The sequence below is a fragment of the Thermobia domestica genome, chromosome 17 (assembly GCF_964235325.1).
Source record: "Thermobia domestica chromosome 17, izTheDome1.hap1.1, whole genome shotgun sequence".
NCBI classification, from domain to species: Eukaryota; Metazoa; Arthropoda; class Insecta; order Zygentoma; family Lepismatidae; genus Thermobia; species Thermobia domestica.
In genome coordinates this window covers 13909463-14192675 of record NC_137470.1, presented here as the reverse complement: position 1 = coordinate 14192675, position 283213 = coordinate 13909463, and the positions used below count along the sequence as shown (strand labels likewise).

Sequence of the window (283213 nt, the reverse complement as noted above, 5' to 3'; positions counted from 1 at the left end):
ACAAACCTTGTGTTCTTCTTCGTTTCCTGTAACTCTCATAAACCCCATGTTAATGTTTGACGCTCCATAAGTCCTGAACGCGGCAACGTCTGACCGTCGCACTGTGTAGTTATCCTATTTAGGACTAGTGCTTTCCGAAAATGTATAGTTTAGCGTCAGACCGGCAGCAACGATGTGAAGTGTTACTTGTGAGCATTATTGCTACCGCTGGAGGTGTTGATTGGTACAATCTGTCTCGATTTTAACTAATTGTTATTCAATTCTTCGTGACACACCAGTGTGTCGTAACACATCGATTGAGAACCACTGATTTAGGTTTTAGTACTTTACAACTACTTATCGACACATCGGGTGTAGAATGAAACCGATTTAACACTCATAGACATAATAATGTCTAGTATTATTAGACACCCCAAACATTACACCTCTCCCAACAAAAATTTCTGGATGCCAGCTTGTGCCATTTGATAGATCTTATGAGAGGATCTTTACCGAGAGGAACAAGATGCCATGCTTCGGGATAAATTCCCATGCGCAGTTTTAGAGAAAAATTTTTAAAAAGCATTTTTTTTGGCCAGAGAGGATGTAGCTGATTACAAATACCAATTGATATAATTTTGTATTGTGGTGGGACAGCGTTTTTACAAGTAGTAATCTGTAAATATTATGTATCATATTATTAGGTAAAAACAGACTATAATCTGGTAGCTAACAGTGTATTTTGCTACAATTACTTTACAGAACATACCAGAAACGTATCTAGATATACTTTGATGTGTTATTATGTATACCAAACCTATAAAGGTTATAAGTAGAATTAAAGGGCCTAATGGATATGCAACTCATTATAAAATACTGCTCTTTCGGCTGACTACCTCCTAGGATATAACCCGCACCAATCTCTCTACATAACAAGTAAGTTTCGTTTCACAGTGTGAAATGTAGAAATTAAAGGGCATAATAGATATGCAACCCCTTATATAATACTATTCATTGGGCTTAAAACCTCCTAGGATACAACACGCACCAACCTCTATATAAGAAGTGAGTATCGTTTCACAGTGTGAAATGTCGAAATTAAAGGGCATAACAGATATGCATCCCCTTATATGATACTGCTCTTTGGGCTTAAAACCTCCTAGGATATAACACGCACCAACCTCTATATAAGAAGTGAGTATCGTTTCACAGTGTGAAATGTTAAAATTAAAGGACATAATAGGTATGCAACCCCTTATGCAATACTGCTCTTTCGGCTGACTACCTCCTTGGATATAACCCGCACCAATCTCTCTCTGTATAACAAGTAAGTTTCGTTTCACAGTGTGAAACGTAGAAATTAAAAGGCATAACAGATATGCATCCCCTTATATGATACTGCTCTTTGGGCTTAAAATCTCCTAGGATATAACACGCATCAACCTCTATATAAGAAGTGAGTATCGTTTCACAGTATGAAATGTTGAAATTAAAGGACATAATAGGTATGCAACCTCTTATGCAATACTGCTTTTTGGGATTACTACCTCCTAGGATATAACCCACACCAGTCTCTCTACATAACAAGTAAGTTTCGTTTCACAGTGTGAAATGTGGAAATTAAAGGGCATAATATGTATGCAACCCCTTATACAATACTGCTCTTTCGGCTGACTACCTCCTAGGATATAACCCGCACCAATCTCTCTCTGTATAACAAGTAAGTTTCGTTTCACAGTGTGAAACGTAGAAATTAAAGGGCATAACAGATATGCACCTTATTATATAATACTGCTATTTGGGCTTAAAACTTCCTAGGATATAACACGCATCAACCTCTATATAAGAAGTGAGTATCGTTTCACAGTATGAAATGTTGAAATTAAAGGACATAATAGGTATGCAACCCCTTATGCAATACTGCTTTTTGGGATTACTACCTCCTAGGATATAACCCACACCAGTCTCTCTACATAACAAGTAAGTTTCGTTTCACAGTGTGAAATGTCGAAATTAAAAGGCGTAATAGATATGCAACCCCTTATATAATACTGTTCTTTGGTCTTAAAACCTCCTAGGATATAACACGCATCAACCTCTATATAAGAAGTGAGTATCGTTTCACAGTGTGAAATGTGGAAATTAAAGGGCATAATAGGTATGCAACCCCTTATACAATACTGCTCTTTCGGCTGACTACCTTATTATATAACCCGCACCAATCTCTCTCTGTATAACAAGTAAGTTTCGTTTCACAGTGTGAAACGTAGAAATTAAAGGGTATAACAGATATGCATCCCCTTATATGATACTGCTCTTTGGGCTTAAAACCTCCTAGGATATAACACGCACCAACCTCTATATAAGAAGTGAGTATCGTTTCACAGTGTGAAATGTTAAAATTAAAGGACATAATAGGTATGCATCCCCTTATGCAATACTACTCTTTCAGCTGACTACCTCCTAGGATATAACCCGCACCAATCTCTCTACATAACAAGTAAGTTTCGTTTCACAGTGTGAAATGTAGAAATTAAAGGGCATAATAGATATGCAACCCCTTATATAATACTATTCATTGGGCTTAAAACCTCCTAGGATATAACACGCACTAACCTCTATATAAGAAGCGAGTATCGTTTCACAGTGCGAAATGTCGAAATTAAAGGGCATAATAGATATGCAACCCCTTATATAATACTGTTCTTTGGTCTTAAAACCTCCTAGGATATAACACGCACCAATCTCTATATAAGAAGTGAGTATCGTTTCACAGTGTGAAATATTAAAATTAAAGGACATAATAGGTATGCAACCCCTTATACAATACTGCTCTTTCGGCTGACTACCTCCTAGGATATAACCCGCACTAATCTCTCTCTGTATAACAAATAAGTTTCGTTTCACAGTGTGAAACGTAGAAATTAAAGGGCATAACAGATATGCATCCCCTTATATGATACTGCTCTTTGGGCTTAAAACCTCCTAAGATATTACACGCATCAACCTCTATATAAGAAGTGAGTATCGTTTCACAGTGTGAAATGTTAAAATTAAAGGACATAATAGGTATGCAACCCCTTATGCAATACTGCTCTTTCGGCTGACTACCTCCTAGGATATAACCCGCACCAATCTCTCTCTGTATACCAAGTAAGTTTCGTTTCACAGTGTGAAACGTAGAAATTAAAGGGCATAACAGATATGCAACCCCTTATATAATACTATTCATTGGGCTTAAAACCTCCTAGGATATAACACGCACCAACCTCTATATAAGAAGTGAGTATCGTTTCACAGTGCGAAATGTTAAAATTAAAGGACATAATAGGTATGCAACCCCTTATGCAATACTGCTCTTTCGGCTGACTACCTCCTAGGATATAACCCGCACCAATCTCTCTACATAACAAGTAAGTTTCGTTTCACAGTGTGAATTGTAGAAATTAAAGGGCATAATAGATATGCAACCCCTTATATAATACTATTCATTGGGCTTAAAACCTCCTAGGATATAACACGCACCAACCTCTATATAAGAAGTGAGTATCGTTTCACAGTGTGAAATGTTAAAATTAAAGGACATAATAGGTATGCAACCCCTTATGCAATACTGCTCTTTCGGCTGACTACCTCCTAGGATATAACCCGCACCAATCTCTCTTTGTATAACAAGTAAGTTTCGTTTCACAGTGTGAAACGTAGAAAGTAAAGGGCATAACAGATATGCATCCCCTACCTCCTAGGATATAACACGCATCAACCTCTATATAAGAAGCGAGTATCGTTTCACAGTATGAAATGTTGAAATTAAAGGACATAATAGGTATGCAACCCCTTATGCAATACTGCTTTTTGGGATTACTACCTCCTAGTATATAACCCACATCAGTCTCTCTACATAACAAGTAAGTTTCGTTTCACAGTGTGAAATGTGGAAATTAAAGGGCATAATAGATAACACGCACCGACCCCTATATAAAAAGTGAGTATCGTTTCACAGTGTGAAATGTAGAAATTAAAGGACATAATAGGTATGCAACCCCTTATACAATACTGCTCTTTGGGATTACTACCTCCTAGGATATAACCCACAGCAGTCTCTCTGTATAACAAGTGAGTTTCGTTTCACAGTGAGAAACCACAGCAGACTTGCAAACTATGGGAATTCAATACTCAAATTTGAAGTAGTACATCTATAACTACTGGCTGCAGTAGAAAAATAACATCAAAGATAGTTTCTGTTGGAAGTACCAGCAACAGCATTGGCGCTAGTTTTGTTGTGATTCAGCACTGTCTTCATTTTTCTTTTACACCTGGGAACATTTTTCCATACATTGTTTACTTATTTGGTTGTAACTATAAGCAATGTCTGACAGAGCACAAATGTATCCCTTTCAAGCGGTCATAATTTTGGGAGCCTTATGACTACTCTTATACAATGTCAAGCCTGTATCTCCAACAACTAAGAAAATAAGTTTCCCTATTTCCTCTTGCATCCACGGTATTGAAAACGGGTTCCACTCTTTTACGCTGGAATTCCCAAAATTACGAAAAGTGAATTTCAAGTATTCATATTCTATGTATCTAAAACTTAATATACTGCGAATGTTGTACCTTTACGCCTCGGTTCAGAGAGACTTCGCTCGTCACGTGTCCATTGTATTGATGTTGCTTCTGATTCATTTTATTTTAAATCATGAAAATTGTAGAAAATGATGTCTGGTGACCATCACTAATTTTGGTCTGCATAACATATACAGTGTGTTACAAACATGTGTCAATAGCTTGGGAACAGATTCCTAACATCAAAATAAGAAAAAGTTCATATAGATTTGTGCTTAAAAATAGACAGTTTCGGAGCGATGGGGTGCCGGAAACGTGAAACAAGTGAATTTTAAAAGTTCATAGCTCCACTACTATACGACTTATCGTAGTCTGGTCAAGACATCACTGAGGAAGTGGTATGTGATCTATCCAAATATCCATGTTTAAGAATGCTCCAGTACTTGCACATCAATTTTTAGAGAGGTAAGTGGAGAGTGATCAAGTACTCCCAAATAGCCTCTCTAAAAGTGATTGTGCAAGTACCGGGGGTTTTGAAAGATTGATATTTGAATAGTTCACATACTAGTTGTCTAGTAATATCTTGAGCCGACTACGATCGGTCCTATAGTAGTGAAACTATGGACATTTAAAGTTAATTTTTTCCCGTTTTTGGCGCCCTATAACTACAAAACTATGCACTTTCGACCACGGATCCATATGAACTATTTTCTTATTTTGATGTCCCAAAATATTATGACAATTTTTTATAACACCTTGAGTAAGTCCTCTCATTCATATATTCTTATTCCAAATTATTTTGGAAAAATAGTCAGTGAAAGGGGTGGTACAATGAGGGGGAAAGTTAGCCCCTGGCGGGTATGCAATCACGCATAGCTTTTCTTTGTTAATATTATTAACAACAATAGCAGACATAGAACAGTGGAACAAGTTCTGGTGGAAAGGCACTATAATCGTACATATTCTAAAGAATTTTGGTTATCTATAGCAAAAAAAAATTGTCTATCTAAGGTTTCTAAATAAAAGCAAACACATGTTACGTAGAAGTGAATAAAGTGAAAGGACGCTTTAAACGTATGAAACGTTTTGTGTATGTATAATTGCCAATGTTGCATTTGAAATCTAATATAAATAAAATAAAAAGTTTGTTTGAGTCTCTCTGCCTGTCTGTGCACGGCCTGGGGACCAGACGGGTGGACCAAGAGTTTGCAAATTTTGTTCACGAGTACCTTGGTCCAGGACCCAGATCAAGACGAAGCTTTTTTTTTTTTAATTCAAACCAGGATGGTCTCGGGAGCACGTTTACCGGTACATGTAAAAGTAGTAGAAAATGACCGATATTAGTGTCAAATTCATAGTTTTCGCGGTAGCTGAGACCAATGGTGAAACTCCGCTCGAATTAACTTCCAAATTCACCCCATTCGGTTGCGTGTCGGGGGTCACCGGGGGAATACCGAGACATACAAAAATAATCAAAAATGACCGATATTAGTGTCAAATTCATAGTGTTCGCAGTCGCTGAGATCAATTGTGACACTTGTATTAGCAATGACTTGCAAATTCACTTACCTTTGTTTGCAGGCCGGGGGTCACCTGCGGGAAGGGTGGGTTACCGGGACATGTAAAAGTAATCCAAAATGACCGATATTAGTGTCAAATAAATAGTTTTCGCGGTCACTGAGATGATTGGTGATACTCCAACAGGCGTTGACTTCCAAATACATCCCCCATCGGCTGTGGACCAGAGGCGTTTTTTTTTTTTAACTCGAACCATAGGATCTCAGGAGGCTTTCACCCGGATATGAAAAGTATTGACCGGGTACGAAAAGTAAAAGAAAAATGACCGATATTTTTTCCTTTCGTTGTTCAGTTTGTTTGCAGATATTTTATCTGATCCATGCGAGGAATGGGTATTTTAGCTGGTGTGCAATAACAGTAGCAACTAAGTATGAGCATAGTCAGCCGTACACAAACCGGCCGCACGTAAATAATTTCTTCATAGCGAATAGAGAAGTATTTTACCGTTTTTAAAGCCACGTTTTTTCTAATTAAAAAAACTTTCACTTAGGAGATTGTTGCTCGTGCTTCAGTTACCTGAGACTCAAGCTTTGTACTGGTAATACGCCATTGCTTCTAGAATGAATCATACTACATGCATGTGCCACAAACCAGCTGCGCAAATCTGTCTTCAACATTGGGGAAGACGGGTAAGACCGTTCCCATAATCTCTCTGTCTCTCTTTTTTTATGTTCAAAATATTTATAAAGTTGCAAAACAATGCTGTGAAGGATCGATGGAGCAGAGTTGTCTTCAACATTGGGAGGCGGGCAGATTTGAGGCTAATTTTGGGGGTACATCAATTTCATCTCACTTTCCTTTGGGGTAATCGGACACAAATCATCACATTTCTCCCCAAAAAAAAACATATTTCAAATCGGATTATTGGAGGGACAGTCCCCCCAGTTCCAAGACTAGAAGGGACATGTCCCCTCTCATCCCCCAGGATTTGTTCCAGTGCCACAAAGCATAAATTCAGGAGACATTTGAGGAAAATTTGCGGATTTTCCTGAAAAATATAAATATTTTTAAATTAGGTTTCCCTATCGGAGTCCCAAGTTTAAGTATCTTGCATAAAAGTACCTAAAAAAATACTATGTGTCCCATGTTGTACTTTTTCGTGTTTATTGCAGTACGAGTAACACATATGAAAAAGTTTTGCAAACCAATCACAACAATATTTGCTGCTAATGCGGTAGAACGTGTCATTTTAAGTTACACTGGGAACAGGAAAGGCCTTCCACTTTTTGAGTAAATTTTACACTTTCACTCAAGCAGCTACTGCTTCCTTGCTATTTATCGTAGGATCATGGTTCACACTTCTTCTTCTTTTTTTTAGAATAGAAAACCCATTTCCAATGGTACCACTCGCTTGTCCCTTATTATACACCAGAAACGGGAAAATCGGGAAAAAATTCTCGAAAAAGTTTTCAAAATTTTTGTGCACCTGTAGCCCGAGTTTGGGTTCATGTAGGGATCTGAAAATCTCTTGAAAAATACGTAGTTACGTACACATTGCATGTGCAAAATTTCAAACTCATACCTTGAAAACAAAGAGCACATTTTTTTAATCTGAAGGTGGACATTTATATATATTCTAAATTTTACTGTCATTACTATTTGGCCTAGTGTCGTGGTTCAAACGCCATTTTCTTCATTAAAACGCGTCCTTTCCAATGGTACCACTCACATACCCGTATCATACAACTGAACCGGGAAATTTGGGAAAGACCTGATTTTTTTTAATGAAAAAAACTCATTTCCTCGGAATAGTTACGCTGCTTGGACCCGGACCTAGATTCACGTAGGGTTATCAAAAAAAATAACAATAAGGAAATTCTCAAAGGTGCATACAATCCATATGCAAAATATCAATCTGATATATTGAAAACTAAGGGCGTGAAAATTTTTGAAATTTTCCTAAAGAAAAAAAAAAAACAAAGTCACACTCCTTCGCCCCGACTTGACGCCGCCAAGTTGACCATCCTATTCCAAAACGCATCTGGAGTGTTCTTTGGTCTATGTTTGACTTGACCAATAAAAAGATCCGGCTTAAATGCCTATTATAGGACCTAAATAGGTGGTCAAAGACAACACTACGCTTGGGAAACAAAAGTTACGACAAATCCTAAAAGGGTTATAAAGTTTAACAACTTCGCTTGAATGTTTGCATTTGAAAACGTGTGAAAACAGTGGAATAGGAAAGCATTTGTAATTGGCTTTAGTATATGTAAATAAATATCAGTTAATTAATCAGACCTCATCTTGTACAATACGAATCAAAAAACCTGCAACATGAAAGTTTAAGTTCATTGTGAAACTACGCCTAACAACATAGGCAACCAACCTAACGTCTTTGTGGCACTCATCACGCCAGGATAACCTTCGGCTTCGTCCCCCTGCACACTTCGTTTGAAACAAGAAATGCATAGACCACGTGACTACAAACCACAAATTTCTCACAAGATGGAGTAATAGATTGAGGCTCTTCTCATTTCTCTTCTCATTTTACATCCTCAGTTTTAAAGAGAGAGAAAGAGAAAAAGGTCAACGTGATAAAAACTAAATAAAGAGGAATATGCGAAATATAAAGGAAAAGAACACATACGCATATATTGACAAATGACACATGCACTTCAAAGAAGACCACCACAAATTTTGTTATGAACCATATATAATAACTGTGAGAATCAGCAAACCACAAATACATAATTACACACAGTAAGTGTTATATAACACATATTTATTTAAACAAATAAAAATGCCCGCAGAAAGCTGAAAATTTCTTTAAAATCTCAACCATAACTGAAAGAAGAGATTACTTCTCTATTGTTTTTCTTCGTAGCATCCATCTACATGGAGAAATGAGAAAGAGAGAACATCTTAAGAGATTCGCACTATACAACATCGGAAACTGCTAAATGGAAAAAATTACAGTCTTTGGATGGGATTCGAACGCAGAACCGTAGCATTAGAAATCCCACGCTCTACCGATGTAGCTAATCTGACACTAATACCCTGTTCCTCCATAATTACCTATGAAAGATGGAATGGAGTCTGAAGAAAACAGCGTCTAACATGTCCATGACAGACCGCCTATAACCTATGTCTAATTGGTACTTTAAAAAAACTAGCTATACACGTGCATAGAAAAGTAAAATCAAATGAGTAGTTAGTACACATCACTTTGTCTGTCTCACTCTATCTCTGACTACAGAAATCGAGGAAGAAGAAAAAATATAGAGGTGAGAACACAGGAAGAACAAGTAAAAATAAAAGTTGCAGAAAACTGAATATCAAGGACAGAGAGAGAGAGAGACATAGAGACGGAGAAAAATAGAAGGAACGAACCAAATGATTTAATATACATCCGAAAAGAAGGTTCACAACTGTGCTATACATTTAATGTATTGAATACTCTGTTTCTTCTAAATTGCTTGCTAGATGACAAATATTAATTTGTAAAAACGTAACAAATGCCCGCGTTGTCTTGTTTTCTTACTGTTTCAGTAATAGTAAAAAATGTGGTTTATGCAACATAATAAATTACTAATTTTCCCACAACAACCATGTAGTTGTTGTTGATGATTTTGAGTTTAACGTCCATTCTGCAGCGAGACTATATGAGACGTGGACCTGGAAAGTACGAGTACATATTCATATATTTGGTTGCAATTAAGTAGCCCTGAAAAGGGCTGGGAAGGGTGTATAGGGTATTATATTTAATATCGGGTATATTCGCCATTGACTTCCCTTACGGCTTCTAATCGCCGACCCATTGAATTAACAAGGCTAGCGATGAAACGTGGAGTGCAACAAAGTCCCCAAGCTTCTTCAACTTGCTCCCGTAAAGTTTCAGCTGTTCACGGTGGATTGTCCGACCAACGTTCACGAAGTATTCTTTCAACAGCAGCCCACATGTTTTCAATGGGATTCAAATCAGCTCCTCAAGGTACCCATTCGACTAGCTCGAGATCAGGTTGCCTCTGGATCCATGATTGAACCACAGCTGAATCATGCACGGAACTATGGTCCTGTTGTAGCTGGAGTATGTCGTCACCAACATGTGCTTTTATTTCAGGGAGCATAAAGTCGAGAAGATCAACATATTTTTTACCATTAAGTCGGCCTGTAATTCGATTAATACCACCTCCACCTGCAGCCTTGCATATCCACCCCCAACAGTGAATCGTCACATAACCCATTCGCGCTGACCGGGACATATATTGTGGATCAAACCGTCTTACAGATGGGCGATACACACTTGTCGGCCCAAAGTTTCCAGTGGAAAATATTTTCTCATCTGTAAAGACTACAGTGTCCCAGTGACGAGCAATATTTAGCTCTGCAAACGCCAGTCTATCGAGTTTGTGATCTTCTGTCAATCTCTCCTTAACAGCAGCCTGGAAGGACCTTAAGCCTGCGGCCTGAAGTCGCTGTCAGACTGTAGTTACATCACCTGGAAAGGCGGTAGACTGCTGCAGTTGTCGGGCACACATGAAAGGCTGTCGACAGCATTCATCAACTAATCGTTGGTCTTGTGTCAGTGAAGACACTCGTGGCCGGTCACTTCCAGATTTTCGAGTTAGACTTCCAGTTTCCTCATATTTTTTCCACCACCTGAACGCTGTTGCACGATACACGCGTAATCGAGTGCCTTCTTCAGGAACACTCAATCCTGCATGTTCAATAAGAGCGATAACACTCTCACGTACAGAATGATAATATTGCGCCATTCTTACAGACCAAAGAAAAAGTGCTAGAACGTCTTTAATTATAGGATAATGCACAATATTGCTATACATGACGTCGTATTATGAAAGGCATGCGCAGAAGAAGTAGATGTGCCTGTAATCAACTGATGGTACACGCAAAAATATTCACTCACTGTTAGTAACAAAATATTTTCCAATTTTTTTAAATCCAACACATTAGAATATAGTATAAGTTACTATCTTTCAAGAACATAACTTCCATCCAGTGGTGAGCATAAACACAAACTCGTAACTATGCAACAGTTTACCTCCATCAAAACTCCCGAAGCACCTTAAAGATTTAATCTGATTTATTTGTGCAATTTAGATACATATAAGATTATAACTCGTCCGGGAAATTTGTTCAAACTCGTCTAAAACAGTTCTATTCTATTATTCGCGACTCGTATACATTATATGACAAACAACAAAACAGAAACAAGTAAAGTGCAAATACTCTAGACAATATTTATCAAAACGTACTAGAGAATTAAGATATACCCACCTCGTGTTCATACCCACCTGAGATTTGTGTCTATTCTCTGTTTGTTTGTTGTTTTTTTTTTCTTGTGCTTTCACAACGAACGTTTTTTCTATAATTCCTATAAGCTATGACTTGCAAACCCTAAACAAAATACACATGTTTATTGTAATAGTTTAATCCGGATTTTTATGTTATTCTCTTCTTTTAGCTAGTTAAATTTCGTATACTTTAATAATTTCGATTAATGCATATTTCCAATAAGTTAAGAATCGAAGTGAGAACGCTGAAATCTAGAGCTAAAACTGAACCTATACGACATTGAATTCAAATAAGTAAAACGATGTGATCGACTGTTTAATATTAAGTTTTCTAATCACTTTACGACTATATACCGAAACATGGATGTATTGATTTTACAATAAATTCTCTTCAAGTAATAGTTTGCACCAGGCCCGTATCCAGGGGGGTCTAGGGGGCCGCCCCCCCTAAATTTTTGCTGGCCCCCTAAAGGTTTTACAGTAGGCTTGCAAAAGAACTATAATATGGTGATGAACTATCATATGATTGAATCGGGCCCCCCTAATTTCGCCGGGCCCCACCTACGTTTTTGGGCTGGCTACGGGCCTGGTTTGCACGACTATTGTTTTATGTATTTTGCTGATCAGTTTTTTTCTTTTGCTTAGAAATTTCTTACCAACACTACATGGTTGCTTTGATTCCCGGCAGCAGCTCATATGCTTCGGATTTCAAGTTAATAAGTAGGTCCACGTCTCATATAGTCTCGCTGCAGAACGGACGTTAAACTCAAAATCATCAACAACAACTACATGGTTGTTGTGGGAAAATTAGTAATTTATTATGTTGCATAAACCACATTTTCTACTATTACTGAAACAGTAAGAAAACAAGACAACGCGGGCATTTGTTACGTTTTTACGAATTAATATTTGTCATCTAGCAAGCAATTTAGAAGAAACAGAGTATTCAATACATTAAATGTATAGCACAGTTGTGAACCTTCTTTTCGGATGTATATTAAATCATTTGGTCCGTTCCTTCTATTTTTCTCCGTCTCTATGTCTCTCTCTCTCTCTCTTCTTGATATTCAGTTTTCTGCAACTTTTATTTTTACTTGTTCTTCCTGTGTTCTCACCTCTATATTTTTTCTTCTTCCTCGATTTCTGTAGTCAGAGATAGAGTGAGACAGACAAAGTGATGTGTACTAACTACTCATTTGATTTTACTTTTCTATGCACGTGTATAGCTAGTTTTTTTAAAGTACCAATTAGACATAGGTTATAGGCGGTCTGTCATGGACATGTTAGACGCTGTTTTCTTCAGACTCCATTCCATCTTTCATAGGTAATTATGGAGGAACAGGGTATTAGTGTCAGATTAGCTACATCGGTAGAGCGTGGGATTTCTAATGCTACGGTTCTGCGTTCGAATCCCATCCAAAGACTGTAATTTTTTCCATTTAGCAGTTTCCGATGTTGTATAGTGCGAATCTCTTAAGATGTTCTCTCTTTCTCATTTCTCCATGTAGATGGATGCTACGAAGAAAAACAATAGAGAAGTAATCTCTTCTTTCAGTTATGGTTGAGATTTTAAAGAAATTTTCAGCTTTCTGCGAGCATTTTTATTTGTTTAAATAAATATGTGTTATATAACACTTACTGTGTGTAATTATGTATTTGTGGTTTGCTGATTCTCACAGTTATTATATATGGTTCATAACAAAATTTGTGGTGGTCTTCTTTGAAGTGCATGTGTCATTTGTCAATATATGCGTATGTGTTCTTTTCCTTTATATTTCGCATATTCCTCTTTATTTAGTTTTTATCACGTTGACCTTTTTCTCTTTCTCTCTCTTTAAAACTGAGGATGTAAAATGAGAAGAGAAATGAGAAGAGCCTCAATCTATTACTCCATCTTGTGAGAAATTTGTGGTTTGTAGTCACGTGGTCTATGCATTTCTTGCTCCAAACGAAGTGTGCAGGGGGACGAAGCCGAAGGTTATCCTGGCGTGATGAGTGCCACAAAGACGTTAGGTTGGTTGCCTATGTTGTTAGGCGTAGTTTCACAATGAACTTAAACTTTCATGTTGCAGGTTTTTTGATTCGTATTGTACCATATAGTGATTCTAGAATTTTAAAATATTACAAAGTTTAAGGGGTTTTACTCCAATCTTTGCATTTGAAAACCAGCCTCATTAGTATTGAAATGACAAGAAACTATTAAGAAAAATCAGCCTTCAAAATTGTTCAATGATCTAATGGAACGAACGCTTACGGTGATTTGCAAATCGTCAGCTGCACGAAGAAACTTCTTATTGTGTAATTTATCCACCATATTGACCACAATGGCGTCAAAGTTAAATGCAGAGTACACTGCAGCGTCTACCACAGCAAAGATAAGGATCCCAGCATGCGTGATCAGAACAAGGGCTATAAGGAATGGCATCTGAAAAGAAACAACAATGCGATTTGAACATCTTTTCGTTAGTGTACTCAGAAAACATATCTATAGTTATTGGCTCATTCATCTACCGCAATTAATAACTACTCCTCTATCACCATCAGGAGCAGCACTTTGACATCACTTGCCGCAATTCCAGAAGTTCCTTTGTCCTATGATCCTCTTTTACCTTCCACCATATTTACTAACAGGTCATTCAGGAAACAATTTTCTTAAGAGTCTTCATCCCGGCGAAATTAAAATACCGCTAATTTTACAGTGATTATGTGATATCTTCAAATAGATAAAAGATAATCGAAATGTGGAACAAGAGCGCCCTAGACAATATTATTTTACATGAGATACCGTTATCACGACTCACTTATCTGCTTTCGATTTCGAGCCATTTTAAAAATCGGCATTTATTTTCGCGTTTCTAAACAGCTGAAAACGGAAAACCACTAGGTGACTTGTGATAACGGTACCTCACGCAAAATAATATTGTCTAGGGCGCTCATGTTCTATATTTCAATTATCTTTTATCTATTTGAAAATATCACATAATTACTCTAAAATTAGCGGTATTTTAATTTCGCCGGGATGAAGACTCTTAAAGTAATGTTAAACAATAAATGCAGAGGAAACCAAATACATGGAAATTCGCCAGGATCGTAATACTGCAAATTATAGATGCGTCAAAATATGAAATTATACTTTCTTCAAAGTGGATACTTTTAAATATCGAGGATGAATGTAAAAGACCAAAATCATATCCAGGAAAAATTAAATTTCGACTGAGAGCAGAGAATACGTGTTATTATTCAGTTCAAAATTTCTTGTCGCGAATTCTGTGGAGGAATTTGAAGCTTAAAATATATAAAACCATAATCATGCCTGTTGTGCTTTAAGGTAGCGAAACATGGTCGCTTAATCTGAGGGAAGAACGCAAACTGAAATTATTTGAGAACAAAATCCTGAGATGAGTATTCTCGCATATTGTTGCATTCTTTGTCAGAAAAAAACATTTGACAAATTTGGTACCTTCACATTTGACGGTTCTAAACTTACGTCTCCAACTCTTCAGGAGGAATTCACACCATTTTGGAGAACTTTCAAAATTGAAAAGGTCTTAGTAAACTCCGATGCACTAATAATAACTATACTAAAATTATTTTCATTTTCTTATACCGTTTCGAAAGTCCATAAACCACTCGATCACTTGTTTTGTGTATTATAGATTTGGTGCAATTGAAATGTCCGTTTACGCCTGATGGGAAACCATACTCTGTATCTGAACCAATGGATTGGTCGAGGTAACCTGTATGACGTCACAAACTTTGTACATGTTGAGAAAACAGGCTGGGGCGTAAAGTCAATCAGCAGCCACTGTGTTGCTGAAGAGAGTCATGTGAAGGTATATTACAAGGAACGCACGATTTTGAGTGGTGGCGTAGTGGTAGAGGCTTTCCTCTGGTGCGTGGGGGATCTGGCTCGATCCCCGGACAAATAAGTTGGTGGTGGAGAACATTGTCTTCGTGGATTTTCACGGGACACTCCCGCATTCTCATTCCACCAATTATTCCATCATCTTTCACTTCCCTTAATCATTGGTCTCCCTTAGCCTAACAGGCATAATCGTGGTACGTTAAACTGTAATATTTCATTGCTACATTATTTCTAACTATGTTAGATTTTGTGCAGCATTTAAAAGAACTAAGAACAAAAACTGATTAACTGTCATAACAAGAAGAAGCAATCATTTTCTAGAATTTATTAGAATTGGAAAGAAAAGAAGTGATTAATGGACTGCAGAGATACATTTATTATCACCGGAACAGAAACTGTTTGAATCCAGAGAGCTCTGAAGAATGAACGAACAGAATCGTGACTGTCATAAATTGTATAAAGGTAACCAAGAAAGTTCTGTTGCTTTCTGTGGAGGCCCGTGTTCCATTAGCCCTCACACCATGAGTTGAATGCATATGGAGATAAGGCGAAGGTCAGTTGTTGGTATGGGTATATCCAACATACTACCTGGTTGTGGCAGTTCAGTTACACCGTTAACGTGCGTAAGGACAGATAAATACTACAATTTGGGTCGATGGATCTCACATGATTTGACTTCGAGTGGCACGGTAGTTAAGTATTAGAGGGTTCACCCATGATGCACGGGAGTTCGATCCCAGCTCGCGCCAATTGAACTTTGTGGTAGACCAACACCGTGTGCAGGGGTTTCCTCGGCGTTCTCCCGTCTCCTCCCACTTTCTTCATTCCACCATTTCATTTATTTCTCATCATCACCGTCTCCTTTAGCCCAGACGGCAAAATCGTGGGACAGACTCAAACTAAAACTCAAAGATTTCATTTTATTTTTCATGATTTGACTTGGGAACAGAAGGCAACGCGAGCAGACACCTGTGTATTTGCTGTGTCGTCTGAGGAAAGAGCCATTTCTGGACAGGGTGTTGACTTGTGATGAGAAGTGGCTCCTATACGAAACTCCACGGTGCCGTCACCATTGGTTAAGATTCCATGAACCGGTTCCAAACCAGCACTGGACAAGAAGAAGTTTCTCCTGTGTGTTTGGTGGACTGCTCGCGGCATCGTGCATCGGGGACTGCTACCAGCTGGTCAGAGCATCAATGCAGCTGTATACTGTCAGAAATTGAGCCCTGTTCAAGAAAAACTCAAAACTGTGGAGCCAGCACTTATTAATCGCAAAGTAATCTTCCTGTTACAGGACAACGTTAAGCCGCTAGGATGATCTGGGACACCATTCTATGCCTTGGATGGGAAACACTATTGTAACCAACATATTCCCCGGACATCGCACCGCCCAATTATCACCTGTTCCGTTCCTTGGACAATCACCTTAGAGGACGTCAATTCAAATCCCTAGTAGAGATGCAAAATGCGCTTGATACCTTCTTCGCTTCAAGGCCCACTAAGTTCTACCGCGATGGAATTCCTGGCCTTCCAGAACGTTGGCAGATGTTCGTCGGTGCTGATGGGAACTATTTTTGATCTTCCAGGTACGTCTTAAGTGACATATAGGTGTTCCAATTTGGTGCGTGAAAAGCGACAGAACTTTCTTGGTTACCTTTATAATAGAGTCTAAAGCAGTAAACTAAGAAATGAATCGTGACTGGTTTGACATACTTACGACTCTATAGAACGCCCAGTTGAGTTCCGTCTTTAAAAAATACATTCCAACTGTTAAACAACAATCAAGCAAGCCAACTATTATAATAGCATCACATTTGCCTTTACTCCAATGTAAAAATTCATGAACTCCATCTCCGTAGGAAAATAAACTCTGAAACCCAATGGCGACCATCGTAAATCCTCCGATCTGGAATACAAAATTAAGTTGAGTTAATGTTACCAACAGCAAAATAATGCATCATAGAAAAGAGAGTGACGAAATTATTAGCAGAGAAAATATTCATAATAGTGTAACCTTGTATATTGGACATTTGGCCCCATCATCTGATGTAATGAGTTGTCTTATTGCGGTTTAGCCATGTGGCTGAAACACACACAGTACCGGATCTAGAAGGTAACAGTTGGGGGGGGGGGATAGCCAGAAGCCAGACTATTATAGGTATGAGTTTACTTTCAAAAATATATAAATATTAGCTTCAATTATTTTTGTCACTCAAAAACTGGGAGGCCTACGCCCCCCCGGCACCAGGCTAGAACCGCCACTGACAAACAATCATTGAAAGTTTTAGGAACAATTAACACATTAACCCAAGAAAATTAGAAAGAAAAAAGGCAAAACATCGAAAAAAAGATTCCGAACAAACTGAGTTTTTGTGGAGACCTTTAAACTGATGTTCCCAGCATCTCCTGAAAATTAATCTCGATTTCATTTGTGATTTTTTCCTTTTTAGGGGGGGGGGTAAAGGGTGAATGAAAATCTTTTGCAATTATCTCACAAGAATATAAATTTTCCGAAGAAAATAGTCGGAGAAAAAATGTAGTTTATAAAAGTCTACTCAATGACATCTTTAAACTTTTTTCTTCTTTTAAGGAAGCAATTGTTTCAAAGATAAAGACTGAATTATTTCTGAACAGAAATAGGTTTATAATCTTTAGGCTGATTTGAGAGTGGAAAATATATCGAAAAATAATAATCGGACGGGAAAAAAGTTCAATATTTCAGAGGAGATATTCACCTGCAACAAACTTAGACGGCTCCCTTTCCCCCTACCGTTGGGAGTGGGATCATGTAACTTGAAAATCCATATGGGGACACGGCCGGCCCCAGCAATTTGCCGCCCCCTTTCTCCAGAAAGAACAAATCTTGAAAGCCACGATTTTAAGTATGATACCCCATCATGAACAACGAATGAGAAAGAAAGTGCACTCGCACTCAGAAAGGTCTAAACACTACAAATACAACCCCGTTGTGTCTATTTTTTCTTTAAATAATAATAATCTAGTATGTTAGTGAAAGATAAAGCACACACACCAGCAGAGGAAAGATGTTAATCCTTTTCAAAGAACTTAATATCGAGCTTCAATCTCAATATATAAGTTTGCAATTCCAGTGCAACTAGCTCTTTTATGTTTATTTCTTGATTTTGCTTCTACATCTGTTATTTTTTTTTTAAAAAAAAAACTTGTTTCCACCTTCAATGATAAGGAACTTGTTTGTAACAAAGACAAAACTAGTTTTCATATCAAAACTGTGACAAATAGCGAAATGGAACAGGTGTTCGCTACCGTTCGAGAATTGAGCTCTTGTATTTGACAACAATCAAGCAATTTATGCTGCAATTTGTTTGACCATTTGCTTTAGCACTCTCCATGTGATCTTAAAGTAATGCTATCTAAACATGATTTCTGAACGTAGTATTCAAATAGGTCAGCTTATTAAATTTAACTACCATCATCATGAAGTCTGTTCCAGCAGGAAATATTTATTTTAAATTATATAGTTTTGACAAGATTTCGCCGCCCTCAAAACTTGGCGCCAGTGCAAATATGGTAGAGCCCCCCCCCCCTACGTAGAGCTGTATGGGGACCCCCATTTTTTCTCGCAGATCCGGATTCTACAAGGAAAAATAAATTTGTTTTAATCGGAACATTTTTCTTGGTTTGTGATAGATTGTGTTGTAATTAGTTAAAATTAAAGGTTCCTCACTGGAAGTCTCCTAGCCCAGGAAAGTTAGGAATAAAGGACGAAATTTCGGAAAAAATCTAACCAAAAGGGATTTTTGTAGAGACATATATTTTGCAGTCCTCAGCTTATTCTGAAAAGTATCCTTAATTTCCCCTTTTGTTTTCTGTATTTTGGGAAGAAGGGGTTAATTGTAGTTTTTTTTTACCATATCTCAAAAATTATCATTTTTTCGAGGAAAATAGTTATGACAAACATTGTAGTTCATAAAATACAACGCTAAAGACATCCTTACACTTTTTCTAGCAGAATCAATCGGTTTTGTGTTAAAAAAAAAGTGCAGTAAAGCTGCAATACTTTTTTTTTCTGACACGTATTGTTTCCCCACCATCGCGGGGGTAGAAGCATGGGTATCGGTAGTGTCACTAATCACCTCAGCATATCTCGAAAATTGTAGATTATACACTAATATTGGTTGTTATTGATTATTTTTAAGTTACATCCTACCCATTATCCTTAGTACAAAGGGCATCTTACCAACACAATATTTTTTTTTCAGATTGTAACTCATATGTAAGACCAGATGCTTTTAAAAATCAGTTTACAGTGTTTCATCTTCATAACATAAGAAGCCCGTGAGATACTTTATTTTTGGCATAACTTTTAAACCGATTTGGTACATGCCATCTTAGTACAGATTCTTATTTCAAACAATTTATTTAAAGCAAACTTAGCGAAGCAGTCCACAGGGCTCTAAGGCCGGGACTTCCTTTATAAATCTCCCGTAAGGGCGATAACTGGAACAGGAACTTTTAAACCAGCTCTTTCCCTATTGAAACGTTACCTACAGCAGATTTCAGATGAGAAGCGGCATGGCCTTGGCTTTGAGCGGTGTTGACAATTCGCGACAAGCAGTTCTGCACGCTGACTTCTCGCGCTACTGCGAATCTTGACAATAGCAGAGGCGCTTATTAGAAATATTGTATTAGCACATTAACTGCTCACTTTACGAAGTAGAGAAAAGAATTACGAACACATACGTGAAAACTACATTTTTTTATGACAACTGGTTGTCATGATACACGCTTAGAAAGGTTTCCATATAAAACAATATTAGTAAAACGAGCGTTGAGTCCCGTCTAATTTCCAGTGGATTTTTCTTCGATTTGGAAATGGAACTCAACTTTTATTAAAGGATAATCAGGGGTGTAACCAACAGGTTGTTCTAGGGGAACATTACTATCAGGGGGAGGAAAGCTTTTCACACATTAAAAACAGAACAAATGACCTCTTTCAGAATATGAAAGCATTTTAACTCACCATGTATACTATACACATATTATGTTTTCTCGATGCTACCTTAACAAAAGACGGATCTTGACAGTACTGAAGTTAAAAAGCGGATTGTAAGAGATAAATCAATAAGCTATTCATAAGAAAACAAATGCTGTTTCTAGCAGTCTGTTTATCCGACTTTGTGTTTATGTACTAAAGGGAAAAAAAAAACTCGAAAAAATATCAACTCAGATATTATTATGCAATAATATAGTAGTGAGAGATCCTGGGGGGACTGAGGGAGCCAGGGCCCCTCATTTTATTTGTAAATGTGCAATATTAGGCATAATTTGAATGCAATTTGTCTTAAAATCATCATATATGCTTTCTGCATCTGAATGCACTCCCCCCCCCCCCCAATTTACAGAGAAATCAGCGTCCTTGTAATTAGGTACAGAAACTGTATTGACGATGTTTTCTTTTTTAAAAAATCGTATTTTATTATAAACGTTCCTAATTTGCATTAACTATTAAATAAGTTTACTAAACATATACTAGATGAACCTCATTTCGGGGCTGGAAATAGTTTGGAAAGTCAAGGCCCTCTTTTCCCCCGTTTCTACACCCTTGAGAATAGTAAGCGATCGAATTAAATAACAAGCCTCTGCAATTTGATTCATATATATATAATATTCGATTCCCGGCGGGAGCTCATGTGGAAGAACAGAAGGTATGGAACATTCGTAATATTGTTTTGAAATTGCCTTCATGCAAGATTCTTCCTTATTCGACAGAAGAAACGCAGTATGATTTTTTTTCTTCGTTTCAATACCTTACGTATTTGTGGCCAATTACGTACTCCTTCTTTACTCCTCTAGCAGGGATGCAAAAGCACCAGGCGTCTGAGTGGTGTCATAAATTATTGTAACCCAAAACAAACTCGACCATATCGTGTTGCTTACGAATCAGATGGATTGTTGTTGTGAGACCTACATCAAGTATAAGAGTATGTTATTATAGGAACAGACATGGAAGCAAAGGAGCTGATTGTGTGTGTAGGAACGCAACTTCTCTTCTTCTAGCATAAACAGAATTCATCAGTGTCTAGGTTGCTTTCTTTCAAGGTAGTTCATTTGTTCTCCAAAATTATAGTTGACAATGTCTTTAAGGAAACCGAGTACAAGTGCGGAATTTTCTTTTAAAAAAAAATGCTACGAAGTGAAGCTCGAAGAATTATTTTTTGTGTTTACAATTTTTGGAACTCATAATAAAAAATTTACAAGAGTCAGATTCAGACAATGGCGAAATATTAATTGACATAGACGATAGTGAAAGTAGTGTTGAAGACGAACGTTTAGCAGTTCCACTGGAATAAGTTGATAGGTAGGTTATTCAGTTGCTATATATACTTCTAGGGTACACAGCCAAAATCTTTGAGTTTGCTGGAATAGTATATTTACATTGTGAATAATATTGCCAATGTATGTGTAATAATCTCAACTAGAGGAAGAGCGAGAAGGGAAAGGGGAGTCCGAAATCCGGCAACACCGCGCGGAATATCGCACAGCATTGGCTACTGCCCGTGATGCTTTACATCTGAAAAACACAATAAATGGTATATTAAAAATTTTAAGTTAAAGCAATTAAGCATAAAGCATTAAGCTAGTTATAAATAGAGATCGGATGCGTATATGCATCTCTGTTAAACTTGGTAGGGCTTTATAACGACAATAATACAGCTCGAATTTCAAGATTTATAGTGCATGTAAATGCACATTTCGAAGGTTAATTCATATATTAGTGCTTAACCCTGCAACTACCTTACATTTTTACACACATGTTCTACCATTCGGGTCCAATGGACCCTAATTAAGAATCGATGATATGGAGTAATTTTGTGAGATTTTCACATTGTTTTATTGTATGAAAAAACAAATACAGCGCAACAAAATAACTTTCATGAAGAGAATGAAAATATTGAAAAGTATAATCACGGGTCCAATGGACCCGCTTGGTAGTTCTCGGGTTAAGAGCATTAAGAACATTCTATAAGTTTTTATTTCAGATGTATGCTTATAGCATGCAATAAATACAGTTTGAGTTTGTATTTTCAATACATTTAAATGTCTATGGCAACAAAATGAGTTTTTGCATGGAAGGATGAAAAAATTCTTAGCTTATGGAGTATCGATCAATAGAGCGAAGACACTTACGATTGCCAAGATGTTAAGAGAAATCTGATAATGGCAAAGACTCATTGAAAAAAATGAAATCTTTGAGTTTTACGTCCCACGGTTATGCCGATTAGGCTAAAGGAGACGGTGATGAGAGATGAGTGAAATGGTGGGATGAAGAAAGTGGGAGGAAACGGGAGAACCCCGAGAAAACCCACGAGCACGGTGTTTGTCCACCACAAAGTTCACATGGCGGGGGCTGGGATCGAACCCGGGACCCCAAGCACCAGAGGTGAACGCTCTACCACTGAGCCACCGCGCCCCCCAAGACTCATTGAATATCGTGTCAACATCAATTCAGAAACAAGAGACGTGAAGGATGATGCTCAGTGAATGCTTACCTTTAGCTGAGCTCTAGTCAGTTCCTGGTAAATTCGGGTGTTTTGTGGAAAAGAAATTGACAGACGGTATTACCAGGAACTCTGACTAGAGCACAATTGAAGTCATGAGAAAATGCCTTCAAGGGTTAAATTTCAACTGCCCAAATATATAAATACTAAACTTGCTCCTCTCTAAATATTGTCCAGTAACATCAACTGATGAAATGAAATGAAATCTTTGAGTTTTACGTCCCACGATTATGCCGGTTAGGCTAAAGGAGACGGTGATGATGAGTAATGAATGAAATGGTGGAATGGAGAAAGTGGGAGGAAACGGAAGAACCCCGAGAAAACCCACGTACACGGTGTTTGTCCACCACAAAGTTCACTTGGCGGGGGTGGGGATCGAACCCGTGACACCAAGCACCAGTGGTGAACGCTCGATCACTGAGCCACCGCGGCCCCTTAACATCTATTACTGTTAGCAGATCATTTTCTTGTTACAAATGTCACAAACTAATGCTAAAATGTTTAGAGAAACATTTGTGATACACTGTAAAGCAAATTACGGAAAGGAGTAAACTCTTAAAAAGGAAAACTTTTTTGTACAATAGAAACATGTAGAAAAACACACTAAAATTCAAATGCCAAGGAAAACTAGAGATCATGTTCTCCTATCACTGTGTTTATTTTAATGTAACTTGTGTGTTTTGAAAAGTTAGGAGTATATAAACTGTAACTGTCATAAAAATGAATTATGAAGAGAAGTCCCTGAAAGATAAAGTACATTTTCGATGTTATATTCACCAAGACAAACGCTATCTTTTATTGCACTGTTAGTGCATATTAAGTGCATATTTTAACACATTTAACAGCATAGTTGCATGCACATTTCATGAATTTTCAATTCATAAAAATCCGATGTCTAGTTATAAAACACCATTTACTTAAGGATTTATCAGGCTTAATAGCTATAAGCTAAAAGTTATGCAGAATTTAACCAGAGTCTGTAATTTGTTGTTATAGAATTTTAAGGGAGGAAGAATTTTAAAATAGGTATTAACTAGCTAAACTAACTAACTCTATGGCCTATGGAACCCGGAGGTTGAATGCCGCGTTCACAAAAGCTCTCCACTGACTTCTATCCTTAGCCAATTGGATCCAGTTTTTACTTTGTATTCCTTAAAATAGGTACTCCAGACTAAAATGTTAAGGTGTAGAGATGTGAATTATATTTTACTCCTAATGTCTGTTCAGTATATAAAACGATAATCATGCCTGTTGTGCTGTATGGATGCGAAACATGGTCGCTTACTCTGAGGGTAGAACACAGACTGACATGAATTTGAGAACAAGATCCTGAGGCGAATGTTCGGACCCAAGAGGAACAAGAATGGGGAAAGGCGAAAACTTCATAACGAGGAACTGCATAATTTATACCGTTTACCAAACATTGTTAGGTTCAAGTTAAGGAGGCTCAGATGGGAAGGTCATGTAGCAAGAATGGAAGAAAGTAGGAACGCTTTTAAAGTTTTAACTGGAAGTACAATTGGAAAACGACCGTTAGGAAGACCTAGGAGCAGATGGGAGCACAATATTAAGATGGACCTCGCAGAAATAGGAATACAAAGTAGAAACTGGATCCAGTTAGCTAAGGATAGAAGTCAGTGGAGATATTTTGTGAACGCAGCATTGAACCCCCGGGTTCCATAGGCCATAGGGTTAGTTAGTCCCGTTTTCTCCCAATTTCTTTATTCCATCATCATTTCAATATCACCGTCCCCTATAACCTCAGTATATAATCGTGCGACGTTCAACTAAAAAAAAAAAAGTACATTCCTAATGAAAAGTTACAACGCAGTAAGTAGAAATAATCTTATCTTGTGCATTTGTGGTAAGAGCAAATGGCCAAAGTCCGCTCGAATCCTTGTACGCAATCCGAAATGATAACAATCCAATAAAGTTAAAACGGTATTATGATTGTTCCTCTTTTGAATACCTTCTTCTTCGTTTCCGATGTTTATTATTAGCACTAATTGTGTCCAGGGTAAGATAAGTACATCCGTTCCTGTGTTAATAGGCTGTGTGCACATGTTTACTCTTTATTTTTTTTATGACATTCGGTTGAAGAAATTATTACGACCGGTGCTGTTGTCAATGGAATTTCTTTTGTATCAAAGGATGTTTGTTTGCAATAAAAAGCTTCCAGACGTAATCAATCCTTGAAGTTATCAACGTCACGTGTTTTCTATTAATACTGCAAGATCACTTGACGCATAATCATAAACCTACAAATAATTGGACTAAGACTCTCAGTTTTTCACTCAACCTCTTTCATACCATTCATCCTTCTTCCCCTTTCTCTTATAGTGTCTGCCGAACAGAGTTGCCAACCCGAGAGAACAAGATTAACGATTTTTGTCTTTAAAATTATCATATATTCATTATGCACGTGCTAATTGTAGAAACAAGTATCATACCAGGGGCGGATCCAGGACCGACTTCTGGGGAGACGGTGGGTTGTCATAGTGCTTTAGGGCTCCAAACTCTGGGATGGATTTTATTTATATATATAAAACAATAAAGTTTCCTCTTCTGGGGAAGGGGGGGGGGGCGATCGCCCCTGTATCATACTACTAATAATAGCACTAATATATAATGAACTTATCTAGTAATCTTCAGTTTCGAATTCCAATTTCGAATTCCAAATCGAACTCACCATTTAAAAAAAAAAATCCTTATTAACAGCAACAATATTTCCACCCCCTCGTAAACGTAATTGAATTTAAAGAATAATGTAGGTAGAGTTGCCAATTACCAATTCTCAAATCGTTGTTGATAAATTCTAGCGGGAATGGCTGTTAAAAATCTCAATGTGTGTGTGTTTTATAATTATGTAATACACATCTACAATTTATTTGCATATTCCAAAGCTGCAAAACGCAAATGCATTATCGTATATAGCAGTAGTTCTCAAACTTTCTGATAACGCGATTCCCTGTTCATTCGGAAAGCGATCTGCGGACCCCCTTGCAATGTTATCTTTAATTTCAAATGGTATTTTAAAAAAATACACTAATTAGAATTACCACTGGCAAGAAAAAGATCAAGAAAAACAATGCAATAAGTAATTTATTCTAAAGATACATGATTGTTTCACAGAGAACGAAATTTCAATTGAAAATATAGTAATTTCAAGACTGATTTTTTTTATTTATTTTTTATTTATTTGTTTATTTTTAAGGAAATGTACTTGATAAACAATGATCTCAAATGTGCGGTCACTAATGTGAGGAATGAAATTATTTGTATTTTTCCATAATTACATTGAATCTGGAATAATTTTTGGCACCGTCAATCTTAGATCCGATTTCGCTTTAAGGTTTTAATACTATTACAAAGAGCAGAAAAGGTGTGCTCACACAAGTAAATGGTAGGGAAAGGCATCAAAAGTTGCTCAGAGTTTCCTTTTTAGATAACTCTTCATACTCACAGGCAACCAAAAACTACAAAAGTTCATTTTCTGTGAAAACGTTTTTCCATGAAGTATCGCAGGATAGTTCCAATAGCTGTTCTTGTTCTGTGTTAGAGAGATTCATATCTGATATATCATGGATTTCTACATTAGTGAAAGGATTTTCGATCAAACCAATGCCAAGTTGTGAGACAGGGAAATATTCTCGAAAACTTGCAGCTAATGCTTTCAAGTGTTCTACAAGTGTTTTGCGCATTTCAGCACAGAGTTTCTCGAATGAATAATCAACGAAATTCTTCAGCACTAGAAATGTTGAATAGTTAATTGTTTTGTACTCGTACTGCCCATAACTGCAGTTTCTTAATCTTAAAAATACTTCTTGCAAAACAGCTGAGTTCCATTTTATTACGACACATTTCAATTTTTAGGCCTCGCGGACCCTCTGGCTAGGTCCCACGGACCCCAAGAGGTTCACCGACCCCACTTTGAGAACCACTGGATAGCACTAAGTCTTAAATTATCGTATACCTCGATAAACAATCGTATGGTTGGCAAGTCTAGTACCAAATGTCTTATGATAATCAGTCTCCTTTGTTTAGAACTGTTTTCTGTATTTTCTTCGTCAATGTAAACAAAATGCAAAATAAAATAATCATTAATTGGGATCTTCTTTTATTCAGATGCGGGGAAACGGTGGCTCAGTGGTAGAGCTCTTACCTCTGGTGCGTTGAGTCCCTAGTTCGATCCCCGTCCAAGTAAGTTTATGTTAGATAACATCATATTCGTGGGTTTTCTCGGGTTACTCCCGTTTCCTCCCACTTTATCATTCCACCAATTCTTCCATTATCATGCATTTGCCTTAATCATGGTCCTCTTTAGTCTAAAAGGTATAATTAGGATTAGGAATTAGATTTGTGGGCTTTCGGCATTTATAGCTGGGCTAGCCCGTCACGTATGAGGAATGACGTCAGTGGGCGATCACATTATGCGAAGACAGGTAAGGAAGAATGCATTACGGAAGGAAGAAAGCGGCCTGAGATCTGTATTTAGGTACCATCCCGGCATTCACCTAGTGTGAATGAGAAAAAAAAACAGAAAAACATCACCCAGGATGGGTGGACTGGAAAAGCTTTTACAGGTTTTCCACCGGGTGACCCCGCCAGGAATCGAACCGGTTCGAATCAAAGACGAGAAAAGAGGCATAATCATGGGACGTTAATCTAATTCTTTTTATTGGGATGTCTTTGAGTGAGCTTGTTTGCTCGTTTGATCAAACTGAAAGAAACCAATTGGTTTAAGACTTTTGAAATGATTTTTTTTTTTTTAAAGTTTTACTTGCCACGATTAGGCTATACTCTTTGGGTTAAGAAAGACAGAGCGTTAATATAAGTGAAAAATTATGAAAGAATCGATGGAACAACAATGTAGGAGGATACGACCGAACACCAAGAAAATCGACGAACATTGTATCGACACAAACTAACTAGGCCTGGGATCGAATCAGGGACCTCAACCATCAGCGATGTCTTATCATGCAAAGCCGGTCCTTTCTACTAGTACAGCAATATCTGTTAAAGACAGCGAGCGGAAATTTCTGTCACTCGATTCAATCGGTGTTTGTGTCTCTGTTCCACGAATACCTATCTAAACTGTGCAATTCCCAAAATTTATCGTTCAGTTATGGTATGATGTTAGACTGAATAAACTGCGCAGTAAAATTGAAAGTGTATGAGTTCCTTTAGGTGTTTGGAGGAGACTGGCTTCCAATCCCATCATCAACCAACTAACCACAAAACTTTGCATGATAACTCTCATTAACATTATTCAATCTTGAAACGAAACGAAATGAAATTAAATATTTTAGTTTAACGTCCCACGATCATTCCTTTAGGCTAAGTGACACGGGTGATTAAGACAAGAGAATGATCTTGGAGGTGGAATGAGAATGTGGGAAAATCCATGGACACGATGTTGTACACTACAAAATTACTCGGATGGGGATCAAACCAAAGACCCCACGCACCAAAGACAAGTGATGTACCACTGAGCCACCGTATATTATTCAATTTTGACGAAATATGATGTATATTTTGTTCAAGACATTCAAATTAATGCTGAAAGCAGTCAAAAAGAAAGGGATCTACATTCACCCCAATTTGTAAGTTTCTTCATTTATACAAAATAAAGTAATTCATTTTGAAGCGAGTATTTTGCCTAAAATTTGCAAATTATTTCTACTTTTTAGCACTGAAGCTGATAAGAATTAGCCTGGGTGAATCAATCCGGATTTTAATTATTTAGTCTGATTTTTACGAAACATAACCAGGAGTGGGTCTAGAAGGTAAAAACTGGGGGGAAGCCAGAACCCGAGCCATATAGGTATATCATGAGTTTACACAAATCATTTCCATTTGAAATCCATTTACGCTCTTCGTTAACAGGAACTAGCAATATTTAATGTTTCAAAAATGTTCTAATAAAGAATAAAAGGCAACGTTTACTATAAACTTTAATATATAGCATGATTTTGTTTAGTACTTTAGAATGGTTTTGTTTCGTACTTGAGACCTACTCTGTTATTCAGGATTCAAAATAGTCAGAAGAAGGTTAAATTCGCCCTAATTTGAAAAAAAAATAACTGGTTTCTCGTTTCAATCCTATAACACTTTCATAAAACTTACGCAAAGTTATTTGACTTTAATGCAATGCAGGTCCGTATTTATATATTGTGCGCCCATGTGCTCTAAATAGTTCCCACCTCCAACACAAACTGATGTCTCAAACAAGGAAATAAGCCATGATTTTGCAAACATACTAGCTCTTGTTAAGTAGCAGTTTAGGTATTACAAGTTACAACGTAATTTTAAATGACCTAATTCTCTCAATGATGATTATGGTGTGTTCTGCCCGAAGGTAGTTGTTTGACCCGAAAGTCCCTGGGGAAGGTGAACCCATGGAGTTTGCCATTGCCTTCCATGGGATGATGATGACGTACTAAGGACGGGACCTACAACTTAACTTGGGATCCGAACCATTTGTGTCCAAACCGGAAATCGAATCCGGGACTCCTTGATTACAAGGCAACGAGCTTAACCGCTCATGCATTGGGGACACATTCCCTCAATACGGCATGTAATTTATTCATGTAGGGTTTGATTTACTGTCCGAAGAAAATGCATTCTATTAATTCTTTATCAACCGTTATATCATTTTTATAGTTCATAATTTCATTTGAATTATGGTTGAAGTTCTTAAATATTTACTCTTATCATTGTAATAGTAAAATATGGAATTTAAAAAAATCTGAAATTTTCCCGCCCTTAAATTCTGCCGCCCTGTGTTCAAGCACAGAATAGCACTTCATTAATACGGGACTCATGCAATGAATTAGTTTTTAGTATTCCCAATAATCTTCACTCCTTAGGGTTGACATTTACCAAATACTTTACATAAGAGTGAAAGAAAAAGTTATTCGACAATACAGTAGTTAAACATTCTCCGAAAAAAAGGCGAGCGTTTCGTTTGAAACCTAAGATTTATCTATATACTAGCATCGATTACCCGATATGCTGCATTAAACTGAAAATTTAAATGCACAACTCCGTATTTCATGTATTTGGTATCCGTGAAATATGCTGTTTCCGTTTTTAATGACATCGATTTAAACGGCATCGAGAAGATCATTGTTCATCTCATCGACTTTGAAAACTATGGGTTCGACACTAATGTAAATCATTTTCGATCATTTATATATATAAATTCAGTTGCGGGGCTGAATTTGGTTTTAAACGTTATTGGAAGTGTCACTGTTCATCATAGCGACTCCAAAAACTTTGGATTGGACACTAATGTCAGCCATTTTCAATTATTTTTATATATCTTCGCGTCCTTCATGTTGAGGGGCACGGCATCGGAAGTGTCATAGTTCATCTCAGCGACCCTGAAAACCATGGATTCAACATTGATATTGGTCATTTTCGATAATTTCTACATGTCTCCTACTCCCTTAAATTGCGGTGCTGAATTTAGATTTAATCAACATCAGAAGTATCACTGTGTATCACAGCGACCCCGAAAATTATAGATTCGACTCTAATATAGGTCTTTTTCAACCACTTATAAATATTGCTCCCCCTCCTTTCTCCCCTAAGTTGCAACCTCAAAGTGATATGAAAAAACTATCTCAGGTCTGAACCTCATCTATGATGAAAATTTCATCGAGATCGGTCGGGTAGTTGAAGATTATACTTTCATTTACACACACACACACACACACACACATATATATATATATATATATATATACCTATCCCTCCCTCCATTTTTATTATATATATATATATATATATATATATATATATATATATATATATATATATATATATATATATATATATGTATCCCCCCTTTCCCTCCCCTAACTTGCATCGTCAAAGTAAAATAATAAAACTCATCACAGACCGGAAACTCATATATGCTGAAAATTTGATAGACATCAGCAAGGAGGTTCAAGACTTAAACTATATCTCCCTCTCCCCTTCCTTTCCCCTAAGTTCTATCGTTAAAGTGATATGATCAAAACCATCCCAGGACCAAACCCCATCTATGTTGAAACTTTGATCGAGATTTTTTTGGATGGTTCAAGAGTGGATCAGAAGGCTTGATTCATTTATTTATAGCACAAATTCAACAAGCGCATGTCAGTTATTCTGTTTTCACATTACACACTTATTAACGATATGTCCACATCAATGGATGCTTCTCACTTGTGGTGAAGTGAAAAATCTGTTTTCCTCGTGCTAAAGTAAAAAATTAAGTAATAGAAGTGAATGCTCTGACTTTATGATTTATCTTGTAATTTAGAATAGCATGGACATGGGAAGTAAGTAAGAATGTATTTGTAATAAAGCATTGTTTATTATGTTCTTCTATTTTAATAGTTCCTTGTCGTGGGAAATTGTTTGGGTTGACAGCAGCAAGTACACACTGGATCACATCGGTGTGGTACACAGTGAACTGATCCTCATTGTGTTTATAGAAGCTCAAGTATTTGGCATACTCATTTAGAAACACATCATAATATTGGGATCTTACGGAACTTTTACTATCATGTTACAGGGGCGGATCCACGACCGACTTTTGGGGGGCGGTGGGTTATCATACTGCTACTTAGAGCTACTTTTAAGAGCTTGAAACTCTGCGATAAGTTTTATTTGCGATCGTCCCCCTGGATCCGCCACTGTCATGTTACATGTTACAGATGAATGGTTTGACCACGAGGAAATACACGAAAGGCAACATGAAAGACATTTCGATGAGAGAAGCAGTGTAATTAGTGGTAGGGCAGTGATATTCTATTAGACGTGTTGGTAAATTGAAGAACATTGATCACAGAACTTTGAACAGGCATGTCAAAAAATAAGAAAGTACCAGGTCACAATGCTAAATTATTCTGTACGACAAATTTTCTCTTCAGACTTGGAGCATTTATTTCCGAAATATATAAAAATGTGCAACAAAATGTGTTAGTCTACCGTGGCCGTGAGGCATTTAGCGTATGAAATTGCCAAGAACAACAATATATCGATACCTGCTTCGTGGGAAAAAAAGCAAAATTTCAGGTCTAGAGTGAATCATTATAAAGATCTTAGTATTAGAAATCCCGAAGATGTGTTGGGAAGCGTCAATCTTGTACTCTCAAGATTGTTGTCATTCAACAAACACAATGTTTAGGCATTCTTTAGTAATTTACGTAACTTATCTACGAAATATCCCAAATTCTGTAGCCTTTCATGTATTTCCAACATAGACATGAACTAGAACAGTTCAGACATCCAAGAAGGTAATAGCAGAGAAAGAAGCCAAGCCATTAAATCTATGCACGAGTGGCGAAAGTGGGGTCCTCGTTATGACGTGTGTGACTGTGACCATCGGGTATATTTTTGCCACCAGCTATGGTTTATCCTAGGAAATACATGATCAATGAGGCATCGCCTAACCCACTTAGTTTGAGAACTCCATCAGGATGGATGAATGAAAAATTGTTACCACATTCTAACAATAAAATACAACCGGTTGGATGTGCTTGTTTTCGTACCATTGAAAGCAAATTAAAACGCAGCTGTGGATACTTGATTGTTATAAAACCCAAGAGTACCTATGCCAATATATGAAGCAGCTCAATCTTGGGAGTAATATTTGCACGAGCAGTAATTTCAACCAACATCAAAGCAGGTTTTAGAAAGACAGGAATGTTTCCTTACGATCAAAATGTATTTAGAGACAATGGTTCTTTTCTACGCTGTATGTACGCAAAAACAGATAGAAGACCAAATCAATGTATCTTCCTCAACCAACAATCTTTTAATTCGAAGTAGAGAATGTAGATGCAGATTCGAGAGAAAATGCTTTCCAGAAAGAACTTAAAAAGTGTTTTGTGTCACCTCATGAAACATCGTAGAAAGAAAGGCAGAAGCCATTTCTTCACAGGCACTCCGGAAAGAGCCAAACGTTTTGAAGACAAAGCCAGTAAATAAAGGGAGTCGAAATTCAGCAGCAATATGAAAGCAAAAGGATAAGAGAATGACCTTCCATCCCGAAGAAAGTGAAAGTAAGTGGTAGTTCGACGGAGAATGACGATTTTCAGCCAATTGTATTATAAGATTCTTCAGATGATGATGATACTTTAGAAAACGAAATATTTTAGTTTGTCACATTATTATGCTTCTCAGGCTAAGGAAGACGGTCGATGTTACTTTAGAGACAGAAACTACTACTTATGATGATTTGAAACAGAGTCAAAGAGAAGTTCAACCTGGTGATTACGTTCTTGTAAGATTTCTCTCACAGATACATTACCTTGCTCAAATCACGACTAGGAAAAACAATGAAAATGATTTTAGATTTTGTTTCTAAGAAGCGAGAAGATACATGAAAGTTTCATCCAACCAAATAATCCAGATATTTCACCCATACACAGTATTTGAATAGTAAGAGTGCTTCCAAAACCTATTGACTAATAATTTACATAATCAGACAAATTAAATCCAGTAGAGAAAGTTAAATTCTCCATTCTTATAACAAATTGCTTATACTATTGTGCATAATTACTAAAACTTCTAAATTTACTAATCCGGAACCAATGATTCCCTGTACAAGATATCAATTTAATTGTCTAAAACGTTTGTTTTATAACAGTCGTTTGTATTATTTATTTTGGTAATCAATTCCTGAAATTAATAGTATGCTATTAAGATCTTGTAATACTTCAATTCTAACTCTTATTTAGAATTTTAAAATTTATTTTGTATTATGAGTAATAGTACAGTTCTGACAATAATGCTTACAATTTTATGTAGATTTGGAGATTTTCAAATGATGGGCCCCTTTATCATACGTTTCTATTCATTACTTTCAATACATTGCTCCTTTGGTCCACTGTGTACGCATATATGATCCACTGTGTACGATAGTGATATCCAGAGAATCAGTTTACAGGCATTAGCGTTGACTCTAACTGTAAGATACAGAGCAGCGCTACAAATTAATAAGTTACTTACGAATGTAGTGGAGACATGTGCCTATGTTCTACACTAAACAAATTCCAGTAATACTTACATTAAACGGATTTATGCTGAAAGTTTTTAAAATTGATCCACTACGTACTACCTTCCCCTATATATATAGCCCCTCCCTTTCTCCGCCCCTAGCTTCTACTGTCAAAGAGAAAATATGAAACACCTTTCCAGCCCTGAATCTCATTATAGTTGAAAAATTGATCGACATCGGTCAGGTGGTAAAAGAGTTATTAGGTTTTATTTATTTTTATATGTCTCCCCCTCTCTAAAGTTCCACCGTCAAGATAAATAGCTAAAAACACTCCCAGGTCAGAAGTGCATCTACTTAAATATTTGATCGAGATGGATCGGGCTGTTCAAGAAATTAAGTCACAAACATAATCACTTTCAATTTTATAATTTATATATTAAAATGCTGGATTTATATGTTTGTCTCAAAAAAAAAAAATACATTTTGGTCACCAGTCCTTTCGACAATGAAATCTCGAAAACCACTAATGCTAAAAACGTACCGTTTTCGCTGGTTTATTCCAAATGTTGTGTATATTGTCTAGTTCTAGCTGAATATTAAAAAAAAACATGACCGTAATTTCTTTATTACATATTTTAGAGGTATACTGGAAGTGTTGAAATTTTCAAAAAGTACAGTAAATCATTATATCATACGAGTTATACATTCCAACACCACATTGTTGTATACTGGGGTTGCATGTCTCTCAGGCGTTTGTTTCATGGCCAAATGATAATGAAAGAGGAACGATAACCATTTCTCCAATCTAAGATGAATCTTTATATTTGGAGACCATAATATAATGAACACCATATATAACTTACATTATAATTGTGTATGAAATGTATTTCCTTATTACATACTGCATGCAAGAAGAAAGAAAATACTGGTCATACGTGAATTAGAAACTCCAATCGGAAGTAGGCTCAATCTTGCAAACGTTGCGAGATATTGAAAAAATAATCGAATAACACTACCCCATATGATACCTCTTGCCGATTTTTATCAAGAAGTCTTTTACTTGTGCCTGTAAAGGGACATGTACAGATATTGTGAGAAATGACAAGAAGATTCATGCTCATATGTGAGTCATGAGCTGTGTAGAGAGCGCAAGTTCAGCTAGTCTATATATTAAAATGCTAGGTTTATATGTTTGTCACCAAAGAAAAGTTTATATGTTTGCCTCCAATCCTTTCGACAATGAAATGTCGGAAACCACAAGTACTAGAAATGTACCGTTTTCACTGGTCGATTTCAAATTTTTTGTACACGGTTTTGTTCTAATTGAATATTTAGAAGACATGTCCGTTATTTCTTTATTACATTTTTAGGAGTACACTAGAAGTGTTGAAATTTTAAAAAAGTAAAGCATGTCCTGCGAGTTATACATTCCAGCACCACATAGTTGTGTACAGGGGTTGTGATATATCTCAGGCGTTTGCTTCATGGACAAATGATGATGAAAAACGAAGGATAACCATTTCTCCAGTCTAAGATGAATCTTTATTGTTTGGAGTGTTTTGCCCAACCAACACCATATATTACTGACATGATTAATTGAGTATGTACCATATTTGCTTATTACATACTGCACGTAGGAAGAAAGAAAGCACCGATTATACACGAATTAGAAACTCCAATCGGAATTAGGATCAAGTCTTGGAAACAGTGCGAGATATTGAAGAAATACTCGACAAAGTCTCCCCTTTATGGTACCAATTACCATTTTTTATCAAGATGTATTTCACTTGTGTCTATAAAGGGACACGAACAAATGTTGTGAGGAATAACAAGGAGATGCATGCTCATATGTGAATGTTGCTCTGTGTAGAGAGCGCAGGTTCAGCTAGTCTATCTATCAAAATGCTACAATAGCAACAAAAACGCTTTTTTCTGCTAACCGAATTCTAGCTCCTTTGCGAGGGTTACGCCCTGTATCCGGGTTGAGAGGTGAAATGATTGGGTCAGAAATGATATTGGAGCTGGTCTAAGGGATATGTAGGAAAACTGGAACATCATTTATATAGATATCACTTTATTATATTTCATCTTTATTTCATTATATTATGGTATCCACTTGGACATTATGATATTGTGATCATAATTATTAGGATAGGGAGAGATGATGATGAGGTGCATTGACAAGACAAACACAAACGAGTTGTTAAAACACGAATGTTTTGTATGTTCTTTTCCAGGGCTACTCTGGACCGTGATGAACACGAGTTAAGCCCTATTATTATAATGAGTTTACAGTGCAACATATGTGGGCGAAACGTGATAGGGAAGATTATCGGAAGAGTATTCAAAAGCGACAAAATGAGCGGGGTGGTCAGTTGGAAAAGTTTTCAGATAAAGGGAGAAGGGCGGAGATAGAGTTCAAGTGACGAAGTTATATCCCAGATCGTAGTTGCGGTCAATGTCCATTGTGTCCAGAAGGAGAGGGTGTCTTTGCTGAAATCGGGTGGTAATGAATTTGAGCCGTAACTTTTCTATGTGATGAAGTATGGTAAGAAAAGTTATGCGGTCATACAACTTCTGCGTTGGATTCGGTAAGCTAATCGAAAAGCATGACGTTCGAGTACTTTTAATTTGTCATAGAAATAAAGCAAAGCAGCAACCCACTCAGGGTGGCCATACTTCAAGATGGGGCGCAAAAATACCTTATAGGTATTCAGGGCTGTAGTAGGCTGTAATCCCCATGTGGTGCCAATGATTAAGTAGATTTAGACTAAGACGTTTAAGTAGATTTAGACGATTGTAGGCCTTGCGAATGATTTCTTTCAAATATGGCCGCCAAATTAGATGATGATCGATAGTGAGACCTAGGTAAGTGACCTGTTTGGTGGGTTGAATTCGTGTGCCGTCGACACTGAGGTTTAGAAGATTCGGAATTTTCTGTACTCGAAAGCGCTTGCGAGGTGGAATAAAGACTATTGCCTGCGTCTTGGTGAATGGATGATGTGGAGTTGCCACTTACTGCACCTGCGAAGGAAGGAGTCAATCGCTATGCTGAGAGAAGAATTAATCTGTTGAATGGTCCGGGCTGTGCAGAGAAAAGTAGTGTCATCGGCATATTGAAAAGTGTACACATTTAGAGGAAGCGCCTGCATGTCAGCTACAAACAAAAGCTATAGAGGGAATGAAAGAGCGGAGCCTTGAGGTACACCACAGTGAATAAAAATCGGATGAGATACAGAGCCATATCGGTGAGTGATGGTTACGTAAGAGAGATGGTTAGAAAGAAAATGAAAGATGAAGCGAAGGTAAGTTAGTGGAAGCTGGAAGCGGTGAAGTTCAAAGATGAGAGCTAAGTGCCATACTTTATCAAAAGCTTTTTCGAGATCGAAAAGAATGAGACAAGACGGACGTGCAGTATTATAATGATTCGTAATGAGATTTAAGATTCTGAGCAACTGGTCATTGATGCTAAAATTAGATCGAAAACCGGCCTAATGCACAGGTAACAGATTATGGATAGTGAAATGAAGATGAAGTCTGATGACAATGATGCGTTCCAGGATTTTACTAAATATGGAGATTAGTTGGATCGGTCGGTAAGATGCAACAGAATCTGGAGGTTTGTTAGGCTTTAGAAACATGAGGGTAGGGAAGGTTTCCCAGTCTGTGGGAAAGTAACTGGTACGGAGAATGAAGAAAGAAAGAAGTCGAAGAAGGCAGTAAGGTGCTTCTTTGATGTTGTGGTACGTTATCTGATCCAGACCAGGAGCTGTATTCTTTTTGCGATTCACAACAGATGACAGCAGTAGAGATAGGAGCGTAAGAAGATTGTTGCTGGGGATGATGTGTGTTTGACTTGGTTGTAGATATGGTGCTGATAAGTTTAAGATGTCAGTAGGATGCCTTCGGGGAAAGTCTGGTGAAAAGGATGTGAAGGTAATTTGCAGGTGGTCGGCAAAAGCGTTGGCTTTCTCTTCGTCTGTATGTAGCGGACAGTCATTAATTAGCAATGGATAAGGCGTCATGGTAAGCTTGCCCGTCAGCGTTCGATAAGGTTTGTCATTATCTCCCGTGTGCTATCTCAGGTTAATATATTCTTTCATTTCAAATCGCATTGCTTATGTTACAGTTGGTAAAGCTCTCTCTTGGCCGATTTTTCCTGTAACTAGTGTACCACAAGGATCAGATCTCAGCCCTTTATTATATATCCTTTATGCGTCCGATATCCCTTCTGTACCACGCAACGTCTTTATTTTTCAATATGCTGACGATACAGCTGTTCTTGCACTCGGAAAACCTGTGCATCAGCTTAACATTGCTTTACAAGCAACACTCGATAATTTCGTCAAGCGGTGTAAGAAAGGGCACTTAATGATCAACTCCGAGAAAAAACAAGCTCTAGTATTTCTACCGCCTAAATGTCGTTCCAAAGTCCATAGAAACCCAACTCTCTTGCGCCTAAGTGTTGATGGGTACCCTGTAGCCCTTCCACCAGTGCTACCTATCTAGGTGTGGTTTTCGATTCAAAGCTCAGCTGGAAGGCTCACTTGAAAAAACTAACGGACAAGGCCAATCTTAGATTAAATCTTTTGCGACGCCTCACAGGAACAACTTGGGGACTAAAAGCCGATATTTTGCTTCATACTTACAAAGCATTCCTCCGTCCGATCCTTACTTTTGGGCATACCGTTTGGTGCAATGCTTCTGTTTCTTTCTATGAAAAGCTTAGCATTCTGGAACGACATGCTATTCGACTTGCGTATTGAATTAAACTTCCATATCCGACGTGGCTCACGTATGAATACATAGACTTTCCAAAGATCACCGAGCATCTCGCACAACTTCGCCTTAGGTACATAACCTCCCAACAGGCCATCCGCTTTTCTTGGATATACTTCACACTGACGCACTTACCGACGCAGCATACCGATACAAGCACTCCCCATTAAATATCTTCGTATCTATATATGTGAAACATGAACAACTTCTTGCGGCTGAAAGGGAAATATATGAAGTATATGTCATTAATCATCATCTTCCTCATCTCTTTCCATCTTAGCACAGATATCCTCATCACTAACAAGGGCTTCCCAATGTGTTCATTAGTCCCGAGCCGCCCCGGAACAGAAGATTTAACCCTGCATCTATCTCACTAATCAAACTCTGTTTGTGACGTGTAAGCACTTCACCTCATTTTCATAATCACCATTATTCTTTTTTCTATTATATTTCTTATGTACTGTAATTCCCATTAGTATCCTAGCACCTCAAACATATGTCTGCACTTTTCCGTTATTTTTTTTTTCAGAAATAATCTATGGACTTATTTTGTATTTACTAATCTTTGTGTTCATGATTACTGCACTTTGCCCATATATCATAACCTTGAAATCAATAGAGATACTTTGAACTCCATGCCAGAGAGGGTGTAACCCTCTAATGGCTGGAAGTAGGAACTTATTTTATAATGATAAAACTAAATTTGATGAATAAAGATGTCAATATGTTACCAATGAATTTCCGTCTCTACAGGATTCCTCCAAACCTCGTCTCTATTCATTCTTACTTACTAATTTCGATACCAAATTTGAGAACACCAAGTTGCCTTTCCAAGAGCTCATCAAATACCTACCACGCGCTTCAGTCGCTCAAATTGTTCGAACACGAAACGGGATAATCTTCAAGTCTTACGATTCATCATTCTTAACCACTGTACGTAACAAATGCAGCTTCAAAATTTTTGGCAAGCATGCTCAAATGAAGCGACTTGACTCCAAGGCGTTTAAACGGGCGCTATCACCAAGAAAACCACCGGCTTTCTCAGTTGTTATTAGGGAGGTTGATCCTTCCCTAACTGACGACGAGATTCAGGAAAAACTAACTCTCAAGGGTCACTCCATACTTAAGTGTATTCGAATTAAAAGCGATCATGGAGCCACGTACATGGTACGAGTTTTAACTAATTCCGAAACTACCATTGATGACCTTTTAATTTGTGGCACCTTCATTTATAAAAAGAAGCATAGACTCGTGCCATCCAAATCACCACCACCTTTACCATTGAGATGTGAGCGCTGTCAGACGTACAATTCTCATCCGACTTCGAAATGTACACAACCTAGCAAATGTGGATACTGTAGTGGTGCCCACGATACCAAGGTTGGCACTAAGTTAGCTAAGCTCCCTCAATGTTCTACATGTCCGAAGCAGCATCCGACTTATAGTTATCACTGCAAAGCACGGCCTACAGTTGAGCCTCTAAGTCCGGAGCTAACTGTTCCGTTAAGATCTGTTTTACCACCAACTCAGCAAGCTCTACCACAACCAACTGCCGACGAAGCTATTACTATCCAACAACTACTATCATTTTTCACTACCGCTATGCAAAAAAGCCATCCTTTTCTTCGCCAACACATTCTCGGCGTGGTCAACCACTCTGCTCACCTGATCTTTAAATGTTCCTTTCAAGCTATCTACTCTGGCCCACACGTATACTTTCATGTTACCGCACTCGAAGAACATGCATCACCCGAAACTTCCAACCCTTCTGCTGCGTCGTAATTATTGGTATTTCGCTATTATTTGTTAATATCCGATCATTCGCCTCCCAATATACCCTTTTTGAGCAGCTTCTCTGAGAAGAAACCATTCAAGCCTTCCTCATTAACGAAACCCATCTTACTACATCCATGTCGTTCGAAGTACCTCGATATACATTTCTTCCTTGTGACTCTACGGTAGCAGCACGCCGAGCAAATGAGGGTGTGGCCGTTGGCTTCTATCCTGCAATCAGTCATCACCAGTATAACCTGTCTTGCCTAATCTGCCGGAGTATCTCATTATTCCTCTACTTTCACTCTCTTTACCTTACAAAAGCCATCATCTATTTACGCCCTTGACACCCAATTCCCTAGTCATTCTTTCAATATATATCCAATACCTTTCGATACTACATCATCATGGCCGACATCAACATTCACAGCCGTCCGGATAATCAAAAACAACGTTTCTTTGACTTTATCACAACTCATACCACAGGCCATATTTTTCATATCTCCAAGCCGACTAGACCTATCACTGAAACCACACCAGACGTAATGATTTCCTCTATCAACCTTTCACAACGATGCACACTTGAGGTACTAGATTGCGTTGGTAGTGATCATCTTCCCATCAAGCTTAACATTGATCAACCACAGGCTCCTGCTCCTCGAGTATTACCAGCACCTCGTCGTATTCCACGCTTCGACCAAGCAAACTGGGACAATTATCGTTCAATCATCACCACCGACTTACCCCATATTGAGCCGCCTACTACAGAAGAAGATCTATATAATCGTATTTCCGACATCACCATCTCTATCCATCACGCTTCTGACCTCCACATACCAACCACTGCAATATCCAGGTATCAACCTCGCTTACCACCAAGCTACTTACCTCTTATACACCGCTCCGTGAATTCCTCCGTGAATTCTTCCGTGAGTTTCAACGCTCTGGGAACTTAGAAGCTCTTCGACATCATCGCAAGCTCCAGCGCACAGTCCGAAACTATGTCAAGGCATGTAAACTGCTTAACTGGGTAAAGACTTGCAACACCTTAGCAGAAACTTCCCATCCAACTAAGTACTGGAAGCACCTTAATATGCTGACAGGCAAGCTTACCCGGACGCCTTATCCATTGCTAATTAATGACTGTCCACTACATACAGACGAAGAGAAAGCAAACGCTTTTGCCGACCACCTGCAAACTACCTTCACACCCTTTTTACCAGACACTCCCCGGAGGCACCCTACTGACATCTTAAACTTATTAGCACCATATCTACAACCAAGTCGAACACACATCATCCCAGCAACAATCCTCTTACGCTCCTATCTCTACTGCTGTCATCTCATCTGTTGTGAATCGCAAAAAGAATACAGCTCCTGGTCTGGATCAGATAACGTACCACAACATCAAAGAAGCACCTTACTGCCTTCTTCTCCTTCTTTCTTATATATATATACATTCATTCTCCATACCTGCTACTTTCCCACAGACTGAGAAACCTCCTCTACCCTCATGTTTCTAAAGCCTAACAAACCTCCTGATTCTGTTGCATCTTACCGACCGATCCAACTAATCTCCGTATTTAGTAAAATCTTGGAACGCATCATTGACATCAGACTTAATCTTCATTTCACTATCCATAATCTGTTACCTGTGCATTAGGCTGGTTTTCGGCTGGCTGCCTTTGCCATTTTTCTATGACAAATTAAAAGTACTCGAACACCATGCATTCCGATTAGCTTACCGAATCAAGCTTCCGAGTACAATGCAGGAATTGTATGACCGCATAACTTTTCCTACCATACTTCATCACATAGAAAAGTTACGGCTCAAATTCATTACCACCCGATTTCAGCAAAGACATCCTCTACTCCTGGACACAATGGACATCGACCGCAACTAAGATCTGGGATATAATTTCGTCACTTGAACTTTATCTCCGCCCTTCTCCCTTTATCTGAAAACTCTTCCATCTGACCACCCCGCTCATTTTGTCGCTTTCGAATATTCTTCCGACAATCTTCCCTATCACGTTTCGCCCACATATGTTGCACTGTAAACTCATTATACTAATAGGGCTTCACTCGTGTTCATCACGGTCCAGAGTAGCCCTGGAAAAGAACATACAAAACATTCGTGTTTTTAAAAACTTGTTTGTGTTTGTCTTGTCAAGTGCACCTCATCATCATCTCTCCCTATCCTAATAATTATGATCACAATATCATAATATCCAAGTGGATACCATAATATAATGAAATAAAGATGAAATATAATAAAGTGATATCTATATAAATGATGTTCCAGTTTTCCTACATATCCCTTAGACCAGCTCCAATATCATTTCTTACCCAATCATTTCACCTCTCAACCCGGATACAGGGCGTAACCCTCGCAAGGGAGCTAGAATTCGGTTAGCAAAAAAAAAGCGTTTTTATTGCTATTGGAGCATTTTAATAGATAGACTAGCTGAACCTGCGCTCTCTACACAGAGCAACATTCACGTATGAGTATGCATCTCCTTGTCATTATTCACAACATTTGTTCGTGTCCCGTTATAGACACAAGTGAAATACATCTTGATAAAAATTGGTAATTGGTACCATAAAGGGGAGATTTTGTCGAGTATTTCTTCAATATCTCGCACTGTTTCCAAGACTTGATCCTAATTCCGATTGGAGTTTCTAATTCGTGTATAATCGGTGCTTTCTTTCTTCCTACGTGCAGTATGTAATAAGCAAATATGGTACATACTCAATTAATCATGTCAGTAATATATGGTGTTGGTTGGGCAAAACACTCCAAACAATAAAGATTCATCTTAGACTGGAGAAATGGTTATCCTTCGTTTTTCATCATCATTTGTCCATGAAGCAAACGCCTGAGATATATCACAACCCCTGTACACAACTATGTAGTGCTGGAAAGTATAACTCGCAGGATATGCTTTACTTTTTTAAAATTTCAACACTTCTAATGTACTCCTAAAAATGTAATAAAGAAATAACGGACATGTCTTCTAAATATTCAATTAGAACAAAACCATGTACAAAAAATTTGAAATCGACCAGTGAAAACGGTACATTTCTAGTACTTGTGGTTTCCGACATTTCATTGTCGAAAGGATTGGAGGCAAACATATAAACTTTTCTTTGGTGACAAACATATAAACCTAGCATTTTAATATATAGACTAGCTGAACTTGCGCTCTCTACACAGCTCATGACTCACATATGAGCATGAATCTTCTTGTCATTTCTCACAATATCTGTACATGTCCCTTTACAGGCACAAGTAAAAGACTTCTTGATAAAAATCGGCAAGAGGTATCATATGGGGTAGTGTTATTCGATTATTTTTTCAATATCTCGCAACGTTTGCAAGATTGAGTCTACTTCCGATTGGAGTTTCTAATTCACGTATGACCAGTATTTTCTTTCTTCTTGCATGCAGTATGTAATAAGGAAATACATTTCATACACAATTATAATGTAAGTTATATATGGTGTTCATTATATTATGGTCTCCAAATATAAAGATTCATCTTAGATTGGAGAAATGGTTATCGTTCCTCTTTCATTATCATTTGGCCATGAAACAAACGCCTGAGAGACATGCAACCCCAGTATACAACAATGTGGTGTTGGAATGTATAACTCGTATGATATAATGATTTACTGTACTTTTTGAAAATTTCAACACTTCCAGTATACCTCTAAAATATGTAATAAACAAATTACGGTCATGTTTTTTTTTAATATTCAACTAGAACTAGACAATATACACAACATTTGGAATAAACCAGCGAAAACGGTACGTTTTTAGCATTAGTGGTTTTCGAGATTTCATTGTCGAAAGGACTGGAGACAAAAATGTATTTTTTTTTTTTTTTTGAGACAAACATATAAATCCAGCATTTTAATATATAAATTATAAAATTGAAAGTGATTATGTTTGTGACTTAATTTCTTGAACAGCCCGATCCATCTCGATCAAATATTTAAGTAGATGCACTTCTGACCTGGGAGTGTTTTTAGCTATTTATCTTGACGGTGGAACTTTAGAGAGGGGGAGACATATAAAAATAAATAAAACCTAATAACTCTTTTACCACCTGACCGATGTCGATCAAATTTTCAACTATAATGAGATTCAGGGCTGGAAAGGTGTTTCATATTTTCTCTTTGACAGTAGAAGCTAGGGGCGGAGAAAGGGAGGGGCTATATATATATATAGGGGAAGGTAGTACGTAGTGGATCAATTTTAAAAACTTTCAGCATAAATCCGTTTAATGTAAGTATTACTGGAATTTGTTTAGTGTAGAACATAGGCACATGTCTCCACTACATTCGTAAGTAACTTATTAATTTGTAGCGCTGCTCTGTATCTTACAGTTAGAGTCAACACTAATGCTTGTAAACTGATTCTCTGGATATCACTATCGTACACAGTGGATCATATATGCGTACACAGTGGACCAAAGGAGCAATGTATTGAAAGTAATGAATAGAAACGTATGATAAAGGGGCCCATCATTTGAAAATCTCCAAATCTACATAAAATTGTAAGCATTATTGTCAGAACTGTACTATTACTCATAATACAAAATAAATTTTAAAATTCTAAATAAGAGTTAGAATTGAAGTATTACAAGATCTTAATAGCATACTATTAATTTCAGGAATTGATTACCAAAATAAATAATACAAACGGCTGTTATAAAACAAACGTTTTAGACAATTAAATTGATATCTTGTACAGGGAATCATTGGTTCCGGATTAGTAAATTTAGAAGTTTTAGTAATTATGCACAATAGTATAAGCAATTTGTTATAAGAATGGAGAATTTAACTTTCTCTACTGGATTTAATTTGTCTGATTATGTAAATTATTAGTCAATAGGTTTTGGAAGCACTCTTACTATTCAAATACTGTGTATGGGTGAAATATCTGGATTATTTGGTTGGATGAAACTTTCAGGTATCTTCTCGCTTCTTAGAAACAAAATCTAAAATCATTTTCATTGTTTTTCCTAGTCGTGATTTGAGCAAGGTAATGTATCTGTGAGAGAAATCTTACAAGAACGTAATCACCAGGTTGAACTTCTCTTTGACTCTGTTTCAAATCATTATAAGTAGTAGTTTCTGTCTCTAAAGTAACGTCGACCGTCTTCCTTAGCCTGAGAAGCATAATAATGTGACAAACTAAAATATTTCGTTTTCTAAAGTATCATCATCATCTGAAGAATCTTATAATACAATTGGCTGAAAATCGTCATTCTCCCTCGAACTACCACTTACTTTCACTTTCTTCGGGACGGAAGGTCTTTCTCTTATCCTTTTGCTTTCATATTGCTGCAGAATTTCGACTCCCTTTATTTACTGGCTTTGTCTTCAAAACGTTTGGCTCTTTCCGGAGTGCCTGTGAAGAAATGGCTTCTGCCTTTCTTTCTACGATGTTTCATGAGGTGACACAAAACACTTTTTAAGTTCTTTCTGGAAAGCATTTTCTCTCGAATCTGCATCTACATTCTCTACTTCGAATTAAAAGATTGTTGGTTGAGGAAGATACATTGATTTGGTCTTCTATCTGTTTTTGCGTACATACAGCGTAGAAAAGAACCATTGTCTCTAAATACATTTTGATCGTAAGGAAATATTCCTGTCTTTCTAAAACCTGCTTTGATGTTGGTTGAAATTACTGCTCGTGCAAATATTACTCCCAAGATTGAGCTGCTTCATATATTGGCATAGGTACTCTTGGGTTTTGTAACAATCAAGTATCCACAGCTGCGTTTTAATGTGCTTTCAATGGTACGAAAACAAGCACATCCAACCGGTTGTATTTTATTGTTAGAATGTGGTAACAATTTTTCATTCATCCATCCTGATGGAGTTCTCAAACTAAGTGGGTTAGGCGATGCCTCATTGATCATATATTTCCTAGGATAAACCATAGCTGGTGGCAAAAATATACCCGATGGTCACAGTCACACACGTCATAACGAGGACCCCACTTTCGCCACTCGTGCATAGATTTAATGGCTTGGCTTCTTTCTCTGCTATTACCTTCTTGGATGTCTGAACTGTTCTAGTTCATGTCTATGTTGGAAATACATGAAAGGCTACAGAATTTGGGATATTTCGTAGATAAGTTACGTAAATTACTAAAGAATGCCTAAACATTGTGTTTGTTGAATGACAACAATCTTGAGAGTACAAGATTGACGCTTCCCAACACATCTTCGGGATTTCTAATACTAAGATCTTTATAATGATTCACTCTAGACCTGAAATTTTGCTTTTTTTCCCACGAAGCAGGTATCGATATATTGTTGTTCTTGGCAATTTCATACGCTAAATGCCTCACGGCCACGGTAGACTAACACATTTTGTTGCACATTTTTATATATTTCGGAAATAAATGCTCCAAGTCTGAAGAGAAAATTTGTCGTACAGAATAATTTAGCATTGTGACCTGGTACTTTCTTATTTTTTGACATGCCTGTTCAAAGTTCTGTAATCAATGTTCTTCAATTTACCAACACGTCTAATAGAATATCACTGCCCTACCACTAATTGCACAACTTCTCCCATCGAAAAGTATTTCATGTTGCCTTTCGTGTATTTCCTCGTGGTCAAACCATTCATCTGTAACATGTAACATGACAGTGGCGGGCCCAGGGGGACGATCGCAAATAAAACCCATCGCAGTTTCAAGCTCTTAAAAGTAGCTCTAAGTAGCAGTATAACAACCCACCGCCCCCCAAACGTCGGTCGTGGATCCGCCCCTGTAACATGATAGTAAAAGTTCCGTAAGATCCCAATATTATGATGTGTTTCTAAATGAGTATGCCAAATACTTGAACTTCTATAAACACAATGAGGATCAGTTCACTGTGTACCACACCGATGTGATCCAGTGTGTACTTGCTGCTGTCAACCCAAACAATTTCCCACGACAAGGAACTATTAAAATAGAAGAACATAATAAACAATGCTTTATTACAAATACATTCTTACTTACTTCCCATGTCCATGCTATTCTAAATTACAAGATAAATCAAAAGTCAGAGCATTCATTTATATTACTTAATTTTTTACTTTAGCACGAGGAAAACAGATTTTTCACTTCACCACAAGTGAGAAGCATCCATTGATGTGGACATATCGTTAATAAGTGTGTAATGTGAAAACAGAATATCTAGCATGCGCTTGTTGAATTTGTGCTATAAATAAATGAATCAAGCCTTCTGATCCACTCTTGAACCATCCAAAAAAATCTCGATCAAAGTTTCAACATAGATGGGGTTTGGTCCTGGGATGGTTTTGATCATATCACTTTAACGATAGAACTTAGGGGAAAGGAAGGGGAGAGGGAGATATAGTTTAAGTCTTGAACCTCCTTACTGATGTCTATCAAATTTTCAGCATATATGAGTTTCGGGTCTGTGATGAGTTTTATTATTTTACTTTGACGATGCAAGTTAGCGGAGGGAAAGAAGGGATACATATATATATAATAAAAATCGAGGGAGGGATAGGTATATATATATATATATATATATATATATATATATATATATATATATATATATATATATGTGTGTGTGTGTGTGTGTGTGTGTGTAAATGAAAGTATAATCTTCAACTACCCGACCGATCTCGATGAAATTTTCATCATAGATGAGGCTCAGACCTGAGATAGTTTTTTCATATCACTTTGAGGTTCCAACTTACGGAGGAAGGAGGGGGAGCAATATTTATAAGTGGTTGAAAAAGACCTATATTAGAGTCGAATCTACAATTTTCGGGGTCGCTGTGATACACAGTGATACTTCTGATGTTGATTAAATATAAATTCAGCATCGCAATTTAAGGGAGTAGGAGAAATGTAGAAATTGTCGAAAATGACCAATATCAATGTTGAATCCATGGTTTTCAGGGTCACTGAGATGAACTGTGACACTTCCGATGCCGTGCCCCTCAACATGAAGGACGCGAAGATATATAAAAATAATTGAAAATGGCTGACATTAGTGTCCAATCCAGATTTTTTGGAGTCGCTATGATGAACAGTGACACTTCCAATAACGTTTAAAACCAAATTCAGCCCCGCAACTGAATTTATATATATAAATGATCGAAAATGATTTACATTAGTGTCGAACCCATAGTTTTCAAAGTCGATGAGATGAACAATGATCTTTTCGATGCCGTTTAAATCGATGTCATTAAAAACGGAAACAGCATATTTCACGGATACCAAATACATGAAATACGGAGTTGTGCATTTAAATTTTCAGTTTAACCCAGCAAAGCGGGTAATCGATGCTAGTATATAGATAAATCTTAGGTTTCAAACGAAACGCTCGCCTTTTTTTCGGAGAATGTTTAACTACTGTGTTGTCGAATAACTTTTTCTTTCACTCTTATGTAAAGTATTTGGTAAATGTCAACCCTAAGGAGTGAAGATTATTGGGAATACTAAAAACTAATTCATTGCATGAGCCCCGTATTAATGAAGTGCTATTCTGTGCTTGAACACAGAGCGGCAGAATTTAAGGGCGGGAAAATTTCAGATTTTTTTAAATTCCATATTTTACTATTACAATGATAAGAGTAAATATTTAAGAACTTCAACCATAATTCAAATGAAATTATGAACTGTAAAAATGATATAGAACGGTTGATAAAGAATTAATAGAATGCATTTTCTTCGAACAGTAAATCAAAGCCTACATGAATAAATTACATGCCGTATTGAGGGAATGTGTCCCCAATGGATGAGTGGTTAAGCTCGTTGCCTTGTAATCAAGGGGTCCCGGATTCGATTCCCGCTGGGGATACAAATGGTTCGGATCCCATATTAAGCTGTAGGTCTCGTACTTAGTACGTCATCATCATTCCATGGAAGGCAATGGAAAACTCCATGGGTTCACCTTCCCCAGGGACCTTCTGGCAGAACACATCATAATCATCATTGAGAGAATTAGGTCATTTAAAATTACGTTGTAACTTGTAATACCTAAACTGCTACTCAACAAGAGCTAGTATGTTTGCAAAATCATGGCTTATTTCCTTGTTTGAGACATCAGTTTGTGTGGGAGGTGGGAACTATTTAGAGCACATGGGCGCACAATATATAAATATGGACCTGCATTGCATTAAAGTCAAATAACTTTGCGTAAGTTTTATGAAATCGTTATAGGATTGAAACGAGAAATCAGTTATTTTTTTTTTCAAATTAGGGCGAATTTAATCTTCTTCTTCTGACTATTTTGAATCCTGAATAACAGAGTAGGTCTCAAGTACGAAACAAAACCATTCTAAAGTACTAAACAAAACCATGCTATATATTAAAGTTTATAGTAAACGTTGCCTTTTATTCTTTATTAGAACATTTTTGAAACATTAAATATTGCTAGTTCCTGTTAACGAAGAGCGTAAATGGATTTCAAATGGAAATGATTTGTGTAAACTCATGATATACCTATATGGCTCGGGTTCTGGCTTCCCCCCAGTTTTTACCTTCTAGACCCACTCCTGGTTATGTTTCGTAAAAATCAGACTAAATAATTAAAATCCGGATTGATTCACCCAGGCTAATTCTTATCAGCTTCAGTGCTAAAAAGTAGAAATAATTTGCAAATTTTAGGCAAAATACTCGCTTCAAAATGAATTACTTTATTTTGTATAAATGAAGAAACTTACAAATTGGGGTGAATGTAGATCCCTTTCTTTTTGACTGCTTTCAGCATTAATTTGAATGTCTTGAACAAAATATACATCATATTTCGTCAAAATTGAATAATATACGGTGGCTCAGTGGTACATCACTTGTCTTTGGTGCGTGGGGTCCTTGGTTTGATCCCCAACCGAGTAAGTTTGTAGTGGATAACATCGTGTCCTTGAATTTTCCCTCATTCTCATTCCACCAGTTCTTCCAAGATCATTCTCTTGCCTTAATCACCCGCCTCACTTAGCCTAAAGGAATGATCGTGGGACGTTAAACTGAAATCTTTCATTTCATTTCGTTTCGTTTCAAGATTGAATAATGTTAATGAAAGTTATCGTGCAAAGTTTTGTGGTTAGTTGGTTGATGATGGGATTGGAAGCCAGTCTCCTCCAAACACCTTAAGGGGCTCATACACTTTCAATTTTACTGCACAGTTTATTCAGTCTAACGTCATACCATAACTGAACGATTAATTTGTGGAATTGCGCAGTTTACATAGGTATTCGTAAAACAGAGACACAAACACTGATTGAATCGAGTGACAGAAATTTCCTCTCAATGTCTTTAACAGATATTGCCATACTAGTAGAAACACTCACGATTTTGATTAACCAATTTTGATCAAACTTGGTAGACTAATAGGACACCTTACAAAACTAATGTAATTAGCAGAAATTTATAGAAAAAGCTGTAGTTTCTGAGATAAAGTCGATTCATTAAAGATGACATTTCTCGTGATATCTCGAGAACGGCTCTACCGAGATCAAGTAAACTTTGCAAGCCATAGTAGATGCATGATAGCTTTAAAATGAAATTAAAACGAATTGTCTGCTCCTGCGCAGAACTACGCAGAATGCGCAAATAATTGTGCGCATGCGCATATATCGAAAACGGGAAGACTGCGATATGTTTTCCCTTGCTTAGTTTGAACTACATGACATGTATAACATAATGCAGGAAAAAACTAGACTCAAAGGTGAGCGTTTTCAAGCAATTGAGATGAGAGAGATTGAGATGAGATGAGATGGAGCATTCTGCTCCCGACACCCGCCTCTAGTTACGCACTCTGTCTGGCTTCTCAGTCACACATTTCAATTACACCTGTGTAGAAGTCATATATATATAGTTAACGTTAATAGTCGCCATATTCGGGTCGTAGTGATATCAAGTACTGTAAGTCATCAATGTTGCACAACAGTCACACAGTATTAACACATTCCGGACGGACTGCGAGCATAGCTCGCAGTGAATGTTTTGTCCCTGTATATGGGCTGCGAGCTATGCTCGCACTGTACTATTCTTTTTTGTAGCAATGAAACGATGGGCGACGCTCGCACCTCGTTTCGTGTATTTGTTAATCGTGAGTCCGTGGTTCAGATTCCAAGCGCTAGGTGGCGTGTGTGTTCAGTTTTTGTCACAACTGAGCTGTAATTACAACTTTGTAGGAATACGCGGTTTTTTGCCTTTACTTGTGAAAATGGCGAAGAAGTTGTTGAATTTTTCACACAAAGGCTAATTACACATGATTTTCGAGTTTCCATGTGGACATAACAAGTATCATTGTTGAAACTCTCACATTGTGTATTTTGTGTCTCTTTTCTAACTATAGCTTACATATTACATGCGTATAGGATATTTTTGTAGTTTTTGTTACATTGTAAAAATTTTTCTCGTTTTGCGTAATTGATATCAGTATATATGCAGTAAAAAGTTAGAAAATATATACCAAGTGTTGAGTGTTACACACTTATGTAAAGGAAAGTTTTGTAGTTTATAAAATGGTATAATAAGTAACATTGTGTTGAAAACTGTATTTTCTACGAATTTTTAAAATATGCCAAAAAAAAAAAACGTCGTCTACAAGGAAAAATCAGGTATTAAAAGGCCCGTCCGGAATGGGTTAAGAGAGCGTAAGGATAAACTATCAGGCCTATTGTCGCGGTCTATTGGAACACGTCAGTGTGATGCAGGCATCTATTCTTCAAAGAAACTTTTAAAATCATAGGCCATAGGGTTGCCTATATATAATTAGTGTGGCCATGAGAAGAGATCTTTGAGGTTCTCTCATCTCGTCGCGTGAAACAATTTCGTCACAAAAAGTATAGCGTGGTTCCAATTAGGGATGAGCAAAACCGGTGTTTTCTCCAAAAGCCGCTCCGGTTTCCACCAAAAACGATTGGGTTTTTCACTGAAACCAGTTTCATTTCCACCAAAACCGGTTCGTTTTTGCACCGAAACCGCGTTCGTTTTCTCCATTACTGGTTCGTTTCTTTCACCGAAACCGATTTCAGTTTTCTCCAGAAACCGGTTCGGTTTCTCACCAAAGCTGATTTCTGTGAAAACTTTTGGAAAACATAAAAGTATTTCCGTGGAAACGGAATCGATTTCCGGATAACAACGGACACTATTCTGGTCAGAAATAGAACCAATTTTGAAAACAAAAACAGAACTGGGTTTGAAGAAAACCGAAACCGGATCCGGTGAAAAACCGAACCTGATTTGTAGAAAACGGGTAACCGGTTTCGGTAAAAACCGAACCGATTTGGGTTAAAATCGGTTTCGGTGAAAAATCGGGTTTTTTAGAAACTTTTCAAAACCTGGTTTCGGTTTTCCTAAAAACCGAAAACCGGAAAACCTGTTTTTGTGCCTACCACTAGTTTCAATAGATCGTGACTATAGACCTCATGGTTTATCCTTACACTCTCTTAATAATGTGTTACTGTTGTGCAACATTGATGACTTACAGTACTTGATATCACTACGAAACGAATATGGCGACTATTAACGTTAACTCGTATATGACCTCTACACAGGTGTAATGGAAATGTATGACTGAGAAACCATACAGAGTGCGTAACTAGAGACGGGCGTCCGGGGCAGACCACGCCATCTTCTCACCTCAATTGCTTAAAAACGCCCACCTTTGAGTCTAGTTTCTCCCTGCATTATGTTATACATATCATGTACTTCAAACTAAGCAAGGGAAAAATATATCGCAGTCTTCACGTTTTCGAGATATGCGCATGCGCACAATTATTTGAGCATTCTGCGCAGGTTCAGACAATTCGTTTTAATTTCGTTTTAAAGCTATCATGTATTTAGTATGGCTTGCAAAGCTTGCTTGATCTCGTGTCATCTTTAACGAATCGACTGTATCTCAGAAACTACAGCTTTTTCTACAAATTCCTGCTAATTACATTAGTTTTGCAAGGTGTCCTATTAGTCTACAAAGTTTCATTAAAATCGATTGTTGTGGCCCAGACACCTTATGGATGTGTCACAGGACTTTTCCTATTTAGGAAGATGCCAAAATGAATTTATTGTTGGAAAATGAATTATAAACAGTGACGGATTAAGAAAAGTAGTTTGAGAAGGGCTTCACTCACAAAGGCTTCGTTCTTTTAGAAATCACTAGACTTTCTTGGGGGGGAAGCGTGAGGCTTATACGCAGAAGAATGCCTAACATTAGATTTTAAAAAAGAAAAAGAAATCATGTAATTTGGGTGGGCTTCAGCCTGAAAATCCCAAACCCTGTAATTACGATTGGGATAATATTCTTGGACGTAAGGAATAACCAAGACAAATCAGTTCACGGGGATTTTTTTCTGTTTCTGAGTTTGCATTTTTGTGGGATATATGCTAAACTATTAGAATGTGGTTCCTGTGCTGGTACCAGAAAATACATATATAAGTTTTCTTTTACAAATATTAGTAATTCATACTAAGTATCGATACCTGTACCCTTATTCTAATATCAATATTTGTAGACTGTATGCAGTTTTGTGTAGAAAGTAAAATGTATAAATACTGAAGGGAAAACATTGCACATTATGTTCGTATGTTGAACATACTTTGCACCAAAATTTATATTTCAAGAACTATGGTCATACTGAATGTTTACTAATGCAGTTGCATGAATGTTTTTCTTATGTATCTAGCTATTATATGTTTAAAATACAGTGTTCTAAATCATTAAGTTTGTAAGTAACATGCGATTTTCTTTAAAATTCCTTAAATCTTGTGCAAAGTAAACCCGTCTTACTGTATTTAACGTGACTCTGACACTAGAGAGACAAAACTGGGCTTATAAACTCCTTACTAAAAGAAAAAGGTCACATACCACAAAGTTTTAAAAATTCCTCATTTAAAAGGTTTAGGGGACAATTTAAATATATAAGTCTCATTTTGAATTATTAAATGACCGAAGTAAGAAAATGTTTGAACGTTTAAAAGTTTTTTTTTTTTCAGTTTAACGTTCCAAGATTATGGCCTTTAGTTTAAGTGAGACGATGACTAAAGCAAATGAATGATGGAAGAATTGGTGGAATGAGAAAGTGGAAGGAAACGGGAGTACCCCGAGAATACGATGTTGTCCACCACAAACTTACTTTGGCGAGGATCGAAGCAGAGACCCCATGCACTAGAGGTAAGAGTTCTACCAGTGTTTTTTTTTAATCTGCCACGACGGGGTATTGTTTACCAGTGGCACCTCATGTGGTTTCAAGGTATTCCAAACACGATAGGGACAGAAACATGGAAATATCGAGGACAGTTAAAATTCCGACTTTGCTCTTCAGAGGGATTCGAACCCCCAATGGACTTCACCTCACAATCGTCAGCCTAACGCCTCAGACCGCTCGGCTACACCCACTGGCTACCACTGAGCCACTACGTCTCCATTTTTTGTTTTACACGAAATTATCACTGGAACGGACATGAATTTTGATCAATTCGCTTCGATTGACAAAGTATCCTAAGAGGGATGGGAGTTTATTTTACTTCTTTATTTTTATTTTTATTTATTTACTAGCAGCGTTCACCCCGCTTCGCTGCGGTCACCCTGGAACGCAATAAACTTTGTTGTCTCGCATTTGTCGAGATGCTCGCATGTATGAAGCCTTTCTTGTTCTTCGCCCTAATCTACTGGTCTTACGTGCTGGCATATTGTAAAAGTGTCTGTAAAAATAAGCAAATCAATTAAAAAATTTTAAACAGAAGATTCAAGCTATTTTCCGCTGTATATCGCCTGTCATTTATGTTAACCCGCCGAGTGACACGGTCATGCGGGTTGCATATAAATACGTTTATTTTTACCTATGATGAACTAATAACAAAGGATTTGTACGTTATGGACACTTGAATGGTCAATTATCTCAAGACACTGGTAATTAAAAATTAAAGTGATATGATAAAAACCATCTAGGGTCCAAATCCTAATAACCCCCCAAAAATGAAAGAAATTGGTTCAGCCGTATTAGCGTGATGAGCGGACAAAGGATTTTGTACGTTCTCTTTTATATATATAGATAGATTTATTTATTTTGCGAAGATTAACGGCTGCACCGTACAAAATGCATTTTTGAACATTGCTAGCACTTCGGTCAAGCAGAGAAAGGTGTTCAAATATTTCTCATATGAGCAAGGAACATTTCAACTAGTGTCAAATAAAGCTAAAACGAAATAGACAATTATGTCAAAAATTCTGACTAGTTTCTTGATAGACATTTTTTTTTTTTTTGAGTTATCTGACATGCTGTTGTATGCTGAAAGAGATGGCAATGAGGAAAACAAAATGAGCGAAGAAAGTAGAAAGCAGGAGGGTCCACTGGGTCCAGATGCCCCCGAAACTTCCTAATTCAATACACATTGTACAGCTTCTCAATAAAACTAGACTTGTTTAACATGGAAATAATTGATGTAGCATTAAAATTTGATCTTACACTTCATCTGTACACTGTAAAAAATGAGGTATTGAAATAACACAAAATGACTACCACTTTAGCGCGTTACTTGTGTGTTAATTCTGCGCCAAGCACATCGCCTTCCAAGCATATCAGAAATAACTCGTTACTACCTGAGAGAATTTGCATTAGTATTTATAGTTTAATATGAGCAAATTTTTGCGAAATATATTTGACACTTATGCTAAGTAACGAATAATATTCTATGTTTTCTGTGATCGGTCACAATAATATTCTTAAATCTGCGATTCGTCTGACAACAGTTACATAGGCAACAGTTCTGCCATCTTCTGTTCATACTTGCTGAAACACAAGAATAACAGATAAAGAAAACAGATGGAAGCATTGTTATCGGTGTAACTGTTGTCAGGTGATTTACAAGTTTACAACAATATTATTGTGACCGATTACAGAAAACATAGAATGTTATTAGTTACTTGTCATAAATGCGAAATATACTTCGCAAAGCTTTGCTAATACCAAACAATAAAACACAATGCAAATACTCGCAGCCAATAACGAGGTATTTCTGATATGCTCTGAATGCGGTGTGCTTGGTGTCCCTAGTACAAACCGTTAAAACCAAAAATGGCTACATCTTAAAATCTAATGATCCAAATTTTGGAATTACAATCCGTAATACAATCCGTAAATCTTATGAAATTTTTGGTAAGAACGCGAAACTCACTAAACTCACGGACAAGCGACCGAAACAACAGCCACCTTCTAGAAAACCTCCGTTTCTGTCGGTAGTCATAAGGGGTGTCTCTCCTGATCTAACTGACGACGAAATTCAAGAGGAATTAGCACAAGAAGGCATTTCAGTGGACAAATGTATTCGCATTCGCAATAATACTTGTCCTACATATATGGTAAGAGTTCTATCGCAGCGGCAAGATACTATCGACTATCTTCTCAGATTTGGAGCACCTATCTATAAGAAAATTCATCGCGTCGAACCATCTAAAACTCAGGGTCCGCTACCAATCCGGTGCGAAAAGTGTCAGCTGTACAACGACCACACTACGGGCAATTGTCGTAATCAACCTAAATGTGGTTACTGCTCCGGTCTTCATGAAACCAAAACTTGCCCCAACTTAAAAGGACCACCTAAATGCAATACATGTGGCAGTGGGCTTTACCCCACATATAGCTATCGGTGTAAGGCTAAACCAGCACCTACGCCTGAGCATCCAGAACTTACTGTTCCATTGAAAACAGCAGACAAAACTACACCACCTACACAATCAGTATTACCTTCGCTCACAGTTGAAGATCTCATACGCTATGTTAGTCTAGTATTGCAAAACATATTTCCGTTTCAGCGAGCTCATGTCATACAACATATCATTTCTGCAGCCAAATCACTTTTTAACATTAATCTTCATTCCACTTATTCTAATAATTATGTTCATTTTCATATTGGATCGCTGGAAACCACGGTTTAAAACCATATACACCGTCTTCTTCATAATGGGGATCAGTTTTTTATTTGTCAATTTTCGATCCTTTAAGCAACATAAACTATTACTTGAAACTCTGTTATTAGAGGAGCATATTAGTGCTTTTGCTCTAAATGAAACCTCCTTGAAGCTGAATGTATGTGCTCGTATTCCTGGATATCAAATACAACGCTGCGACTTTCAAGATCAAGCTGCTCGTGCCCAAGGGGGAGTTGCAATCGGATATTTTCCAAAATATCCAGTTCGGACATATACTCCGCAAGCTTTAGGGCATCTCCCGGAATACCTGTTAGTAACTTTATACTTTCCATCGATCATAATCAATTTCAGTACGATATACGTTCGACCACGACAACCTATACCATTAGAATATTTCCGTTACATAGCCACTAACCATCGGAATATTCTCATCATGGCGGATATTAATATTCATAGTCGTACTGATCGCGAAAAAACAGAGTTTCACGAGTACATACTAATAATCTTCAGCTTTATCTTCATGTTCTTCCTGCACATACCAGACCTATCAGCCAGACTACACCAGATGTCGTCATCATCTCTATCAATCTTCTTAATGATTGTCAACTTGCAGTTCTAGATTCCATCGGAAGTGATCACCATCCAGTTAAATTAACATTAACTCGAGGAAAACCCCCACGTCCTATACTTACACCTCGTCGGGTTCCGAGGTATGATAAGGCGAACTAGGCTCATTTTCGGGAAGACCTGGAACATTCACTTTCTAGCATTACGCCCCCAAATACTGAAACCGAACTTACTACCTGTCTTACAGTTATTACTACGACAATTCAAACCAGTGCCCATCAGAATATCCCGATACAACAAGTGCATTCCTACAAACCGGCTTTACCACCGACATATCTTACGCTCATTCAGAAAGCCCGACAACATCTTCGAGAATATTATCGAACCGGGAATGAAGCATGTCTTCATCGACATCGCCAATGGCAAAGAGCTGTTCATAACTATCTTGTCGCTTATAAACGCCGTAATTGGATCAAGACCTGTAACACTTTATCCGAGGAAGCACATCCTTCTCGCTACTGGAAGCGATTTCATCAACTTACTGGCAAGACCACCACGATAACCTACCCGTTAGTTGCAGATGACATTCCTCTGTTTTCTGACGAAGAAAAAGCAAACGCCTTTGCTACACAACTACAGACCGTTTTTACGCCAACAGCTGCCTCTAAACGCTCTGAACGGAAAGATCTGTCTTGTATTCCTGCACTACAACCTTCCACAGAACAAGTGATTGACCCGGAACACCCATTCACTGCACCTATTACTACCAAAGAAATCCAATTGGCTCTAAAACGGAAAAGGAACACAGCACCTGGGATTGACAACATCTCTTATAGACACATCAAAGAAGCGCCATACTCATTTCTCCTGATACTGACAACAATATATAATTTCATACTTCAAACTGGATTCTATCCTTCTGAGTGGAAAGTCTCTAAAATTTGTATGTTTTTAAAACCAAATAAGCCTGCCCATTCTGTTTGCTCTTACAGACCAATCCAACTTACATCAGTATTTAGCAAGATTCTGGAAAAAAATCTTGTCTCTCGACTTCATAAGTATCTTGAAACTACTATTCTACTGCCTATCCACCAAGCAGGTTTTCGGCCTCGTTTCTCCATAAATGACCAGCTTCTTCGTCTCAGCACCATAATTGCAAATCAGTTTAACAAAGGGTTTCCATCATGCCTCATTCTTATGGATTTGGAAAAGGCTTTCGATAAGGTATGGCACTATGGTCTTATTACAAAACTACAGTCATTCAAACTTCCCACATGCTATCTCAGGCTTATTTACTCGTTCATTACAAATCGCATTGCATATGTCACAGTTGGTAAAGCACTCTCCTGGCCAGTATTTCCGCTTACTGGAGTTCCACAGGAGTCGGCTCTAAGTCCATTATTGTATATTCTTTATGCTTCTGACATTCCAACAATACCACGTAATGTATTTACTTTCCAATATGCAGACGACACAGCTTTTCTTGCACTTGGTAACACTATCCATCAAATCAGCGCTGTACTACAGGCAACTCTGGATAATTTCATCACTTGGTGCAAAAAATGGCTTTTAACCATTAACAACGACAAAACGCAAGCACTGGTTTTCATACCACCTCATAGACGTTCCAGAGTCTACCGTAACCCGAAACTGCTACGTATAACAGTTGATGGATACCAAGTACGCACTACCAGCACTGCTACGTACTTGTGCGTTGTTTTTGATTCCAAACTAACTTGGAGTGCACACCTGCAAAAACTCAAAACTAAGGCGACTACTCGTTTAAATCTTCTACGTCGTCTCACGGGCACTACGTGGGGCCTCAAACCCGATGTTCTACTCCATACTTACAAGATGTTTCTCCGTCCTATTCTCACCTTTGGACATACTGCCTGGTGCAATGCCTCTGTTTCCTTCTACGAAAAACTTTGTATATTGGAGCGTCACGCTATTCGTCTAGCCCACCGACTTAAGCTTCCGTATCCTACGTGGCTCACGTATGAATACTTCAACTTTCCGAAGATCACAGAGCATATTGCACAACTTCGTAATCGGTACATTACATCTCGCATAGAAACGGGTCATCCACTTTTCTTGGATATTCTTCGAACGGATGCTCTCATTGATGCCGCATATCGTTACAAGCATACCCCTTTGAATATACTCATTTCATTATATGTCCGCCATGCAAACCTCACAGTAGCAGAACGCGACATCTATGCCATTTATATAATTCATGCTCATATTCCTCATGTTTTTCCATCTTAGCACAGACATCCTCACAACTAACTAGGGCTTCCCCTTGTGATCATTAGTCCCGAGTCGCCCCGGGACAGAAGATTTAACCTACATCTGTCTTACTAACATCTTTGTGTTTGTGATGTGATGGCACTTCATCTCATATTACATCATCATTATCTTTTGTTTTGCTCACCGCCACAATTATCGCACAGTTTTGTCTTATTGCATATTTGCACTTATTTTTCAATTTATATTTCACTCTTTATCTTATAATACAGTAATTATCCTTTTCTTATCTTATATTTAAAATTCATTATATCTCACTTTTCGCACCTCCATTTCACAGCCTGTTCTTGTGTACTTTATAATAAAGATATGTTTAATTAACATAAATTATGTAAAATAAAATGATGATATAACCTCCTTTCTCAACTGATGACATTACACAAACTTCTCTTAGCCCAACAAATTATTTTACAAATTGTATTTTTGTTTAGAGAACCGCATGCCAAAGAGAGGGCGTAACCCTCAGAGAGGCTGGAGAAGTAATAAAGTTTTTGTAAACCATCATCCTTATAAGAAGCCATTTCTCTCTTCTCCTTTCACAAAAAAAAATGCTTGGTGTCATACTTTCCCAGAGCTTTGCTCTGAAGCGCCACTGAGAGAATAGTGACGAGTTTTGTAAATATACTTCCTTTTCCTGATCCTGAGCTTTTTCCCTGTCTCTTTTGCGCGAACCGTCTGTCAGGCTGATCAAGTCAAGGGCAGCCGATTCTACAGATCGAGGCAGGGGACCTGCTCCCCCTGGACAACTATCCGAACGGGTTGTCCCACCCACACATCAACACATATCATCATCATCTATCTTCTCGAGTATAGTTCAGATATTGTGACAATAGATCGTTATTTACGATGGCAGACCCAGGCTCAGTCAGTGGAGCACCTTTTAGGATGTCGACAAAGGGGCTTACCACCAGTTTTCGTAAGCCCATCTGCTCTCTCCACGAAGGTGAAGAAGCGAAAGGATTATGCTGAGACACAAAGACGAGCTTCTGAACGCTCGACCGCCTCCACTACGTCAGCTGGTTCTAGATTTCGATCTCGATCTCCACGAAGCCAACCCAGTTACTCTGATAGGGTCATAAACTCGCCTCCTGCTAAGAAACACCATATTGATATTACAGAATCATCTGACATGAAAGCCGACGTTTCACCGACAGCACGCCGATCATCAACATCTGTTCATCCTGTTTCTTCTTCACCTCACTGCTTTTTGCTTCTAACCTTTGACGCTAAATTCACCAATGAAAACTTCATCATCCTTCAACTTCGAAAATACCTGCCAAGCATTCCTCTCACTGAAGTTGTAAAAACTCTCAATGGATTTATCTTCAAATCACCTGATGCCAACTTCCTATCTACAGTCCGTTATAAAGCCTCGTTTGAGATCTTCGGGAAAAACGCTACACTTGTCTCCTTGAACGCTACTCGTCGTAAGATACAGCCTCCTCCAAAACGTTCTCCGATGTTATCTGTGGTCATCAGGGAAGTCGATGCATCATATTTTGATGATGAAATACACGAGGAACTGCCCAACGATGGGCACACCATTGGTAAAATCATTCGCATTCGCAATAATACTGGGCCTACTTACATAGTACGAGTCCTAACCACATCTCAAGAGACGATCGACCATTTTCTTACCCATGGTGCCTTCATCTACAAGCGCAAACATCGCGTTGAACGCTCTCGATCGTCTGCGCCATTGCCATTGCGATGCGAAAAATGTCAAACGTACAACAATCATGCAACAGCGCATTACACAAACCCCACTGTTTGTGGGTATTGCTCTGGCCCCCATTTAAGTCGTCTTTGCCCCAATATGAACCTTCCACCTCAATGTTCTGCGTGCGCGGAGCGCCACCCTACATATTGTTATAAATGTAAACGCAAACCATCACCAGACCAAACACTCCCAGAGTTAGTAGTTCCATTACACACTCAGTCTACCTCCACCAACACAGAAACTTCCGTTAATAATCCAATCACCGTTGGTAACCTGTTAGAATTTCTCACATTAACACTGCAGAATATTCATCCTTTCCATCGTCCACACATCCTTCAGCAACTCACTCTTGCCGCTAAAGACACTTTTCATGTAGCTCTGTATGCAACTTACTTAAACAAATACGTTCACTTCCATACTACACCACTCGAAACATCTGTTTAATATCTTGGTCGACATGGATATCAGCTTTCTGTTTCTAAATATTCGTTCAATCGCCAAGAATAAAACTCTTTTCCAAGCACTCCTACAAGAAGAGCACATCACTGCTTTTCTTCTAAATGAAATTTTTCTGACTAAGTCCATGCAGTGCAGATTTCCCAACTACACGTTGCTTCGCCATGATAACATGACACCGGCGTTAAGAGCGAACTGTGGAGTTGCTATGGGCTTTTGCCATAATCTACCACTCAGACAACATATCTGCCCTGCACTAGCCTTACCAGAACACATCGTAGCTACTTTGTATTTTAAATCCATCGCTCTTACTTTCGCTACCATCTACGTCAGACTTGGCACTCCAATTCCATTAGATTTTTTTTTCTCACATCTCCAATAACTTTAAACATTTTCTCATCCTCGGAGACGTAAATTTTCATAGTCGCTCTGCTCATGAACGCACCCAATTTCAAGATCATATAGCATCTCACACTTCAGGAATTCTTCTCAACCTTTCTTCGCCCACTCGTCCAGTTTCAAATACCACACCCGATATTGCAATTACCTCCAATACAATAGTTACACTTGTACTGTGGCAGTCTTAGACTTACTAGGTAGTGATCACGCTCCCATTAAAATCACATATCATACTGGTCTCATCCCTTCACAAGCAGCACCATCGCCTCATCTCACACCACGCTATGATAATGCAGATTGGGCCAATTATCGCATTTACATCTCTTCTACCATCGACCATAATTATCGTTCACCTACCACTCCTGACGAGCTTTCGACGCAAGTCGCCACTATAACCAATACTATTCAGCAAGCTTCAGCTCTATACATTCCACAAACTGAATCAGTACCTTATCGACCTAAACTACCACCTCACTACCTCGCCATGATCCGTCGTTCTCGTCAGTGTTATCGCGAATACCTGAACACTCGAAACGCTGATACCTTACGTCTTTACCATCAACTCCAGAGAACTGTTCGCAACTATATTACAGCTTATAAGCAATGCCAATGGATCAAAACATGTAATCATCATGCTGAAACATCGCAGCCTACGCTATACTGGAAACGCTTTAATGCACTTAATGGAAAAATCACTAAGACTCCTTACCCCCTTCTACTAGATAATACAGCCATTCATTCCGACCAGGATAAAGCGAACGCTTTCGCCAATCATCTTCAAGCTATCTTTACACCATCTCCACCTGATCATATGTTCCACCCTCATCCTGCTGAGGCAGTAAATACTCAATCTAAATCTCTTCAACCTGCTGTAACTCATAGACTTCCTGAACATGTTCTCACTGCTCCGATTACAGTCGAAGAAATTACTCCTGTTGTCCGGCGAAAACGCAACACCGCTCCAGGATTCGATCGTATCGCCTATCGCCATATTAAAGAAAGCCCCATCACACTACTCATGCTTCTATCACTGATATACACCTTCATACTTCGCATTGGCTTTTTTCCGATAGATTGGAAGCTATCAAAAACCCTTACGTTTCCAAAGCTGAATAAACCACCATCCGAAATTTCATCTTACAGACCGACTCAGTTAACCTCCACTTTCAGCAAGATTTTCGAACACATTCTCTTCAAACGCTTATATCCATACCTAACAGATCGAAATATTATTCCCTCTCATCAGGCTGGTTTTCGACCTTCCTATTCAATAAATGACCAATTACTCCGCCTTTCTACACTTATTACCAATCATTATAACTCCGTTCAACCGTCATGTCTGGTTCTCTTTGATCTTGAAAAAGTCTTTGATAAAGTTTGGCATTTGGTCCTCGTCTACAAACTACTTAAACTCAAGCTTCCTATCACAATCATCCGCCTCATCTATCATTTTCTCTTCTGCCGTTTGTCTTATGTTGCTATCAATGATGCACTCTTTCATCCTATTTTCCTACTGTGCGGTGTGCCACAAGGATCTGCCTTATCACCTTTATTGTATGTTCTCTTTGTCGCAGACTTTCCCGAATTACCTCCCAATGTTCACCTGTTACAATATGTCGACTACACAGCTTTTCTGGCACTCTGCCGAACTATCTAACAAATCAATGTCTGTCTTCAGAAAGTTATTAATCGCTTCATAGCCTGGTGTCGCAAATGGAATTTGACAATAAATGTTGCCAAAACCCAAACTATAGTTTTTATTCCGCCACGCAAACGCACCAAAGTTCATCGAAATCCTTCTTTACTTTCTCTTACAGTTAACCAGGTTCCCTTCCGGCCTTCAAAAAACAGTAACCTATCTTGGGATAGTTTTTGACCACCGTCTGACTTGGACCCCACATCTCAAATCAGTGACAACCAAAGTACGAAACAGACTTAGTTTATTCAAACGTCTCACCGTCACTACCTAGGCCCTATCTCCAAGTATAGACCTTAATACTTACAAAGTTTTTCTCCGACCAGTCATCACATACGGTTTTCCCGCTTGGATCTCCGCTCCACTATCCTATTATAAGCAACTTAATGTTTTCGAACGGCATGCCTTCCGTCTTGCCTTTCGTATATTTCTACCTAGTCCTACTCGTGACCTGTATTCACTCATCATATTTCCTATTCTCAGATTTCACCTGCAGACACTCCGTCAAAGATTTATCACCACACGTTACACTAAGCATCATCCTCTTCTTTTTGCCACCATGCACCATCTCTCACTGCATCCCACCCGACCCCGATATTATTACATACCGTTACATTTACTTTATACCCTTTATTGCTACTCGCTTCCCCCTGATCACCTGGATCTCACACTTCTGGAAGATTATCGTCTGCATGCTCATCTACCTCATGTTTTTCCTTTACATATTGCACAGTAAATCCCTTGTAACTAACAGGGCTCCTCCTGTCTTCATTAGCCTAGCGTCGCCACTAGGCAGAAGATAACTGCATTCGTCTTCCTATCATCTCCCTCGTGATGTCCCTTGCTTGCACCTCATCTCATCTTTCACGCTCATCCTTTTATAACGATTTAACATAATATCTTTGAAGCTTACGTACGTCCTTTTTTCTGCCACTATGTCCATTTGTCACCCATGATCTATACCTGCATCTCCATACAGATATCTTTATATATTTCCATTTTCTATTATTATGTATATGTATATTTGTTCCTATCATTCATTTTTTGTTTTATCATTTTGTACTATGTAATTTACATGCGTTTGTTAAGTTATATCTATGTGTAGTTTTCCTCCTCACACCCTAATGATTCTGGTCGCAAACATCATAATGGCCTACACAATGATATAATAAAGTTAATAAAGTAAATAAATAAATAAATTACCTTCACTTAGACTAGCCACCCTTAACCAAAACCTACTTTTCCGTCAAATCTTCTCCTGAAGGAGTGTGTAGCCCTCTCAGAGGTAGCTAGCGTAGTGCTAGCATTAAAAAAAATGCTTGGTGTTGAATTGACACACAAGTAACACGCTAAAGTGGTAGTCATTTTGTGTTATTTCAACACCTCATTTTTTGCTGTGTACTCTTTCTTTTATAAAAGCAATCTACTTCTCTTTTTTTTCTGAAAATGTAAGTGGAAGTATTTTACAATTAGTTATCCTCTTTTCGGTTGCAGAATACTACACAGACGTAGTGGCTTGTAGTATTGGACTGCTCCAAAGCTTGGACCCCTCAAAACAAAAATTTCTGGCTGAGCGCCTGTACAAAGGGTAGTACAATGCTTTGACCCGTCTCAGCCCTGACTGGTTACGCGAGAATTACCTTAGAACACCCTGTTGATCACCCCACATCTCTCAGACGGACAGAGGACGTTCGTTTATACTATGCAGTTCGTTTAAACTATTCAACAAATCTTTTAACTTGCATGTTTCGTAAGCTCTGTACTAACACCGATTAAAACTGTATGAAATAAAAAATCGTTTTAGTTCTCTCTCTCAGAATTTCTTGCCAACGTCATTAAAATCTTGCTTGTATTGTTGTGAATGGAGAGTCTTCATCAGAGGTGGATGTCCAAGGTTATTTGAAATGAAATTAAAACTTTGAGTTTTACGTCCCACGTTATGCCGGTTAGGCTAAAGGAGATGGTGATGATGAGAAATGAATGAAATGGTGGAACGAAGAAAGTGTGAGGAAGCGGGAGAACCCCGAGGAAACCCCCACACACAGTGTTTGTCCACCACAAAGTTCACTTGATGAAAGCAGGGTTTGAACCCGGGACCCCACGCACCAGAGGTGAACGCTCTACCAATTTTGAAGAAACTTCCTGACTATTTTTTCTGTTTTAACCACTTCCCAGGACTACTAGACTCGACAAGGACACGAATACACAAACATCGAGGATAGTTAAAATTCCACCCTTGCTACTACAGGCGGACTCGAACCTCCAATGGGCTTCACCTCACGATCATCAGCCTAACACCTCAGATCGCTCGGCTACACCCACCCACATCACTGAGCCACCGCGGCCCCAGTTCCAAGGTTCTTTGAATATGGCTGTTCCGTAACCCATGTTCCTCCAAAGCATTGGAGGGGAGAATGGTGACTCAGTGGTAGAGCGCTTACCTCTGGTGCGTGGAGTCACTTATTCGATCTCCGGCCAAAGGAGTTTGTGGTAGACAACACCGTGTCCGTGGGTTTTGGTCGGGGTACACCCGTTTTTCCCACTTCCGCATTCCGCCAATTTTTCATTATCATTCACTTACCTCAACTATCTTCTCCTTTAGCTTAAAAAGCATAACATAGGATGTTAAACTTAAATATTTAATTTCAGAGCATTGGACACCAATTGGTGTTGTTTGTGAAGTTAAAATAAAATACTTCTACTGATGAAATGATAAAAGTGAGTGCGCTCGTGTAAATTTCTGATTGTGCCTTGTACTAACTTGAGGACCATGAATCTAATGGAAAAATTTCAAAACACATCTGTACCCCCCTGTACAAAACATATCTGTATATCCGAAAAATTGACCTCAAATTTGTATTTATTTATGTCCTAACTTTTAGGCCATTTTCCTGTGACCCTGTTCTCGGATATGTTTAGAATAGTTTCATTCGATTCAGGGTCCTTAAATAAATATTTTAAAAAATTGCAATTAAAACTTTTCATAAGCGCAGGCACTTTTACCATTGGTATGATCTGTAGTTACGAGGGTGAATCAGCAACTAAAGTTACAAGGCAGATATTTCTGGACTTTCGTCTGTTATAGAGGAATGAGGGGTGGGTGATAATTTTAATACACAGAGTTGGCAACTGTGCAGAGTTTCAGTCACCCGCACCTACGGCACTAGTTGTAGGTAAACCCAAATGGCAACTCGTTTAGAAAACTGGTGTCGCGAAGAAGTCCGTTCAGGTAATCGATTCCTCTGGCGAAACGTGTAACCGCGGATGAAATCCACCGGCAGCTGGTAGAGGTTTACGTAGAGACTGTAATGTCTCGTCAGCATGTCGCAGAATTGGGTCTAAAGTTTGCGGCTGGTAGAAGAAACGTCACCACGCTGTTGAAGCTGTTTCGCTGGGATATCGTTGACCATCGTTCCTACAGCCCTGACCTTGCTCCAAGCGACTTTCATCTGTTCCTGCATTTGAAGGAGCGCCTAGGAAGCCGTCGCTTAAGTTCATACGAGGAAGTGAAACACTTCATGACAACATGGCTGAACACGCAAGGACAGGTTTTTTACTAGGAGGGAATCTTCAAACTCATCCCACGATATTACAAGTGCCTCAACACATATGGAGAAGACCATGTCCAAAAATAACATAATGTGTGTATTATCTGTTGGCTGTATTAGTTTTATGAAATAACATATATCAACGTTTCACTGCAGGCTTTATAATCTTACTTTCTGATATCTCCTCGTATTAAAAATTATTTCAGAGAAAATTCCATGCAGATAAGGACGATACACACCAGCTGCTCCTTTACTTATTGTTTGTTTAATCTCTTTTCAGGGCAGGGGCTATATGAGACGCTAACCGACAGTTTAAAGTAGAATCCAAAGCACTGTACTGCGTTAAGACGCACTCTTACTCAGTGGCGGATCTAGAAGGTAAAAACTGGGGTGGGGCCAGTCAGAACCCAGACTATGATAGGTATATCATGAGTTTATGCAAATCATTTTATATCACCTCGTATATCTCCCAACTTAACTTACGAACAGTTGAATAATGCCGCACGGTGGCTCAGTGGTAGAGCGTTCACCTCTGGTGTATGGGGTCTTTAGTTCGATCCCAGCTTGCATCAAGTGGGCTTTGTGGGGGCCAAACACCAGAGATGGCTTGGGTCAATGAAAACTTGACCACGATTCACCCACCACCCACCGTGACTCACTACCACCATTGCCCAGCACCCACCGCGACCCACTCTGACACACCACCCACCATAACCTACTCTGACCCACCACCCACCATGTCCCACTTCGACCTACCACCCACCATAACCCACTCTTACCCACCGTGACCCACTCTGACCTACAAAAACCACATCGTCATCAAGTTTGACACATGATCCACTGTCTCATCTCTACTGACTAAAGAGTTTACACTTGTAATAAAACCAAGTTGTGAAATTGTCACTAATCGGAGTTTGAATTTCTACGGTCAATTGCTTAAGCACCGCTCTGATACAATAACGGTGGATCTGACCTTTATGATATAAAATGGTAAAGTGTTTGCCATGGGCCAAATTACGATTAATTTTATTATCAAGGTATAATTATTTCCTTGATGAATTATCAATACTTTTCAGTAGAAAAAAGAATGGAATTTAAAAGTCCCAAATCAAGGTAAGTAGACCAATGTAAAGGAAGAAAAAATGTGTAAAATTTTTCATATAATTAAGCGTAGAGTCCAAACTTAAAATTTTCATGTAATTAAGCTTACAGTACAAATTTTATGCCTATTTTTTTCACAACTTTATGGGTTGATTGCCCTGTACTCTAAACGCTCCATATAATAAACATAAGCTTCAGCAATTATTATAATAGAAAGCAATGGATATTTGGAAAGCAATGTTTCTCAACTAATATCGATCGTTTTCGATTATTTTTACAAACCAAACCACTATCAATATAGAAAATGCCATCTCCCCTCCCCTAAGGGAGAGTTTTTAAAAATGCTAGTACACGTTCTGTTCATTTTCAATAAAGAGTTAATATACTGAATTTCAGCTCCGTAAGTTTAACGGCTTGCGAGATACTGAAGAATGGGCACGAGTCGAGCTATAACTCGACTCGACTCGAATTCGACTTGAGTATTGAATCGAGTCAAAGGTAATTTTCTAGAGTCGAGTTCCGAGTCGAGTCACTGTTTTGAGGTCGAGTTCCGAGTCGAGTCGAATTTGATAAACGGCCGCTTGTTCAGTTCGTTTTAACTCGTTTTTAAATCATGGCCTAATTAGACTGCAAAACGAAAGCCATGAGAAATGTAAGCAGTAATAAGGAATACCTTTAGTGTTGCTCACGACAGGGGTCTATCTCGTCACGTACTTTTAGTGCATCTTGTGGGGGAACGTTTAGTGTGCCCGTCTCGTCTCGATAACGAGACAACAATATATATATATATTTTTTTTTATAACGAAACAGCCTCAAATGTCATTAGCACCAATTTAAGTATGTAGTTCTTACCATCAAGACTGAGACCTGCACAGTCGAATTTTTGAGCAGAAGCCCAACCCAGGAGGTGATGTTAACCGGCTCGGCTCCATTCAACTGAACAAGCTGCTCGAGCCGGCTCGATTGAGATGAGCCATCGGCTCGGTCAGGACAAGCCATCGACTCGGTTAGGACAAGCCATCGACTCGGCTCAATTGAGCCGATGGCTCGAGCTCGCTAGGTTCGAATGAGCCACCGACTCGGCTCATGTGAGCCATGGGCTAGAGCCAGCTCCGCTGAAACGAGTCTATCGGCTCGATTCGACTCAGCTCAACTGAGTTGATGGCTCGAATTGGCTCGGTTCGGTGAGCAATCAGCTCGGCTGGGTTCGGCTCGGATGAGCCATCGGTTTGAGCCAGCTCGATTATTTGAGCAGTTGGCTCGGGTCACTTCTCGGTTCGGCTCGATAGTGAATGAGCTGTATGCCGAGCCACTCGAGCCATTGACAACCATAAACCCGGGCCGAGCAGTATTGAACATCTTTGGCCAGCGCCATATAACTTCTAACAACTTTTAGCTCGAGCCCGAATACTTCCTCTTCCGGAACTCAAACTCAGAACCTCGTGACTGATGTTCTTGGCTCGTGAAGACTTTTTTAAGACCGAGATCTACAGTCAACTAGTTTTCAGTATTCAGATACAAACCGCCTACCTTTCATGGTTATTTACGGTGTTATAATAATAATAATAATAATAATAATAATAATAATAATAATAATAATAATAATAATAATAATAATAATAATAATAATAATTTGTAGTAGTAGTAGTATCATTGATAATGTTTGGTAGATCTATCATTTGACTCTATCATGTCTATGCATGATACTTAAAAAGGGTACTTGGAACTACACACAGGGTTCAGCTCGAATTGGCTCGACTCGACTCGAAACTCGGCCAGAATTCAAGTCGAGATGAAAAATGTCTGGTTCGAGTCGAGTCAAGTTTCAAAGAAAACTCGCTCGTGCCCTAGAGATACTCAATTTTTTTTCATCGGATCTCCACTACTCCTTTAGGGTATGTATTATAATGAAAGCAATATGATAACATCCCAGTTTGGATTAAGACCTAACTATATACCAAAAGTCATTTCATTTGACTTTTCAATTTGGCCGTGATGATCAAGCACACATAGCTACATTCATTTTTTTATATAATCAATATATATAATAAAAGTGTTGTTTGTCCGTGCGTGCCACAAGGGCTCCAAAACCAAGACCCGGAGAACCATGGGAGTTATATGGTATTGTAGTCCTGTATCTCCCATCCATGAAGAAGGTTTCGGTTTGGACCAGCAGGGGTCCTAGAGGGAGAAAACGACCTAGCAACGGTGTTACTGTGCTAAAAAAAAAAGGGGGGGTTAAATTTTAACGACAATGCGTGCATTTCTTTATTTTCTATTTCAATGTTGCTTTTCTTTCTACACAAAGATTCTATTCATTATTGATCGAATATTCCAGAATGTTCTAGACTTATCAACAATCTTGGAAAATGTTACAGACTGTTATAGAAGTTTCCCAAGGGTTTGAGAATGTTCTAGGATTTTCAGGATGCTCTAGAACCTTCTAGAATGATCCGAATGTTCTAGAATGTTCCAGAATGTTCGAAATTGTTGTAGAATGTGCCAGCATGTTACATTATTTTTCTATAAGTTCGAAAATGTTCTAGAATGTGCGCCACTAGGAAGATACACATTAAGAATACGGGGTCATTTTTATTAAAGTTTACAGGTATCATTATCATTATGCTTAGGTTCTTCTCAACCTATCTAATGCTTTGAAAGAAAAATGGTGGCTTTATGTCTAGATAATGGGAACCAGACAACAGAACCTACCTTACCCTAACCTAACTGAATCCGAACTACTACTACTACTAGCACTCCTTACTACTACTACCAACCACTACTACTACTGTTTGTATTACTACTACTACTAGTACTACTATCAACTACTACTATCAACTACTATTAACTAAACTGGGAGGTACACTCATGTCCAAAATTATTGTCGCATGTCTATAAATATGTTATTGAAGGAATATAATTTGATAATGAATTCACCCGGTATTTCTTATAATGTTAGTATGTGTATAATTAGCAAAGACATGTATGTGGAAAATTTCATGTCAAAAGAGCAGTAAATAAGAATAATAAAACGAAAATAAAACTTTCTTTGTCTATTTAGCAACATTCTTTTACTCATTCTAATTTTCGTATTTATAATTCTTTTCCTATGAAATTTACCACAAATACACATTTCCCGATTATACACATGGTATCGGTATTAGAAGTATCCTGCAAAATCATTATCAAATTATATTCTTACAAGAAGGCAGTTATAGATATGGGACAATCATTTTGGACATGAGTGTACATTGACAGAAAGTTAAATACATGTCAGTTTCGTCTTCAAATTACTTAATGCTCTTTGGCACCAGTGTGCTCGAATAGCACCAAAGAAAGTAAACAGGCAACGATGGACCGGAGTCTGAGCAGTAATATTAGCATTCATCATCATTAATACTATAAATAAGGCACAAGGACAAACGTTAACATATTGTGATATTAAGTTTAAAAAATCATGCTTTTCTCACGTTCAGTTATATGTAGCTTGATCTAGAGTGGGAAACCCAAAGAATTTATATATCTATTCACCAAACAATAAGATAACAAATGTAGTTTATAAGCAAGTATTGTAATAAAACAACTTAGTTAAGTATGAAATAAAATGAAAATAACATTAAATACAAACCACACTTTCCTTTTACTACAATCTTCTTCATTCGAATTTAATACCATTACTGATGCTTTTCTTTTTAAATGAATTTCAGTTCACCAAATTTTCCATTCTTGCATAACCGTGCACTTCATACAAAAAAGTACGAAACTTATTAAATAGTCACAAATCAATTTATAGCGAGTCGCCTATCTTCTATAAACATATTTCCCCATAAACATATTCTACAGTAATACAAAAATGTATTTTTTTCCAGTAGTTAGCTCCTCTAAAAACTCACAGGCTGTGTGTCTCGAAAGCCAAGTAGTAGTAGAAGTCCTATGGCTATTATTACAATTACAAATATCAATATCGAAAAGTGCCTGAAATTCTTTTTTCACTTAGATATATTCATCTCACAAGGAAGGGTCACGCAGTGGCTCCGCTGAGATCCGAACGAGACAATTATGTTTGCATTTGATATGTTATAACTAGACGAATCTCAAAGTTATAGGTGCCACCGGGCGGAATGTCTTGAGTTATAACATATTTTCTAATATAAAAGCTACAAAGCTGGCAGAGTAGTTTGAACCGAATCATTTGTTCGGAAACGGTTGGGTAAATGGAAAACTCGGACAATACGTATCACATCATTTTCAAGGACATACTTTTTCGGATAAAAAAAAGTTTGCCCCAGGGTCCTCGCAGGGTCTCAGACGGGGTCAAACTCAAAATTTTCAAATGGAAAGGGGGTTAAGTAGCTCATCATTTGCAAGATCTTGTTAAATGAAAGTAGATGGAGTAAGTCTCGACTCTACGACAACCCTGTACAAAATGGTGGAGAGTCAAAATGTAAACAAAAACTTAATTGAAAAGTCCATGGTCACCCCTATAAATCGGAAACGGTGAGACAAATGTGAAAATAGGAAAGGGAGTGTGGCATTATTTTCAAAGTACAACAATTTAAGTTAAATCGTCTTGTCCTAGGGTCCCCAGTGGATCACAGGTGGGGTCCAACTAAAAAGTTTCAAATGGCAAGAGGGGTTAAGTAGGTCATCGTTTGCAAGATGGACGCTTAAAACCTGTCATTCATAACAGTACAAATCTAAATCTCTATTTTTCTCTATTATGTATTTAGAAACAATAGGAAGATTAAAGAACAATTGAATTTCGATTCATTTCAACTATTATTTCATTCGGTAACAACACATATATTTTTTGTTCTTAATGCACGTCCGTCGCGGTTCTCTCGACATCATTTACTTGAATAAAACGAATATGCAACGAACACACTTCTGACTTCCTACTCATACTGCTAAACAAAAATTGAATACCTTCGAGTATTTTTCTAATTTTGTCATGTGTAGTTCATGCATAAAGGACTTGCTGCATCAGTAGGTTGGGGACTATATTGTAACGTATTCGTGATGGTTACATTTGTGTGTCATTCGTTGGTTTGATCACAATACTTCAAGCAATGCCAAATATACCCCCCCCCAAAAAAAAAGAAAAGAAAAGAAAAACATTTGCAAGATTAGCGAAAAGTACCGAACATGTGTAAGTCATTTCAGTACATCGAGCTGCATCAAACTTTGTTCGTTTGGTCACAGTCTTCCAAGAAATAACATATTTATATACAAACTCATTTTTCACGCTGACAACCATATTGGATTACAGATTATACTCTTTGATATTTTGTGGATATCTACTATTAACCATAAACGTAAATACCACATTTCGCTCCTCTAACACCAGTGGTGTGAGATGGACATGTGTTCGATACATAGTGCGTCATTTTGAACTCAAGATGTCGCGTTTTTGAACATTTCGCATATTTTCGTCAACTACTGATCAACATTCATGCGGTTTTCCTAGCTTCAGCAGTTTGGTATGCTTCTCCTTTCGATATAAGTTTTAAGCGTCAATCTAGGATTCAAGGTGGCCATAGATTTCCAATTAAGGTTTTGTTTACATTTTGACTCGCCGCCACTTTGCACAGGATTGTCGTAGAAAGTCGAGATTTGCTCAATCTTCTTTCACTTAACAAGAGCTTTCAAACGATGTGCTACCTCTCTTGCCATTTGAAACTTTTTAGTTGGACCCCACCTGGGACCATGTGGGGACCCTGGGACAAGACGTTTTAAATTAAATCGTTGTACTTTGAAAATAATGCTACACTTCCTTTCCTGTTTTCACATTAGTCTCACCGTTTCCGATTTATAGGGGTGATCATGGACTTCTCAATTACATTTTTGTTTACACTTTGACCTGTCGCCATTTTGCACAGGGTTTTTGTAGAGAGTCGAGACTTGCTGCATTTTCTTTCATTTTACAACAGCTTTCAAATGATGTGCTACCTCTCTTGCCATTTGAAAATTTTGAGTTGGACCCAAAACTGCAACTCAAATTATACCTAATGTTTCAAAAAAATTTCAATAAAGAATACAAGAATTTTAGGCATGATCCAAAAAAATGGATCAAAAGTTTGCGATCTTGGCCAATAATTAGTTTTTGGATCAGGGGCCACAAAATTTTTTATCGGTCCCTAAATCGAGTTTTTTTTTTTTTTTCGGAATAAGCACATCATAATGAGTTAAGTGATAGTTCGGGTTTGGCTACACTATGTGTAGTTCTTCAGATATACGGCCAGAAGAAAATTTTTGATCGAAATATATTGGAGTTTTTTTTTTTTTTTTATCAGGGGCCACAAAATTTTTGAACTGCCCCTCAATCGAGTTTTCGTATTTTTTGCAGAATAAGCACATCATACTGAGTTAAGTAATAGTACGAGTTTTGCTATACTAATATGTAATTCTTCAGATATAAGGAATTGTTTTAATTGAAATATATTGGATCTCTTGATCCAGAAATGCAACGCTTACTATAAAATTTTAAAAACATATAAGTAATAGCTTTAATTATTTTTGCCACTCAATAAATTGTAAGGCCTTGATACCCTCGGTCCCGGACTAAATGTGCCACTGCTCTTACCGGGAGTCAAACCCGGGAATCCATGCACAAAAGCCGCACTTCATAGCCACTAGACCAGACAAAAGGGTTGGTTGTTTACTTGAATCAAAGCGGAAAGAATGGACAAGGAACTTTTATACACACTTAATTTAGAGAACCGGCGGATGTGCCTTTTTGCCCTTGAACGTGCGGCGGTTTACTAACATCCGGAAAACATCTAAACCAAACACCATGCCGAAAAGAGCTTTATACTAGGGTTACCGCTACCGGTGGTAGGCGTCTCCAGGACCAAAAATAAAAAAAATAAAAAATGAGCGTCATTCCAAACAGTCCCCCGCAAATTTAGCTTACGAATTACCACCTCCGTCATAGTATCTCCTTCATTTGTAGTTTGAAGTGCTACATTGGTAGGTGTAAATCTTTTAGGTTCTTGAAATACGAATCCCAACGTTGAACTTCGATAATCAAGTTTAATTATATTCCTTCACGTTCATCAATGGGTCAGTATTATAATAATATAGATAAATTTACAGTAAAACTTTGCAAATAGTTTATTGAAAACATTCAGGAGATTGGAGAACGTTCTGCCATTTTGTTAAGTTATTTCGTCTTCAAAGGAAGTTGAAGTTGGTAATCAGGGTTAGGCTCGTAACAAAGAATTGGGACGAACATTTCGTTCCTATTGTAATGATTTCTTCCTTCTGTTGAGATTTATTGAAGTAGTTTTTATAATGGTAAGTGTATCTTGTTTTGTCTACTTTGTCCACATTAACAGGTACTGTAGTAAGCGAGGGGTTTCTTTTTTTCCCTTTGAACGTTTACTTTAACGCAGGGATGCAAACAAGCAACAAAATTTTACTAGCCGAAGAAAAAAGCTACTAGCTCACATCTCACAATAGAAATCATTTACTTACCTTCGGTATGCTATTAAATACTCACCCGCACCGATGAACCACTCGCCCCGGGCGAGTGGGCGAGTGCTTACTTCATTCCTGCTCTAACGCCATTTTACTATTTTTTCCGCTGTCTTCTTGCTTTTTTGTTACTCAAAGTTGGATTTTCAATCAAATCTATTCTGTTCTTATAAGTAGAGAATAATTTCCGACTATGTGACATTTATTAGTTCACTTATTTATAGTTTGTAGTCTAGTGTTTAATGCCTTCGGTATCGGTGATTCCTAATTGAATCTCTGTTGAGGTTCAAAGCTTTCTGTGGTAATCCAGCATCATGACGCAATTAGGGATCTACATTAATTAAGAAAATGGAAATGAAATATTTCAGTTTAATGTTCCACGATTATGCCCTTCAAGCTAAGGAAAACGATGATTAAGGCAAGTGAATGGTGATGGAGGAATTGGTAGAGTGAGAAAGAGGGAGGAAACGGAAGTACCCCGAAAAAACCCACAGACCCTACCTTAATTGAGAAATAGCTAGCTCTAGAAAGAGATAACGTTGATGACACGTGGTTGTTTTCAAGCAAACCTCGGCTATGGCACCATGGAGTTCAATTACAGTGGAGTCTTGTTAATTCGAACTATTGGATAATTCGAACAGAAGTCCATTCCCCTTGAAAACTGTATTGAAAACAATAGTAAAAAAAATCGTGGAAAAATCGAACTTTTGAACCTATGTTTTGGATAATTCGAAGTAAATACCGTTGAAAATTTTTAATGTTGGATAGATGTAAACAGAGAAATACAGTTTTAACGCGTTTTCAGTTATCCAGATGCAGCCATAGGGAAGAGTAATACAAAAGATAAATAGAAAATCTATATAATGATAAAGATGAAGGTGAGTTGGGGAAGAAGTAAAGATAGAGAACGTGTGCCAATCTCATCTTGTTTCAGAATTGGTTGAAAATTTAAGATGAATTTATTGATAAAGTCAACCAAATGTTATTAATATCGTATTCCACGCAATACATGAAATTCAAGATTTATTGACCGTACAAAAACTATCTAATTTAAGGAAATGAGGTTTACGACTTCTTAAAAGTGAGAACAGAATATTCAAATTGTTACTGGTGTTTAATTGTTTGGGCTATTCAATGTATGTTGTAGTGTTGTATGTAAATATATTTTCCATTTTACACGTAGTTTGAATTATGTGGAGTCAATGTCGTTTGTTAGTTTGCGGTATTCGATCACGCAAATATTAAGCTGCTTTAAAGGTAAAGTCTACACCATATGAATATGTTTTTGATGCACAGTACTTTGGTTTGTCTGTTGTTATATATGTGAAAATGAATGTTGTTCGATAATTCGAAGTTTTTTCGTGTCCCCTTGGACTTCGAATTAAAAAGAGTCCACTATATATATCAAGTGTTCTGAAAATGACACCTACAGAGAAGAGAGTGCTATTCTACAGGTCAAAATAAAGCAAAAATGCTAGAAAACGGTATACCCTCCGGAGTCTCGTTCAGCTGCTATGGAGAATCGAAAATTTCACTATGTGGCAACGTCGTAGTTTCAACAATGAAATAAAATTAAATATTTGAGTTTTACGTCCTACGTTTATGCCGGCTAGGCTAAAGGAGACAACGATGATGAGAAATAAATGAAATGGTGATATGAATCAAGTAGGAGAGAGAGCTCCTTCGTGGGTAAGTGGTTAGCGTACGCAACTTTGGCGTGGCAGACTCGGCTTCGATTCCCCGCAAGAGCTCACGTGGTTCGGATTCCAAATAATCAGTAGGTTCCGTCTCATATAGACTCGCTGCTGAAGGGGACGTTAAACTTAAAATCAAATCAACTCAATCAAGATCAACTCTTACAGTATAGGGTCACGGTGGCTCAGTGGAGAGCGTTCACGTCTGGTGCGAATGGTCTCTGGGTCGATCCCAGCTCACACCAAGTGGGCTTTCTGGTGGACAAACACCGTGTTTGTAGGTTTTCTCGGGGTTCTCCCGTTTCCTCCCATGCTATTCATTCTGTCATTTCATTTATTTTTCATCATCGCCATTTCCTCTAGCCTAGCCGGCATAATGGTGGGACATAAAACAGAAACAATTCATTTCATTTCTTCCTACAGTAAAGACCATTGTTAATCAATATGTGGTTCGCGAATCCCGGGGGCAACCAAATATTGTTGGGGGGGTCCGCGGGACAATTTATTTTCATCAAACTTCATTTTATCATGTTGGGAGTCATATATTTCGTTATTTATCCTTTAAAAGAAGAAAAAGAAGATTGACTCGAAATATGAAGTTCCTTCTGAAGAAGAACAATTCATTAACATGTCTTGTGTGTGATTCACGTTAAAATGCTGATTTCTTCCTTGCCACAACTGTAGTTTTGGTTCCAATTCAAGTCTATTTATGCTTAGATTTCAGAAAGGGCTGTAGTACATCTGATGCTATTTCCCAATACAGATCTGTGCGAGAGGGGGTTACGATGGCTCAGAGGTAGAGACCTTACCCCTGATGCGTGGGGTTCCTGTTCGATCCTCGACCAAGTAAGTTTGTGGTGGACAACATGGTGGTTGTGGGTTTTCTCGTAGCATTCCTATTTCCTTCCACATTTTCATTCCACCAATTTTTCGATCATTATTCACTTGCCTTAATCATCCGTCTCTCTCAGCCTTTATGGCATAATCGTGGGACGTTAAACTCAAAGATTTAATTTCATTTTCATTTTCAAGATCTGGGAGAGACATTTTCGCAATCTATACATATGGGAAAATAAATACAGAGACAACGTGGAGCCAGAACTATGTCTGAAATTATCTAATTTTTATGTAGACATTCGAAAGTTGGCGTCTGTAAAACATTACCCACCATAATAAATGATTTTTGAATTCAAAGCATTATTCCTAAGTAGTATGGTCAGTTTTTATATAGGCTACATGATTTGATTTGATTTTGAGTTTAATGTCCCTTTCACCAACAAGGCTATATGAGATATGGACCTAGTGGACTCCGAACCACATGAGCTCCAGCTGGGAATCGAACCCCGGCCTCGCATCACAAATATTTTAAGTGGTGAAAGTCATATTAGACTAGTTCTATTATTATTATTATTATTATTATTATTATTATTATTATTATTATTATTATTATTATTATTATTATTATTATTATTATTATTATTATTATTATTATTAATTTCTCTTCTCAACCATAGGTTGATGGGCAATGTGGAAATTTTAAAAGTTTTCCCTTCCTTGGAAGAGTTGTTTTATACTTTAATAAGGTCACTTCTTCGTAACTGCATCCAGATATTCTATTCTTGGTCTTCCTTTTCCTGGTTTTCCTTCTGCCTTTCCCTCTATCAACACGGTGATGCAATCATGGTGCGGAATAAGATAGCAAAGCACACTATTTTTTTTCCCTATTATCTTCATGATCTGTCGTCCTTCATTAGCTTCCTTTAGTACGTCTTTATACCTTTTCCTTTCGGTCCATGATATTCGCAGCATTCTGCGCCACCACCACATTTCAAACTCTTCCAGCTTGAGTATTTCAACTTTTCTCAATGTCCACGTCTCTGATCCGTAAAGCGCCACGCTCCATACCAGAATCTTACTTTTTTTCCGAACGTCCAACGACACATTTCTTGATGTTAGCTATTCATAATATTCTTGGGACTTATGCAGAGTTCTTCTGACGCTTGATTAGTGCCGTACTAAAGAGTTCGACTAACATATGTTTCCTGCACTAGTCAAGCTTTTAATATCACGCTAATCATACGTCAAAACGACTGTGTATAAGGCCCCTTATCTATTTACCAGATGCTTAGTTCAAGTGAGTGGTTATCTTAGCGACCAGCACACAAAATTTTGCAGTTGGGAGAGTATCTTAAGAAAGTTCGAGAGAATTAAGTTTTTTTTTTGTTTTTGTTTAGATTCCGTATGCAAAACCAAGGTTATGGAGGACCGATATTAAGATGGCCGTTCCCCACCGCAAGAGAGCTGGACTACAGGGCCACCCCTACCTTTCATTGCTAAGCAATTGGATAGTTGCTTAACAAATACTGGTCGAAAAAAAGACAAAAACGGCAAAACGATTAGGATTAGGAATTAGATTTCTGCTCTTTCGGCATCTATGGCCATATTAGCGCATCACTAGGATTAGGATTAAGAATTAGATTTCTGCTCTTTCGGCATCTATGGCCATATTAGCGCATCACTAGGATTAGGATTAGGAATTAGATTTCTGAGCTTTCGGCATCTATGGCCATGTTAGCCCATCACACATATGAGGGATGACGTCACTCGGAGATCACACAAGGCTTTCGAGTTATTTCTAGTTGGCCTTGGAGATCACACTATCCGGGGAAAGGGAAGGAAGGAAGCGGTCTGGGACCTGTATGTTAGGTATCATCCCGGCATTTGCTTGGTATAAGTGAAGAAAACCTCACTCAGAATGGGTGACCTGAAAAAGCTGTTACACTTTTATCAACCGAGTGTCCCCAGCGGGAATCGAACCCGGGACCGGTCACACCAAAGGAGAGAGCATTAGCAACTACGTTACGCGGGGCCACAAAACGGCAAAAGTACTGTGCGTTGACTATATATAATCCCTGTTTTCAACGACAGTTTTGTTTACGTTTATAATAATAATAATAATAATAATAATAATAATAATAATAATAATAATAATAATAATAATAATAATAATAATAATAATAATAATAATAATATTGTCTCTTTACATAGAAGAAGTCGTCCTGAATGAGTGAATGAGTGGGTGAGAAAGTAACTAATCAACTCTCAGCCAAATACAATTAAAGCTAGAAACTTGAAATATTAACAGTGCGTAGAATTTGTAAAGGAAAACCGAAATGAAATCTTTCAGTTTAACGTCCCAATATGATGTCCTTTAGGCTAAGGGAGATGCATGGGTAAGGTAAATGAATGATGATGGAATAATTAATGAAATGATAATGTGGGAGGAAACGGGAGTACCCCAAGAAAACCCACGGACCACAAACTTACTTAGGCGGGGATCGAACCAGCGACCCCATGCACCAGAAGTAAGCGCTCTACCACCGGCCAAGAAAGTGTGTGGTGGACAACATGGTGCCCGTGGATTTTTTCGGGGTACTCCCGTTTCCTCCCACTTTCTCATTCCACCAGTTCTTCCATCGTCATTCACTTGCTTTAATCATCGTCTCACTTAGCCTAAAGAACATAATGGTAGAGCGTTGAACTGAAAGAAACAGAAAAGAAATGTAGGGACAGAAAGAGTAATGTAAGGTAATTCGTGACCTCCTCTAACTAGAAGATGGAGAATTACTTTCGATAAGTTATGGAATAACGGTGATGAAATATGGTTGGCTAGCCACACATTACCCACCATTCATACAAGAAAGTGTATTACTAGTTGAGTTGAGTTTGAGTTTAACGTCCCGTTCAGTGGCTATATGCGACACAGACCTACTGATTATCGTGGAATCCGAACCACATGAACTCCCGCCGGGAATCGAACCCGGGTCTCCCATGCCAAGGGCGAGTGTATTACTAGTGTTGCCATGTGCTGTAGAACTGTGGAAAATGTATCTAAGATGACAACGTTTTGGTCTTCAAAAATTTCGTCACCTACCAGCATAAATAATTCTTAAACTTTCAAAGACATTCAGGGCATTTTCGTAAGAATTTTTTTTAGGATAGTTACTCTGTAAGACGTTCTTAAAGTTGAAGGTGGAATGTCCCCGCTGCCCTTAACTCATATCAACCCTACGTATTAGTCACATTCACAAACTTCCAAGGGAGGTCACAACACGCTTAATATAAATGAAATAAACATTAGATAGATATATTTAAACTAATTTTCAAACTGGAGTGAATTTTCCCTTTTTCTATTGACTGCCTTCAACAGCATTTGAAATGCCCGAATTTAACTTTAACAACAATAGAGATAAAATATTAAGCCCTAAATAAAACACACGCTGTGTTCCAAAAAATCGTTATTCTTTTTACAAAATTTGTAGTAGAACGTAATTTTGAAATTTGGAGTGAGTAAAGGGGGGTAATGCTCAAGCAATTTCAATCTCAAGCAGTGAAGTAATTAAGAACCTCAATGGACAAACACCAACTCGATTTTTTTAGTAGTGTTTCATGAAAATCTTGATAGTTTCTTATCAAATAATATGCTTTACACTTTTTTCTCAAGATGGTTAAAGTAAGCCACTTGCTTCACTAATATCCACTTCAAACAAGCGAAAATTAAATTAAATCTTTCAGTATTAGGATTACAAATTAGATTTCTTAGTCTTTCGGCATCTATGGCCATGTTAGCCCATCACTAGGATTAGGAATTAGATTTCTGGGTTTCCGGCATCTATGGCCATGTTAGCCCATCACTAGGAGTAGGATTAGGAATTAGATTTCTGGGTTTTGGGCATATATGGCCATGTTAGCCCATCACTAGGAGTAGGATTAGGAATTGGATTTCTGGGCTTTCGGCATCTATGGCCATGTTAGCCCATCACTAGGATTATGAATTAGACTTCTGGGTTTTCGGCATCTATGGCCATGTTAGCCCATTACTAGGATTACAATTAAAAATTAGATTTCTGGGTTTTCGGCATCTATGGCCATGTTAGCCCATCACTAGGATTAGGATTAGAAATTAGATTTCTGGGCTTTCGGCATCTATTGCCATGTTAGCCCATCACTAGGATTAGGGATTAGATTTCTGGGTTTTCGGCATCTATGGCCATGTTAGCCCGTCACTAGGAGTAAGATTAGGAATTAGATTTCTGGGTTTTGGGCATATATGGCCATGTTAGCCCATCACTAGGAGTAGGATTAGGAATTGGATTTCTGGGCTTTCGGCATCTATGGCCATTTTAGCCTGTCATGTATGAGGGAGACGTCCCTCACACTATTCGAGGAAAAGGAAGGAACAAAGGACTGGAAAAGAAAGAAAGCGACCTTGCGGACTGTTCGTTAGGTATCATCCCGGCGTTTGTCTGGTGTGAATGAGGAAAACCTCACTGAGGACGGCTGGCCTCAAAAAGCTTTATACATTTTCTCGACCGAATGTCCCAACCGGAATCGAACCTGGGTCCGCTCCCACCAGAAACGAGAGTGTCAGCGACTACGCTATGCAAGGCCACCATGAAATCTTTCAGTTTAACGTCCTACGATTATGCCCTTTAGGCTAAGGGAGAGATGGTTAAGGCAAGTGAATGATGAGAGAAGAATCGGTAGAATGAAAATGTGGAAGGCAATAGGAATACTCCGAGAAAACTCACGACCACCAGGTTGTCCACCACAATGTACTTCGCCAGGGATCGAACCAGAGCCACCTCAAACAAAGGGAATTTAATTCTAAGTCTCTAAGACAACACACAACATGTTTTACTTTAAGAATCTGAGATTTCTAACGTAATTTATTGTGAAATATACCTCCTTAAAAATCAGAGATAAATTCACCACCTATTCTTGATTGGTTTTAATCCCAAGCAGTTGATTGAGAAGCCTTAAAAAAAAGTATTGGTCACATTGTTTCAAAATAAAATAATTTATGTAGAAGGAACGGTAAATCACGCGTAGAAAGATTTCGTCTGGTGCGTAAGTTCCTTGATTCGATTCCTAGCCATGTGAGTTTGTGACAGACATCATCGTCCCGTCTGCTTCTACATTTTCAATCCACTATGTCTTTCGTAATCATTCATCTTCATTAATCTAGCTTAATGTCGCACTCTTATCCTCTTTAAGCTAGAGGAAATTGTTAATTAATGATTTGGAAATCATATCAAGGAATGTGAAGCTCAAAATATGTAAAATGACAACCATGCCTGTTGTCCTGTATGATTGCGAAACATGGTCGCTTACTCTGAGGGGAAAAGGTAGACTGAAAGTATTTGAGAAAAAGATCCTAAGACGAATATTCGGACCCAAGAGGAACGAGAATGGGGAATGGCGGAAACTCCATAAAGAGGAATTGCGTAATTTATACCGTTTCCTAAACATTGTTTGGGTTATCAAGTCTAGGAGGCTCAGGTGGGTAGGTCATGTAGCCACAATGGGAGAAAGTAGGAACGCTTTCAAAGTCTTGGAAGACCAATCGGAAAACGACCATTAGGAAGACCTAGGCACAGATGGGGGACAATGGATCTCGCAGAAATAGGAATATATAGTAGAAACTGGATCCAGTTGGCTAAGGATAGAAGTCAATGGAGAGCTCTTGTGAACACGGCATTGAACCTCCAGGTTCCATAGGCCATAGAGTTGAGTTGAGTTGATGTTGATTTCAACGTCCTTTTCAGCAGCGAGGCTATATGAGACGGGACCTACTGATTAACGTGGAACCACATGAGCTCCGCCGAGAATTGAACCCGGGTCTACCACGCCAAAAGCGCGCAGGTTAACCGCTTACCCACCGATGAGCTCACTATAGAGTTAGTTAGAATAATTACTGGAATGAGATTATTGTAGAAAACAGGAGAACCCGGAGAAACGCACAGAAACAATGTTATCCACTACAAATTCCCATGACCACGGATCAAATCAAGAACCCATCAGAAGGGAGCAATGTATCACTCAGCTACCGTTTCCCATCATCGCATTAAAGTTAGATACGTTAAGACAAGAATGACACTAAAGTATATTTACAAATCTAAAATTAAGAAAACTTAATAAATATTAAAAATCTTCAAAAAACAGCAAAAACAAAAAATAATCATGAGAAACCTCTAAGCAAAAAATATTAAAAAGCGCTAAAACACTAAAAATGATAATTAAAGAAAGCGCTAAAAATTTGTGAAATCTATTTCAAGCTAAATAAATTTATGCCTCATGTAAGATTAGTAAAAGCTGTCAACTTCACCACCTCTCTAAGTTGGCCACCTGATCATCTTGACCTGGTTCGTCTTGATCCTGCATTCTCTCATAAGACTTTCGTTACTTATTATTCTGTAAGTTGGCCACCTATCTTGGAGGTTGGCCGAATTGAAACAATATTTAGCCTATGATGATAATGATAAATTTACCTGCGTATCTTGGCCACGCAATATATCGTTTTGCTATTTTTCTTAACTCTTTCGTATTCCCATACGAGAGGCAGATGTTCTCTATTTGTGACTAGAGACAAAGAAGCAAAGATTCCCACGATTTGTTCTTGGAGGTCAATGGCCAGAACACTATCCTGATAAAGGGGTGATGAAGGAAGATGTAAATAAAAAAGCACGTACAGGAATTCCGGAAATAGTTGTACAAATTTGTTTACCCTGTCTGTTTTGGAAAAACAACTAGTAATATATGTTTCTTTCATCACCGAATAGTACTTCTGAGAAATTCTCAAGGTTAAAGCTAACCATCTCAATTGTCAACAGTTGGCAACTGAAGGCTTGTAGAAAGGCAGCGGAAGTACTCAGATATGAATTCAATTACGATCTTCTCAAAACATCTTTTGGTCCGACGGAAACTCTCGTAGCTAAATAACAAGCCAAAACGAATAAAAGAGATACTGCACGTCTAGAACGAACCACCATGAATAAAATTATTAATAACTGATTCGCTATTTTTCGAAAGGCACAGTATTAAACATAATCTACTACTGTATATGGTTATGATTACTCTATATATATTATTTAAAAGTAGCTGGAGTGCCATTGCTTAATTAAATTTTACAATCAAGTAATACTAGAAATCCTATTCTGATAATACATCAATCACACTTATTTTCTGTGAGTTGGCTACCTGTCTAAATTAGCCACTTTTCAATGAAACCGATGGTGGCCAATATAGACAGGTTGCACTGTATCTTCAACGATAATTTGATTAGATTTTAGTTTATTTAGATTCGTACAGACTTTATTTTTTTAATAAGCAATAGTAATAATAAGTACTTATGTTATTAGATAAGTTAATTAGATTCTAGATTTTAGCGCTTCTTAAGTCGGTTAATATTTTTTTTAAAATATTTAATTTTTCCACTTTTTGGTTATCCCACTAGTTTTGATGGATACCTAAACTAAAGGTAAAATATTAACTTCGTATAAAATAGGCCACCTATAAACATGCGTGAAGGTTTTTTTTTTTTTTTTTTTTTTCAGTCGACCTAACCGATACGGAATTACATGTTAACATATACACTATTACCATGTTAGCAGTGTCAGTGGTTGAGGAGTTTCATAGACAAGCTTCGAAGATTATCATCAGATCCTAATAAAAATTTGAATACGACTACGGTAAAAGCTTTCAAACAGCTACTCTTTCAAACACGCAAAGAATCATCAAAATCTATGCATCTCAGTAGGGCTATATCATGTAGCAGATGTCACTAAGGAGAGTTTTGTTGCTTTTTTTTAAAAAAAAGCTATGTTTGAAAATATAAAACGCTCTTTTTAGGCTTATGTGAGAATTCACTCTTATCCTACGACATTAGAGTCCTCGCTCATTTGTCTACAATCATTTAAATAAGTAAACGAACAGATCTGATGTTTATGCGAATCCTGGAAGAGCTTGTTGTTCAACACCTTCGTTCTTGTCACACGATTTACGCTTCACGCTGATAATTTTACATATCACGCACTTATTTAACATAAAAATAGTCCAAGTTTCATGAGAAGCTGAGTGGCTTTATATACTCGCTTTCTGTGTGTGCAGTTCAAGGTTCGATTCTCGGTTTGAGTGTATGTGATTCAGGCCCTTTGTTAACCACTGGATATTGTTTCATGAAGTCTTGGTCATAATATGTCTCCTTAAGCGACTTAAGTAATTCGTGAAAGTAATTATAGACCCAAGAGTTCTTCTCCGCTAGACTTTAAATGTATCCATAATTAAATCCAAAATAAAAATGCATATGATACATTCAGACGGTGTGATAAGCTAGCTTCGATCTTTAGAGATATTCTACAAAGATCTCTCGTGTCAAAATAACACGTTCGTTCTTTATAATGGATGTCAAAGTTGGACTCTCGATGACAATACATGTTTTTCGGATCTGACATAAAACTGTAGTTATTCATACCTCGGAAATAAACATTGAGCTTCAAACCTAGAATATCCAGAGAATTTAATTACTGCGTAATATTTCAACACCAAACATGTTCAAAAGAAGTAAAAAAAAACTTCCAAAACTTTCTTCGTGGTACGTAGTTTTAGAAATAACAACACTAGGATTAATTCTATCATTTGTAAGAAAGTTATGAACGATTATTAACAGTTATTAATCAACTTTCTAACAAATAAAATGAGTTTCGGTCAGGAATTTCCACTCGTTTATATTACGAATTTCGTTTATATTACTTTCCGTAAAGATGCAAGTTCTAGTAAAACTTAAAGATAAAACGAACTAAATCAATTCAAATTATGTATCTCTGTTTTTTTTAAAATGTACACGTTTTCATCCATATATATTATAAGAGTTATTAAACGAAAACATGAAAAAAAATCTTTATCCGTGGCTAAGTAATAACAATCTCAAAAAAAAAAAAAAAAAAAAAAAAAAAAAGAGTTGACTCCCAAATTACACAATGGCACTTAAAACTATACTCTATAGCACACAACACACGAATTATTCCAATCAACAAATTACAAAATAGTATACAGTTTTTGTATAAATAACAGTAAATATTGAAAAATAAAAAAAATAGTTTTGCATCTTAGCAAAGAAAAATCTTATTTGCTTTATTAACTTTAATTACTTTATATGTAAAGTGCATGATTATTTATTATCAAATAAATTTACATTATTTACTTACCGTCAACATGGCAGCACAAAAGTGAAAAGCTACAATTAACTTAAGGTTCTTCATGTCGAGGGTTAGTGCTGCTGCTTCTTCCTACTCCATACACACACTGTGACCGGTACCCTGACTTGGGTCTGCCTCTCAGGGTATTCTTTCCATCGTAGCCAGGCAATTACGATTATTAATCTGTGATTACCTTCTTAATATCACTGTTTCACACTGTTGCACTAGACTTTTTTTTAAGGACAGAATTTGTAATTATTTTCTGCAATTATTAGTTTCACGTCAACACAATAACTATTAAGTCAGTTACAAATCTAAACAAATTTTTAGAAGAAAAATAGCCATACAAATAACTAAAGAATTGTTTTTGTACTTTAGTAACAACAAATTCTGCAACTCAGTGTTGGTAAACCCTTACAATTTTGTCGCTTTTTATTTAATTCTCGCATCACAGGATTTGTTATATATATATTCAATTTCTTAAGTCACAACTGTGCGTTCTAATTTATGAGTTACTCTGGATTAGGATGTTTCGTACTTAGATAATCAGGTGATTCTAATAAAAAGTGTCTTTGGAGAAGTTTTGAGACTGAAAAACTTGCTACTATGTTCTGTAGTTTCACTATTTAGTACCTATAACACTCGCTAGGAGTAACATAAGCAGCACTGAACCAACCCCAAATTGAATGATAATTTGCTGAATTCTGTAAGGGTGATATGCTCTGTAGTATGGGTATAGCACTTGGTTCCAAGTATTCCAGTAAAAGCTACACCTAAATTCTTCTGTATATATGTCATTGCCATATCGTTTAGTGTCTTTTGCGACACAAGTAAATCCATTTAGATCGAGAGAAGTTTTTTTTTTCAGTACAGATTGTCTGTGTACTTTTTTTTTTTAAAAAAAAAAAGAACAAACGATATTTCTATGTATGCTACACTATAAGTAAGAAAATAGCATATTTTCGCAGCGGATCTTAACAAGTTTCAAAATAAGTTTTAAATACTAAGAGTGAAATGTGAATACACACAACCAGAGGATCTAAAAGAAACCAATTTATACATATCCGTATCACATACGATTTAGTAATTAGAAACTCGATACAAAAAGACTAATTTTAATTAATATTTGCTTCTATACCATACTTTTGTATCTATTAAACGTCCTCACAACATTTCGATCATTAGTATGCGGTCCAAGTAAAAAAATTATTGTTCATATTTGGTTATAATCATATTTTCTTTGCAGATGTAGTTTTTTTTTTTTTTTTTTTTTAGTGATGGCTCACATCGAGGGCAATAAGGAACTAGCAAATTACGAAGTAGGACATGTAGATTTAAGAAGCAGAAATCAGAAACTGCTTTGATGATCCATTTGGCGTGCACCAAAGGTGGCGTGCACCAAACGAGCTTCTACCATTTGACTCAATCGGCATTTGTCACAATAACTTTCGTAAAATTTATTCAATTTTAATGAAACTTGGCATCTTGCTTCCTCCAATTTTAGAAAATAAGTATGTTATTTGGTGTTAAAATTTCTTGAAAGTAAAAAGCAAATGGGGGTAAAGTCAATCCCATGTTTCAAGTTTCCAAGGTCAGTCAAAAATCATCACATAATCCTCTGTAACATTTTTTTGTTTGATGTTATAAGTCAATCAAATTTCGTAAGAATGAACTTTATACTTTAGCAAAATTAATTGACTGTCACATACTTTCCCTAATCGTTACAATTGCGTTACAATGGGCTACAAAATTGACGTCAACATCTGTCAAGGGTCACTGATTAAATTGCTGTTCAAATCTGGTGGTAACTTACACGGGGACTTCACGAGATGCCAATAAGCTACCCAAAACAACAATTAGTTCTTTATATATCTCATATTTTTTCTAACTATAAGATCCAAAAGGCTAAGTTTTTATTGGTGTGTCTTCGAGAAAATTGACGTTAAACTTTGTAACAAGTGAAGACTAAGTGAACGATTATGGAAACAAAATATAAGTTAGCTATCAATGTATAGTTAACCACAAGAGTTGATTTGTTTTTCAGTAAACTACTTTCGACAAAATTGCCCTTAACCTTTGCCATCTGCAACATCAACACAAAACGTATTATTTATACAGGGTGGGCTAAAAGTCGTTTGATAGCCCTAACACAGGAAAAGATGTGTTAAGTTCCCACGTTGTCCATAAATGTCGCTTGGGGGCCCTAACAACCCGAGGAACACAATTGTCTACTACAGCCATCATGTTGGAGCCCGTCATCTTAAACATCACTTGATATGTTTAAAATAAAATGATCGGCATGTGACACATACTTCATATGCAGTTTTCGCAGAAGTGTAATACCGCTGACCCTTTTGTCCTATCGCTAACTGTTCACTATATATGGCTTGTGTTTCTTCTGTTTATTCCCTTACAATATATTCATGAAACAACCACATTCTGCAGCATTGGTGTATACAACATGCCTCTTTCATTTCTCATGATGGTTAGCAATGCCTCCGTACTAACGGCAGCACTTGCATCCTACGTTCACTGCACAAATGCTGTAAACTTTGAATCTTGACTGAGTACACCATGGCTTTAAGGTAGCTGGCCCCACAGGTAGAAGTGAAGTCCAGAAAGCGTTGTGAACGCTTCACCGGCGTCCGACGTCCGATTCACCTTATGGTTGATAAATGTAGTTCCGAAAACTTCGTTCACAGTGGACAGTGTCTCCATCCTATTAGAAGAACGTTGAGCATAAGCCATCCTTCGAGAAAACTAGTGACAAGATCTCCTCATCCAGATCTCTTCCCGTCATTGAATGATTCTTAAATGCATATTTTTGGATACAGCAGGTTATAAGACTAAGACTGAAACGCACTACAACAGTTAATGGGTAGCAATTTTGGTGTTACTTAGCTACAAAACCCGTTCTCAACATTCTCGGAAGCCTTTATCTCTTCAAAAATGTACTATATGGTCTCATTTATTTTGAAAAAATGTAATTCTAATGTTATTGGTTAAAAATGTTCATGCTTGGATAAATTCCTAATTGCGCTTACAAATAAAAATAAGTATCTCAACTTTGAGGTCATTTTCCCCTGATCTCATGAACAAAATATGTTTGAAAATAATTCCATTGGTTTGAGTGTCCTCAGGTTAGTATGAAAACCGCAATTAGAAATTCAATCAAGTGTGGAAACTTTTTACCAGTTGCATGGGCGTTAGTCCTTTATTTGAAAATTATATACAGCATCTTTTACTATAACATTTGATCATAATACCTCAAAAAGCCTTGGAGAAACTAATGCTTGTATGTAAGAAAGTTTCTCGCCCATAATTTTATAAAAACATTACTCATCATAACTACCTCACTTCAAAACTATCCGCACCGTGGCTATTACCCCTGAGCAATGTAAATTTTTGGAAAAGTTGTTTCCAAGAAAGGTGTAAATGGATGTGTGTTTAGCTAGGTAAATTCAATAAGAATAAATTATTTAGGTACACTGGTGACCGTAACCAGCCTAAAAAGACAAAAGAAAGAAAGAAATTGTTTTACGAAACGAAAAAATGAAATATGAATTCTTCCAGTTTTACATCCCACAATTATGTTGACTAGACTACAGAAGACGGTGATGAGGAGAAATGAATGAAATTGTGGTATGAATAAAGTTGGAGGAAACGGGATAACCCCAAGAAATCTCACGCACACGATGTTTGTCCATCACAAAGTCCATTGGGCGCGAGCTGGGATAGAACCAGGGACTCCACGCACAAGAGGTGAACGCTCTACCCACTAAGCCACCGCGACCCCCGTTTCACGAAATAAGTTAACATGAGATATTTCTATTCAATTGATTAGAATGATCAATTCTTCGTTCTTAATTGTAAGCTTTCTTTCTTGCCTTCCGACGTGAAGGATTTGAATTCGATTCCCGGTGGCGTGCATTAATTCAGATCTGTCGTTAAAGTGTAAATCAACGTCTCATAATTTCTTTTCCCGTTGGTCTAATGTCTAACGTGCTAGCCTGGATACTAGTTTTCAGTCTCTGTGGTCTAACATTCAAAGTTTTACGGTGGCTCGGATTCTACCTTAAACTGTAAGTCTATGTCTCTTATAGCCTCGGCGCTTAAGAGGGACACTAAACTTTAACAAGTAAAAAAGCACGTCTCATGTAACGTGCCTCATGTACCTCCTGAAATACGCCGTAACAAAGCAACCTGCCATACATAACTGTTATGTGGGTTGCATAAGTGACGTCAATTTCAAAACTGAGAAGTAGGGCATGGATTTTGAAAATCGTATATGCATATATACGAGTTTAGAGGTTGCTGCATATTCTAAGGGTGTTCGTGTATTTCTGCACATATTTGAAACTAGCTGAATATACCCATTCTTCGCATGGAGATTGTACTTGAAAGTCAAAGACTGAGAGTATCGCCATTCATTTCAGCGACCGCGAAAACTATGGATTTGACATTAATATAGGTCATTTTTGGCTATTTTTACATGTCTCGGCACCCCCTCCCCCCGCTGACCTTCGGCCCGAATACAATGGTACCTGATTTTTTGCAAGTCATCGCTAATGCAAGTGTCACCATTGATCTCAGCGACCGCGAAAGCTATGCATTTGATACTAATGTCGGTCATTTTCTACCAAAGGCCCCCCTGAGACTCCTCTGGTTCGAAAGTTTAAAAAAAAAACGCTTCGTCTTAATGTGCGACCTGGACCAATGTACCCGTGACCAAAATTTGGTAACTCTCGGTCCACTTGTCTGGTCCCCAGGCTGCACCCATACAGACAAACACACAAACAAACTCTTTATTTTATTTATATTAGATTACGAATAATTTACGAATCATTTAGTACGCCACGAATCGGTATTTTCTAGTTTATAGGATATCCATCAAGAAGATATTTTACCTACTCTATGAATAATAGGAATACTTGTCTCTAAAATCAAGATATTATTTTTATTGATTTACTCGTACATTTTTAACAATTGATGAATCAATTAATCGTCTGGAAACTCAGGCTAAATTCCTCTGAGTCAATAAAAAAACTTTTCAAAAATATATTAGGTGCTTAAATTAATTCTCTCTGTTGATGAACATAAGGCAGTAGTTGTCTTACTGCAGCACAGCGGACTGTGATTGGATATCTATTTGGAAGTGCTATCCTTGGGTTATCAGAGCACTATTTGACCTTCGAGTGAAGTGAAAGGAACATTTGTTTTCAGTATCTTGAACATGGTGGGCTTTGTGCCTGAAAAACAACATTTGCGGGAAGCGCTACTCTTCTGCTTCCAGCTTAAGAAATCTGCTGCAGAAATTTATCGTTTGCTAATGTAGGCGTAATGAGAGCATGCTCTATCGAAAACAACGTGTAGAGAATGGTTTCGACGATTCAAAGACAATGATTTTGACTTGAGCGACAAAGTACGTTCTGGTCAACCGAAAAAGTTCAGACTTAGTGGCACTACTGGAAGAAGATTCATCTCAGATTCTTAAACAGTTGCCTCAAACTCTAAATGTTGATGAATGAACTGTTAGTAGGCATTTAAAATCCATCGTAATGATCCTGAAAGTGGGGAACTAGGTGCCACATGAATTGACGGAAAGACATATTGCAAAACGTTTAACCATTTATGAAGTGCTACTTCAAAGACATAAACGGAAGTCATTTTGCATCGCATTGTAACCTACGATGAAAAATGGATTCGTTACGACAATCCCAAGCGCAGAAAATCATGGGTGAGGCCCGGAGAACCATCAACATCAACGCCAAAACCGGACATTCATGGAATGAAAAACATACTGTGCTTTTGGTGGGATCAAGTTTGTGTGGTTTATTATGAGGTGCTTAAACCGGGTCAAACGATGGATTCTGATCGCTATCGCAATTAGTGCATCTGAATCAAGCACTTCAAGAAAAACGACCGAAGTATGACCAGAGACACGACAAAGTGATTCTGCTCCATTACAATGCCAGACCACATGTTGCAAATGTAGTAAAAGAAACTTTAGAGGAATTACGATGGGATGTTTTACCCCACCCGCTATATTCACCAGACGCCCCACTTTCCGGCTACCATTTGTTTCGATCCATGTAGCATGACCTTTCTGATCAACACTTCAGAACTCTTTAAGATATCCAAAATTGGCTCGATGGATGGATTGTCTCACAGGAACCCGCAATTTTCTGTCGCGGAATATTGTTCGATTACTTGTTTCAAGTGATCCAAATCCTGCGGGTGCGCGGAAAACACCTCATGTTTGACAATACGCCACATGGGGAAGTCGCATGGTGTAAGATCACATGAACGGGATTACCAATCTACCGTACCACGATCATCAATACATTCATCGAAATGTTGATCCAAGGAATCCTTACAATACCACCAAAGTGAGACGGTACTTCATCGAGTTGCCACGTGAATTGAATATTTTCGTAACAACATTATTTTCAAGTTTTGGATTGATAACTTCCTGCACTCGTATCGGTCTGCACTGATCGTTCAATTTTGGTTGAGAAAATCATAATTGATCCCTTCCATTATAGACTACTAAACCAGTAACAGCATCGTCTGTGAGTACAGATGTTGTTTAAGAAATCGTTCTGGATGTTGATAACGATTCAATTGTTGTCTTTGCTCTTTACAATTCTTATAACAAATCCGTTTCTCATCAAATGTGACAGCCGATGCAGGAAAGCTTTTCGGTTATTCCTTACAGTCAGAGAGCTTCATAGATGGCGCTACTTGATCAATGTCAACTCATGTGGACAGACTGCGCGGGACAGTCTAACGACAGCGATATGAGGCATGCAGAGCTCGACTTGAATTGCACGAATATCTTTCCAAGGGTATGCTTCCATATAGTGTTGCTGAGGACTTCATCCGAACGGAGTTTATTTTGCAATACTGTGTCATCGGAACAAAATGTAACAAATGAACGGCAAATGATGTATTTATTCCTCATTCCTGGGCTAGATGATTTGTTAAACTTTTTTGCATCTTGTGCAGAATAACCCAGTTTAAACTCGTGATGAAAAATCACTGGTAATTTCATATTTTCTACGGTGCACCTTCATACGACCCTGTTCAACAATACACAAAATGCTGACTGTTTTAGTATTTCAGCCTGTTTGCTTTTCGTGTACAGAGTTTGTGATGTTAGGCGCGTGACATTAGAATATTTTGTGTTGTGTTCCTGAGGTTAATGTCTCTTCAGGTGTCAAAGCAAACATTTCGTTGGCACCAACCAAATTTCACTTTCGTTGAGTTGTGTTTCTGTGCTTTATGTCTTTATGAAACAGCAAAGTTAAGAACGACAGGACATACTATTAACATGGTTCTGAGCAGTGAAAATCCAGTGCAGTTGACTCTGCGAGGACCATAATCTAAGGTCAACCACACAGTATAGAATGTTTCCACCCCAGTATACCACCGCGGAGCAAGTTGTTTTACAGGACCACGTTTTAATAGAGGATAAGCAAGATTTTAGTTGAAACAGGGGAATAACGGTGAAGACGGGGACTTTTCTTTGGACCACGGTTAATTGAAAATAGCATTCATTGGTCTCTGTTATCGTTGTTGGTCTGATACCTATCGATAAAAGACTTACGGTTTCTCACATTCATCCTGAAATTAGATTGAAAATCTAAAAGCTCTTTTTATTACTAAGTACTACGAATTATCTTTGAGCTATCCATTGCGTGATGTGTGGTCAAAGAAACGATTTTCGTCATTATTTCTGTTCTTGAGGATCGCGGTGGCTCAGCGATACAGCGTTCAGCTCTGGTGCATGGGATCCCTGATTCGATCCCAGTATGCACCAACTAAGCTTTGTGATGGGCAAACTCGTCTACGTATATTTTCTAGGTAGTTCTCCCGTTTCCTCCTACTTTCTACACTCCACTATTTTCATTCATTTCTCATTATCACCGTTTCCTTAAGCCTACACGACATAATCGTGGGACGTAAGACTAAAATATTTTATTTCATTTTCGTTTCTGTCTTTTCTAGTTTGCAATTCGCTTTCTCCTTAATCCAAACAGCTCCTCAGTTCCTCAGATGGAGAGAACTCAAAACCTTATCATTCTACTTTCCCCTTACCAGTTTGGCTGTTGTAAAGATTAGAGATGACCTTAACCGGTTTCTGGTGGAACCGGTTTTCGGCTCTGAACGGATCCGGTTCCGAAACCGGGTCTTCGGATCCAGTTCTAGAACCGGTTCCTAAGATCCGGTTTTGCAACCGGGTTTTCAGATCCAGGTCTGGAACCTGTTCCTAATATGTGCTTTTGGAACCGGGTTTTCGGATCCAGGTCTGGAACCGATTCCGGAACGGGTTTTGAAAACCGGATCTCCAAGACCCGGAACGTTGTGACCATCCCTACTAAAGATAGGCCAATGCGGAACAAAACCATTGGGTTTAGGAAATTGCACTTTTCTACAAATGCTCTCGTTAGACTCGAAACTATTGCTAAGACAGGGTTTTCACAATTCGAATGTATTCAAGGATACGGTAAGCTTAGAAAAAAACTCGCTATTATTGTGTTGAAACTTTAATTTATAGGGTCATATTAATGCCATGGATTTTGGCTGGCCCTCGTAATTGGGCGGTCATATTTCAAAATTTTATAACTGAAGAGCAAGTAGCACTCTACAGCATGCTAGTTGCAAGCTCAGCTGGTTTCCTTAATCGTGCCAATCTACTTAGTTTTGTTGTGTTTCGGCTTTGGTAAAGTGTATAGGGGAGGAAATGTTATTAAAATGTCTCTGCTCTTTCCCGCCAATTTGGTTCTTGCTTTCTCACAACCAATAATACAAGAGTACGGTTGATGTTCCGTTAGCGTCAGCTGTGAGACGCTCACATCACGTCTCGTCGCCCACATATCAGCGGCGTGTACTTGTTTACCGGTATGAGCTACTACTGACCTTGTAAATTATTATTGTTGTTGTCGTCGTTATTATTATTATTATTATTATTATTATTATTATTATTATTATTATTATTATTAATAATAATAATAATAATAATAATAATAATAATAATAATAATAATAATAATAATAATAATTTATTATTATTGGGGAATCATTCCGTACCAGTCTATGAAAAATTCTGTGTACAGCAACGCAACACAAAAATGCAAAACATCATTACAATTGCTATGCCGTTGCGTTGATGCAAACCGTTACGGATTTTTTTTAACTGATTTCAAGAAAAGTTCATTGATGCGTTAATTTAATTGATTCTTCAATATGCACGCCACTATTCTGTTTCGAATTTCATGTAGTCAATAGAACCATTAAGTTTAAATAAGTCCTCGGCGCATTTTTGAAAGAAATTATGTTTCTTCAAATTTTATGTATGTTTTATATTGAACAGTTTCTTTGGGAATGTCTGTCTCAAGAATGAAACCAAATAAATGAAATGTAGCTGAGTAGAAGAAATAGATGTAATTTTTTTATGAATAAGTGCGGCGGTTTTGAAGTAAATGGAATATAAGAAGGCGTATACTGTGCACATCTTACTATGGGAAAAGATCAAGACTCTGATTGGTCGAGAGATAATGACGTAACTAATGATGAATAAACATCAAAAGTTGTGTCAGCCATATTGTTTTTGGAATTTATTTGCCATTTGTTAAGATTACAAGATATGTTTCTTTGAAATATCTTATATTGTATAATCGGTCTCCCATTGTGTAAGTATTTTGAAACTTCTGTTACACATCAAACAATTTTAGTAGTGCTACAAATCAAAAACAAAATTATTTTTCATGTCGCTTTTTTGTGCCTGAATGTAGCACTTTCGTTTCAAGATTTAGATCTTGTTTATTCATTCCAAAGAATACATAATTTTTATAAATGAAGCAGTAAACTATAAAATATAGGCGCTTTTATGTTGCAAAGCATAATGGTCAGTCGAATTTTAAAATCTTGGAAAATCTTAAATATAAATTGAAAAAATGTTTTAATTTGCCATGATTTGAAACACATTATAAACAACATTTCTTTTCTCAGAAATGTGCACTTGAAAGAAAAAACTTCTAAATTGCATGTGATTGGCATTAAAATTTATTTAATACATTGGGTGTTTCTAGTGACTTTTAGCTCAAGATTAGCCAATGAGGTAAGCGAACTACATCCTGTACAGGTGATGGTGTCGATGTACAAAGGGTACGTCCATAGACGATGGCTCCAGTTAGTGTGCCTAGTTATTAAGGAGAAAAAAACAATATTATTTAAATGTTTGTATCTCTATAGAATGGTGCAGATAAATAATTCATACGTATTCGCTTTACGGCCTACATCATGTACTCTTCACTTGATATTTATTCGTTTCATAGCCAGTAATATCAACAAGTGGTACACCGCATCTTCGACTGTTCACCCTATATTTTTTTTTCGCACAGGTGACGAAGGTTGATTAACTAACGTTCCTCATGATTTGAGTCTATCCTTGACTGCTGTCGGTTTCCTCCTTGATTATTAATGTCAAATGTTGTTTATTCCTTTGTACAGTATTTCTGAAAGTGTCTCCTTATCTCTCTTAGTGGAACCTTGCCTTATTCTCCGTAAACTAAATTGAGTCTTTTGAACGGGAATCTTCTTTGGTTAATTCAAATGTTTATTTTAAACCGAAATGTTAAAGTTTCCTGCTTGCGGCTGCGAGAGTTTAAAATTTAAAACTGGTGTATTTTGGTAAGATTGAACATAAAACAAATACGATATGAAAACAGCGTATGATAACAACTGTAAATATTTTTTTGATTGAAGAATAATTTAAGTCTGTTAATTTTATAATGTTTTAAAAAAATATTCCATCAGTTGTTTGGACAGACGGTAATTCTGTCACATCAGTTTGCTAAACAAGACGCCATGATTATTACTTTTGTAAACACGTTTGGATACACCTGCTGAGACTGATTCCGCAAAAGTAAATTCATAACGTAGGATTACAAGTGCAATATCTAATTTTTATAATTGCATACGATAGTCATACCTTCCATATAAATAATAATCTTTAGTCAATAATTTCCGGATGACATAACATATTGAAATACGGTTTCCCATATCTTGCAAACAATTAAACTCTCTACGTGTCAAAGAAAACTGTACTTAAAATTGTTCACTTATTTCTCAGTTATTCTGTCAATAAATGTTACACATTTTTCTGAGGACTGTACTTGCAGACAGTTTCCATTTTCTCAACACATGGATTATACTAAACTAGTGAAACATGTATGGCATTAAAAACATGGTTATTTGTTTTGATGATTTGCAATTGAGAACAAAGTAATGGCAATATTTATAAAACCGAGTTGATTCTGAGTAATATAAGATACATGACTATATATATACGGGGCCGGATTTACGGGGGTGCAAAGGTGCACGTACACCCCCCCTTCGTTGTAAATATACACTACCTAAAGTGAGAAGCTAGCAGTGAGTTTTGCAAAATCAATAGTTTAAGTCAATTTTCTGAAGGTCGAAGGAAAATAATTCATCGAGAGCAGACACTTAGCATTTCCAAAGGAATTCCTCATTCACATCACAGATGCCTAAAGGCATTTAAAAAACTCAAATTTAATTCAAATATATTGATAGTTATTGGTGCACCTCCCCTCAGAGAATCCTGGATCCGGCTATAAAAAACATAGTTATAAAATTATTGTCTCTAATCGACTAGTTGCAAAATCCTTGCACTGCTTTTCTCTCATGCAAAACATGTCTAAAAAAAGTTTTCTTGCAACATAGAATTATAAATGCTCTGATTATATAGGCCTGCCATATTTTATCCATGAAAATACGGGACACTTTCAACCGTCCTCCCTCAAACTTTCCAATATAATCCAATGATTATGAACAACAGTATGACAGGCGAAAGTTTCCTAAACTGCAGCTATTTTTCTCTCGTCATTCAATGCAATTAATTCTACGGAGTGAAGATATTTACAACCCAACTACAAAACAATCGCCTTATCTTAAGTTGGCATCTTATAAAACTGCTTTAAGGGAGAACAATATGCAAATAATCTCGTTTTATTTAAACCAGTAATACAATATACCTTCAATATTCTTTGAGTGTTTAGCAATATTTATTTACAAGGCTGTATTTGCCAAAATTATGTTTATAAGTTTAATCTGACGAAAACAGCTGATTTTTCTCCTTGCATCGTGTATAGTTGTCAGCGCTGGATTTACATATTTTGAAACCCTAGACCAAAGCACAATTCTGTGCCCCTAGCCTCTCTAAAAGATTATTTAAAATTCTTTTTAACTTATCTAATGTCTTGCTGGAGAAAAAACCACTCATCTTCCCTGTGCTTGTAGATGTAGAACCACTGAAAGCCATCTTAGGTTTGCTTGTTTTTTGGTGTTAGAAAGTGTCCGAGTTTCCACTAGGTGCAGTGGAAAAAGTAGCATTGCAAATTTTGCAGTTAACTTCATAGTTCAACTTCGTTGCTTTAAGAAACGGGCACTTCACCTTCAAATTAGAAGAATACATGCTCCTCAGTTTAAACATTCTTGATTATAGAAAATTGGAACACTTAACTTGTAACGTATTATCAATGATAGCTCAGTTCGTGCTCTACAGGCTACCAAAGATTGGAGATCTACTTGACTGCTAACGTAAAACTGCGATTCTATGCTGCGAACCTCTTGGCTTGCGCCTATCAATTTGGAGAGGGTGGTGTGATAACTTGCTCCAAGCTGTTACATGTTACAGTTTATTGCTCATTCACTAATCAGGGATTTCCAGTAAATGTCATAATTTTTGATATTTCACTTTTCGAATAATCTGATATTGAAAGCAGAAATGGAACGGGATTAAAATAACGGGACATTTGCTTATCCCGACTACATTTACGGGGACGCGGGACACATTTTAACAAAATCGGGACTGTCCCGGTTTTTACGGGACGTATGGCAGGCTTATCTGCTAAGTGGTACTTCTAATATTTGTTCCTTTCCTCAGAATATAAAAAAGTGTTTTGTGTGAACGAGTTTCGTCGTAAGGACTCGGAAGGGTATTTCAGATAAGAGGGTGCCTCGATCAATTCTGCAACTTGTTGAAACTTGCATGCACGTGTAAATAGGGTACAGTTTATTTTTAAAAAAAAATAGCAGAACCATTTATTCCCTATACATTTTCCATTTATGCTTTATATGTTATTAAATTCCTTGCTTGAAAAACGGACAATGTGCGACACTCGTAACCTACAAAATGTGCAATTACGTCGTATCAGCACTCATTTATCTTAATTCTTTAATGCTTTCTTACGAGCTATTAATATAGTAATAATAGTCGTTTCAAAATTAGGTATTTGTCACTTTAACTTATCAGGTAACAGAAAAATCTTCCTACCAAAACTGTGAATATTTATTTCCACTAGGGAGCTCCGTTGTGGCTAAGCAGTTAATATAAAAGCCTTTGACGTGGAAGACCCTGCTTCGACTCCCGGCGGGAGCTCATGTGGTTCGGATCCTACGTTAAGCTATAGGTCAACGTCGCGTAACATTGTTGCTGAAAGGGACGCTGAGCTTAAAATCAACGGAAATCAAATCTTTCCATTAGATAAAAGTTATCACTCCATTAGATAAAACGTATCACTCCATTAGATAAAAGCATTACTCCATTAGATAAAAGTTATCACTCCATTAGATAAAAGTTATCACTCCATTAGATAAAAGTTATCACTCCATTAGATAAAAGTTATCACTCCATTAGATAAAAGTTATCACTCCATTAGATAAAAGTTATCACTCCATTAGATAAAATGTATCACTCCATTAGATAAAAGTTATCACTCCATTAGATAAAATGTATCACTCCATTAGATAAAAGTTATCACTCCATTAGATAAAAGTTATCACTCCATTAGATAAAAGTTATCACTCCATTAGATAAAATCTATCACTCCATTAGATAAAAGTTATCACTCCATTAGATAAAATGTATCATTCCATTAGATAAAAGTTATCACTCCATTAGATAAAAGTTATCACTCCATTAGATAAAAGTTATCACTCCATTAGATAAAAGTTATTTATAACGTATAATTCAAAATTTAGACTTCTGTGGTCGTTGAAGTTTGTAAACGTTAAGGTTGAGACCTAAGTCACGAAATAAAAGAAAGAAGGTAGAAAATTTTCGAAAACAAACTACTAAGGTGACTAAGTCTTTGCAGGGGCGCACCCACGAGGATGATCTACCGGATGTGGACCCCTAAAAAAGTCCTAACTCAACATACATTTGTACACTTTCTTAATAAAACTACAATACTGGTTTAATAGGGAAATGATTGATGTAGCATGACAATTTGATCTTATATTTCGTCTGTAATCATTTTCTTATAAAAAACAATCTATTTTGTATTTTTTTCTGAAAATATATGTGGAAGCAATTTACAATTACTTATCGTGTTTTCGGGTGCAGAATAATACTGGTTCAATACTACATAGACATAATGGTTTGTAGCACTGGACTCCCCTCCAAACAAAGATTTCTGAGTGCGTGCCTACGCCCATGTAGTGACAAATAGACGAAGAAAGAGGTGAGTAACAATTCGGAGATCTACGATAGATTACCGACAATCATGCAGATAATAACATTGAGATAAACAGAAGACGTCGCTTGAATGTTGAATACCGCCGCGCCGGGTGACTAGAGCTATGGTTGGGAAAGAGGCCTTCTGGTAGATCAAGAAATTGAGTTGATTTTGAGTTTAATGTCCCTTTCAGCAGCGAGACTATATGAGACGGGACCTACTGATCAACGGGAAATCCGAACCACATGTGCTCCCGCCGGGAATCGAACCCTAGATCAAGAAGGTGAGAGGATAGCATAAAGCAAGATATAACTCACTTGGGCAACTATAGCCCTGAATGCATTAACATGACACGATGGAGGATTCAGGGCACAGGTTTTGTTCCTACGACGATCAATCTTGAGAATTTTTGAACCATAGATAGAATCAGTATTATCCACCACGCATTATACCTGCAAGAAAAGATATTCCTTGTGAAATTCGTGTGTAAATTGATGTGATGGGTGATGAGATTTTGAGTTTAGCGTCCTTTTCAGAAGCGACGTTATATGAGACGTTGAATTACAGCTTAACATGGGATCCAAACAACATTTGGTCCACCGGGAATCGAACTCAGATCTTCCGCACCAAAGGTGCATATGGTAATCATATAGCCACTAGGGAGCTCTCAAATACTGAAGAGAAAAATTGAACAGAGGGTATGTGCAGTTAGCAGCAAAAATATCTCCCCTTTTGTGCTATTATTCCATTAAGTCAATTTCAGTATTTTTGCTGCTATCACAACGCCTAGACAGATGCAACCCAATTTACACCTAGTGTATCACCCAGCAAACGACTGTTGGTAGCCTGTAGAACACTGAAACAGGCTTTCCCTGTGGATCTAGTGCATGAAGAAATTTCTCTATTTTGAGATTAACTTCTATTATTTGGGGCATGTTGTCCATTGAGTGCTATTTATCACTGATATAATTCATTGTGTGTATAATATATAATTTCACCACATTGTGTGAGAAGAAAGAAATAGATTGAAATTGAAATTAAAGCACGATAAATACTCTTATCTGCGAACCTCCAGTTGCCTACTCCAACCACTTACCTGATGTTGCACAAAAACTGTTAGCTAGCTGGAAACCTTTCATACGGACTAGTCCACATTCTAAGGCTTGTATGAAGAGACGATTATTAGTTCAGATATTCATCATTCTCTTCTTCAACTCAGAAGCAGGTCAAATAGACCTTTGTCAATGAGCAAAATGTCTCGAAACCTTCCCCAATTTGAGGTTGAGGTTTTAATACTTGTTTCTCAACCTAGGCAGCAGAAAAAAAATGGCAGACGTTATTTCGTACTTATTTCAATTGTATCAAGACTAAATACTAGTGAGAGTGAGGATGGCAATGATTGTAATAAAATATCGGTACCTCCAAATTTCCGAACTGGAGAGGCATGAAGTTTGGTATATGGACTTACCATTTAATTAACTAAAGACGCGTTTTAGCGTTTTTTTTTTTTTTTTTTTATTTTCGCTACAAGAGACTTACAAGTGCAATTAGGAAAGCACTTCTCTTTATCTCTTGCCCTTTTGGACTATTGTGATCAATGTTGAACTCGAAAACCGTATATCTCCGCCTCTTCTACCACTATTGTCGTTCGAGAGTGAATATGTAACACTAAAACTAAACATGATAAACAAAAAGTAAAAATGTAAAACTGAAAATTTCCAATGCAAATGTGAAATTTAAAAATATAGAAAACTAAAAGTAAGAACGTAAACTGAAAACTAAAAATGCAACTACAATACATTCCTTGGGGCCGCGGTGGCTGAATGGTCATTCAAATTTCATGCATCTTCACCTCTGGTGCTTGGGGTTCCGGGTTCGATCCCAGCCCTCGCCAAGTGAACTTTGTGGTGGACAAACACCGTGTGCGTGTGTTTTCTCGGGGTTCTCCCGTTTCCTCTCACTTTCTTCATTCCGCCATTTTTCATTCATCACTCATCATCACTGTCTCCTTTAGCCTAACCGGAATAACCGTGGGACGTAAAACTCAAAGATTTTTATAATGCATTCCCTTAACAAGAGTTGGTGTTTTTGAAGTGTTTTAAAAGCGAGAATAAAAATGCAACTATCGGCATCTTCCTTTTAATAATATTAAATGTTTTCTAACCCTTAAACTAAAAATAGAATCATGGGACTCTCCAATTTGATATTTCTTGTTTTTTTAGATACCAAATATATTTATCTAGCTCCAAACGTTTTTGATATCTTACATCAAATCTTTAGTCATCATGTTTATGCATTTAATAAATTTCCAACTTGCTCGTGTTCAAAATATAACTAGTAATTTAAAATTCCTCGTATTTCATCTTTGAGGATCTTTCAGGTTCCTATTCGTTTTAATGGTTTTAATCTAGTTTTAAAGTCCTTTATTCGAATTGTGTATTCAAATGAATGTATGAATGACTGCAAATCCCTTTTTGAATGGATGTCCTTCACAATTTAGCAAACGGATGGATCTAAAAATATCTAGCAAATTTTGAGGTAAAGACCTTTCTACTTTATGGGGTAATTTAATTGCTATTTTTTAAGAAAATTATAAAAGTAATTATTCTAATGGCATTGAGGATTCCACAGATTCTGCGCTGCAGATGATAATAAACTTGAACAATCGAAATGAAAAGTTGTGTTTCAAAGATGCCCGTGTGTAATTACGCACTGCACCAAATATTTTCAAGACTAAGTTTCACAACATGGTACGAACATCTCCCAAAGCAAGTATGAGAATACTATATTTTACAGATTCCTCTCTGTCTGCCCTGGATTTCTTTCTTACTGCTGATATTTTAGCATAAATTGTACTGTGTTCTACTTTTATAAGCAGTGGCGTATCTAGCAGAGGACCAGGGGCTTAGGCCCCTAATTTTTTGAGTGACAAAAATAATTTAAGCTATTATTTACATATTTCTGAAAGTTTATAATATACAAGATATACCTAAATAAACTCATGGTATACATATTGTAGTCTCGGTTCTGGCTGCCCCCACTTTTTACCTTCTACATCCGTCACTATTTATAAGGTAAATAAGCTGCAATCAAGGTGCGCAAGAAGTATAAAAATAGATAGAAAATAAATTAGGGCTTTATTTTGGTCGTCAAATTATGTATTGTAATGATACTAAATGAGTCAAAAATTAATAGTTCGAGGTGTCTAACATATTCTAATATATTAAGATGTCTGTTCCTAGTTTCACGGCCGAGACATTTCAGTCCTAAGGCTAGCGGTGACCCCCAAATCCACCACGCTCACAAACACCACCCCTAAGGCTCGTTAACATCATTTACTTTGACACTTCGTGGAGGAATATAAGTTTTCCTTGTCTAGGTTTCGAACCACCAATCTTACTGCATTATTCTGTATATGTGCTCATTAGCAAAGTTGATATTCCTAAGGTTGATGGTGGTCCCAAACCCACCACGTCCACCACCACTATCCCTAAGGTTCCTTAACATCATTTTCCTTGACACCTCGCGCCAAGTTCCAGTGTCCCTTTCAGATGCAGTGGAAAAGGAACTTGGCTCATCCATCCTCATCTCAACACTTTTTGAGGCTGACGAACTTGCTGCACTTTTTTGCACCTCTGGTGGTTTTGTTCATATTTCATTTATTTTTGCAGTTCACCATGTCAATATCGTATATTGGAATTCTCAATTGTGGCATATTGCTGGATTTAAATTTAAAATTGTACATTTTTAAAGGAGTCATAATGTGTCACATACAACATTAGTTCCCAAGGGCTCTCCCACCGGGAATTGAACCTAAGACCTGTACAAGAAAGGCGCACATGCTAGCCACTAGAACAGCGGGGAGGATTTATTCTATCAAATATCTGTCAGAGCGTTATGTCCAAACGAGATTCCAATTCATTTACCCGAACTACAAAATCACGATCGCTAACATCTCATTTTTCATTGCCTAAATACGAAGAGTATCAACAGGGCCCAAAACCCTTGATGCTGAATCCTCGCTGCTACATCACTAGACATAGCCGGTGTTTCAATATACCTAGTTGTTCTCTACCTTTTCACATTGCGAAATTACGGAGTTCATTACATGACGCGCATGTTGCGCAGTTTCATACTGCCTCGGGTTTTCCTTCCAATGATATACACCTTTCAAATAGCTTGTAAACTTAATAATATTTGCCACCAACATATCCTAGCTGTATATAAAGCTACATGAACTGGCATAAATTAAAGGGGTGCTTCCGGTTGACGTGGAAAGTTGAAATGATGAAGGGGGAAGAATTTTCCCATGTTATTTAAATGGGTCTTTTTTTTACATATAATCTAATGTTTTAGGAACTTGGAATTGGAATAAAAAATTGAAATTCGGTATCCTTGTACGTTTTCATTAGTATTACCTAAGTAAATCAGTAAAAATAAACAATTCCAACTTTAGAACGGTTTTCTGGGGAACTGAAAAATCTTTCCCATGGTACATATTTATATGGGACACCTTTTACACCCCAAAATTATACGGCACTTCCTGTAGGGCCACAATAATTAAATTTGACGTGATTGTAGTTTTTTGGAGCTAACCGACAGAAAAATTGCCAAAAGTGAATATTTTTAATTTTTAGGTAGTGTAAAAGGGAGATGAAGAAATTCCCCATGCTATTTAAATAGGCCTTTTTTTGGAGAAATAATCTCATATTTTAGGTACTTGAAATTGGAATACAAACGTGAAATTCGGTATGCTTCAACGTTTTCGTTAGTATTACCTAAGTAATTCAGTAAAAATGAAAATATCCAAATTTAGAGTGGTTTTATGGGGAACAGAAAAACCTTTTCAATGTTATTTATATTGGACGTCTTCTAAACCCCAAAATGTTTAGGCACTTCCGGCAGGGTTAGAATGATGAAATTTGGCACGATTGTATCCTCTCGGGACTAACCAACAGAAAAATTGCTAAAATTGAATATTTTTAATTGTTAAGGAGTCTAAAGGAAGATGAAAAAATCACCATGTTATTTAAATAGGCGTTTTCCTGGAATACAAAATCTTATCTTTTAGATAGTTGAAATAGGAAAAGAAACTTGAAATTCTGGAATTGTAAGCTTAAGAGGTGTGAGGAAGTAGGACGAGCAAAAGCGAGGTGTGGGGGCGAACCTCCGAAGGGCAAATTCAGGAAATATGAAGAGCAAAAGGCACGAAATTCACTGTTGATGAAAAGGCTGATACGTAAGAGATTCTTACACTGTTCACAGATAGAGACACGAAGTATGAAGAACATTTTTACATAACGACTGTGGTAACTATAATATAACTCTGGTACCAATATATTTACGAAATCGGTTGCATTTTGTTGCTAGTCTCACATAAATTCGAACAATTGGATTTCTCATTTCTTCGAAAACTTCATTAATTTTAAACATTCTCGCCTCTACATTATCTTACTTATCAAATTAATTTCAATATCTATTTAATACCAATGACTGCAATAAAGGAAAAATATTCACCGAAAAAAGACAAAATATTGGCTTTCCTTTTCTGGGTTTCCAACCACGAAATTTACGGCAGTACGTACGTGTCTTAGCCCACGGTTTCAAAAGTTAACTGATTCACAGAACGTGCCTCATTAACTTGCTTAACTACTTATTACCAGCTTTCACTTATTTTACTCGCACACTGAGAAAAACTGTATGTGGCGTACGTAAAAGCATTTGTTACATGTGTAAATCCTGTAGTTGTTGGACTTAACATACACTAAACGTATAACTGAAAAAGTATATTTGAACGTACTTTCCGTATAAGTGTTCCCAAAAACGTACTTTCCACACGAACAAAACGACTGTATGTAGGCGGTCAGGATCTCACATACAGATGGCCGTATGTAACTTATAGCTGACGTACGTAATGTTAGATGTTAGATGGTAGAAGACTGTTAGATGTCAGACATCCTGCAACGACATTGTGTAACATCTAAGCAGGAAAGAGGGCAGTGCGTATGTAACATATGGATAACGTATGTTAAGTATAGCCAAGACACCAGCGAGGAGGGCACCAACTCGACCACTCAGACGATTGACAACATTATCACTATGCACATGATGTGTTCAATAACGGAATCGTTCCCGATTTCTGATTGTAAGGACAGTTTTTTTTTTTTTTTTTTTTTTTTTTGCTAATGAAAAAATTTCCGTAGCAAATTCCTCAAATTTCATTTTTAAGCCGTTATAGGGTACCTTTACGGAGAGTTTCGCATCTTTATCTCATTAAGAAGTATCTAATGGCTATGGACAGTTTTTCGCCCATAAAAAGTCCCCATAGTACATTCCTTAAATTTGGAACCTTTATTTACACAGGTCATTACATAAGGTAGGTATCATTATACAGAGTCTCAATTCTCTATCTCATTTGGTAGCACCTAATCAATGACGAGTGAGTAAATGAAACGATCTCTGTTTAACTAAGGACAATTTTTCGCCCATAGAAAATTCCATAGCACATTCCTTAAATTTCGGATATTTTTCGTATTCAAGCCATTATAAGCTTGACCTTCGTGTAGACATTCACATCTTCATCTCATTGGGTAGTACCTAATGGCTGCGGACAATTTTTCGTCTATAAAAAAATTTCCCATAGCACATTCGTCATATTTCGTACTTTTTCCATACTCAGGTCATTATAAGGTACCAATATACAGACTTTTACGTCAATATTTCAGAAACAAGTACTTAATCAATGTGACAAGTGAATGAATGAACCGATATCTGCTCGGCTAAAAATAGTTTTTCACCCATCAAAAAATTCCCATTGCACATTCCTCACATTTAAGACTTTTTTCACACTCAAGTCATTATAAGGTACCTTTATGCACAGCTTCACGTCATTATCATTGGAAAATAACAAATCAATGTGATGAGTGACGGAATGAACCGTGCTTTGCTAAGGGCATATTTTCGCCCATGAAAAATTTCCAATAGCACATTCCTCACATTTCGGAACTTTTTCACACTTAAGCCATTATAAGGTACAGTACCTTTATGCAGAGTTTCACGTCTCTATCTCATTGGAAAGTACCTAATCAGTTTGATGAGTGAGAAGACGAACATATTTATGTTTGGCTAAGGACAGTTTCTCGCCCATAAAAAGTCCCATAGCACATTAATCACATTTCGGATTTTTCTGTACTCTAGTTATTATAGGGTGCTTCTATGCAAAGTTTCACGTCTATACCCCATTGGGAATTATCTAATAAATTTGATGATTGAGAGAATAAAACGATTTCTACTTGGCTAAGAACAGATTTTCGCCAATAAAAAATATCTTATAACACATGCCACACATTTCGGAATTTTTCTATGCTCATGTCATTATAGGGTAACTCTATGCAAAGTTTCACGTTTCTATCTCATTGGGAAGTATATAATCAATTTGATGAGGGAGAGAATGACCTGATTTGTGTTTGACTAAGGACAGTTTTTCGCCCATAAATAACTCCCATAGCACATTCCTCACATTTCGGACTTTTTCCATATTCAAGTCATTATAATGTACCCTTGTGCAGAGTTTCATGTCTCTATCCCATTGGGAAGTACCTAATTAACTTGATAAGTGAATGAGTGAAACGATTTCTTGCTTGGCTAAGGAAGGTTTTTTGCCCATAAAAAATTTCCCATAGGACATTCCACAGATTTCAGACTTTTTCCATACTCAAGTAGTTATAGCAAAGTTATAGTTATACCTTTATGCAAAGTTTCACGTCTCTATCCCATTGGAAAGTACCTAATCATTTTGATGAGTGAGTGAATGAATCGATTTCTTGCTTGGCTAAGGACAGTTGTTTTGCCTATAAAAACTTTCCCGTAGAACATTCCTCAAATTTCGGACTTTTTCATACTCAAGTCATTATAAGGTACATTTGTGCAGAGTTTCACGTCTCTGTCTCATTGGGAAGTACCTAATCAATTTGATGAGTGAGTGAGTGATACGATTTTTTCCCTGGCTAACGACAGTTTTTTGCCTATAAAAAATTTCCCATAGCATATTTCTCTGATTTCGGGCCTTTTCCATACTCACGTTGGTATAGGGTACCTTTATGCAAAGTTTCATGTTTCTATCTAATTGGGAAGTACCTAATCAATTTGATGAGTGAGTGAGTGAAACTTTTTTTTTCCTTGCTAACGACAGTTTTTTGCCTATAAAAAATTTCCCATAGCACACTCCTCAGATTTCGGACTTTTTCCATTCTCAGGTCATTATAGGGTACCTTTATGCAAAATTTCAAGTTTCTATCTCGTTGGGAAGTACCTAATCAATTTGATGAGTGAGTCAGTGAGCCTGAAAGTAGCATATTTTGGGGGTTCAGTACTCAAATATGGTTGAAGGTAGGAATGTGAGATTTGGCATGTGAGTACATCTGTGGGATATCTCCTTATATTCTAAATTTCATCTTTCTACACTTAATAGAATCGTTTTTAGAAAGCCTCAAATTCGGCGATTTTACCCAAAACTCTTGTTCGTGTATAATATGCTTACGGCAGTGCAGGCCAGTTTTCATTTTTGCTTCGCGGAACTTGGCAGCCATGTACTGCCGTCCATGTTGATAAAAAGCACTAAGTACAATAATGTGTAACAAAAAAAAGCGTTCAAAGACACAGTAGTGTCACTTATTCCTGTTCTCTATCTTCTAAGATGGAACTTTGGAAAGGTTTTTGTATTAAGGCTCCATGGGCCAGTGTAGGCGAGCAGAGCAGGTTAATTAGTTAGAAATATTCAACCCAATACAGCTGGATAGGGTGTTTTTGACCCAATGCAGCAAGAAAGATAGGAATACTACATAGCCCAGTGCAGCTTACCAGAGCAAGTTAATTACCTAGGAATACTCCACATCCCTAAGCAGCCACCAGAGTAGGTTATGCACCACGGCTCAGCGCACGCGAACAGCACCAAAGTAGGTTTTAATTAGGTACGAAAACTAGATGGCCCAAACCACTAACCAGAGTGGGACAGGTTACAGTGGTCAATCCAAAAACAGAATAACACTGAAGGTTTCCCTATTCTTCAATTTAAGGCAAATCTTCGGGTCCCTTGTTTAATCTTCGACATTGGCGCTGATCAACAAGGCATTTTCTGTCTTCGGAATCATGTGACAGTTGATGGAGTTCAATCTGCTTTGTTTACTAGTGTACATGGTTGGGACATTACAATACACACATTTTGTAACTTTCAAAAGTGTAAAGGTTTTAACTAAATATTAAATTATCTTTGGCTTTAGCAAAGGATCCTACGCTCTTCATACTTCCAGTATGGGTGATACGATATTTCTTCAATAAAATGTTTAGTTCATCACGTTCTTCCAGGTAAACAACGCGTTCTTGATAAGCAATATTTAAATAATCACGTGTTAGCGCGTCAACAATGAGATTTAGTGTAAATTTTGAAACTTTACTTTGCACACTTAAAGTCACTGACTATAGTTAATAAATTAGCTCAATAACCAACAAAGTGGTGAACACGTGGCAGTACTAATTAATATATGGCAACTTTTTACCCACAGAAAGGAATAAGCAGGATCGCTCAAATTTACAGTGCTATATATGAAGTTAATCAATAAAGCTCTCTCTGTTTTTCATCCAACGCCTTCGAACATCCTGTCAGCTAATATGTCCCTAGAAGATCAAAAATAGTCTCCATCAGCATCGACGACCTTCTTCCAACGTTCTGGAAGGCCATGGATTCCATCGCGATAGAACTTAGTGGACCATGAAGCGAAGAAGGTAACAAGTGCATTTTGCACCTCTCCTAGGGATTTCAACTGGGGTCATCTAAAGTGATTGTCCAAGGAATGAAACAGGTGATAATCGGGCGGGGCAATACCCGGGGAATATGGCGGAAGCAATAGGGTTTCCCTTCTAAGGCGTAGAATGGTGTCTCGAGTCATCCTAGCCACGTAAGGATTAGCGTTCTCCTGTAACAGGACGAATTCTTCCAGATTCAGAAGTGGTGGCTCCAGAGTTTTGAGTTCTTCTTGAACACCGCCCAACTTCTGACACAGCTGGATTGATGCTCTTACCAGCTGGTAGCAGTTCCCGATGCACGATTCCGCGAGCAGTTCACCAAATACGCAGGAGGACCTTCTTCTGGTGTAATGCTGGTTTCGGCTGTTTTGGAACCGGTTCATGGGATTCTATCCAATGATGACGACCCCGTCCAGCTTCGTACAAGACCCACTTCTCATCATATGTTAATACCCTGTCCAGAAATGCTTCCTTCCTCAGACGAGACAGCAAAGAAACACAAGTGTCCGCTCGTGTTGCATTCTGGCCCGGAGTCAAGTCATGTAGGATCCATCCATCGACAGAACTTGTAGTGCTTCCCAAATTGACGGAGGTGCTGCCGAATGGTTTCTCCACTCACAGTGATTTGTAGTCCCAGTTCCTCACATGTCTGTCCACTGTTCGCCTGAATTGCTGCCTGAAGATCTTCATTTTGTACATGTGTTGTTCTTCCGGCACGTGGTGCGTCTTCGAGTGTTTCGTCACCGTCCTTAAACTTGTTAAACCACCGATGCACTATACGCGTAGACATGACACTCCTCACCAAAGGCCTGGCACATCTTCCGCCCCACTGCAACGGCGTTTGATCCCAGTTTGAATTCGTACAGCATACACGCTCTGTTGAGGTTCCATGTTCACTCTCTTCTTGCGCAAGTTCATGGTGTAACTGAACTGATATGCCCACACCAACAACTGACCTTCGCCTTATCTCCATTCGCATTCAACTAACAATGTGATGTCCAATTGCACACAGACCTCCACATAAAGCGACAGATCTTTCTTGGTTACCTTTATATTTGCGTCTTAGAGAACATTTATCAAATTTTGATCTTCGACAATTCCCAAATTTATGGGGTGAGCCAATGTAGCCCTACCAAAAATTTAGAGTACATTAATATACCCATTTCTTATAAAAGAAAATGGGTCCCTATACTCAATTATATATCCATATAACTTGATAAACCCTCATGCAATGGATAAATTAGGTCAGAAACAATATTGTGTTTTTTTACAAATCTCAAACTTAAGGATGGACCTATGTACCGCTCCCAAAATTAAAGACGGGTGTGTCTATGAAAGAGAATAAACACCTGTAATCAACTATGTGACAATAGCCTGTATAACATGATAACTTATCAAAGGGGATAAAGTATGTTAAAACCTTCAAATTTTTCAAACCTTCAAACCTTGAAATAGTTTCTAAGTTAAAATAGGCATGCATTATAATTTTTAAGTTGCTACAATTTTATTTTATGTGTTTGTTGACGGCTATTCACATAACTCAATAGCATGAGTATTATTGAGTTGTGTTAGATACAACAATACAATTAGAATGAGTTTGTAATATATTGCCCGATTCTTCCTGACCGCACCCTCCCAATTGTTTTGGTGCTTAACGCATGTTTTCTTTATTCGAGAAATGATTTACACTTTGTTCTAGGTGCCGAACTTCAGACGTGCGGGAATTAAACCCGCTACTTAATATTGTCTTAAGAAAGCCTTTTATTTCGAATTGACACACATGAGGATTGAACCCAGCACGAGTCACAACGACGGTGATCGAACCCTGTTGTTTTCGTCTATGGCTTTAAATCTCCCAGGAACCCAAAATATTTTCATAAGAATGTCGTCTCCTTAGAGGAACTGATGTAAGTTGAAGGCGACTATTGCGTATCCTCCCCTCAAGCGTCCACACCATACTGGTTGTATCTGGATACCCGATTTTCACTTCCTACACTTTACTTGTTAGTGTACTGGAAACGGGCCTGGAACACACTACACAAAACGAGGTCCAGATTGAAAAAAATCAGGAGAAAAGAGAACATTTGGATTTTTTTCTCGTAACCGAGGGTGCCCTGTTATCTTCTTAGATTTATAGGCTGTTCACAAGGAACAAAACCGTGTTGTTGTTCTATGCAATTTCAGGAATCGAGACTCTTCTTGTTCTGAAACGTTGTATATTTCACAAATCCCGTGTCAGTGTCTTTCCTACTCGCTAACAAAATCTGTTACGTTCTTTACCATCTGTTACAACAATGCGTAGTGAAAAACTACAATTTATAAAGTGTTCTAAGTAATCAACAACTGAATGATTCCAATCTACATGGCATAGTGTTGTGTATACTATATCGTGTTCCGAGACAACGCGACTTCTTTCTTGTGAATTATCAAATCATGCCTTGCTTCAACCTGGAAATGACTTCGAAATGTCTTCTATAACCGTAGCCTACCATTTGAGTTGCTCAGTTGATGTCAGGTTGGAGCAACAAAACAAGTATTGTCAGATGGCGGGAAATTTCCCGCAAAACGCAGCATGGGCGGAAATGCGGGAAATTCTAGTTGGAAATGGGAAATTCTGTCAAACCTTCTTCCTGTTCATGTCTTCTGTTTCTCACTTCTTGTCTTCATCTCTGGGATACATGGAATAATACATGGGTTAGAACCAGGGTTTCCGCCAGGATTTCAAAATCAGGGGGTGTTCAAAAATTTAAGGGGGAGTGTGGGGGCTTGACTTTTAGAAAACTTATACTATTATTTTTACCTTTCGCGTATTATCCTAAAATTCTGCAATAACACAAAAAATGACACCTTTCCACTGCAATCCTACACTGAGAGAAAAAAATGTAAGTGGCATACTTAAAAACGTAGGTTACATTCGTAATTCCTGTAGTTTCTGGACTTAACGTACAACCGTATATAACATCCTTCAGCAAACGTATAGCTGAAAAAGTATGTATTATACGTACTGTCTGCATAAGTGCAATGACGTCATTCGTGTGACGTCATCTGCAGTAACAAGTATATACGGAGATGATATCTAGCTTTGTGACGTCAGGATCGTATGTAGCATGTGGGTTAATAATGACGACACACACTGACTATCAGGACGGAGCATAATTTCAAGAAGTATGCAATATACGTTCTGTACGTATGTTTCTTGCGTTCAACCCCGAGACAGCATCTATATCGTACTTGTGCCCCGTACGTACGACTAGATACAATATACGTATTGTACGTATATATTACACAGATTTTCCTTATGTCGCACACAGCTTGTCCAGATACAGCATACAGAATATCCGTATGCACCATACAGAGTGCACATATGTAACTTACAGACTGTCTGCATGCAGCATATAGATTATACGTATGTCGCGTACAGGTTGGCCATGTGTAATGTATGGATTGGATGTATATAGCTAATAGGTTGTCCATATGAAATATACGGATTTTACCTGTATCGCATACGTATTGCCTTCTTGTTAAATATGGATTGGACATATGCAGGATCGAGATTGTACGTATAGTGCACCATTATTAAAGTGCTGCAACATACTGCAAAGTGCGTGATACATTCTTACTGTAATGTTGTCAAATATTGTTTTACTCTGTATGAAAACAAAAATAGCTTAAAATATGGTTGATCTCCTTTGTGCCAATAATAATAAAATTAACAATACTACACTTTTCAAATCTTAGTTTGGAGCAGTGAAACTGTCCAAAGGAATGTATTTACCTGCAGGGTGTCCTATAAGTTTGGGCTTCCTGCTAATTCGTTGGAAAGCTACTGCAAAACCAAGTGTTGAAAAGTGACACAAGCGTTAATTTTAAAATTATGGGCACAAAGGAGGTTAAACATATGTTAAACTATTTTCGTTTTCATACAGAGTAAATCAATATGTGATATATTACTGTAAGAATTTATCATATGGTTTGCAGTTAGTTAGTTGCAGCACTTCAATAATAATGCAAAATGCACAGCCGTATACAATCCTATATTCAAACTCAAACAAGATTTACGTACAATCATTTATTAAGCTGTTATCATCCATTGCTTGTACGATATAAAGATTATTTTACCTCATTCTTTTCCTTAATAGTATCTTCTACTAAAGTGCAGTTGTTACCACAAGAGGCCTGAATAGAATTTTCCAGAAATAACTTCTCTGTACATTTTAATTAACAGGTATGTTTTTTTTTTTTTAATGTCGTAATAATTAAAAGTATGGTGTCAGCCGAAAACGTATTCGCTCACAAGATGATTCCTACTCAGTACTCGCCATTAAATATGCAACACCAAGAAGGAGACATGGTAGCTGCGCCAAAGTTCCAAGGCCGATACCTAATAGTAAGTGCAGAACACTCTTAAACGTCCGCTGTATTCGCTGTGTGACAACTTGGTGACAGCGGAGGCGTTGTGCAGCCACCGACTAAACATATTTATCCTTCCCTGCTCTAGACATTCTGCAAATTTGGACTTTCCTGGATGCATCCTTCTTAGTTTTAAGCAACGAGCAGTTTAACAGTCTCATACATTGCTTAAAGAAAGAGCAATGATTATCAGAATTACTCGGAAGATATATATACAATAATTTAAAACTGTTATCTCAAACTTTGCAATTCAGAGCACGAAAAGAACTATAGCTAAAGGAACACTGATTTTAGGCAGATAGTAACTAGTAAACTCAATCACACTCAGTACCATTAGTTGCTTGGTGTTATCCGTAAGTCAGAGATCATGGTATCTCATTTCGTGTGGATTTTTGCATTTGTTTAATGCTAAAAATGTATTTTATCGCTAATTGAACCCAGTATCATATATATACCGACAGGACGTACCTTAGTCACAAGGTGACATGAGTGAAACACTAAACTATTCGATTCACACCTGCGACCTTGTCAACACTAGAGAAAGTTACAAAGTGATTAAGTAAATACGGAACATAGTTCATACAAAGTATAGCGATGTATGAAGTATCCGTTTCACACGACTTGGATAAAGGATACATCTGAAAATGAAAAATGAAATGAAATCTTTAAGTTTTACGTCCCACGGTTATGCCGGTTAGGCTAAAGGAGACGGTGATGATGAGAGATGAGTGAAATGGTGGAATGAAGAAAGTGGGAGGAAACGGGAGAACCCCGAGAAAACCCACGAGCACGGTGTTTGTCCACAACAAAGTTCACTTGGCAGGGGCTGGGATCGAACCCGGGACCCCAAGCACCAGAGGTGAACGCTCTACCACTGAGCCACCGCGCCCCCCAAGGATACATCTGAAATAGCAACAAAGAAATATATAATGATTTCTCTGGATAATTTGGATTAGTCCAGAATTCGAACACATAGCCTATACGTTGGTAAGTCCAACATTTTTTTTAACTTTTTTTCTTTGGATTCCCAATAAAGTTGACTACTGAAAAGCTGAGTTATAGATTCTGTATTAAAACAACACCTTCGCTAGACATGTTCAGTATACACATTGTCTTACATATAGAACAATACATTAGTTATTAATTCATGTCTGAAATAATAGTACTTCGTATAGAATTTTACTTCATCCATTCGTAATAGCACAAAGATAAAAAATATTGCGAGGGATAATGTTCTTATTACAGAGAAAAAGAGTTGAAATGACTTAACATTAACAAACATCTTCTTTAAACAGAGATATTTGGTCTAGGAATTAATTCGTGCGGTTGGTACGCACACATTGAAGCTGTAGTACAAACACAAAATACATAAATAGCTTAAGAAAAATATTGTCCATCGCTAGGCACCACTTTCGCCCATCTGTCAGGCAATGTACGGATTCCGTGGCGAAAGAAGTCCTCATCCTTGGAAGCGATCCAGTCAGAGACCCATGTTTCGATATCTTCTGAAGAAGTAAACCGCTGTCCAATCAAATCGTTGTTCATGCAATCGAACAAGTAGTAGTCCGAAGGAGCAACGTCTGGTGAATACGGCGGGTGGGGTAAAACTTCCCATCCGACATTTTCTAAATAGGTTTTGACCGGTTTTGCGACATGTGGGCGAGCGTTATCATGTTGAACAATAAGTTTATCATGTCTGTTCTCCCATTCTGGTCGTGTTCTGGCCAGAGCTTGCTTCAAACGCATTAATTGTCGTCGATAACGTTCTCCATTCATAGTTTCACCCGGTTGCAGCAGCTCATAGTACACCACACCTTTCATATCCCACCATATGCACAGCATAACCTTTGCACAGTGAATATCTCGTTTTGGTTGTGATGGACCTGGTTCACCTGGTTTCACCCAGGCCTCTTTTCGTTTAGGGTTCTCGTAATGGATCCACTTCTCATCACCCGTAATAATTCGATGCAGAAACCCCTTTCTGCTCTGTCGTTGAAGCAGCAATTCGCAAATGGTTTTTCGTCTTTCAACGTCTCTGTCTTTCAATTCATGTGGAACCCAATGTGACATCTTTTGAATCATTCCCATGGCTTTCAAGCGTTTGGAGACTGTTGTTTGATCAACGCCTAATGCTGCTGCAAGTTGTTCCTGCGTTTGACACGAATCCTGCTCGGGCAATGCTGTCAATTCTTCGTCTTGAAATTTTTTTGGCTGTCCAGCTCGCTCTTGGTCTGCCAAGCCGAAATCACCACTTCTAAACCGTGCAAACCACTTCTGACACGTTCGCTCAGCTAGAGCATGGTCACCATACACTTCCACCAAAATACGATGACTTTCAGTCGCACTTTTCTGCATGTTAAAGTAATGCAGCAGGACACCCCGCAAAAACACTTTATCAGGCACAAATTGCGCTATGTTCACTTAACTACAAACTGGTGTTGTTGACGCTTTAATCCACTGCCCTATACTACGAACGATACGCGATGACAGGGGTTTGCAACACATGTGTGGATACACGGAACTGTGGGACGCTCCGTTCGTTGCGCCGTCTCTTGTCCACCCGCACGAATTAATTCCTAGACCAAATAATATTTTATTCTAATTTATGGAAGAAAGAAATAATTTGTAATAGTACAGTATCTTTATTAGGGTTATACAGTATATTCGTACAAAAGAATGTAAGTACAATTGGGTCTGTCTTCAGAAAGGACGTACTTTTAGCCACAACCTACACTGCTTCTTTTGACTGTCTTTCAAGCAGAATCCTGGTTTGATGCACGAAATACCTGCAAGAAAAATCACAAAATATTTAAAATGTTACATTCAGTGTGCTTAATTTGGTTGTACTTAACAATACAAAGTATCTTAACATTTTTGAGATTAAATGGACAAAATCTGTTTGGTCAGGTATGGACTTTTGGGTTGCACGTAGAAAAACTATGAAGTGTTTATTGATGCTGAACAACAACTCAAAATGTATTACTATTCAAAAGTAAGTGGGTACCCCAATGGTGTTCGGGGTACCATGGAGCACCTAATGTCTGTATTTTTTAGATATATGGAAATGTATGTCTCTAAAATGTAAAGAACTGACATCTGTTTACCGAAAACCTCAACTCGGTAAGCCTTATGGATATCGAGATATGGGAAAATAAAGAATGACACCATAGAAGTGTGGGGTTTGCGTACTAGATGGTGCAGTTTCGGAAACGTAATTACGAGGGCTTACAACAACCTCAAAAGTACTTTCAATTAAATACACTACACACACGCCCTGATGGGGGTTTTCGGGTACCATGATATTCGCAGAACTCTCATTTCTAAACATTTTAAAATATGTCTTAATAACGTTTTAAAGAACGTTAGAGGTGTGTGTTTACCGAAACCGCAATTCGGTACGCCTAACAGTTACCGAAATATGGTGAAATAAAAAGCGACACCGTAGGTACGTGGAGCTTGCATATTAGACAGTACAATTTAGAAAATTAATTAAAATATGACTATCAAGATATTGTCAAATAAAGGGAGGATCCATACAGTTATGGGGTTTTCGTGTTAGGTGGTAAAATTTCCGAAACCGGTTATGGAAAGTTAATAAGCATCAGTAGCAATTTCATCTTAAAGTAATTAGGTGTTTCCATGGAGTTTAAGAACATCATGGGATCTACCAAGATTAAATTTTAAAAGCTTTGGAAAATATATTTTGACATTTGTAAAAAGTATTAGAAATATGTATTTACCTAAAAGTTCCAGCTAGTACATTTACAGCTAGAGATACACCACACCATACAATAAAAGCGTATTAGATCTTGAAATTTCAGAAAACAATTATTGATCCTAACAAAAGTTAAATAAGATGGTACTTCTATGGGTTAAGTGAGTACCTCAGACTCGTCAGTACAATTTCGATCGAAAGGTTAATTCAGCTCTAAATTTTCTTTGGACAATTCCAAGCGTTTATCGGGCTCTGAAATAAAGTGAACATTTTTTGTCAATATCTAATTTAGCAAGCGAGATATAAGGAATTGTGTATTTTATGACGTCGTAAAAATAGAGACCCACATGGATTTGTACTTTTGAGTGTTTGCTGTAAGAAGAAGAAATTTCAGAAAACAACCGTATATACCTTAATAGGCAATTAAATGGGCGGGGCCACGGTGGCTTAGTGGTAGAGTGCTTACCTCTGGTGTATTTGGTTTTTGGTTCGATCCGCAGCCAAGTCAGTTTGTAGTGGACATCGTATTCCTGGGTTTTCTCGGGGTACTCTCTTTCCTCCCACCTTTGCATTCCATCAATTCTGTCAACAACATTCACTTGCTTTAATCAAAATATCCCTGAGACTAAAACGCATAATCGTGGGTCGCTACACTGAAATATTTCCTTTTATTTAATTAAATGGGGAGTTAAGTATGATCGTATCTCTATGGGTTAAGTGAATACTCCAATAGTTTCTGCAAAAAAAGATTAGTTAAACACCCTACCACTAAGCTACTGTATCCCCGCCCATTGAATTGTCTATTAAGGTATATACAGTAGTTTTCTAAATTTTTTTCTTATAGGAAAGACCCAAAGGTACAAATATATAAAGATCTCTCTTTTTACGTCATAAAATATATAATTCCTTATATCTTGGTTACTATCTTAGATATTGACAGCGAATTTTCATTCTTTTGCACAGCTCGATGAACCCTTGGAATTGCCTGAAAAAAACCTAGGGCTGAACTAATCTTTCGATCGAAATTGTACTGAGGTACTCATATAACCCATAGAAGTACCATCTTATTTAATTTTGTTGCGACCAATAATTGTTTCCGAAATTTCAAGATTTCATACGCTTTTATTTCACAGTGTTTCTCCAGATGTTAGATGTACTAGCTGGAAGTTTTGGGTAAACACATATTTCAAATACTGTTTACAAATGTCAGATTATATTTTCAATAGCTTTTAAAATTTAATTTTGGTAGACTCCATGATGTTCTAACACCCCATGAAGATATCTAATTACTTTAAGATGAAATTGCTACTGGTATTTATTAACTTTCCATGACTGATTTCGGAAATTTTAGCATCTAACACGAAAACCCCTTAACTGTGTTGGTCCTCCCTTTATTTGACAGCATCTTGATAGCCGTAAGTCATATTTTAATTCATTTTCCGAATTGTAGCGTCAAGTATGCAAGCCCCACATATTTATAATATCGCTCTTTATTTTCCCATATCTCGGTATCCATAAGGCTTACCGATTTGCAGTTTTCAGTAAAAAAAAATCAGTTCTTTACATTTTGGAGACATGTATTTCCATTAATCTAAAATGCAGAAATTAGGTACCGCATTGGAACCCCATTGGAGTACTCACTTACTTTTGCATAGCAGGGTAAAAACGCCAGTGGTTCTCACTTTAAGGTTGAAAACATACTATTTTGTCTTTTCTCTGAGCATTGTGAATCTGTCGGAGCTATACCGTAGTTGGAAAGACTCACTGATCCTTTCTATAATGACCATGTAGTCAGAATTCAAAAAGGAGTAGCCGTTGGAGGAAAAACAATATTTTAAAATCCTTGCACCAGTAGTCCTCACCTTAAAATATCACACAGCCCTAGGCTCCACCTGTTGTCACCTTTAAAATTAATGTGAAAATTGCTGACTAATCTTCTGTAAGTACCGTAAGACGGGATTATTTTGCACTTCAGGATTAACTTTGCACAAAATACGGCAAAAGTTTCACAGTCCTCTGTCGGTAAAATTATGGACTAAAGAGAAAGTTTCAACTGCCACCGTATGATAGAACATCTAACTGGATTTTGACTATAATGTTGGCGGTAAACATCAGTTCTAATTAAGTGAAGGGTTTGTTGTTATAGAGGTATGGAAAGCAGTAACTGTAAAGGCCGACAAAATTTGAAAGATATCACCTACAAGAATTTTTGTCAAAGTCAAGTCAGTTTCGTAGAATACTCTGTGTATAATGGGACTTTGAGACAATAGTTGAAATTGAAGTGTGAAACGTTTGAAAGTCATACAAAAATAAAACTGGGAGAAGGCTGCTTCAGCCTCTAATCGGGGCTACTTTGCACTGATCAAACGTAACCCCTCAGATAGGAAATTATTACTACTGGTACCTCCTGCCATCTAACTTTAGAAAAATTTCCTATTCAGGTAGATGTGGGAATGGATTTCTTGTTGGGAAATAAATTACGAACAGCGGCGGATTCAGAAAAATAGTTTGAGAGGGACTTCACACAGAAAGATTTCCTTTATTTAGAAATGACTAGACTTTTTGAAGGGCTTGAAGCGTAGACGTATAGGAATGACTAACATTATATTTTTTTAAAAGAAATTCTGTAATTTGGGTGGGCTTCAGCCTGAAAGCTCCAAATCCCGTAAATCTTCCACTGATTACGGCTGGGATGATATTCTTGGATATAAAGAGCAACCAAGGCAAATCAGATCTCGGAGATTTTTGCTGTTCTTGAGTTGCCATTTTTGTGGGACATACTAAACTATCAGAATGTGGTTCTTATGTCCGTACCAGAAAATACATAATTTTCTTTACAAATATCGATAATTCGCACTAAGTACTGACACCGGTACCGTAAGTCCAACCTCAATATTTGTAGACTGCATGCAGTATTGTGTAGGAAGTGAAATGTATAAATAGAGGAGAGAAAACATTGCACAGAAACATTATGTTCATATGTTGAAAATACTTCTTTTTTGTATGTGTTGCAAAGTATCTTCAGCTATCAGGTTACTTTGCAACAAAGTTTATATGAAATGAAATCTTTGAGTTTTACGTCCCACGATTATACCGGGTATGCTAAAGGAGATGATGGTGAGAATGAATGGAATAGTAGAATGAAAAATATGTGAGAAAACGGGAAAACCTCGAGAAAAATCACACACAGTGTTTCTCCAACACAAAGCCCATTTAGCACGTGCTGGGATCGATCCAGGAACTTCACGCAGGAGAGGTGAACGCTCCCCAAAACACAACCTCAGAATATATTTCATATAGAGTAGAAATAACAATATGTTGTAAAAAATGGCCGGTCTGAAAGGCATGTAAGCTAAAAAAAACAAATACAATTGCTACTCGATTTGTTTACTAGCATTGTTTAATTATCTATGGTACTAGGGTGCAGCGTTTTACCACTTTTTTCTCGGAATGAAATGTAATACCTGGCAAAAGTGGCCAATCCACATGGACATTTCAGGTATAGATTTTTTTTTCAAATCAGATAATATCTTCTGTGAGAACTATTGCCTCAAAGTTTCAAAATTTACCTGAAAATTACAAAAAATACCAAAGTTGTTCATTAATTTTAGTTATGTTAAAGTAAACATATTTTTGGTTAAATACATGTCAGTTGCTATGAAAACTGACATTCAAGTATAAAAATGCCAGTTATATGTCCTTGGGGGGAATAGGGGTGCCTCCTCTGGGGCCAGAAAAGGGGGCAAATTCAGTACAGTTAAGCGGTTGTGCAGCTCCTCACTCACCTGGCAATATAGCCTGGCCAAGTGATCCAGAGCCCACCATGTAGAGATGGCTGCACCTAGGGCTCCTCTGCTAGGCCTATCCAATCTACCAACCATATTTTGGGCCGGATAAACTGATCCGATTAGTCACTGTCAGGAAAAATTGTCACAAATTGGGACTTTGATTGAAATTTAGACGTAGCTTGCCTAGAAAGTAAGGTTGACCTGATTATTCCGCCTCTAGCGTCACTGGCACATACTTGGGAGGCTTCTTCAGTGACAAATTCACTATCCGTTCTACTGCCACCGTGTGGCGTGGATGGACGGTGAAGGACTATTCTGGCACAGTGTTGTCAGGGAGTGAAAGTTCGACCATGAGCTGTTTGTTTGGTACCGTCCGTAGAACTTACTGGTACTACAGTTATTGAAACATCACTGCTTTCCCAGACGGTCATTGCAGTGTAATCGTTTGCCTCAAAATTCAGTCTGGGAATGATGTTATATCTAATGGAGTTATGGAGATTCCCTCCTTCGTATTCTCGAGCACTAAGAATCTTATGTAATGCATCTTGTCGGACAGCAAGTCGATCATCAGTCATCAAGGCGAGAAGAAATTTTCTGGGAGTGCAAAGAATGCATTCGTCTGAATGAATGAACAGATTACAGGCTGGTATTCCCTTGGTAAGTATCTAGACCTTGAATGGCCTCAAAGACGTGAGAGGACCATCAGCAATGGAAGACTATGTTCTGATACGGCATTGCATAACAACACAGACTAAGTATGAATGTCGCAATTTCTATTAATTTTTTGGTAGGTTTTTTGTTGCAATATACAATGTTAAAATTCTTTTTGCACTAGTCAACCAGCTAGCTTTGTTTAGTTTGCCAGGGAACGTAGAAACAAGCTCTTCCGGGCATGCTCTGGAGTCAATGGCTTGAGATATCTGAAACAAGCATCTCAGGTCCTTACTGAGTTTTCTGTGCTCTTCTGGACTATTATGAGGTAAGTCACATTTTATTGGTTTGAATAGCAACACTGAAAGCTTTTTCACAGTTAGATAGTTTTGAAACTATGGGACGTGTGTAAGAATAGGGGCTTGAATAAACGCCGTGAATATGCGTGAAGAGAGGTCGGAACAGCAGTTCATTAAAATGCAAGAGACAAATAGCATTTGTTTTCCTGTTAGTTCCTCTAATTTTCGAAGAACAACTCCATTCCAAGCATGTTAGTGTATGTTCCATCACACCCAAGAACCTCAACTTTATTAAAGCCAACTCTGAGTTGGTTCATGATGTATTCGAAAATAGCTCTGGTCTCGTCATGTGCAGAGCCAGAGGATGGTGTCACGTGACCAATGTATTGAGAGTTACGTTCAGCCACAAGTGATGAGTGCTCTTCTCTAATGATGCCTGTGTATGTTTTAGTGTCATCCCTTCTATCATCAAAGAATAGGATTTTAATGGGATCATCATTTCTAGAAGTTTCTTTTAAATTCCGAGCAAGTTTAAGTTTCGCACGCCTTATTTTGTTCCTGTCTACAGGTAAAGCAGATGTTGTCCCTAGATTTTTGAGAAGTTATAATTCCAGCCTTTGAAGCTGCCTGAAGCACAGTTGTTATATGTACCGTAGCTCTCTCGCTTACATTGTACCTCTGAGCAATCATAACAGTTTCAGTCAAACCTACGAAAGTCGTTCCCAAAGTAATGCATCCTTTTTTTATGGAAACTAATGGAGATACATAACTAACAACATCACAGCTACACAGAGCAATATTTCAGCTACAGACTCATTTTTCCACATAGTTCCCACCATTTGTTATGCACTTTTGCCAACGATGAACTAGAGCCTGCATGTCGCGCTTGTAAAAATCGGCATTCCATGGACTGTCTTCTGGATTCCGGCTCGTAGTGATAACACCACGTATCATCTCCAGTGACGATGCTATCCAAAAAATTGTCACGTTCATCTTCATATTGGTCCGGCAGGTCCCGAAGGAAAAGGCAAGGACGAAAAAAGTTGTAGAAACGCTTAATTGTACTCAATTTACCCTCTTTTCCGGCCCCAGAGGAGGCACCCCTATACCCCCCAAGCGCATATAACTGGCATTTTGAGACTGGAATGTCAGTTTTCATAGCATCTGGCATGTATAAACCCAAAAATATGTTTACTTTAACATAACAAAAAAAAATGAACAATTTTGGTATTTTTTGCAATTTTCAGGTAAATTTTGAAACTTTGATGCAATAGTTCTCACAGAAGATATTATCTGATTTGAAAAAAAATCTATACCTGAAATGTCCATGTGGATTGGCCACTTTTGCCAGGTATTACATTTCGTTCCGAAGAAAAAGTGGCAAAACGACCCACCCTACTATGGTACTGAACATCGCACACCAATATCATTATGTTATGTCACATCCTTTCAAAACTAGGAACTGCAAAGTAGACCTGCTTTGCTTCGTGATGTCCGAAGAGTAGACGGCTGAAAGGCGAAAGCAGGCAAGTAGCATACAAATTTATGATGCTGAAGGTGTTATTTTTCACAGCTATGGAGAAAAGAGAAACATAAAATAACAGGAAATCTTTGTTTTACGTTCTACGAATATGCTATGTAGGCTGAAGGTCACAAATGAGTAATGAAAATTGATGATCTTGGGATACGATTTGGTGGAATAATGAGGGAGAAAAATAATCATTGATTAAATATTAAATTGAAAAGAAATAAGAGCCTGACGCTCAAATACTTATCAATCCGGCACCCATCTTAATCCCCATAAAATATCATGAAGTGCTTGATTGATTCTAAACCCAATAATAGTAATAGTAATTTAACAATAAACACAGAATATATCATTTACGCACCTTGAAATGTAGAATGTAATGATTGTAATCCCCAGCTTTCCAATAGACCTTTGATTTCTCTAAATGAAGATTCGGATATCTTGTTTCTTCTCAAACAATAATGGGTTACAATAATCAGTTGCAGTCCAAAGCCAAGTCACTAAGTTAAGCATGAAAATAAAAGAATTCATTAGTTAGATGCATACAAAATCCTACGCATGTAAATCCGAATCTACTTGTATTAAATTGTAAATTTAAACAAACTAAATTATACTACAGTTATAGTGACATCAAACATACATTAAATAAGATATACAGAGTGTCTCAAAAGTCCCCTGACATGGGGTAACTGTTATTATCAGAGTTACAACAAAATGTAGGAGGGGAAAGCATCTCCAAATATGATGTTTTCAATCTAAAGTGAAGGAATTTTTAAAATCGGATGACTCGTTTGCGCTGCACGCTCTTTATGCGCCCAATGTGAAATGAAAATGCAACGCTGCCATTTACCTGGACCCAAAACATAAGTGAGTGAAGTTACTGTCTTTTACGCTAACATGTCGATGGCCAGCCCGCGTTTCAAACAGTAACTTCATTCAGGCCAGGTAAATGACAACGTTGCATTTCATTTAAAATTGGGTGCATAAATAGTATACAGCACAAACATCTCGTCCGATTTTTTAAAAAGTGTTCACTTTAGATTGAAAACGTCATATTTCGAGATGTTTTTACCTCTTACATTTTGTTGTAACTCTGATAATAACAGAGTTACCCTATGTCAGGGAACTTTTGAGACATCCTGTATACATCATAAGAAGTTCCTTTCTAAATTCTACACGGATGTGGTTTCATTGAATGTGAGTTGGGTGAGTACATTAGGCCTTTTGGGAGTACGTCACACGGACGACCGTAATTTTGTGTTCAAAATTTTTATTATGAACTGGTGAGATATGTGATACATATGGCCACGGGCTAGAATTTTCTTAGCGGTTCAAACTCGCGGGCCCTTTTTCCTTCCCCATTTTGAATCGGTACATGAAAATGGGATTTTCTTTATGCTTGCCTGCGCCGATTTTGAAAATTCCTTCACTAATCGACTTTTCTTGACGAGTACTACAAGAATCAGTTAAAATCTCGCGGGCCCTTTTTTCCTCCCCATTTTGAACCGGTACATGAAAATGTGATTTTCTTCATGTTTGCCTGCGCCGATTTCGAAAATTCCTTCACTAATCGATTTCTCTCGACGAGTATTACAAGAATCAGTTAAAATCTCGCGGGCCCTTTTTTCTTCCCCATTTTGAACCGGTGCATGAAAATGTGATTTTCTTCATGTTTACCTGTGCCGATTTTGAAAATTTCTTCACTAATCGATTTCTCTCGACGAGTACTACAAGAATCAGTTAAAATCTCACGGGCCCTTTTTGAACCGACACATGAAAATGCGATTTTTTCATGCTTGCCTGCGCCGATTTTGAAAATTCCTTCACTAGTCGATTTCTCTCGACGAGTACTACAAGAATCAGTTAAAATCTCGCGGGCCCTTTTTTCCTCCCCATTTTGAAGCGGTGCATGAAAATGTGATTTTCTTCATGTTTACCTGCGCCGATTTTGAAAATTCCTTCACTAATCGATTTCTCTCGACGAGTACTACAAGAATCAGTTAAAATCTCACGGGCCCTTTTTGAACCGACACATGAAAATGCGATTTTTTCATGCTTGCCTGCGCCGATTTTGAAAATTCCTTCACTAGTCGATTTCTCTCGACGAGTACTACAAGAATCAGTTAAAATCTCGCGGGCCCTTTTTTCCTCCCCATTTTGAAGCGGTACATGAAAATGCGATTTTCTTCATGTTTACCTGCGCCGATTTTGAAAATTCCTTCACTAATCGATTTCTCTCGACGAGTACTATAAGAATCAGTTAAGATCTCGCGGGCCCTTTTTTCTTCCCCATTTTGAACCGGTACCGTACATGAAAATGTGATTTTCTTCATGCTTGCCTGCGCCGATTTTGAAAATTTCTTCACTAGTCGATTTCTCTCGTTGAGTACTACAAAAATCAGTTAAAATCTCGCGGTCCTTTTTTCTTTCCCCATTTTGAACCGGTACATGAAAATATGATTTTCTCCATGTTTGCCTGCGCCGATTTTGAAAATTCTTTCAGTAATCGATTTCTGTCGTCGGGTACTACAAGAATCAGTTAAAATCTCGCGGGCCCTTTTTCTTCCCCAACCCAATATTTTTGTATATTTTGAATGTATTCAAGTATAGAACAAAAGTATTTAATTAATTCCCTTAGTAGGCTTCTCAACTTAATATTTTTAACTTAAATTTTATTTATTTTAATTATTTATTTTCTTGTGACTCAATATTTAATTGCAATCGTTCATTAGGGAGAAGGGTGGCCATTCTCAAATATATAAATATAGTATTCTTAAAATCTGTGTGTTCTCGTATTATTAGTTTCTTCCACTAGACATGGAAATTGCAAATTAATACCTGGTAAACCTGGAAAATTCAGGGAAATTGAGTTCCATATTTATGTATGAACCCTGCTATTTACATTTTTTTTCGATTAGGGAGAACTGTACAAAAGGGTGTTTTGGGAATGGCATAACAGTAGGTTTCTGGGGGTGTTGTTCGAAATTAAATGAAATCTTTAAGTTTTACGTCCCACTATTATGCTGGCTAGGCTAAAGATGACGGGATGTTGTTCGGTGGGGGTCAATGTTGCCAATTTTTGGAAAAGTCGCTAAATCAGGGGAATTCGACCTCAACGATAGCGTAGGGTGACCATAAAATTTTCAGTTAGAAACGGGACAGGTTCTGGCAATCCTAGACTTTTAGATCTATCTTTGTTCTTATCAGTGCCTTGATCAGAGTTCCCCCCTCTCTCTCTTTGTTACAAAGCGGGTACTTATGAAAAAGGAAAGACACGTTGAAGTTTGTTCAATACACAACCAACAAACAACCTCTGCTGCCTTTCGAGCAGTACTGCAAACTATAGAGTATGTTTAATATAGGGAATTTCAGTTGAATTTTTGCCTCTTTGTTATTATTAATTATTAATACTTTTAAAAGGAGTAAAGGTACTGGGTTTGTTTTTACTTCTTTCATTTATATAAAACGGGACGAATACTACTTTTTTCCATCTACTGACGGGACGGCTGGGACACGCCCCTAAAACGGGACTGTTCCGGTCAAAACGGGACGTATGGTCGCCCTACGATCGCGACAAAAAATAATTTTCCGGTTAGAGACTTTCTTGGGTGAGTTTTAAATGACGATTTGGCTACTTACAAATTTAGCGACTTTTTGCTGCAAACAAAATGTTCATCTGTAGAGAAGCATTATTAGTTCAAAACAGTTTTTACGTTCTTTTTTTCTGTTTGTTTGTTTTAATCAGCGCAAGTGATGAAGAGTTTGGAAATACAGCGTACCAACTGCCCCACAATCCTGCATTGTTATGTTACCCTTGCCCTCTAACGAAGAACAACTACAAACTTAATGTCCTTTAGTTCGCAGAGTTTCCTTTGAGAGGCACACGTAATACATCATTACCGATAGCAACAAGATTAGCTATAGATGCGTGAATAAAGGCGAAGTGGGTGCTTGTTATATTTGTCCTTTGGGGTCTTTTAATTATTCTGCACTTTTTCTTTTACAAAAAAATTGCTTAACGTAAGTACTGTAGTGTTAATTATTTCGGAACTATTTTGACTCCACAATATGAACAAAAGTACCCGAAACAATCTGAAATGATCCCTGAATTAAAGGATTGGTTGCGCCCTGTTTACAAAGATGTGAGTAGAACCAGCGGCGCAAATCTGTCTTCAACATTGGGAAGGGGGGTTAGACCATTACCATACTTTTTTTTGCGATGTCCAAAATACTTATGAAGTTGAAAAACAATGTTGTGGAGGATCAGAGTTGTCTTCAGCGTTGGGAGGCTACAGATTTGAGGCTTATTCTGGGGGACGTCTATTTTATCTCACGTTCCTTTGTAGGAATCGGACAAAAATCATCAAATTTCTCCCAGAAAACACATTTCAAATCGGATTATTGGGGAGAAGTCCCCCTCAGTTCCAAGATTGGAGGGGACATGTATCCGTCATCCCCCCGGGATTTGCGCCAGTGAGTAGAACATATTGTTTAGTTTACATCTACGACTTTAAAACAATGCTTATAGGCAATGAATTTCTCGATTATGTTTTATAGCGACTTTTCACCCAAAATTGGAGTCGTCACATCTCGTTTCGCAAACTTATTGTCAACATTTTGGCAACACTGGTTGCGGGGAGAGCTACAATGGATGAGTCAAGTTATTTTGTCGCTTCCGCTGTGAATCTAAGTACAAGATTCCAAAAATCAAAATATTTTTTGGTTCCAAACAATGTCTGCTGGGTGAAAGCATAGACTAGAATGTGTTTCTCTTCATTTGCATGCAAATGTGTTGCCTTTCCTACCTTATCTTTAATCCCGTAGTAGCTTCTTTCCGAAAGTTAAAAAAATGCAATTCTTTCTTTCTTAATAGTATTTATAACTCAAAGTATTACCGTAAGCATTGTATATTACTTATGTAGCTCACAGATCCGCAGCTATGGGCGAGCAAGCAAAGCATGTGCCCCGGGCGCGTGGTTGGAGGGGCGCCTAAACGAGAGGTTATATATTAGTACTTTTCCTGGCGGTATTTAATACTTTTCATCAGAGTGCGAAATCGTGAAATCAAAGTGAGAGGAGACTGGAGGAGTGAAGAGAAAGAAAGAAAGAGAGAGAGAGAGAAGAAAACGCTCGCACGTTTACACTTCAAAGTAAATTAAGTCTTATTTATTTTTTCTGTCCCCCTCCTCCCCTCCCCTAAGTTCTACTGTCAAAGTAAATAGCTAAAAACATTCCCAGCCCAGAACCGCATCTACGTTGGAAATTTGATCGAGATCGGTCGGATGGTTCAAGAGATTAAGAAAAAATGAAATGAAATGAAACCTTTGAGTTTTACGTCCCACAGTTATGCCGGTTAGGCTAAAGGAGACGGTGATGATGAGCAATGAATGAAATGGTGGAATGAAGAAAGTGGGAGAAAACGGGACAACCCCGAGGAAACCCATGCACACGGTGTTTGTCTACAACAAAGTTCATTTGGCGGGGGCTGGGATCGAATCCGGGACCCCAAGCACCAGAGGTGAACGCTCTACCACTGAGCCACCGCGGCCCTAAGAGATTAAGAGTCACAAACATAGTCACTTTCAATTTTGTAATATATATATATTGCATCACTAACTAAAATGCTGATAACTAATGCTGATAACTGATAACTAAAATGCTTGGATTGTATATATAAAAGTCGCCCCCTGCCCGTGAAAAGCTTCATTCGAACTCGGAATCGAACAATTGCATCTGTAAAGCAGTGCTGAGTTGATTTTAACGTTCCTTTCAGCAGCAAGGCTGTATGAGACGTGGACCTACAGATTAACGTGGAATCCGAACCACATACGGTCCGGCCGGAAATCGAACCCGGGTGTCCCACGCCAAAGGCGTGTACACTAACCACTTAGCCACGAGGGAGCTCATCTGTAAGGCAGTGTAAGCAAAAAAAAAAACGCACACTGGATGTTTGCGCAACTGAGGATCAAAACATTCTCAATGGAGTATGAGAAATAGTAAACGTCAATCAAAGTGTGCTTTTGCTTATTCATTACTTCGTTAATACGTAATTCCTTCTAGAAATAGTGAAACAATACTATGAAGAAACACTAATTAAACTAATAACTATTACGTTGTATTTCTTACCACACCACGAAAGTAATATACCGTTTTTACCAGCCATAGAATTGGAACCTAGTACTATACTGCATTAGTCACGTCGTCACGAAAGCTGAAATTCAAACACCTGGCACTCGTAGCTGTTGAAGCTGTGTTGTAGCTACAGTATATCACGCGGCCTGCGTTGGTACTCCTCAACATAAATACGTCACAGCCCAAAGCCAGGAAACATCACAGACAGAAGCCAGGGACACAAGCAGTGCCTGACACTTCACGAATTCAAACCCGCCAAGACTCAACTCAACATGACCTTCAATTACGTTCTAGAAACCAAACCAATGCTAAGGCACAAACTCACCAACTTCCTATTTGAAAACACAAGAAAAAAATTCTAACTTTTTGGTTCCAAAGTGATGACATGACAATAATACTATAAAGGTTTTAATACTCAGTAACCCAAACATTAATTAACTAGGGAAAATAACAAGCAAAAATAAATAAATAAATAAAAATTAAATTAAATTAAATTTAAAAAATAAAAACCTGACAAGTAAGCTCTCCCTGACGAGTCTTTCTTTTTTTAAAATTTCAGTGAGGCTGTAAAATATGTCAATATCTTCGTAAAATATATATATTTCAATGTAAACAAGTTCTTTAAACAAAAGAAAGCTCTGTAGTAGAGCGCTTACCTCTGACCCGTTAGGTCCCTGGTTCGATTCCTGCTCCCAACAAATAGGCTTTTGGTGAACACTGTGCGTGTGATTATTCTTAAGACTTTCCAGTTTCCTTACATTTTCTTGATTCTACCATTATCATGTATCTCATCGTTACCTTTTCACTTACATTGATGTACAATCATGGGGTGTTAAACTAAAAGCAAAAAAAAAAAAAAATCTTGCAAGTATCCTAGTAAAATGAGTTATCTAGACTACACAAGTGGCCCCGTGTAGCGTAGTCGCTAATGCTCTCGCCTTCGGTGCGAACGGTCCCGGGTTCGATCCCGGTGGGGGAACTCTGTCGAAAAAGTATCAAAAGATTTTAAGTCCAGCCATCCTGAATAAGGTTTCTTTGGGTTTTCCTCATTCACAGCAGGCAAATGCCGGAGCGGTACCTAATATATAGATCCCAGGCCGTTTTCTTCCTCCCCCAATCCTTTCTTCCCTTCCTTTCCCCGGATAGTGTGCTCACCGAGGGAAGTCATCCCTCATATGTGACGGGCTAACAAGGCCATTGATGCCGAAAGCCCAGAAATCTAAATCCTAAATCTTCTCTAAACAAGGAAATTTTCGCGCTGAAAACGGTTTCTTAGCAATTATGTTAAGCAGTCCTGTAGAAAATCTGGACCAAGTAATAAATCGTCACACATAAAAAGGAATAAATAAACATATAACATTCATTTTGCTACCTTGAAACGTAAAATGTTTCAAAACATTAATATTCAAAGATTTCTCAAAATTCAGATACACCCATTCCATTCTCCTCAATCATTAACGAGTTACAATAGTAAGAATTGTAGTCATAAACTACATTACTTACTTAGTACTATATTAAAGCAAGTTACACTAAAAGAATATATAGTTAATGGAATATTTAACTAAAGTAATAGTTAACTATTGTACTTACCCAGGCTTTTGTTTCCTTCCTCTCTTCTGTTCCGTTTGTAAACAACCTCGTTTCGCAAGCAAAAGACGGTAGTTCAATGACGTCAGCCATGGAGAAAGAAAGAATGTCTATAGGCGGTCTGGATCTCACACACAGATGGACGTATATAATATATAGCTGAAGTATTTAACATACGTATACGTATGTAAAATACAGAAGATTGTTAGATGTCAGACATCCTGCAGCCACATGATGTAACATCTAAGCGGGTAAAAGGCAGTACCTGTGTAGTATATGGATAAAGTACGCTCCGTACAGATTTCCTTGGTAAACATAACGAATCCTTGTATTTGTACAATGTACCGCTGTCCGAATAATGTATTTTTCTCAGTGTAATTTCAACAAAGTAGAAAATGTTGAATTGACCTTCATTTCGTTTTTTGTATCAAAAGATGCAAATATTTCAGCCAAAAATTTTTTTAGGCCTTATATCTGGAGAACTACATATAGTGTATCCAAACCCAAACTATCACTTAACTTAGTATGATGTACTTACTTCGTAATAAAATACAAAATCTCGATTTAGGGACAGTTCAAAAATTTTGTGCCCCTTGATCCAAAAATTCCAATATATTTCATTCAATCAAACATTTTCTTGTACGATCCATATCTCGAGAACTACATATTGTGTAACCAAACGAAAACTATCACTTAACTCAATATGATGTGCTTATTCCGCAAAAAAATACAAAAAATACAAAAAAACTCGATTTAGAAGCCGTTCAAAGATGTTGTGGCCCCTGATCTAAAAATCGAATATATTTCATTCAATCAAACATTTTCTTGTACGCCCTATATCTGGAGAACTACATATAGTGTAACCAAACCCAAACTATCATTTAGTACAATGTACTTATTCCGTAAAAAAAATACGAAAACCGAAATAGGGGTCGTTCACAAATTTTGTGCCTACTAATCTTGAAAATCCAATATATTTCATTCAATCAAAAATTTTTTTGCACGCCCCATGTCTGAAGAACTACGTATAGTGTAGCCAAACCAAAACTATCACTTAACTCAATGTGATGTGTTTATTACGTTTAAAAAAAATCGATTTAAAAACGGTTCAAAAATTTTGTGGCACCTGATCCAAAAACTAATTAGTGACCAAGGCCGCAATCTTTTGATGCGTTTTTTTTTTTTATCATTCCTAAAATTCTTAGCCAAGATCGCAATATTTTCAACCCTTTTTTTTTGGATCATTCCTAAAATCCTTGTTATTTATTTTTTTTTTTTAATTTTGTGTGAATACCAATTACAATCAAGGTATGTTATAGTATTAACGAATTAATTCACTTGACCGATGTTGAAATAAAATCCGTCATAGTTTTCTTGATTAATGTATACATGGATAAATAAACGTCAGATGTTCTAAATTTATCATTTCTCTTTTCGTTCTTAAATTTCTGTTTGCTCTGCGTAAAATGGAAACTTTTTCGCGACTGAGATCAGTCAGTGGTTAGGTTAGGTTTGATGAACTCGATTTGATATCTGAAGTGCTTAAACAAAAACATGATATACTAGAACATTTTTTTCTAATTACAGATATTGTACACTCATCTCCAAAATGATTGTCGCATATCTATAACTGTCTTCTTGCAAGAATATAATTTGATAATGATTTTGCACGGTACTTTTGGTACTGATACTATGTGTACAATCGCGAAATGTATATTTGCGGTAAATTTCATAGGAAAAGAATTATAAATATGAAAATTAGAATGAGTAAAACAAAATGTTGCTAAATGGACAAGAAAGTTTTATTTTCGTTTTATTGTTCTTATTTACTGCTCTTTTGACATGAAATTTGCCACATGAATGTCTTTGCCGATTATACACATACTAACATTATAAGAAATACTGGGCGAATTCGTAATCAAATTATATTCCTACATCAACATATTTATAGACATGCGACAATAATTTTGGACATGAGTGTACCTTTTGTCGCAACATTGTAGATAACTAAATTGTTTTAAATTTATAGTCAATGCAATTTTGTACTTTGTAGTTTTGTAATTTTTTACCAATGTGACTCATATATTCACGAATGTATTACTAGCCTTGATGACTACCGTATGCATATTTTGACAAATTCTCCTCTGAACCGTCATTAGGCTTCTTCACATTTTCACACATTGTAACACCACTTTATAACCTATACATATCTTATGTGGATTCGTTTAATAGTCAAGTTAAAAGCTCTTTGTGATCCTAATGAAAAAAAGTATTGGAAATATATTTACAAGCATACTTGTGAACCGCGGCGCAGTCTTACAAAGATTGAAAATCACTGTTCCAAGTTCTTTAATGTTGCTTGAAACGCAAATTCATTTATTTTGATTCACTCATGGCCCAACTGAACCGGATGCCACTCGTGTAGGACTTCTCAACCATTTCTCGTATGCATAACCAGGCTGGTAGCCAACCCGAAGATGTAGGTGGGGGGAGGGGGGGGCGGAAGAAGTTAGAGATGGCCCGATCCAACCATATTATAGTTCATTTGCGAACCTACTGTGAAAATTTTAAGGGGGTAGCAAAAATTAAGGGGGGTCCGGCCTCCTATACCCCCTTGGATACGGGCCTGTGCACAACTTATAAAATTTTCAAAATCAGCCTCAACACTTTTATTTTCACTTCAAATAGGTAAACAAGATCCTTCCAAGGACACCTTATCAAATTATTAACGTGGTCTGGAGTGAGCCGGCACCGTTTTGAAGTTAAAATTCTGTCCGTTGTTGAAGAGATCTCTTCACTGAAGCGGTACCGATTGGAAGAAGCACATATTTTGTTGCCAGAGCTGACAAATTATGAAATATAATGCATCTATATTCTTCACAGGAAAGCTTCATTAGAAATCCCTTGGAGAAAGTTATTCTTTCAATCGATTGAGAGTTCTATATTCAAATAGGACTTCTTCGCAAAAAAAAAAAAAAAAAAAAAAAAATGTGAAAAATTGCCTATTCAGGCTCGGATTAAGGAAGAAGTTTAGGGGGGTGATACTCAAAGTTTAGGAGGGTGACACCTCCCATCGGGGGGTCTGGCGGAATCCCTGGTTAAAACCCATGGTTCCCTGGCGGAATCCCTGGTTCTTTGAAGGTTAGAAAACAGCCAGAGAGGTTAATAAACCGAACCAAATGGAACTGATTGTTAATCAGGCCAATATACATTTTCTGCGAGAAGAAAGAAGGCAGGGAGGGTTTATGGCTCTTTACTTACTATATTTGTTACGGACAGTCATTCACAGAATGTTAGAAGAAAAAAGAGGGGAAGGAGGGAAGGACATAATACTTGGAGGTAGCACACACACACACACACACACACACAACATGCATATTTCTCTCTATCCAAATAAACCATGTAACTACAGATAGAAAATAGATTGATGGCCTTATAATAGATTTCTCCTCCCGCAGGAAAAGATGTACTTATGATTGATTGTTCATTGTTATTGAATTTTAATTTGAAATCATTAATCTATATATATATAAAATTGAAAATCACTATGTTTGTGACGCTAAAGCTCCTGAACCGCCCAACCGATCTCGATCAAATTTGTAACATAGATGAGGTTTGAAGTTGGGCTGGTTTTAGGCTATTCACTTTGATGGTAGAACTGAGGGCTGGGGGTGGGGAGGAGGTAAAAAAATAAATAAAACTTAATAACTCCTGAACCACTCGAACGATCTTAATCAAATTTTCAACATAGATGAGATTCAGATCTGTTAACGCTTTCATGATTTAAATTTGATATAGCACCATACGGGAGGAGAAGGAGCGGAAGATATATAAAAATCAATTTATAAAAGAGTAAAAGTGACTATTTTTGTAACTTAATAACTCTTGAACTATCCGACCGATCTCAATCAAATTTTCAAGATACATGAGGTTCGGATCTGGAAACATTTTTGTGATTTCACTTTAATGGTAGATCTTAGGGTGTGGGGGAGGGGAGGGGGACGTATAAATAAAAACTAATAAAACCTAATAACTTTTGGACCACCCAATCAATCTCGATCAAATTTTCTGCATATATGAGGGTCGGAACTTGGGAGTGTTTTCTGTCGTTTCACTTTGACGAGCCAACCTAGGGGAGGGGAAGGGGAGAGATATATGTAAAAAAAATTAAAATTAAAATGACTACCTTTGTGACTTCATCACTCTTGAATAGTATTGTAAAGGCTTGGGAAAGAAACGGGGATTTTGGGTTTAAAAAAAAAAACAGTTTTTTACCGTTTTTTTCCCGAGCTTGAAAAAAACGGAAAAATTGGGAAAAAATGAAATTTTCGAATGTTTTACTACATTATGCTTTTAAAATGAAAACTATTTTATATTTACTAGTTTACAGTTAAGATCATTGATCATTTACATTTCTTGTATTAGAATAGGGAAATTTTGTGCCAACAAATATATTTGCACCACTCCTTTAAAATTAGCACCGTGAAAGAATTGAGTTATGCCTACAAAAGATACTAAAATATAATCCTAGTTAGATTAATTAATATAGACGTATTTAAATTATCTTAAGCAATCTTACAAAGTTGCCGTTTTATGGCAGGGAAGTATTAAAATAACGGCCAGAATAATTTTAGTTAATACCAGTATATTAAAATCAAATATATATTTTATGGAGATACGTATCTTCCTTGTGCTGTGTAAAATTTTCGGAAATTTTGAACCCATTAGAAGAAATCTTTTTCCGGAAATATTTGCAAAACCCGGAAAATATAATTTTGAAAAAATATTTCTTCGCCTGATGCTAATCTTATTTACTGTAACGTGTCTGCAGCATATATACAACGTATTTCGTTAGCAGAAAAAATGCTTAAAGCAACAGCTTTTAATTTTACATTTTAGTTTTCTGATTTGTGAAAAAAAAACTATTTTTTTTGTATATTTTTCGAACAACTCAAAAAGTGAGATGATCTTATTTACATATACACACATACATCGCACAGTGTGTAAATTTGATTACTGGCAAATATATTAAAGAATTTAACATATGAAACTTCCATTCGTTAGTATTAAAGACTAACAGAATACCTGTTCTTCACATGGGGAGAATACGTTTCATTTTGGGTGTAAAGGGCACAAAAACTGTCACCAATGAACTTAGGGATCCTAAAAACTATGAATTCAACACTAGTATCAGCCACCCCGAAAACTATGGATTCGACACTAATGTCGACCATTTTCGATCATTTTTATATATCCACCCATTCTCCCTCTCTCACGTTGCGGGTCTGAATTTTTATTTAAACAGCATAGGAAGTGTTACTATTCATCGCAACAATCCCGAAAACTATGGATTTGACACTAATATTGGTCCTTTTCGATCATTTTATATATCCACCCCTTCTCTTCCAAGTTGCGAGTCTGAATTTTTATTTAAACAGCATCGGAAGTGTTACTATTCATTACAACAATCCCTAAAACTATGGATTTGACACTAATATCGGTCATTTTCGCTCATTTTATATATTTCCCCTCCCCTTCACCCAAGTTGCAGTGCTGAATTTGAATTTAAGCTTCATCGGAAATGTCACTGTTCAGCTCAGCAACTCCGAAAACTATGTGTTCGACACTAAGATCGGTAATTTTCAATATACATCTGCAGTTTCTTTCTCCAAGGTGCACCTTCAAAGTGAAATGGTAAAATCTATCCCAGACCCGAACCTCATCTATAATGAAAATTTTCATCGAGATCAGTCTGTTGGTTCAAGAGTTGTTAAGTTACAAATATAGTCACTTTCATTTTTATAGATACCGTAAGACGGGGTTACTTAGCATATCAGGGGTTACTTTGCACAAAATATGAGAAGAGTTTCACAGTCCCCTGTCTGTAAAACCATGAACTGTAAAGAAGTTTCAACTGCCACCGTAAGATGGAACATGTATTTTGGCTAAATGTTGGCGGTTAACATCAGTTCTAATTACCGGGAAGGTTCATTGTTGTATGGAAAGCAGTCACTGTAAAGACAGCCAAAATTTGAACGATATCACGTACAAGAATTTCCGTCAAACTTAAATCTGTTTTGTAGAATACTACTGTGTATAATGGGACTTAGATGCAATAGTTGAAATTGAAATGTGAAGCGTTTTAAAGTCATAAAAAAGTAAAATTGGGAGAAGGCGGTTTCAGCCTCTACTCGGGGTTACTTTGCATCGGTCCAAAATACCACTTAAATAGGAAATTATTACCACTGGAACCTCCCGCATTCTAAATTTAGGTAAATTTCCTGTTTAGTTAGATGCCGGAATGAAGATCTTGTTGGATAATAAATTATGAACAGTGGTGGAACCAGAAAAATAATTTGAGAGGAGCTTCAGTCAAAAAGGCTTCGTTTTTTTTTTTTTTTTTTTTTTAGAAATCACTAGACTTTCGGGGGGGGGGGCTTGAAGCTTATACACATAAAAATGACTAAGATTATATTTTCAAAAAATCATGCAATTAGGGTGGGCTTCAGCCTGAATGCCCCAAGCCCGTAAATATTCCACTGATTACGGTTGGAATGATATTCTTGGACATAAGGAATAACCAAGGCAAATCAGTTCGGCCGGATTTTTTTTTTTCTGGTCCTGGGTTGGAATTTTTGTGAGGTATATATGCTAAACTATTAGAATGTGGTTCCTGTGTCGGTACCAGAAAATACATAATTTTCTTTAGAAATATTGGTTATTCATACTTAGAGATGCAAGGGCTCGGAAAAAAACCGGCTTTTTTGGAAAAAAAACTCGGTTTTTTCTGCTTTGCTTTTTTGCTTGGGAAATTTTGGGCTTTTTTCAAAATACTGCTTTAAATTGATAAAACAGACTTTGTATCGCTTCTCTATAACACAAAAAATTATTTAATTAGTGGTTGATGCTGATAATAATATAAAACATCGAAAATAAACTATGAATTTCGAAAAAATATTTCAAACAATTTTTCTTCAACATATCTACATTATGAATTCCACAGGATTAACCAATGTATATAATAAGAATTTTTTAACCTCCTATATACAAAAGTAAGCAGAGTTGGCAAGAACCGTGGTTGTTTTTGAAAATGCCGAAAACCCGTTTTTTGGGGGATGTTTTAAACCAGGCTTTTTTGGTTTAAACCAGGCTTTTTTGACTTTGATTTTTTGCTTTATGTATTTATATTACATATTCACAGAAATAAGTTTTTTTCGCCTTGATGTTATTATGCAACAGCGGGGTTATGCCGGAAGAACCCCCATAAGCTTAAAGAAGTGCGGTCAGTAAATTTCTTAAGTTGAGAATCTCCCGCCCTAGCCATTGGGAAAATCCTGTCATTACTTGAAATGTAAGACAATAACGGGGAAATCCTGTTATTGCTTTGCATGTAAAATTTAAAGGTCAACGTACCATAATCAGTACGCTAAAACTGAGGTATTAAATTACAAATTTAGTACCGGTACGTAGATATCATTGAAAGTCCAATCCAAGCTAATGTTGGAAGCTACGTAGGCAATCGATAAATTTTGCCAATTTCTATCAATATATTTAAGCGATATTGGCTTCTTTATAAAACAACACGCATTTAGGCATGTAGAAATATACAATTTGGTTTGTTTCATATATTTAGGCTTAACATCCTTACGAAATACCGAGGTTATCAAGGAGAAGACTTTCGCTTAAACTGACATCCGAACCGCTACTTGGGTTACACATGAAAGAAGGGTTGTGGTTCGACCGAGAATTGAACATGGGACACCTTGATTAAAAGGTGAAAGGGAAATAAAACTATTGCAGGTGGTTTGATATCTGGAAACGTCACCATGAAGTTCACACGATTCGCATTTTTCATTCTTTTTATTTTTGTGGTTTAAACCAGTTATTAAAAAAAAAAGTTGGTGTTAACCAGCCAACCCTAAAAGTAAACACTTCTTTTTAAAGAATACACAAATAACTAGCAAAATAGTATGTAGTATTTTTACTTCAAAATATTCCATACCCTCTTTTTGAAACAAAATAAAATTAAAATAAAACATAAGAGAAATACTTAGATTTATATGATACACTTAAAGGCTGAACATCTAGAGCTTTTGGTTCTGTATATTCTTGAAATTCTACAGTTAAGTTTTATAGAACCACCATCACAGTTTACCCAATCCTCAAGTTTTCTGAATTTTTAACAAGAGGGATTCAACATATCATTACGGAACTCCCCCCACCCCCCAAAACAATACTACGGAATATATTTAAGTTAAGCTAAATACAACTGCACAACAAACATGACTGAGTGGTTGGCTTTTGCGCTTCTATCGGGAAGTCCGGAATTCAACCAGCATTCGACCATTCTGACAAAGCTTTTCTTCATTCCATCTGTGAATGTAGAAATAATGCGTGTACTGTGAGTTGGGCGACTTCCTTTTTTATTGTTTTTAAATCGTTATTATTACTAATTACCAGCAGTGACGGTTTTGCGAAGGTTAGGGGGGCGGTCTTTCGGACTGAAGCCCGTTCCCCAAAGTTACGGAATGTCTGCAACAAACGAAATATCTATTATTTATGCCTTTACTCATAAACTTTAAGCTCCCGTCAAATAAAAATTACGAATGTTTAAAAAAACTAAATATTAGAAAAACTAAATAACTAAATAAGAAACTAAATAAGAAACCCTTCCCAAAATACTTTTCTAAATCCGCCACTGATTCTCAGTATAAAATGATTTTTAAAGTTGTATCCGGAAGATTATTGCTAAACATATAAACGAAGCGAAATATTAGTTATGCCTGTACTCATAAACTTCAAGCACTTCCCAAATAAAATTAGGACTTTTTAGGAAACGAAACAATCAGAAAAACCCCTACTAAAGTACTTTTCTAAATCCGCTACTGATTATTTGTATAAATTGGTATTCAAGGTTGTGTCCGGAAAATTAATGCTAAATCACTTCACAGCTACAGTATAACAGAAATGTGGAAGTACGGTTTGACGGATATATTGAAAAACGTACGCTTTGACGGATAAATAGAAAAACGGGCAAGTTTAACTTTTGCGCTAGAAGCTAGAGTACTAAAAGCTCTTAGAAATGAAACACGGATGACAAACTAGAGAAGAAAAAAGATGTCGATAACTCAAAAGTTAAAATAAAGTTAAATAGCCTCTAAAATTACCCTCAAATACTACATTCTTCATGTTAGCTTTAATTCGTAAAACATGTGCTCCATCCATCTTGATGGTGAATTTCAGAGCGAAATATGACATTCAGGTCATGGAATTCTTATCTAACTATAGAATATACTACAAGAAAGCTATTTAGATAGAAAAATCATGAGATTGAAAAAAGCCAAAATTTCCAAAATTCTCGTTTTTTTCCCAAAAAAGCCGGCTTTTTATGTGAAAAAAACCATCGATTCAAAAAAGCCGGCTTTTTTGCATCTCTATTCATACTAAGTATCAATCCCGGAACCCTCATTCAAATATCAATATTTGTAGACTGCAAGCAGTTTTGTGTAGAAAGTGAAATGTATAAATACTGAAGGGAAAACATTGCACAAAAACATTATGTTCGTATGTTAAACGTACTTTTTTGTATGTGGTGCAAAGTAACACCATCTATGGGGTTACTTTGCACCAAAGTTTATATTTCAATAACTATGGTCATACTGAATGTTTACTAATGGACTTGCAATAATGTTTTCCTTATATAACTAGCTATTGGATGTTATAATACAATGTTTTAAATCATTACGTTTGTCAGTTATATGCGATTCTCTTTAAAAGCCCTTAAATCCTTTGCAAAGTAACTCTGTCTTACGGTATAGATAATTGTCGCACTAGGAAACATTTGTTTACATACAAAATTTTGTACATAAAGTTTATATTAAAGTATGTATTTGAATATTAAATATTAGTAATTACATGTCTTAGTGCATGAGTATTAGTGAAATTTGCCTACTGCTCTTTCGATTAAGCAGTAATTTGGTTAAAATTAACAAAATTTCACCAGATCAAAGAGCATATTAAGAACTCAGTTCCATTTAAGAGCCCTATTTGTTGCAACAGAAACGCTTCATGGTGGTAGATGTGTATGCAATTGTAAAAGTTCTGTAATTAAAGCACAACCAGGAGTAAACGACTAAAAGGCACAAAAAGAAAATGAGTGCAAACTATTAATTTTCAAGAATAATTATAACAGTTTTATTTTCGAATGTTTCTTTTTCTTAAATATTCACAATATTCAAATTTCTCAACTTACATTTTTCACGCGCAAAAAGGGGGTTCAATTACTAGTAAAACCAACCTAATACAAAGATTTTTGTTATTTTCCCAATTTTTCCGGAAAGAAACCGGAAAAAATGGTTTTTTACCAGCAGGTTCAAAATTTCCGGAAATTTTACAACACTACTCTTTAACCACCCGACCGATTTCAATTATATTTTCAACATACATGAGCTTAAGGGCAGGGATTGCTTTAGGCTATTCACTTTGACGATGTAACGTAGGGTTGGAGGAGGGGGAGAAATTTGAAAATGATCAAAAATGACCAATATTAATGTTGAATCCATAGTTTTCGGAGTCGATGAGAAAAACAGTGACACTTCTGATGCTGTTTCAATCCAAGTTCAGCCCTAGTAGTTGGGGAGAGGGAGAGTACAACGTAGGGGAGGGGGATAAACATTTAAAATGATCAAAAATGACTAATATTAGTGTCGAATTCATAGGTTTAGGAGTAGCTGACATTAACAGTGACAATTGTGATGCCAAGTGCCGCAGCGCTAATTAGGGGGAGGAGAGCTCTATATAATAATAATAATAATAATCGAAAATGACCAACATTAGTGTCTATCCATAGTTTTCGGGATCATTCAGATGAACAGTGACATTTCCGATCCGGTTTAAGGGCCATATGCATAGTCGACCACGTAGGGGTCCCCTAGACGAACCGTACCTGTTGGCTTCCTCAACCTTCCCCTTGACTGTGCAATGCATAAAGCTTCCAAAGTGATCCCTCAGGTACGGTTAACACTGAGAGCTGATTGGTCTAGTACACCTCGAGCGAGGCTAAAATTTTGTCAAAAAAAAGTTGAAGGTAGAACTCCGAAACTCAATTCTACTATGATAAAGAATGCATTTTTAAATCATTCCCCTCTGCTCCTACTATGGAAGAAGTTTTTTTATCTTAAATAGTTAATCCGTTCCACGCTAGCCACATCTACCATCAAGTACTGTTATAAATATATATATATATATATGTATATATATATATATATATATATATACATATATATATATACACACACATATATATATATATATATATATATATATATATATATATATATATATATATATATATATATATATATATATATATATATACTGATACCACTTTTTTCAGTAAAGGTCTGAGATCTAAACGAAAGACATTTCCTCTTATTTTGTGTTTGCTAAATTTTTGTGGAAAACGTTGTTGTTATTGAAATCTGAATGGTTAGTTCTAACAGGGACTAAAATCTTATTGGTCTGTAAGCAATTTGTATAGTGACTTGTATGAGAAAACCAAACACATTGTTAGTGATTGTTATACTGCTTAAAATGACGTATTTGTATTAAATTTTTACTATGATAAAGAATTAACATCGAAGCAGCAACTGCATGGATACAACGTCTGCTATATCAAAAAAATGAAATAAATGCTCTGAACTTTGTTCTTGCCAAGGCGGAAAAATAATGGTGTAGATTAGGAATACAGTTCTTTTTTTTTTTTTTTAATTTTCAGATAAAGTCTGTTAACTTGAAAATAGTTATAAAGTGATATAGAAAAGCGGAAAAATATCGGTGTAGATTAGCAATACATTTCTTTTTTAATTTTCAGGTAAAGTCTGTTAACTCGCAAAAAGAAATATGGATATGTAGCTAGAAAACGTGTGAGGCTGTAGCTTTACAATAGAGATCCCACTAGAAGTAAATTACATATACACTGTAATTTTTTTGGACAAAATCAGCCCATAGTATTTTTGTGAATGTATTTTCTAAACAATTTGCCAGTAAAAGTTAACCTTAGGAGGGCATAAAAGTTATCAGTAGCGTAGCGTGATATTCCGAAAGGGGGATGCCAAAGTTAGTCATTTGTGCGATACAGTACTACTGCAAGCAGCAATACATAGCTATTCCGAATGGAAATATAGGGTTATACAAAATTTAGGAGGAAGCCCCCCCAATTGGAGGTCTAGTTGGGCATAGAGAAGCGAATACGTGGATTACGTTAGAATTCAATAACCAATTGTCTCAGCTCCTTCTTGCCACTATCGTTGTGACGAGAAAACTAGGCCCCACTTTTGTATGAACATTGTTTCCAGTATCGTTCTCTTCATTTCTTTCTCGTGGGCGGCTTTTTTCTCCACATACCACACGTCAATCTCGTTCTTTCAAAAAAAAAAAAAAATATATATATATATATATATATATATATATATATATATATATATATCGCCCCTAGAAATTTTCATCTTGGGTCCGGAACTCAGACGCCCGTTCGTGAATATGGGCCTGAGTGTATATATCATTTGAAGATGTAAATACAAAGCACTTAAACCAACTCTGGGGGCCTGTTTCTGTATCCAGATACTGAAGTCAAGGGCGCAAATCTGTCTTCAACGTTCGTGGGACGGGTAAGACTGTTCCCATAATCCTTTCCTTTTTTTAACGATGTTCAAAATATTTATGAAGTTGAAAAAAATGCTGTGGAGGATTAGGGGAGCAGAGTTGTCTATAACATCGGCAGGAGGGCACATTTTAAGGCTTATTGTGGGGGGAGGGGAGAAGAGACTCATATTACAGTAGATGAATCAGATTTCTGAGGTAAACCTGTTGTACTCGTATATTATATACCAAATGATGTAGATGAAATAGTGGTACATATTATTACAACTCAGTGCCGTGAGCACATTCTGAAATTTGAATATATGCATAATAATAATTGACATGTTTCTACTTACGCATTCACAATGATCCACATTAAAATTTTAGGACATTTGTTTTATAACAATACAAATAATGACTTCCCCAAAACTATGAAAGAAAATCAATCAGGCCTATATTTGGCGCAACAATACTCTTATTTGAGCAACATTATGATTACCACAATAGCATTATAGGAATTGTTACAGGAATTAAACAAACAGTTGAAAATAGACTACTAATAATTAATGACAATGAAATATTAAAGAATACGATTCTTTTTTAAAAATGAAACAAGTCAAAGGACATCAGTTTCCTTTGTGGCAGTCGGATAGAAATCATCATCATCACAATCTCAAATCGGATTATTGGGGGGGGACAAGATTATAGGGAACATGTTCCCCTTATGTCCCCGAGATTTGTGCCAGTGACTGAAGGGCCCTGGCACAATCTTTGCGAGTGACGGGGAGTGGTGGCTCTCTTGTCCTACCAGATCGGTGACCGTAATTCTACAGAATGCTTTAAATTTATGCCTATGTCTGTGAGCTCCTTTACGATGAAGATTACAATTACGATGCATTTAGTTACGATTAAAGCATAACTATTTTAATACTATTATTTACATAACCGGCATGCTTCAAAAATGCGTTGAAATAACCATTTCCGTTTTGTTCTATTTCCTTTATATTAGGGCTAGTACGTTCTGTTCAGAAACTATAGCTTAGTTCAAAATATATACAGTTGGAAATACTTGAATATGCCAGCGTATATTTAAAGCAAATGTAGGGTTGCAAGGGATGAGGAGGACTGAGAAGGGAAGTATTGCGCATGCGCATTCAACAGAAAGCAGACGAAAACCCCGATGCTTTCAGTAAGCCTGGAAGCCCGAGGAAAATAGCATACGACAGGAGGAAAGACAGAAAATGTGCATCTGAGCGACGCGCATGCGTAGGTTCCCCTTGTCAAACTAAGTCGAGAGAGCGCGCCAGAAGATTGCAGTGGAAATAATTGTGATAATTACAAGCAAACAATTTATATATAATGAAATACGTACTTTTTCTTATTAACAGGGATGCCGGGCATACCGGCGTTCCCTTACGCTACGCCGCTGAAAGTTATGTCTATAAATACAGTATTTTTGGGGGGATATTCCATGCAAATAGCGTAAAACTTCTTATCTACTTATTCCTAGAGTGTTATCATCTAATTGCTTACAATTGTATAAGACATACATACATATAGTGAAAACCAGACGTCTCAAAACCACACACCAAACTTTGCAAGCTGCTTATTACAAGCAATTTTTGCATCTACTACGGTTTAATGCCAACTTGAAGCTGGAGGGCTACAGTCGAGGTCCGTCAGTAGGGAACGGGCAAGTTTGCGATGGTGTGTAAACGAATTAGGGGTTCACTCGAGCAGACACTTACGAAATAGAAAATTTATAGGTAAAATACGATGTGAAGCCCTACATTTTTCGTGAAGGAATGAAAGAGTAAATATAAGTAATTACCACCAATGGCAGCATATTGAAATGATTTAAGTGATAATGAAAGTATTGTATGTGTAAGTGTGCTCTTCCACTATCCTCGTATATACGTATACCCCCATCGCTGACGCGCCTGCTCCCTATGGACGCACCCGCTCACTATCACTCGGAGCCGCCTGATGCGCTCCTACCATAATTCAGTTAGGTAGCATTCGTGCTTTTAGCCACATAGCACAAATTGATTCGTATCTTATGTACTGTAGTTTTTACGTTATACGCCCACACTATTTATACTGAGCCCTCCTGAAGTTAATCTGCAAGTAGTAATGGAGCTCTTCATATAGACATACTTTGCTAACAGAAATACAAAGCTCTAACCTAACCTGAAAATGTAAGAAATGTGTCAAAATTTGATAGAACTGTTTACTCGAATAATGATCAAATTAGTATAAAAAATATGCATCTAACTGTAGTAGGTGGTCACTAGAACCTAGTTTTCCATTATAATTGCATAATTATGAGCCATACTTCTTAACACTGTTTCCATAATCACGTGAACCGATGCATACTTTGAGCAATTACAGCGTCGATAAACAGGAGTTCGATGATTTCCACTTGTTTTTCCTTATACGCATATCACCAGCACTAATGTGCCTGCTTCCGCGGACAAAATCATGCGTGATCCCTCAAATTGTGCCCAGCTTGGAATCGGAATAAATGCAAACTTATCCTGTGTTGGGCATGGTTTTCGCACTTATTTATTTATAATATATAAGTTTGCAAGCATATTATAAATGTGTACGCAGCTGGTGGTCAGGTAAGAAACCAAGAATGCAGAAGACGTTAGATCATTAGTGAAAAAAAAAGGGATGTTAGCGCTCCTCAACTTTACCTATGCTAACTGAGAAATATAGGAAAACACCAACAGGGAGAAGTATGTAAAACACATTAGAATAACATTTTCACGATCAAATATGTGTAACTATTGAGTCAATTTTTCCCATCAGTGATGATTCCTTTTTTTTTTTTTTTTTTTTTTTTGCGATTTCAATTTACTGCGGATGAAATGTATTAGTAACGAAAATACTGAGAATTCACATTGAGCACGATAGGCTATGTGGTCCTGAGGGAATGTCATGGTTCTTGGGGAGAAATTTCTCCCCCCCCTCTTCCCCCGGCCGATCCTTGAAATCACCACTGGAGCCCTAGAATCAATTCTGAAGCTAATCTACAATCTAATCTAAAATCTACTTCAGTACCAATATTGTAACAACAAATATCTCTCGCTTATTTTATTTCAGGTAGAAGTTGTTGGTCCATTCTTTGACCTCGTATTCAATATTTGTACGAGCGGAAGCAAAATATCCTGCAATCTTCTTTCAGGAATTGGTATATATTTTTAAATTGGTTGCCATCAAAATATGTCATTTATTATCGCTTAACCCTAGAAAGGTAAACTACGTAAATTTTACGTGTACGAGTTGGAAAAACTGATGTGACGTAGCAGGAACTGTGTGTAGAAATACAAACCTCAAGATATGCTATCGCGGGTTAGTTGGCTTGATGTTCCGACGTTAATTACTTCTGTAGGTATTATATTCTCTGTACCAAACGGTTGAGTGTAGAACCTTATACGTAAATTTGGCGTATGTTTACCTTTTAACGTAAAATCTTGCACGTAAGTTTAGCGTGTATTTACCTTTAGCGTTAGTTTTCTTGCACGCATTTTGTACGTATGTTTACCATCAATGGACCACTGTCATTCGTAAAGAATCAATTATTACTACAAAAATGGACGAGTGTGGTGCAATAAATCGCGCGGATGCTATTTTAGGGATATCAGGGGAAAACCTCAGATTCAGAAATGGAGAAAGATAACGTTGAATTTGATGTGAGCTCAGAAGAAGAAGATGACTCTGACAAAGATCCAGATTACTACCCCAGTGAAAATGATATTGAGTAACATTTTGTGTCAGCAATTTGAACTGTTGAATGTGAAACCTCAAATTCAACCAAAGAAGCGGAAAGTTTCCACATGTAGTATAAACTAAAATAGCAGTTTCGCCACGCATTCAAGAGAAGAATCTGGATAAAATTGGACAGAGGGCAGCATATTTTAGAGATGAGAAGGCAAATTAACTTCCAGTTGACGAAAGGCAAGTGAAAGTTAGTGGTGTTACTGAATTGGTAGGAAAGAATGGTCCCTGGAACACAAATCCAATGACAGATTCAAGTGGAAAGATTCCAAGAAGGAACACTGCTATAACTGCAATAAGCCAGTATGTGGTGAACATCAGATCAAAATGTGTTATAACTGTGTGTGATTTGCGAACCAATCTGACATATAATGTGAAAGAACTATTCAATATGAATTCAATATTTCCTAGTAACAAAAATAATCAGTGATATATCTAGACTTTCACAGAGGTTTGTTCTTAAGTGTTAATAATGTTTATTTTGCTTTTTTTTCTATGTACTTCTAAAAGATTTAGGATAATAACAGCGCCGTAACTTAGTTTTTTTCTGAGGGGAGCAAGCACTAATATGTGTATTTGGGCCCCCTAGAAAAAGTTGTTTTTATAATTCTTGTGCCCCCTCTCTTTCCATTTTCTCTTACTCTTTATGGGCCCCGGAGCCTGTGGGCCCTCCCACACGGCAAGATCTGTGGGGCCGTTACTTACGACCCTGGGTCCGTTCCATACATGACAAATTAATTAAGGGGACAATATTGACAAATCTCAAAGCCATACGAATGAATATTATTTCTAGGGCCCCTAATAGTAAACATTTGTTTACTGAAATGGGCTCACGACTCATTTTTTTTATTTACCTTTTGTGTGCTGTTTTGTTTATGTAATGTAGCGAACCTGTTTGATGCTTCATTTATAATTTCATGTTTGTACCGTATATGAGGTTAGACAATTTTGTCTTAAAATGGGGCCTCTCAAACGGCGGGGAGCTTACCTAGGTTGCAGTTGTCACCTCTGCCCCCACAAATTACGGCCCTGGATAATAGTTGTGCTGTAATACTATCTAAACAATAAAACTTCAATTTTGGAACCTTGAGCAAAACAACAATGATAGTTTCTATATGAATCGTATATTTATAGATCATTATTTAGTGTGTACGTAAATATTACGTATGTTTACCTTTAATGGGTTGATAGTGAAGTTTGCCTTTCTAGGGTTAATCAGCTCAACGAATTCGGTAAACTCATTAACATACTCAAATATTTTGTCAGCATACAACAACAGAAACTGCTACGGGCTAGCAAAGGGTGCGGGCTTGTTTGACCCTGCGGAAGAACTCTGCAACGCAAATTATCACGTGTCCCGTACGTAGCCCCTAAGTAACCCGCAGAATAACTATGCATACGGCCCTAAATCCAAAATCAGCCCCACCACTTGGGGAGGGGGGAAAACATGTATATATATATAATGATCGAAAATGGCCAATGTCGAATTTGTAGTTTTCTGGGTCACTTAGATGAACAGTGAAACTTTCGATCCCGTTTAAATTCAAATTCAACCCCGCAACTTGGGGGAGGGGAGGAAAAGATATTTAAAAATGATCGAAAATGACCGATGTTAGTGCTGAATCCACATTTTTGGGGGTGGCTGAGATAACGGAGACACTTCCGATGCTATGGCCCACAACATGAGAGAGGAGGAAATATATATATAAATGAACGAAAATGACCAATATTAGTGTCGAATCCATGGTTTTCGGGGTCATCGAGTTTATCAATGATCTTTCCGATGACGTTTAAATCAATGCTATTTAAAACGAAGGCAGCATATTTCACGGGTACTAAACACATGAGATACGGAGTTGTGCATTTAAATTTTCATTTCAATTCAGCGAAGCGGGTAATATATGCTAGTACTGTATAATAATTAATTAATTAATCATTAATTATTAATTATTTAATTAATGATTCATATTCTTTCCTGGTAGGAAATTTTGCAACCGATCGTGAAATTTCAGTGCTTTAGGCGGGAAGTCTGTTGTTCTGAATCTGACAACACTGCAGAACAAAGAAAGCACAGACAAAAGAGAGGGAGATAAATTTTGTATATGTTAGGTCACAGGTAGTATTATTTAAACGGGAATTGTTTATTATTTACAAGGTTTTCCTTGCTTTTTATAGTGTAATACAATTCTTAAGATACCCCGACTATTCTTTCAATTCTTTTATGAGTGCATGGTACTTGCTGACAGTTTTCATATGCGTTATCTAGCAACAGTGTTTAATTTCCCTAGCAACCAAGTAAAGCGGCACTGTACAATTCGTCCCAATCAAGTAGATTGAAATTAACTTTTTGTGTGTATGTATTAACAAGTATGTCATCACTTTTTGACATAGGATTGAATTCTTAAAGATGCTCTGCATTGTTATTAAAACATTTTTATTACTTATAAACAATCAGTTATTAAAAAAAATGAAATACCGCACTATCCGAAGCTTGCTGCTGGGAATTACAGTGTGCATGTTTACACTAACTGACATACGGTTTGAAACTGTTTTCACCTTCCTCGATTCAAGATCTAGAGTTTTTGAATCCTATAATTGAATGTCTATTTATAATTTTCTTCAACAAGCATAACGGGGAAAAGCGTTAAGAATGAGGGTGCGGAAATTTGGAAAATTTACAGGTAAAATTGAGTACCCGTCACCGTACTGTGTTTCAAAAGACATATTTCCAAGCAAAAAGTTTTGCAGTTACTAGATACTATATATTAAATAGCAAAGAGAAACTGCTATGTATAGTTAAGTGGTATTTCCCAGGAAAATGTACAGCAAAGATGAACGATAACAGCTAATGATAAAATGGATATCTTTTCATCAGTAGTCCCTATATCTTTTTTTTTTTTTTTTTCAAAACACTTCCACTATACAATGCGACACTTCGAAAATTTGGTGCAAGTGATGTTGAAGGGGTAAGATAAACATGTCTATAAGATTAAACCGGACTTGTTCTTCTTTTTAAGAAAAAAAGTTCCTACGTAATTTAATGTTGGCGTAGGATCAGATTTCCGGAGATGTTGCCCTTAATGTCAAATCCAAGGGTACATAGGTAAAAGTACTGAATTAAAATTTCGAGATTGTGCATGTACCTAGTACTCTCCGCTAACACTGCGTTCTTCACTCGGTTTTCAAGCAACGATTCAGTGACAGAGATCCGGAAAACATCTCTCATATACAATTAACGTAGCTTAGAAAACGAAATCTTTCAATTTAACGTCCCATGTTTTGTCCTTTATGTTAACGAAGACGATGCGTGTGGTGGTAAATTTATGGGCATTTATTCCAAAGTTGGTCGTCCGCCTGATTTTCGGCCAAAAACGTAATAAAAGCTACGAAAATTTAAAAATCATATTTACTTTATCAAAGCTCAATACCCTATTCAGATAGTAATGCTGAGCGAGCGATAGCGAGTGAAGGCGGGTTAGTAGCCAGGTTGGTTATGTGACTTGCCGTTACATTAAAAAGTATAACTTGCTTTGCGTTTCTTTGCGTATCACATTTTTTGCAATTTATTATTAGGTTTATTAATCCATAATTTTCACATACTTAGATTTTCCTGATTATCACCGCATTGTTTCATAAACTCTATTTCTGCTAATTCACATCCAGGGCAAATTGTATACTTGTAGCCATATTGACATTACAAATGCTCATTACTTTCCTACAATCTAAAGGTGCGGTATCCTTGCGCCAAGTAGTTTCCTCCGCTTGCCAAATAATTCCATGTTTAGAGCCGTTTATATAAGAAAATAAAGACAACTTTCGCTCTCCTTTTACATTATCAAGCGCACAAATGAGTAAATTACCCATTTCTTTCCGGTAAGTTTTTCAAAATTTGCTAGAAACGGACGACCAACTTTGAAACTTGATCCGAATTGGTGGAATGAAAAAGTGGAAAAAACAGGAGTGCCCCAAGAAAACCCATGGTCAGGATGTTATCCGCCACAACCTTACTTGACCGGGTATCGAACCAGGGACCGGGCGAACAAGAGGCAAGCGTTCTACCACTGAGCCACCGTGCCCCCATCCTAACTATATATAAAACTACATGAACTGACATAATTTAAAGGGGTACTTCCGGTTGACATGGAAAGTTGAAATTTGGCGTAGTTGAAGCTTTCCAAGACTAACCGAGAGGAACTATAAAGGCATAAAGGGGGTATGAAGAATTTCCCCATGTTATTTAAATGGAACTTTTTTTGGACCTACAATATCATGTCTTAGGTACTTGGAATTAAAATAAAAACTTGAAATTCGGTATGCTTGTACGTTTTCGTTAGCATTACCTAAGTAAATCAGTAAAAATAAAAATTTCCAACTTTACAGTAATTTTATGGGAAACTGATAAATCTTTCCCATGTTATTTATATGGGACACCTTTTACACTCCAAAATTATTGGGCACTTCCTGTGAGGCGACAGTCATTAAATTTGATATGATTGTAGCTTTTCGGGACTAACCTACATAAAAATTGCCAAAAGTGAATGTTATTAATTTTTAGAGGGTCTAAAGGGGGGATGAAGAAATTCCCCATGTTGGGTTATGTGGGCCTCTTTTTGGACCTATAATCTCATATTTTACGTACTTGGAATTGGAATACAAATGTGAAATTCGGTATGCTTGTACTTTTTCGTTATCGTTACGTAAGTAAATTAGTAAAATTAAAAAATTCCAACTTTAGAGTTGTTTTATGGGGAACCGACAAAGCTTTCTCATGTTATTTATCCGTTGGCCTATTACACCCCAAAATTATAGGCCTACAATGATTAAATATGATATGATTGTAGCTTTTCGGGACTAACCACCAGGAAAATTGCTTAAAGTGAATATTTTTAATTCCTAAGGGCTCAAAAGGAGAGATGAAGAAATTCCCATGTTATTTAACTAGGCGTTCCTTTGGGATACAAAATCTAATCTTTTAGATAATTCAAATAGGAGAAGAAACTTGAAATTTGGCAGTATTATTGGTTCAAGAGGTGCAAGGCCATAAGTCGAGCAAAGGTGGGGATGTGAGGGCGAAGCCCCCAGTTGGGCAACTTCAGGAAGTATGAAGAGCAAATGCACAAAATACACTGTTGATGTAAAAGGCTGATACGTAAGAGATGCGGGGCTGTAGGCCGACCAAACGCGGGCGCCTGGGAGCGTAATCCCCAGCTAGCCAAAGGCTAGTCTCTATATAAATATGTATGTGCCACTTTAACTTTCAAACGCATGAAGATATTTGAACTAAAGTTAATACACGTATGATTTACCACCTGATAAAAATTGCTGTTGGATAAGACATTGCTAGCTCTAATGGGAGTGGGGGCAGGTAGCGGAGGACCTAAACATAATCGTAAACGACATATATATATTAATGCCGAATAAATAGTTTTGGGATCAGTGATAAAAATATTGACACTCCCGAGGCCGTGAAGTCCGAGTTCAGCACGTAGTATGAGTAAGACACTTCTGCACACTCTGGGTGGGGTCAGAAAGAGGTGACATGTAAAAATAAATTAAAACTGCAGATATTGTTGTTTTCTCCTTTGATTAATATAACTCTAAGCTATTTACTACTTGAGTTGAGTTGATTTTGTTTTAACATCCCTTTCAGCAGCGAGGCTATATGAGACGGGACCTACTGATTAACGTGTAATCCGAACCACAAGATATTTATCACTTGAATATGAGATGGCTTGTTTAAACTTGAGATCATTGCATATAACATGGGTGTTCTTTTCCCCGTTAATCCATTTCATCCCTCCTAAATTCACGTTATAGATAAATATTACGTGCTTTCAGATTTACAATCAACGGCTTTGACCACCAGCAGCATGCTTCTTGGTTACAATCATCCTTCTTCCCCTCCCTAATATGATTGATTCGTCGTTTGTCATTATTTGGTAGTTACAGTTAAAGTGGTGCCACTTGCAAGACAATTAGATCAAATATTTGGAGCAGCATACCACTGTCGAAATTGTTACCGTGAGTTGCTGTTAATACGTATTTGTAGACTCGTAAAGAAATGTACCCTGGCCAAGTGGCTAATGTGGTGGTCCAAGGTTCTACTCTGAAATTAAATCTTCAAGGTTTACATTCTATGGTTGTGACTTGTAGGCTAAAGGAGACAGTTGACTTATGAAAATGTATGAAATAATTTCTGGAATGAGAATGTGGGAGCAAACGGAAGAACCCCAACACAATGTTGTTCTCCGCAAACTCAAGTGGCTTGGAATCGAACCAGAAACTTCTTGTACCAGAGGAGAACGTTCTACCACTGAACCTTTGTGCTCCTCTAAGATTCGATTTCGATTAAGGGAACATATCTCTGATACAGATTGAAGCAATGATACGAGTTGCTCTTTGAAACAATAGTATAGATTAATTCAGGCAGGCAAGGAAACAATCTTATCTTAATACTCGCATATATTATTGAATTTAACAGGTAGTAAAATTCAGGACAAACTAATAAACTTTTTTTTGTTTGTTTGTTTGTTTTGTTTTGTATAAAAAATTTTCTGGGCCGAGATACAGACTATCAAGGATGGAACCTCAGGCACCATTTCTTATGTACGAATTTCGGCAAAATATTAAAATACTCTATTCTTGGGATATTTTCAGGGTTTGAAAAAACCCGGGCTTTTTTGAAAAAGCCCAACCCACCTGGACCCATATGGTTTTTTTCGGGTTTAATTGGGTTTTTACGGGTTTAATCGTTTTTATTTTTCGAAATATTTCCATGTCTTTGGGGTAAAAGTGTTAAAATGTGATTTATATTTCAAGATTGTCATTGTCACAACTTGCAAAAATGTTCTACTCACTGCTGTTTTGAAAAAATGGCCACCATTTTGAAATTTTACATTCGATCGCCGAGAAAATCTATACAGCAAATTTAGCATATCTTGTGCTTCCACCGTCAAAATTTCAACTTAAAAGACTGAAAATTGCGCTTCGTACCGTAGATACTCGCTGTTTTGAAAAAATGGTCGCCATTTTGATATTTTTCGTTGGTATGCCGCCAAAATCTATACAGGAAATTTAGAGTGTCTCTTCTTGTACTGTGAAAGTTTTAACTTAAAAGGCCGAAAGTTGTACTCTGTAGTGTGTACGGTAGAGGCAAACAAACGAGTTGAGTTGATGTTGTGTTTAACGTCCCTTTTAGCAGCGAGGCTATATTACACGGGACCTACTGATTAAAGTGGAATCCGAACCACATGAGCTCCCTCCGGGAAGCAAATCCGGATCACCCACGCAGAAGACGTGTACACTAACCGCTCAGCCATGAAGGCTAAGCGCTCGGCAGACAAACGAACAAATGTAGATCAAGTCATCCAGAAGGCTAACTGACGTTCGCCAAATAAGAGCTGAGTTGAGTTGATATTAGTTTAGCGTCCCTTTCAGTAACGAGGCTATATGAGACGTGGACCTACTGATTAACGTGGAATCCGAATCACATGAGCTCTCGCCAAATAAGAATACCAAAAGGGGTCTATTAATTTAAAACAAAGATACAATTCATGTTGTATGAAATAAATAAATGTTTCAAAATCTATATATATAAAAGAGAACGTACAATTCTTTGTCCGCTCATCACGCTAATACGGCTGAACCAATTTCTTTCATTTTTGGGGGGTTATTAGGATTTGGACCCTAGATGGTTTTTATCATATCATTTTAATTTTTAATTACCAGTGTCTTGAGATAATTGACCATTCAGGTGTCCACAAATCCTTTGTTAGTTCATCATAGGTAAAAATAAACGTATTTATATGCAACCCGCATGACCGTGTCACTCGGCGGGTTAACATAAATGACAGGCGATATAGAGCGGAAAATAGCTTGAATCTTCTGTTTAAAATTTTTTAATTGATTTGCTTATTTTTACAGACACTTTTACAATATGCCAGCACCGGGATGACCGCAGCGAAGCGGGGCGGGTTAACATAAATGACAGGCGATATAATGTTAAGATTTACTGCAATCTTCTATGGTTTTTATCATATCACTTGAAAGCGAAAAAGTAAAAATTATCTAAGTAACAAAGTTTATTGCGTTCCGGGGTGACCGCAGCGAAGCGGGGTGAACGCTGCTAGTGTCTTATATGAAATTAACATCTTTCAGCGTAAATAAACTTGCCATATTTTCTCCATGAGAATACGGGACACCTCAGGTCCCCCCCCCCTTGCTCAACTTTCCAACACAATGCAATGAACTGTAGTCTGGTTATGAACAAAAGTATAACAGGCCGCGGTGGCTCAGTGGTAGAGCGTTCACCTCTGGTGCATGGGGTTCCTAGTTCGATCCCAGCTCGCGCCAAGTGAGCTTTGTGGTGGACAAACATCTTGTGCGTGCGTTTTCTCTGGATTCTCACGTTTCCTCCCACTTTCTTCATTCCGTCATTTCATTCATTTCTCATCATCGTCACCTTGAGCATAGCAGGCATAACCGTGAGACTAAAAGTAAAAGATTTCATTTGTGTTTATTTATTTGTTTTCAAGAATATAATAGGCGAAAGTTCACTAAGCAGCACCTGCTTTTCTCTCTTCGTACCCTGCAATTAATTGTACAGGCTGAAGATGCCTCAAAACTTAAGATGTGCTGTAAAAATGCTTTACAGGAAAACAATATGCAAATTATTTAAATCAGTGGTACGATCTACCTTCAATATTCTCCGCGCGTTTAGCAATATTATTTACATGGATGTATTTGCCAAAATTACGTTCGTCAATTTAATCTGATGAAAAGCTAATCTTTCTCTTTGTGTCGTGTATAATTGTCAGGACCAGATTTAAATTTTTCTAAGACCTGGACCAAAGCACAATTCCCTAGCCCCTAGCCTCTGAAAAATATTATAATTGTTGTTAACTTACCTAATGTGTTGCTGGTGAAAAGGTCAGCCATCTTTCTCCGTGTTTGTAAATGTACACTCGTGCTCATAAATTAAGGATAATGAGGATACATGATGAAACAACGCTCTGGTGGGCGGTTTTCGGTTGGAAATCACCTCGGGATATGACCATGCAGTGCATTTGACCATTCGGTGCGGTCATCTTACGGTGGCGCTGGCAGCAGGCCAAATACGAGAGGTGTGTTGGTGCATGTCAGAGTAAGGTGCAGCGTGTAAGTGTGCAGATGTTGTCAGACGTGCTAATGGTGAGTGTGTATTGAAAATGGCTCAAAGAACACATATTGATGACGTTATGAGGGGTAGAATAATAGGGCGACTGGAGGCTGGTCAAACACAGCAGGTCGTAACACGGGCCCTCCGTGTACCACAAAGTGTGATCTCAAGATTATGGCAACGATTCCAGGAGACAGAAAGCGTGTCTAGGCGCTACAGTACGGGACGTCCACAGTGTACAACACCACAAGAAACCGATATCTCACCATCAGTGCCCGCAGACGGCCACGGAGTACAACAGGTAGCCTTGCTCGGGACTTTGCCACAGCCACTGGAACAGTTGTCTCTCGACACACAGTCTACAGACGACTGAACAGACATGGTTTATTCACCCGGAAACCTTCAAGGTGCATTCCACTGACCCCTGTTTACAGGGGAGCCCGTAAAGCCTGGTGTCAAGAACACAGTACATGGTCAATGGAACAGTGGTCTCAGGTTATGTTCACGGACGAGTCCAGGTATAGTCTGAACAGTGATTCTCGCAGGCTTATCATCTGGCGTGAACCAGGAACCAGATACCAACCTCATAATGTCCTTGAAAGGGACCTGTATGGAGGTAGTGGTTTGATGATGTGGGGTGGGATTATGATTGGTTCACGTACACCCCTATATGACTTTGACAGAGGAACTGTAACAGGTCAGGTGTATCCGGACGTCATTTTGCATCAGTATGTTCGCCTTTTCAGGAGTGCAGTGGCTCCCACCTTCCTCCTGCTGGATGATAACGCACGGCCTCACCAAGCTGCCATCGTGGAGGAGTACCGTGAAACACAAGATATCAAGCGAATGGAGTGGCCTGCCTGTTCTCCAGACCTAAACCCCCATCGAACATATCTGGGATGCTCTCGGTCGACGTATCGCTGCACGTCTTCAAACACCTAGGACACTTCAGGAACTCCGACAGGCATTGGTGCAAGAATGGGAGGCTATACACCAGCAGCTGCTCGACCATCTGATCCAGAGTATGCCAACCCGTTGTGCAGCCTGTGTACGTGTGCATGGTGATCATATCCCGTATTGATGTCGGGGTACATGCGCAGGAAACAGTGGCGTTGTGTAGCACATGTGTTTCTCAACTTATCACCAATACCGTGGACACCGTGGATATCACCAATACCGTGGTATACTGTTTTTCAAAGCTAAACCAAGTTTTCTTATCAGCAGTAAAACTGTCATATGGTTGTTAGCGGCCACGTGCGGTTTGTCAACCAGTTGGATGTTGCCGGTATTACAAAAGCTTAGCCGCTCTCCCTGTCGCCAGGGTAAACAATGAAGTCTCGAACTATTCTTTCTCTGAGTGTTGCAAACCAATAAGCAGATACATAAAACCAGAATAACAATTTAAAATAGGGATAAAATACGTACAGGTCATTCAACAAGTAATTTGCTCTCCTATTAAAATAATAATAATAATATATCGTAGTTTTTACGCCCGAGCCGTTTCGGGCTACTGTGCATTTTCGGTAATGCTCGGAAAATAGAATCGATTCTGGACCGCCCGTTGGACCGATATTGTATTTTTATCCGTATGAATCGGGTTTGCCCGATTGAACCGTACTTGAATGGGGTTGGCCTGATAACCCCGTTTTTATTAAAACAAACTTATTCTGTCAAGATTGTAAATGATGTGTTGTTTCACATTATTATCGTAACATAAATTGTTCTATCATGCACGAACTCATAACGAGTCTATCGGGTCAAACGGTCCAAACAGGCCAAACGGGTTTATCAGGTCTAAGGATCGAGTAAACCAAACACAAGGGGTATCGTGCGGGTACTGTTTATCCGAAAAGTTCAAGCCCTAATTATAGGTTAAAATCATACTTAAGAGCTCTAATTGTTTGCATTCACTTTTTCTTTTTTTTTTTCCTTTTTTTAATTTGCCGACCAACGAATTTGCGGACACATAAATATAAATGCTCAAATCTAAATTATTGCATTATATTATTGCAATGAGCATGAACGTGATTTACTATTAGGAGTTAGCGTAATGCACTAATGTTAGTCTTTTATAAATAGGATTATTATTATTATTATTATTATTATTATTATTATTATTATTATTATTATTATTATTATTATTATTTCTTGTTTATGCCCTTCATGCAACTTAGAATCAATCTCACATAAAGCACTACATCAGACCTGATTGATTATTTTTAAAATTCACATATAAAAAAATAAAATAAAAATTGGAACTTACCCCTTCAAGAGTTTAAAACATGTCCTCATATCCGTTATCCTCACTTTCTGAGGACGATTGATCTATCTCGATGACAACATGATCCTTGTCTCCATCAAAAACATTTTGCAAAACACGATAACTTTGTTCAATGTCCTCGACGTGTCTTATGTAGTTTCTCCATTTTTCAGGAGTAACAGAGTCCGCTGCATTTTTCAAAACTGAGATAAGTTCTGATGCTGGACGACCTTTTAAATTGCAAGATTCAACACGCCTTTTTATTTCTGACCAAACTTGCTCTATAGGGTTGAGCACACAATGGTATGGCGGTAATCTTAAAACAATGTGCCCGTGCGAAAGAGCAAGTTCATCAATTACGAATTTTTTCTGTTCTCTAGGTGATGTCTCCCGAATAAGTTTCATTAAAACAGGTTTTATTGGAACTGGCTGAGGTACACTAATTCCATGATTTATCATGTACTGAATTATTTTTTCTTTTGGCCACGACATATTAGGAATTGGGTTGAGAATTCGCGAGTGGTATCTGGCATTGTCCATCACTATAACGGATGGCTCTTCCAATCGCTGTAACACAGAATTAACAAACCATTCCTCGAAAACCTGTGAGGTCATGGTGCCATGGTAGTCGGCTGGAACATTTAACATGTTTCGATGTGTTACTAGCAGAGCGTCTTGAACAAAGCCATTTCGCCCACCACAGTGCACAATTACAATTCTTTCTCCTTTTGACGCACGAGTTGCAACTGTGCAATTGTCTGTGTCATCACATCAGTCATTTTGCATGTGTTCGTATCGAACCACGACTCGTCCAAATATACATCACTATATCCTTCTCCACGCAGTCTATTTATTTCTTCTAAGTAGCGAAATCTCCACGCAACTATTTCTACAGACTCGGATCTAGCCGTTTTACGGAGAACTCTTCTATGTGAGAAACCCATACTTCGCAGTAATCTTCGCAAAGTCCCGTCAGAATATGGAAATTCGTAGTCCGTCCCGGCAGTCTTTTCTTTCATCGCTTTCCCTAAACGGCGTATTGTTGGTGATTCTCCTTTCATATAGAATTCATACACCGTTCGTCGGACTAAGTCTCTCGTAAAATCATCTATCTTATCGAAGGACGACTTAATTTTGTTGATTTTTTGTTTAGTAGGTGTCTTATATGATGAAACATCCTGAATCGCGGAAATTTTCCTCACTGTGGTTATATTAACACCAGTTGCGTCTGCTGTAATTTTATTTATGTTTTTACTTGGCAAAATACCCCCACTTTTTACTATATCACGCACATACTCGCATACATTTCTCACAATACACACACTCTGTTTTCTCATTTTCGAACCGCTCCCGATCGAATATTCTTTCTTCTTGGTCGGTGTTCGTTCATTCTGATGGCTGGGACCTGGAAGATTATTTTCTTGTTCTGGCAAGGAATGCTCCTGCAACCACGGACGGAAAAATTCAGACATGTTGACAGATCACACTACACTCACTTTGTGCATCTAAAACTAGCTAAACAGAGACAAACAAACATCGCCACCTAAAGAGAGCCAAAGTAGGGACACGCCTCAGGGGTTCTCTAATATTCCCACGAGACGACATACCTAAATTGACATCTGTGCATCTGTGTAGTCTTTGAAGAAGCGGGAAAATTATATTACTGTGTGCATCTTCTTGTGTACTTGATTATACTGAAATTACATCTAATCATATATATGCGGATCCAAGGGGGAGATAAGGGGCTATAGCCCCCCTTGACGCTCAGGTTTACACTGGATAAAATGGGCTTCAATTCTGCTTTGCACTGGATAAAACGGCAAATTATGGTTTAGCCCCTCCCTTGATCATATCCTGGATCCGCCACTGTATATATATATATCCATGAAAACAAAACTTTCACAATTACGTTGATATTAGTTTAATTAGTTTAACTAATAACTATACCAGTGACGTATTCTGGGTTAACTTATTATTATTATTATTATTATTATTATTATTATTATTTGACAGGCCCGTGAATAATACTATAATGACAATTTAAACTTATTTAAAAAAAAAAAAGAAATGGCGTAAAAAGCATTCTATTAAGTATAAAGTTCCTCATATTTATTAATGTATGCGGGATCTGAATAATAAAGCTATCATTACTAATTTCCTGTGTGTACTATCTTACTTCGCAGTTTGTCCAGTTTTTATACACGTGATGCACCACATTAGAATGGAACTGATCAATTGTTCACCTGCCTAACTATATCATAAAGTGATAAATAATGTTCTTATGAGCAGAGCAAACAAACACTCAGAATCTTTATTAAGCCTACTGCTAATATTATTATTAGCAATAATAATAACTAAATTCCTTGCGCAACAGCCCTTAGGAGGCCTGGACTTATGGCACTGATGACTGTGGGATGATGTATTGTCAGCACATCGGCTATCCTCGCCTTTAATGCTGGCTTCATAGACTGCAGTTCGCTACTTTTTTCTTTCAAGTGGCTTCCAAATTCAGGGGTATAGAAGCAAAATCTGCTAAATCAATTTTTCAATTTTGTCAGGAAACGAAGAAAAAATGACGCCCGTATGTTTCAGAATTGTTGATTTTTTTAATGGTCACAGATGAGTCAAATCTACCACTAAAAAAAAAAAAAAAAAAAAAAATCAATAATTCTGAAACATAAGGGCATCACTTTGTCTTCGTTCCCTAACAAAATTGAAAAAATGGATTTAACAGGGTTTGCTTCTATTCCCCTGAATTGTCCTCACGACGCCGAGTGAACGCTGCAACGCCAACACAATCTGGTGACTACGAATGGTCACACTTATCTTTCCTCTGACCAGACCCGGCACTGCTTAAGTTCGCTGATCTCACGGGTAGTGATATTCCAGTGTAGCTAGGGCGTTAGTAGTAAAATAATAAATGCATATTGAAATAGTAAGGAAATTTGCAAGGAAATATAAGGAAGTGCTAAACTGACTCCCTGGAGCTACGGTTCATGACGGATTGTGCCTAACCAATGGCGCATTGCAACAACCATCGAGAGCTCCTCCGTGGCTAAGCGGCTAGCATACGCGGCTTTGGCGTGGGAGACCCGGGTTCGATTCCCGGTGGGAGTTCATGTGGTTCGGATTCCACGTTAATCAGTAGGTCCACGTCTCATATAGCCTCGCTGCTGAACGGGACAAAAAACTCAAACTCAACTCAACTCAACAACAACCATCGGCCACACACTGAAAATATTCGAGATAGGAAGATATCGGCTTTTAAACTGTGTTGCTATTTCTTTACGCAGTGCTCGAAGTGGGAGATCTAAAGAAGTATATCATGCATACCCCCCCCCCCTCTTCTATTTAGATCATTGCCTTTACGTCACTTATGGAGGAAACATAATGCAAAGGCTTAGATCGGGAGTAGAGAAGTTTTGCTCTATTCGGTAATATTTACATGCTTCCCGACATAGTTTACATCAAAGTAATTTGTATTTTAAGCTAAACAAGTAGAATAAAATAGCTTTATTCTATTTCATATGACGTGGGCTGATTGCAAAGCCTAGTAAAAGCTACGGATGCCAGACGGAGGAACCGCAGTACAATGCTACTATGATAACCGTAGTGGGGTTAGCCATACTGACAGCTGAAAAAAGTACAATGTGAGTTCGAGCGGCAACGCCGGATTCTAGTTACAAAGAAGGATTTATGGTAGGGACAAGTGAACCCTTAGATCTTGACCTTCGAGGAAAAAGTTGGCGATGTTTTGTCGCGTAGTATACCGATATGTTTCGTTTGTTCGTATGTTGTGTTCACTATGTGCCTATGCTATTAGCGCAAGTTTTGTGTAGTGCCACGTTGTGTAGTACCACAATCAGCAATTATCCTTAATTTTTGAGCATGAGTGTAGAAACACACAAAGACTTTTTTTTTTTTTTTTTTTTTTTTTTTAATGTTCCGGAGAGTATCCGAGTTTCCATCAAGTTCAATGGAAAAAGTAGCATTCCAAATTCGCTCGCTGTCAAGTCGAACAGGGTGGTGTAATAACTTCCTCGAAACTGTTACATGCAACAGCGTACTGTACATTCACTAATTACAGGATTCCCAGTCAGAATTTTTTGTTTTTCACTTTTCGAATAAGCTGATATTGATAGCAGAAATGGAACGGAGCTAAAATACGGGACATTTCCCTGTCCCGACTAAATTTACGGGAACGCGGGACACTCGGGCCCAAAAACGGGACTGTTCCGTTTTCTACGGGATGTATGTCAGGCTTAAGCGTAAAATAAATAGTTTTATTGTTGAAGTATTCATTTCCGATCCTTCTGCGTTTAATTCGGGAATTTCTCGAGCACTTCTTTCACAGCGTGTACATCAAAACTTCCACTAGTACGGAAATTTGAACTCAGCACTTGAAATAGTAAGCGTTACATAGTCTTCGGAACCGCGAGCATTAAGCTTCTTAAATTTGACAAGAATTTTTACGCTATTGCTGGTGTTGATTCTACAGAATGCTTATTTGAAGAGTAGCAACAAATAACTGAACAAAACTGTTATTGTTCAACCAAATTTTAGTTGAAAAAACTTGTTTTACATCAAAGGTAAGAAATAATACTAATAGTTTTACTAATGTTCTTACATATGTACTATTAGTACCGACACCTATGACCTTAAACCCGTCAAACGTATGAGTGATAATGTCCTTCACTGTCACGAAGTCGACGAGCACACTATTCACGGAAAATATTTTCTAAAGTACAAAATTGCTTATTTTACTTCAAATAGGCTATAAGCATTATCCATACATTAATTTGTTCTATAACTATCTCAAGCTAAGTTTTTTATTCATTTAGTGCATTCAGAACTTTATAAAAGGTCTTATGTTGAATGTTGTTGTATACCTTAACGTGAAAGCCTCTAATTCGCCCAATGAAAGTCCAAAATCTGATAAATATCACTTACAATGTGATCACCTTAGTTGTACCAATAATATACTAACAAATAGGTCAAAAACCCACCGGGTTTTTTCGGGCTGGGCCCACTTGGGCAAACCCTGGATATTGTGTTGCTTTTTGTTTTATTTGACAGAAGATAATTTACTGATTAAAGTGGTAGCTTCTGTTTGGAAATGTGTGCCCAAAATCTCGTAGGCTACTACAAGCTTTTTTTTTTTTTTTTTTTTTTTTTTTTTTTTTTTTTTTAATGCTAATTCCATAAATGTTGATTTTTACTGTTGATTGGTATCATATAGTACTACATACTCTGAAAAGTAGAACTTCTGTTTTTGTGTTGAACAGGATTTATAAACAATTTAAACTTTTAACATAAATTTTACGTTATCATATTCTTATATATTGGTCTCATGGAATCAAAATCTAATCTTATATAACATGACATTTCAATTCTGCATAAAGATAAGTAACAGACACAGTTCTCAAATATATTAAAGCTTCCAAAATATGTGTGGAGCTTCCAAAGCATACCACTTCCGTGCTCTCTACTTAGAACTGAAATTAGCAATTCAATGAACTAAAAATGTGCTTAACTGAATGAGTATCTTCCTTTGATATTGAGTGATGACTTCCTGTTGAACCGATAGAACTGGAGCACCCACAATCTTCAAAACATTGTGAATTGGAAGTGAGCACTGGTAGTGATGTTACTGTCTTGCAGATGGAAATCTATATACAGAAACCGGTCCATGTGGTAGCAAAAAGATCACGACAATTTCATTTAACTTACAACTGATATTTGTAACCACTGCAATCCACCAGTCGCAGTAATATACACAGGCCACAAACATCGCTCTTTGTAAGGTGTGAATCTGGATATTCTCCTGCCATTTCTGAGATCTTGGTTGGAAAAATGAAATGTCTTCTTTCTTGTTCTTTGAAGTTCGTGCAATATAAGTTTCACCCATCGCTGTGAATTCTCAATTCCTTTCAAAGCTATAGTTTTGCGTTGGACCATTCTTCTATTTTTCTGCTGGCGGAATTCTTCAACTTCCTCTTTGGGCAACAGGATGAGGGATGTTGATATGACTTCACCACTTGTAAGAATTCTCGTCATTCTGAATTGTAGCCGTACTTGGCAAGAATAGATTATGTTTCGCAGCATTGTGTTTCAGCATCGCAAGGCACTTTCCATGACCAACAATACTCTATACCCACTTCATTACCACAAGCGACTTCGTCAATTCAAATAGTTGGTAATGATTTTTGTTGTGGCTAGGGTCTTCATCAGAAATGATGATTATGATTTGCAACACTTGTGGTCTTGTTTTTAAAAATATGTGACTCCTGTAAAATTTGAAACTTGATTATTACTCTAGTGATACCGTTTTACTTCTTGGGGCAGAATCACAGACTAGTTCTCAGCAAAATCACAGTGAAGCACTTAAACATAGTGATCAGCCTCCACACGCACCTTCATTTCTGCAATGTATTGTTGCAGTTTCTTCAGATGTTAATATGTTCTGCTTTCATTGTTCATTTCCACTGTCCAAGTTGGTCAATAAAGGTACTAATAACGATAGCTTTCGTAAAAAGATGCTTTCCTTCCATGTTGTTTATGAAACCTCGGAAGCATCACCTGCTACGTTTTCCAGACCAAGTGTCTGTAAGGCGAGTCCTTCCTTTCTATAGCAGCCACTACATTCCTGAAACAAACAGGTCTCTCGTTGTATATCACAGACTACTAACGACTTCACACGGCCAACCAACGTGTCATATGTCACACCTTCAAGTAAGTGCTTCAAAGTCACCACGCAAAGTTTAAAACGGGTACATACATAAATAGACATCTCTAAGTGGGTGTGGAACCAGCCTCTTAGGTTGTAGTGCATAAAATTTTGATTTTCCGATTTGAAATACTGAGCGTTCTTTCTTATATATGGCAAAAGTTTATTTAATATTGTAGACTATGTGTCTTCACTTTCACCACTTTTTCTTGTGCATCTCTTATAGGGTTTTTTTTTTTTTTTTTTTTTTTTGGTGGTGGTGGTGGTTCTTTGGGGGGAAGGGAGAACAGTGCCATTTATCTTCCAGATAAAATTACTGTGCAATTTGAACATGTGCTCCATTCACATGAGGACCATAATAAGAATCCGATTTTCCACACACTTTTGCTCCCAAACAGCCTCCCTAAAAATGATTATGCAAGCACCGGAGGTTCTGGAAGATGGATATTTGGATAGTTCACATACTATTTCGATAGTGACGTCTTGAACCGACTACGATCGGTCCTCCGTAGTAATGGAACTATGGACCTTTGAAGTTCATTTTTTCACGTTTTGGCACCCTATAACTAGGAAACTATGCACTTCCAATCCCAGATCCATATGAACTTTTTTTCTTATTTTGATGTGAGAAATCTATTCTCAAAATATTGTGAGAAATTTTTGTAACACCCTGTATGTTGTATCAATATTTAGATATCAATGTTATTAACTCCAAGGTATTACAGAAAATTGTGTGTGCAAAAAAGATAATTTCTGAATATATATAGCGTTATCGCATCAAGGAAGCAATTAGATACATTTATATAGTTGATTATACATTTTTGTGTTATTGCTGTTATGATGTTTGTGTGGAAAGAAAATAAAAGATGAAAGCTAATTTTGCGATTTTCTGGCTCTTTTACAGTTTAGATGGAGGATGTTCAATGGAACCGAAGTATGGACGAACCAGGGGAAAGGAGAGTAAGTACCATTAATTAATGAGAGTGCTACTGTAGTTAGGAGTAGAATGATAAAACTTCTTTAGAAATATTTACGTCCTTCAAACGATATGTACAGTATGCAAAGAACCCAACTTTTTTCTTGTGTTTATTGCGTTATAAGTGCAACAACTGCACGTACAAATCATAACTATTCAGATTCAAGTATTCTTAATTAAGAAATTAAATAGTTTGTAACTGACACATAATATTGCAGTTGCAGTGAAGAATCTTGTCTGATCAGTCACACTGAATTGCGACCACTCCTCCACACAAGAAAGTACGAGCTGATTACATGACCACCCTAAATCTTAGTATTGCAGAGAAAGAACACACTCGAGGCTAAATGTTGGCAGACAGCACATGTTATAATGGGAGGTGGGCAGGATTTATCTGTATTTTAATCGGCGGGATTGTAGGTACCCGAGCAATAGGTGCGTCAGTAACCCAGACAGCAATACTTGTCGGATGCGCCCGTTCCTGTGTAGTGAAAATTTACAAGGAGTGGGAAGAAAATGGGGTAACGGTCTCCAAGAGACAGAACTACAGGGGCGTACGGAAGTTCAAAACGTGGGGCGAGCGTCGCGTCAAACTGCTCGTGACAGTCAAACGAACCATCAATGTCCGGGGATTATGTGCCCCAAAGACGATGCCACCAAGCCAGGACTCTACTTGCTTGGCTTAAGGAACATTCCACGCAGCTGCAGCGTATGACTGGCCCTCTAAGTCACCGGATCCTGATCCTATAGAACATTTACGGTGGGTTGCGGAACGAGCTCTTCGCACCATGACTCCTGCACCAACATCTATGGGCTCATTTTGGGGTGCCATCAGGAATACATGGTATCAGATCCTCATGGAAACATATCAATCTCTACCAGAATCCATGCTACACCGTGTCCAGGCAGTCCTTTGAGTAAATGGTGGACTGCAACTGCCATTTTTCTCGAATTCATGAATCTACGTGCTTGAAGACTCTACGTTCCACTTCTAGGTCTTGACTTGCAACCCATCCGTTGTAAACTTTAGCTCCTATCCTATTTGAAAATTTTCTATAGAGTGCGAAGAGTTGCTGTCACTTTAACACTGTATACTGGAACTGGAAATTTAACATAAAATATTATAAACAAGTTTCTGCATACAAGTTTCATTTGTTGAAATCAACGCGACTTCATGTTCTGCATATTAGTTATCAGAAAGGAGATGGGATCGTGTTCTGTACATGGATAAACTTTGAGATATAAAAACCTACCTTGTATCCTGAGAGCAAATATTACTCCAGGTTGTTTGGATGTTCTGGTATTTTTATCATTGTCTTGAATTACACTGCTATACTGCTACCATGAGGATAGGTAGCAGTCTATCCATGAAGACGTTAACGGATTGACTTAATTGATGAACGCGGCGGAGAAAATCGTTCTAGTCATTTATTGGGGGAAAAAACAGAATTCAGAAATTTGCTTTCGTTACAGTGATTCAGTGAAAATCGAAGACGTTAAGACGTTCCCCTATTTAGGAAGTCTAATATCCTCGGACGGAAGAAGTGAAAAAGACGTAAGGCTAAACAAGCGTTCAATAGGAAAAGAGGACTGCTAAAATTAAGAAATGTATCGTTGGACGTTCGTAAACGATTTATTAAGACACTAGTATGGAGCGTGGCGCTTTACGGATCAGAGACATGGACATTGAGAAAAACTGAAACATCCAAGCTGAAAGCATTTAAAGTGTGATGTTGGCGCAGAATGCTGCGTATATCTTGGACCGAAAGGAAAAGGAATGAAGACGTACTAAAGGAAGCTAATGAAGGACTGCAGATCATGAAGATAATAGGGAAAAGAAGAAACAATATGCTTGGCCATCTTATTCGGCACTCCGATTGGGTACCGTGCTGATAGAGGGAAAGGTAGAGAGAAAACCAGGAAAAGGAAGACAAAGAATAGAATATGTAGATGAAGTTATGAACAAGAGGCCTTATCAAAGTATAAAACAGCTCTCCCAAGAGAGAGAAATGCTTTAAAATATCCATGTTGCCCACCAACCTATGGCTAAGGTGAGGAAGAAGACAGTGGTACAGAGGCAGGTTAGGGGTAGAGCGGTTACCTTTTGTGTGTGGGATCTTTGGGTCGATCCCAGTTTGGGCCAAGTGGACTATGTAGTTTAGAAACGCCGTGTCCGTGTGTTTTTCTGGGGTTCTCCCGTTTCTTCACACTTTCTTAATCCCACCCTCTCATTCATTTTAACCATCACTATCTTCCTTAGCCTCGGAGAATAACCCTGAGACGTCAAACTAAAAATTTTTTTTTTTTTTTTTTCTTTGCACAGTAATTATATATTCCCGAGTTTTATGATTTTTTCCGTACAAGAGGGTAGCAATTCCAAGAATTAACATCGAAGAAGGAAAAGGAATAACGCAACACTTTTGCTGAGGAAGGGGTGCAAAACTACCTCGAAATATACAGAAGAAATACAATTTTCGATGTTATAAGAACAAAAGGTAAACTTGAAATTAATTTTTGTTCGTTACAGTCATATCTAATTATTGATTAAAATATTTCCATGAAGGGTCTCACTTGATCGGGAAATCTTTGGTCTTAAAATACCATTTAAAAATGAAGAGTAACAAATAATTCAGTGCGCGCTTTGAACACATTTGTGTATAACTGATTTAAAATTATATAGACGCATGAGACGATTGTTCAAATTAACAAAAAGTTGGTTACTTACCAATATATCCTTCCGTGGGGAAACTAAGTATTCTCCAGACGTATCAGGACAACAAGCTAGTTTCGTCTTGTGGTAAGGTAATGACAAAAATGGATGAGAGAAATATAGATGCCAGCAAAATAATTATATCATAAGAGATGGGTACTAAAAACAGCGAGCAAAGCACACTGGACGAAAGAAAGAAAGAAAGTTGAGTTGGAAGAAGCACAGTGTCCATGCTACATCATTGTAGCCAGATTCAAAGTCCACATCAAAGGTAGGTAACCAGATTTTATCAATGTTGCCAGAATCCAGATTTAAAGTCTGTTTATATTTATGAATAAAGAATGATTCTTTAATCTCCCGTTTTTTCCTTTCTTTTCTGAACCTAAACATTAACCTGTTTTATATTATATGTATGTTGTTTTTACTCTTTTACGTTATTTTTATTTTGGTGGTGTATATTCCTTTTCCCTTATCATATTTCTCTCATCCATTTTTATCCTTGTTACCTTACCAGTGAAGACAGAACTAGCTTGTTGTTCTGATACGTCTGGAGAATAATTAGTTTTGGAGAATTATTGATTGGTAAGTAAGCAATTTTTTGTTAATATAACTGATTTATCTAATAGAATTATTTCCTTTTCAACAGCTCTTCTTCATACTTTACTCTAAGTGCATCTATAATATAATATAATAATAATAATAATAATAATAATAATAATAATAATAATAATAATAATAATAATAATAATAATAATAATAATAATAATTTTATTGTCGAATCTGCTACATAGCCATAGACAGTGTCAAATTAAAACTTACTACAATAATGTACAGCAATAGTGATTGTTCGTTATGTACAATAAGTGCTAAAGTACACCACAATAACATAACTTAAATATTATTACCTTACAAAAATTAAATATTATCGTATTCAAAAAACTCATCTATTGAATAAAATAGTGCTTTAACTAACCAAGAATATAATCTATTTTTGAAGATACCCATAGGTAGTTGTATCAATTCTATAGGTAATTTATTATACAACCTCACACTCATGGCTTCATAGCTATTTTGTGATTTTGTTAATCTCAAATATGGTACGTTGACACGTCTATTATTTCTAGTGTTGTATGAGTGTATGTCATACCTATAGTGTATTTCTGACGTTTTGCCCTTTATATACACCAACACATTGTGTATATATATAAATTGATTACCGTCATTACTTTTAATCTTATGAATAATGGTTTACAATGACACGTATTCTCTGCATTCATCATTATTCTCACAACTTTTTTTTTGTAACAACAGAACGTCATTCACATGGCTACCATTTCCCCATAACAGTATGCCATATAGTAAGATACTTTAAAAAGACGCAAAATAGGCCGATCTTACATTGTGGTACCTGATTCCTTAAATTTTTTATCAAATACTAGCAGCGTTCACCCCGCTTCGCTGCGGTCACCCCGGAACGCAATAAACTTTGTTACTTAGATAATTTTTACTTTTTCGCTTTCAAGTGATATGATAAAAACCATAGAAGATTGCATTAAATGTTAACATTATATCGCCTGTCATTTATGTTAACCCGCCCCGCTTCGCTGCGGTCACCCCGGAAGTTTTCGCTTTCAAGTGATATGATAAAAACCATAGTAGATTGCAGTAAATGTTAACATTATATCGCCTGTCATTTATGTTAACCCGCCGAGTGACACGGTCATGCGGGTTGCATATAAATACGTTTATTTTTACCTATGATGAATAACTAACAAAGGATTTGTACGTTATGGACACTTGAATGGTCAATTATCTCAAGACACTGGTAATTAAAAATTAAAGTGATATGATAAAAACCATCTAGGGTCCAAATCCTAATAACCCCCCAAAAATAAAAGAAATTGGTTCAGCCGTATTAGCGTGATGAGGGAACAAAGGATTTTGTACGTTCTCTTTTATATATATAGATATAACTCTTGAAAATCTTCCTGTAATATATTGAATATGATAGTCCCATAATAATTTGTTATCAATAATAATCGCAAAAATTTTACACTGTCCAAATTGTTCTCGGTTGCCATATCTCTTAAACTTAAGTTTAAATCTTTCGTTTTACTTTCATTAAGGAAAAAACCGTTCGTCTTCAACCACGATCCTGCTTCAGATAATGTTCTTTCTGTGATTTCTTCTAATTTTTCAGGGTCGTGGCTAACACTGAAAAATGTTGTGTCATCTGCATATAAAATTGAGTGACTAGTTACTCAATTTGGTAAATCATTAACCATTATAGTAAAAAGCAAAGGCCCAAGTACTGAGCCTTGCGGTACACCGTATACAATCTGTGCAACTTGTGACTTGGAAATCAATGCTTGTTCGTGACCAAGTGCCTAATTTGAGTGCTTTCTGTGCGCATGGTACCAAATTCAATCCCGATTGAGGTGATTGAAAATCTGAATGATGTTTCAAACCCACTTTACAGCAGTAAGTCCCACCTCATGTAACCTTGGATCTTGAAAGAACGGTAAGTTTCAATGAAGCAATTTATTTAAGCAATATCTTTCATCCCTCCCTTTCCACTAAACATTTTAGTAACGTCTTCATATCAGACAGAAACACTTGTCAGTTTATTTATTTAGAGTACAGAAAACATTTTCTGCAGTTTGAACGACAATGAATCAAGTTTCAAGATGGATTAAGAAAAATGACCTAATTATTAATGCAAATAAAACATGTGCTTTAAATTTTCATGTTAAAAGTAATCAAACCAACACAACAATAAGAACAGATAATAAAACAGTTAAATCTGAAGAAACTGCTACCTTGCTTGGAGTTAAAATATTAAATAAATTCAACTAGGAACCACATAGACAACATGTAAAATGTAAGTTAAGCAAACTGTGTTATGTAATCAGATGTATAAGAGATAAGATTAATGTATAAACAGCTAAGTGTATATATTACTCAATTTTCATTCTATAATAAAATATGGATTGATGTTCTGAGGAAAGACACATAAAAGTCTTGTCATCTTTATGCTACAGAAGAAAATGGTAAGGATACTAACAAGAGTAGAATGGAACTCTCCTTGCACAAAAATTTTTAAGGTACTTGAAATAATGACTCTTCCCTCAATATATGGAAAAACATAGTAGTGAATTTTATTGCTAAGAAAGACATTCACAGATACAACACTAGAAGTAAAGAAGACATTCACTTGCATACACACACAACAAACATATACAATAAATCAGTTACTTGCAAAGGTAATCTATTATACAGGGTAGTTACAATTAAAATTATGCTATTCACAGCGGTTCAGCGCGGTCTGTAGTCAACGTATTACATTGAAATTTGGTAAATATGCTAATGAGACCATGCGGAAGCGAGTCACGCTGGAAAAAAATATTAGTTCCACTTTCCGCCATTAGGGGAAAATATGGCGCTGTACAGGTAATACAGACGTGCAAATGGTCCTGTATGTATGGATAAGACGATGATCCTGGTCGAAGAGGTTAAACATGTGAGATAATGTAATGCACACAAGGCAGGTAATTGTAACAAATGGTACAAAGGAAACAACTTTAGAAACAATGTGAGTGTAACAAAAGGTGAAACTGTATTTCCATTTAATCGTAACAAAAGGTGCAATCGGAATAATTTCATTAATATTTGCGGTTACAGTGACCAATTTACATAATATGATCCATATGGCGATCAGGCACGTCGACGACATGTTGTATCCGCAAAATTGCGTGCAGACCAGTTGTTCGTAGCATTTCTGGCGGAATTGTTGCGACATGTCGCTTTATGGTGTCCTTGAGATCTGTTAGCGAATGGACATTTCCGTGGTAATCCAGAGCTTTCAGATATCCCAACAGCCAGAAGCCACACGGATTTAGATCGAGTAATCTTGCTGGCCACGCATCTGGAAAACCTCGGGAGATGATGCGGTCAGCATTGAATGTTTCACACGAAGCAGATCTTTCACGTGGCTATGGGTGTGCGGTTTTGCATTGTCTTGCATGGAAACAGTCGTCTTCAAACAGTTTAGTGTATGTAACCCAGGAATCACAAGTCGCACTAAAAGATCCCTATAACGTGCCGATGTGACGGTACAAGTAACAACTCCTTGAGATCTCATCTGCTCAAAGGAAAACGTACCAATAATAAACATTCCTGTGAATCCACACCACACAGTCACATACGCAGAGTGTAATGACTCTTCAAGCATAACATGCGGATTATCCAAGCCTCATACCAGACAGTTTTGCGTGTTCACTGCCCCTTCTAGTGTAAAATGTGAATCAACCCACAAGGTATCTCACGGCCACATGTCATCTACTTCCATTCGTGCCAGAAAATGAAGGAAGTCAAGGCGTTGTCGCGGATCTTGGAGTTTCAGCTGCTGTACTGTGTGATTCTTGTAAGAATACCAGTGTAAAATGGTCCTAAGAACTTTCCTCATTGTTGACCATGAGATGGTCAATTCCCCTGACACCACCCGCGCACTGGTAGCGGAATATGGAGCACGTGCTGCGTGGTCCACAACAACCACAGCAACCTCACCAACAACCTCCGTTGGAATGGGTCGTGTTTCTCTTCCTGGAGCCACACGTAACGCATCGTGCACTGCGTAACAACCAAGACGGATGATTTGGAATATACTTTTTTCTTTTACGCACATGTGTGTGTGTTGATGTACGAATATGTGACATTCGGAATTCATATACCAGTACCTCATTTGTATCAATTATTTTGGTTTTTAATTATTAGATTTAATTTTTATTGTGTGTGCTTTAATTCTGTAAATAGCCTACAAGTTCTGAATGAATTGTACACCATGACTTCTGTAAATAACTTACAAAAAACATTGACCAGCTTTCAACTCAGGAAAACTTGCAATTAAGGCTTAGACAAAACAAGCAAAGGACAATTCAGGAGAGTGTTCGAAAAAAATCCAGTTTAAATTTACAGGATATCTTATGGCAGTAATGTTGTTTGCACTAGATACATTTCCTCAATTTATTTTAAATTTTCCTAGATAAACTGTAAATAAAGTGTGTTCAATGTATATTTTTTATAACACTAATCTCTGCTACAAACTCTCTTCAGTCAACACTGAAGAGGAATTCGGATCACTGTCAGGGACTGAGTTTGCTAGAATGAATCGTTCGCAATAATCTAGAAAAAATATTTAGTGAATCTACAAAGCTTCTGAAATTAATATTAACTGTACCTATGGCGTCAGGAAAAGACAATTTTTTTTTTTTCCGCATCAAAAAGAATTGACACTTTCAAGAAATTAAATGTTCCAAGAGAGGTTATCACCATTGGTTATGCTTTCCATCGAAAAAGACCTGACAATAAGAATACCAGAGTTCAACCAGCATGTATTAGACAGATTTGCACCAATCAAAGAGAGGAGAATGAACTTACTAATTAAATAAACTGATTAATCGGATAAAATGTTCTGCATTTTTTTTTTAAAAAAAAAACAGAATTTTATTTAATTTCACATGCCACATAGCATTTGCATCCAAAGTTATGCTGATTAGTCAATGAGTCCACTTTATATCTTCTGTCTCCGATCGTTCGTACTGCAACACCCGAAACCACAATCCACCGGCCGCCACTGTATCTCACACACAATGTCTTTCAAAAGGTTCCTTTCGTTTTAAATAATTATTTTCTCCTATAAAATTTACAAAATCTTGCCGAACTGTTTTAGACATTAATTGTTCTAGTATTGACTTTAATGACGTAAGTTTTGTAATGAATCACATCATGCTTTCTGTTTTAACAATAAGTTTTTGACTACACAGAAACCTACATTAATATTTCTTTGCAGTTTTTCTTTCTTTTTTCTATTCCGTTTGCTTCTTGTCTAAATATCTTCGTTATTTCTCTATACAGGGTGTTACAAAAATGTGTCCTAATATTTTGTTAACAAATTCCTAACATCAAAATAAGAAAAAAGTTCCTATGGACCTGTGCTTAAAAGTGGATAGTTTTGGAGTTGTAGGGTGCTAAAAACGCGAAAGAAGTGAACTTTAAAAGTTTATAGCTCCACTACTATGGGACCTATCGTAGTCGGTTCAAGACATCATTGAGGAACTGGTATGTGAACTATCCAAATATCCATGTTTGGAAATGTTCTAGTACTTGCATTCCAATTTATAGAGAGGTCTGTGGAGAGTGATCATGTGACCGTCGCATTCTATTGAATCCGAGGGTGCACTTGCCTCAGCAGTACGCAAAGGTAATTGCGCAAAAAAGATATTGTCAAACACAATCGCAAGAATCATTTAGGGCAAAAGAAGAAAAGAAAGAGAGAAAGTTTATATGAACCAAAAACTATTGAAGTTAAGATTACAAAACAAAGTTTTGAGCTGAGGGCTCCGATTACAGGTTAAATAAGAGAAATGTTACGATACGCTTGTTCAGTGTGTATGCTGGTAGGCAATCTTCTCAGCTGTCCCCTTCTTTGGATTCATTTCGAGTCCATGTGGTCCCCTTGTTCCAACCTGCTCCTCAATCCTGGTACCGGCCGCTGGAGCTCTGCTGCTTCCTACCGCTGGAACTGCGAGAATGAGGAAAAGTTCTCGCTGGGATGCGTGGAGACTGTACTGGTTGTTCGTGCTGCCGCCTGGTGGCCGCTTCGCCAATTGTCCCAATTGACGATCAGCACGCGAAGAGATTGTCTACCGTCCACAATCAGATACTCCTAAACAGCCCCCCTAAAAATGATTATGCAAGCACCGGAGGTTCTGGAAGATGGATATTTGGATAGTTCACATACTATTTCGATAGTGACGTCTTGAACCGATTACGATCGGTCCTCCGTAGTAATGGAACTATGGACCTTTGAAGTTCATTTTTTCACGTTTTGGCACCCTATAACTAGGAAACTATGCACTTCCAATCCCAGATCCATATGAACTTTTTTTCTTATTTTGATGTGAGAAATCTATTCTCAAAATATTGTGAGAAATTTTTGTAACACCCTGTATGTTGTATCAATATTTAGATATCAATGTTATTAACTCCAAGGTATTACAGAAAATTGTGTGTGCAAAAAAGATAATTTCTGAATATATATAGCGTTATCGCATCAAGGAAGCAATTAGATACATTTATATAGTTGATTATACATTTTTGTGTTATTGCTGTTATGATGTTTGTGTGGAAAGAAAATAAAAGATGAAAGCTAATTTTGCGATTTTCTGGCTCTTTTACAGTTTAGATGGAGGATGTTCACTGGAACCGAAGTATGGACGAACCAGGGGAAAGGAGAGTAAGTACCAATAATTAATGAGAATGCTACTGTAGTTAGGAGTAGAATGATAAAATCTTCTTTAGAAATATGTACATCCTTCAAACGATATCTACAGTATGCAAAGAACCCAAATTTTTAATTGTATTTATTGCGTTATAAGTGCAACAACTACACGTACAAATTAAAACTATTCAGATTCAAGTATTCTTAATTAAGAAATTAAATAGTTTGTAACTAACACATAATATTGCAGTTGTAGTGAAGAAACTTGTCTTATCAGTCACACTGAGCGCTCACTGAATTGCGACCACCCCTCCACACAAGAAAATGTGGCCAGCAGCCGAGCTCATTACATGACCACCCTAAATGATAGTATTGCAGAGAAAGAACACACTCGAGGCTACATGTTGGCAGACAGCACATGTTATAATGGGAGGTGGGCAGGATTTATCTGTATTTTAATCCGCGGGATTGTAGGTACCCGAGCAATAGGTGCGTCAGTAACCCAAACAGCAATACTTGTCGGATGCGCCCGTTCCTGTGTAGTGAAAATGTACAAGGAGTGGGAAGAAAATAGGGTAACGGTCTCCAAGAGACAGAACTACAGGGGCGTACGGAAGTTCAAAACGTGGGGCGAGCGTCGCGTCAAACTGCTCGTGAGCCAAACGAACCATCAGTGTCGCAAACACGATGCCATAAAGCGAGGACTCCACTTGCTTGGCTTAAGGAACATTCTACGCAGCTGTGAACTGACAGAAATATTTTTTCGGCCAAAAACTCGCAAATCAAAAGCAAGGTGTGGCACAGCGCGTTTTCGTGGTGAAGAAGGAAGACATTTGCCCATTTAATCGGTAGTTAAGTTGCCTTTCACGGGTCCATACGAGATGTTTAGTTCTTCGAAAAGCTCTCGAATAGTCATTCGCCTGTTTGAACAAATCATTTGCGCCACTTTTCACACATTTTCATCTGTTTTCGACGTCGAAGGAAGTCCCGATCGTTGCTTGTTTTCAACTAACTCCTTGCAGCTTTTGAATCGCTCATACCACTTGTAAAGAGTCTTCAATGGCACCGCTTCATCGCCATACACTGATTTTGACATCTCCTGAGTTGCTTTGGTACTTTTTTGTCGCTTAGAACAAAATTTAATGTTGGCACGCGACACTCTTAACATCCTCACTCTTCTGCCTCTGGAAACCAACTAACATCTCAAAACTCGTCCAAAATTCGACACTGACTGTACCAAAGGTTTAGGCTACCGGTCTTACTAGTTGAAATGGATACAACATCGATAGATGGCGCTGTGCAACTACATTCACCTTACTTTTTGATCATACCTTGTATTTATGAGCTAACTCACGTAAATGATGTATATTGAGGTAATACATGATACTATAAAACATAGCTTTGAAATTGCATTTCCAATAAAAAAAAGTGTGAAATATCGATATTGTTGAAACCGTTAACAAAGTGAAAAAATATTATAATTAAACAAATGAAAAATTCGAACTAGGATGGGATTGATTAAATATCTAACAAATTGATGAAAAGCACCCATTGTGTTACCTGTAAAATATTTCACTCTCAACAGGAACTTTTCCTGATAAACAAAAAATGCTAAAATTAAACCGTTACATAAAAAAAAAAAGATAAACGCAATGAAACACAATACTATAGACAGATTTCATTACTACCTATAATAGATAAAATTCTGGAGAAAATATTATTCAATCGGGTAATGGAACTTATTTATAAATACTTTATTTTTATCCAACACACAATGTGATCTCTTGAAAGGTAAATCCGCCGAACAGCCCGTTTTTATTTTCTTGAAGCATGCAAAAAGCTATTGAGTAGGAACATTTTTAGATCTAACAAAAGCCTTTGGCTCTGTAAATCTTACTATATTACTAGAGAAACTTCATTGCTGTGGTGTCAGAGGCCTGGCAAATAAATGTTTTGAATCATATCTTAAAAATGGAAGATTAAATAACTGAAATCTTACGAATAGTTAACACAATAATCAGAAATATGTTTCGAGTGAAGAAGTTATAAACCAGGGAGTACCAACAGTTCATGTGTGACTCTATATGCAGATGATAAAAATATAATAGTCATTGGAAAAGATGAAAGCGAATTAGCTTCAAATTGGAAACTGGTAATGAACCCATTTTAAAGTTGGATGAATAAAAATTGGCTAATTATTAAAACTGATATAATATTTGCCCAAAATTTTCATAATATTAGAAATAATCAAACTGATAGGACAATAAAAATAGATGTTAAAGTAATTAAATATGCAGAAACTGTTACCTTTCTCGGTGTAAAAATATCTAATTCAGTTGGGAGCTTCCTATAGAATATTTAAGAAGTAAGTTAAGCAAACTGTGTTATGCAGTTAGATGTGTAAGAGATAAGATTAATGTAATAACAGCTAAGTGTATATGTTAATCAAATTTTCATTCTAAATATGGATTGATGTTCTCGGGAAGTACACCTAAAAGTCTTGTCATCTTTAGGCTTAAGAAGAAAATGGTAAGGATACTAGCAGGAGTAGAGTGGAATCGTCATGCAGAAATATTTTTAAAGAACTTGAAATAACGGCTCTTCCTTCGACCTATTTATTTGAAACATTAATATATATATATGAAAAAAATAGTTGCAAATTTATTGTCAACAAAGATATACATAATTACAAGACAAGAAATAAAGAAGATATTCACTTGCTTGCACACAAAACAAATATAAACACAACAACACACTGAGCAAGGCTATGTGATACAATATATAAAAAAAAATACACAATCACGTAACAGTTTCAACCCAATAATTGTGTCTTTATAAGACTTCCACTTCTTCCGGCTACTTGGAAGTTGGTCACCTCTTATATACTCTCCAGACATCAACTTTTAATTACCCTACGACCCTTCATGAAAAAGTAACATTTGTGTTTTTCCACTTTTACTTACTTAACTGCACACTGGTCCAATTAAAAATGCACCTTTTAGCTGGATATATTTTTGTTCTTTAATTATATTTATTATGTTCTCTTTTTAATTTGTTCTCTTTCTTTCTTCTTCTTTAAGTACAATCTCCTCCCATTCTTTATTTATCGCAAATCCTCCATTCCAATTCACCACTGTCTCTTGCCTTGATAACTTTTTGGCTTCTCTCCATTTTCGTTCCATTTTATCTGCTTCTTCCCACCCTATCCTATGGTTTGCCTCTTTCTGATGTTTATATATTGCGTTGTTGTCCCTTTTCAATCTTACATCATCCTTGTGCTGTTTTATCCTTTCTTCCATATTTCTTGTTTCTTCTATGTAAATTTTGTTACAATCCGTGCTCCCCACTTTATATATTACCCACCTTTGATCTTGGTCCATTATTGCTATTCTCTTGTTTTTGTTAGTACTTCAATTATTTTGCTTCCTTCTTTCATGTATGCTCTAATTCCTGTTTTCCGAAGTATCCTCTTTATTTTCTCTGTTTCTTTGCCTAAGCTCTTTATTTGCCTAGGTATTTGTGATCTTTTCTAAACAGTCCTAGGACTACTTCCGTAGACTCATTTCTCTTCTTCGCTATTGTTGAAATTGAAGATTAATCAGGGGGTGATAAAAGCTTAGATATAAAATACTTAAAGAGCATTAGATAGAATCAGCCGTTTATTTAAATGCTATTTTCAGTTAGCTAAGTGCACTCTACTTAAAGCCACTGACTGGCTGTGACTGGTCGGTGCCTGGGGCTTTCTGATTGGTTGGTAGATTGTGCAATCAGCTGTTGACCCAAATACTGGCTGTGACTAGTTGCTGGCTGGTGCTTTCTGATTACGGAAATCTACGTGTTACTGAGTTGATAGCTAACGTCTCTGTTGAGGTTACTGCCTTCTTGCAAAATTGCTATTTCTTCTTTTATTTTCCTTTCCCAATATCCTGAGCTTGGTTTTTTCTTAGTCTTCAGGCCGACAACTGATTGGACAATCCATCAGTCAATCAGAGCCCACCTCGTCCACTCCAGATAGTATGTATACACAATTCCTCTGAGTGATGTCTTCCCTGAAGATGAGAATAGTGTCTGTTCTCGAAACGTTGAACAACGAAAACTTCGCCTTGCTGATATCCCGAGAACACATATTTGCATCACATCAGGAAAGCTTCAACTCCTATTACATTAACAAATTATAGTTGTCACTGACGACCATAAGCATGTTCTCTTATGGGAATTTGAAACACAGACATAAACTATAACAAAAATCCAGTATTAGAATGCCTTTATTAACAAATAAGAACATCGTCACGGCTTCGCTACCGCAAGTGTTATTAATAACTGTTACACGCTCATGTTTCATGAATGAAATAATATTTTATAATCGATTCACCAGACATGATAAAAAAAAATGGATTCTTTGTCATGTTTCTTCTTTCTCGTTTAGGAGTACTACATAGATATCCACCTATCTAATAATTCCTAAAAAATATGGTTTATCTCTTGAAGAGTACATATATACAGGGTGTTAAAAAATGTGTCACATTTTTTAAAATAAATTCCTCACATTAAAAGAAGAAAAAAGTTCATATCGACCTGTGGTCGGAAATGCATAGTTTAGTAATTATAGGGTGCCCAAAACGTGAAAACAAACTTTGAAGGTCCATAGTTCCACTACTATAGAACTGATCGTAGTCGGGTCAAGACATCACTAAGGAACTAGTATTTGAACTATTCAAATATCCATCTTTCAGAACCTTCGGTACTTGCACAATCATTTTTAGAGAAGTTGATTGGGAGTACTTGATCAGTCTTCACCTATCTCTCTAAAAATTGGTGTACAAGTACTGGAGCATTCTTAAACATGGATTTTAGATAATTCACATACCAGTTCCTCAGTGATATCGTGACCCGACTACTATAGGTCCCATAGTAGTGGACCTATGAACTTTTAAAGTTAACTTGTTTCACGTGTTCGGCACCCTATAACTCCGAAACTATCTACTTTTGAGCACAGGACCATATAAACATTTTTCTTATTTTGATGTAAGGAATTTGTTTCCAAAATATTGTGACACCCTGTATATGTATCGCTTTTTTGCAACTCCTTTCACCTTTTAAAGGTACAAGTCGGTTTCCGTTTGGTTGTTATGGATGTCTGTCTGTCTCTGTCATTTAGTATATCTCGAAAAGAAAGACATCTATTGATAATTAGACAAATATTGTGTGAGGGGGTTTTCTCGGGATTCTTCCGTTTCCACCCACTTTCAATTCCACCATTTTGTTCATTATCACTGTCACCGTCTCCCTTAGCGTCGGAGCCCAATGTGAGATGTTAAACTGAAAAAAAAAAAAAACTACTAAAGGACTTGATTTGGAACACTCACTCTCTCTCTCTCTCTCTCTCTCTCTCTCTCTCTCTCGCTCGCTCGCTCGCTCTCGCTGGTGTATTTAATGTCATGACACATTATTCTTTTTCTGTGAATGTTTTCCTCCATCTGCCCTGTATCTCTATAACGCTATTGTTGCTATAAGAGCTGTTGACTAACAAGCTTGATATATTAGGTCATTTGATTCTGGAATCAATATCTTCGGTTTGCCTGTCTGTTTTCTACGTAATGCACTTTTATCTGCTGTTTCTAACTTCCCTTATCTCGAAAACACAGAAACAAAATATTCGGAAGCAGTAAAGATGTCATTAGGGAATAAACTAATATTTAAAATATCTTTACAAAGATCCTGTTTAGAGCTCTTTCCTGGCTAAGCTGTTAGCGTACACGCCTTTAACGCGGGAGACCAGGATTCGATTCCCGGCGGGAACTCTTGTGGTTCGGATTCCACGTTAATCAATAGGTCCCGTCTCATATAGCCTCGCTGCTGAAAGGGACGTTAAACACAAAATCAACTCAACTCAAGAATTCTGTTAACCTATACAGAAATATATTAGGCAATACGAGAAGATGTAACGATATCCTTGTACTAGGTACACTCATGTCCAAAATTATTGTCGCATGTCTATAAATATGTTGTTGTAGGAATATAATTTGATAACGAATTTGCCCGGTATTTCTTATAATGTTAGTATGTGTATAATCGGTAAAGACATGTATGTCGCAAATTTCATATCTAAAGAACAATAAATAAGAACAATAAAACAAAACAAAACTTTCTTCTTCATTTATCAAAATTTTGTTTTACTCATTCTAATTTTCGTACTTATAATTCTTTTCCTATGAAATTTACCACAAATATACATTTCTCGATTATACACATAGCGTCAATATTAAAAGTACCCTGCAAAATCATTATCAAATTATATTCTTACAAGAAGATAATTATAGATATGCGACAATCATTTTGGACATGAGTGTACATAGAAGTCAATTATTTTGTGATTTATTTGCTGTGTGATCTTAATTGAAGCTCAACTTTTGATTATTTCTTCTGATACGTCCAGTCATCTTTTCAAAAAATCTGTTAGTGGCTACCACTTTACTTAGTAAATCGTTGTAGTTGTTTCGGATAATAAAATTTCATCAAGGTTCTCTGTGGTGAGTCGAAATATTTAATTTAACTAGCAACCAAACATGTACATAATTCATAAGGAGCAACACTATTTAATCAATGCCTTGCCTAAAAGAGATATTAGAGATCAGAAGTATTGAGTAGGTTTTCAAAATACCTATTACTTTTGAGGCATCCTACACACAGAATATTATATCATATACAAAGTGTGAAAAGTGCATGACTGGACCTGAACTCGAGTCCATGATCTTCGTTGTACCGTGCCGATGAGAACCATTACGCTACCCATTCCTTTCCCGGAACAGCCATACACTCTCCCAGTCATACTCAGTGGGAGAGTGTATTGCTGTTCTGGGAGTTGACTGGGTAGTGTAGTGGTTAACGCATCGGTACGGTATGCTGAAGATCTCGTCCAGTCATGCAGTTTTTCACTCTTATTAAATTCGCACCTACAGAGGATTTGATGTGTAAAAATAAGTTTAAATGGCTTCTTTCCTCCTTTCCTTAATATAAGAGTATGTGATGTTGATACACTTTGTCCTTTAAAACACCCCATAATAAAAATTCATGTGGGGTGAAATCGGGAGATCGAGCTGGCCACTCCACAGACTCACGTCGACCGATCCAGCCGTTCGGGAATGTTTCGTTCATCCTGTCTGGCACACACTAACTGTTCTAACTCCAGTGACAGTTATCCCCACTCTCACGCTACGCAGTGTTGCGATATCGAAACTTTTTGTCCAAAATTACAAATACAACAGTCAGTCAAACATATACATAATTATGAGCCACCCTGTATATACTTTGACTGTATCAATGCTTCATTAGAACTGTGAGAGTTAAATATATATATTTCTGAATAGGTAATCTTTAAAAGAAAATGAACAACCAGAGTTTCCTGAACATCTCAACCAATTTTCTTTCCCTTACTTCAATATAATATACATATTTACCTATAAATCAATTCAGGTTGAGTAGTACTATCATAACACTTCAAAATAAGGAGAGATATTTCATAGTCATTCTATGATCCAAATTCTAGTATGATTTCTGTTAGCCGTGTTTATATACTAATCGCGTAGTGTATTTCTCTAAGAAAGAAAATAACAAAACTACTATCATTGAAACCGTATTGAAAAAGGGGATTATAGGTATTTAATCTACTTTTTCTTTTACTGTACTTAACGTCTCATGTTTATGCGTTTTAAGGTAAATGGATGGATACTTCATTTTCCTATGTTGAATGTTCCTTTCAGAGCCAGGATTATATGAGACGTGGGCTCGCAGCTTAATGTTGGATCCGAAACACATGAACTCTCACTGAAATCGAACTCCAGTCTCTAACTCCAAAAACGTTATCCATATAACCGTGAAGGAGCTCTGTATGGTAAATGAGAACATCAGAAATGACCTGCAATAATAGTAGTCAATATAGTATCATGTTACACGAACACTCCTCAGCAATCGGAACTCGAATATGCCACTTCGTCTTGCTTTCGTCAGCTAGCTCCTCAAGATTAGAGATGTCAAGCAACTCGGCTGCAGTCCTGAACCACTGGCTCAGCTCGGCTTGGTTCAACTGAGCCATCAGGTCCAGCCAGCTCGAGTAAGATGAGCCACCGACTCGGTTCGACTAGGCTCGTTGCAGTTTTTGAGAATTAAGAAACTGATGTCTGATGATTTTACCCATAAAGTTACCCTTGAGAACACATGAAGACGAACAAAATATTTCTTGCAAACTTTCTAACATAATTAGTTGGCAATATTTGTTTTTTAATCTTCTCAGAAGATTCTTCCGATAGCTGTATCCTCTCACATGGGCTACAAACTTGTTTGGAGCTAGGCGCGAGAGATCATTACGTCACAGAGCACTTTGCTGCTCAGCACTGATCTATTGCAAAACTAGCCTGAAACCATATGATCAAATGACTTCTCACAGAATATAATTACAGTGGTTAGATTAGAGCACATTTCATTCTTATCATAGCTTAAGTATGTTATACATACCTATCTATGTATTTTCACCAATCTTTTTCATAACCAACGTAATATATCAATTGTTTTACCTAGAATCATAGACGTAATCCATACCTTCTTGTATGTTTCAGATGAAAAGCATTCTAGTATGGTGTCTAACTAGACATTTCACAACTACTTTTCTCAATTTTATTTTTCTTCCTATTTCTTATTTTCATTGTTTGATGGTAACTTTAAGAAAAATGCTTATAATACCTATTTACATGTGTGTTTTTACAATGTTTTTACTATTTTTCTGATATATACAGGGTGTTACGAAAATGTGTCACAATATTTTGGGAACAGATTCATCACATCAAAATAAGAAAAAAAGTTCATATGGACCTGTGCTCAGAACTGGATAGTTTCGGAGTTATAGGGTGCCAAACGTGAAATAGGTGAAATTTAAAAGCTCGTAGCTCCACTACTATAGGACCTATCGTAGTCGGCTCAAGACATCACTGAGGAACTGGTATGTGAACTATCCACATATCTACGTTTAAGAATGCCCCAGTAGTTCCGCACCAATTTTTGGAGAGGTAGGTGGAGAGTGATCAAGTACTCCCAAACAGCCTCTCTAAAAATGATTGTACAAGTACCAGAGGTTCTGAAAGACGGATATTTGGATAGTTCGCATACCAGTTCCTCAGCGATGTCTTGACCCGACTACGATCGGTCCTATAGTAGTGGAACTATGGAACTTTAAAGTTCATTTTTTCACGTTTTTGGCACCCTATAACTCTACGAAATATACTACGTAGAGTACTACGAAACTATGCACTTCCGTCCGCAGGTCCATATGAACTTTTCTTGTTTTGATGTAAGGAATTCCCAAAATATTGTGACAACTTTTCTAAGACCCTGCATATTAAATCTTTGAAAAATGTACTTTATGAAACTAAATGTTCTAAATCATTCTCTCCTCTACAGATTCTGGCCAAGACAGTTACGAGTCTTCGGACTCGAGCTCCTCTGATAGTTCTGAAGAAAAGTGTACCAAACGTAGAAAAAAGTGGTGCAGAACTCGGTCGCTTAGTTCTACCTCCTCTAGCACGTCTTCTAGCAGTGATGAAGATGGAAAGGAAAGAAATGTGGAAAAGCTGGAAGATGACAGGAATGAACTTAATCCTTTGATAGCGAGACTAAAGGAGGAATTTGATATTTATCGAAAGACTCCGGAGCGACATCCGTTGTATAAGGAGGAGTGGCGAACCTTTTGGTATAAGAAGTATGGGGAACTGGTGAAACAAGGAAGAAACCCAGACACATACGATTTTAGCGAAGAATGGCGGAATCATTGGTTCAAGAAATTAGAGGAACTTTATAATGAAGACTATTTGAAGATACAACCTAAGTTTGGAGTAGAAGCAAAGAAGCAAAAAGATGTAAAAGCTCCAGGTATAGTTCCTGTTCCACTGTTAGTTATACTTCTAACTGGGGCGATTTACTTATTTAGTGCATACTTTTTACTAAGAAATGTCCATGTCATTTCATTTTAAAACAATATATATATATATATATATATATATATATATATATATATATATATATATATTTCCTTTCTCTCTCTCTCTATTAAGCAAAATTACTTTCAAAGTAAACTAAATTTCTGGCGGTACTGAAGGATCAGGTGGCGCACATTACACAGGGTTATTCTTTCAGTACTTTAAAAAAAAATCAAATACTTCAGCAAGTAATAAATGTATAACGATTAAAGGGCCTATCTGGTTTGCCAAATTTATGTTAAAATAGCCACAGCGTAAACAAACCAGACATAAATACTTCCTACTACCTTTCACGTATCATTTACATAACACGTTCTTCTAGAATTATTCACTTTTTCTTTAAGTTAATAAATGCTATATGAAAACACATATTCAAAGCGTGTATAAAATCCACAACTCAAATATAAAGAGCCTATCCGGTTTGCCATAAGCACCAGATTGTGTCACGTGATCAGATCAAAAGTCACATAGCGTGCTAAGTCGAATCTGGAGATTGCAAATCCAGATGTGAGATATTTCAAACACGTAACCTCCGCGTGGGGCGCCCTGTGTAATTCGCAGATGCATATACTTTATCCTTATTATTCATTTTACTCAGACAACTTGACTTTTGACAATGTTCTAGTCATATTTATCTTAGGTGATATACATCGTTCTTAAACTCTTCATTATGTGTTTGCAATAAGCTTTCAATTCGCCATCTCCTTACTACAGTTTTTTAAAGATATGTGGACGACTTAATTTTTTCATTGATATTAATGTTAATGTATCGCGCTTTTTGACTATGTTCCATCCATTTTAGGACAATTTGCTTCTGGAATATAGAATCTACATAGTCTCTTATACATTCCGGATGAATTTCAGCGACCTTATACATTCCGGATGAATTTCAGCGACCTCCCCCAAAGTCTGTTCACATCATTGACACCGGATAGGCCGTTTGCGTTAAAGAAAAGTAGGACATTGGGAAAGGATGAAGAAAAGTCCTATTGTCTTCAAGACAGCGACTGCCATTCGACTCCATGTCGCGTACTGCTCTCTTTACACTGTCTTGTCGTCCTGTTGTGGGATACTAAAAAGAATAATAGACAAAGAGGTCCGTGTATTTATCATTCATAACTGCTGGATCCCTTTAAACAATGTCAGGCAGCATTTTTGAGTAAATATGCTGGTAGAAAGGAAAACAGTATTCGACGTAAAATTGCTGCGATTAATGCCTTAAAGGCTACAGGACAATTTACAGGCCACTTTCGCAAACATGAAGCCACTATTTCAGCTCTACCTGGGCAGTATTGGCGAGCATTTTCAGCACCACTTTTAGTATCGGTATGTTTTTCATGCACCAAGGTATGCATGCTCAAAAAGACATGAAGCCTCTCTTTCAGCTTTGTTTGGACAATATTGGGGAATATTTTCAGGACCTCCTTTAGTATCGATATGCTTCTCGTGCACCAAGGTGTGTAGTCGTATATGCATGTTTAAACTCTAATGCGTAATCTTCGACATATTAGCATATTCTTGGCTTTTATACCGAAAGTATCACCCTATAATAGATGATCCATTGTCCGGACATTAACACCCACCGCCACTATTTCTGGGTTTCTAATTCGGAGTATGTTAGTTTTCAAATCAGGTAGCTTCCTCAGAAATCGAATTTGGGGCCACGTGCTATATACCACACTAAAATCAGAAATCGTTTGGAAAACAGAATTTATTTCTAGGTCCGTGATCTTTATTTATTTTCAAGGTTTAATAGTAGGGTTTAGTGAGACCAGTGTAAAAGATACGGTAGAGGCTAAACCGTAAACGTTTTTATTTTTATTTTAATTAGATTCAGCAGCTTATTTCTTATGGTAAAGCAAATTATATACTTTCAACTGAAACACATTCTGAACTAACTAAAATAATTCTAGACAACATTTTTACCTGAATGCCGTTCATTCTAGCTTTCGAACTGCTGTGCTTTCATTAAAAATAGAATCTGACCAAAGAAAATTACTTTTAATAAATAATAGTGCTATTATTTATTACTATTTAATAATACTATTATTCATGAGAAGTAATTTGCTTTGGTCAAATTCTATTTTTCAGGTAAACCATTTTTACGTTAGCAGTTTCAGTAAACAGCTCAACATATGTCATAACGATATTCAATTTTATTTCACTCTCCATTAAGAGCTTCTGGAGTAATGGTGTCGAGTGCTGGGTTGCTTCATGCTTTGAGCTGGTTTATACTTTCAATCCACTGTTGCTTCCGAGACGATAGGAATGAATCTGGAAAATAAAATAATAATATGATAATTAAAAATGAAATTTCAAAGAATTTACCCGTTTCTTGTTCCCACCATGTCAAAAATAGCTGGCTTTTGAAATTGCTACCAAGGTTGCAGTTTAACATCTGTAAAGTTTTGTATTTACACAACTGAGTGAGTGAAAGGGAAAAAAGTAACGCAAAATAATTTTAAAGACAGTTCATTCGAAAGTTTCCTATTATAACTAAATTAGTATTGAGTGCATATTTCAACTGCAGGATATCAACCTTTGAATCTGTAGAAGGATTCGAATCTTGAAAGATTCAATATTTACTGATGTAAGCAGGCAGAGTCGGCGACAATTTCTAGGTAGATCGTTGTGAGGTACCAGGGGCTTGCATCTAGTATGAGACAGTGGAGGAGCCAAGTAATTTAATCACTTCACTTTTCTCAGCATCTAAAGCTTCTACTTACGGTTCTAAATATGACGATTACTCGGAAAGCAAATCACCTTTTTTAATATTTATTTTCACGCAGACATATTTCTTTGCTGATTATTTTTCTACTTCTTCAAGATTTAGGAATTGTAAGCAAACTCTTTCACTATAATGCTTATAAGTCAACGCGAAACTAAAACACTGTGAGTTGCGTATTAATACATTTATCTGATGAAACTTATGGAAAGAAATTATTGGCAGAAGTACGTCATGTTTGACTTCCCATTCATTTCCGTCGGAAAAATCCAGAAACAATAGCTTAGTGATGTAAAAGAGGTGATTTTGTCTCAGATTATTTTGAACAAAAGTGACTCCATCGATTTAGTTTATTTAGTCGTATCTTTTTTTATCCTCTGAATGAGAGTAGTTTCTTCAACATTTCGACTAAAAATAGTAAGTCTTAATCACAAAAATAGAACGGGATTAATAAAAAATTGATTACTTACCGATTTATCCTCCTATGAGAAAACTAAATATTCACTAGACATAACGGAACAACAAGTTAGTTCCGTCTTCAGTAGTAAGGCCACAAGGAAGAAACGGTTAAGAGAAATATGGTATGTGAAGAGAAATACATAGCACCAAGTGAACGTAACGTAAAAATGGATACTAGAAAAAACTAGCAGAGCACAATGGAAGAAAGAAAGAAAGTTGAGTTTGATGGAAGTGTGGTGTCTATGCTCCGTTACTGTTGCCAGAACCAAAATACACGTCAAAGGTAGGTAGCCAGATTTTAACTATATTACTAGAATCCAGATTTAAAACGAGTTTAAATTTATCAACTAGCTGAAATATTCATTCTTCGCATTGGTCAAATAAAATATCTATGTAAACAAACTGACCAACGAAAGAAAAAAACATATAGGTCATTTTCTACTACTTTTACATATCCCGGTAAACGCCCCAACAACCCATGGTTCGAAATTTGAAAAAAAAAAAAAAAAAAAACGCCTCTGGCCCCCAGCCGATGGGGGCTGTATTTGGAAGTCAACACTTGTGGGAGTATCACAATTGATCTCAGCGACCGCGAGAACTATGGATTTGACACTTATATCGGTCATTTCGGATTACTTTTACATGTCTTGGTACCCCCTCCCCCGCCCGCATACAATGGTAGCTGAATTTGAAGTTTTCGCTAATTGAGGTGTCACCATTGATCTCAGCGACCGCGAAAACTGTGGATTTGACACTAATATCGGTCATTTTGGATTATTTTTACATGTCTCGGTATTTCACCCCCTCCCCGGTAACCCCCGGCCCGAAGCCGAACGGGGTGAATTTGGAAGTTAATGCGATCAAAGTTTCACCATTGATCTCGGCGACCGCGAAAACTATGAATTCGACACTAATATCGGTCATTTTCTACTACTTTATATGTCCCGGTAAAGGCCCCCTTGAGACCCCCCGTGGTTCGAATTTTGTAAAAACGCTTCGTTTTGGTCTGGACCAAGGTACCCGCGACCAAAATTTGGTAACTCTCGGTCCACTTGTCTGGTCCCCAGGCCGCACACAGTCACACAAACTGTTTGTTTTATTTATATTAGATAAAGAATGTTCCTTTAATCTCTCGTTTTTTTTCTTTTTTTTTTTCCTGCCCCTATTACATTAACCTGTTTTATATCAAGTGTAGTGTAGTGTTCCTTTAGGTGTGATAATCCCGACATACCCTCTTCTTGTGACTTTTTTTTTTTTTAATTCTCTGATGTGTTCTTTAATTCGAGTGTTGATATCGCACTTGGTTTCACCTATAGGCTTATATGAAGAATCACATTCACACTGATAACGACAAATACTTGACTTATATAATGATCAAGAAAGTAACTTTTAAAGCTGGGGAGATGCTTTTCTCAACTTTTTGAATGAATACTGGAATCAGATATGATATGCTTTGCAAGAATACGTTGCATTTTTGTCGATAATTGTGAAAAATATAGAATTTCTATACAAGTTTTTGTTTCTTTGAGGGTTTTATATATAATCGAAGTCGTAGATCAGTACGAGTTCCTATTACGACTACGACTTCGATTAAACCTTTTTTGAAAGGTACGCAACTTGTAACCGTTCTTTTGTTATATTTGATATAAAAGCTATATTTCATCATTAAATCACTTGGACGATCACAAATTAGTAATGCCCTACCAGTGGTGTATTTACAATTTCGTTTCGGGACGGTTTTGCTAACTTTATTCCTGGAAATGTAAAAATTCTGCAAGATATTTCATTTACTTTAATATAGTAAATAAAATTTCGGGGGGATGCTTCAGCCCGGAAGCCCCCTCTTTAAATACGCCACTTTGCCCTACGAAAGAAATTTTTCCAAATATTGGCCTTGTACAGTGGTGGATAGGCTGAATGTTGATGTATGTAAGTGGTACCTGCAGTTGATTTTTGATATAATTTTGTTATAAATTTATCTCGGGTAATCAGTAAACCTAAAAAAAGAAGACAGTTATCAGATTGAACTTCAGCTTAGGATGCTGATTATTGAACTGTCCTATTTGTAAAGGAGTATTTTTACCACTTACAAATAGTAAAACATCATCAGCATAACGATAACATCTAATACACTTAAATGCATCCTGTCATTATATAGACGTTTCTATCTGGTTTATAACAATGCTTGAGAGTGTCGGAGATAGTGTGTTCCCCATGACTAGATCGTCGTTCTGGGAAAAGTAATGATTTTCAAATTGTAATACATTAGTTGTTAAGTAGACCTCAAGCAGTTGTCGTAGAAAATGAGTTTCATAAGCAGATGCACTAAAATGCAATAACCAAGATCGTGCGCTATTGATAGTAAGTTCCAACGGTATGTACGAGCATATATCAACGTCTATGGATGCAAGCAAAATAGTTTTAGCATTTACAAGTGCTGACAACTGTTGTTTAATGCCAAGGCTATTATTAACAAGATATTTGAAGCCTCTCTTGCAATCATTATAGCCATTTGGATACTAAGCCAGATAGTTAAAACCTGCTATGATTGGGTGAAGAGGAATATCGGCCTTGTACACTTTTAGAAGGCCATAAATAATAGCAAAGCAATATGCATCTATTTTTGTTTTATGTTTTTCAGAGTCAAGAGTGGTGAAAAATCAGTTATCGATTGTACCGTTTTTATGACCTGTGGCAATGGGTTGCACGGATGTGAAACGAAATTGCATTTTTTGAGATATTTTTTAGAATATCGGAAGTGTATCTCTGTTTCGACATAATTACATATTGATTTTCTTTATCAGCTTTTAAGCACCAAATTTCACGTAAATCGGTAGAAGTTTCTAGAAAAGCCATTAAAAAAAGTGCCTAGGAATTTTAGATTTGCCACAATGATCGAAAAAATTCAACGTATTCTTGCAAAGCATAACATATCTGCTTCCAAAGAGCTTAGAAAAGCATTTCACCGGCCTTAAAAGTTATTTTATTGATCCATTAAGTAAGGCAGGTATTTACCGTGCTCAATGTGAATGTAATTCTTCATATACATGTAAAATCAAGCGCAGTATTAACACTCGAATTAAAGAACATATTAGAGAGTCAAAAAAGATCAAAGGAAGAGAGTGTGTCGGGATTTTCACTTCATGTAAAGCAATATACACATAATATAAAACAGGCTAATGTAATAGGGTCAGGAAAAAAACCGATAAATTAAGGAATAATTTTTTATTCATAACTATAAACCGGCTTTAACCCTTTTAGGATTTCCTCTTTTGAGGTAAATTTTAGATTTTCACTCAAACAGCTACTGCTTCCTTACTATTTATCGTAGGATCATGGTTCATACCTCGTTTTATTATTATTATTTTACCATAAAGCCTACTTTCCAACTGTACCACTCACTTGTCCGTATTATACACCACAAACGGGAAAAACCAGGGAAGACTTTTCGAAGAAAAACTAAATTGGAAATTTTTGCACCCATCTGGCCCGGGCCTGGGTTGACGTAAGGATCTGAGTTTTTTTTAAATACATTGTTATGTACATAATACGTGTGCAAAATTTCAATCTTGTATCTTGAAAACAAAGTGCGGAAAAAATTGTTGAAAGTCTAAATTTAGGCCATATATTACAAAAATTCACTGCGTCATTACTATTTGGCCTAGAATCATGGTTTAAACGCCATTTTTTTCAGTATTACAAGTTCTCTCCAACGGCACGAGCTCTTTCCAGCACATGTCCGTATCTTCCACCTAAAACGAAAAAATCGGGAAAAAACGGATTTTTCTGAAAAAATCACTTCCTCGGAACACTTGCACCCCTTGGGCCCGGTCCCAGGTTCACGTAGGAATCTCAAAGGCAAAATTTCAGTGTGATATCTTGAAACTAAAGGCGTGAAAAGTTTTTGAAATTTGCCTTAAGAAAAACAAATCACGCCCTTCCGTCCCCACTTGGCGCCAGCAAGTAGATCATCCGGTTCCAAAACGCATATGGGGTGTTCTTTGGTTCATTCTTGACTTGAATAATGAAAAGCACCGGCATAAATACCTGTTATAGAACCTAAATAAGCTGTCAAAGACGATACTACGCCATGCTGACAAGAGTTACGATAAATCCTAAAAAGGTTAAATCTGGATTCTTGCAATATTGATAAAGTTTAGTTACCTGCCTTTGATGTGTATTTCGGTTTTGACAACATTGACGTAGCATGAACACTACGCTTCCTTCAAAGTCTTCCATTGTGTTCTGCTTGTTCTATTCAAGTACTCATTTTTACGTTAGAGCTCCTCCGTGGCTAAGCGGTTAGCGTACGCGCCTTTGGCGCGGGAGACCCGGGTTCGATTCCCGGAGGGAGCTCATGTGGTTCGGATTCCACGTTAATCAGTAGGTCCACGTCTCATATAGCCTCGCTGCTGAAAAGGGACGTTAAACTCCAAATCAACTCAACTCAACTCATTTTTACGTTACGCTAATTTGGTGGTATATATTCTTGTTCTCATACCGTATTTTTCGTATACATTTTTACCCTTGTTGCTTTACCACTGAAGACGGAACTAGCTTGTTGTTCCGATATATCTGGAGAAAATCTTGGCCCGACTACGGTAGGTCCCATAGTTTTGAAGCTATGGACCTCTAAAGTTCATTTTTACATGTTTTCGGCAGCCTATAACTCCGAAAGGAAGCATTTGTGCACCCAGCTTGCTCTATACTTTTTGTCTTATCTTGGTGTCAGGAATCACCTCCCAAACGTTGTCGCTGTTGTTTTGAAACACCCTTATATATATATATTCGTTCTTTCAACTTTCTCTAATATATAAAAGCACACAATTCATTTGAAAAGCACGATGATATATATATATTTTTTTAAGGCACTAAAATATAAAATTTGGATTGCTCTTACACCCTCTTTCAGGTCTGCTTCACAGGATTGAACTTAATCAACCATTTTCAGTTTTATCGTTTATTGTCACAGAACAGAAACGGTGATAGATAGCGACAGTTTTTTTTTTTTTTTTTTTTTTTTTTTTTTTTTTTTTTTTTTTTTTTTTTTTTTGCAATCGATTCAGCGTCTCGAGAAAACACTCTACCGAAATCAGAAGTGGCTGAAATTTATTAGTAATTCCGGTTTCAGTGCTTACTTTCATAAAGCAAAACCAGTAGGAGTTATCGCGTTTTATTATTATTATTATTATTATTATTATTATTATTATTATCTTTTTTAATACACATTCAGCGTCCCAAGGGTGTAAGTTTTGTCTCGACTTTCATCTATCTGTTCAAATCCAAAGTGATGAGAAACTACGATTTTTCGGTCACCAAATTGATCGTCTAATGGATTAAACGGAAATAGATAAATACAAGTATAAGCATTTTTTTCTCTAACATGGACTCCATGCGCAAGAATACGTTTCACCGTTGATTTGTTTTTCCATTACAACCGGAAGTGATACCCCCAATTAGTACTTGCAGTTTCAACAGTAATCTCCACAGACCAAACTAGTAAGAGATAGCGAGTAATGGCTTATTGATATGTATTCAGCGTCCAAGAAACAAGTTCTACCTTTGGTCTTATTACTCTATTGCAAGCAGTACTTATAGATGTACTACTTCAAGTTTGAATATTGAATTCCCATGGCTTGGAAGTCTACCGTAGCTTCACACTATAAAACGAAATTTATTATTATTATTACTGTTGTATCTCGGTTTAATAATCTGACGGCCGTCTCTGGCAAGTGCAGATTATTTGAAGAGTGCTTCTTCTCCAAAGAACTTCCTAACCATATGACAGGTGTCTAGTATTACTGATTGTTTGTAGGTTTGTTAGGAGATGTTGCACGTTTATTTGTTTCAGTTGCGTCGCAGTATTTTTAGGGACAGTTGCTGATAAAGACTAGTCTTACTGTAACTTTCTGCCATTTCCACAACTTTTTGATTTCGTCTGCCAGGTCTTTATATGTGCTTATTTTCGTACTAAATGTTGTTCGTGTATTATGAGTCAATGGTACTGCTACATCTATGAGGGTTACTTCTTGCCCCGTTTAATTGATAATTTGATGTCGGATCTATTTGCAAGTACCGTTACATCCGTTTTGGTTTCTCGATCCCAATAGTTTGTGTTTATCATTTTCAAGTGCTGGACTTGGCTGGTATTTGTAGAATAATAATAATAATAATAATAATAATAATAATAATAATAATAATAATAAAGAATTTTATTGTCGTTAAGCTATACATAGCAATAGGCAACGTCAAAATCAGATATAATATTGATACATAACTATAAATGAATAATAATCTATAACTAAATTAACGATGAAATGACATTACAAAATAAATGATGATAACGATATGCATTTTGAATACTAGTTCAACACGAGATTAGGAAATACGTTACATTTCTATTGAACAATTAAAATACTCCTGTAAAGAACAAAAGGGCGTTGCAGCTAACCAGTTGTATAACTTATTTTTAAATCTATCTATATGTTCACTTGTCAGTGTTGCAGGCAACTTGTACAGTTTTATTCCAAGTGTCTAATAGCTATTTAACGATTTGGACAGTCATTGATATGGGACATTTATGAGTTTATTGCTTCTAGTATTGTACGAAGGGATGTCTTGTCTGAGTTGTAAATTTTGGTGATTACTTTTTATATAGAGGAGTACGTGTAAATATGTAGATTGATTATTGTAATAATTTTAAGATTGATAAACAAAGGTCTCCACTGAGCTAATTTGTCTGCGTTTGAAATAATTCTGATGGCCTTTTTCTATATTAGAAGAATACTATTTACATGACAATTGTTACCCCAAAATAATATACCATACAAAATTATACTCTGAAAAAAGTAAAGTAAGTTGATCTGACATAGTTATCAGGAACATGATTTTGTAGTTGTTTTAGCAGATATATTACTCTTAAGAGTCTTCCAGAAATATAATTAATTTGCTGTTCCCATGATAGCTTGTTGTCAATATAAATACCTAGAAACTTTGCACATGCTGAGTAATTCTCAACAATCACTTCTTTTAGACTAAAAGTCATATTTTGAGTTTTATTCTCATTAAGTAAAAAACGTTAGCCTTAAACCAAATCACAACCTGATCCCATGTATTTTCAGTTATAGAATTAAGTCTACTAAGATCAGGACTAGTATTTAGGAAGGTAATATCGTCAGCATATAGTATAGAGTAAGAAGATAAAAATTAAGGTAGATCATTTATCATTAGTAAAAATAAAAGTGGCCAAAGTACTGAACCGTACTTAACTGATGCAATACCAGATTTATTATTATTTAAAAAAAAAAAAAAAAATGTTTACGGATTTTTAAGTAAGACTTGAATAATGTAAAACTTAAACCCTTGATACCGTAGTAAGCTAATTTTTAAGGAGAATTGTGTGTTCAACACAATCAAAGGCTTTGCTTAAATCACAAAATGTTGCCTGAACAAAATCCTTGTTTTCAAAACCTCTAGTAACCTTCTTTACTAACGAATCGATCGCTCCAACAGTAGATCTACCCTTTACAAAACCAAACTGTGAATCACTAATTACGTTATGCTTATCAAGATAATCACATAACTGCATATGTATCACAGTTTCAAGAATTTTTGAGAAGACTGGTACCACAGAAATTGGTCGATAACTACATGGGCAATTTTCGGGCCCGTTTTTATAGACAGGCACAACTCGTGATAATTTTAAAACTTCGGGGAAGATTCCCTGTGTTAGACATTGGTTAATGCAATAGGTAAGCGGCAGAACAATACAATCAATAACTTTTAATTTTAATTACATTACTCGATAATCCATAAACATCAACACTAAATACAAAATTATCCTCTAAAGGATTTACAGGTTGTTCCATTAGATTGACTGCCGTTACATCAGGTTTGTCAATATTATTGTGTACTTCATCTACAAAGTTCACAAAATAATTACTAAAATCTTCTGGATGGGAGTAAACGCAGTCCCGATTACTCTTAACTATAGTATTAATTACATTGCAAGCTTCTTTACACTTATTAACAGACGATTCGATTTTTGCCGAAGTATACTACTTTCTCGCTTCTTTAACAACTTGCTTATATGTTTTCCTAGTTTTCAGATAGGCTGACTTAGTCACTTCATTGAGTAAAGTTGAGGGGTATACCAGCTGGAATTATTTTCTTTGTGGCTTTTAAGTAGACTCTGATTAACTTTTACAAATTCTCTTTGGAATGTCAAAGTTTTAGAGAAATAAATTCAAGAAGCGTTCAGAAACTGCATTAGAGTCATTGTAATTCGACAGCAATTCAAACCAATTCATGTTGCAGAATGAATTTTTGAACTCAGATATTTTACCATCCGTGATTGGCCTAGAGACGACTATTTTACATTCTGTGAACAAGGCGTGAACCTCCTTACTTAATAGTGCGTTATCCATTTTATCCATGCGCAATCATGATCAGAAAATGGAAATATGGATACATAGTTCAGAAAATGGAAATATGGAGTTTGACATAAATTGAAATTTACAAATACGTTATCAATACAAGCTAGGCCTCGTGTTGGCTTCATATTTGTAATACTATAATTAAATTGCCATAACATTTTTTTTTTTTTAATTCATCTACACTGTTTTTTGTTGTTGTTAGGTGAAAATCAAAATTTAGATCACCACCTATGACTATCTTAAAATTTCTAAAACTAGGCCTACTCAATAAATTTGGCAGTTCCTCGAGCCTATCTAGAAAGAGTATTGAATTACCGTTTGGGGATCTACATAGTGATACGAAAACCAACTTAAGACAATCAATAACGATACCTGAGCTCCTTCGTGGCTAAGCGGTTAGCGTACGCGCCTTTGGCGTGGGAAACCCGGGTTCGATTCCCGGCGGGAGCTCATGTAGTTCGGATTCCACGTTAATCAGTAGGTCCACGTCTCATATAGCCTCGCTGCTGAACGGGATGTTAAACTCAAAATCAACTCAATAACGATACCTGTGGCCTCGAAATCGATTTCAGTACATAGAAAGTCAACGTCTAATTTTTTTACACTTAAGTGAGAGCTTGTCTCTAACAAAAATAGCTATCCCACTGTGAGCACGGTGATTTCTTCAGAAACTGTTAACAAGTACATAGTCATCTAATTTATTAAAAACAATTTCATCCTCTTTGGGCCAATGTTCACTTAAACCTAAGACATCTAAATTATTATGATTCCCAAAGGCATTTAAAACTACATGTTTATTGTTGATCCTTGAACATTTAAGTAGCCCACTTTAATAGAGTAGCTTTGTTTTACATTAGGCGGTTGTGCTATAACCGCTTGCAGATTTTTGGTTAGGTCTCTACTGTCTGCATCATTAAATTCTATTGATCTAAAAAATTAGCATGCACTAGAGGTATTGCATCACCTGAGGCAGTAGACTGTAAGATTATGAGCTGAGCAAATTTATTACTCATAAAGTACTTCCCATTGCTGTTTAAATATAGCCCATGTCTTGTGAAATGTGACCTATCTAGGAACTGCAAACCAATGTACTGTATGTTTGGGAAGGACTTACATTCCTTTGCTGTTTTACAATTGGTACAATTCAGTAGTATATTTACACATGAACTCTCTGCAAGGTCATGTCTTTATGGTATTCCCACAACAAACATATTAGCCTTTGTTAACGTATTCAGATCTTTACACAAGTTTCGCACTGCCCTTGGTACCGGTGATTAGTTCCATGTTATATGCTAAAAACTGATGCGTCTTTTAGATAGTCTGTGGGAGACATTACACGGCATGTAACTGTGATGTGTTCAATTGTTTGTGATATGTGTCTGCATTTTTCATCCGGTATTTCTTACTACAATATGTATTTACAGTAATTTGAGGTTGGTATCACTCAGTCCTGCATGGCCATCATAAATCCTGTTTGAGGAAAGAGTCCACTTTGCTTGAGCCAGGCAGCTGGTTGTCGATTACCTATGTTCCTGTCCTCTAAATGATTCTTATAGTTTCCATGGAGTTCTTTTGACTTCCGCTTGCTATGTTTTTGTTCATCTGATTCATAGTTTTGGGTGAACTGTGTGGTGGCTAGATGGATTAGTGTAGCTTTTGTGTCTGGATCACATATTACATGAAACAGAAGTTTTTTTTTTTTTTTTTTTTTTTCTGTTGGTGAAATATTGACGAAGGTCTTCAATCTATTCTTGGTGGAGTTTTGGTATATTTGCGATGCCAAGACCAGCTTCTTCTATGGGGAATGTCACTCGCCTTATTGCAGATTTTGGGTGTATCATTTTGAATTCTGTCATTAAAGTCCGGATCATTCGTGTTAAATCAATTAAATCGGTATCAGTCCATTTGATTAAGCCAAATGAGTATGTAATGAGGGGTACTGCAAATGTGTTGATGGCTTTAACTTTGTTAGCATTCGTAAGCTGAGTTCTAAATATCGCTTTAATTCTTGACTAGAAATTTTTCTGCAATGTGCGTTACATTGTGTTGTGTTCAATACCTCGAGGCTCCATTATTTCCAGGTTGTTGTAGTGTTCTGAGGACACCGTAGTCTACTGGTTCGAGTATTGGACTCACGTGTCCCGGGTTCGATTCGCGGCTGGTGTTTCCCAATTTTCGGCGTTCATCAAGCGTCGTGAGGCAAACTGGGGAATCATGTGAGTGAAAGACTTGACGGCCACTAGATATAGGAAGCTCCTAATACGCCGATTAAGACTAGTTTAAAGGAACAATTTTTGCCGATAGATGTCACTACAGTCTTCGTATCTCTCTCATGTATTTTTTACCTTTCACGAAAATCAAGATTTCTCTTACAAATTTCAACTTAGAGATTTCAAATTTTTAGAAAAGGAATTTCATAACCTATCGAAGGTAACAATTCGTGCCGATTTTTTATTTAAAATTTTCTTGGATATAGTATACAACAGTTCCTCATCATTTCCCGAGGACTTACGAAGTTCAGTCTTTTACGGATTATTCATTGAGGATCTAGGAACTTGAAAATGGGGTAACAAAGCGACTTTCATTTACTTATCGACTGATACGAAAATAAAAAAGAACGAACCTGTATTCACCTTTGTTGTTCTTCTTACGTGTTGTTTTTCTTCACGACTGCTGATGTTCAAATGTCTGAGGTGTACGGAGTAGTACCATGTCAAGCGTGATTGCCTAGCGGTGTTTGCAGACAGAAAGGAAGGTTTGGGGGTCATTCCGTACAGGGTTTCGTGAAGACCTGTACGTACCTGCTACTTTATGTGCGGCTCTGTAGTGCCCTTGTACTTTATATTTCACTGTGTGTGTGGGGGGAGGGGGGATGGAGGGACTTGAACGCATATTGCATGTCTCGTGCTCATGCATAGTTCTTACTGTTGTATTACGTACAAACGTGATGGTATTTCGTGTAGAAGTTGTAATAGCACACATAAGAAACGCAGATCACGGTGTACTCATACTGCATATTCCAGTGTGAGTACAACATGATTTGGGTTTCTTCTGTGTTCTATTACCACTTGTACATGACGTACCACCATTTCTGTACGTGGTGCAAGAGTAAGAACTATCCTCGAGTACGGAACACGATGAGGAACTGTTGTACACTATTACCATTTTCTTCATTGTTGAAATGGCTTGTTTATTGAAAGGGATATCCAAACCTTTAACAATATAACTCTTTCAACAATGAAGAAAATTCAACATAAGAAGTCGGCACGGATTGTTGCCTTTGATAGGTTATCAAGTTCCTTCTCCAAAAGTTTGAAGTCTTTAGATCGAAATTTGTAAGAGAAATTGTAAATTTTCGTGAAAGGTAAAAAATACATGAGAGAGATACGAAGACTGTAGTGACATCTATCGGCAAAACGTGTCCCTTTACACCAACCTTAATGGCAGGGCGACGCAGCGCGCTGATCACGTGCTTCTCGCTAGGTTGGACGTAATTCACCCGGTCGCTGACAGATGGCGTTGAAGCAGGATCAAGCCCACAATGGGCTGTCATACTCAGTTTTATTATTATTATTATTTGTAATGTTCTATTTTGTGATGATCATCAATTGGAAATGCGTCGGTGTTTATTATTTTTCCTCTCTGCAGATGTACTGACTTACATTTGTTTACTCCTAAATTCATGCAGATGTCAGAGCGAAAAGCTATTGCTACAAGGTGATTAAAAAAAAAAAAAAAACGAGAAATTTTGAAAATTAAATAATTTCATGAAAACAGTTTTTTAAAAAATCTTATCTCATTTAATAGGAAAAAATAATGCCATTTTAGAATACATACAGTACAATTTTAGTAACCGGTGGTCACTGGTTTGGCCAGTGGACACCGGTAACTACTTGGTACAAAGTATACACCATCCCCTTAGGTATTGTTCAACACCAATATCATCTTTTCTTTTTTCTTTTGTTACCTTGTGTTTCTTGTAATTGTGTAGTTGGCTTGGAGAGTTGGCGTATAGCTTCAGGTCATCCATGTATTATTATTATTATATTGACATTTGAGGATAACAAACCATAATCTTCCAAAATCAGTTTTTACATAATTTAAAGAATAATATATACAAGGTGTATCAAAAATCTGGGGCCATAGGCCAACTCTGTTATAAGTAAAGATACGATGAAATGAAAAGAGAGGAAAGTTGGAAATAAGTGGATTTTAATCTAAAATAGTGGATTTTTTCGAATCGCATTAGCCGTTTAGCTTTCGCACTTAAATGTTAAATGAAAAAGGAACGTTTCCGGTTTAGCAGACTGTTCGGACGGAAGTAATCTCATGTGAAAGTGACACTGGAAATGCGCACATTGTTGTATGAGGAACACTCCGTTTCCTAACAATGTATTGTTGAGAGACCCCAATGGAAGAGGCTGCTGAACCGGAAACATTGCATTTTTATCTAGCATAAGGCGCCTTATCAGTGTGGAGCCCAAATGAATGGTGTGATTCACCCTGTATTCCACCATTCTAGAGTGAAAACCACCAACTTACAACTTTCCATTTTTTCCTGTATCTTAATACTCATTACGACTTCGTCTATGGTTACGGACTTTTGATACACCCAGTATATACGTATAAAATATCATAGTTGATAACTTCAACGTATCATGTGTCAAAAAACAGTTACGTCCAGTTTTTCATCATTTTGTAATCAAAATTGTCGATAGCAGCTTCCTGAAAGAATAAAGCGAAGGAAATTGTTCACATATATAGTAGACGTAAAATAACGAACTACGTGTTCCGTATTTTCTTTGATAAAACGGTTGACGCTGCTGTATTTTCTTGGGTGACTCGTGCATCCTAGAACCGTTTTACCGTAGGAAATAAAAAAAAAATAAATAAATAAAAACTCGTATGCACTAATTTATTTCCAGTATCTGTGTTTTCAATTACACTCATGTGCACGTGCTTGTGATACTTTCGTTCTGGCGTCAGGTCTTTTCTGCTTTCACATGTCTTGATATTTCGAGGGTCCTCAACCATCTTGCTAGAGTAACTATTCAACACACCTTGCTTTCTTTTACGTATATTATGTATCCGCAGTTTCACTGCCTTCTGTCATCTCCATCTGTGTTTGTGGTATTGGTTGTCACAATTCACCCTTCGGCTTTTGCCCCAATAACATTTTTTCACAGAAGATTAAAAAAAAAATATGCCTTATTTTATACGAAATGTCTCTGTTGACAGTTTGATCACAAGTTGCTTGTATTTTAGGTACTTCTGAACTAACTTTATTATTATGTTTGATAATTCATGGTCGTAAGTTTGGAGGGGGCCTGTTCCCTATCCACTCGCTTTGTCAAGTAAAATATAAAAAACGAATTCCGTCTACTGTATCTGTGTGCAATTTCATTCACTTGGGTATAATTCTTCCTGCGCTCTTGGTGTCAGCTTCCAAATTTTGGGCTGGAAGAACGGATCCGCAGGGAAAAAATATATATATATATCTACTTATATGATGTCTAGAGTTGCCAACTCTGGAAAATAAAATTACCGGCACCCCTTCAAAATTCCCTATAATATAGGCCGAAGTGTGAAGTATCTCTGTTCGGACCCATCCATGGGAAGAAAATGTACGATTACGGACAAAAGTGCATTACCACCTGTGATCTGCATATCCTTAGTACATGCACTAATAAACTTAATAGATACATTAGTAGCTTAATGGAAACAAAGGACCATTATTGTACTCCCATCCTCGTAGGTGTTGGAAAGTTTCGGCACCGGGTCGACATTAACAGACAAAACAATGGTTGAGACCGTTTTCAGGAATGAATGTGCTTTTTAAAGGAAAGTTGTCATATGCAGCAGCTAGGGACGTGAAATTAAACAGTGCAGCAAATAACGAAATGCCTAAGACTTATTTTCCAAGCGATGGTCAATTTAAATTTATCGCTATATTTGTCCCGAACAATGATGACAAATTATACAGTTCTGTCTCTATTGTTGAAAACAATGTTTCACAATAAAATCTAATTATCAAATTTCTTATGTTAAATAAATAAAAAAAAATACGCCATAGATTAAAAAAATATCGTTTAATATATAATACAACGGAAATTTGTATTGTAAAGGCACCGTTGAAGGATTTTAATGTTTGATATTTTATTCTGGATTACATATTTCAAAATACCGGTCATAAAGGGTCTGGTAAGAAATTTGTACCGGTCAACGGCCTTGATAAAAATAACAGTAATATTTCCGGTCAGGCCGGTGAAATACCGGGCAGTTGGCAACCTTGATGATATGTAATACCTAACTGCAAAATTTGATTGGAATCGGCGTGGATCCTCATTAAGACAAGATATACAAATATTTTAATTATTATATTTGCACTTAATTGTCAGGAAATGATTCCTTAGTCGGCACTTGAGGAGTAAAGTCTCAAGAACAAAAGAAAAAACAGTCGTGAGAATGGTAAACCAATTGTTGAATAACCATCCAACACGTGAGAGAGTAGATTTTCTGTTTATTCCAACATAGTTAACTAAGTTATTACGTGTGCATATCGCAAAATATTTATTTAATAGTTTAGTGTTTTTATCTTGGGGGAGGTGGGATTGAGTAGAGGTTTTGCTACTATTTAAGTCAGGGATTCTCAATAGCTATTTCGCGCTGCCCCATGTGCTATTTCACGAAATTTTAGAATTTAGTAATAAATACAAGGTGGTTACAAATTATTAGACGAACTCAAAAGGCTATGTTTTCATTAATAGAGAACATACAGCACGGTATTAGTATTATTGGGAAGAAGGAAGTTCGAAGATTTGGTTTGTCTTTAAATTGCACTCGATGTGAGCCTCATGTGTAATACGGCAGACGTTCCTTTCGGCTATCTCATTTGTCCAAACCTTCTTAGGCATGTCTGATGTGACGTTTTCAATGGCTCTGATAATGCGCCTTTTTCAATTCTGGCAGTGTAACTGGAAGTGGAAAAATGTAAACATTTCTTTGACGAAACTCCCAGAAATAAATCACACACTGTAAGGTCTGGTGAAAGTGGAGTCCATATGCAGAATGTGTTCTCTGCGGTCATTGGACAAGCAATCCTTCTTCTGGGCAGGTGTCGATTTAGGTAACCCTGGACATTCTTCTGCCAATGTGGAAGGGCCCCGTCTTGTTGGAAAGTGAACCTCTGTTCCTTCTCATTCGCGAGCCGTAGCATTTACCAACCTTCCAATATATCAAGGCACACGCTTCTTATGATAGTGTAAGAAAGAAAGAAAAAAAAAAGGTTACTTTGGGGGCTGCCACGTTCTACCTCAATGACAACACGGTGATTATCTAATCGCTTTCGATGATTCAATAAAGAAACACATGAGAATCTCAAAAACCATGAAAATAACACAAGATGATGTCTGCCATATTATACAGGGGCTCAGATTGAGTGCGGCTAAACTCAGAATAAAACTTCCGCTTTCCAGTGACGTTAAGATAATGTATTTCTGTTCAGTATTAGTGCGAACATAGCCTTCTGAAGTCGTGAAATAATTTGCAACCTTCCTGTATTATGCCGTACAGAAAGCATACGAGACTATACTATGTGCGACACATCTTATTTTTATCATGAAGTAGTGGCCTTTGAGTTCGATATTATAATACCTAACCTAGGTGTGTCTCGATGTCGTGGGCGGTATGTCGCCAGTCAAAAGAAGTTGGAAATCCCTGATTTAAGCTAAGAAAATCCAACAAAATTATTGCAATAAACCTCGATCTAACAGACTTATCGGGGCGAATGAGTGTCCATAAAATGTGAAGTATGTTAAATTGATAATTGACTTCGAATAATATTTAAAATAGGATATCAGATTGAAATAGTACTATGTAAGTAAATGTAAAAATTTTTCATGCACATACCATATTAATAACAAAAACTCCTCCTAATTGCGTATTAGAAGGCCGAAAAAAGGTCTCAAGCTTTAGTTGCTTTCCCGCTGAATGTTGTTTCCGAATCAAAGATTTAAACTACGTAAACTGTTCATATTAAGGTTAAACTTCCGGATCAATTTTTGTCGATTGTACCCAAAGTTCGTTCATTCGATTTGACAAGAGTTTACTGTATATTTTTATTTATGCTTATTGTTTGTTTATTAATGCTTATGTTATGCACTAAGGCTCTTAGTATAATGTATAGCATATATCATGTATGTTTGGAGTAAGTTTATGTAACTAAGTATTTCAAGGAATTTTGAATTAAATTAATAAAATATTATAAAGGTTATTCTAAGTAGTTTTTGGCATTAGGTCTATTAAGTGTAATAATTCGTTGTAAGCTATGTTAGGTGTACACTAGAAGTAACATTTTCTGATATTTGGGTGACGTTTGCTTGCAGGTAGTAGTTTTCAGTATCATATTTCAAAATGTCTCACCCGTTTTTAATAATCTGATTTCTGCTTATACCTTACATACAGTATGCGGCAAAACAAAGAGTAGTGAAATTCGCGTACGAATTGCACGCAGTTACAATGTGGTATGAGATGTGAGCGTCACATGTGAGCTTAGTTGTGTGTGGATTATCGTAGTATGCAGTTGGCGCGAAGATGTCACTCAGAACAGAGGAGAAGGTACTTATTCTCGAGCACTATTTCTGCTAATACGGTGTGGGACAGCATTTCAGTGCAGGAGATAAGCACGCACATCTACTGTATTGCTCTGAAGCTATAGCATATGAAGATGACGATTTCATCAGCAACATATGGTTCAGTGATGGAATCAAGTGTATCTTGATTGTTACATCAATTAATAGTTGATTATTGACCCATTCTTGCATGATTCGTGCGATTTTTTCTCACATCAAAAATCTGTCGCTACATCAACAGGGTGTCTATCGGTCACGAAAAAGTCACGAAATCAGAAAACGGTCATGAAAGTCAAGAAATTTGGCTTTTGGGTCACGAATTTCTTTATCTGAACAAATTGGACAATTTTGTTGTATAAAACATTAAAAATCACCGCCAAAAATGTCTATGGTCGTCTTTAGACGCTATCAAATCGGAAGCAAACCACACTTCTATCGCATGAATGAAAATTCGGCCTAATTCGCACCCAAATTCGCTCCTGAGAGTGTTACGAAATTTTATGATTTGGTAAATAAAAGGTCAGGAAAAAGCCACGAAATTTCATTTTGGAATTTTAGTAGATACCCTGATCATCAATGGATGCAGCAAGACGGAGATACTGGCCACATTGCGAGTGAGTTACTTGCCCCTCTGTCCACGAGTCTTAACATTGCTTGATTTCCTGTAAAACTGATTTTCCATATCCTTTCCACTCCCCTGACCCCACGGGTTCAGCTGCCTACATATCTGGTACGCTGAAGGAAGCAATTTTTCGAATAGATAGCCCCCTACCACTATACCAGAGTTAAGAGAGAAGATTCAGTCATTTATTTTGTCGTTCCAGCAATCCATCTTCAGCAAGCTATAGGACCGCTATGAAGAATGTGTGCGACGTAATGGTTAGCATTTTGAACGGACGATGTACAGGCGCGATTCCTTTTAAATTTACAATATGTGTTGAGTAACATTTAGTTGGCAACATTTCTTATGTTTCATTCTTTGTACAACAAATAAATAAATGTCAACGATGTGATTTCAGTACTGTTTGTTTTGCCGCGTACTGTATAAGGAAGAACATTCGCATTCATTGCAGATTGGATTTTGATTCCTTAATGTTTCTTTTTTTTTTTTTTTTTATTTATTTTTTCCTGTTTTCAGTGGCAAACGAGCGTGTTGAAAAGCGCAAGAAACGCCAGTCCAAGTTTTCCTGTAGGAAGCGTTCCAGTCGTTACCTTTCTTCAAGCAGCGACTCGGAATCAAATTGCAGTATATGTGAACGAAAATCGCCTTCCCGTAACTGCAGAGAGTGTTCCAAGCCATCAAACAATACCCAGCACAAAACCGAAAGAGAGAGACTGAATAAATACCACAATGAACGACGTATACTCGAGGATAAGCTGAAGACCGAATATAAGGACTGCATGAGGTTACCTGGACTGCATCCTGATTTTAAGAAAGAGTGGGGAAAATTTTGGAATGAACGGCACAAACAACTTGAGGAAGAAGGTAAGGATCCGAATACTTATTACTATTCGCCTGATTGGGAGAAATATTGGGACAAGGTATTGAAGAAGAATTATCTTGAAAAACTTGAAAAGAGAGAAAAAGACTTAAAGGCAAAATACGGAATACAGGATGACCTCTCATCTCCAAATGATAGAGAAGATGATTCAGTCCGACGTGCTGAACGTGACCCAATGGTAATGCAATACACGAAAGAGTCTCAGGGTGCTGCATGCTTTAACAGAAATGTAATAAATGAACATGAAAGCGAAACTAATGGTCGAGGTCACGAAAGTACGCAGAATAAAGCAACTGAGGAAAATGACCAAGCAACATCTGCGGATAGAAACAATAATGGGCCAGTTAACGCAATTGACAGTGAATTTCCGGATGAACCACATCTGATTAAAGTTTTGCGACTACTTGTAGCTTTAGAAGATCAATTAGGATCTTTTGCACTCCACATAATGAATTTGTTTTCGAGGGCATTAGTTATGGAAAAAGTTAGTCCTTTTTCATCCAAAGAACTTCTTTGTGGGCAAAATGTTACGTTACTGGAAACCTTAAAAGAGACACTTAAAGGCAAGATATTTGCAGGTATTGTAGAACCTAATAAAATCAAAGTCATTGAACTTATCATTAAAGGTTTAACCGAAATATTGCGTAACGTTCAATTTCCAGTGGATACGTCTTCTGTGATTCAATACCCTTCCATTAAAGGATGTCAACTCGGTAGTAGTATTGAATCTGTTTTCCATGTTCCTCCTGCATTTACTGCTTACACATCCTTTTCCCAAGCCACTTCTTCTCCTTCGGTCATTGGAAGTTGGGCTGTGCCAGGGCAGATGAACAATCAGGAAAATGAAAACGCGTCATATTCTTGTAACACACCAGTGGTGGATCCACACGCAAATATAACAAACCAAAACAATTCTGAAGTCCAGGTCTCGACTACAAGTCCACGTTGTGGAATGCATGTAAAGAAAGAATTTACATACCCTGTGAATGATGCTGAAAAAAATAATAATCTTTCGCTTACTGTGGAAAGGGTACAAGAGCTACTTACTCAGATTTTTGCAGCTCACAGAAGCAATGTAGAAATTAACCATCAAACCAACAATGAACAAAGTCAGGCAACAGGAACTTCTGCTTTCTCGACTCGAGAAACCCAAACTAATTCCCAAAGGATAGGAGTAACAAATAACGTATCCGTTCCCGGTGTAAGAATTGAAGAAGAAATCGAAACGAATTCTAACGATGAAGAATGGTGAAAGTGCCTGGTTCACTGTTGAATAAAAACCACAAGCAAATTACCGTTAAAAAAGAGCCTGAAACTGATGAGTACTTCATGTACGTGTGAAACAAGAACTACCGGTATCTATAAGTCTCAGCTAGCTCTGTTTTCTGTAAAAGAAATCGAACACATGCAAGATTTTGGCGAAGGAAGAGTCGGTGTCAAATGTGCCATACTTTTAAAACTAACAGTTCAGGAGTATAGAAGCAAAACCTGCTAAATCCATTTTACAATTTTGTCAAGGGACGAAACAAAAGTGACTCCCTTATGTTTCAGAATTGAAGACACTGTAAGTGCCATCTTGATATTGTTACACGTATTTTATTTTTTTAAATACGTTTATGCCTTATTCACCTAGGTAGATTTTCATACTTCGTTATGTGCTAGGTAGTATTTCTAAGCAATAGTATTTTCTATTTTGTAACGCTTGGGCACAATTTACTATATTTTGTCTCTACTGTAACAGTATTTTTTTTTTTTCCACTTACATTGTTTTCTACAGCGAGTCTTCAAATTGTTGGACAATTGTTTTCTTTAGTGGTTGATTTCACTCATCGGCACTAAGTAGTGACCACTAAACAAAACCATTGTTCAGCAATTCTGAAACATAAAGGAGTCACTTTTGTTCCGTATCCTGAAAAAATTGAAAAATGGATTTAGCAGGTTTTGCTTCTATACCCCTGAGTTAACGGGTTACAACTAAAAATCTGCACAAAATGTGAGCTAAGATAAAAGCAACCAGACGACAAATGGAAACTATGTTTTAACGTTTATTTACAGTACATACATAGACAGAAAAGAAAATGCTAATGACGTTTTGGAAATGGTCCGTGATCAGCTACAGTCCGCAAACGTGTTGGAATAGACGCACAGGCTGTTTGGACGCCAGTTGGGTCAATTTCTTTTAAACATTTGCGTATTCTTCTTTGAAGCTGCTGAAAAGTTTTTGCCTTCCAATTATGTTTGTACACCTTGTCACTCAATTGTCCAAAAAAATCTTCGATTGGGTGGCACTGGGGCAAGTTAGTTGGATTTTTGGTTTTGGGCACAAAAGGGATGTTAGGGACTTGAGGTAATCCAGAGCCTTTCTCGCATAATGAGAGCTGGCTTTGTCAGGCCAGAAAATAAAATTATTGTCAGAATGACATTTTCGTATAAAGGGAACTAAGATCTTTTGAAGACATTGCTTCACGTACACATCTTGATTGATTGCTAACCCACTAGGCTTGAAATAAGGCTGCGACACACCTTTATCCGATACCACTAAATAAAGCATCACTTTGCTTTCAAATTTCTGCTTGCCTTTATATTTTATATTAGAAGGAGTGTGTTGCTTGTCTGAGGAATAATAAATGTCATTTCCAGGCATTTGGGATTTAGAAAAGCTAAAGTAACTTTCATCATCCAAAACAAACGATTTTCCTTTTGTAATTTCTGACCATCCAACGACAATTTGATTTCACAGTTTTTATTTGCGTGTCTGTGTAAGACGGAGCTTTTTTCTTTTTGCGTGCTTTATTCCCATTGATTTTAATGTTTTAGATATATATTGTTGTGAACACTTAAAGATTTTTGCTGCGTCGTTCTGACTAATGTTGACATTCGTGTCAAACATCTTTTTTAGTCTGTTTATTTTTATTCGTCATAATTGCTGTCTTTCGACCACTTCCTGCTTTTCTTTCTATTGTTCCGGATTTAAGTATCGCATACATTGTTCTTTTTGGCACACCTTCAGCAGCAAAGTGTTTCACACAATATGATTTCCACAATTCGTGATGTTTTTCGTGGAAATTTACAATGCGTGCACGGAGGACTTCTTCCTTTGATGCCATTTTCTACCAGTTACTTCGCATCTGAAAGAAAGCAAACATATTGTGAATTAGACAAAGAGTGTACTATCAACATACCAAAGAATAGCGATGACTGTGTCAATAGGTTTTACTTTATGACTCCGCACATTTTGTGCAGATTTTTAGTTGTAACCCGTTATTACATTATTTGCGCTTAATGAAAGCTAGCTAGTTAGAGAATTTTAGTTAAAACAACTGTTTTTTTGTGTAATGTGTTTTAAGAGGCAAATATTCATTTATTTATTTATTTATTTATTTATTTATTTATTTATTTTTTTTTTACATGTAAGGGTTTTGTATGTGCAAATATTTACAAGTTTTTGCTTATTTTTTCAAAGTAATTTTTGCTTTAGAAAGTCGCATACAGTATTAATATTGTGCCATCAGTATATATTTTATACCTAGTGATAACGTGTCCTCCTCGTTGCAGAAATACTTTTCTTAATGTAGTGTTTTTTTGATAAAGGAAAGTACCTTATTGTCTTCCTTATAAATATTCATTTATGTAACATATTTTTTAATTGTTTTATAGATCTGAAGTTTCTTCCTTAGTTTTGATAGAAAAATGTTATGTCTATTAAATATATATTTGATAGTTTAATTAGTGTTCAATTTAGAAACCTTGTAGAAATCGTGAATAACGCTGCTTGAAAGAAATACGCTTTGAAAGGAAAGTTCCTGTAACGTATTTTGTGTAAACTATTGAAGTTATAATTATTCAAATATTTGTAATTGAATTATTGATAAATATAAAGATTTTTAAAGTATTGTTATTCCTGTTCTTACTCAAACCAACCCAAACACGTCATTAGTTGTTCAGTACACAGGGTGTATCAAAAGTCCGGGATCACAGGCGCACTCCGTTGTAAGTAAAGATAAAAAGGTTGTTCTCAATGTAAAATGGTGGATTTTTTCAATCGCACCAGCCACATAGTCTCCATATTGGTAAGCTGCCTTATGTTAAATAATAAAGCAATGTTAAAAGTTCAACGGGCATTTCCTTTCGGCTCTCACCGTACCAATAATAGAGCATTGTTGGGGAAAATATTTAAGGTGTTCTAAGGTCCTTTACATAACAACGTGCGTTTCATTTTAGTGTAACCTTACGTTCTGTTTGAAATAGCCTGCAAAATTGAAAACATTACATTTCCATTTAGCAGTGAGAAACGCAAATGCCAGGTGCAATTGAAAAACTTCCATTTTAGGTTGAAAACCGCATAATTTAAACAACTTTCCATTTTTCTGTATCTTTACCTATAACCGAGTTGTCCTATTGTTTCGGACTTTTGATACATACTGTATGTGCAAAAGTCATGAGATCATAGCATTTGAAAGTTCGATAACTTCCCATTCTGTGAAATATCTTAATGTTCAAAAGACAGATGAAACATACCTACTTATCTTCGTTTCTTATATCTACCTAAGATATCTTAATGTTCAAAGAAGATTGTATTCTTACAACCTTAGATACGATATTTTAGTACGTCGGCTTCAAATAAAGACTTCACAAGAAAAGTAGTCCGCATTTTTAAAATTATTTAAGTCAGTCTTTTATTTTCGACTGATAAATAATACAGCAAGTGAAAGAGCAACTCAAACAGTTTTGTACACACGCATGCGCCTGCCTACCGTTAAAAGAGACGACGTTGTACCCGACCGCTGGATTGGCCGCAAGGGGCTGAATGACAGAATTTGTTTCGCATGGCCTCCACATTCACCAGATCTAACGCCATGCGACTTTTACCTGTGGGGATTCATAAAGGATCATGTGTGTGTGCCGCCGGTACCAAAAAAGAGAATTGAAGTAGTTGTAACAATTACTCGAAAGACATTGATCAAGGTTTGGGAAGCTTGCCTATCGACTCGATGTTTTCCGTCTGACGAATGGTGCTCATACTGACCACTTGTAGCAAAAACTGTTTGAATTGCTCTTTCATTTCATATACTATTTATAATTGTACATTAAATGTAGTAAATACCACAAAGCCTTAAAACCCCGATGTTCATTTTGAAACACCCTATATTCAGGATAACCTTGTAAAGTGATTAGTGAATTTCAAGCTCACGAAATATTTAAATACAGCCACACAGTAAACTTCATTATTGATTAATTAGTAACTTTCCTTGCCAATTATGTATTAGCAATTTATTAACACAGAAAACTTCGTCCTCAAACTTAGTGCTATGGTTACGATATTAGTTGGATAGTTTTGTTTATAAAGGAGAGACATCACTAACTTTTACATGAGATTAACGCCTTATCATAACACCTTTTAGTAGGTGTAATTACAAGTTGTGAACTACATAACTGAAGCAGTATTACAATCTTTAACAGTTTTTACCATACCTCCAGATCGGTTTGAGATCTCAAATTGCTGATCTCCACATTTATTGAAACCCTTCTACGTAATTGGATAAGGTACTTACCTAAGCAGTTTTTCGAAATTAAGGGTTTTGAAAAATGTCAAATTTTTGCTTCCTTGTAACTTTCTTCGTATTCATACGAAATACAACATATCATGGCCAACTGTGGATGTCCACTGCTACGTCTGTCTCGCTTGCATTAGGACCGCGGTGGCTCAGTGGTAGTGCGTTCACCTCTGGTGGTTCGGGTCCCTGGCTCGCGCCAAGCACGCTTTGTGGTGGACAAACACAGTGTGCGAGAGTTTTCTCGGGGTTCTTCCGTTTCCTCCCACTTTCTTCATTATTTCATCATCACTGTCTCCTTTAGCCTAGCCGGCATAACCCTGGGACGTGAAACTCAAAGATTTCATTCGATTTTTTTCCGTTTGCGTTATTACTGTTTCCAGAATTGTTTGCTATCACCAAAATTTGGAGGTTTGTGATACTCTAGCCTCTAGTTCGCAACACTGAATAATAAATGTAACATTGTAGGTTTTCGTTTAACATGTAGATTCTAACCCGACGTAGTACCATTTGAAAAAGAAAATGCAACTCTACATTAGACTGGCAACACACTTAACCTTCTGGTATCACAGAATTTGCCAAACGATTTCCTTGTCCCGATATTTGCGCAGTACAAAATTCCATTTTTTTTTTCAATTTATTTAAAAATTACAAACTTGTATCAAGATTAATGGTCCACTCTGTAAATATATATATCGGGTGTTCTAAAAATGGCACCCACAGACAACACAGCACTGTTCTACAAGTCAAGATAAACCGAAAAATATATGTTATTGTATACCTTTCGGGTCCTCGTCTGGAGACGCGAATTACTCTATGTGGCAACATCGCAGATAAAGAACCTCAGAGAAAGTTATCAATCCATCAAATAGTTACATCAATACTTTCCAGATGTCAGTTCAAGTCGATAGACGTTGATACTAGCGCCACTTAGTAGCATAAGAATTTATGTAACTGCTTGATGGATTCGTAGAGCAATGCTCATGGTTTCAAGTTTATATGCTATGTTGCTACATAGCGAAACTTTTGATTTCCTATAGCGGCTGAAGGAGGCCCCGAAGAATATACCATTATTTAGCATTTTAGCTTTATTTTGATCGGAATACAGTATATATACAGTAAAGCCTCGATTATCCGCGGAATTGGGTAGCAAGGACACCGCAGGTAACCCGAAAAAGCAACTAAAAATGAGATGAAAAAACATTTCAGTATGAAAACCGCTCGGGTCGTCAAGATCAGTGATCAGAGAATGTGAAAGCCATCACCAAAAGAAAAGAGCAAAGGAGCCTGACACTGATCCACAAATTCCGAGAAAAGTTTATAGGATGATGGACAATAAACCCCTCACTAATTTTCGACCTTTGCACTTTAGAGCCTATTGTATTTTCCTGGTTATTGGGTTGGATTTTATTATTATTATTATTTTCGTAATTAACGCTCAAGCAGTCGCCTGCGGACTCTCACTCCGCAATGGACAATGAATGTAATTTACTACCATGCCAATCACTCTTCCTAATTCCCGTTTTTCATTACTTACGGTAAAACGGCTTCTGCTTATCAGAGTAGAGTTGCATTTCGAAACGTGCACTATTGTTAGAAATATTGATTTTTACAATCCAATTTATTTTTATGTTTCAGAACATACAGTTCTGATTTGCATGCGGAGTGTCAGTGTGCAGCGACTACTTATGAAAAATTATTGAGCGTGACTGCTGCAGTTTTTTTTTTTTTTTCGGCACTCACCGATAATCATGGCTTTACCGTATTTTCACTCAATCCATATCAGCAATGTTGTATTGTTAGTATTGTGAGAGCTCAAGAGAACAGTCTGCTCTCGGTAACATTGCTTTTACATTTAACTTAAGGCGCCTTACCAGTATGTAGCTCAAATGGCAGTTGCGATTGCAAATATTCCACAACTTTAATTTAAATCCAGGAACTTTTCGTTTTTCTTTCTTTCTTTTTTTCCCATCTTTAATCATAATGTAGTTCGTCTATGGCTCAGGACTTTTGGTACACCCTTGATAGTAAAAGAGTACCCAAGAAATCGGTATGGTGGACAACGTAGTTTGCACCTAGATTTTCATTCCAGCAATTTCTTCATTCCCGTTCACTATTTATATATCTCCTTTAGCCTGCAGGACACACTGTGAGACACAAAACTGGAAATTTCATTGAAATACAGGGTGGTCCGTAATTATTTATATGTTGTTTGGCTGTAGTATTTGTAATTCTGGACAAAAAATTTCGATATGGGAACATTGTGTAGCCTCAGAGTGCGGATAATGGTTACTAAACTTAGAACCTTGAGTGTGTATCAGAGAGGATGAACGATCGGTTGACGTGGGTCTGTGCAGTAGGCAGCTCGGTGTCCCGACCACAACTTTTTCTTATGGGGTATTTTAAAGGACAAAACTGTATCAACATCACATACACAATTTAGCCGAACTACGGGAAGCTATCACAGAACAGTTCCACAAGATACCAGTACGGGTCTGTCAAGCTGCTCGTGACAACGTACCTCTTCGTCTCCAGGCATGTATCGATTTGGATGGTTGCTCTTCGTCTCCAGGCATGTATCGATTTGGATGGTTGCTCTTCGTCTCCAGGCATGTATCGATTTGGATGGTTGCTCTTCGTCTCCAGGCATGTATCGATTTGGATGGTGCATTGGTGGACCATGCCACAGAGAACAGAGATTAAAATTCTTGTAAGGAAAGCTGTGAGAGTAATGTGTTATGTTCAAGTTATGTTGCTATTTTCTGCACCGCAGTCTTTGAAACATATTTATGGGCCACCTTGTACAGTACGTAAGAGTGGGAAAAAAATCGTAGATAAGGTTGACAAAAATTAAAACACAAGCTTCAACGCTTACTCACTGGTATTTAATATTATCATATTGGCTGCCAGGACATACAATGTAAAACAGCCAGTCATATGCAAAATAAACAGGAATGCTAGAATATTGTACATTTAAAAACATATAATGTACAACAATATACATTTAAATTACTGAGCAAGAACAATGAATATTACTTACGTAATTAGCAACAACCCTGTGATCATCTCTGAAAGAATTACAAGGCAAACAATTCCATCCGATTCTCAGCATAATTTCGTATTCTTTGAATACACAAAACCTCAGAAAGGACACATACTCATAAATATCCACAGGCTTAGTTTACAAAACACTTTCTTCTTGAAAAATTACGTTTTTTCGTCTTAAATGCAGAATTGCATTGTGAAGTATAGCTCAATATGAGCTTTGGGTAGATATATTTTGACACTGTAAACTAGAGAGGAATAACGTAGTTTTACCATTATGTTTTAACATTAATAACATTCTACTGACTCCAGCCAATGACCACCAGGCCTCTTGGAACTCCTTTGGAGGTAAGACTAAGAACTTCATTCAATAAATAACACACACAAAAAAAAGATATTTGCTCTCATTCTAAAAGACAAATTTCAGTTACTATTTTCCTTTTAATTTCATTTATACGTACTTAACATGCTTTAACGAATTAAATATTGTATGAGGTTGATCTATGGTAATCGGTACTTATTTTTCTCCCCATGTATAGGTGAATGTGGTATATTAAGCATATAAAAACCAGGAAAGGGGAGATATGCTTACACAGAAAACATCGAAAAAAAAAATAGTAATAATATGAACCAGAAACTATCTGAAAAACTCACCCCGAATTTTCGCCATTACGTTACTTTTTTTGGGGGAGGGGGAGATATCAGTATATTTCAGATTTTAAAAAAAAAACTTTTTTTTTCACTATTTTAGATAACCTCCAATATCAGAAAATTATTAACAAAGGCTGCTTTTTTAATACTCCAGTTTTTTCTGACTTATTTTTTTAAAGGTTACACCATTTAAGATTGATTTCTTAAAATAAAATCCAGAATTGAAATATAATCTCATTTTTTTTCTTATGTGCTTCTCACACACTATATATGTATATTCAACCTCATCAATATTATAGAAAACTATCTAGATTCAATTTTTAGCTAGGAAATACCCAGAATTATCAAAACTGAAAGGTGAAGACAAAAGGTTGCGCATCAAATATTAGCAGAATACTATTAAAAATAACTTCCAATATTCTTTTTCCTAGTACATATGTGGAAACACGTGATAAACATGTATTGACTTCTTAAGCTTTCTTTCGAGTTGCGATGTTACTAGTACCTTGTTATGAACACCTTCATTGACGCGCCTGGAAAGGAAATTAGAAGAAATTTACATGTGTTTAGTCCGTTTATCACATGACACACATCTACTATATGTTGGGAGAGAGACTCCCTCAACTCTATTCAAGCTTTGTTTTCAATTCTTCGTTTCTGATAATAATGGAGCATTTCCCAGCGAAAATTCGGAAACACACTACTTCTGCATGTTAAACTGAACGGAACACCAAACGGGTCTTCCTTTTCATTATTTACCGAATACGTTTCAAATAAGAACTCAAGTAAACATAAAACAGCTTTCCTGGATTAAAGATTACTTAATTCCTTAGGACGTCACCGTGGAATTGGCTTTCTCTCTACACCCTTATTTTCAGAATAACGTACAGAGGATATCACGATTTGGGATTCGTACTAGTCTAATGCCTTCAAATTATATAAATTTGCAAAGTTATAATTTTGTGAAACTGAAAGATACAACCATGATACTACATTTTATATTTTTATTTTATTTATTTATTATTATTTTGAAGGTAGACTAGAAGTTTTTATAACGAATGTTTTCTGTGGTTTGAAAATTTTGAATCCATACACTCCTCTCACCATATAACACAGTTCTAATAATAACCTGAGTATTTTGATATGATCCTTAACAATGAAAACAAACCTAAACTTTCGACTAGATTCAATGATACTCGACTAGATTCAATAGTGTTTATTTACTGTTAAGGTATATTGTTAAGAAAAAAAAAGTAATAACTGAACGCAAAATAGTTGTTTTATGAACTTTTTTAATAAAGCAGAGTTTTTGTTATTTTTAAAAATTCAAGAAATGGTGACTATACAAGCATTCTGTAAAAGTAGTGATTGGTTCAGAAAATATTGTAGTAAAAATCTTTTGGTAGTGGGAAAGCACGGAAATTATTTAAATAGTGAAAAACAAGCTATTATATACCCTGATAAGATGTAGATTTCTACACGTATAATAGGAAAGCATATCTCCCTTTCTTGTATTTGGACTGTTCATAATTTTCGAAGTTTATCCCTTATTCAATATGATACGGATTTGAGATTTATTGCAGTAACTGATTACCGTATTAGTCAGTTACGAAATGGAAATATAAGACTATAGCCCAGATAAAAAAATGAGGAACAGCAAGTTTACCACGAATCACAATGTCATGTTGTAAGTACAGTATAATATGAAAACAATACCAATTAATAAAAGTCCTGAGGTAATTAAACTGAAAGTTGTCTTAATATTTGCGTGAGTCACGAACTAATACTTAGCGACTGGGATATGTTTTATACCCAACAAGTTTCAAGCCGTAAGTTTTAATTCGGACTTAAATTACATTTTGAGTCTCGGAAACGGAATACATCCTTTGGTAATGAGACTTAAATTCGAGTTTCCTTACGTAAAATAAATAATTTCATTTCTTTTCATTTATTCTTTACAGAACGTTAATTTGTTTTAACTCGTTTAGACTAACATTAACAATCAAAGGTTCTCTAATCAGGTACATACTCTAATCTCTTACCAACTCTACTACTTCTTAACTCTAATCAGGTACATACTTCGAACTGTGTCAATAAATTCTCTAGTCACGAACCTACCTTCTGATATTCGCAGTTCGAATTATTATTAAATATTTCTTAAAACGAAAAAATACATTGCAACAGTTTTTTTTTTTTTTCCCTCTTTATTACCTGTCCAAATACTTGAGGTTACTGAAACACGTATGGAGAGAAAATATTGTGGTGTTTATCTCCATTCGAAACTGTGGATATAACTCGTTTCCCAAAATAAGCACTTTTTTCCAGGTATTTTTAACTGGGTTATATATATTTCTTTCAAGTTTTGGGCTTCTATTTTCGGCCAGTATGAAATTCGACACTCATACCGATGTTCAGCACTGTATATACACTACACACACATTCTGCCATACAAAGATCCCCTGAATCCAAGGAGAAAAATGAGAATCTTTACACAGTTTATTCACCAGACTTCCTATGTAAAATATAGAAGCACGGATGAAATAGTCATTAAGTGCCCGAATTAACTGTCACTTCATTTACAGCAGACTGTACTGAGCAACCAACATATTCCAAGAAGGTGAAATTGGCGACTGGTGAATAACAGCCAGATTTTTCACTGTCATTCTGTAAGGAAAAAGAATATGACAATTTTGCAATATTGTTAATATGAAAAAGTCCTAAAATTAGACACATACATTCCCCGAAGACTCAGGCCTTTTTTTCACGTTAAAATTTCCGATTTTTTCCCGGGTTGAAAACCCAGTAGTATATACCCGATACTCATTCACATCTTCTGAACATTTGAAAGTGATGTACTGTCAGAAATAGAAATTAACCCTTCTCGACACACACAGATTGTTACCAGGGCCGGCCGTAAGAGATGCAAGGCCCAATTGGGAACAATTTTAGGGACCCAACATTCCCAGCCAACTTGCACTAAGATAAGGTCTACATGTCAACGTACACATGACTATTATATCGGATTTGTTTTCATATTGTTAAACTAAACACAACGACACACAAGGATAATGTAAGATTGAAAAAGGACAACAACACAGAAGCATCAGAAAGAGGGTGGAAAGGAGCAGAGGTCATACAAGTAGAGAAAATGGGAAGAAGCCAGTGAAATGATAAATTGGGATGAAGGATTCGCGATAAATAAAGAATGGGAGAGGATTTTACTTAAAGAAGAAAGAAAGAGAACAAATCAATAACGGAACATAACAAGGATAATTAGAGGACAAGATCTATCCAGCAAAAAAAAGGTGTATATATATTTAATTGGATAAGTGTGCAGTTGAAAAAAAGTGGAATGAAGGGGCACAGTCTTAATTAAAACTTCTTATTTTTATATTCTTGGGCGAATTAAAAACAAATTTACAAAGGCTTTTCCTTTTTTTTTTTTTTTTTTTTTTTTTTTTTTTTTTTTTTTTTTTTTTTTTTAAGGAGCACAAAGAAACGTTTATCTTGAATGATGTTTATGTACCATTTTAAAGCATGTATATTTCTTCTCACACAATTTCCATTTCGGTCGATCCAGTTTTGTAGGCGCTGTGGCAGTTTCTGTATGGCCATACCATACCACCATGTGTTTAAGGAAGCGCTGAACTTAATCTTTCACCTTGTTGTCGTTGCTGAAGCGCGTTTCAGCCAACTGTTCATTTCAACTTAGGAAATAGGTGGTAGTCACTGGTTTGCCCAACCTTAACGACGGTCTCGTCGGAAATTAAGTCTCCTGTTTCTTTCTTCGTCGTGAATTTCAGTACGACCAACTGTACGGCGGAAGTTTTGACATCTGTAAGACTCCTCATACACTTCCGTCAATTGGCGATGAATTTCAATCGTTTTAACGCCTTTTGCATTCAAAAACCGAATAACTTCACACTTGGCGGTCGCGCCAAGTGGCAGCTGCCTTAGAAACTACTGCCAAGCCAAGACAGCGTTCCAGCAAGGTGCGCGCAAGCTTGTTGGGAATGAGGGAAAGAACGAATACAACCGTGTTGCCAACAGCCGCACAAACAGTTTCCCTGCGTCGCACAGCTTTGGAGATTTTACTTTAGGAATTACAGTCATCTAATAAATACGTTCTAATTTTTCTCCAATGTCAAATATTTTGCAACGTTCTGTTCGGTAGAGTCTAAATGATAAAAGTCCGGGCTTTAAACCCTTCACCTTTTATTACGAAATTAGTCTTATAAACAGTTTACAAAGTTTGCTAAAAAATGTTTCCAGAGTTGAAGCAAGTCCTTGGCGCACAGAAGCGGAAAAGGTTCAATTTGCCTTTAGGTAGCGTTGATGACTCCTTCGCTCAGTGCAGCCTCAAGAGAATGGTAATTAAAAAATACCTCAGGACATGAATTTTAAAGGAGCTTTCCGTAGCCCATAGCGGCCTCAGGAGAAAGGTGTTGATACGTGATTGATCAGCTGTCAACTGATACTTTTGTCCTCTTGAGGTCCGCTTTCATAGACAACTTCTTGAAGGGGAGGTCGGCCATCTTTGTATTTCTTCCGAATCCTCTTCGTGTCTTGCTGGTAGTCTCCTTCCGTCGTCTGGTGCTGTTTATATTTGAACACAATAACACGTGTTCGTAGTAAGAACATATAGTTGCTGTGCGTGAGGATATGGAATCTTACAATACTTAACTTTTTGCGTTACGAGCAAGGCTTCTATATCGCTTTATTCTATACTGTGTCTCTGTTTTTGGTTTAGTTAGCAAAATTCTGTTGCCTCCAGATTAACCAAGAAATGTGCAGTATCGTTAAAGAAATGCGGTTCGTCTTGTCTTCTTTCTTCTTTTTCTTATCTTCGTTTAATGCTGTCAAGGATAGCAATCAGATCTCTTTGGCAGTAAAGACATCCTATAAAATGCATTAGTGTTGCTGCAAAATAGAAAATTTCTTTAACACATGTAACTGGAATCTGTGCTGCCAGGCTCATATTATTGGTGATTGTGGGCATTTCTTAAGTTCTACCTGACAGTCTATTTGATCGAACCGGTTTACCAATTGTCATTTGAAGTCCATAGGATTAGAATGGAACTAGATGGAATTCGGAATGCTCCGTTGCAATAATATCCATTTTAAACTTGAACTCCTTCCGTTTCCTCTACACAAAGTTCCTCATAAAAAAGAGTAACTAAACGTTTGCTGTAGTTTTGTATTTTTAACGCTGATTCTTCTTTTTCTCGTTTCTTTTTGTTTCATCGTTCCTTAATTTTTTTCATTTATGGTTTCGAAGGGGGAATCCGGACCCACCCCTTGGCTACGTGCCTGGTATCATCTTCTGACGGTGACAATATCCCCAACAATGACGGACATATTTTTACTAATAATGAACAGCACCTTAATATTCTGCTCAGTAGGAGCAAACATGAACGAAACTACTGAAGATATAAGAGGGTTCATGTGTGGAAAATCTCAACCCATTTGTGATTGCAATGAACCTGGGATACAAGGTTTCTTACAATTCCTGTTACAATGTTACAGAAATGATATTACTTAGAAAAAGACGCCAAATAGTCGGTATAACAGGACATTGGTTTAGTTTCTAACTTACAGGATCGCAACGTGAAGAAATAAATTTCCACACAACATAATACAAAAACCACTGACTTAAAGAATGCAATGTGAAAGAGTTAGAAGAAAATCACGTGTAAACTAAATACCGGTTTTAGGGCTTTGGGGATTCTGCGGATAAGGTTTTAAATCGAAAGCACAGGAACTTTAGAGATCTTCTTTCAATGCTGAAGGACTGAGTGCGCACATCCAGGTAGAAATATATAAAAGTCTGTCACAGAGAAGAGACTAATTCCTGTATAGGAAAACTGCGCTCTTCATTGGCTAACAAATGTACTAGCGTGAAAAATGTGGTTCAGTACCTTCCGATTGAGACCAAAATGATCAATAGGTCAAAAGGTCGTGACTGCGTAGCAGTTAAAAGACAAGCATGAATATGGACCCCTCCAAGAATCATTAAAATCAAACAAAATACCTATAAACCGAAACATTTTTATTCAGAATCAGCCATATCGAGTAGACGCACATCTTTTTCAAAATAGGAACCATTGACAGCGAAGCAAGCGTCCATACGTTCCTGCCACTTTGTGAATATCTGAAAATTCGTCGTCAGGTAGCGAACTGATCAAAAACCTGCGCTGCGGAGATCACTTCTTTGTTTATGAAATGAAGGCCACGTAAAGCGGTCTTTAAAAATGGAAACAGCCAAAAGTCTCAGTGTGCAAGGTCCACTGATTATGCTGGATGCGGGAAAATTTATTTTTCTGTTCGTCGCGTAATGCTGAAAAACCGCGCGGTGTGTGGGTGTGCGTTATCGTGGTGCAATGAAGTTCTTCAAATGCGGCCTCTTTTTTGCTAGCGCTGGCACAGTTTCGATGACTCCTTGGTGGAACACTGCATTCACAGTTTGCCCGAGAGGGATAATGTGTTGATACACCATGCATCTTCGATCTCAAAATTCGATTAGCATCAGCTCATCCCCCTGCGTTCTTCTGCTGCCGCACTTCCTTCTTGCGAGGCGACTGTGGCGACTTCTGTGTGCTGCCTTCTTGTTTTGTAAGCAGGTCAAACTCATGGATCCATGTTTTATCGGCACTTAATAATTCGATGCAGAATGAGGGGATCATCTTCCATACGTCTCTCCCACTGGGTGCAAACATCCATACACTGCTGCATTTATTCTGCTGTAAGAAAATGCAATACCCATGCGGAACAAACCTTTATTTTCAAATGATCACGCAAAATTCAATGGAGGTGTCCTTCGATATGCCCAAATGTGCACTTAGCGCTCTCACAGACATACAAGGTCTGTATGATAAGTAATGAGACTCGCCGCGCCGCGGCGCGCGTGTCGCTGGAGCGGGTTTGTCGGTGATGGAGGATGTAGGGGGGGGTCCGAGCAAAGCAACGCACCGCGCGTCAGTTGGCTCCGAGCCTTAGTGGAGCGCGGACAAGCCTTGGACAAAGCCCTTGTGAACATTCTTGTCACGGCGGAAAATCAACAAACATGGAGGGTTCCATCGAACAGCGTTATGCGATCAAATTTTGCGTTCGCCTGGGGAAAACGGCTACTCAGACGCTTTCTCTCATCACGGAGGCCTACAAAAAGGAAGCCCTATCCAAAGCCCAGGTGTTTCGTTGGCACAGTGCGTTCCGGAACGGCCGGGAAAGCGTTGAGGATCTGGAGAGGGCTGGACGCCCGACAACAGTGACTACGGACGAAACTGTGGCAAAAGTGAGGGATCTCCTGAACTCAGACCGTCGATTATCGTTGAGATTGATTGCTGATGAACTCGATATGAACCACACAACAGTGCACAAGATTGTGACGGAACAATTGGGAATGAGAAAAATCTGTGCGAAACTGGTGCCGCGAGTGTTGACTGACGAACAAAAGCAACGACGTGTTGATTGTTGTCAGGAACTGTTGAACCTCATGAACAGTGACCCTAACTTTGAAGATGACGTCATAACAGGTGACGAGTCGTGGGTGTTCCAGTACGACCCTGAAACGAAACGTCAAAGCGCGGAGTGGCACACTCCTGCGTCCCCGCGCCCCAAGAAGGCCAGAATGTCGAAGTCAAAGGTGAAAACAATGTTGATTGTTTTTTTTGACAATGTGGGGGTGGTCCACAAGGAGTTTGTACCCCAAGGACAAGCCGTCAACGCCGCCTTCTACAAACAAGTCCTTGAGAGACTGCACAGGAGCGTCAAGCGGAAAAGACCGGCGATCGCTAGCCGGTGGAAGTTGCATCACGACAATGCCCCTGCCCACACCGCCTTCTTAGTGACCTCCTTTTTGACCCGGATTGGGGTGGAAGTCCTTCCACAACCACCCTACAGCCCAGATGTGAGCCCGGCCGACTTCTTCCTCTTCCCGAAGCTGAAGCCACGCTTGAAAGGAACCCGTTTTGCAGACGTCACAGCCATCCAAGCAGCCGTGACCACATTTCTAAAGGACATGCCGGCTGCTGACTTCCAGGGGGCATTTGCAGCGTGGAAACATCGATTGCAGAAGTGCATCGACGCAAGAGGAGAGTACTTCGAAAGCTTTTAAGTCCCTGTACAGATCAGATCAATAAAACAATGTTTCCAGACCTGGTCTCATTACTTATCATACAAACCCTGTATGCCTATTATCACGAATAACTGCTACAACAGTATTCACTAGCGTCTCGTTAATCACGGACGGTCTTTGTCCAAGATGCAGAAGCAAAGAGCCTGATTCGCGCCCATCTTCGAACTTGTGTCATCGATACACTGTGGCTCTACTCTGTTTTGACCGGCATATGCCTGTTGAAACCTCGCATATGTTTGTGCAGCACTTTTCCCTAAACATCAACAAAATTTTATGGCATGTCGCTGTTCTTGAATACTCAACATGAAAAGCAATCTGGAGAGGTAAACGAAACACGTTTCACGTAAATCAGCACAACTGCTCACTAATGTGATTTAGAAACATGTGACAACTAGCTACGGATACAAAATTAATCACCCTACACGACGAAACTAGTTCCGAGACAACAGACAGTGTTGCCAAGTCACGAAAAACTGTCTCACTTTCTCTGCGACAGCCATTGTACTTGATTGAGTCATACTGAAAGATATGACAAAATGTGGTTAATACTTACCTTTGAAAATACCCTACTCTTCATCTTGAGGCATCAACATGGCTTTGAACTGTGGAACCATTACGTCGGTCCTTATCTAGATAAAAGAACAAATTGAATCATCACTGTCTGAAATATTTCAAATAGAAATAATTATAGGAAGGTAGTGTGAAAAAAACTGATTAATATATACAGCGTGGTTCAGAAGGGGCGTACCCCTAATTGGTGTTTTCTGACAGTTTTAGGTTTTATGCACATTTGTTTGGTAACATTGCTTGGCATTGTCTAGTAACACTGTGGTGATAAAGCAATGTAAGACACTGTTGTGATACAGCAGAATGGAGAACCAGCGCACTTCGCGATTCACGTGCGCAATTACTTGAATCAAACGTTTCCTGGCCGCTGGATTGGAAAAGGTTGTGCATCTTCACCAGCTCCCTTTGCCTGGCCTCCAAGGCGGCCCGATCTAACGACACCAGACAATGCTCTCTGGGGGTTCCATAAAACAGCAAATAAGAAACACTCGATACAACACAACTTAGAAATTACGAGCAGCTGTGGAACACGCCTTCACCGTCGTGACTCCGGAGTATCTCCGCAAAACATCTGCGAGAACTTGGCACAGAATTCAGCTGTGTTACGACATGTATGGTGATCATACTGATGTTTATGACTCTTAAGAGTCAGACTGTATACACTGTGTTACTGTGTTCAGACATTTTACCATAACTAACACTATACTGTTGAAACTAAAGGGGGGTACGCCCACTTCCGGACCACCCTGTATAACTTTCACATGTATCGAACTCAACAGATATACATTTTCATTAATTTAGGCACCGAGTTGCCCAAGCACAATTCATGTGGTGTAAAAGTACGAACGAGTTGTGTGAGAGTCCTCAAGAAGCGGACTACGTAACATACGTAACATTGTTTACCTCACCAGCACAATAATCAAAGACCTATGTTTAGAGACGAAACTTTTTCGTTAATGCAATATGTGCGAAACGTTATTTAAAAAAAATCCGTATATGTTTCAGGAAACCTCAAACTTTTCGTTTCAGAGCCAGAATTCCCTGCACAGCACTTCTGTTTATCACTCTTTGAATATGCATTCTATAGACCGTCTACCAACAAAATATGAAAGCTTGGAACAGTAAGTTCACATAGCTTATATAATTGTTCTTATTTCACTAAATCTCTTGCCATTTTCGCTCTTACGAACAAACAGTACTGTCATCTCACTTTAGAAATCATAACGAAACGTTTCGAGACTACTCATTAAAGACTGGATTTTAGGAAAGAAAAAAAAAAGATTAGAAGTAAACACGCTGAAGTTCATTTAGAAAGTACACTCATGTCCAAAATTATTGTCGCATGTCTATAAATATGTTGTTGTAAGAATATAATTTGATAGCGAATTTCTTATAATGTTAGTATGTGTATAATCGGCAAAGACATGTATGTGGCAAATTTCATGTCAATGGAGCAGTAAATAAGAACAATAAAACGAAAATAAAACTTTCTTGCCCATTTAGCAAGATTTTGTTTTACTCATTGTAATTTTCGTATTTATAATTCTTTTCCTATGAAATTTACCACAAATATACATTCCCGATTATACACATAGTATCAGTGCCCTGCAACATCATTATCAAATTACATTCTTACAAGAAGACAGTTATAGATATGCGACAATCATTTTGGACATGAGTGTACATAAGGAAGTCAAAAAGTAAAGGGACTTTTGCAATTTCTCTCACTAGGGTTTGGTAACACTGCTAGTATCTAACGCTGAATTAGTATCGTCTACAACACTTCTATGCAACGTGTCACTCTTATTCCTACGTTAGTCGTTGGAGTGTAGCAGACTGTTAAACATGGCAGCTCTATTGTCGATCTGCACCAAGGAGGAAATGAGGGCAGTAATTAGCTTTTTGTTTGCGAAAGGTGTTAAACCTGCGGAAATTATTCGTCGAACGCAAGCGAAGAGTAGTGACAGCTGTTTATCGTGAAGCAAGATATACGAATGGATAGCGCGTTTCAAACAGGGAAGAACTTCTTTATGTGACGAGGAAAGATGGGGCAGGCCATCTACGTCAACGACTGGGGACATAATCACGAACCGGAAAGTAAGGCTGCGAGCGTGGCTTGGAAACGTCTATCATCACCAGAAAATAAGAAATTTAAACGTCAACCATCAGCTAGTCATTGATGCGGTGCAAAATTGGTTACAGGTGCACCTAATTTTTTTTTTTTTTTTTTTTTTTTTTTTTTTTTTTTTTTTTGTTCCGACGGAGTCAAAGAACTTGTAAAACGTTGGAAAAAGTGCGCTGAAGTGCAGGGAGATTATGTAGAAAAAAATAATGTATGTTTCTATTTACAATCATTAGAATAAATGTACCTTTTCTCGGAAGTCCCTTTACTTTTTGACTTCTCCTCGTATATGCTTCAATTTTAGCAAAATTTATTTCACCTATATTATAGCTTACATGGGAAAAAAGTGCATTCTTTTTATATCTTCTTCAAAATGAGGTTTTGTTCAATAAGGATTTCTAATTGCTGCCTAGAAATTTAAAAAAAAACAAACGAACTTTGTCAGATCAAGATCAAGCTTCGCCCTATAATGTAAAATATGTTATCGCAAGAAATGTGAGGGAGTTACTGTGGTGAATAAAGACTTGCACAAATTAAAGAGAATTGGACAACTGCTCAATAGGTGAGAATGCATCAGTCCGCGTATTTCTGCGAACTTTAAACTGTACTCGAGCTACATCCGTGAAAATATTAGGGCTGTATGAATATTTTTACAAAAATGTGTTGCACGATCAAAAACAAACTATCAACTGAAAAATTACATATATAACACCTCACTATCATCTAACACTGCAATTAATTCATTCCTTCTAGTGGATAACAAAATGCATTAAAGTAATGCTTACTATTGGATATTTTAATGACACGTTTAGGAATTTTAAAAACCATTCTACTTATGGGTTTATGCAATTCCTGAATATCACTTGCACTCCCAAGCTTTCAACTGAAACTGGGGATTCTCGTCACTCGTCACGTAAGTTGGCTATCAAGATGTGATACAAGTCGCTCGAAAGCGCATGCCTCGAGTTCTGCAACTAGCACTAACGATTTACTTGTGAGCTAAGTAACGAGAAACGACTTCGTTCAAGTCGAGAGCAGAGATCAATACTCGCAAGTGACATTAAGATTAATATTTCTACTCTTATTGCTTGCCTTTCTGTTAATTAAATTTAAAATAATCAAATCTAAGGGCTAGTAGTCCGTTTTGATCGTGAGAATGGCTGGACGCTCGCGGAGAATTATTTTAGAAAATTAATTCGCATTTCTTAAACATGTCACAAACAAAATAACTATGCCAAGTTAAACCTAGGATACAATTTAAGAACCCGGGAGCAATTATGAAAATTTATCGGTGAAATCTATTAATTTAGAAATCACTAACAAATTTAAAAGTAATTATTACGAGCAGGTATACCAATGCCTAAATAAAGGAGTTGATTTTGAGTTTAGCCTCCCTTTCAGCAGTGAGGCTATATGAGACATGGACCTACTGATTAACGTGGAATCCGAACCATATGAGCTCCTGGCGGGAATCGAACCCGGGTCTGGCACGCCATAGACTATTATGTAAGAAGGAAAAATTGGTGCTGAAGTAGGAAACGTATAAATACGATTTAGCTGTAACGTAATAGCGAAATTTTCAAAGTTACCGCCCACTATATTTTCATTTTGCATAATGAAAGCAGTGTGTACTCACAGTGAAGATGCTCTACCTCATTCTGTTTCGAACTGTTATTTGTCTTGAAATAGACAAAGTGTGAAACATGAAAACGCTGCGTGAAATCTCATCGCTGTATGCAATAACTGCAAGTCTGGAGCGAGGTCATCGACCTTTATTGATTATTACCTGTAATATCCATTCTTCGCATGGGCCAGATAAAATATCTATATAAACAAACTGAACAACGAAAGAAAAAAATATCGGTCATTTTCTACTACTTTTACATATCCCCGTAAACGCCTCCTGAGATCCCCTGGTTCAAATTTTGAAAGGAAAGAAAACGCCTCTGGCCCCCAGCCGATTGGGGCTGTATTTGGAAGGTGATTTTGAGTTTTTACGTCCCGTTCAGCAGCGAGGCTACATGAGACGTGGACCTACTGATTAACGTGGAATCCGAACCACATGAGCTCCCGCCGGGAATCGAACCCGGGTCTCCCACGCCAAAGGCGCGTACGCTAACCACTTAGCCACGAAGGAGCTCGCTGTATTTGGAAGTCAACGCCTGTGGAAGTATCACCATTCATCTCAGCAAACCACAAAAACTATGGATTTGACACTAATATCGGTCATTTTCGATTACTTTTACATGTCTCGGTAACCCCCCGTCCCGCATTCAATGATAGCTGAATTTGAAAGTCATCGCTACTGCAAAAGTTACCATTGATCTCAGTGACCGCAAAAACTATGGATCTGACACTAATATCAGTCATTTTGGATTAGCTTTACATGTCTCGGTATCACCCCTCCCCCCGTGATCCCGGCCTGCAGCCAAATGGGGTGAATTTGGATGTTAATTCGATCAGAGTTTCACCATTGATCTCAGTGACAGCGAATACTATGAATTTGACACTAATATCGGTCATTTTCTACTGCTTTTACATATCCCGGTAAACGCCCCTCCCCTTAGACCACACTGGTTTGAATTTTGAAAAAAAAAAAAAAAAAAAAAAGATTGGTCTTGGTCTGGGGCTGGACCAAGGTATCCGTGACCAAAATTTGGTAAATCTCGGTCCACTCGTCTGGTCCCCAGGCCGCACACAGACAGACAAACAAACTCTATTTTATTTATATTAGATTCATAGAATTTTTAGTGCATCAACTATATTCGTGAATGAACATGATATGCAAAAAATTGAATTTGGCAATCAGCGAAAAGCGATTCGCCCTATTTTCTATTGTTTGCAATGAGAATTCGTGTGGCAAATATTTTTCCCATGTTAAGTCTATGGCCATCTCGTTTTTTGGTGATTATTCCTCAACGGTATGTCCGATCAGGACATGCAATCCCTTACAAGAGTCAGCGCGCGCTATCAAATCACCATGCCAAATTTGGTTAAAAAATGGTTCAGGCATCTCGGAGAAGCATCTGGATAACCGAACGCCTAAATCGAGTAAAAGAGGAGCTTCACTCCAATGATGCTACTGAAAGCAACCTACTAAAAGATAGCTGTTTTTTAACCAGTTTTAGTCCAATTTTCCCAAGAAAATGCTGAATTCATAGGGACAATGATTACTCCTAAAGTAAATCTCAACTGAGAATGTAACATCATTTATAAATACTATTTTTTAAGGCATTCAGTACGATATGTCCACTAATTCTCTGCTGGTACACATATTCTTAATCTGTTTAATATTACTTAAGAAAACTTTAGTAGACACCAACCATACAAAATTAAAAATGAAATTAAATTTTACGTCCCACGGTTATGCCGGTTAGGCTAAAGGAGACGGTGATGATGAGAAATGAATGAAATGGTGGAATGAAGAAAGTGGAGGGAAACAGGAGAACCCCGAGAAAACTAACGCATACGGTGTTTGTCCACCACAAAGCTCACTTGGCGGAAGCTGAGATCGAACCAAGCACCCAGGGCCTCATGCACCAAAGGTGAACGCTCTATCGCTGAGCCACTGCGGCTCCCTATGTAAGGGATGTACTAACGTTTAATGTACAAGAAACATTAAAAGTGTTCGTCATATGATACACTTTTATTTGGGTTTCTATTTGTAAACTGCATACCTATGGAATGGTTGTCAAGCGCTCACCTCTGTCACTTCGGCGTCCACCCTTCAGTGCTACTACCTTGAATGCTTTCTTTGTCACCACATTTAACAAAACAAATCCCCTTATGCGTAAATCTGATAGGCGATGACAGAACGATAGAAGGAAATGCAAAGTCTTATTAAACGCATGCAAAGACATAGGTTTAGAAGTAAAGCAGAGAAAACTAACTACATGGAAGTTCGTTGGAATCGTAATACTGGAAATTATACACGTGTCAAAATATCAAATAATACTTTCCACAAAGTGGATATTTTCAAATATCTACGGTTAATATCAACAGACCAAAATAATATCCACGAAGAAATTAAATGTGGACTAAAAGCAAGAAATTCGTGTTATTGTTCAGTTCAAAATCTTTTGTCGCTGCGAATTCTGTCAAGGAATTTGAAACTTATATATATATATATATATATATATATATATATATATATATATATATATATATATATATATATATATATATATATATATATAATACGAAAATCATGCCTGTTGTATTGTATGGTTGAGAAATATGGTCGCTTATTCTGAGGGAAGAACGTAGACTGAAAGTATTTGAGAACAAGATTCTGATACGAATATTCGGGCTCAAGAGGAACAGGAATGGCGGAAATTTCATAACAAGGAACTGCATGATTTATATAATTTACCAAACATTGCTACGATCATCAAGTTTAGGAGGCTCAGGTGGGCAAGTCACGTAGCCAGAATGGAAGAAAGTAGGAACGTTTTCCAAATTTTGACTGGAAATCCAATAGGGTAGGAAGACCTAGGTGCAGATGGGAGGATAATATTGAAATGGATGTCGCAAAAATTGGAATATAAAGTAGAAACTAGATCCAGCTCGCTAAGGACAGAAGCTAATTGAGAGCTTCTGTGAACTAGCCCCTCTACACGTGTCACAGATTTCAATGTTTAAGGCGAACGATAAAGTTAATCTCCTCGATAGTCATACAGAATAAGGTTTTAGCACCGCTCACGAAAAGATGGGTAACGAGAAAGTCGAAGTCGTTAGCGATTCAAGACTTCTCGAGAATAAGCCCCCAGGAACTCTTGTCATACAGGATAAAAACAGGAGACAGAAAAATAAAAACGTGAGGGAAAAACAGAAGGGCGTACGGGAGTACTAACATCACAATCTCAGTGCTATCGTCTGGATTAACGGAAGGGCGGACGGGAGTACTAACAACACAATTAGTGTTATTGTACGGAGTAACAGAAGAACGTACTAACAATTTTAGAGTTATCGTGCAAAGTAACGGACGGGCGTACTACCACCATCTTGTGAGTCTTACAACGTGATTTTAATAAAAGGAACGGACTTACCGGGGTAAAGCAGCAGTGATGGAGACACGCTGTCAAAACTTAGATCACATATTAAATGATGGGCATGTAAATTGCAGTATGGAGGGGTTAATTTGCGCATTCCCTTAGTCTTTAGTGGAAGACTGCAAACTCATGTTCGTATTTCTTTTATTATAATCACCAACGAGAGTTTTCAGTTTAACGTCCCACGATTATGCCCCTTAGACTAAGGGAGACGCAATGAGAGTTATAATATTGTGTTGTGGGTACTTCCTCGGTTCGTCAATCCACACCAGAGTGTCTACTGAAATTCCAAAATGAAATTTCGTGACCCATTCTTTACCAAACCATAAAATTTCGTAACATTCTCAAGAGCGAATTTGGGTGCAAATTAGGCCAAATTTTCATACATACGATAGAAGCATACTTTGGTTGCGATTTGGTAGCGTCTAAAGCTGACCATAGACATTTTTGGTGGTGAATTTTCACGTCTTATAAAACAAAATTTTCCAGTCTGCACTTATATTTGTACAAATAAAAAAAATTCGTGACCCAACATCTAAATTTCGTGACTTTTTCATGACTTTCGTGACCAATAGACACCCTGAACACTGAAGGGTTGCAAATTTATTATTATTATTATTATTATTATTATTATTATTTTGTAATAGACAACTAGAGCTATTATCTCGACAGAGAACGTTAATGAACTCAATCCGCTAACATATTAACGGATAATGATGAATTGAACGTGGCTATATATTGCCCATATCCTATACACGAGTTTTTTGAAGTCTGCTTTTTGCAATATGTAGGTCGTGTTCGTTAGTGGCATCAATCCGTTAACATCTTATTATGTAACACTGACTTTAACGGTGGTAATCCATATCTCATACTTAGAAATGTTTTGCTTGATCCTCTTCAGTGTCTTTATTAGATTCCGTTTTTTTTTTTTTTTTTTTTTTCTTATGATAATACTAAATTAAACAATTAGAGCTATTAGCTATTAATTAACTTTACAGTGAGCCGAAGGAAGGAAGGAAAAAATCCATACATACATTACATCCATTTATCCATCCATCCATACATACATACGTACACTCATGTCCAAAATTATTGTCGCATGTCTACAAATATGTTGTTGTAGAAATATAATTTGATAACGAATTCTTCCGCTATTTCTTATAATGTTAGTATGTGTATAATCGGCAAAGACATGTATGTGGCAAATTTCATGTCAAAAGAGCAGTAAATAAGGACAATAAAACGAAAATAAAACTTTCTTGTCCATTTAGCAACATTTTGTTTTACTCATTCTAATTTACGTATTTATAATTATTTTCCTATGAAATTTACCACAAATATACATTTCCCGATTATACACATAGTATCAGTATTAAAATTACCCTGCAAAATCATTATCAAAATATATTCTTACAAGAAACTTATAGATATGCGACAATAATTTTGGACATGAGTGTACATTACATACATACATACTGTTTACATCCATCTTCTAATATAAATAAAATACAGAATACATTACACTTTCCACTGATTATACATCACTTTTTAAAATACCAACCCGGAAAGCCGACAGCTTTAGGCGAGTGTATCTCGCTAAATGTTCCTTCAACACTTTCACAAGATGTGGCACTCCCATTGACTTTGAAACATCCGGGTACTCCTTTAGAAAAAAAAGTGCTTCTCTTTCCCTGCTTTCTTCTACTGCCTATACAAAATAAAACATGTCAGACAAAAACCATAACTAACAAAACACAAAACTTATAAAAATACTAACAATTTTAATTTTAGTATTTAAAAATTAAGTTAACGTTAAATCCTCATTAAATTAATAATAATCAATTGTCATTTACAATCACCTAGAAACACACTTCTGGGGTTAGTCTAAACACTTAGTGTGTCAACAATTTATAAAAGCGCCAAAAGTAGCACAAGCCTAACTACCGTCCATATCACAGCTTGCACTGAATTTGAGTTTACATCACAGGCCTTCCAATGCTAATGAAAAAAATATATATATATATATAGGAAATCACGACGAAAAAATATAGGAGGTTTCGTGAAGCTGTAAAAAAAAGGAACATTTCAATTATATGCTGGAACATTTGTGCATTTGGAACATTTTCAAAGAACAAGGAACAAAGAAACTCATATAACAATATTTCTACCTATTGGAATGAACATTTCAATTATCCAATAGGAAGAAAAAAAAAACCCTGGAAATTACACCAATATAACATGAAAATATGAGCATACATTCTACTCTAAATATAACTAGGTGGATATTTATCTCGTTGTAAGATTTTATACGAGTTTCTTAGTTTTTCGTATGTAGGTCACCAGTACTAAGCAACGACCATAAGGAAAGTGTAAAAAGGATCTAACTCCACAGAATGCTCGTCCATGAAGATATCGATGTTCTTACAATCTGCAAATACATGCTTCATTTCTTTTGCCAAATTCTGTGCAAGGGATAAACAAGTGGAATACTGGATGTAGACACTGCAGGTACTTCAACAACCGTACGGTCTCTCAATATTGGTCATTTCTTAAGCAGTTTTGAAACCACACAAATGTAGAATCATTTCACATCCCCACTGAATTCCCTCTTTTGGCCCTTCAACCACCCACATCTTATTTCCTTATGTTATTTTCACAAGTGGAAGTAGCAATGGTACAAAAATATAAATAGTTTTATTAAAATGTAGGAAATTTACGAGTTTATAGAAAGAGACGCAAATATATAGGAAAAATAGGAAATATAGGAGCATTGAAAAGCCTGACATGATCAATAAATTCTCAAATCAATTCTCTAATATTGCTGGTTACATGTATACAGCATGCTCGGAACAACACGAGCAAACTTTGGGAAACGAATACTCAAGTGAAAACATGGGAAAATTTATACACTAAGATGGATGCATAAATGCGTTATTTCGGATTTAAAAGTAGCCAATAATTGTTGGGAATGAGGGCCAGAACTCAGAACGAAATGTCGGATCAAGGCCGAGTAAGAGACCATAAAATTTATGTTGAGGCTAGATTTGATTAATGTACCAGTGGATATCCAATGGGTCCCAATTTTTAGTTTCTGATCATTATTTTTAAATTCCGGTGTAAGCATATGGGAACTGCAGTATCACTCCATGAAACGTTTGTAGCCCCACTCACAAGGAGTGCCGGCAGAATAATAAAATTGTACAGTGTTAAAAAGCATATCTCTGTATGTAATAACTGAAATTTTCATATTAATAACGAAATTGTTACTTCGTTTTTGAGGCCCCTAAAGTGATCTTGTGTGCTCAACCAGCGAATATCACGAACATTGAGTGACACGTGTATATTGTTTTAAAACGATTATTTAGCATCTATTACTGCTGGACCTTTTTTATTGTTCAGTCGTACATGTATTGCTAAACACGTCACATGAGTTTTGAGAAGGAGCACGTCAAGTTGATGGAGGTCATGACGTCATCTGTAAGGCCTTCAAGAGTACCACGCAAAACGCTTCTTTTGTTCTCTTGCTAATTCTATCTAAAAAGTTTTATAGGCTCCACGAACACATATATATGTCGTCAACATGACCATAAGACAGAGTACACGTGTTATGGCTTCTTTTCTCCTCCTCTCCTCCATCCCTCTACAATTTCCTTATCATTATTTACTCTGTGTTAAAGGCACTGATCTTCAGTTTAAAATCCACTCTCTATATAAATACAAACTTATAGAAACAAAGAAGGTTCAACTGATTTTGTTTAGAACAGAACATTTTCTGTTGGTGATAAAATGTAAACGATGAAGAAAAAACATTTTATTTTAGTCGCCACCACAAGCGAAATTCTTTTCCCTCAGTTTTATGCATTATCTAATGTTTTATTTTTGTTACGCCTAACGGAAGTATATTTCTTTTTCTTAGGTTTCAAGATAGATTTGTGTGTTGCACACGCATTACGTACACCACTTAACATTTTTCAAGTTATTTTGAGATCTGTACGTTAACACAGGGCCAGTCCAGATTGGCCTAAACTTTTGACAAAGGAATTTTTCAGAAAAAATTCCCCATTTTACTCGAATTCCCCTTTTCAGGTATGTCATACGGACATGCGAATTGTACGTTTGGAAGGCTGCTTTTTTGATAATGAGGTAGGAACCAAAATCCTAGGATAAACAGTGATGATGTAATAGCTGCTTGACTGAATCTAAAATTTACCTTAAAAATACCAAAAGGGTTAAACGTGACGATTTCTCAACAGATGATGCTCCATGTGCAGTGACTGACCCTAAAATCCTGGATGAAATTCATGGCATTATTTTTAAAAATTCCACAATCTCAGCAAAACGTATGGTACACATTGTGGACATGTTTAGATTTGAACTTCCATGAGAGAAAAACACGACAATTTTAACATATCTTAAAACATTGTACTTCTATCTATAGTATGTACAGGGCAGCGCATGGAAGCAGGGAAATTTTGTATCTAGAATTAGTAACACTCTATGGTCAGCATTGGTTTGGGACCGATAAAGACAACATTGAGAAGACTTTGGGAGCATTGAAGTTGTGCGGAACGTGTGTTCGCTGTGAAAGCGTTTGATAACAACGGCGACATTCTATGGCCTCTGAGATCCTCTGAACTCAGTGTGTGCGATTTCTCTCTGTGGCGAATCTATGGGGCATCTCGAAACCAAAGACTATAGTACACCTCCTGCAAACATCGCTGAACTTGAACTAAGGGTTAAAGGAGGACTCACTGGCATTCCTACTGAGAAGGAACAAATCTTTCCGATGTAGTCTTCAAGAAATAAAGTGACATGTAAGTGCCATAGCTAATGTCATAGCTCTCTACATGCATCTGAATCTTAAACGTATTCTTTCCTGTGTTGATTAGTGCATTTTACATCAATTAAAATTGTCCTGTTTTCCTGCGCCAGTATGTACTTTAAAATATCATTCTTTTCTTAATCAAAATAATCTAAAGGCTGAGCAGTTTTAGAGTACTGACTCATCATTGTTTTAAAATTTGAAGTCGATCAAAATTCTTGCAACTGCTCCACATCTTTATCTGCCCTACTGTTTTCCAATTATTTTCAACTAGTGCAACTAAAACAGACTTCATGTGATTCACTCCAATATCAGATCCTGCAGAAGTATTAAGATCCAAATACGAAAGTGCTCTGGTCAATTTATAATTTAAAAGTGACTTCTCCAAAAGTTTAAGAACAAATTTCTGTAGACACTTTCTGGAATTTCGGCCAAAATCCAGTGTTCAAAGCCGTTTCTGGACGAAATTCTTAAAGGCAGTATGTGTAGCAACAAAATGTCAAAATTTCCCACAGGAAGATGATTTTCTTCATTTTCCACATCAATTCGTATACATGAGCTTAAAAGAATTTGAAGCTCCTGATTTTATAAACTTTTACTTTTTTTTTTTTTTTTCACGACTGCCAGTAAGTGTTGTAAAGAAACGGATTAAGAACCTCAGTCTGAAATTCAGCAAGGAAAGGTTCTAGTCTGAAGAAAGTTGTTTCAAAATGTTAGTTAATTCATAAGCATTTTATCTTCTTCCAACATACCTGACAACTCGAAGAGCTAGGAACTTTCTTATCCTTCCTAACCCCTTGAATATACAACAGAAGATGCGGTTAACTGTCAATGGTTCCCTGAGCAACACTACTATTGTTAAGCCAATACAGAACCAATCTTAACTGGAAAATTTTCTGAGACACTATATGTATACTCATCACGGAAGGCTGGAACATTCTTAAACAAGTTATGCAGAAATGTTAGAAATTCAACGATTCTCCCAGTCCGTTACCTCAATTGCACTCTTAAATGCTCCATATAAAGTAAGTAACCAAAAGCTTCCTGTATTAAGTATTACAAGGTCATTTAGCGACGTCTTGATATCTGACTTGAAGGTACGCAGAAATTTAAAGTTTACAATGGGGCCATCAATTGAAATTTGAATTATCTTTTCATAAGTTCAAGGGAGCCTCTTTGAAAGTGAATGAAAGATCAGAACCTGTAGAATGCCTTAAAAAGGCTCAAGTAAAATAACGCGTGCGCACACACCCTTGCAGGCTATTTCAGAGTTACACATTTATTTATGACAGTCTGCTTTTCTTAAGACACTTTAATAAAACATTCATCAAAGCAAATAACACACTAACACTCCTTCAACAACTGAACTAGTTCACTTCTCAAGTATGGTATTTTGTCATATTCAAGCTGCATTGTTCCAACAGTCTAGTTGTTTGGGAGCATAAGTTCAAATACTTTGACATCTTTACCAGCAGTGCGCAATGACGTATGCTAATACTGTAAAGTTTTGCTTATGCAGGTATAAGTAGAGCAAATTATCTCCCACTAACGAATTTATTATAAAATCTCATTATAAATGGAGTAATACAAACAATTCTCTAATACTGGGTAAAAGAAGGTGAACCAAGGCTTGAGCAGCTTAGGGAAGGATATATACAGAGCTCCAAAGGAAGTTAAGGTGGAGTATATTTAGGATCTCCAATGCTCCACGGAAGCAGAGGGGGTTAAAAGTCACAGAGCTCCGAGCATTGACAATTACTTGCACACGCATGATTAACTACTCATGTATTTAGATTAAAATAAATACTTAAATCCAGTTAATTTAAAAACTCAAGAAGCATATTTTATTTTGTTTCATTTTTCTGCAAAGCGAATCCTTTGTTTTTTGCAGGTAGAGAATTTTCTTTGTAGCTCAGAAAAAAAAAAAAAGAATTATTAAGGCGGCAGCCCACACTCTTCAGCTTTTACCTGTACGAGCTCAAAGACCACCCACAATAGCGCCTTCTGACTCACCGCTAATGCACTGATATTGTTAATGAAGCCAGAATTTCTCAGGACATAAGTATACAAATCTTGTGAATCGCACGCAGCAGACAGCCAGGAACAAAAAAATTTTTATCTTGCATCTTTTCAAGTGCATATGAAGTTCACCAAAATCACGTACCAACAAGAAAACGACGCTAGAAAGCCAAGCCACGCGACTAACCGGTTTTTTTTTTTTTTTTTTTTTTTTTTTTTTTTTTTTTTTTTTGAAAATTGTGTCACGGACCCACGGCAGCAAATCAGAACCAAAAATTCAAATTTAACAAAGAAAAAAAAAGAAGCGTTTTTTCTTTTTTTTTTTTTAAGAAAACTTCGGAAAACGCCTCAGCGGAAGAGGAACGGACTCCAAGATCGTCTTTCGTACCGAGAACATCTATAGCACGTCAAATCGTATTCCGGAAGGAACTTATATTTTTTTAAAGTATTTTATACTATAAACATGGCAGGCTAAAACCGGGTTAGCTGCCGGCTCAGTGCCCACACTTCGTCCATAACTACGGTCGTTATCGATTTTTCTCTTGTAAATATTTCATACGTTATAACGGTTACTTTATTATCAGGATTTAATTGTGACGCTCCATTTTATTCGATGAATTAAGTTATTTTAGTGTGAGCTGCGTGCAGCGGAAAAGTTTAGCACTATGCTATAAGTGAAAGAGGAATAGGCGAAAGTTTGTGGTGCTGTCGTGCTTAATAAAAACTGTGCTATTTTAAATGAAGATGTACGTGCCAATGGATAAACACTTGCAAGTACACGTATCGCTGCATCCTAACACCATGAAAATAGGGAGGGACATAGACACGAGTTCGAGGCCCGTCAACCGAGACAGATGCCCTACCAGAAAAAGAGAGAGAGACAAGGACTTCCAGCCACACGAGGACTTCTTTTCCGGAATTTGAACCCAGGAAACTGAGCGGGAGAGGCTACCACAAGACTTGGAAATGGACACTAGGAACCACTGTGGTACTCCGGAAAGTAAAGTTCAGTTTTCATATAAAGTGTGGATACATAGGCGGAGGAGGAAAGTCTTCAGAAGGTAGGATGAACAGTTTTAATATTTTCTTTATTGAGGAAAAACAGAGCCAATTTCCGGGATTCGTGATGTTCTCCATACCTACATTTTTTTTTCTAAAAACTTCGGAACATTGTTTATCTATACGGAACTATCCGTAAATTTTAAGAACATTATTTTTTTAAAAGATATAGAGAAATAATCTAACTTTGATTGCATTTCTAAAATTAATTTATTTGCTTTAGAAATTATGGATTCAATTCTTGAATTACTACAATGAATTTTTGATTATTTTACTGATGAAATCCGCATATCTGAGTTAAATATTTCATCGTGCACTTATTTGAAATTGTCATTTGTAAATATTAAAATTCTGGAAGGTGTCATTGTCATCATTAATATGTAACTGAATATTTATCAATATCAAGTGTGAGTAATTATATTTTTTTATATATAAATTGCGTGTAAGATGTTTGCATACAGTATAACTTCAATCTTGATAAAATCATAATCTAACGTAAAAATATAGTTGTGCAGATTCTAATTTTTGTATAAGTTGTCTAAGGAAAGGTTGTACTAAGGTGCTAAAGCATCGAGCAAGCTCGATATCATTTTATTGTAAATCGTGAATTATTAATATTATTAAAAGCAACCATTGCTAAGGGATTTCCAAAGTCGTGCTATTTCAAGCAAGTTGTAGACAAATAAGTGTATATCTTCTTATCACGATATATATTAATAATTCCGTAAATAATGTAAACAAGTTAGGACACTCGAGTAAAATTGTTTTCAGAGGTACCTATCTGAGCAACGAGCGCAGATGGGGTTCATAGCTATGGAGAAACTTGAGAATTATTGAGAATCATTGAGAATTAAAAATGTCGACAGTGTTTTTTTTTAATCAATTGGCCAATAATAGTATTTTATTGTTTGTGTATTATATTTGAGTATAATACCTGTATGTAGTTAGTTTTTGTATGATAATTTTTATTTCATTTCATTTTTTTTTTTTAATTTATATAGTATGTGTATTAGGGTAGGCCGAAAAAACTCATTTTTTTATTTCGAAGTTGTAATAGCGCGGAAAAGTTGCGAATTATATAGACAAAGAAAAATTTTTAAAAATTATCAAAATCGGTTGACATCTTCCGGTCGCGCATAGACCCTAAAATTTGACAAAATATGAAAAAAAAATAATTTTTGCGATTATTTTTTTAAATTTTTGAATTTAATGTTTTCGTAATGTAAGAGTTTTTAACGTCTTCAAATAGAGCCTAAAAACATTGTATTTTAATTTGGTTTAGATCAGTTGATATCTTCCGGTCGCGCATAGGGCCTAAAATTTGTCAAAATATTGAAAATGTTACATTTTTACGAGTTTTTTAAAAATATCTTTATTAAACTCTTTTTAAACATAATACTTACAGTATTTTTATTTTTGAACAAAAGAACATTATGTTTTATTAAGATGCGAATAAATTAACAACTTCCCATTGCGCAATGATCCCAATGCTATAGAAAAACAGTACCTAAAAAAGATGGTCCTGTGACATGATGGGTGATAACAGTAACAACGTGCATGGTACTTTTTGACTTGCTCTATATTTAAAAAGCTTAAATGTTTATTAAGCTCATTCTTTTTTAGATAGGAGTACTATTTTTTTTAACTCAGAATTATTCAAAAAACCCGTACTTTGAATTTGGAGAACTGAAGTTCGAGCCCCGTGGAGTCAACTTCACTTCTCCAAAACCGTCATTCATTTTCTTTCGGTTATTTTTGGGATAGGCAGATGAGTCACCACTTGTCGACACCATTCCCCTTTAAGTGGAATGCCAGGAATTCATTTTTCTAATGCAGTATAAGACAAATCCGTGATTGCATTCGTTATTCTTTCCTTTTAATATCAAATACGCAAATCAAAATTAATGAATCGAATTCCAAAATCAGTACGTTTCAAATTTCTCTCTTTGGAAATTTGATGCCCGAACACGTAACCTTTGTTTCTTCGTAATCTCACGTTATAATACTATTTGGCGATCCGAACCAGAGACTTTTCTAAATTCTATTTACATTTACAAAATTTGGCGCAACCGGACTCAAACCCAAGCACCCCCTGCGTCTCACAAAATTTAAGAGCCCAAACAGGGATCTCTATATTTTTTAAAAAAATTTTAATTTTTACAGCATGCTAAAGGATTTGGGTTAGTTAACTCCTAGAGCTCCACGCAAGATAAAGAAGAGGAGATGACCAGCTGTAGCCTGATAGCGATCGCTGAAATCGTTCCGCAGGGTGTCTACTAAAATTCCAAAATGGAATTTCTAATTTTTTCGTGATTTTCTTTATCAAACCATAAAATTTCGTAAAATTTTCAAGAGCGAATTAGGTCGAATTTTCATACATGCGATAGAAGCGTGCTTTGCTTGCGATTTGGTAGCGTCTAAAGCCAACCATAGACATTTTTGGTAGTGAATTTTCACGTTTTATAGAACAATATTTTCCAGTCTCTACTTATTTCTTATGTCTCTGAGAGTACCGATAAAAAAAAAAAAAAAATATCGTGACCCAAAAGCTAAATTTTGTAACTTTTTTTTTTTTTTTTTTTTTTCATGTCCGTTTTCTGATTTCGTGACTTTCGTGACCGATAGACACCCTGTTCTAGTTTTATAGTAGTTCCAGTGTGGTGGTGACGCTGGTGAAGTTTAAGTTTTTTAAACAACTTAGCAAAACTTAGTTTCTTTGGTATAGCAGAGAATTGAGCTACACCTAGAGAATACCTTGTCACAAATAGCATTCATATGATGTTTTACTGAAAAGTAAGTACTGTTGCGAAAATAGACTAATTATGGAGGATTGATACTGGCACAAAGCACAGTTTCTGGAGGATAGTGCTAGTGAAGACAGCATCCATGAATGGCTTGACAAACTAGTGGATGAAAGAAAAAAGAGAGAAGTTCTCCCAGCCAACCACCCTGTTGGGAGAAACAATGCCCACCAACCACCCACACATGTAGGATCATGACAAATTATTATTCAGCACAAAAACCGGAATAGCAATCAATTAAAATCTTCATTATAATTATGAAAAATCTGACATTCAGTATTTCTGTAAAGGACGGAAATGCAATTTGAAGGACATTTCCAGGATGTTTCCAGGACAAAATCAATTCTAGGACATTTCCAGGTTTTCCAGGACGAGTGGGAACCCTGCATCATGATTAATAAATCATTACGAATGTATAACCATAGGTGGGCACTTTCTACGAATCTCTCTCGTCATAAACCTGCCCTCAACGTCGCTCACCCTCGCCAACCCATAACGTCACTCACTTTCCCTCAATCTCGTTCGTCGTCACCCTCACGGAATATTACTACCCCTTAATTCACCCTTACAGCCCCTCAATTTCATTCAACCTCACTGTCACGCCACCTTAAACCCCTCACACACTGACTTTTAGAGTGAGGAGTTGAGAGGTAACCCCATGAGGATGTCCACCTATGTGTATAACTATTGGTGGATAATGATAAAATACGTATCTACAAATGTGTAACACTTAGAAAATACACTTCGATATCCGGTTAAGCATCCCATACTTAAGGATCAAAGGTTCGATGAAATTAGTCTGGCTATCCACTGGGTATTGACCTTGTACATGTACTGAGTGGAACTTTATCAGCACTTCTCCTAAAATCGCAACCATTTCAGTAATAGACTGAAATAGTGATGTCATTTTCTCTTCGTTACCATGGTGATCGCCATTTTTTTCTCCTAAACAAATGCATGTAGCGAAAGGAATATTGTGAAGTCCACTGTTAATAAGAAAACTGTAGTAATATTTAAAGACAAAGTAGTGGAAAGGTATAGATTAAGAATATGGGGTCACTAGAATATTTAGAGTGAAATCTAATATTTCACGAAGTAACATCTAAGGAACCTTTTTCTACAGGGCCACATCTCTAGGTAAACTGATACCATTACCACGTCATGAATGAACAAAAGAGTTATACACAATGTAAAATCTCTAGGGTACAGATTGCGAGCTGTTGGCACAAGAAAAATAGAACAAATGTACGATTTATCCAGAAGGAAAAATCATTGTCTACTTTGAGAATAATGTTAACTATAGTGGCTCATTTAGATTTCTTACGCCCCTCTTTAAAATATAAGTCCATAATTACAGTGGTTACAAACGTGGGAACGAAAAACAAAAAAGCTTGGAATTGTGTACGCGTCGAAAATGAATTAACCATTGCATCATTGAGCCACCCGCATTTTGTGGATAATACACTACACAATCGAAATGTAAAAGGTAGTGCGCACAGTTGCAGAACGTACATTTATTAACATTGATAGTGGAGAACAAAGATAAGTTTCTAGATCTAAAGTTGCCCAATAAAATAAAATTTTTAAAAAAATCACTCAACAACATCTGAAATCGTCATTCGTACCAATCGAAACTCCCTGAGTTTTACAGGATTTCTAAAATTCCCTGACATTTCTCGTTTTGTTGACAGCCTGAAATAAAGTTCGTTAACTTTGGTGACCACGCAGAGACATGGCTTGGCACAGCTCAACTTGTATGTGGTACTTTGTATACTTGCCACGTTCAAATCGTCCCCAACTGGCTTCCTTTGTTCTCTACAGAAAATTTATCCTAACCGCACTCATAAATAATACTCCAAACACGCCATAAACAGTACGAGTGTGATGTCAACAGGACGCACTCTTGCCTTCCAGGTCCCCAACCAGAAGGGAGCTAGGGGGGAGCCTGGACCCCCTAAACTTTTCGTGGTCCCTCTAGATCTCAATACAAACTGCTATTATTAATACAAAAAACACAATGTAGATACTTGTAAGAGAATTTTTTAATGTCTTGGCCCGTTCTAACATATAAACCTCTGTGGCTGGTTTCGGGCCTGTTGTCACCCCTAAACTTATAATAAAAAATGGATAAATTTTGCTAAATCAGTAACAGTGGAAGTAATACTAACATAAAACCCACTAAAATAGTCCTTTTAAAGTACTCCAACATATTAAATATGGAGGTATAAAGATCATGCAAAGTGTTGGTTAAATTTGTATATCACTTTCTGAACAAGAGGGTAAAAAATTGCAACAGTTTTCTTTTCCAGCAGGTCAACCGGAAAACTATCGTGAACTAGAAAAACTTGATGATCTTTCCCTCTCATGTAACAAAGAAACACGTGGGTCATTTCAATGGTGTTCTGCTTCCTCTGAAGCCACCTGAGCATGATTTAGCCGCGCTGATTTTACCTTGGTTACTACTGGCAGGATCTGAACCATTAGTGAATAGCCCATTGTCTGAGGGATAAAGATACTATATTTAGTGACCGAGGTCTGCCAGAGAGAGGCTTGGCTTGGCAACAGAGGCTGTATATTACAGCTTTGCCCACCTGGAGGATTTCAGTTCGATTCAATAGGCTTGTTTCTGTTTCTCAAACTCACAAATCTCCATCCATGTTTCGAGGTTGACCTAGTCTACCGCTGCTCCCTATTCTACATTTACTGCTATATTAATGACATATAGGTTCGAAATAAGCACTATATCTTCTTACCCACCCTCCATGCGACATTTCGTTCCCGAGTTACGACTCCTCATTTTATCGTTCTCTCCAAAATGACACATTTGTGCACACATATTGATCTTTAATTTTCTTCCTGTTTTCGTGTGAGAATTTCTTTCTTTCTTTTTTTTTTTTTTTCTTTTTAATTTTTGTTTGTTGTTTCCGAACACCTTGGTTATAGAATACTGGTATTTCAATCTTGCTAATATTATCAGCAATCAAAGTTTTGATTCATTTTGAAACGAAAAATTAAGACAAATAAATATCTATCAATTAGAATAAATATCTATCCAATAAATATTTATCAACTTGTGTTACAACAACGCTAAGCTCTAAAAAATAATAAAAAATAACTATGTCCTTACAACTCAAAGAAAAAAAAGTATTTTTGTTTTACGTCCCACACTTATGCCCTACAAGCTAAAGGAGACGGATGACTGACGATATATGAAAGTAATCGAAAACAACCGACATTAGCGTCAGCTCTGCTAGGAGCAGAAAGTGGTTTATGAAAGAAGGGTATATGCTTATTCCTGTGTATTTTTTATGTATGGGCAATAGATTGTATTTACATAATGTACTTACCTTCATATTAACCATATCTGTGGTCGAGGGGTTACTTGTTCCTACAACTGCTGTGTTGGGTACACTGTAGGCGTCAGCCAATATTTCATCCCCTATATCTTTTCATGACATGAAAAAACAAAACATCTTGCATTACAACAAAATGCCACATTATAATTACTAGTTAATACTCATTTGAATTTAAACTGTGATTCCTAAATCTTTCGTGCTTAAGTCGTAAGGTAACAAAAATGGATGAGAAAAAATATATCCACAAAAAGAAATATAAACCACCAAATGAATATAACGTGAGATGGATACCAAAACCGAGCAGAGCACAATGGACGAGAGAAAGAATGCGCTGAGTTGAAAGAAACACGGTGTCTATGCTACGTCAGTATTGCCAGATCCAAAATATACACCAAGGGTAGGTACCAGATTTTATCAATGTTGCCACAATCCAGATTTAAAGTCGGTTTACATTTATGAATAAAGAATGATTCTTTAAACTTCCTTTTTTTTTTTTTTTTTTTTCTGAACCTATCACATTAACCTATTTAATATTGTGTGTATGTTGTTTTAGGTCAAGTGACAATCCCGACAAGTCTTCTTGAGACTTTTATGATTGTCTTAATGTGTTCTTTTTTTTGGATGTTAATATCCCGTTTGCTTTTATCTATGCATAAAGAGTCACATTGAGCATAAGTGATACCTGACTTTATTTAGTGGATCAATAAACTATTAAAGCCGGTGAAATGCTTTGCAAGAATACGTTGAATTTACATTAATACGTTAACTTTAATGTTTTCCTGCCTTGATTTATTTGTTCTTTAAACTTCCTTCTTTCAGAAACTTGAACAAAAATTGCAATTCTCTCTATCATTATAATATTTATAAGCCAATGCAAAACATAACCATTATAAGTTCCATATAATGCTCACGACTTCTAAATCCAACGGAAACAAATGAACAATAAATACTGGCGGAAATATGTCAATGCTTCACTTGTTTATTGTACACTCTTTTGTTCCGATAGGAAAGATTGCCAACTCATGGTGATGCTTTTCGTTGTTGTGCTATAGCAGGGTAAACAAGAGATTGTCTCTGACATTTCTTATTACATGTGGTGGGAAAACGCAATCCCTACTTTGGTACTAGTGCAACCACAGTCATCTGCCTTACACCATTAATTAAATTGCCTTTATAGATGCACCGAAAAAAGCTTTGAAAGGGTAGTAATGGCAACGTGTCTGTGAGCTGTTAGAGACCTTCTCTTGCTGGCTTCTCTTTAACTTTTTTTTCTTTCTTTCTTTAAACTGGATATACTATACTAGATCAGCTAAATACGTACTCGATACGCTGCGTCAATATTCAAGTGCAGACGTAATTTCAGGAATAAGAGTTTAAAGTGAGATGATTGTTATAATTCCTGATTAGATTGAAGCTTAGCGTCCCTTCCAGCAGCGAGACTATATGAAACGTGGAATCCGAACCATGTGAGCTCCAGCCGGGAATTGAATCCGAGTTTCTCGCATTATACAGTAAGTCACGAGTTATATCCTAAACATCAGTCAACCCAATAAAGGTGCATTGGGTTGCGTATTGATAGGAGATTCCTACTTTATGCTAGATTGTACAGTAGGTCACGAGTTATATTCTAACATTAGTCAATCCAACTATGACGAAGGTGTAGGGGTTGCATATTGATAAGGGATTCCTACTTTATTATGCTACATTATATAGTAGATTGGTTGGTAAATTTGTAGCTTAGCGTCCCTTTCAGCAGCGAGGATATATGAGACGTGTACCTACAGTTTATGGTGGAATGGAAACGCGATTCTCCTCTATCAAAGGCACGTGCATTATTCATACAGTCACCAGCGGTCTCAGTGTTTTGGCATACTGTCTTCAGTACTTCATAACGTCTATCTTCGATGATCACTATCGGTCCAATTGAAAAGTGGTCAACTTACAGCGCAATGAAGCAATAACTATTATAAAGCATACCATATGCATTTTTAATACCTACTTTATACCTCCGTCTCTGTTTATACTTCGTAAATAATATCAGACAGCCCACATGGCTATATGGTTAGCGTACGGAGATTCGTGTAATGTTCAATGGGTGTACAGAGTATTCCCTGCACGGTGAAATTCCCCAACTTGCCATCAACCGAATTTTGAGATATGCTCTGACATTATGATTGGTCCAAAGTACGGAAACGATAAGCCTTGATAGCAGTGAACATAGAATCCTTTGGCGCGATGTCGGAAGTATTAAGGATCGTTGCAACATAAATTAATCGTCATTTGTTCTGAAGTTCTCCAGGAGGAATTGGTGCCAAGACGAGACGAAAATAAATTGATTTAAAAGTGTTTTATGTTGTTTTTTTTTTTTCGTAACCCTTTCGACTTCCGTAATAACATGAATATATACTGCTATGAATTTTTCAATGTCCAAGATCTACTCTTGTACTAAGAATGTTCACAATCGGTCGAACAATTTTGGATGATACGTTGAATGTAAATTTTAAGCCACCGAAGTCGCATGTTTCTGTTTTCCGACACCAAAATGAATACTTTTGAATTCTACCAGACACAACCTCTCTTCGTCACTCGTGCTCCGCGTCAAAATAAATATCCGTAAATTTTCCAAGATTGAATAACTAACTTTATAACAAAAACACTCCAAATTGATCAGACCATTTGTGGGTGGCGCTAAGTTCGAATTTCGGTGTCCCTATTTTGCGTTCCCTTTTCACCGCACCTAAGTAAATACATTAAATGACATACCCAGACCTAACATTGTGCCGAGAATGATGCAAACTGATAATTACTACATTCTAAGCCGCTGTTTTCTTAATTTTATTATTGTCTTCTGTTTAACACTTTTTGTTTGTTTGTTTTGAATGTAAAATTGTGATGTTATCTCTTTATATAAAAGAAAGTTCTGACTGACTGATAAACGCCTAGGTGAAACTGTTTAACCCATTAGTGCACAGCGTCCGATAAATCGAACGCGTGCTTTTATTTATTTTTCGAAGAAACTGTATGTTTTCAGCCCTTTAATTCTTAGTAGTTTGTGATTCTACTATCTATTCTTCTACGTTTTCTGTGGTTGACTCGATAATATTGATTGTCTGTACTTATTACTAAATCAGTGTGGTATCGTACTGAAGGAGTATCGTACTTCAGTGTGGTATCGTACTGAAGGAGTAGATTTACTAAATCAGTGTGGTATCGTACTGAACAAGAACAAGAAAGCGAAAATGATAGTGGCCAATATTTGCATATTTCCGATTTGTTTCAGTTGTGAATTCTCGGTTATTGGCCAAGAAGCTTCAACCCAAGAAATACATTGTTTCACTTCTAAGTTTTAAAATGCTCTTTCATTATTGACGAAGTACAGAACAGTGTTTCGACAAGGAAAGTCAATAAACAAGGCCCTTCAAGATGAGCGCAATGATCGCTATGATCATTGGCCAATAGTAAGCAAAACTGAACGAAAATGTGCTTATAATAAATGCTCAGGAAAATCTAAGTTCATAAGTGCCTTAGAGGAGTTCATCCTAAATATTTCCATGCGTATTATCAGTAAAATGATAATGTAATGTAAGAATAAAAAATGTATATGAATTGAGAACAATCCTGTAATAACTCTAAATTTTGTTTTCTTTTTCTTCGTTTCTAATTTTATCTATCTATCTATCTATCTATCTATCTATCTATCTATCTATATATATATATATATATATATATATATATATATATATATATATATATAGATAGATAGATAGATAGATAGATAGATAGATAATGCGTTCTTCGTTATTCAAAATTATGTATATTACCGTCTTTTGTTGTAAGAACATTTTAAGGAAGTACAGAATCATTATAAAACGGGTCCTAATGATTTAAGTGACTATCGGTGCACAGCGTCCGATTTATCAGACGTTACGTAACTACCCTATTATGACGTAACAAAAATATATATTGATCAAAATCTGTTCATAGCAGTCCCCTGCATGAAAAACAACCAAATAATCTGAAATAACATAGCTGATAAACTTTGTGCACTAATGGGTTAATGGACAAACTTGAAATTTGCATAGGACATAGGATTTGTGATGAAAAGTACCACTGAAGGAGGATTTATGGAAATTTCAAGTGAAAAGGGATGAATTAATTGTTATGGTATTTCAGATTGCGGGATGTGGACATATTGAAAGTTCGCGTTGGAAGGGGACTGCTATTAATTACAAGAAGAGATCCATATCTCGGAATCCTCGAAAGTTCAAAAACGTGAAATGGGGAGAGGCACGGTGGCTCAGTGGTACAGCGCTTACCTCTACTGCATGGAGTCCCTGGTTCAATCCACGGACAAGTAAGTTTGTGGTGAACAACATCGTGTCCATGGGTTTTCTCAGGGTACTCCCGTTTCCTCCCTCATTCTCATTCCACCAATTCTATCATCATTATTCACTTGCCTTAATCATCGCCTTCCTTAGCCTAAAGAGTATAATCGTGGGATTTTACTATAATAATTGATAACTCCACCCCTCTCCCTTCGCTTTCCGTCGAATTTCCAAAGTCCTTCCTTAGTGGTACCTTACGTAACAAATCCTATGTCCGCAAAATTTAAGCTTCTAGCTTGAGCGGTTGGGGATTGATTAGTCAGTCAATATTATTAATTTTATATATAGAGATGTAAACATCAGTTATGAGAAAAAAAATGGTCAGGTAAAATAAATTTATAAATGGCAGTTTACATAGAAAAAAAATCAAAATATTCATAATATTTTTGTACCATTAATTTACCAGAAGTTCACACTAAATGCGGTAACTACCATCAAGAATTGTAAATAACATTAATTAGTAGGTACGACTTCAAAATTAACAATAACATGAACACTGAAAAAGAAAGAAAATTACAAATCGTACAAATGTTAATATCATAAGCATGAAACTGCAGAGAAAATACGCTAAAGAATTCAGAAAAAAAAAACAATGTTTAAAAAAATCCTATTAGGAACCTTGCCATTTGATACAGTAATCATCCTATACAATACGTGGTTCACTTTTGGCTGCATGGTATCATCATAAGTTTTAAAGTTGTCGACACGCAAGTTATGCCAACTGTCCGTAAGATACGTTTGAAAACTGTCATTCAACATTTACGAACGTGATAGGATTATATTTGCAGCACGTCACGAGCTTGAAATTCAGAGCAACGAACTATGCATTCTATGTATTTAGTTGACCAACAACGATTCATTTCCTCCGTTGAAGAGCATTAAAGTCCATTATTTCGCCGGAGTATGATGGAAAAATTGGTGGAATAATGGACTTTAATGCTCTTCACGTCCCACGATTATGCACTTTAGGCTAACGAAGACGATGATTAAAACAAGTGAATGATGATGGAAAAATTGGTGGAATGGGAAAATGGGAATACCCCGCGAAAACCCACGGAAACAATGTTGCCCACCACAAATTTACTTGCCGGGATCGAACCAGGGACCCCAAGCACCAGAGGTAATCAAAGAAATTACAACGATTTCATTCTGGTAAATAATAATAACAATAATAATAATAATAATAAAAAGACAACCTATGTACTTAACCTGGCATCGAGATATATTCATTAGTAGCACTCGCAATAGGTGAGGTGAAGTGATTTTGAGTTTAACGTCCCGTTCAGCAGCGAGGCTGTATGAGACGTGGACATACTGATTATCGTGGAATCCGAACCACATGAGCTCCCAACGAGAATCGAACCCGGGTCCCCCACGACAAAGGCGTGTACACTAACCTCTTAGCCACGAAGGCGCATTCGCAAGAGGTCTCCTCATAGTACAGTGCAATTAGGTTTGAAGCTGGACATTCAAAAAAATTAGCCGAAACCTTTTCTAAAATGATCACGATACTCTATTCGGTAACTCAGAGAAAGTCCCCAAAAAATCCCGCGTCGGGTTTGGTCACTACGGCCGCCATATTGGGTAGCCTATTTCCAATAACCAGGGACCCCACGTACCAGAGATAACTACTATAGCACTGAGCCCCCTGCATTGTAGTGATAACACACATCGTATTCTCATTAATTCTAACCTGAATAATTGGAAATTTTTGATAATTCGAACAATCGCATACTCCTTTGAAAATAACATTGAATTAAATCGTAAGAAACATGCCTAAGTTGAACTTTTCAACATTGTGTTTGGAATTTGAAGAGCAAGATTTGTTTAATGTTCGACAGACTGCAAAACAGAAGAATGCAGTTTGATTTGCTCTTTTTATCGAGAAGCCGAATGGAATACTGACACAAAAACATAATCATTATGATAAAAAAAAAATTAAAAAAAGATGGTGATTGTGATAAAGAACGGATAAAAGCTTAAGAAGAAAATGTTACTAATGACGCATTTTGCGTAACAAATAAAACTAAGATTTTAGTGAACGTGTAAAAATAATCAAATCAAAACAAACGAAGATCACAAACTTCTTTACATGTGAACAGATAATTAAGGCTATTACTCGTGTATATGATTTTGTGCCTTAATTCAAATCACCCAAATAATACGCTGCCTTAAAATCTACTGGTCATTACATTAGCTTCTTCATGTTCAATAGTTTTGCACGATTGATTTTTTCAATATTACAAATATTCGATAATTTGAATGTTAGTAATTAGCAAAGCGCTTTTAACGCTTAACATTAACCACAATTAATCACAGAAGAAACAACTACGTACCTTGGTTTACTAGATCCAACTTTGTCACGGCGATAATTGTTCGCTTTCCACCTCGATCTGCGTATGTTGCCATATTTACTATACTTCTAATTGCGAAGTACCGATTCGCTGGCGCTACACTCAAAATTATTGAGTCTGGTCTTTCCAGATAATTAGCCACTTGTTGCCTCACACGATTCCTTATTTTATAAGGGACCTGCAATAAATAATATTTCATTTGACTTATAAAACTGGAAATTTTAAATATTTTAGTAGAAAACTAAATAAGTTATATACATATTATGTTGTTATTAAGTATTCTACCTTTTGGCAAGTCCTGGGACTAATGAATTGGGCCTGGAAATGTTTCTTCCACGTTTTACCACCTTCAGCTTCCTCTTTTAACTCCCAATATTCAACGAACTTAAAAAGTTCGTTACTGAATTCTCTGTCTGTGTCTGTCCGTCTGTCTGTTATTTGTGATTTTGTCAATTTTGAACTCAGCATTCGATAGAGCATCAAAAACTATCAGAGAAAGTGATTAAATTTTTCGCGTCACTCTTACCGTTCCCGAGATATTGGCCAAAAAAAAAATGGCCGACTTCCAGAGATTTAAGAGCCATATCACGAGAACCGTAAGTCATAGAGAGATCATATTGGTGTTGATCAATATCTAAAAGGATTGTAAATATTTTGGTACCAAATAGTAGCCGGTGGTCACTGATTAAGTGTCTGGCCAACTGGCCACCGTTCCCCAGATATTGGCCAAAAAAGTTCGAATTTCTAGATATTTAAGCAGCCATATCTCGAGAACTGTAAGTTACAGAGAGATGATATGTTGCTAATTTTTGCGAGAAGAAGAAGAAGGTGCGGATAAAAAAAAAAAAATACTTTTACATCTAGGAAAAATGACATTAACCCTTTCCGCTCCATCTGTCCATTCTTTTTAAGTTCGTTCTGGAAATGCCTTGGAGCATTCTCAACTGGTTTCTTCTATTTTTTAAATCATCCACAGTTCCTATTCCTCGCTTTTCTTCCATGGTGATCTGAACAATTTCTTTGCAAGATGTGTCCAATTGAATTGCCCTTCTTACGAAGGATGGTAGCTAGAAGCGTCCTCTTCTCTTCTATCCCGTTACAAAGTAGTTTCGTTTGTTACTCTCTCTTTCCATTTTATCTTCTCCATCTTCCTCCAACATTACATTTCGAAGATCTTTAAATATTTTTTCTCTAACTTCTGAAATGTCCAAGTTTCTGAGCCGTACAGTCCAATATTAAGGCTGCTGGTTAAGAGTGACCTTTTCTTGTTGAATGCTTCTTTGGCTATGCCAATTCTACACATCTGATCTCTTTTGTGCAGTAAGCGTATCTCGTCAAAATGCTTCTTAGATAAATATTATGATACGGAAATAAATATACACTACAATGTACCAAAGATGCCACACACTACATAGGACAGGCCTACTGCTGAATTATAATAAATTTATAGTTGTTTCTCAAATGTTTTCTTTATTCAACTATTCCAGCAGTACCTCACCTTGAAGCCGAAAAACTTTCTTTTAACCGTCACCAATTCTTACAGCAGGGTAAGCTAAGTAATCAGATTACAAGTAGAATACCTAGTAAACAACACGATTTTGGAAAGGCGACAAACTGGCATAATCGTACTTGATCGTAGTTTAAAATATAATATAAAGGACAAATCCCGATTACAAAGTTGTAGCACTATATACTGTACATAATAGTAATAATGTTTCAGTGTAAAATGGCCTTGCAAAATTAGGTCAACCCGAAATCCTGTTTTGAAATAAACATTATTGAGTCCGAAGCTGCAAGTGCCAATATTACTAACAAGCAATGCTTCCAAAGTTGAACCTTGAATCTGTGGACAGCCTATACATTTCCTGAAAAAAGTTTGTCGAGAAAGTTCGAAAACAGATTTCAATTCCTTGCCCGGAAGTCACCCCTCCCCCTCAGGGTTGGAAATATATAGAACAGCTTGACCTATATATCAGTGTTCCGCATGACTAGTAGGTTAAGAATATCATATGCACTACCAATTATATCCTATATTAAGGTAATAAAATAAAATAAAAAATTGGTTATTTCACTATAAATATCCTATATTAGTGGACCTATAAAATGAAGAAAAGCATATCCATAATATCTAGCCAACAGAAAGTCATTTGGTATCACAACTAATGTGACCTATTGTTTTGGCTAGATGTGATACATTCGGTATACGTATTTCAATTTCTATATTTTTCTCATTTTTACCTGTACACGTTGTCTGAACCGAGCGTTCATTATATATTCGTCAACTCCTCATCTAGACGAGTTGTTTGATAGGTCGCACGGTACAAAAACGTTCAATACATTTTGAGTTACTAATTAGGTGAAAACTAGTCATGGTGGTAATCTGAGCCCATTTACTCGGTCCGAACAGCTCTTTCTTTGTTGCTATAAATTACCCGATTGGTCACCCTTCAGACTTTAAGCCCTCTCGCAACAACAAGGCTCGGATAATGAGAGGGAAGGCGGCTCCGGGTGGATGTTGTTTTCCGGAGCTTAGCTTTTGTTTTTGGCCATGTGTGTTTTTGACTATCTAACTCACACGTCACGGTCCTGGCAAGATGGTGTTGCCAGCTCATGGCCTTTGTTTTTAAGGTGTGAGGGCCACGTAACTCACTTTTAGGAAGTTGCTGGAAGCTGGACATATATGAACCCTCCATATAAAGAGGCGCCTCATCCGGGCAAGTAATTGAAACCTGTTTTAGAACTTGCTCGACAAACCCTTTCAGAAAATATACAGGTTGTAACCAGATTCAAGGTTCAACTTTGGAAGCATCCGTGGTAAGACTTACTTCCATTTTGCATTTAGATGTAAGGAGGGGAAACAAGGTGGGGAGACAAGACTCGTTGTTCTCTTCAATATGCTTACTTCGTAAATTGTAAACACTATACGCCCTACTGTAGTTGTTTTCGTATGGTTAATAGAAGGGTATGGAATCCGTATTTACCTAGTAATACTGGCTTATATGTGCGTAAGTAAGAATTCTTATTTATCAGGCGTTCTAAAACTCGAGCCTGGGTTCAGTGGGAAATGATTCAATGAAAGAGTAGGTAGGCACGTAGGCAGGATTTGTGAAGAAAGAGGTCCGTGACATGAAACACTGTGGTTATCACACCAGGAGCTCGATCATTCTAAACTATTTTACTGGCAACATATATTGGTTTGTTAGGACAATAAAATGAGGATATGTTAGTAAGTATTTTAATAACAGACTATGAAGAAATGTCGAGAAAAACAATATAAAAAATATTGAAAAAGATTTTACAATATCTACGTTCCCTCCTTTGTTCATTCAAATATAACAATTTTCCTTTCATTATGATCTCAACTGTTATAAAAAGTACATATCCAATAATGTCTTGTAAAAATTTTTACAATATCTGCGTTCCTTTCTCTGTTGAATTAAATGTTAACAGAACTTTCTTTCCACACAACATTTTGTTTTTATTATTCCGTCAACTACTGTCTGTTCCAAATGACAGGTTAAAGGAGCAGTAGAAAACCTTTTCTGAAATAACATGTTTGAAACTGCAGAAAAGCGATGACGAAAATATATGATAAAAAATGTCCACCCTATTACGGAATGACACTAGGTTTTCGAAAGCTTGAAATTTCACTGACTAGTAGCAGAAATTCTGAGAATTCCTCCTTTTCTATAAGTTGCAAATTCCCTTACTTTTTCAGGATATCCTGCTCATTCTCCACCATGTATTGCACGTAATACAAAGCTCCTCATAAGAGAGAGTAACCAAACGCTTGCTGTAGTATTTTATTTTTAACGCTGATTCTTCCTTTTCTCGTTTCTTTTTGTTTCATTCTTCCTTAATTTTTTCATTTCTGGTTTCGAAGAGGGGATCCGGAACCTCCCTTGGCTACGTGCCTGGGGTAGGGCTCAGCGCCACGGGCGTCAATCCCACAGGGGACGTGTCCCCCTTAATATTTGAAAACGGTTTTCGTCCCCCAATATTTCAAATATCTTAGGTTAACTATGACCCAAAATAGGTTCAACCATGTAGCACAAAAGTTTGTGCAGATTCAGAGTGGTTATTTTATAGCCTTCTACTGTGGACATGTTGAACGGAATGATTGACATCACTGAAAGTAAAAAAAAAAAAAAAAAAAAAAAAAAAAAAAAGTTGCCAGGCAGTTTTCGATGCTATCCCTGGGATAACAACGAAAATATCCCTCCATGCCCTACAACCTGCTAGAGTGTGCATTAGGCAGGGAATGTCTGACTGGGCAATAAAGAACGTATACAATTACAATGATTAAACATTAGGAATTTTATTTTATACTAAACAGAGGTAAAAAAAAAAAATGTGAAAAAATGCAATGTCCACCAGTGGTACACGTGGCCTCAGGATGTAAACTTACATTCTGAGGCGACGTGTACCACGAGTGGGCACTTCCAGAGGCGCCAATAGAGGGCCAATAAGGCAAAACAACAACATAAATTAAAAAAGTCACCTGGCCCCACGGTGAAAGTCACACAAAATGAGCTTTGGCAGCGAGAGTGTTAAGAAATATATATATATATACTAGTAGCGTTCACCCCGCTTCGCTGCGGTCACCCCGGAACGCAATAAACTTTGTTACTTAGATAATTTTTACTTTTTCGCTTTCAAGTGATATGATAAAAACCATAGAAGATTGCAGTAAATCTTAACATTATATCGCCTGTCATTTATGTTAACCCTCCCCGCTTCGCTGCGGTCATCCCGGTGCTGGCATATTGTAAAAGTGTCTGTAAAAATAAGCAAATCAATTAAAAAATTTTAAACAGAAGATTCAAGCTATTTTCCGCTGTATATCGCCTGTCATTTATGTTAACCCGCCGAGTGACACGGTCATGCGGGTTGCATATAAATACGTTTATTTTTACCTATGATGAACTAATAACAAAGGATTTGTACGTTATGGACACTTGAATGGTCAATTATCTCAAGACACTGGTAATTAAAAATTAAAGTGATATGATAAAAACCATCTAGGGTCCAAATCCTAATAACCCCCCAAAAATGAAAGAAATTGGTTCAGCCGTATTAGCGTGATGAGCGGACAAAGGATTTTGTACGTTCTCTTTTATATATATATATATATATATATATATATATATATATATATGTGTGTGTGTGTGTGTGTGTGTGTGTGTACACAAACACATGTTAATCTTCTCTTTATGGCAACAGTGCAATACGTAAACACACGTGGGGCAGCCCTTAATTAGTACAGGATATGACTATGGAGGATAGAAAGAAATAGCAACATAAGAATTCTACAAACACAGGTAAGCAGTGGATAAAATGAGAAATAGATTAATTAAAATGTGAAAAAGCTCCGACAAAGCAGCCAGGTCTTGGCCGTGGGGATGATGTTGAAGATATAAAGAAAAGTAGAACAAAATGACCGTAAACCTGTTATTAAATGTACAAGCCATCTTACCAACAAATTGTAATACAAGCTACAATAATAATAATAATGGCAAAAATAACTAGCCTTTGGCTAGCTAAGGGTTCCGCTCCCAGACCACCGCCCTTGCTCGGCCTACGGCCTTGTACCTTTTGAACCTACAATTCTACGGAATTCCAAGTTTCTTTTTCTATTTCAACTATCTAAAAGATAAGGTTTTGTATCCCAAGAAAACGCCCATTAAAATAGCATGGGAATTTCTTCATTCCCTTAAAAATTAAAAATATTCACACTTTTGGCAATTTTCCTATGGGTTGTTACCGGAAAGCTACAGTCATGCCAAATCTCAACTTTTCACGTCAACCGGAAGTACCCCTTTATCTTGTTTCAGGTAATGCAGTTTTATATATAGTTAGGATTAAGATTTTCCAATCCTAAAAAGCACTGCTAGCAATCTGCAAAAAAGACTGAAGCAACTTATTCCTTGCACTACACTTCAAAATATTGTGTTCCCCACTTTTGAAGACCTTCGATATTCATAACTTTTATTACTAAACCTAAAATAAGAGTCTAAAGACTAATAGCAAATATAAGTTCATTTCTTTAATATGTCTCTACACAACATACCTCTGTCACACCCGGAAGTTCAACAATTGTCATATCTATGAATTTTCTGCAGTAAAGCATCACAATAACTGGTTCCGGAGAGAATGCTTGGTTGCAGGTCTCTCTTTTATTTTTCCTGCGTTGGATTTCTTTACGAACATCGTCCAAGTTGTTCCAAATTTGTTCACAATCAGGAAATTTAGCATATACGTCGGAACTCCCTGTAAGGAAAACAACTGTGCTAGTACTTGTTCCAGAAGAACCATAGCCATATTTTTAAAGCCTTCAAATTCTCATGCTATAAACATACGGAAAAAAAGAAACCGAAAAAAAAGAAAAAAGAATAAAAGAAATATAGGTTCTAAGGATATGTAGTTTTTCTTTCGTTTTACATGGCTATACCTACAAAGATACAACATTCAACATAAGAATACAGATAAATTATGCAAATTAAAACAAGAATTTTAGGAATGATCAAAAAAAAAAAAAAAAAAAAGGATCAAAAGATTGCAGTCTTGGCTAGTAACTACTTTTTGGATCAGGGGCCACAAAATTTTTGAACGGCCGCTAAATCAAGTTTTCATATTTTCTACGGAATAAGCACATCATACTGAGTTGTGATAGTTTGGGTTTGTCTACACTATATGTAGTTCTTTAGATATAAGGCGTACAAGAAAATTTTTGCCTGAAATATACTGGATCTTTTGATCCAATCAGAAACTACCCACTAACATCCATTACAACAAAAGATAACAAACAAAATTTATGTCGCACGAATTTGTGTATCACATTTACTCATGCTTGAGTCACAATCTGATGGACAGTCGTCAACAGAAATTTGCTCCCATCTCATACACGTTCTTTCGTCAACCAATCGAACGAATATACACTTCTGTTTACAAAAACCTTCACTGCGTTCCAGAGACCGAAAAAATAAACCCTAGACCCTTACGTCCTTGGAATCTGTGCTTACAAGAAAATCTATTTTTACCCCTTTTTGCCACAGAGTAACATTCGTAGTTTTACAAGATAAATTGGACAATCTGTACACTCCTGCCAACTAAATATTTAACAAAATAGTCCTAACAGATGAAAAGAGTAGATACAAATAAACTGTCATATTTGGTAAAAACACAATTCATATAGAAATCCCATGATCATGAAGACAATAATATAGAACTGCAAAAGGATTAGTCATTAGGGTGGAGCGAAATGGGGGGTCGATTATCAAAAGTTGTCCAACAAAATAGTACTAGGTGTCAAAAGTTGTGTACTGACTAGTATAACATTCGTGAATTTTTTTTTATAATTTTTGAACTTCTTCATTCCCCGAAAAGGCCTTAAAATTTTCCAATTTTTATCAAAATTTCATATTTTTTGAAAATATTAAAAAAAAATTTAAAGCTGTCCAATGAAATCGAACTAGGTGAAAATGCATAATGACTAGATTGACTACGCCATTCATGGTTTTTTAAATAATTTGATTCTTCATTCCCCGCAAGGGCCTGAAATTTTGGTAAATTTCGAAATTTCACTTAAAATATTATATTTTAAAATCCGCCAAATCACTTCACACTTGCTTAAAAAAGTTGTGTTCAGTACCATAACAGATATGGTTTTGAAATAATTTTTGTGTTTTATCTTATTACCTGCAGAGGCCTTAAAATTTTGGAATTTATACAGTAAATCTCAAAATTCATTGAAGACACTGACAATTTTCAAGAACTGTCGATTAATATCCTGCTAGATGTCAAGCCTTCATGAAGCATTGGTCAAGAATGATATTTGGCGTATTTGTTATTCATGTAAAGTTGAACCATCTGACAAAATTTCAGAATTTTAAAAGATGGTGTTTTCGATAAAATGGCGACCAAAAATGGCGATTTTTGAAACTTTTACAATTTCTCGAATTTTTTGCGACAAAACGGTTGCACACAGAAGCGATACAAATTTGTTTTTTCGGAAATCGGGTAACTAGGTCTTACCAACCGTGAAAACAGAATTTTAAAATTCGAACAGGAAGTGCTCGAAAAAAAAAAAATTCGCAAACTTGACTTTTCAGATAAATTGGCGTTCATTTGTTAATTTATGTACAAAAAGATACGCATGCGCAAACCAAACTATAATAAAATATAGTTTATTTATATCCCTATGTACATACCACAACAAGAATTATAACTCTACCTGTCTCCATAGCCGAATGGTGAGGCTCCAAAGTTGACCATTTTCCATGTCTTCTACAATTGATAAATTGTACTCCCCGTCTTTGATGGCCCATTACTTGGCGGGAATTTTTTTTCGACAAAACAAAAAAAAATACGGGTCTCTTAAAAACATGTCTAGTTGCTATGAAGAAAGTCTCAACAATATCTGAGATGGTGATGGTACATGCTCTGCCTGAATTGAAATGGAAGGCACCAATTGTAAATTTTGTATTAATTTTAGTAAGGCAGGCTCTTAACATCCCACTTTTATGCCCTGTAAGCTAAGGGAGACGTAGGTTAAGCCAAGTGAATGACGATGCAAAAACTGGTGGAATGAGAATGTGAGAGGAAACGGGAGTACTCGTAGAAAACTCACGAATACAATGCTGTCCACCACAATCCCACGCACCAGAGGTAACCAATCTCCCACTCAGCCGCCGCCCCTCAACCCTCAATCCCCAGCGATAGGCAATACAGAAAAATGTTTCCTAGTTCTTCAGTAATTCGTGCAGGGGAATCATTGTGTAGAAAACACATAAGTTTCGTTGCAAAATTATGAAACACTCCGCTTTCAAACTGTGCGAATTTAATATTGAAACAGGCCTGTAATTTCCGGCTGAGAAGAAGTGACTGTCACTGATCAACGCCCAGGCCAAACAGCTTACGCTAGAAACTTGAAATTTGGACAGTTCAAAGGATTTATGTCAGATACCACTAAAGAAGAATTTCTGGAAACTCGATGGAGAAAGAAGGGAGGGAATGTGTGTGGCAATTATTATAGTAAAGTGCCATACCTCCTAATCTCTGGAGGTAAACTGGATGATCATATCTCGAAATTCTTCAGTTAGAGACATGAAATTAGATATTTCCACTATTCATTTAAAGTAATTAAAGACATATTTCAATTTATATATATCCCTACAAGGGAAGAAAAAGGGCGAATAGATAAAGAGTGCGGTTTGCAACTGTTAACATAAAATGGTCATATTCGAAATACCTTTGAGTGTTAAATTTTACCAGCTCGGCGGAGTCCCGTTTGGAAAAATGAAATGAAGTTTTACGTCCCACGGTTATGCCGGTTAGGCTAAAGGAGACGGTGATGATGAGAGATGAGTGAAATGGTGGAATGAAGAAAGTGGGAGGAAACGGGAGAACCCCGAGAAAACCCACGAGCATGGTGTTTGTCCACCACAAAGTCCATACGGAGAGCTGGGATCGAACCAGGGACCCCAAGCACCGGAGGTGAACGCTCTACCACTGAGCCACCGCGCCCCCCGGAGTCCCGTTTGGGTCTTAATTAATTAGCAACATGAAATTTGGTAGTGGTGTGTTCTTTTCGTTCTGGAAAGTTGTGTTCTCACACAGGAGTGTGTAGTGCTTACGATAAGTGTCATTGTGAAATATTGTGTTCAGTGGTGTAAATATATAACTTATGATAGAAGAATGTGGTAAATTCTGCTAATAAAATACCACATATGAGGAAACTCAAAGAAAATACAGGTGAAGCCTATCATACAGATGAAACCTCGACCCAATGAAGATCTTGAACATACAAGAAAGGCTAAGTATGATAAAAGCAAAAATCATGAAACAGTTGAAGACTAAAGTGACCTAAACTTGAGTCGAGAAATAGGATAGTTTAACCACTTAACGTAAGAGGACGAGTATATTCGTCCTAGCTTCCGTTTACCCGTTCTTCTTTTAAAAGGTCGAATATACACGTTTTCTAATGTTCCTTTATGTTTCCACCAGATAGTGCTGCTGAACAAATCATTTACTCATCTCATTGTTGAGTTGTCAACAATGAACAGTATCACCACCATTTATAATGTTCTTATGTGAATATTGTAATAAAGTAATAAAAAATTATATTAAAAATGGAACAACTTTCGGTTGAAAATCTGTACGTTAAGAGGATAAAGACGAATTAATATTAGATAGATAGGAAACTTATAAATAAAAAAAAATCCCTTTTTTTTTGCATTGTAGTTTCGTCCAATTTTCCTGTCCCCGTCCATGCTTGTTCAAAAAACAAATTAATGATAAAAAAATAAAGCAAAAGAAGATTACAATGATGATAGCCCTGTTTCATTTTAACTTCCAGGTGTCGAAAGTGAAGGGCGCGATCTGAGAAAAGAGAAAAATGAATCCATTAAAAAAAAAAAAATTCTTGCTCTGTTCTACAGTTCTGCGAATCAATATTATTTCTGGTTGCAATAGAGAACCAGGGTCGGAGATAGAAACAATTCAATCCGTATCAAAAAATTTGTCTCTTGCCTGCCCTATCGTAGTCAGCATTGAAACCGGAAATCATATACGTACACCACTTCCGGCTTTAATAACGGGTTAAAGATGGAAGTGAGTGAGTGTCCCATAAAAGAAACGCAACTTTTGAAATGCCCGCCACTTTTGTTTTAATAAGTTGGTTGTTTTAATAATAAGTTAGCAGTACTGAACGTTACACGATTTTCATCTGTCGTCTTTTTGATTAGTACTCATAGTCTTCTGGTAATTTCAACTACAATCCCCCCCCCCCTCCACAACACACACACCTTAGGTAGATTTTAGAACAGTCAGGAAGAGGGCGGAACAATAAAACGATTTAAAGTAATCGTATCAACACTTCTTTGAAAATAAGATAATTCACAAACCCTTACTTGAAAGCAAAAGTTGAAGTACACAACTTGAAAAAGTTTTAGCTCTGTAGTCAACTTTATAAGGAAGAAGACACGACTCAGAGGCTGTCCAGCTCTGGAAACACTATGTATAGTTATGCAATTAATTTACAATTTAAATAAGACATGTGTTGAAAACACCGCTTACGATCATTCCATTTAAAAGCGCATTGTGCTTGCTCGATAAAAGCATTTTTTGTGTAAAAGCCGGAACATTAACCGTGCTCAGTTCTCTATTATAGAAAGCGCGCCCAGACGATAGCCAGTCGTGAGGCTTCGAATTTAGCACAAAGAAGCAGTCATAAAGTTAGTGGTCCCTTTGGAAGAAGAAAAAGCTAAACGTTGAATCACGTAGTGCCTTCCTTTCCCTCGCCCCCTTTTCTCTCTCCCACTCTTTCATCCCTCTAACAGAAAGAGAGAGAGAGAGAGAGTGTCTCTCTCTCTCTCTCTCTCTCTCTGCCTTTCTCTATTATATTATAAAACAACAAAAAATAATACACGAAATTGTTTGCTTAATCAGAATAAAATTTGAGTAATGACTTACTATTATTGGATTCCGTTACTGGGTTCATAATTGTAATCATCATCATCATCATCGTCGTCGTCGTCCGCAACATGAATGACAAATCTCTTTATATTATTTGTTAAAGCTGCATAACAAATATTGGTTAAGTCGCCTCTATTTCCAATATTTTCCGCACACACTTGCTTCAAAATTCTTTACTAATTTCTTCCGAACACTTCCGTCGAGTTTTAATTGAGGCCACACCATTTCAATGGGGTTTAATACGCAATAATAAAAGGAGAGTCTTAATACTTCATGCCAAGCAGCTTCAGCCAATTTATCGATTGCAAACTGTTTATTTATATTGGCTGCTTTAATAGGTTCCAGTAAAACATTTCTGATTGGAACTGGATTTGGGATACGGATACTAAATTCATTCATAAATATTCTAATTTTGGGTTTAGGAGTTGCTCGTGTAGGAATTTCGAAAATTTGCCTGGAATGATAACTAGCATTATTGAGAACTATAGCGTATTTTCTATTACTTCTGAGATTATTCAGGAGGGAATGCTGGAACCAATTCTAAAAGATAAGATTCACTTCATCATGACTGTCTGCTTTCGCATCCGCGATGTTCTTTGCTGAAAGATAGACAATTTGGCACCCACCCCTCCTCTCCGCCTGCGTGAAGAACCATTATTCTTTTCCTATCTGACACTGGTGTATTAAGCCCACAACCGTTAGTTCCATCGTCCCATTCCTTCTTTACTGTATCATGCGTGTCAAACCATGTTTCGTCCAAATGCACCACACCATAGCCAGTAGCTTGCAATTGGTTAAGTCTGTGAACATACTTGTATCTCCAGGCGACGATCCTCGAAGATTCCATTATCACTCGCCTTTTATTTAGTGTAAGGAAACGATATCCAAAAGACTTTACGTTATGTCTCAGCGTAGTTTCTCGGTATGGAAAGTCTGTAGTTGTTTGTAATCGTGAAAGCAACTCGCAAATTGTTGGGGGTTGACTTTTCATAAAAACCATATATTTCTCTCCTGATTAACTCGCATTGAAACTGGTCAAGTTTTTCGAAACGAACTTTCTTGCTTCCCTTTTTCTCTGGTGTAAGAGAACCTCTGGACAATTTTACGTACAGCTTGTCTATTTAGTTTTAGAACTCGCGCCGTCTCGGTAATTGGGCCCTTACATAATTTATTTTTAACGACATGGTCATGAGCACTGCATACTAATGTTTGACACTGTTTCCAAAGTGCTCTTGTAAAACTAACAGGAGAGCCAGTGCCACTGGTGCTAGGTGTCGCACAACTATCACCGCTATTTTCGTTATTATTATTAGGACTCACTTGTCCGCACGGTTCGTTATTCATTTCAAGAGCTGATTCCTCACGGAATTCATTGTTTCTTTCTGCACTAGATTCGTCGTTGTGCCAAGGTTTCCACATGATTAAAAACCACACTCAAATAATCACAAATAAACTCAGCAACATCCAAAATAACTAACACTAATTATTATTACTGCCAGTAAGACTACACACAAACAATTTTTTTCACTTTCTATACTTAGCAATTGAAAAATATCAATTACACAAAGCTATTGTTATTCCCTTTCAAAATGAAAGCGTTCAACTTGAAAGCGCATCTGAAACTGTTTTCCTTTTAAGAGAAAGAAGGAAAGAAAAAGGATAATTGACAAAAATTGGACAACTCTTTGGGTTTAGTTTATTGCCCGTCAGTCAGTTTTCAATGGAGAGGAAAACCAAACACGAGAATATGAAAAGGAACCGCACACGGGGGCGGCTTCCCTTTGTGAGCAAAGGACTGTCTTTAGAGTAAGGCTACTTTACCTTGTGCCAGGCGACGATCTGCGTCATCTTTCGGACAAACTACCTTTATCAAGATAGGCCTCAAGACATCATCTGGCCCACGTGGGAGAAAAGAGCATCCCAATATACTTTCGATAATTGAACTCTTGCCAGAATTCTGAAAGATAATTAATGAACAAACGTTCCGATCAGAACTTGAATACTTCTTAAATATATACAAACTATTTAAATAGAAACGACAGAAATCATAAGAACCAAGACTGTCACTCTTGGTCACTACAAAATACATAATTTTAAAATATCACACTCTACTCAAATTTCAAATGTCGAACAGGCACGTAGTGGAAATTAAAATAATAATAAAACAGATTACAACTATATGAAGTTACATATAAAAATACATGTACATATAAAAATCTACATATAAACCTATCTTTTATTTCTGTGTTTAGTATTCACCTTAAATTCAGAAACATAGGGAATGGAAAATGGCCGAAACTTCATAACGACGAATTGCATAATTTATACCGTTTACCAAACATAGTTAGGGTCATTAAGTCTAGGAGGCTCAGGTGAGCAGGTCATGTAGCCAAGATTGAAAGAAAGTAGGAACGCTTTCAAAATCTTATCTGGAAAACCAATCGGAAAACAACTATTAGGAAGACCTAGGTGCAAATGGAAGGACAATATTAAGATGGATCTCGCAGAAATAGGAATACAAAGTGGAAACTGGATCTAGTTGGCTAAGAACAGAAGTCAATGGAGAGCTTTTGTGAACGAGGCATTGAACGTCTGGTTCCATAGGCCATAGAGTTGCTTAATTCAGAAACGTTACAGTTATACTGGTACTACATATTTTACTGTAAACATTTCTGTGTTTTGAACAATACTACTGCAAAGAAGTTTGTTATTACAGAAGTTTAATTATTCACTCCCGGCTGAAGAGTTTCTCTGGTACTGCAATCACTTTTGCGGTAATGAGATCCACGATCTCTACTGTCCCATTCACATATAAAGCAACAATACTTTGTATACCCTAACTGCATACCTAGCAACAGTGCTATTACTTTAAGGTCACCACAAATGAGCCACTGAAAATCGTAATATTTAATGGCTTGAAGTAAACGTTTCAAGTTTTCATAAGATTCCTTCATATGAACTGCGTAACATACAGGAATTGAAGGAAGTTCATTTACAATATGTAAAAGCACTGCCTTTAAACTCACCTTGGACGAATCTATAAAGAGCCTCCACTCCGTAAGTTCGTAATTAATTTTAAGTGCCCTCATGAGACCATTTACATCTGTACATGCCAAAAGTGTGTCTTCCATAGTAAAAAATGAAGTGAACATCTTCTCCCTATTCCGATACACTGAAATATTTACTTTTTCCTGCAATAAATTCCATTGCTTTAAGCGTGACGCTAAAATTTCGGCTTTGCTTTTCGAGAGGTCCAAGTCTCTGATTAGATCACTTAGTTCCTCTTGAGTAAGTCTATGTGGTTCACATGGAGGTTCTTCTACAACAAACGTAGGGTCCTTCGAAGTACTTGATTCAGGAGCTTCAACTTCTTGATCATCATCAGAAAAAAGATCGTATTCTTTATGTGGGTCAGGAACAGGTAGTCCTTCTCCATGTGGAACAGGGCGCATTGCAGAAGGAAAGTTAGAATAGATCAAGGCCCGCTTCTTCTTCGTGGAAATTCCCTTCTTGACGGAAGGAACCATACAAAAATAACAGTCTCTGGTGTGGTCGCTTGGCTCCCACCAAATCATGGGCACTGCAAAAGGCATTGAGCGCCCCTTCCCATTAATCCAATTTCTTAGATTGCTGGCACAAGTGTTACACACAATGTGGGGAGCCCAAGATTTATCTTGGTCTCCAATTTTACAACCAAAGTAATATTGATAGGCTTTTCTTATTAGTGGTGTTATAGTCTGCTTTTGTGAGGAAAATATCACTTCCCCACACACGTAGCAGAAGCTATCCGCACTGTTTACACAATTTCGCGGCATTTTTGTTTATTGAAATCCTCAAAATGTCACTTGAAATAGTTCCGACAACTATTTAAAAATATACATTCGAAATACCAGTATTTTTGCGTACTTGTAGTTGTATTTTTATGTCCTGCACTACACAAACGTCACACCCAAAACGCTGATAACTGCACTAAACCTGTCTTTTCTAACAATAGCAGAACACTACTGAGATAAGGAACACAATGAAACCAAGCGTTCATATAGTTTCTCCAGTGTTGCCGGATCAGTGTAACATTTTACCCCAAACGAAGCGAATATATTTATTTTTAAAGCGTTATTATTAGACATGCCTGTAAAACGAAAAGTAGAGCTAATATTCGAAAATAACTTTCAAATTCGTGATCAGCACCATAAAATCAATAAGAATTTGCTGATTTTGTTCAATTTACATTTTCGTTGTTGAACAGTGTAATTAATGTTTAACATACACGGTGAGTGAAAGGTATTAAAAAACTGTTATAAGTTCAGTAATATTGATTCTTACCAAAAAATATATATATGTCCTTCGTTATACAAGAAGGAAACGAAAGATAATGTTAAATTTTAACGTAGGTACCCGTGTTGCTGACGAACTTCCTCAAACGCCTAGGAATACAATTGATACTTTCCTGAAGGAAGTCAATTGGGATGCTGGCACTAATCTTTTGAATCCGTGCCTAAAATTCTTCCACTATAAGAATTTTTGACTTCTATACTTTCTCAGTGTTGCCCAACAAGAAAACAAAAAATCACGGAGTGAGATCTGGACGTGTTGCTGGTTATTCCTGAACATCATGGCGTCCAGGAAACTCCTGATCCAATCACTTGCGAATTACTGCAAAGCGGTCTGCTGAACAGTCTTGTATGAAAATGAGATCATCGATGCTTTTTCAATTATGCTAGGCACCATCCCGACATTTGCCTGATGTGAATGAGAAAAACCCAGGGAAAACCTAACTCAGGACGGCTAGCTAAGAAAAAAAAAAAAACCTGTTAAACCTTTTCGACCGAGTGGCCGCAGCGGGGTTGATCCAGTTTGGGTGTCGAATAAACTGACCATTATGCTGTTTCTTTCTTTACCCTATTAGTTGTAAAATTCCCTGTTCTTCGTCAGCTTCCTTTAGCATATCTTCGCCGTCCACGGCATTGCCAACATCAAGCGCCAGGACCATATTTGAAATACTTCCAGTTTTCGCACTTGTTCTCTCAGTGTCCAAGTTTCTGAGCCATATAGTACGACATCCCGTATGTCTTGATGAACCTCATCCTGATCTCAAACGACAAATTTCACTGTTCTACACACATTTTGTTACACAAATAAAAATACCCTCTCTTAAGTAATTTGAAGGTGCTGAATACGAAAATGACATTTAAATAGTTCAATTGGCTCTCGTTTCGGCGTAATACAGAGGGGTGATATCCAAGCGCTTTCACACATTCTTATTTATGTGGCAACACGGTTGAAGGTCATATTCCAATATATTACGTCAGTACTGGTGGCGAAATGTACCAGCAACAAAGGCCCATAATCAGAAGGGTCAAGGGCCTACTAAAATTGCTGCTATTTGGGAAAACTCTTAAGAGTCTTCATCCCGGCGAAATTAAAATACCGCTAATTTTACAGTAATTATGTGATATCTTCAAATAGATAAAAGATAATTGAAATATGGAACAAGAGCGCCTTAGACAATATTATTTTGCGTGAGGTACCGTTATCACAAGTCACCTAGTGGCTTTCCGTTTTCAGCTGTTTAGAAACGCGAAAATAAATGCCGATTTTCAAAATGGCTCGAAATCGAAAGCAGATAAGTGAGTCGTGATAACGGTTTCTTATGTAAAATAATATTGTCTAGGGCGCTCTTGTTCCACATTTCGATTATCTTTTATCTATTTGAAGATATCACATAATTACTGTAAAATTAGCGGTATTTTAATTTCGCCGGGATGAAGACTCTTAATAATTTATTTGGGTCCTTTCTAAAGTCCTCCTCCCATATACATTACGGCTGGCATAAATATAATTACCGACTCAATAAATAGTTTGTTGTACAGGAGAAATTAGTTTTTCTTACTGAAATAGAACCCTTAAATGTTAAATGCACAAACACTACAAATACTAGAAGTACCAGACTCACCTTTTTTAAGGCCTGGATTTTTGAGCGTGACGTTTGTAATTAACTTCTGTTCCTTCATTCTTAATACTTCAACAGAAATCAGTTAACATCGCTACACAACACTTTCTTTTGTATTTTCTTTGCATTGTTGCAATTTGTTGATGAAATCGTTCCCCACGCTCGTCGCTGGCATCACCACAATTGTCAATAATGAAATTCAAATGAGAATTGAGAACACGCAATCTTAGCGACATTCGACACACAATGTTCTCGTGAGATGACAGAAGATTCTCTACAAGTTCTTCGTAGTTCTCGGCTCTCCTGTTCCCCAGAAAACTATGACACAGTTGTTGAAATGCATTCCATGCTGCTTGGTCCTCAACACTAAATGTCTGTTCAAATTGAGAATCACGCAGCGGAAGACGCACCTGTAATCCAATGAATATCCCCGCCCTTATTTTTTACAAACTGAGGCGTGGGAATTTGCGACACAAGTACTCAAATGCTAGTCCATCTTTGTATAATGTCTTTACAAAGTTCTTTATCAGTCCCAATTTAATGTGGAATGGCGGAAGGAATATCTTCGTAGGATCTACAAGAGGTTGTGAAGAAACACTTTTCATACTAGGTGTGCATGATGAACGTACAGGCCAGTCTTTTTCTTGTAATGTAAATCTCTAACACGACTGTCTCACTCACATAAAAAGCACCAAAACTTTGTGTAACTCTTTTGTAAATGCAACAGAATAGCAATAACTTCAAATCACAGCAAATATATCATATTTCAGGTACCTAAGAATTTCTTTCATGTTTTCATAACTTACTTTAACATCAACTGCATACACAACATTGCTGCAAAGAGTCCTACATTGCTGAAAAGAGTCCTTGAATGTCATGGCTACAGACACGATTTTGTGGTGAATAAGAATTCGTAATTTCGTTATAAAAATACGCGAAAAACTCGGTGAATAAAAATTCAATGTAAGAACACTATTTTCCATGGCAATTACAATAGTTACCATTTATTTCACTTTGATTTCTACTCATCAATGACATGAGCTCATGCATGACTATATTAAACAATATAAAAAATAACACTAACCATCCTCATTGAATAAAAGCATCATTTAAAGAAAAAGAAATACACAGAGAACATTAATAAAAACAACTTTAGTGTTCACAGTTTACTTACGCAAATAACACATAAGCATTGTTTCAATGTTTTCTGGCGTTAAATTTGTTCTTTTGTCGGTAAGTATGTCATTATAAGAAGAGGGAGCTGTTTTCACATCAACATTTGAAACTGATATATAAAGTCTTTCCAGCCTTAGAATAAAGTAGACGTAAACAAAGCGAAATGTATTACTCCGCGGCTCACACGTGCTTCGGCAGCGAGAGACGTGAACAGCAAGATCGTCTACTTACTTACTGTCGTGGCATAATTTCCAAAGTATAAGGCTACAGTTGGTTGGTAAATAATTAACGCAGTGATGCTGACTACTGCTATGTTGGAAATATGTATTTTCTTAAATTCTTATATAAACGAGATTGCCTCTGTCCCTGTTTTTCTCTTTTGTGTTTTATAACACGAGACAAAAATGGATTATTGTCATACATTGTCGCTATGAAACTGCATTCTACAATAATTTTAAACGAGTGGGGTAGGCGCTCGAACGCATACGCATGCGCAATAAATACTATATGTCCAAATGGGGTGAGGTTGAAATAAAGCTACATCTGTTGTTAAATATTATATATATATATATATATATATATATATATATATATATATATATATATTGCGTTTATTATCACAAATGCAGGATAAATTCAGATATCTTTATTTGAAATTATTATTTCAGTAGGGATTATATTGCGGTAGGATATTAGCGCAGTGAGACCAACAACCAATCACTGGTCATCGACCCCAGGAGGGTTTGTTAACATCTACTTTTTTCTAAGGCTGGAAAGAGAATACATTAGTTGAAGACACTTTCCAGCTATTTCTGAATGCTCATCTAACATACCGCGCAATATTTCTTTCACACTATCCACTTCACCAATAGATACCGTTTTAAGCTCATTTTGTAACTGCATGTAAAATTTCAAAAAAATTCATGGTGGTATATTTGCTCAAAAATGGGAATTTTCATCTCGTTGCGTCGAAAAGTTACGCAAAAGCGTCGAAAAATTGTCACTTTTGCGTAAATTTCGTGGAATATCGAGACTTGTTGCAATCTTCGCTAATTCGACAGAATTTCGCGTTTAATCGCGAGTTATATGACCTAACAAATAGTAAAAAATATATATATTTTTAGGTATTTAACATTTTCATACAAAACTTATACATTTCGCGTGTCATCAAAAAACCGTGTCTCTAGTCATGGCACACAGTCAGATGCCCTTGTGTATGAAAATGAAACCAATTATTTGCGTCTGTAGCAAAAAGTTGTAAACTTCACATCATCCGCGAGGTGATTACATTGTTGCTGCCGTGAGGACAATAATTCTGCTCTGCTTTTGGGAAGTTCTAAGTTCCTGATTAGTACATTTAATTCGGCTCCCGGGCAGGGGAAGTTGTGGAAAAGCCTGGATCTTGAGATGTTGAGGGCTGTTCTCTATCCTGTACATGATCATCATCACCATCTATATCCATGTTGAAATTTTCTAGTGGACCTGGTATTGGCACGTCGGGACGGTGTGGAATAGGACGTCTGGCTGATCGTAGATCCGAGTACACCAAAGTCTCCTTTTTCTTTTTGGTATAGCCTTTCCGAATAGGTGGGACCAAAAAGAAATACCAGTCAGTGGTATGATCAGTAGGTTCTCGCCACAGAATGGGCACTCCAAACTTCATATGGCGAGGCTTCCCATGTGCCCATGCCTTAAGAGTAGAAGAGCACGTAGTGCAACAAACGTGAAGGGCCCAGGTCCGGTTCTGGTATCTCACCTTGCATCAGAAGTACAAGAAGTAGGCTTTCCTTTTTTCAAAAGTTAAAGCACGATTTTTCGACTTAAACGCAATTTCCCCACATACCAATGTAACCAAAATTGTCTAGTATGTTCACACATGTACGTGGCATGATTAGCACCTTTACTAATCAAATAACTCCCCCCCCCCCCACATACCCACACACGATTCTAGAAACTGGTACACAAAAAGAAAAAGCAACTGCGCGCAGACCGAAGCGAAATATTTCCTTGAACACGATACACGTCTCAAGTGAGTGAAGCAAGCTACAATGCCAAACAACCAACAATGTTGCCAAGTTGCTGCACACCCAGCATATATAAAATATTCCCTAAGGCACTGAATGCATACTAAATTGTTCACTAAGGGACGTAACCAGACATTTATTTCGGGAAGGAAAAGCACAAAGCCTTATTTATGAAAATTACAAGTGTTTGAAGACCCAAAATTTGAATATTCGGGAAGCCTGACCCAAACAGATTACTAAGATTTTTCGCCAAATATCAGCAATTTTAGATAAAACCATCAATAATTTAGGGGGACTAGGCCCCCCTTGACCCTTCTGGTTATGGGCCTTTGTTGCGGGTATATTTAGGGTTGTAAGTACTTCTCTTTTCCTGATGAATCAGAATGTACAGATATGTAGGCACAACGACCACTTTTATTATGACGTTCTGATTTGCCTGTTTCAATACTGTAACTTACCCAAACCACATTTAATATCGTAGACGTAGAAGAAATTAAATACAGTAAACCCTGTACTCAGCGGACCCTTTATTAAACGGAAATATTTCACGGTACCATGAATTAAATCCTTTTCATGAAACGGAAATTGTATTACGCGGACAAAGGAAATCAAAATAAACCTCTTAACGGAAAATTTCAAGTTTCGAAGTTCAGCATTTACGAAGTTTCTAGACATTTTTTGAGAGGTTTCTAAACAAGACAGTGATGTGTAAACCGAAGCAGACACAACATATATACATGGTTTAACTGAAAATTATACGTAAAGTCCGAAAGGGGAAGAGGACATGGAGAAAGAAGAGAAATAAGGCATTGAGTTGGAAGAAGAGCGTAAGCTAAAGACGTATAAAGATTCTGACAAAAGTTTAAAGAAAATGCAAATTTGCCTTAAGTCGAAATAGCACTGATAAGCTTAGTGTTCTTTCTCAGGCTAAAGTCTTTGTGGAAAGTTGGGCAGACAAGCAGCTATACATACAGAAGACAGTCCTTGACTATTGTAAGAAAATAAGTGTATACAATTTTACTGTTCAATGTAAGTTTTCCGCGTATTAATCAATAGTAGAAAAAAATACTGTAAACTGACTAAGGATGCGTACAGCACGTTATTTTATCTCAGTACGTCCATTATATGCATGCAATTTTTATTTTTTCAGAAGCCCACCTTCGTTAACCGGAAAACTATCTTTAACGGAAATTTTTTCAAGCCCCGTTCAATCTTGCTCGAGCCAAATGTTACTGTACTTTCTTTCTTTCTTTGTCAAAACTATTCTTCTAATTCTTCAGAAAAACTTCTCCTAACAAGACTGCTTTTATACTTTTAATAGGTATACTTGCAAGAATTGAATTGAATTGTGACTCACTGAGGTATACTGAAGCCTGAGAAGGCGAAGTAGGACAGTAGTGCGGACAGTTGTGTCCCTGAAAATTCAAAAAATAAATAAAATCTTTAAGTTTAACGTCCCACGATCATGCCCTCTAGGTTAAGGGAGACTGATTAAGGCAAGTATGTGATGATAGAAGATTTGGTGTAATGAAAACTTGGACCCACGGACATGATATTGTCCACCAGAAATTAAATTGGGCGGGGATCGAACCAGGGATCCCACCCACCAGAGATAAGCGCTCTACCACTGAGCTACCGTGTCCCCCGCCCCGAAAATGCGTTACTGTTACTCACTTTCGCCACTTATTCAAAATGTCGCCACCTATGCCGCTAGAAAGATTAAAGTACACTTTGAACTACTCGTGTCTGTACTCCTGTGCGATGTTCTCTTATAGACAAGTATATTATTTTGTTTTCTAGCTAATTTAATATCCTCTGCGAATCTCTCGCGATGAGAAGCAAATAACACAAGTTTAGGTACATCAATTTTGCAAAATTTACAGGTAGGCCTGAAATCCAGTAACCTGCATAGCAAGCCATGTTTATAAGGAAAACATTTCTCCAGGTGGAAGAAAAAAATTTACGTAATACAGCTTGATATTATGTTTAGACGTGTAAGGTAACTAGCGTGAAATCACTACTAGTGCGTTAAAATGGTTAAAATAAGTGACTGAATATGAAATATGAGCACAAAACACCATTTCCCATAGGTGAAGTATTTCCGTACAAAAACTGTATTTCATATTTATAAGTGCTATACCAAGACCTCTTATAACTGTGAAACCCATGTGTTCTACTACTATTGATTACGCGTATACCCATCGTCGCTGACGTGCCCTTACACGTGCATACCAGCTTCGTCCTGCCTTCATTCAGTTAGAAAGCATTAATGATTTAGTGGCCACATAGCAGACGTACGTTTTTGTTTTTGCACTGTAATTTATATGGCATGTCCAGACGCTGTATTTAAACGCAATTCGTTAAAGAATTACAATTTTTCAACAAATATTTCCGGTGGTTCCGCGGATATTATCTATGCTAAATGGAATACTATAGTGTCGCCCAGAACAAATCTTTTGTAAGGCAATATGGAAATTAGTAAAACAATATTTTAATAATTGTTTCCAAAGATGTCCATAAACTTAACCTGCATCAATAATAATCAATTTTCAAATGTATGCATGACAAACTTAAAGGTATAAAACAAACATGCGTGTAGCAGCAATTTTCGTTTCCAGTAACTCAGTGCAGTGTTAACTTCATAAACTATATCCTCAAGTTTAAGAAACCGTACTCCAATAAAGTCACGCAAGGATCGGTTTCACCTATGCCTTCCGTTCCGTAACCGATCGACTCGTTTGCCTGCAATTAATATCCCTCTCCCTGGCTTTTACACTACCTGATGTTACAAAAAATATCTCCTAATCTAAAGTGAAAGTGAAACCTGCAAATACTGTACGAGTTAAGAAGACAATAGATGACATCAACATTATAATTTTTGGATGACCTTCGCCCACTTTTACCTTGCAAATCTACTGAAATATTAATGTTCAAATGTCACTAATAAAATATCCGAATTATGCCAAGTTGCTTCAATGGAATCGCTACATCTGTAACAGTTATCCATGTGTCTAGCGTGCACAGGAAAGTGGGTCTCTTTTGCACTATTATTGCATTTAACTTTACACACATATAATAAATCTGTACGCAGAAGGCAAGCAAGAGCCAAGAAAATAAAAAGTGCAGAAGGCATTAGGTGCATGGAATAGAAGGTGCACGGAATCTTGTGTTTGGTGCACTGCGTACAAATTGAATGCAAAGTTACAAGCCATAAAATGAAATTCGAAAATACGAACCAACCTATGCTACATAGTCTTTAGAAACTAGCCTTGCATCACACTTGCATTGCATAATTGAATCCATATATTTTTTTAACGTTGTTTCTATGTTTACAGATAACTTACACATAGAAACATCCACCTACATATGTTTCGTATAAATCACTTCTGATTCATGAATTATTAGTTTCTGCACACTAACAATAGAAGTAATAATTTGTACCTAGTTTGGCAATCTAGACGTTTGGCAATCATAAAGGATACTGAAAAGTTGCTAAAATTGACTATTTTGACGTAACATAAATGGTTTCATAAATAAACAAACCTTCGGACCATATACAATCAGCCTCGGCATGGTAAAAACATCTTCTACAAAGGCTGTCAATCCTTGTCTGATCTGCGTCAATTTCTCATTAAGCTCATCCATATTTACACAATTGCTTGTTTCGAAGAACCTAGCTCGCTATGACTCTTACTTCAGTTCTTATGTGTGCTAAATGCTATGCTATTAAGATAGGCCCTGTCTTGAACAAGAGCTATTTCTATGACTTTCATTCAGTGTGTTTAAACACATAACATTGCATCGCATCACTACTACTAACAAATGAAGAACGAAAATATTAGTTTTTATTGCGCTACCGGCGAACGTTTCTAAACAAACAACAGAAGAAAGTAAACAGACTTAGGAAACGAAATTCCTACAAACACATTATATGTCACTCTTTAAAGCGTATTATACATCGTCATACTTTTCCATCAAATATTGTATCAAATTTTTCTTTGATGGTAATTTGGTCAAGTAAGTTGGCTAAAAATTTCGCATCCATTATAAACGATCAAATGTAAAAGTGAATATCATTGCTCAATTGTTTATATTTCTTGATTCAATTGTTAAGTTACTTAAACGTATCTGTGTAGTTTTATGGTAGTACCTGCTGGTGTAACCATAATGAATAAGGTTGTAGAAATGACTGGAGTGACTATTCACAGTTATTTCTGTCTCATTTCCCTCCTTTATTGCTATTCCCAAATAAATCTTAGTTTCATGTTTCTTGTTCAGTAAATACGTATGAATCTATATTCTATTTATTGGTCCGATGCTTAACTTTCGTCTAATTCAGTTAATTTTCAAGTAACTTTGGGGCACTGAATAAGAATAAATAGTCCGTCATAAAAATGTTAGGCTATTGTTTAGCTTTGGGGAGCCAGATATTTAATTGACTTTTTTGCGATATTCTATTCACATTCGGTTAATTTAGGTTAATTATATTTGGTTTTGATAATATTGCCGAGCGAGCGTTAGCGAGTGGAGGCGGGTTAGAGTCCCGCAGAGCACGTTGTTTTCTGTCTTCATTAGTGATGGCCCCCCATTACTAAACAATTACCAAATTTTAGGTTTTAGTTAAAATGAGAGAGTACATATTAAAGAGGATTCTGTAG

The 283213-nt window shown here is 37.0% G+C and overlaps 4 protein-coding genes across 4 annotated transcripts; 1 reads left to right on the top strand and 3 right to left on the bottom strand.

Moving 5' to 3' along the window:
- Positions 1-13587: 13587 nt before the first annotated feature.
- On the bottom strand, positions 13588-88349 carry LOC145673938 (uncharacterized). Its single transcript, XM_081743752.1, has 3 exons — positions 88259-88349; positions 16961-17149; positions 13588-13803 (listed from the first exon to the last, which is right to left on the bottom strand). Exons 1-3 carry the CDS (start codon positions 88310-88312, stop codon positions 13588-13590), a joined length of 459 nt encoding a protein of 152 aa, XP_081599878.1. The 5' UTR covers positions 88313-88349.
- Positions 88350-153187: 64838 nt separating this feature from the next.
- LOC145674673 (uncharacterized) lies at positions 153188-213951 on the top strand. Its single transcript, XM_081744899.1, has 5 exons — positions 153188-153243; positions 170176-170231; positions 180196-180251; positions 189687-190154; positions 211649-213951. Exons 2-5 carry the CDS (start codon positions 170188-170190, stop codon positions 213262-213264), a joined length of 2184 nt encoding a protein of 727 aa, XP_081601025.1. The 5' UTR covers positions 153188-153243; positions 170176-170187; the 3' UTR covers positions 213265-213951.
- On the bottom strand, positions 162560-163192 carry LOC145673937 (uncharacterized). Its single transcript, XM_081743750.1, has one exon. The coding sequence runs from the start codon at positions 163190-163192 to the stop codon at positions 162560-162562; it is 633 nt and encodes a 210-aa protein (XP_081599876.1).
- Positions 213952-220410: 6459 nt separating the features above from the next.
- Positions 220411-282337, bottom strand: LOC145674672 (dynamin-1-like protein drp-1). Its single transcript, XM_081744898.1, has 8 exons — positions 282099-282337; positions 271227-271362; positions 264001-264200; positions 257913-258108; positions 251183-251280; positions 238696-238842; positions 229948-230023; positions 220411-223924 (listed from the first exon to the last, which is right to left on the bottom strand). Exons 1-7 carry the CDS (start codon positions 282198-282200, stop codon positions 229961-229963), a joined length of 942 nt encoding a protein of 313 aa, XP_081601024.1. The 5' UTR covers positions 282201-282337; the 3' UTR covers positions 220411-223924; positions 229948-229960.
- Between the last annotated feature and the right edge of the window lie 876 nt (positions 282338-283213).

Excerpts from the sequence above, each read along its gene's own strand:
- LOC145673938 (XM_081743752.1), bottom strand. The coding sequence starts at position 88,312 with ATGAAGAACCTTAAGTTAATTGTAGCTTTTCACTTTTGTGCTGCCATG. Across the intron at positions 17,150-88,258 it reads TTTGTGCTGCCATGTTGACG|ATCGGAGGATTTACGATGGT; the intron begins GTAAGTAAATAA and ends TTTGTATTCCAG. Across the intron at positions 13,804-16,960 it reads ACTGGGCGTTCTATAGAGTC|ATGCCATTCCTTATAGCCCT; the intron begins GTAAGTATGTCA and ends GTTTCTTTTCAG.
- LOC145673937 (XM_081743750.1), bottom strand. The coding sequence starts at position 163,192 with ATGTTAAATGTTCCAGCCGACTACCATGGCACCATGACCTCACAGGTT.
- LOC145674673 (XM_081744899.1), top strand. The coding sequence starts at position 170,188 with ATGTTCAATGGAACCGAAGTATGGACGAACCAGGGGAAAGGAGA. Across the intron at positions 170,232-180,195 it reads ACGAACCAGGGGAAAGGAGA|TTTAGATGGAGGATGTTCAC; the intron begins GTAAGTACCATT and ends GCTCTTTTACAG. Across the intron at positions 180,252-189,686 it reads ACGAACCAGGGGAAAGGAGA|ATTCTGGCCAAGACAGTTAC; the intron begins GTAAGTACCAAT and ends TCTCCTCTACAG.
- LOC145674672 (XM_081744898.1), bottom strand. The coding sequence starts at position 282,200 with ATGGATGAGCTTAATGAGAAATTGACGCAGATCAGACAAGGATTGACA. Across the intron at positions 271,363-282,098 it reads TGATTGTATATGGTCCGAAG|AATTCTGGCAAGAGTTCAAT; the intron begins GTTTGTTTATTT and ends ATTATCTTTCAG. Across the intron at positions 238,843-251,182 it reads CAGATATGGTTAATATGAAG|GCAGTAGAAGAAAGCAGGGA; the intron begins GTAAGTACATTA and ends TATTTTGTATAG.